This window comes from Convolutriloba macropyga, chromosome 10 (assembly GCF_964194025.1).
Source record: "Convolutriloba macropyga chromosome 10, txConMacr16.3, whole genome shotgun sequence".
NCBI lineage: Eukaryota > Metazoa > Xenacoelomorpha > Acoela > Convolutidae > Convolutriloba > Convolutriloba macropyga.
This window is the reverse complement of record NC_134477.1, coordinates 24653614-24941971: the sequence shown is the minus strand read 5'-3', so window position 1 is coordinate 24941971 and position 288358 is coordinate 24653614. Positions and strand designations below refer to the sequence as shown.

General features: G+C 34.7%; 4 protein-coding genes across 8 annotated transcripts in view; 2 read left to right on the top strand and 2 right to left on the bottom strand.

Moving 5' to 3' along the window:
* LOC142348380 (uncharacterized) overlaps nucleotides 1–40028 on the bottom strand; it is a 123822-nt gene extending 83794 nt beyond the window's left edge. The window contains exons 1-2 of one of the 4 annotated variants that reach the window (XM_075399706.1): nucleotides 39492–40028; nucleotides 4376–5138 (exon numbers count right to left, since the gene is read on the bottom strand). In XM_075399706.1, the coding sequence (XP_075255821.1) occupies nucleotides 4376–4698 (323 nt within the window). In that variant the 5' untranslated portion in view covers nucleotides 4699–5138; nucleotides 39492–40028. Of the gene's footprint in view, nucleotides 1–4375; nucleotides 5139–5732; nucleotides 5785–8384; nucleotides 8527–15833; nucleotides 15917–39491 lie in introns of those variants that run through there. The other 3 variants (XM_075399708.1, XM_075399707.1, XM_075399705.1) reach the window with 3 other exon arrangements.
* A 41352-nt stretch (nucleotides 40029–81380) lies between these two features.
* On the top strand, nucleotides 81381–89041 carry LOC142348379 (uncharacterized). The gene is made up of 3 exons (XM_075399704.1): nucleotides 81381–81649; nucleotides 81897–82045; nucleotides 88624–89041. Exons 1-3 carry the CDS (start codon nucleotides 81397–81399, stop codon nucleotides 88954–88956), a joined length of 735 nt encoding a protein of 244 aa, XP_075255819.1. The 5' UTR covers nucleotides 81381–81396; the 3' UTR covers nucleotides 88957–89041.
* A 2626-nt stretch (nucleotides 89042–91667) lies between these two features.
* On the top strand, nucleotides 91668–103526 carry LOC142348378 (exonuclease 3'-5' domain-containing protein 2-like). Its single transcript, XM_075399702.1, has 5 exons — nucleotides 91668–91946; nucleotides 92437–92592; nucleotides 94062–94281; nucleotides 94648–94793; nucleotides 103110–103526. The coding sequence occupies exons 1-5, from the start codon at nucleotides 91702–91704 to the stop codon at nucleotides 103201–103203; spliced, it is 861 nt and encodes a 286-aa protein (XP_075255817.1). The 5' UTR covers nucleotides 91668–91701; the 3' UTR covers nucleotides 103204–103526.
* A 27253-nt stretch (nucleotides 103527–130779) lies between these two features.
* LOC142348834 (uncharacterized) lies at nucleotides 130780–245296 on the bottom strand. 2 transcript variants are annotated; one of them, XM_075400367.1, is made up of 11 exons: nucleotides 243846–245296; nucleotides 204385–204529; nucleotides 156100–156261; nucleotides 151086–151241; nucleotides 150105–150244; nucleotides 147738–148802; nucleotides 145381–145564; nucleotides 144706–144822; nucleotides 137790–138048; nucleotides 131861–132005; nucleotides 130780–131526 (listed from the first exon to the last, which is right to left on the bottom strand). In XM_075400367.1, exons 1-11 carry the CDS (start codon nucleotides 244383–244385, stop codon nucleotides 131335–131337), a joined length of 3105 nt encoding a protein of 1034 aa, XP_075256482.1. In that variant the 5' UTR covers nucleotides 244386–245296; the 3' UTR covers nucleotides 130780–131334. The 2 variants fall into 2 exon arrangements, with proteins under 2 accessions (XP_075256482.1, XP_075256480.1); XM_075400365.1 differs by lacking the exon at nucleotides 243846–245296 and adding an exon at nucleotides 208507–210202.
* Nucleotides 245297–288358: the final 43062 nt, after the last annotated feature.

Sequence of the window (288358 nt, the reverse complement as noted above, 5' to 3'; positions counted from 1 at the left end):
AATTAAGCCATTACTTATTGAAAAGTCAATTATTTTTAAAAAAAGAAACGACCATAAACTTTCAATTAAAAAACTAAATGCATTAGCTTGGAGGTTCTTAGCAAGCGAATTGGTTGGACCTATCACTCCTGAGCTTTGATTTGATATGTTCTGTTCTTTATTATTAAAAAAAAGTCTTTTTTTAAAAAAAAGACCAACTGATTACAACCCGATTTCTTTTGGATTGTAACAGTCCAAGAATGACCCAAAACTCGCCCTGCTAATATTTATTGTCCGTTAGGAACAATTGATTTTTCGAATTTTGTAGATATAGATAATTTGTTAGTTGAAAACTCAAAATAAATTCTGCATTATTGATAATCAGCGAGTAAAGTTAGCAAAAAACGGCAAAGTTTTAACTTTAGTGCACTCTCAGCGGACTCTGAAGTAGAAATAGACCCCCTCTGAGTCTAAAAAGATTGTATGAGTGTTGTTTGGGGGTGTACTTTCGGCAAATTTAATCAAAGTGGACTAAAGTAGCTTATTTCGTGCTGTTTTTGATGAAAAAGGCTAAATTTTGAAATGTTTATCCAGATTTTTTGACCAAAAAAATTAAATCAAAACAATCAACAATGCTTGTTCGTCTTCAAGAATGAAGTCAACGACACTATTCTTAAAAATTATAACAAATTTTACCAAAATTGACGAAAATTTAGGCAAAAATTCCGGAAAATGTGAATAAAAACAACGTGAATTCACTCTTCTTTTCTCAGAAGTTTAAACCTCGATAACTCCCTGTAGAAAACGAAAATTAAAAAAATCTTTTTAATTCCATATTCTACGCTGGACGAGCTTTCTAATGATACCAGTCTCAACTCTCTACGATGAATATATCGAGCGGCGAAAATTCACGGAACAAAAAAAAACCCAGTTGAGTATATAGTTCCTCCCCCCTCAAGAGGGTCGGAACAATTATCTAGAATATTGTTCTGCATACGTTATACGGGGTGACTAAAATACAGGAAGGCAGCAGAGAGCAATAGTCTCCACTGAAGAAATGCAGTTTAATCCAATTAACATTTTCAGGCAACAATGTTCTATTTTTCTGTTTTCATTTTCTGTTTATAAAAGTGACTTTCCCAAATTACAGTAACTGAATGTTTTCTTTACATTGACGACAAAAAAATTTTAGGGACCTCTATGTAACAGCGAACAATTGCAACAAGACATTGAAAACGCAATTCAACGGATGAGTGAAAACAAGATGAACTACAACTACGATAAATTCCAGATTTTAGTTTTTCTCGAAAAAAGCAGCGAAGTTTAATGCAAGCTGTTTTTTCAAGGACAAAACGTTATAAATCAGGAGAAAACTGTGAAAGATGTTGGAGTTTTGTTCTCGGATAGTCTATCATGGGACTTAAACCTTGACGCAGTAACAGAAAAAAGGAAATCATAAATTATCCCATCTACCAAGGTCGATAATAAGTAGAACAAAAAGGACAGTTATAGCCAACATAATTGAAAATTACATTTTATCAAATGGTTTCTACGGGTCAAATATGTGGCTTCCCGGGAAAATTCTTTTAAGCAAAACGGAATATATACAGCGCATGTGACCTAAATGGTTAGTTATGTTCAAAAATATATTTCACCGGTCAAGAGTACACTGATTGTATACGGACTTTGAATATTCTGGTATGTGATGATCTTGTATTATTGACGAAAGTTCAGACTGTTTGAATTCCCGTTTAAGGTACCGATTTCTCGGAAATTACAGAAAGAGATCCAGGAACCAGATTTTCTGACCAATTGCTTCTTGAGAAAATGTTTAGACAAACGAGTTCTCAATGCAACCTCTTCAACCATGTTGAAAAGTATAATTATTCACTCTCTAAGAGGCAAGACTTCTTCGATAACAGAACCGAATTCAATAGTCAGCTGCAAAAATTTTTGAAGAAAAACCACAAGTCAAATTCAGATACATTTTATGCCCCTCTGGAAGGATATTGTTTGAGAACTGAAAAATACTAAAACAAAAGCTAACCCACCCCAAATTGGAGTATACCAGGTTGGGCAAACAGCCTGGTTAAACTCATTAACATAGTTATTTTTTAGCTTTTTGCGGCCGATACAATAACGGTATTCATATCTTACTTAAATGAAATAGATATAACATAATTTTTTAAAAGACGTAGTATGGGCTGCATTATGGCGATCTTTTTTTAAAAAAATCAAACAACAGGTAAAAATAACCGTATTTATTTAAGGTAAACATTTTGCAGCCATGTCTTTAACAGGACCTCTGGGCAATACAATCATCAGAAAACTTAGTATACGAAAGGTGTGATTTTTTGTTGGTATCATTGCAGAAGCAGTCCATTTGCATTTAACATCTCTATAAAAATCATTAGAGATAAAAAGTCCATTGAGATTTTTTAAAAAAATACAGACAAGTAATATCGATTGAAGCAGATGATCATTTGTCTCCCAATTAGTGAGGGCTGTTTGATTGACTGAATCTAAAAACGACTCGACAATAAGTAATCACATTAGTAACCATTTTCAGATACAAAAATCTATTTGATGGCAGAATTATCAGGAGTTCTGGATATTTGTCTCACAAAAAGAGTTCATCAGAAAAACAGTTGTTCATCAGCAAAGTGTTAACTACTCACCAATCTGATAGGTGTTGAATTGTTAAAAACTCACCCAATGTGAGTGATAAATGAAGAAAATAAGGTCGTGGAACTAGCAATGAACACTTGAACAAGTTAACTGGGAATTACGTTAAAATCAATGACCAAATAATGGACTTAAATCAAACCACGATTAACCACATTATTTAACCACATGAATTGAACATTTTCATTTTTCATCTCTTCAACTCGTCAATATTCATTACTCTATAAGAAAAATAGCTGTCAGCATGATTTAGCTCCAGTACAATATTTGAGTAGGTTTGGAACTGCAATTAATGTAAAATTAGCAAAAATTAACTTGCGTGTTAGTGGATGATGTAGCTATCCAGTTGATGATGGCAATTATATTAACATTACGCAAAGATTTACCCCAACATTTCCGCCTTAGTAAAAATCGCTCCAAAAGTAGATGAAAAAAATGAGCAAAATTAGAAGACACGCTTAGCAGCTATTTTTCGCAAAAGTGGTTCCACCGGTTTTGCAAAATTTCCGGATACTTTCAAGTTGTAAATTAGCTGACAAGTCAGTAGTACAATTTTGCTCAGTTTCGGTATCGATTTCCCGCATTAAACAAAACTGTAATCCGCATTGGTGTCTAATTTAATGCGCGCTTTTGAGCATGCAAAGTAACTTCAAGCTTTATTAATTGAGCATAAAAAAGTTAATAATAATATAGCATACAGGGCTTAGATAAATTTACCCACCTGTTCAACAATGCGTAGAAATTAATAAAACAATTTTTTTTGTTTCAATCATTGTTAACAAACCTGGTCCAATATTTTATTCTGCTTGTTTCCATTATAAAAATTTTGTTTCCTTTTTGTGTATCATACTTTTAGACTTTAATTTGTCGATCTCTCTGAGTTTTTTTATTATTTCTGCAAGCGAACAGAGCAAATCACGTCATTTCAAAACAACATTATTCATTTTATCGTATCAAATTTTAAGTTTTATCTAGTAAAATAAACTTTTTCTGAAATATCCCTAAGGTGACTCCCTACCTACTATTCAAAACAAATAAAAACGTTGTAGTAGATTTCACCCTTTTAACTTTTGTCGTATAAAAATCGTATCAAATCTCAGCCAATATAAATGACCTTTTTCTGAAAATTCCCTCAGAACAAAAAAAGTTTCGGGAATGCGTGGTAATGTCAATGCATTTTACGAAATACAATTCAAAACAAATAACAAATTTATGGTAGATTTGAGCACTATATGGGACTTTAATAACCTTCTTCGTATCAAAATAATATGAAATTTTAGTCGATGAATTCATTTCTCTCTGAAAAATTTCTCAGACCTAAAAAAAAGCTTTTTTGGGTGCATGGTGATACCAATTCCCTTGCCCGACCTACCATTCAAATCAATTACAAACATTTGGCAAGTTGTTGCCCTATGTGGTATGTTATTAACCTTTAACCCACTTTTAACAACTTCATTAGTACCTTTCGTTAGGCACAATTGCGGATTATAGATACGTTCTGTCTGGAATAAAGATACCTAAATCGAGCAGAATTGTTATACTTAGCGCGCAACGAATAGGGTACGCATCCTGTATCTCAATTCCGCGGTTAAAATTTGAACACTTTTGCGAATTTCCCTCCAATTTCGGCCAATTTTGCTAAAGATAGGGCAGATTTGCCCGTGAGGATTTGGGTATTATTATACGAGGCCAGTAAGAAAAGTGAAGTTACCTGAGAGAAGCCAATATCTGCAGCTCATACAAACGATCAACGCAGCCTCTGCAAAACAAAGGCGCCTCCTGCCGTTTCTTGCTCTCCAATTTCAATTTTGATCCAATACTGGGTAATAACTGAGCAACTATGACAGTAAATTGGTCGTAACCAAACTGATCATAACTTAAACCACTTTGTTCATAACCAGCGGGTAATACTTTCAAGCAAAAACTGCAGGTAGCAATTCCATCTGAGTTTGATAACCTTTTATTTGATTTCATAATTTTATCGGAATTGGTAGATTTTTTAGAATTGCAGGCATTTTTGTGGATTTTTTCCATTATTTCTTCAAAGATAGGAATGTAATCGGAGTGATTTTAGTAATCTAACAGTGTTTTGATGTAAATCAGTGCGGCATAACACTTAAGTCAATGAAATTGTGATAAAATAAGAGATCAAAACGACAATTTAGGCCATTCATCTCACCATTTTAGATCATAAATTTGGCACATTTCGTCAAAAATTTGCATAAATTGATGCAGAATGTAACACGACAAAGGTTTATATAGTAAGCACCAGTTTATAACTGGGCTATAAATCAAAATAACTGGTAACCCAAAATAGGGATTACCTAAAAACGGGACAAAAATGATACCAGATGGTGGTAATGTGATACAGGGCTGTTTTATGGGTAAAATTCCTTATTATCAAAGATGGTACAGAAAATGTAAACTGATTCTGTGTTTGTACAAATAACTACTCCCTGTTCTAGTGCGGTAACCTGAAATGAATTAACTCAGGTTCGGTTACGGGGTTAACCAATCAATATTATTACGTAATAGAGCATATAACCACACCTTTATTTTAATATCCTTTTAACATGCCTGGAGTATTATACGTTTTAGGAGCATGTGAACAAATTTGGTGAAAAGTAATCTACTAAATTGATGTTGCAGAGTTAAACAAAAAGTGGAATTAGAAAGGCTAAAAGATTGAAAGAATTGCTAAGTGGTATGAAAGTGAGTATTTTAACCTAACATGTGTTAAAATTCAAACCTTCATTAAAAAAATCGCTGTAAAGCTTACTTTTTCCATGTTTGAATGGTATCCCATGTAAAAAATGATTTTAACAATAAAATTTTAGCCGGACAGTTCAACAAAGCCCGATCAGTTCCCTTAGGAGTTTATCGGTAATGATCGCAAATTTATCGGAAAAAAATGCCAGAAATATTGCTGAATTATTGAATTATTAATTTATTTAAAATGATCGGGGGGGGGGGGGGGGGGGTGAAGGCGGACCAACAGTAAACTTTTTCTAGATTTTGCTCCAAAAAAGTTTAGTGCCTCGACATAATAACAAACCACAACACTATACTTGAATTTGAGGAATTTTATCGCTCTGGAGTGTTAGCTCTCAAATCTGGGAGCAATTTAGTGCTTTTAATTTCGCCCTTGAATGATTAAGTCTGAGATAAAACAGCATTTACAATGATTACACAATAAAACGTTGCCTCAATTGATAAAGTGCCTCAAAGAACAATGTCCGATTCAATTAGTGGCAATGAAAAGCCATAATTCACAGCCCAAAGGAACCATTCACGACCCAACTATGCTATCGATCTATGCCTTCGTCTTATCAGAATTGCCCTTCAGCCTACTTAAAAGCATTTTTCATTAGGCTTGTCTGGGTTTAATGGGTCCATGCGAATAACGTGACAAATTTAATCCATTTTGAGGAACAGTCTTAAAAAGAAGGGCGCGACGAATCGAAGGGTGGTAGATTTTTTATTGAACAAGTATTGTTCCAGGCTCTACTTTGCCCAGCTAGAGTTCCGGGTGATATTTGTTAGCGTTAACTACATTAGTGCGAGGAAGATCCTAATACTATTAGCTCATTGATTAGATTTAAGGATTGCTATTGGCCTATCAGATGAGAGATAAATCAGCATTACATGCAACACCTGGGATATAAAATGTATCCAAGCTAATTTAATTTATTATTTCTTACAAATCATATGTATTTTTAATTTTTAATTCCTGAAACGTTGCACATAGTGTCCCGCTTTTCACCCCTATTTCTTTCACCCCTTATCATTTCGTTTAACCCCCCACAAGAATGCTCGGACAACTTGCAGTCGCATTCTACAACAAAAATTTTCCAAATTTTAGTTTTAAAGCCAACTCAACTTCCCATTCAAAGCCAACACACAATATCACTGATAGAACCAATTTATTTTTTAAAAATTTGAAAAGAAAGATGGAATCTCACCTCGATTTTAGTAGGTGCATAGTATTACGTGCCATATCTTATTAATGTGCCATGTAAATGCCAAGTGATGTGTGTCCTTGGGGAGAGGGGGGGGGGTATCGATGTAGCAGTGCCTTATAGTCACAGCTACAATCGCGAAAATAAAATCTTTCTTATAAATCTGCAATCTGACTCAATAGTTTTAATATTGATGTCAGGTAAGACATTAGAAACATCTCATATGAGGATGAATAACAACTGTAATAGTTTTTCAAACTCGTTCATCAAAAAGTTGTTTGCAGAATTTTTTCGCGAAAATACCTGACATTATAAAATAGCGCAAAGTTGACTCTTACAACTAAAACAATACTACATTTCAAAGCAAAATATCTGCACACTTGATAGTTTTATTTAAAAAATTGACCACACGTGTTGGCGCAGGTTTTTCTCACACCCGAGGTGCGCAATTAGAGCCAACTCTGCACAGATTAATCTGAGTTGCGCATGCGGGAGTACCAGACAATCCAGAACAAAATTGGCCTGGATCAAACCAACTTTAGCTGCGCACTGATGTTTACATGAACTTGGGTTGGACACTGGACCCACCAGTCATATATTGTTTACGCACTGGAATTCCCAAAACGTATTGTTTCGCCCCCCAGTTACAGATTCTATTGGGTTGCGCAGAGAGGGTACCCTGACCAAAAAACACGACATTGAAAATGCCGTGACAATTATTATGTTTTTTTCAGAAAAATTGGGCTTTTTGTTTTGATTTGTCCTTCGAGTTCATCAGCAAAACTACTGTTTCGTAAAAAAAAAAACAATTGGTTCAACTCAACCGCACGAATCAGTTTAGCCTTTAGCGTGGTCTGTGTGCCTAATCGGCTATCTGTTCTGTTTGATTGTTCAGCGTTGTTGGGCTGTTTTCTCATGGTTGATTTTTTCTGCAAAATATAAGCCAGGAGAGTTTTGTACGAAAATTGATGTCGTTTTGAATACACTTTAACTTGAGTTTAAATTTGATTTAAGTACTAATATCAAGGTGCAGCAAACTAGTCTCATTTGTTGCGTTGCCTCAAGCCTAATATTAAATAGCTACTCTTAAGTGTAATAGACACTGTTTTTCATTGCTTGAGATGTCCAGCCAAAAGTCGAGATGTCATTTGTCTGCATGAAAAACTACTCTCACAGCAAACAAAAAGTTTATCACTTCTCGGCCAGTCAAAATTTGTCTTTATTAATCTTTTTGATGAAGAACAATTTTGCTCTGTCCGTTTAAAAATTGTCCAATAATCATCAAACTTAATAGCTGAATCAGAGTTATACATTTGTTTTATGACAAGCATGTCGTTTAGGATAAGTAGAAAACTGATTGACAGCAAATTGTGGCCATTGAGTGTAGTCATGATGTGACCGCTAAACGACTTCTTGTAGAACGCCCACTTCAACGAACGTATTTAATTCTTTTCTATGAACTATCTCATTCGATTCGATCCAAAATCTGCAAAAAACGTTCTGACCGAACAACCTTATATTGTCTATATTGTGGTGAAGAACATAATTGAAGTACATTTTAATTATATCGTTGGTAGGTTTATTGATCATTTCTGTGACTTAGGTTTGGACAACACTTAAACCAAGTTCAATTGGACCAAATTCAATGGTTGAATTTATTTAAGAAATTAAATTTAGTGGTTTTGTTTTATGTTCCCACATTTCCTAATCTCAGTTCTTTTTTTTTACAATTAATTAAAAGAACAATTAACAAAAACTTACCTGGCAGACAACTTTTTTGCTGTATTTGAGGGCACAAAATCTTGTTTTTTTTTTCTGTTGGAGCTAACAATAAATTTCATCTGTTCTGTTGCATGGAGAGTTGCAAAATAAATTACGTACAGCAACAAATTAGAGCCCTCCTTTAGTACCAGTGTTTAGAAATTTCATAATTTTTATGTATATTGTTCTTGTCATGGATTACTAGCGACTACTTTGAAAGTTTTGAAATAATTTCCATACACGGTTACCAACTATTAGGCTAAACGAAATAGATTAATGTATTATAGGTTAGAGTAAATGATAGCGTGATGTATGTATTGAGAGGCTGAATAATTAAGTAAAAGGTTGCAACGTAGATGTAAATAGGGGGACGTAACTCGAGAAGTTGAACAATTCATTAATTGTAGCGCGTAAATTATATAGCAAAATTGTTTGTCAGAGAAATTTTACAAACAATATTCTAGCGGCAATGAAAAGTTTTTTGGAGTTCTATAGGGATCTATTAATAGTTGAGCCAACATTTCCATGCTATAAGATTTCAGAACAAATTGAAAATGAATAAACTAATTTGAGAAACTTATAAAAACTAAAAGGCTGAAATCAATAACTATTACAAATAAATTGAAGTCAGTTGTTGCAATCACATTTTTGCTCATGATTGATTTTTCTTCAGAAATCATGCAAGAATGATGGCGTTCATGATGCATGTCGTCTCCAATTCAACTCAATTTATTACTCCTAATATTTTCTCATCAAGCTCTCACATATTTGAGAAAGCTTACGTTGCTCAAGATCTCAATGATGAAATAAGTTAGGAAATCTATACCAGGGTTAGGCCAACTAATGTCTTTTTTGGAGAGAAGAGATTAAAAAAATGGGGCAAAGGGTTACCTTTGAAACACTGTTGGGGAGGTTCATCCTGCGTTGCAGTTTGTATTTCATTTTTGTATTTACTCAAGGTTAAAATCAGGCTTAGAGTTTTTTTGTTTTCTTTGCTTTTTGACGCGCTCAATCGTTTGACATTGTTCAAGTTTTAAATAGTTTTTAGGCCAATTTTTGGGTTCAGTATCTAGATTTTTTTTTGGGATATTTTAGATTCACTGGGCTTTGAAGGAACTAAAAAAGAATACCAACAGCGATATCTTATCAAAAGTGGAGAAAAATTCTTCCCAAAGAAAAATTTTAATGAAACAAAAATATTTTTTTCAAATTTTTTACTATTATTTTTGTGCCCTATGGTTTGTGCCTTTTGGAACTGATTTTGCAAATGATCAAACGGTGAAAAACCCGCAAAAATATCGAAAAAATACCAACTATTAGGTTAAATGAAATAGATTAATGTATTATAGGTTACTGTAAACGATAGCGTGATGTATGTATTGAGAAGCTGAATAATTAAGTAAAAGGTTGCAACGTAGATGTAAATAGGGGGGACGTACTTCGAGAAGTTGAACAATTAATTAATTGCAGAACAATTCATTAATTCAGTAATTCAAAAATTTTAATGAAACAAAAATATATTTTTTTCAACTTTTTTACTATTATTTTTGTGCCCTATGGTTTGTGCCTTTTGGAACTGATTTTGCAAATGATCAAACGGTGAAAAACCCGCAAAAATATCGAAAAAATATATGGCATCGTATTTAGCCCTCTCTCTAATATTGAAATCATTGCTCCATTACTCTTTCGTTTAACAGTAGACAGTTTTTTGGCTTGGTACGAAATAATTTTGCGGCATAACTGATTGACGCTGTTCTCCTCCAAAAAATGCAAATCAACCGATAATATGAAATGAAAGGTGTGGGAATTTATAAATTTTGTTAACAATAGTGCTCTTAGTTTCGCCTAAAGACTCAAAAGAGAATTGCCGACTTTTTTGATCCGACTATTTTAGCTTAAAACATGATGTTTTTTCTAAAACTTGGCCCTTTTTCATCAAAAAAGGCACCAAATATTTTTTGGCCCAATTTTTTTGATATTGCCGGAGCTACAGAACTCAAACGTTTAACCAAATCAAAAGAAGGTTTGTTCTACTTCCGTTTCCTTTAAGACTATTCTGGATTAAACATTTTGTCGGTTTTTGCCAACTTGAAACAATCATTATACAAAAAGAACCATTCAATTTTTATATTTTGTAATTTTGTAACCAAAGCATCTATTTTGGTTACAAAAAAAATAATTAGATGTTATTATTTAACGCTTGACATTTTCAAGGCTAATTTGGTCTCTTCGTGGTTTTTAACTAAGTTAAATGCAGTTCCATCGAGACAATGTCTTTTTCAAAACCAATTTAGCAATTTTTTTTCTATGTTTATAATAGACCACAAAAATGTCCTGTCAAAATTAAACTCTTACCCACTCACGTTATTTTGTTAAAATGAGGCCCCATGATCACACATCATGTTTTCAGATAGCATTTCATGGTTTTATTGACTTCAACATAATGTTTACTTGGATTCAATTTGATTTGCTGTGTATTGTCCGCATTTCCTGTCCTTTTTGCGGTCTCGTGACTTGCCTAAATGGCATATTTGAACCTATTTAATGCATTCAGTTCACACGTAATGGTTCTTGTGTATTTGAATACATTTCTTTTAGGAAAATCTGTCCTTACCTTTGAGTTGTGCCACTTATTTGTAATTCTGTTAACATTTTGGTTAATCGCAGTAAACTTAAATTTTCATTTCTTTTAGTGATTGAACGTCAAACCTTTCTAGAGGTTTTTTAAACTATTGGCTCCATTGGTTCGATACCACGAGTTCTAATTAATCTTTTTCACTTGTGGACATTTGCCTATTTTGGAAGTCCTTTTGTTGCCTTGTCCGATTATCACTGTAATAACAGGTCGAAAATCTTTTGAGAAAATTCTTTGAGTGAATATAGAAAACTGTCAGTGAATAGCGATAACTTTAACGGCTTCGAAACCCTCTTCTTTCAAAATAAACTTGAGTTTTTAGTTTAGCCTTTGTTTGTCTTTCCTCTTAGCAGTGCTATTCACTTTTTCTTGATTATGGTATCACTGGCTCCAGGAGACAAAAAAAATTGTATTTCAGGTTCTCAGTGGATTGATAATGGTAATGATGACTTTGAAATTGTTGTTTTGAAAAATTTAAGCCTTTTTTGAACACTGCCCTTTTTTGTTTTTCAATGTGACAACTTGTATCTTAGTCTTATCGATGAGTTCTTCGGTCCACTTTTGGTAGAGCACACAAAATTTTATGTAGCTTTTATGTTGCAGCTGATAGTTTTATGGCTAGGACGCTAAATGGTATCAGGAAATTAAAAAAAAGTTACTTGTCCTTGATTGCGGTCATTTCTTGTTGTCTTTTCCAACAGGTCCCTTTAAACTAAAACTCATTGATATTCAAAAATTTCTCAATCAAATCGTTACAACCAGATCAATTGATAGTTTATTGTTTTAAAGACTTCAAAAATGTGTTTTTGTAGCATTATTCGTGAAACTTTGATTTCAGTCTGTACTTGTTGTTAATTCATTGTCTCAAGACATAGTCCCCGTTAAATTCAAGTACAACTGGCCGACCATGAAGCTGAAAGATTTTCTGATTCACTAAAGTAAAAAAATTTAGGCCTTTGAACTTTTTGATTAAAATTGGTTACAGAAAAATTAAAATTTTTGAAATTCAACTATTTTTTAGATCTGGTTTCCGATACTTCGCTACATTATCTCTGATGTAAACAGAGCGAACTGGTATTCAGAAACTAATTGTGGTTTGTTTCATTGGTAAAGATTTTATTTCACCATTTTTGTGTCTGGTTATTCTTTTCGTATCATACTAAAAGTTTAATGACGATTCGCATTAGTTTCTTTAAGCTAAATATTGAGAGATGTAGATCATATAGCTTGGTTTTAAGGAATAGCTCGTGTTTTTCATAAATTTGACGCCGTTTTCTCATAAAGAATAAATGAATTCCTGATTTTCACCTTTTACTGTAGTCTATGACAAACTCTGAACAAGATGAGATCTTAATGGATTCCTGTTTATACTTACAAAATGCATAAGCCAGTTTTTTCCATTGAGAGCTAATGGTTTTTCTACCTTTATTTTTTTTTCAAAAAGATGCACCAATTTTCATGTTTTGCCATTTTGTTCTTTTACAAACCTGCTTCTTGGCAAATCTCAGTAACGATCGGTCCCACATTATTTCAGGGGACAATTAAGTTTGTTTGTTGATGCCAATTGAATGTTGATTAATGCTTTAATTGATACTATTTAGAGTTTTGAATGGCGTTATCTGTTGAAACTTCTTTTTTTTAATAAGCGTTTGTAAAAAACTGATATTATATTTTGTCCGCCATTTACCACAATGTCTCTTAAAAATTTTTGTTGTTTTAAATCAATTGCTCGCTAACGGATGCTCCCAACAGCTCCGATTGTGTTACATGAGTTTCTATCTACTGTTTGTAGTTGACAGCTGATGATTGACTTCGCCTCGTTATATTTTTGTGTTTTTTGACAAAGTCTTTCTACGGAAAAGTCACATCTGATTTGATTGAAGTACATTTTAACTTTTTGGTTTAGGCTTTAACTGATGTATTTCGACTTTGAAAGTGATTTAAAAAAGCGATAATTTTTGTGTTAGATGAGGAATGATTTATTGTTCTTTTTCTTGTTTGTCGTATCTCTTAATTTTGTTATTAGCAGGATACATCCGCTTTCTAATGCGGCAGTAACTGGTTCATTCATTGGTTTGCACTTAAGACACTTTACTCATTAATCAATTATTTTCAAAGACTATATGAATTTTTCGAAACTTTTCTTTCTTTTTTTTTCATTTGGTAGACAATTAAATCAAAAATAATAGCGGGGTCGGAGCATTATGAGCAAACACACATTGCCCAGCCTTCTTGTTGAGATCTAAGTTTATAACTATACCAATGGCAAACATTAGTTGTGATAAAATTGTTAATTGAAGAAAAATTTTTCCATATATAAATATATATATATATATATATATATATATCTTTATATATATATGCATATTATATATATATATACATATATATATATATATATATATATATATATATATATATATTTACGTATATCTTTATATATATATATATATAAATATATTTATATATATATATATATATATATATATATATATATATATATATACGTAGTTTTTAAGGTAAATTACTGACAAGGTTTTCAGATCAAGGCTTAATTATTGGCAGATAATATTTATAAAAATGAGGGCCATCTTTTTATGGTTTCAGAGCTAAGATTATTATGGCTTTGACCAAGTTTTTTCAAAAAATTTTCATGAGTTCCCAAGTTTTCGTTTCAATTGTTATAGCTTTTGAGCCCGATGATTAATATCATCCATCAAAGATATGCTTGGCTTCTCTATGAGGTAGAACCGAACCTAGACAATGCCATCAGTTGATGCCTAATGTCTCCTACGCCTTTAAAATTATTTATTGTAAGAAAGTGTTGGTGGACTTTCAAAATTGGCTACTATTTTATCCTATTTTTTTAACCTCAAGTGCAGCCTCAGTAAAGAAAAGCTGAATACTCATTGATTTGATTTATCAATTAATAACTGTAACGTTTTTTATTTAACTAAAGGTTTCTTGGTTTCGATCCTACAATATTTCACATTTTTTTTATGTTTAAGCGTAATGGCATATTTTATAAGCTATTTTTGTTTTCTTGTCGAATTATCACATTATTGACAGGTCAAATTGAAAGAATACATAGTTAAAAAAATGCACAGCGTTAGAAAAAAGCGCAACTGAACTTATTTTTTTGTTGCATAGAGTAATCCTTTTTGCAATATAACTACTAATGATAGATTTCAATTGCTTCCCGTACACGTATAAATGAACCCCTTAAAAGATTTCGAAATATAATTGATGAAGATAGATCTCAGTTGCTTCCTGTACACATATAAATGAACCTCATAAAAGACTTAAGTTTATAGCTGTTTATAACTGTTTTAATGACTTTCAATTGAACTTTCAATAAAGATTTTTTCAGCTGTCTCCTTTGCTCACATTTTTTTACTCAACCTCAACAATAAGAATTTAAAATATTTTTATTAATTCGAATGTTAATCCATCTTTTTTGTTGATACTTTATGTCTTTTATTAAATTTGAAAATATTTGTTTGAAAAATTCATAAAAACGTTTGGAGTTTTAAGCTTTGCCATATTTTTAAATCAATTTTCGGTCGATTTAAAGCTGAGTCTCAGTACCAGAAGGTCAGAACCCATTTCCAGTGAGCAGCTGTAATCTATCTTTCATGGCCGATTTACTTTCAACAATTTGTCTCTAGGTAATGATGTTACGAATTTTCCTAATTTGTTTCTGACTCTTATATGTTTGTAGAGTTTTTAGAATTTCTGGTTCCTTTTTAATTTATAGCAATAATGGTAAAACTCATTGGCTTCGAAGGAAAGCGCAATTGAATCTTATTTAGATTTTAATGTGAAACTTATGATTTTAACGGCTTCACGGCCATTTTCGCGCAAGTTCGAATTGAATATTTTTGTTTTTGCTGGTATTTGTTCTTCGTTTTGTTGTCGTATGACGTACACTGGATAATAAAGGTCTCAATTGCTTCCTATGATGATTTAAATGAACATTTTAGTGAAATAAATTCATAACTAGTAATTTTAATTACTTTGAAACTAATTGTTTTGAAAAATAGATGGTTTTTTGCTCTTCTTTGCTCTTTTTTGCTCGTTTTTTGTCGAACTGTTACATAGTCGCATTGAGGACAGATCCCATATATTTTCTGATGAAGTATAGCTTAATATGTATTGTATATGTTTTATTTGATGCGAGTTTGATTTCAATAATCATATTTTTTTTAAATATAGACATCGAGTTTTGGTCGTAATTATTGTTTGTTATTTGATTTTTATGATAGTCTTTTCTAGCATTCCTATTAACAACAAGTTCCATTGGCCCTCTAACATGGCATTATTTTATTCCATTAGTCGTTTGTTGAACGATATGTATGTTTTGAACGTTTTCTATCTCTTCATCATTTGGTAGCCAATTAAGTCAAGAATGTGGATGAGCGGGGTCGTAACATTATATGCGAACGTAAATCACCAAGCCTCCTTGTGATCTGTTTTCAGCAGGAACTTTTTGAAAAAAAATTGGAGGCAATGCTCAACTGAAAATTTGAATTATTTTTACAGTCCGCGTTTACATAACTGTTGTTGCAAAGCCTTCGAAACTTGAGAGCCTCAAAAAAAGCGTAACTACTATCCTATTAATATTAATGCCCGGCTGCTTGAGGTTTTTACAATGCAAAGTTTTTAAATTGTTTTCAATTTATGATAAAAGTTATAGCGAACAATTGAGAAAGCGAAAAATTATTGGTTATTTTCATTTTAAAGGGTACAAATTAGGCAAAAACGAGGGCAAAGAAAGCAAATGGGCATATGGGACTGCGACGCCACCTGCTTACCTGTGGAGTCGGAACAAAAGATTCTTTGCAAATCTTCCTGCTTGATTTGAAAGAACAGCAAATACGATCGAATGCTGAAACTGATCAGAAGAATTCCGAAAAGATATCATTTCACTGTCACAATTTCGAGACCATGATCAAGAATTAACAAAACCAATGAAAACTTCCACTTTTATTGATATTAAATCTCAATTTTTCCCAAAAGGGCAAAATTGTTTTTTCTAATGAATTTAAAGTGCTTTTTATCTCATACCAGTATGAAGTACGCTTCATCTCAAACCTCTGAAGTTTAAAAAACGCCCATAATTTAGCTTTCAATAAAGGGAAAAATTGGATTAGAATTTGGGCAAGATCAAACTATTTATCTACAAAGCAAAGTAATTTCATAAGCACTGCCTACAAGTAAACAAACTAGGCAAAAATTGTAATTAATATGCAACTCGGTTCTTTGGTATGATAATTTGCTCAAACAGAATCAAATATTCAAAGTTTTTTTTGTGAAATTTTATGGAATAAATTGGTGCTATACTTCAATCGAAATCAGTTTTCCAATCTGGAATTATAACAGACAGTTTATAATATTTATTATAATAAATCTGGCTGATGCTTCAAGCAGTAATGACAGTCAATATGAGAAAAAGTGGTAAATTTTATATCGCCCGTCATAACAAGCGCAAAAAATAAGGGAAATTGTTTTGATTTGAATCCCAAAGCGACAGGAGTAAAAGGAAAAGGTGGTAAGGAATATTTCATTAAGTTCTCCATTATTTTTCCAGAACAGCGAGCCTTTTCTCTCTCTCTCTCTCTCTCTCTCTCTTTCTCTGCTTACTGTTCAGTTGTGTATCTCAGTGGCTACTGTGTCTTTATTTTGACATTTATTTGAGATTTCAAGGTCCCCCTCATTTCCAGTTGGACCTTACCCTTGTTTCCTAATGAGCAGTCAACGAATTCACCCCCGCCCCATTAGACGCAAAAGTCATGTTAGCTCCCTTTTAGCAGAAAAACTCACATAACCGATGTAAGTGGAGAGTTCTTAATTGGTTTCGAACTTCCTCAAATAATATTTTTACCTTCTGGTTTTGAGCTTTGGTGATTTTATGGAAATGTTTGTAGATGCTTGATGAAAGTCTTCAGGTCACTATGATATAGGAGCTCTGATTGCTTTATGCAAATTTCTCTAAATACCCCAGTAAACCCAAATTTTGTACACCTTGATAAGAAACACACTAACATGGTAATTATTGACAATGTCAACAAACAAAATAGATCTAACATTCTACTCACCCCATTTCGGAAGAATAACCCAAGTACCTAAAAAAAGCAAGGCTTTCAGATTTTTGCTCAGGCTTTATCGCCTCACTGTTTCAAATATTGTTAGATACTCGGTTCTACTTGTCATCCGTATTTTCCATCTTTTGTCTGGGTATAGGAAAAAGAGTGACTTGTTCTACCCAAAGAGTTTGCACCCAGGAGACTCTGTCTAATGTAAGTTACTATAAAGTAATAAGGAACCAGACATACCAATAACCATAAGACCATAAAAATATAACATCGTTTATTAAGTTCACCGAGTTTCATCATAATAAAAATCGGCACACATGACAGTCGATTCTTCCATATTTATAGTCAAGTTAGGACAAAATTTAAAGACAGTTTCATAGTAGTGAAATTTATAAAATGCTACGATAGCCCTTGTCGTAATGAATGCCAGACTAATATACTGAAGTGTAGTGGCAGGTGTCTTGAATTAAACTTCAATATTTGTTTTCTTTTCTAACCAGAAAGAGTTACACCTAAAGAGACTTTCCTTAATGGTACCACACATGTTGTAGATATCCTACCACGCTTAGAACTGGAAATACAATTAGAACGACAAATTGATTCGAGGGGGAGTTGAGACGTTGATACATTTTCACAATCTCACATGATTGTTAAGCATAATTCTAATTTTAACAAGATCAAACTGCCAAAAAAAAACACTGAGTTCCGAGCTTGAATAATATTTAAAAATATGGATCACAACTCGGCAGTGTAAATTTGACATATCAAGGAAAATTAGTTTTTTATAACTTAATTATAAACCCGGGTTGACCCATTGACCCATCTTAAATACCATACTTGACATCATTTACGGTTCCATCTACGGAGGGCAAATTTTCCTGTAGAATCTTATCATGGTATCCAAGATACCATAAATAGTAGGGTATATGATATCTAAGAAGGCCATTAATGGTACGTTTATGGTTTTTAAGAAAACCATTATAATTGGTCGGTATCCCGCGTTGAGAATTTCGTCGGAATCAAACATAAGAAATCGTCGGTTTTCGTCGGTTTTACTTCGACAAAACGGATCAAAGCCCTTACGTTATTTTCGTCGTTTTGATCGGTTTTAAACGTAAGAAGCGTCGGTTTCAAAACTTAAGAAGCGTCGGTTTTCGTCGGTTTCAAAACGTCAGAAGCGTCGGTTTTCGTCGGTTTTAAAACGTAAGATGCGTCGGTTTTCGTCGGTTTTAAAAGTAAGAAACGTCGGTTTTCGTCGGCTCTAAACGTAAGAAGCGTCGGTTTTTGTCGGTTTTAAATGTTCCACGAGCCACCTTCAGCCCCACAGACGAGCTAGAAACTTTATCATAGGCGAGCTAAGGTCTGCACCATACACTTTTTAAACATCTTTTTATAGAAGTACTGTCGGAAAATTATCTCAAGTTGATTGAAAAAACCAACTTTTGAGATTTTGCAGTATGTTCTGGGTGTGTTTCCCTCCTCCTTTCTCATCCGGTTAGGGACAGGCTACGGCGGAGTTACAAACAAACAACTATAGGAGAATTGAGCAGAGCACTAGAAAAAAACTAGGCTCGAAAAGCTCTCTCCAAAACAGACAACTTTATAAAATGACAACTATAAACGACAGTTTATATCATAAAACGAATAATATTTTATAACTAATAAAATTAAACTAATATTAAACTAATATTAAAAAAGACATGACTGTAAAAAAAACGACGTTATAAAAAAAGTTTTCAAATAAGCGATTAGGAACAACTAAGTGACCAATTTTTTTTCTAGTAGAGTTATACCAACAATTCTTTTTGTTTTACACCTTACTTACATTGGTGATAGTCCATGCCGAGTTTGGATTGATTTGAACAACTCCTTGACGCGGTGAAAAAGACCTATTTTTAAAATTCGCAAAAATTCGCGATTCACGAAATTCGCAAAATTCCGTATGAAAACCCAACTTTTTAGCTAGGCAATCTATACCAAAAATTCTTTTTGTTTTACACTCTAATTACAGTGGTGATACTTCATACCAAGTTTGGTTTGATTTGAACAACTCCTTGACCCGATGAAAAAGACCTATTTTCAAAATTTGCTAATCGCGGGTGTAGGGTATTCAAAAAACCCGAAATTGGCAAAAAATTTGTATCAAAACAGGATAATGCTAAAAATAGAAAAAGAGCTTCTTGATAAACATTAGGTCAATGGTAATTAGGATCAGTAAAATGTAAGCTCGGTGCACGGTTTATGATATCACGTAACAAAATATTTATAGGTAAATTTTATTTAAACTACAATTAAGTCATTTTTTATTTTAATAATTTTTTTTCAAGTAATTTTGAATATACTGAATGACTACTGGAAACAATTTGTTATTATTATTTGATGCCTGAGCTTAGGAATGCGTCTCTGTTATGTTCTTGCCCAGTTATGTTCGTTGTGCTTGTAATGTTCCGACCCTCCCTCATCATCGTCATAATTTTGCTCAAAGAACTAACGAGGTAACCTGACGACTAAAAACAAACACATCGCTTATAGTGTATAAACGGTTCGGGTCATTGTAATAATTATTCAATTTTTTTTACATCGCAATGAGCCAATAAATCAGAATTTATTCAAGTAATTTTGCGCAAAATATAGATCAGTTTACAACGAAAACCTCACAATGTCATCAAGTCCCTATGAAGCAGAATAGAAAAATTGCTATGACTTCTAAGATGACTTTTCCAACGATTTTATAGCGAAGATCACAATCTAAACTGTTTCCTAATTTCGCGAAAAAAATAACACAATCGACAACATTACACTGCTCAGAAGAATGAGTCAAAATTTGCAAACAGTTGAGTGGTTTTCTATGGAACACAGACAATGTGTACACCGGCTCACTGTTTTGCATTCTAAGGCTTCTTAGACAACAATTCCTATCAGAATATGTTCCTCTATTATTACCTAAAAAGTCAACCTTCACATCCATTTTTTTGATCACTTGCTCTTTCCAAAGCAAAAAGATTTTTAAAAAAGTTGTGGCTCGAACTAGGCAATTCTTAAGAGGAAAATGTCTCATTAACATCTCCTATTGTCCACATCAAAGCCTGGGTGACTTCTTTTAAACGAATTAAGTGCCGAGGTTTCTAATGCGTTCTCAAGCACAGATAAATTTCTCTTATTTGGTGATTATAAAATTGGCATGTTGAGCATAAATGGGCAAAAAAGCCTCCAAAATTTTGCGGCGGGACTAGGACTACAGTTATTCAACTTTGATATTCCTACACGCATAAGCAACAATAAAAGAAGCTTGATATATCACTGTTTTTCTACAAATGAGCAAATCACTAGTTGGAAAAACTGCTGATTTCCTTTCGATATTGATCAGATATAAAATTTTCAGAGCAAACTTTTTGTTAGAAGAAAAACAATACCATTTTATTAGACGAGATATAAAAAATTTTGCCGACGAAAACTTTAATAGAGATCTGGCACTTTCAGATTGGAGAACGGTTTATCAACAAAGAAATTGCAATGAAATGTTTGCAGATTTTAAAAGAATATTTTCGATAACACTCGATAAAAACGCACCAACAGAGAAGAAATTAATTTCCAATATAAAAAAGAATACTTCAGACAAACCATGAGTGACAAAAGAAATAGAACAGTTAGTTGCTGAGAAACTTCGTTACTTCAAGGACTACAAATTGACAAAAAGTGTTGGATCTTTTGTGCCATTTAATAAGTATCGCAACCTTTTCAGTCGAAAGTTAAAAAAAGCTTAAAATCAATATTCAGAGTATTATTTTTAAAAAAATTTAAACCTCAAAAGAGCAAAGAAAATTCATTAAAAAACTGGAAAGAAAATTAACACTCCTAACATTACTGAAATTGATAGAAAATGGTCAAAAACGAAAGACAAAAAGTCGATCGGTAACGCTTTTAGCTGAGTTTTCAGCGAAATGGGCATCTACAGAGGGCATATTGTTCAACTGAACGTCGAAAAATAAAGCCGAAATATCAAGAATTTAAGTTTAGAACTTTTACTATGAAGAACATCTATAAAGTTATTGACAATCTAAACAACAACAAAGCACCAGAACCGGGATACATCAATGCTTATGCTTCGGCATTGAAATCCGGAAAATATGCTATTGCAACACATCTGAAGATTTCATTGAACGATTGTACTCAAGCGAATTTTTTTTCCAACAATTCTTAAGAATGCACACATCACACCAATTTTCAAAAAAGATATTTCTGTTTTAACTACTTATCGTCCAATTTCTGAAACACCAACTTTTGCGAAAGTTTTTGAAAAACTTTTACTCAATCAATTAGTAAAACATCTTGACAAAATTGCTCTTTTGAACAAAAACAATTCAATTTTTAATCTAAAGAGTCGTCTACTGATGTTGGGCTTTACTTTATTGAAAAAATAATGGGAAATATGGAAGGTAACAACCACACAGATGCTCTGTTCTTATATCTTGCTAAAATTTTCCAATCACTTTCTCATGAGATCTTTCGTAAAAACCTGAAAAATTCAACCTCTCTCAACCATCAATTTTACTTTCCAATGTTTTTTTTCTCAAATCGAACACAATGCGTAAAATTGGTTATTGAATTATCATATAAAATTACTATTAATCAAGGTGTTCCACAAGGAACTGTGTTAGGATTTCTTATTTTTCTGCTATATGATGTCAACAAGTTCTCTTAAAAACTGACAGGTGAAATTGGTGTTCTTCAGTTTGCTGATGACACTAGTAATATATGCGAGTTTGAAAGTGATGAAATTATTCCACAAAAAATTTAAAAAATATTAGAAGACACAGACAAATACCTGACAGCGAATCAACTCATTTTAATTTCCGATAAAACAGGTGTTATTCTTTACAAATTACACTTTATGGATCCCCAGTTTACTTTTAAAAGTGAACATAAAAAACCAGCTCAGGCTTGTCGTTATCTGGGAGTACAAAATCATTCAAACCTAACTTTCGGAAATCATCTTAACTCTGTTTTAAGCAAAATGGCTAAGGCAATTCGTTCACTGTATCTTGTAGGAAAACAATTTCCTTTGAAAGTGATAGTTGATGATATCAAGTCAGTTTTACACTCTCATCTTTCTTTATGTGGAGAATACCTTCAAATTCCTATAGCAAGAATCATAAACCGCATAAACAGGCAAGTTAACTGCGGAATAAAAGTTTGCTAATTTCAACAAAAATTTGACAACTCGACTGATTTTCTAATTAAAGATCGTATACTGTCAGCCAAATTGTTTATCTCAAGAGTTAGCCTAATGAAGCTACAAACAGATATAAGACACTGGGAAGCATTGAAAAATTTTAAAATAGTGGACGCCATAGCGCGAGACAGAACAAGAGGACGGATCAAATTATTGTAAAAAAGAGAACAAAATCGAAGTGCAGTAACAAATATTTGATCTTGAAAATTGTTTTAAAATGGAACTAATAGTAAAGCTTGCTTTAAAAATGTTTTATCCGTGTTTTTGCTCAATCAGCATAAGAAAGTACCCGTTAATAGACAAATAGAAGCCTTCAAACCCTATATTTACCTATGAAAAGTAACCCGATTTTGAGATTGTTTTAGAAATAACAACAATGATTCATACGTATAACATCCCAAAGCACCTAGATAGCTAACCTTAGGTTTATGTTCTGAGTAATTTACCTGTTTCAACAAAAAAAGAGAAAAAAGAACCGTTTTCGTTCCTTAGGGAAATATTACAATATAGCCAGTTTTAGTGAAAATGGAATTTGCTAAGCGTCCAGATGTCTGACAGATCAAAAACTAAAGAAATTGTCTGAAAGCATTTTTGATCCAATTTGTGCTCTCGTGTATGAAAAAATGTCTATTCTGTGAAGGAATCAAACTGTAATTGATTATTTTTTTGAGCAAGAGAAACTTTGGGTTCTACTTCTCAGTAAGCCAAATTTAATTACAGAAACTTGAGGTAAATATTCCGTACGAGAAAACATCGTGAAAGAAGAATTCTTTTTCAGACGAAACGAATTCAGTTAATATATAGCTTGGAAAGATAGTAGTCGCCAACTTTATCAACTCATTGACATGTCATTAGTTATTAGTTTAAATCCAAAATTGGAATCACAGCGACTCTCGGATTAAGGATCCCTCGTCATTCTGATGATGATTTTTTATGTGAATCAAAACCCACATAATCGGGTCACGAACTAGATTAGCAGAACCCGAACAATCGGGTTTCAGTTGGAATAATAAAACCCACAGAACCAGTTTTCCAATTGGGATAATGGAACCTCACAATCTGATTTTCACTTGGGATACTCTTAACTGGTGGGATATGGATTCAAAATTTTGTTCGCGTTTCATATATGTCTAAATTCTCGCATTCCTTGCAATGAGGATGATTACGGACCACCGAATTGTTGTAACAGAGACTGATTGAGATAACCTACTGAAAGCTAACGACAACTCCGCTGGCTGCAAATTTCTGGTATGAGCCAGAGTAATTATTCGTTTCAGGGTCTTCGAAATGTCTCTGAAATTCCCCCAGAAGACTGGAAGGCCAGAGAATGAATTGAAATAACTTCACTACATTTCTGGGCGTACTGTTCGCGATTCCTGTACGCCTCAGCTGACAGGGCGAAACCATTCTTTTCCGACGCATTTATAGTGAAGCTTGACCGCAAGGGAGAAGTGACGGTAACGTCTAAAACTGCTGGTTAACCGGCATTGCATACAGGTTAGAAAATGTCAACAAATCTGGAGATATTGCCGGGTAAAATGATTTCTGTTCACAGATGGGAGACAAAAGATTTCACGAGAAAACTGATGTAATTTATATTTTCTTATACGATCATGGCGAGAGATCATATCACCACGACCACGGCATTACACAGCATGGTGGCGCATTGCATCTAAAATCTCAGATTTACAGAAAAGACATCTTCTCTCGTTCTCGTTCAATTTGACATCCATCGGCGATCGGCGTTTAAGAGAAACACGGAACTGATTGGGAGATAGTTGTAGTCCTAGAGCTGGAAAGGGGGCTTCGCAAAACCAGGCACTAGACTGTGGTAGAGAAAGAGGTTGCGAACAAACTTTTTCTCTAATAGAATTGTTTTCCTATCAAGCTGTCGTAGGCTGAGTTATCAAGTTCTTCCTGAATTTTTCTTTGAGAAATGTTATGTTGTCGCAATTTCACCCAAATCCCCAATTGCCTTAACAAATAAGATGTCTTTAGTTGGGTTATGGCTTGTTAGTTTTTCTACAAGAGCAAAGGATTGAGAAACGGAGACAACGTATGCAACCTGAACTTGATATGCTGATCGTCTTATTCCCACTGCTTTTTATTGGGAGGCATGCTTGGTCCCAAAAGGTATGTGACATCAAAACTTCCAAAATACCTTGAAAGGTTGCAGGCTGACGCGAATAAATTTTTCGCATTGTTTTTTCTATTCGTTCGAAAGAGAATTGCATTCCAAAGATCAGATCTTTATGGGGACACCAACGCAAAAACGCAAAGCATCTAGGGCACATTGTGAATTGTCCACATATGCTAAATTATCCAGAAGTTCCTATATTTGTTGAACATGTTTACGTAAACACAAGGAAACAAAAGCGTCAGATCCTATTGCAGCTCCTAATATTTAAATTCCATCGACACAGTTCCTCTTGATCAAACTGTCAATTTTCGTCATGTTTTCGATTGACCGTAGCCCGCACTTATCCTTCTTGGGTTCTAAACCGAATCCTTTGCCAGATTCTGTGAGAATTTTTGTCCAAATTCGTCAATAATACGCCAGACGGCCAAGGAAATCAAAAGTGGACCCAGTGCATCTCCTTGTTGCACTCTTGACTGGCTGTCAACAGCTCAGCTATTGACGAACAAATCACTATGATTCGATTAACCAAAAGTTACAAAAAACATCTTGATATGCATTAAAATTTTTGTTGAGCCGAGGAAATGACCGCGGTACAACGATTTAAATGCGTTTCTGAAATCAATTAGAGAAAGCCCCAACTTTTTGTTCTCCTCATTTTTTCAAAGGTTATTTCCGTGGCATGCACTGTGCTCTCGGCAGCTCCCCTGACAGCAACTCCCAATTGTTTTTCTCGAAAAAAATCAACCACCGCAAACGCTGCTTCGTTTGAATAGAATAGAATAGAATAGTTAAATCAACAATGCATTTCGCAACAAAGCGCCGAATGATTTCACCCACAGCAATAAATCTAATGCCAGTTTTCTTTTCTTCAATGCTGTTAATGTAGCACTAAAAAACTGGAGCCACCAAGCTTGGGAGCTGGCCTTTGCTAGCCAAGTTCACTCATTTGGTTAGGGAATTCGTTGCTCGTTCGAGTGGCTCGGAAATTGAACAAATGATTGCGTGGAGAAAATGCTCTGGGTACATTTTGGACGGCCCAGCTGACATGAAATTGGAAAAAGACTAAAGCTGTAAGGGTCTTTGCTTCATGGAGTTGACATGTTTAGCAGCTGTAAATTTCCATCGGTTTTTCTACAAAAAATCCATCCGTCAATAAAATTATTGCCGCTCGACTGAACTGTCCTTTCAGACAATGTGTTTTCGCTCGGGAGGCAAGCGCCTCCATTGTGCTGTTGATTTTATTTTTTGCTTGCTTCATTGAAGCCGCTTCGTACCAAAGGGCAGCATACTCACCCGATCTCAGTTGCTCAAATCTATTCATCATTGAATTTTCTGCTTATGTTTTTAAACCTTCTGTTGGAAGCACGCAAAAGAGAGTTGATAACTGAGAAAAACTTCTTTATGCTAACAGCACAATCTGGATTTTTGATGCAGTTCTCTATGATTGACGCTATAATCCCGAACTTCACGGGGATACAGCAAATCGTTGGAATATGTTTACTGTAAATAAGTTTCAAATCTGGTAACTGACTAGAATTGTCACTGGGTCCTGGTGAATGAGTTTCAAATAATGCAGATTTAACTAACTCGTCTACGCGGGCAGTTAGGTCTTTCAGCACTGGTGACAAAAAAAGACTGAATTGTGACCAAATTGATTTGGAGCCCGCTCATTCATTATAGGTCAAGCCCCACTGCAATTAACTCACCTTGGACCTGACCAAGTCGTGCTCTTAGATGGCGACTTAATATAGATTAAGTTTTCTGTTGGCATGGAAAAGGATAGTTCCAACTGGAATCAGGAAACGAGATATGTCATCGTTAATTGTCAGTGAACTTATCTGCTGGGTTAAACCAGTTGAGGAGGCTGACAAAGCGTTCTTTCCTGAACTGCTAGTGGTTTGTTCCGGTGAGTTACTTTTGACGGGAGATATAGACACTAGCATTTTTCACTGTTATTCAGAGAATATGTGGTAGGGGGGATGATTCATCGATTACATCGTGGTTTTTGTCAGATTGATTTAGACAAACCGAAAGTTTTTTTTAGCTCTTAGGCTGTATTTCATGATCAAATTGTGATAACAATTCCTCAGGCAAACCGCTCTATGAATTGTATTTTTCTGAAAAGCAAAAGAGAGGAGGAAGTGGGCTGAGGTTGGGGTGCGAAGTTTGGATCCAACTGGTTTCGATTAGCTTCCACGGCTTCAACTCGATAATCTGGATAATCTGCTTTCACACATCCATCCCAGAAAATAATTCCGCAAAAAAGGAAGGGGTTTGAGAATGGCTCCTGGAAATTTAGAATGTAGTTTACAACATTTTTTTTAAAGATGGTCTATTCACAAAGTTGCCAATACATGCGGAGCACGTGTAAAATTTGTTTCAGAAAAGCTTTTTAGCGTAACAAATTGTCATTCACCCAGTAGATCTTTTGCATGTATTGCAGCAAATTTTGCTAACAAGCAACATTTTTTGGATTAGTTTTCATTTGATAATTTGCGTACCAAAAGCAGACCATCTCTTTTGAGAACATAGTATTCTAATCACTCCGTCAAATTTCTGAAGCTGTCAATTTTGGACTTCTTCCATAATCCGATGGCTCATTCCTATGTGTTTCTCTTGGTTTCTCAATTCTCTGTCGCTGTCTGTTTTAAACATTCAGAAGTTTTTCTCAAACTTTGCCCATACAATATTCACTATTTAAAAATGGTTGTTTTTCCTCACTTTTTAATTAAAAAAATATAACGAAATTTTATTTAACGGTTAACGACCAAAAAAGTATGCATACTCAGCGTCCATATGGAGTGGTCAATTCATAGGCTGTTATGCCAAACAACAATTTCGCAGTTTCGGAAAAAATTGAAGGGACAATATGGTTTTGTGAAAATTGCGAGCAAAAAGCTAAACTTCTAGTAGCAAAAACCTATATGGATTCTTTGTTGGTTAATATTCACACATTAATTACTTAATGCACCCAGTCCAAAAGAGATGTCTGAAATCGGAAACGATTTTAATCAATTGAAACAAAGCTCTTGCTAAGCCTAAATTGAGCAGCTTCAAAATGAAATCAAAGATTTAAAGCGCAGTGTGGGTACTTTGAAGCAAAATAGCCAAACAGGACCTCAAAATAATCAAAAATCGGAAACTCACCTGAGCGACAAAGTATTAATTTTTGGAGTACACGAGAATCCGTGCCAACTTTCGAGAATTGAAGCAAACAATGCAGACAAAAAACAATTGTATATATTTTCGAGCAAATATTGGGGCTGAAAATGTTGTAATTAATGACTATTTCAGATGAGGGAAACTAGTAAACGAGAAGAACAGATCAATTTTAGTGATATTTGATAAAACTTTGACTTTCAGAACGATCTTTATATCTGTTATAAAATTGAAAAATTCTGGAGTTGCCGTAAAAAATTTTTCTGTCTGTTGAAGACTAATGTAAAGAAAAAAACACTATATCAGCGGAAGGCAAATCTGATAAACAGTTTTGGTTAAAAAAACACAGTTTCTCCGTTAAAAGTCAGGTTTTTTTAAGGGAAAATTAATCGGTATAAACTTTAACCCTAATAAAGTGCAACTAATGGAAACTGATGAAAACGCCTATACCTAATGACTACCAGTCCTCAAAATCTCGTCCTGAAACTGTAGGTCTTTGTTGAAAATTAATCGAAGATTTAGTCTCGATATTTATCTAAAAAATTCATAAAACCAATATTATCTGTCTGAGCAAAACGTTGTTTGATTCGAGAGATGATCACACCTGTGTCTTTATTTCACATTGCTATAGCGTAGTAAGTAGAATTGATTGATGTCATGGTAGCCAAAGATGAAATATAATTGGCTTGAAAACAGAAATTAAGGTTCACAGTGAAACGATTCAAGCTAAATTGTTTTTGACTTTGCAATTTCGGTTCTCTTCTGCGTTTTAAAGCAGGCAATAATTGTTATAAGGGTTTACAATCCACCTCATAATTCGCCTTATCGCTCAGAAGTAGAATTGTTCGATGCTTTTTCGCAAGATATTACTAGTTCGGCTCATGAAAAAGTTTTTAAAAACAATTTTGATTTTATCAATGTGCTCATAGTAGATGATGAAAACCTTCCTGAAAATGAATCGAGTGTTCTGAGCAGTAAATTGGCCTATGAAAAATTTTCTTGCCAGGTTTTTCGAACATACGGATTTTGTTCTCTCATAGAAGACAAAAACATTATAAATGATTGCTCTGTTGCAATTTTTCTTGACTTTTATTCTTTTGCTTAGATCAAGTCGACATTTTGCGATCACCCAATGATTAGCGCTGAAGTGAACTTTTTGAGCAGCCAAGTCGAGCATTCAAAATCAATTTATTCTTTCGGAAACGAAGATCTTCCAAAATTGCCGAAAGAACCAGTTACTTTGATGCCTCAGGTGGAGATATAAACCACCAACATCAAAATTGTTATGATGAAATCAACTTCTGCTGTACGACCCTCATTCATCGGAAAACTAGAAGGCAAAAGGAAACTCCTTGTTACTTTTCGTCTCATTCAATTCACGCAGAGAAGATTTTTAGTACAGCCAACCAACTTCAAAAAAAAACCACAATTGAAAACCTTGAAACCAATTTAGCTGACTCACTTAAACTACATAAGACAGTATATCTGAATTCCTTTGCAGGTTTAATTCGAAGATAGGTTTTTCAAAGTTTTAAGTGCTTTCATCGTATTGCTGACCTGCCCAATATTATGAACTTTACTGAAAACAGTATTTCTGAATCGTTCGAAATTGCTAATGCTTTCAATCACCATTTCAAATCTGTTTTCAAAGATAACAAGAGCCCTCATTCAGTGCCACCTGCTTCAGCAGACCCCCCAATTTTTCCAGAAAATAAGTATTCACTAAAAGCGAAGTTAAATCAATGATCCTAAATTGTCCTTCGGAATCTGCGTCATACAATATATGCAGCCAATTTTCTGCTATACGATGTCAACAAGTACTCTTAAAAGCTGGAAGGTGAAAATGATGTTGTTCAGTTTGCGGATGATACTAGTATTATATGCAAAACTAAAGGTGATGAAAATATTCCAAAAAAAGTAAAAAAAAATAATAGAAGAAACAGACAAATACCTGACAGCGAATCCACTAACTTTAATTTCCGATAAAACAGAGGTGTTGTTCTTTACAAATCAACAGTTTGCTTTTAAATGTAAACTTAACAAACCAGCTCATGCTTGTCGTTATCTGGGTGTACAAATTCATTCAAAATTATTTTTTGGAAAGCAACTGAACTCAGTTTTAAGCAAAATGGCTAATGTAATTCGTTCACTGTATCTTGTAAGACAATAATTTTCTTTGAAAGTGAGAATTGATGTTATCAAGTCAGTTTTACACTCTCATCTTTCTTTATGTGGAGTATATGTTCAAACTCTTATAGCAAGAATCATTAACCGCGTAAACAGTCAAGTTAACTGCGGAATAAAAGTTTGATATTTTCAACAAAAATTTGACCACGCGATTCATCTTCTCATTAAAGATCGTATCCTGTCAGCCAAAATGTTTATCTCAAGAGTTAGCCTAAGGAAGCTACAAACAGTTATAAGACACTGGGAAACATCGAAAAATTTTAAAATACGGGTTGCCATAGCGCGAAGTGCAGTAACAAATCTTTGATCTTGAAAATCGTTTTAAAACGGAACTGATAGCCCTCTTCAATAAGAGTTTTCAGCAGTAAAACTTGCTTTAAAAATCTTTTAACTGAGTTTTTTTGCACGACAAGCACAAGAAAGTACCCGTTAATAGACAAATAGGAGCCTTCAAACCCTATTTTTACCTACAATAACGAACCCGATTTTGAAATTGTTATAGAAATAACAATACTGATTCATATGTATAACACCTCAAAGCACGTAGATATCTAACCTTAGCTTTATATTCTGAGTAATTTACCTGTTTCAACAAAAAAGAACTGTTTTCGTTTCTTAGGGAAAAATTACAAATTAGCCAGTTAAATGGGATCTGTCAAGCGTCCTAAAGCTTTCACAGATCAACAAAACGAAATTGTCTGAAAACAATTTTGATCCAAATTTTGTTTTCGTATATGTCTGTTCTATGAAGGATTCAAACTGTAATCGATATTTTTTTGGAGCAAGAAAAACTTTGGGTTCTACTTCTCAGTAAGACAAATTTAATTACAAAGATCTTGGAGTAAATATTCCGTACGAGAAAACATAGTGAAAGAAAAATTCTTTTTCAGACGAAAAGAACTCAGTTAATATATGGCTTGGAAAGATAGTCGTCACCAACTTTATCAACTCATTGACATGTCAATAGTTATTAGTTTAAATCCAAAATTGGAATCACAGCAACTCTTGGATTAATGATCCCTCGTCATTCTGATGATGATCTTTTATGTGAATCAAAACCCACATAATCGGGTCATGAACTAGATTAGCAGAACCCAAACAATCGGGTTTCAGTTGGAATAATAAAACCCACAGAATCAGTTTTCCAATTGGGATAATGGAACCTCACAATCTGATTTTCAATTGGGATACTCTTAACTGGTGGGATATGGATTCAAAATTTTGCTCGCGTTTCATATATGTCTATAATCCCGCATTGCTTGCAATGAGCATGATTACGGACCACGTAATTGTAACAGAGACTGATTGAGATAACCTACGGAAAACTAACGACAACTCCGCTGGCTGCAAATTTCTGATATCAGCCAGTGTAATTATTCATTTCAGGGTCTTCGAAATGTTTCTAAAATTCCCCCAGAAGACTGGAAATCCAGAGAATGAATTGAACTCCGAATTCACTACATTTCTGGGCGTACTGTTCGTAATTTATGTCCGCATCAGCTGACAGGGCGACACCACTCTTCTCCGACGCACTTATAGTGAGGCTTGACTGCAAGGGAAAAGTGACGGTAACGTCTAATGCTGCTGGTTAACGGGCATTGCATACAGGTTAGAAAATGTCAACCCATCTGGAGATATTGCAGGGTAGAAAACTTTTCTGTTCACATATGGGAGACAAATGAGCTCCCGAGAAAACTGATGAAATTTATACTTTCTCATACGATCAAGGCAAGAGATCATATCACCATGACCAAGGCGTTACACAGCATGGTCGCGCATTGCATCTAAAGTCTCAGATGTATAGAAAAGACATCTTCTCTTGTTCTTGTTCAATTTGACACCCTTCGGCATTTAAGAGAAACACGTAACCCATTGGGAGATAAGTGTATTCCGAGAGCTGGAAAGGGGGCTGCGCGATACCAGGCACTAGACTGTTGTAAAGAAAGAGGTTGCAAACAAACTTTTTCACTAATAGAATTGTTTTCCTATCAAGCTGTCGTAGGCTGAGTTATCAAGTTCTTCCTGAATTTTTCTTTGAGAAATGTTATGTTGTCGCAATTTCATCCAAATCCCCAATTGCCTTAACAAATGAGATGTCTTTAGTTGGATTATGGCTTGTTAGTTTCTCTACAAGAGCAAAGGATTGAGAAACGGAGACAACGCATGCAACATGAACTTGATCTGCTGATCGTCTTATTCCCACTGCTTTTTATTGGGAGGCATGTTTTGTCCCAAAAGGTATCTGTCATCAAAACTCCAAGAATACTTTCAAAGATTGCACGCTGACGCGAATCAAGTTTTCGCATGGTTTTTCTTATTCGTTCGAAGGAGAACTGCATGTCAAAGACCAGATCTTTATGGTGGCACCAACGCAAAAACACAAAGCATCAAGGTTACTTTGTGGATCGTCCACATATGCTAAATGATACAGACGTTCCCATAAATGTTTAACACGTATAAGTAAACAAAAGCAACCAAAAGCGTCAGACACTATAGCTACTCCTAATATTTCAATTCCATCAACACAGTTCCTCTTGATCAAACTGTCAATTTTCGTCATGCTTTCGATTGACCATAGCCCGCACTTATCCTTCCTGGGTTCTAAACCGAACTTTTTGCCTGATTCTGCTAGAATTTCCAAAGCATTACAAAGTTTGCTCTCTGTACCTGCAATAATTCTGTCATCGATATACTGGTGGTGTCGCGAGAGGTTTGGCAATTTTCTTCCAATTTCATAAATAGGAGGCCAGATGGCAAAGGAAAACAAAAGTGGACCCAGTGGATCTTGCTGCACTCTTGACTGACTGTCAACAGCTCAGCTATTGACGAAAAAATCACTATGAGTCGATTAACCAAAAGGTACAAAAAACATCTCGATATGCATTAAAGTTTTTGTTGAGCCGAGGAAATGACTGCGGTACAACGAATTAAATGCGTTTCTGAAATCAATTAGAGTAAGCCCCAACTTTTTGTTCTCCTCATTTTTTCGAAGGTTATTTCCGTGGCATGCACTATGCTCTCGGCACCTCCCCTGACAACAGCGCCCAACTGCTTTTCTCGAAAAAACTCAACCGCCTCGAAGGCTGCTTCTTTTGCAATGCCTTTCGGACAAAAGCGCCGAATGATTTCACCCACATCAATAAATCGTATGCCAGTTTTCTTTTCTTTCAATGCTGTTAATGTAGCACTAAAAAAACTGGAGCCACCAAGCTTGGGAGCTGGCCTTTGCTGGCCAAGTTCACTCATTTGGTTAGAGAATTCAATGCTCGTTTGGGTTGCTCGGAAATTGAATAATTGGTTGCGTGAAGAAAATGCTCTGGGTACATTTTGGACGGCCCAGCTGAAATGAAATTGGAAAAAGACTGAAGCTGTAAAAGGCCTTTGATTCATGGTATTGAAAAGTTTCGCAGCTGTTTCCGTCGGTTCGAGAATTTTGTTTTCCCTATGATGCAGTTTTTCTACAAAAAATCAATCCGACGATAAAATTTTTGCCGCACGACCGAATTGTCCTTTCAGACAAAGTGTTTTCATTCGGGAGTCAAGCGCTTCCATTGTGCTGGTGATTTTATTTTTTGCTTACTTCATTGAAGCCGCTTCAGACCAAAGGGCAGCATACTCACCTGATCTCAGTCGCTCAAATCTATTCATCATTGAATTTTCCTGCAGCTGCTAATGTTTTTAAACCCTCTGTTTAAACCCGACTGTATTTCATGATCAAATCGATTCCGCAGGCAAAACGCTCCATGAATTGTGTTCTTCTGAAAAGCGAAAGAGAGGAGGAAGGGGGCTGAGGTTGGGCTGTAAAGTTCGTATCCAACCGGTTTCGATTAGCTTCCACGGCTTCAACTCGATAATCTGGATAATCTGCTTTCACACATCCATCCCAGAAAGTAATTCCGCAAAAAAGGAAGGGAATTATTTTTTCACAAAGATGGTCTATTCACAAAGTTGCATACATATTTTTATATATATATATATATATATATATATTCTTATACATATAAGTCTATATATATATATATATATATATATATATATATATATGTATATATATATATATATATATATATATATATATATATATATATATATACATATATACATACGTATATTTATATATACATATATTTATACATATATGTATTTATATATATATATATATATATATATATATATATATTTATATATATATATATATGTGTACATAAATTTATAAATTTTTTATATATATATATATATATATATATATATATGTATTAAATTTTATAAGCAAGCAAAAAAGAGTAAAAATAAATTTTTTGCTTTAGCTGAATTTTTATCTACAGTTTTGGTCAAAAACAATACAATTTCCTTTCTAAAGACTTTTTACTGTTTTCGAAACTTTCTCTAGTATTAAAGTCCTGCAAAGCATCAACCAAAGTTGAATCGAATAATTAGAAGAATTTGTGACATTGATCAAAGGTGAGCTACGTCTCACGACAAAACAATCATAGGGAGAGTCGATTAAACACTTCTTTGGGAAATTGAAGGAACTCTCAGAGAATTGTGACCTGGGTAGTGATGAGGACACAATAATTAGGGATTTGTTCATAGCTAATATGCAGGACACAGAGATTCAAAACTGTTGACACTGGTCAAGCTCTGAGATTAACTGTTAACATGGAGCTCAGGACTCGAAATCATCTACAAATTACTCAAAGTCAATCTGGGCAATGGTCTGACCGATGGTCTGGACAACAATCTGGCCGATGGTCTGGACTATGGTCTGGCCTAGAGTATGTTCGGTCTGGCCAATGGTCTGGACAATGATCTGGCCGATGGTCTGGACAATGGTCTGGCCTAGAGTCTGTTCGGTCTGGCCCATGGTCTGGACAATGATCTGGCCGTCTGGACAAAGTCTGTTCAGTCTGGCCAATGGTGGTCAAAGTCTGTTTTGGTCTGGCCAAAGGTGGCCAAAGTCTGTCTGACCAATACCTATCTTTGGGTATGGTCGGTCAGGCTAATTCCTGTTTTGGGTCGCGGACTTCATCCTGGCTAGTATTATTATTTGATTGAACATTGATATAATTTTTCTACCAAGGCACGTAATATAAAATCAAAAAAATGTTTCCTTATGTGGCAGTGTTTTAATGTCTTTTGGTATATGAACTTTTGCATGCGGAATAAAAGTGTTGAAATGGAGATCTAGTGACCTTGGTCGCACAAACTTATGTGAGTTTGCCCCCGTCTGATTGAAGTTTTGCATAATTTACAAATCATTTGGGCAATTCGCGTCTAAATTTCTGTGCGTGACAAGCAAGTTTAAGAAAAAAACATCGAAGAAATGTCAGTGGAGCCCGTCGACCACAATGTCTAATTTTGCTCGACTCACTTCAATTCTACCTAACACGTTGCTTGACTGACTTTCTTGCACGCTTTGTAGATACTCTTGCAAAACTATGCATTGTCTTGCATGATTATGCCCTAGATTCCTGCAGGATCTTGGAAACTCTTTCTTTGCAATTTTTATTATTAAAAATTCAGTCTACATTTCACGAGGACATCTTATGAACTGTTCGTCAGCAAATACTGTTTGAGGCATTTTACAATTATTTCCATAATCTCTGAACTTTTTATAGCTGAAACTTTATTGCAAAATCTTGGTTGAACCATCAAAAATCGTAGAATGGTAGTCATCACTATTTTATGACAATAATGAACATTCCGAGTTTAACTCAATGCTTTAAATGATTTACCAACTCATCATGAAATGATTAACAAAATCACAACTGAGTTTAAATGAAATATATTTCGGCTTAGCTGACAATCTGCTCAATGGTCCGTGTTCAGTGATCCAATCATACAGGGGCTGACAACATTCAGGGTCAAATTAAAAGGGCAAAATCTATTGACAAATTGTGTGAAAAAATTCATCAGGCGTGGAAAATAGTAGTCTTGATTTTGTAATCTAATTAGAAAATGTCCGAAATGTCGTGCTGCGAACGTGAACAAGTCAAATTACAGCTTAGGTGGAAAAAAGGGAAAAAGTTTATATTATATTAGCATAATTCAGAATAGCGTACGTCAATTCATCAGCTATGAAAAAACCGTTGACAAAATCTAACGATAACCTGGCGTAAATATGGAAAGTTCCGGAAGTATTGCTCCTTCAATTTTTTCCACGTGCCTAACTAGTTATAATTGTCAACGGTTAGTGGAATTATCAAATAGTGCGGTTAAAATTGGGCCATTTTTGCGATACCCATTTTGCCCGTGTATTTCAATTATCGAAATGTGGACTTCACTTGCAAAATTTTGTAATGAGAATCAAAAGAGTATCAAAAGCATGCAAAGACGAAGTTACAAAAGACATCTCGATATGCATTAAAGTTTTTGTTGAGCCGAGGAAATGACTGCGGTACAACGAATTAAATGCGTTTCTGAAATCAATTAGAGTAAGCCCCAACTTTTTGTTCTCCTCATTTTTTCGAAGGTTATTTCCGTGGCATGCACTATGCTCTCGGCACCTCCCCTGACAACAGCGCCCAACTGCTTTTCTCGAAAAAACTCAACCGCCTCGAAGGCTGCTTCTTTTGCAATGCCTTTCGGACAAAAGCGCCGAATGATTTCACCCACATCAATAAATCGTATGCCAGTTTTCTTTTCTTTCAATGCTGTTAATGTAGCACTAAAAAAACTGGAGCCACCAAGCTTGGGAGCTGGCCTTTGCTGGCCAAGTTCACTCATTTGGTTAGAGAATTCAATGCTCGTTTGGGTTGCTCGGAAATTGAATAATTGGTTGCGTGAAGAAAATGCTCTGGGTACATTTTGGACGGCCCAGCTGAAATGAAATTGGAAAAAGACTGAAGCTGTAAAAGGCCTTTGATTCATGGTATTGAAAAATTTCGCAGCTGTTTCCGTCGGTTCGAGAATTTTGTTTTCCCCATGATGCAGTTTTTCTACAAAAAATCAATCCGACGATAAAATTTTTGCCGCACGACCGAATTGTCCTTTCAGACAAAGTGTTTTCATTCGGGAGGCAAGCGCTTCCATTGTGCTGGTGATTTTATTTTTTGCTTACTTCATTGAAGCCGCTTCAGACCAAAGGGCAGCATACTCACCTGATCTCAGTCGCTCAAATCTATTCATCATTGAATTTTCCTGCAGCTGCTAATGTTTTTAAACCCTCTGTTTAAACCCGACTGTATTTCATGATCAAATCGATTCCGCAGGCAAAACGCTCCATGAATTGTGTTCTTCTGAAAAGCGAAAGAGAGGAGGAAGGGGGCTGAGGTTGGGCTGTAAAGTTCGTATCCAACCGGTTTCGATTAGCTTCCACGGCTTCAACTCGATAATCTGGATAATCTGCTTTCACACATCCATCCCAGAAAATAATTCCGCGAAAAAGGAAGGGAATTATTTTTTCACAAAGATGGTCTATTCACAAAGTTGCATACATATTTTTATATATATATATATATATATATATATATATATATATATATGTGTACATAAATTTATAAATTTTATATATATATATATATATATATATATATGTATTAAATTTTATAAGCAAGCAAAAAAGAGTAAAAATAAATTTTTTGCTTTAGCTGAATTTTTATCTACAGTTTTGGTCAAAAACAATACAATTTCCTTTCTAAAGACTTTTTACTGTTTTCGAAACTTTCTCTAGTATTAAAGTCCTGCAAAGCATCAACCAAAGTTGAATCGAATAATTAGAAGAATTTGTGACATTGATCAAAGGTGAGCTACGTCTCACGACAAAACAATCAAAGGGAGAGTCGATTAAACACTTCTTTGGGAAATTGAAGGAACTCTCAGAGAATTGTGACCTGGGTAGTGATGAGGACACAATAATTAGGGATTTGTTCATAGCTAATATGCAGGACACAGAGATTCAAAACTGTTGACACTGGTCAAGCTCTGAGATTAACTGTTAACATGGAGCTCAGGACTCGAAATCATCTACAAATTACTCAAAGTCAATCTGGGCAATGGTCTGACCGATGGTCTGGACAACAATCTGGCCGATGGTCTGGACTATGGTCTGGCCTAGAGTATGTTCGGTCTGGCCAATGGTCTGGACAATGATCTGGCCGATGGTCTGGACAATGGTCTGGCCTAGAGTCTGTTCGGTCTGGCCCATGGTCTGGACAATGATCTGGCCGTCTGGACAAAGTCTGTTCAGTCTGGCCAATGGTGGTCAAAGTCTGTTTTGGTCTGGCCAAAGGTGGCCAAAGTCTGTCTGACCAATACCTATCTTTGGGTATGGTCGGTCAGGCTAATTCCTGTTTTGGGTCGCGGACTTCATCCTGGGTAGTATTATTATTTGATTGAACATTGATATAATTTTTCTACCAAGGCACGTAATATAAAATCAAAAAAATGTTTCCTTATGTGGCAGTGTTTTAATGTCTTTTGGTATATGAACTTTTGCATGCGGAATAAAAGTGTTGAAATGGAGATCTAGTGACCTTGGTCGCACAAACTTATGTGAGTTTGCCCCCGTCTGATTGAAGTTTTGCATAATTTACAAATCATTTGGGCAATTCGCGTCTAAATTTCTCTGCGTGACAAGCAAGTTTAAGAAAAAAACATCGAAGAAATGTCAGTGGAGCCCGTCGACCACAATGTCTAATTTTGCTCGACTCACTTCAATTCTACCTAACACGTTGTTTCACTGACTTTCTTGCACGCTTTGTAGATACTCTTGCAAAACTATGCATTGTCTTGCATGATTATGCCCTAGATTCCTGCAGGATCTTGGAAACTCTTTCCTTGCAATTTTTATTATTAAAACTGTTCGTCATGAACTGTTCGTCAGCAAATACTGTTTGAGGCATTTTACAATTATTTCCAATCTCTGAACTTTTTATAGCTGAAACTTTATTGCAAAATCTTGGTTGAACCATCAGAAATCGTAGAATGGTAGTCATCACTATATTATGACATTAATGAACATTCCGAGTTTAACTCAATGCTTTAAACGATTTACCAACTCATATCATGAAATGATTAACAAAATCACAACTGAGTTTAAATGAAATATATTTCGGCTTAGCTGACAATCTGCTCAATGGTCCGTGTTCAGTGATCCAATCATACAGGGGCTGACAATATTCAGGGACAAATTAAAAGGGCAAAATCTATTGACAAATTGTGTGAAAAAATTCATCAGGCGTGGAAAATAGTAGTCTTGAATTTGTAATCTAATTAGAAAATGTCCGAAATGTCGTGCTGCGAACGTGAACAAGTCAAATTACAGCTTAGGTGGAAAAAAGGGAAAAAGTTTATATTATATTAGCATAATTCAGAATAGCGTACGTCAATTCATCAGCTATGAAAAAACCGTTGACAAAATCTAACGATAACCTGGCGTAAATATGGAAAGTTCCGGAAGTATTGCTCCTTCAATTTTTTCCACGTGCCTAACTAGTTATAATTGTCAACGGTTAGTGGAATTATCAAATAGTGCGGTTAAAATTGGGCCATTTTTGCGATACTCATTTTGCCCGTGTATTTCAATTATCGAAATGTGGACTTTACTTGCAACATTTTGTAATGAGAATCAAAAGAGTATCAAACGCATGTAAAGAATTATGATCGCATTTAATAAAAATTAAATTAGACCTAAGCAAAGAATGTGGATTTTGCTTACATAGTAATGGGTATGGCATTAAAAAAAAACTCAAATAACCCATTAACCCAAATATCTGCTACCAACGGATGCAATAATCACCAATCAGAAAAAATATTCCAAATTAGCAAACCTAGAGAGCCGTTTAGAATAAATATTAAATAAAATCTATTAAAATGGAATCTCCAAGTAGTTAGCTAAAACTCTGAATGTCGGCGTTTTTTAATTTCCAACTGTATAAAATGTCAAAGTAGGCAACAAATTTAAGTCATCCAAAACCAAACAAGAAAATTGGATGTTAAAATAGCAGAATTGAAGTACGGAAAGCAAATACGATTATTTTAGGCGGGAAGCGGTAACCAATTTTGGGAGGTTGCATCAAGTTACAATGTTTGCTTTGTCAATGTCAAAAAGAGAATTTAATAAAAGAAAATAATGAAACAGGATATATTACAATTAGTAAGTTAATTTACACGTTTCCGCACGATCAGTTATAAAATTGACAACATGCCAAACGCAGTAACAATAAATCAAAGTTAGAAGGAGATTAATTTCTTCAAAACGATCGATTGGTTCTTAAATTGTCAATCATTAAATTTCTTCTTTATTCCAACACAAATATCAACCTCGGACTTTTTTCGCATTCATTAGCTATCATTTTGCTCGCGTATTGCCTTAAGTTGACGTCGAGACAAATTTGTCATATTGTATAGATCTCATAGAAAATAGTTTTAACGAGGATTTGCTGTCAAAATAAACCCAAGATTAAAAAACCTATCGAAATTTGTGATTAGGGATGCTGCTTCTATACCAAAAAATTCTATTGAAAAAGAAAAATTAAAGACTGCAATGATGCGTGAGCTATCAAATGTCACAAAGCTTTATAATGTTGCAAAGTTTACACGCAGCAAAAATGGGAGCAAAATTGTTAAAAATCAACAAAACCAAAGGAAATTCCTGACTAGACAATTATGTCAACAAAACCATACCTCATTTTTCACTGTGGTTCAGTTGTACAGAAAAAAAATCACCTGGCCTGAAAACGTATAGATACAATTTTATGAATTGTAAAACTTTACGTATTTTCCATTTGTTTCACGTCAATTTTAGGAAAAATTTACCCAATCGTTCGAATTATTAATTACATCAAAACACAAGCCTTTTTATGGAAAGCTCTCTTTTAATCAAATGAGGCCAAACATCAAATGAGGCCAAACGTTAGTTATAGACACCATTTAAAGATAAACCTAAACAAAGAGGCTCGGTAATCAGGATTCGCATATAATGTTCCGACCCCGCTCATCCACGTTTTTACTTAATTGTCTACCAAATGCGGAAGAGGTAGAAAACATTCAAAAATTCACATATCGATCAACAAAAAACTAAGTGAAAGCAATAATGCTGGATTAGAGGGTCAAGAAAACTAGCCATTAGTAAGAGTACTAGACAAGACAAACAAAAAATGAAACAATAGCAAAGATTAATTACAACTAAAACTCGATGTCTATAATTAAAAAAAACACTTAATAACAAAATCAATATGGAATCAGATAAAGCCTGAATTTTGAAAAACCAACTTCAAATTGATTTAAACCAATACTTATAAACGGAATTTGTTGAGAAATTTGTTTTATACATCATATGAAGCAATAAAGACCTGCTATTACCCATAATAAGTCGAAAACTAAAACAAAGAGCAGCAAATACAAGAAAATATTCAAACAAAATAAAATGGCGTTGTCGCAACCGCGAAAACCATCGCCCACTCATGAAGAACAGTAAACATATTCTATTGCGCATTTTTTCAACGCCAATTGGGCCACTACACTAGTTTATAACTCGACAAGGAAAAAAACACAGAAATTGACAAATACCCGAAAATACTTTTCTTGTCAAAATGCGTAAAACTTAATTCAAGAAACCCTAAGTTGAAAAAAATCGGTTTGAAAAGTTGCATAAAGAGAAAAAGGAGTAGACCTTGATTCAATAGAAGAAGATGATATCTGTCAAAACACAGACCAAACTAGAGAAAAGACAGGAATAAGATAAAAGTGACAAATCTGTAAAATTTGCTGATTTTTTTAAAGTAAATGCTTTCGAAATTTCAAGCCTAAAGCAAAAAACAAAAAACTTTCAGCAACTCAGGAAGGCAGTGGTCATCGTTATTAATAAGACTGAATCAAAAGACGTCAAGAAAAAACACAATGATTAAGTACAGGACTCAAAATTGATCAAAACCACAGTGTTGAAGCCACTAAAACTATAAATAACAAAAAACCACTAAATATTCTAAATTATCAAAAAAAGTCTCAACTTTCGGCTTTGGTCTCTTTTAACTTGAAATGGGTCTTCTTTTTAAGGTGTCTTTTGGAAGAAGACAACAGAAAGAACCACAATTGTTGAGAAGTATCTAAAACTCACATTATTCTTTGCAAAACAAATTGTAGATGTGAAGATATCAGCCAAAAAAGGAAATCAACGCCATGGATATGGTCGGAGCAACATTATATTGAAGAGTCCTGTCTATAATGAGACTAAGTCAGATGCTGACACAATGAGAACAAATCATAGGATGTTGAAAAACGTTTTTGTAAAGAAATGAAAGAAATTCATTAAAACCGTTAGTTATAGACTTCAATCAAAAAATAGATATATTTAAATATTCTTAGAAGCAACTAAGTCTCTTGATTTCCAAGAATATGCCGTATGACAACAAAAAGAACATTAATTGGTTGTAAAAAAGTCCAATAAATTTTGCGAACAAAATGTTTTACGGCCGTTAAAAAAAACCACTCAATGAAAACTCTAGAGAAATTCCTCTCATTTCAAGTCCAATTGAAGTTGTCTGTAGCGGCTGCTCTCCCACAATTGACAGGGAAAGCTTTACGCCGCCCAGTTCGTTTTAGCGGTTCAAAATCTGTCCGGATATTTTGTTTTTGCAGTTCGCTTTATTAACTGTATATCCGCAATGTTCTTACCGTTGCATTACAAATTCAGTTCGTAACTATTGGCTAATCTTATTTTTTCAACTATCAATTTGAACTGGATTGCAACAGATCACACAATACGGGATCTCTTTATGTATACCAGTTCAATCCGATAGAGAAAACAAATCGAAGACAAAGATATATGTCTAAGACCTGTTTGTGCAAAAATATTTAAATTTAAACTTAAGTTGGCTTTTGCTGTTTGTACTCACAAGTTGAGAATGCCAGAAGTTGGGGTTGTAACAGTTGAATTTCAGCTCCAATATTTCGTTTATACCAGACACAGTAACAGAAGTTCCTGCTCAAGAATAATATTTTGAGTACAAGACACAGTAACAATTTACTGCTCAGGAATATTTCTAGTTCAAGACACAGTAGCACGTTATTTACTGCTCAAGACAATTTGTTTTGCAATATGTTGCTGAGTTATACTTTCGGCCGTTTTCTGCGGCTGCTACGTTGAGTTCTATGCGCTGCTTTTTGTTATTTCCCCCTTTTTCTCTTTTATCACGTGACAAACTGTAACTAGAACTAGAACTATAATTATAACTATTAAATGACTAGGACAACAGAAAGTGTTTTGTTTCTTTTTTCCCGCCTACAAAAGCTTAACGAGCTCAGCTCCAACATCATATTTAATGTGATTATTTGAAAAGGCAACAAATAACAACTTAAAATATTGGTAAATGTGAAGAGAGTGTTCTTCACTTAACTTCCAATAAGTTTCAATTTTTATGAATTGAGATTGAGCTACATATGAACAAAACAAGATAAAAATGGTCAGCATTCAAATCATAACTTAGATTTTTAAAAAAAATTATTGAAAGTCATAGGGGTCACTAGATACCAATGGAAGAAATTTTAAAATTCACTTATATGTCTGAAAATCCAATTGGATCTTTGATTTATAACACAGAGTCATGAGGCAGCAACAGAATAACAAATAAAGACAAAACAAAAAAATAAAAGTTTTCAAAAACAAATAGTCAGAGCCAAAAACTACGAGCTTTTCTCCGAAAACATAATGTTTGTGTTTTGGTCTCATTTTGTTGTAAATAGGCTCTGTCAATAGTTGGTCTTGATTTGAAATCTTTCAAGTAAGTAATGAATATAATAGAAAAAAATCAAAAAGCGCAATTATTTTGAAAATTCGAATAATTATTGGTTGTAGGAATCCAAGATGATAGCCCTGATTTGCTGTGATTCCAACAAAAAAAAACAAAATACAATTCTATATTTTTGCGAAGAAGATCAAATAGCAAAGGAAAATTTCAATCAAATAGTAGATGTATTTTGAATAATTATTAAGTAATTTTTCTAAAAACATGGAAAGTTTTAATTCCAGAGCACTCCTATACGAAGTGAAAGTAGAACTAGTTTTCTTTTAGTGGTGAGCTTCCGATGAAAGACTCTGACAGTTGAAGTTTGGAAAGAGGGGAAAAAGCTTATTTGGTGACATTTTTGATTAAAAAAAGACTGAAATTCGAAAAAAAATTGCCAACTTTTTTTTCGAAAAGAATATGATGAAACCAATCTGGAAGATCCTCTATCTATAAGGGTTAAATAAATAATGTTATTACAATTTTAACAAATATTAGCAAATTTGACGAAAATTTGGCCAAGAATTACCGAAAATGTGAATAAAAGCAACGGAAGTACATCTATTATTCACCAAAAAGTTAAACCTCGATACCTACCTGTAAAAAGCGGAAACCAATTTTCAAAAATCTTTTTAACCTCGTATTTTACGCTTGACGGCTTTCTAATGATAGCAGTCTTACTTCTCTACGACGAATATATCGATCGGCCAAAATTGACTGAACAAAAACAACCATTTCAGTATATAGGTCCTCCCTCCACAAATAGGTTCGAACAACAAGGAGGCCCACTAAAGTGCAAAAAGGCGGCTCGGTAATGTGCGATCGCACTTAAAGTTCCGACCCTGCTGATGCACAATTTTGGCATAATTGTCTACCAAATGAGGAACAGATAGAAAAACACAAAAAAATCATGTATTTTTCAAAAAAAAAACTGGTGTATGAACTGAAAGATAGCCTCCAAAGCCAAAAAATCAGTGGAAAAAAATGATGCATTAGATTGATGAGATATGCCGATATTAAGAGAGCGAGCGAAGACGAATGGCAAAATCAAACAACAACAACAAACATTAATTACATTAAAAAAATTTATGTCCGTTTTAAAAAACAAAACTTAATAACAAAGCCAAAATAGCTTAAGATAAAACTGAATATAAACAAAATAATGGGTAATTCACCAGAAAAATGATTATTCACCAGTTCATAATAAAGCATGGTAACAATTAGACAAAAAAGAACAGAAACTTAAAAGTTAGAAAAGTCGCTGAATTTTAAAAAAAACAAATGATTTCAATGTAGTGAAAACCATTAGGAATCGACTAAAATATCCTATAGGTTTACAATTACCATTGCTTCTATAAAAAGGAATTAAAAACTCTTGGTATTAAATTTTTTATGCAGTTACAAAAAGAACAACAAATAGACAACAAACTAAAAAATCAATTAAAACTTGCCAGAAAATGCTTTGGAAGCCGTAAAGCCCTACTTTGGCCCCCAAAATATGTTTGATTGCACCTCCGTCAAACACCGATAATGTATTATGTGGCCGCTCTTTAATGAAAATAAGCAACAATTACACAAAAAAGAAAAAAATGCAAAATTATCTAATACTTGTTTTTTTTTCGAAATTCGAAAAAAATTTATTTCGAAAGACATGAAAGCCATTAATTACAAAATGAAAATTTTGATTAGGTTCGTCCATTCTTCCAAAGTAAGCCCTTTAGACCTGCAATTATCCAGAATATGTCTTACGTCTACAAAGAAAGTCAAATGTGACAAAAATCAAAAATTCATTTACTTTTTTTTGTGAAAAACACGTGTGGAAGCCAGAAAAATCATAACGATTTCTCTTAAATCATTAGATTTTGTTACACCAATCCCATTTGACACGTTCCCTTGAAATATATTATGTGGCCTCTCTTTAATGAAATTGGGTAACAATTAGACCGAAAAGAAAAAAAAAGCAAGATTATGTAAAACTTGTTTCTATCGAAAAAAATTTATTTCCAAAGACATGAAAGCCATTAATTACAAAAAGAAAATTTTGATTAGGTTCGTCCATTCTTCCAAATTAAGCTCTTTAGACCTGCAATTATCCAGAATATGTCTTACGTCTACAAAGAGAGTCAAATATGACAAAAATCAAAAATTCATTTACTTTTTTTTGTGAAAAACACGTGTGGAAGCCAGAAAAGTCATAACGATTTCTCTTAAAACATTATATTTTGTGACACCAATCCCATTTGACACGTTCCCTCGAAATATATTATGTGGCCTCTCTTTAATGAAACTAGGTAACAATAAGACCAAAAAGAAAAAAAGCAAGATTATGCAAAACTTGTTTCTATCGAAATAAATTTATTTCCAAAGACATGAAAGCCATTAATTACAAAATGAAAAAATTGAATAGGTTCCTACAATCTTCCAGAGGAAGGCCTGGAGACCTGCAATTAAGCAGAAAATGTCTTACGTCTACAAAAAGAACGTCAATTATGACAAATTCAAAAATTAATTTACTTTTTTTGTGAAAAACCAGTGTCGAAGCCAGTAAATTCATAACGAATTCTATAAAAACATTAGATTATGTGACACCAATCCCTTTTGACACCTTCCCTTGACACAAAATGTCATCTTAAACCTTTAATTAACGAGACCAGGTACCAAATAATTAATAAAAGGAACAAAATTGCGAAGTTGAAATGTTTTTTTTTTTAATTTTGGAAAACAATTGTTTTCAAAGTCATGAAAGCCATTATCTATCTTCTAATATCAGAACGTCGTCTCTTCTACTCTTCCAGGAAAAAGAAATCAAACCGGGTCATTGTACCGGAAATCAAATGCGACTAAAAAGGAAAAAGAAGTGTTTGTTAAAAAATATTTTGTTTGTTAAAAAATCAAATACCTAAAAATTAAAAAAGTTTTTGAAATCTAGTAGTATCATAGCCAGAACATCATAACTTAAGGCGTAAAACCGCAAAAAGACTAAATTTGAATCCAGCAGAAACAAGGAGCACTCTTTGATTGCTGACACTAAGCCACAAGTTGGCCAAAATAAGAGAAAATTGGAGGCAAAGTTCAATAAGCCATTTTTTACTTAAATATCAAATACTTTAAAAGTCAAAACGACCATAAGCTTGCAAGCACTCAACTAGATAAATGAATTTCAAGCTAATTAGAAAGCCAATAGGACCTATCACTAGTGAGCTTTGATTTGAAATGTTCTGTTATTTAATTAATATAAAAATTACAAATCGAATTTTTTTTATAAATACCGACTGATGAAAATCCGAATTATTTTTGGATTGTAACGGTCCAAGATTGATACAGAACTAGTCCTGCTAGTGTTGATTGTCCATTAGAATATTTAATATTTGGAATGTCATTGATATAGATATTTTGTTTGTTAAGAAATCAAAAGTAAATGCTGCGTTTTTGATAATCAACGAATAAAGTTAGCAAAAAACGTCAAATTTTTATTTACAGAGCTTTCTCAACTGAAGTTGAAGTGGAATTAGCCCCCTTTTCAGTCTAGAAAGATTGTGTTAGTGATGTTTGGGTGTGCACTTCCTGCTAATTTAATCAGAGTGAACTAAAGAAACTTATTTCGTGCTGTTTTTGATGAAAAACTACAAAAAAAGCTATATTGAAAACTCAAATTTTACTAAGATATTGCTCAGATTTTACTAAAACAAGTAGTTTCAAAGTAATCAATGCCATGAACTAAAAATGGGAACTCTTATTAGGCTAAATCAGAACTCAGTAGGAAGTAAGAGTAGACCTGTAAGTATTGGCACTAAAAATAAAAAAAAATAAAAGGTACAAAAATTGAAAGAAAACTTATAGTTTCAAAGTCAACAAAACATTTAATTGCCCATCGACCAATTCAGACAGCATCATTTATTCACCATAATCACAAACGAATGGAAAAAGTCGTATTTCGCCCGAATATCAAGAGGAGAAAAACGGCAGTCAATTGTTCGCAAAAAAATAACAAAACCTAATCTCAAAAAAAATCAAGGTTCGAATCCAAATCTGTTTTTTTTTCTAAAAAGCCACGATGAGATGAAAAATGGCCTTGATTTCACTTCAGGTTTGCATACTTAAAGATAGGTTTGAACATCTTTCTATGTAATTGAAAACCAGATTCAGTGGATTATTGGGGCAACATAGCGGAGCGTTGTTGGGGATCCGCGGAAAATTGAGACCACTCTTTAGTTTGACTGTCACAAAACAACAAATTGACCCTGGCCCCACATCGGAATGAGCTCCGGGCTATAAACAGGCCACAAGTCGAAGAAGGATATGCGCTCTTAGAAAATTTTTAGCTACTCAAACGGTTTTGGCGTTATCTAGTTAGAGTACCCAGTTATGACATGAAGTTTTCAGTAAAGCAACACTGGGTAAAATAAAATTTCGCAATGTAGAAATCAATTTTGGTCGCAAATCAAAATTTCCAGGCAGTAGCATCCAAAAAATTGAAAGAACCCCTTATGTCATTATTTCCAGCTTGTAAAATATGCGTATTGATAGCTAAGTTAGGACAGAACTGCTGACAGTGCTGACGCCAACATCCTTTTCACAATTTTTTCGTCTTTTTTAGCTGAAGTACAATTTTGTCTGAAAACAAAACTCAGCTCGAGTCAAAATTGCTAACGCTACAGCAAACTGGACTGGAACGTCCTTATCTGAATGGCAATTATTAAATTTTGCAGTGCATGTCGTTATGAGAGGCGAGCCTTCTGAATGCATCTGCGTTGCGATGAATTTAATATCTCTAAAAAATTGCAACCGAAATTGAATTGCTTTTTTTTCCGATGATTCAGGACATCACTACAGATATCCCTGTTTTGCTCCTATTTAGTCCCCGTTAGGTAGGGAATTGAAAATTAAACTTACGCCGGTGCCAGACAAAAGTTCCGGTTAATGAGCTTCTTTCTTATCGTTCTGTCTGCGCCATACGGGTCTAGGAAATCTGGCCCCCGCGGGAAAAAAACCTAATTTTAAGTAGGAAAAATGTCAAGCAATAAAAAACCACGGAAATAAACTCAATTTGAATATAAACTTTGGTGGTGCTAATCTGTTGTTAGTAATAGTTTCATATCAATTCCCATGGGCCACAAAGGCATGGACAAACGCACAAAAAGCGCAGCTCTTCAGTATCCAGGGAAGGTTTTTTCCGTTGGAGGTTTATTTCCGTGCGGGCTGTTGGTGCTGAGCTTAAGGAAAAACAAAATGCGTAGGATGAAAACTATTACTGTGTTCTATTTTTATCCGGATTATCCATCCCCCTAGCGTGAAAACTGTGTATAATAAATCAGAAACAGCCGCGTATGCCACGTCAGCAGAAAAATTGTTAACAAACTGAACAAAAATAAGAACTCACAATCCCAATTGTCTTGTCAGCCTAGCAACTCGAGCTAACACTTAAACTCAGCAATAAAATTGTTGAAAAAATATAGTCTTAAGCAGTATATTTGTTACTGCGTCTTGCCAAAAACCAAACAATTGAGCAGTATAATTGTTAAATTGTTACTGTCTTGATACCAAAATTTGTCTTGAGCAATATTCTATCAAATATTGTGTCTTGTATCGAAAAACGTCTCGAGCAGTGAATTCAATATTCTGTGTCCTGATTTCCAGTCTTCAACTTGTGAGTACTCTGCGAAATTCGCAAAACACACACACACACACCCAGAGTTAAATTAGAAACCAATTTTTTTATAACACTTCTCAGGCATATAATTTTACTTTTGATTTGTTTCATCAAAACGGTTGAACTGGTAAACACATAGAGATCCCGTTTTGTGTGATCTGTGGACCAGTTCAATTGAGAAAAAATCCAAAACTAAGTTAGTTAAATTAGTTAATGCAACTGTAAGTACAGCAGAGCGGATATACAATTAGAAAAGCAAACTGCGTAAACGAAGTATCCGGACAGATTTTGTGACCACTCAGAACGAACTGGGCGGTGTCAAACTTTCTTTGTGAAACACAAGGAGAGCAGCCGTTACACGGGCTAATTTCCGATTTAAGTTTCAGTGAGTTTTTTTCGTGTTTTCTTTTCATTTCCCTCCTTACTTTCGCAGAAAAAAGATACTTTGAGCGGGAAATAAAATTCAGTAAAAATGTAGCCGAATTGGCTTCAATTTCGGATAACAGAAATTGATAATCCACGATTCATCAGCCATAATATCAAGACATTAACCTTCAGGACCATTTGTGTCTTATCAACATTATGTCTGTATTAGCAACAAGAAATCTTAGACGACACGGCTTTTTGATTTTCGTTGAACAGTTTTTGTCACATACCAGGGACGTCAAAAGCGGTTCGTATTTGGTCAACATAAACTTTACATGTCATGATTATTTTTGTTCAAATTCGTATTAGACGTACATTTCTGAACTTTCTGTGTTTATTAGAACGTAAAATCCGCATTTGAAACGATTTGTCGATTAGTTTTAAAGAGAAAAAGCGCTCAAAATGATCAATTTCTAACATCTTCAGGTCTCAAAAGGGATATTAGGAAAAACGGTACAAGTTTTACAGGTGACGAGAGTCAAAAGAGCAGATCGTAGAACAGTATCTGAGCCCTAATGGTCTTAGATTTTCGATTCAGTGTTCGAAATTATTCTTTACTCCAAAGGAACAAAACAGAATTGCCATAAAACAGCACACGAGCGTAACGTTTACGATGGCCAATATTATTGCTAACCACAAGAGTCGGACAATTGGTAAACTTTTCTCCCAATGCGAAGTGGTTAGAACTCATATCAGAATATCACACAAAGAATCAGCGCTCAGTGTAGTTAGCGGACGCGAAACATGAGCATGCTGCATGAGACGATTTTTCAGAGTGCAACACCCATCGGCTAGCGAATACTAACCTCTTCCAGATACCACCATGCTGCGATGCGCTGGGAAGGTTGAACCTCCACTTTAAGCCTCTGACGGATCAAGAACAGAAGCGATGTTGGCAATGGTCCTCTTTTCAAAACCTTCGACTGTTTTTCTCCTCTCTAGCAAAAGCTAGTTCCATCGTTCAACCGAATAACGACATGCGTATCTATATGAGACACAAGACACTCGACTGCCATCAGATCAGAACAGGTTTCCTTGGAGGTAACTGTCTCAACATGGACAGCGGGAGTAAAAAGGCAGATGAAGAGAAATCCCCACCTCTTTTCGCTAGTACAGAAGGCGGCAGTTAAATGACACGGCCCGAAATAGTCAGTTCGGGTGTTGATGATGAGAGGAGACTGGTAAGCAAAAATCTTCTCTGGCGAGTCATACATTATTGGTTGCACAATTCGTGGGACCTAAGGAAGTGTGATTTGATAGAACTCAGAGACGGTCTTGAATTAAATACTGCGTAGTGTTCCTGCACAATTGATTTCATATAGTACATGCCCTAATGGTAATGATGGAGAAGCGTACGTTGAAGGAAAAAATCGACAGACTGGTGACCGGCCTCAAAATGAGTGGTTACTTTACATCCAACTGGCTTCGATTAATCAATTGATGCGGTCCAATCAAGGACGAATCTTTTTGAACCAATTAAGGGAAAAAATCGAGAAACTCGCCTACTCCATTCAGAAAGCTTATTAACAGAAGACTCTCCAAGAACCAAGTGACAGAGGTTCTTGATTGAAGCTTAACCTCGTCAAAAACCGTAGGGTCGGTAATGCTATAACCAAGAAAACGGTAGTTGGCATGTTGCGGTGAAGGTAAGAAAGCACAAGCACAAGCTGCAATACGCAAGTATTATTGTTAAAAATCAGCTTATGAAAAAGGGTTCACGCTGGAACTGGAGGGCTTTAGTTTTTAGCAGACGAAGGAAATGATGTCTCTATCTGTGTCCCAAAGGTTGGTGCCAGGCTCTATTGTTTGAACATAGATCTCTTGTTGGGGTGCATTCATATGGCGCTCAAAAAAGGGAGTCAAAATGTCACAGCTTTTATAAAACCTCAATAGAGAACAATTCTTTTGTGACTAGTGTGATTATTTCTTTTGTTATTAGTGTGATAATTCCTTTGTGATAATAGAGAAAACACATCAGAGGGCTTGTGAAAAGTGTTATTGGCCAGGCTGAAAGGGACTTAAGTGATTGGGTAGGCAGATATGACTTGTGTCTGAACAAGAAAAGCACTACATAGATATCGAAATTCATTCACAGGTAAGAAATCTAATCATCAATAATGGCAAAAGTCTATCGATAGCTCGATCCACTATCTAATTTTAAGGGGAACAGGTTCATATCACTTTCCGGAGATCAATTAGGCAAATGGTAGGAAACCATCAAAGATTTGCTCAATGCGGCGGCAAAAAAACGTGGCAGAGGTGTTTGTTTGTTTGTCCAGTCATGTTACAAAAAATACAAATGCTTTTTTCCTACCTAATTTTTTTCAAATCTTTACAGTCAACTGGGACTACAGAGAACATCCACAACAGCGTACCATCTACAGCACCAGAAAAGAGTTCAATGATTAAACAAACAAATCGACAAATAGAAGAATGCAAATACAAAGGCCCATATCAATTTGAGTGGACACAATTTCTTTTTTTGAAGATGATGGCCTACCGCTCATCAATTCAAAATGCGAAAAAAAATCAAGCAAATACACATGTCATTATTATACGCTACAAACTGGAAAAGTTATGCAACACCAAGCGCCCTACTCTAGAACGATAGAAGAACTAAAACAAAAGAAGAAGATGCAATCTGAGCTACCAAAACAGGGAAAAAATGTAAGTTTTAAATCCGAGTTAAAAAAGAGAGACACGAGAGTTTATTTCTTTTTATAGGTGTCTAAAGGCATTTGTTGAAATCAGAAACAATATTAAACTCAAAGTAGTGGATGAAATGAGGACGATGGTCATTAGATTTTGTTTTGACTTAATGAGATGAAAGACAAGGAAAATTGCGAGAGAAGCAAGAAACCCCTAAAGCGCAAGGTAACGCCCGAAAGGTTTGAGGAAAGAAGTGAATCTGTTTCGAGGCCTCAGGAATTTAATGAGAAGAGAGCAACAATTCCAAAACAAGAAGAAAATTCGCAAGGCGAATAGTAGGAAAGCAAAAATTATTAACAAGAACGACAAAAATGAGTCCAGAGTACCAAAACAGCTACCAGGTTGAGAGCCAAAAAAACAGAATCTGAGAAGCTAAATTTTTTACTTAGCATTGCAAAAACTCTTTTAAGTAGCAAGGACTCTATTGATGTTTTCTTTCAGGAAAATTTGTAACGAAATACTGGACACTAAAAATAGGTTTGTCCGAAGAATCGTGCGATGGAGTTTTTTTATGCTTATGTCTGGCAACTGTAGTTATTTTTGTCTCGCCCTCATTTTGCATAAATTTTTAGAGATAAATCTTTGACAATATTGTTTCAGCAAACATCATCTGTTCATAGAATTGCAGTACAAATTGTGATAACAGAATTCGAGTATTAAAAGCAAGATAAAAAAGGTCGCCTGATCGATTCTGAGGTTCAGCCAAAAGCAAAAAGTAAAAATTTTTGTGAAAACTTGCTAAAAAACTATACCTTTTCTGCACTTACGTAGAACAACAAAAATAAATATGCATTTTCAACAGGGGAGTTTTTAGAAACGTTCTTTTTACAAAATACAAAAACGTTTCCTTTTAAGTATTCGGAATCAAAAAATTTGAAGTCAACAGGTTTAGTTCCAAAAATATTTCAAAGCAGGAGCAATTCAAAACAATTTCTGGAAAAAAGACAACGATTGTTAGCGGAATAATATGGCACAAAGACAAATAGGAAAGTTTCACATGTAAAACCCTAGAGGAAAGTGTAGGCAATATTTGCATAGCAAGCAAACACAGCCGGAATACCTGATAACTTTGTTCGGAAAACAGGTTGAATCTTGATAATAGTAATTGTAAAATTACTAGAGAAATGCTTTCCTCAAGCGTTATTGAAAACTATTATTGGAAGTACTCCAAGGGCCTTCCAGGATTTGTTTCATGACTCTTTGAACAATATAATGTTTGGATTCACTGACTAAAACTTCAAACAAGTCATAAATGTGCCTTGATTAAAGCAACTGTTACTAAGCTTCCCTTTCGCACAGAAGTTGAAATTGCTGTGATTGTATTTTTTTCGATCAGCTATTTTGACCCTGTTAAAAATATTCATATTAAATTTACACAATTGCTGCATGTAAAGCATTGCACCCAAAAAATGTTAAAGTAGAAGCAGGCAGTTTTCTTCAAAATGGAGTAATAACGATGAAATTCAATCATAAATTACAACAACGGTCGGATAAAACAAAAATTTGTTCTCCAACTCTCTCTCTCTCTCTCTCTCTCTCTCTCTCTCTCTGTTGCTGTTATAAAAGCACCTTTATACGCTGTTTCCTATTTTCAATAAAACTAAATTTGATTTCAGACAAAAAATTTCATCAGTATTTGAGATACACAACTTTGACTTACATCTACAAAATACAATGACACATTCGAGATTTTTTGAAAACAGTTTTTCTTTATTTTGTTGTATTTTCCTTGGTCAAATCTATGGTGATGGAAGGAAATTCAATTAAAGTGCACCAAAAAAGAGCTAAGAAAGTGGAGTCCGAATTTTATGCCAAGGATTGAATTTGTACATTTATATTGGACGTCAGTTTAAGATATGAATAAATGTCGCCATCTAATTGCATGGTTTTAGCCTTATAGAATGATCTAATATGACGTTTCTTTCTAAATAAGAAAATGACGATATTTCAAGATAAAGAAGTGATGAGTCATTTTCAAGCTAATCGAAATAACACAATTGCCTAATATATTATCCTTTCTGTTTTTTTTTCAGATTCAGTTGATTCACTCTTTAAATGAAAGTTACTTAAATAATCTTGGACTAAACGAAACAATGTCTTCTCTTGATAAAACTATCCCAGTCAAATGCATAGAGTGCGACTAAATAAATTTGACGAGCAGTCTTGCGACAATGGGACTGTCTCTTGTCCCAAATGTCCCAATTTGTATACAAAGAAGAGAGAAGACTTGAATTTTCATCTCGCAAGCATCATGCCCCGAAAGATGTTAAACTTACTACTATGTGTACTGTGTGCTTGGAAGAATTCCTGGGCATTACTTCCATTAACAGCACAAGAGGAAAAAGCTTGTATATCCAAAAAAATTGGAACAAAATCAAGTGAAACTCGAAGGTATCTTAGAAACGGAGGAGCTGGACAAAAAATTGAAAAAATACAGCAGGAACTTAATGCTTGCCAGCTTTTTTTGACAAACCGGAAATAGAGAATGGAATACATCGAGTGTTCAATTTTACGTTGTTCATGCTTGAATAAAATGAGATAAATGAGAAACTGAATGAACTATTTGAATAATTCAAATGCGCGGTAAAAGTGAATTTGGCTCTTCAATTCATCTTCGAAATGAGGACACGGACGAGTTGCGATAAGTTTTTGGGAACAACACGTTCTGTGAAAAATCTCATTTGCTCTGCTCAAATGGGGAGTTTAACTCTTCAAGACAGAGTCAACAAGATTGGTCTAGTGGAGAAGTGTGTACAAGAGAATGATAAAACAAATTGGTGATTTGCACTAACCACAAACGTAACACTTTTTTGAGGTCCTCTCAACAATTTTGCAATGGGATGTATTGATGCTATTTTTTCGTTGAAAAATAAAAATTTGAAATTTCTTGTATCAAATAGGCAAGAGGAAACAATCAAAGATTATATTTACCTGTTCAGAGAAGTTGCTGTTCACTTGTTTGGTTCCGATGAGTTGAAGACAAATACAGCAACGTTGTTCAGTGACTAGTCTCACGACTCTTTATATAACACAATCAACTTTAGAGGTGTAGCAGTCGATCCTCTCGTATTTGTAGAAAATGCGATAAAAAACGTTTGTATGTAAGATAGTGGCATTGAAAACGGAGTTTTTGATGCTGAACTTGCAAAAGAAGTGTTGTAATGTTAAAAAAGAGCATTAATTCACTTCGTTTCAACAGCCACATTAGCTATGAGGACAATATTACCACGTTCTTCAAAAGCCTCTGCTGTCCAAGCTTCTGATATTTCATTAGGCCTCATGTCATTTCAACCGGCATATTAAAGTTTGCAACGATGGAATACATTATTTTTACTCAAAGGTTTTGTATGCCCTATGAGAGACAATGTTTGACAATCTCGACAGATTTGGATTTTCCTACAAAGATGAGCAAAAACTGTTCAAGAACATGGCTCTATTTGAATTTGAATCCATCTGCGTTCCCAGTGAAGAGCTAAAAGATACAAACACAACTACTTGGTCTGGCAAACGTGAACTAATATATGTTTCCATTTCCTACTGTTTGAATTTCCTGAAGAGTAACCTAGCAGCGTCAACTCGAAATTCAAACTAGGTTTGGATCAATTCGGGACACAATTAGTAGTCGGATTAAAACTATCCTTGAAAATTCAAATTAGTAGAGAAGTCAGACAAGTAGGAAACGGATACAGATTCTGTGTACATAGCGCTAGCGCACGAGAACTTGTACGGCTGCTTTTAACCGGCTAATATGGAAGAATGGGAAGCTCTGCAAGAGAAGGGTTGGAATATTTCTTTAAGCGCAGGTGCATCAAAAATATCGTTCCTAGAAAACGCTGCTCTAAGCGTAAGTGGCACGATAGACGCGAGCCGGAACTCTTTGATAACGAAATCAGATGTATCGAAATGATTTGCCTCCATATCAAAACTTATTGTTGCTGCGACGCCAAGTCTGACAAACACAAGTTTACTAGTAACGAACTGAACAAAAAAACCCTCGAGGAGAATAGAATTATCAGTGTTACTTCAACAAACAGAGAATTTTTAACAATAAACGATTGTGTTGCTAAGTATGAGAAGACTGCGAGGGGGTGGTCATATTTCTACCCCAAATGCATTGTCCAGGTCAACGGTTTTTAATATATGTTTCCATTTCCTCTAATTTGGGAGAAAAATTTCTGTTTTTGCGCAACAAGGATCCCAAGACACTGATTGCATCTTTTGTTGAAGCTGTTGAAACGTAACTTCGCAAGAGTTAACCCGAATAGCAAATAATGTTCACATCAATTTGAGATAATGTTGACAATCGATTTAGTCCTATCCTTTACAAATTAGGTGAGCAGAGCTGTCAGACAATTCGAAAATGGACACGGGTTCTCTGCTTATAGCGCTAGCGGACGACAGCTTGTACCTTTGCTTTAGACCCGCTAGAAAGGAAGAATGGGAAGCTTTGCGAGAGAAGGGTTATGATTATTTTTTCAGAGCAGAGGCATCAAATATATTCTGGCCTAAAAATGCTACTCAAAGCAAAATAAACACAATAGTTGGGGGCCGGAACTCAATAAAGAAAAAATAATGTGCAACAAGATGATTTGTTGCTGTAGCAAAACTTATTGTTGCTACAATTACAATTCTAACAAGTGCAAGTTCACAAGTAATGATATGAACAAAAGAAACTTGGAGGAGAATAGAGATAGTTCAATTGATAAATATTGATGTGCAGTGGATGAAATTATTAACCTTACTTCAATAAACAGAATTTTTTAAACAATAGAGCATCCGGTTGCTATTTACGAACATACTACGAAGGTGCTGTCATATTTCAATACCCTGAACTCAAGTTTTAACTTGTTTTTTTTTAAAAAAAAAATTTATGTTTTTTATAAGTGTGGGCATAGACTAAATAGCACATAAGTTTTACTTGATGTAGCCAATGAACACACGGGAAACCATTTCTTATCTTATTAGAGAGGTAAGACTTTGAAAATTGGAAAAATATAGCCTATATCGAATCTTAATACATAGCTATAGCTATCATAATACGTGGGAATTATATCCGATGTTAATAAATGACCGTGTCTATACCCTATCTTAAAACTTGTAATAGGCCCCAAATACAAGTATTATAATTGGGGCCTATTACAGATTCTGTGTACTTAGCGCTAGCGCACGAGAACTTGTACGGCTGCTTTTAACCGGCTAAAAAGGAGGAATGGGAAGCTCTGCGAGAGAAGGGTTGGAATAATTGTTTAAGCGCAGGTGCATCAGAAATATCGTTCCTAGAAAACGCTGCTCAAAACGTAAGTGGCACGATAAAGGCGAGCCGGAACTCTTTGATAACAAAATCAGATGTATCGAAATGATTTGCCTCCATATCAAAACTTATTGTTGCTGCGACGCCAAGTCTGACAAACACAAGTTTACTAGTAACGAACTGAACAAACAAACCCTCGAGGAGAATAGAACTATCAATGTTACTTCAACAAACAGAGTTTATAACAATAAACAATTGTGTTGCTAAGTATGAGAAGACTACGAGGGGGTGGTCATATTTCTACCCCAAATGTATTGTCCAGTTCAGCGGTTTTTCCATTATCGGCGATTCTAATATATGTTTCCATTTCCTCTAATTTGGGAGAAAAATTCTTCTCTTTGCGCAACAAGGATCCCAGGACACTGATTGCATCTTTTGTTGAAGCTGTTGAAACGTAACTTCGCAAGAGTTAACCCGAATAGCAAATAAAGTTCACATCAATTTGAGATAAAGTTGACAATCGATTTAGTCCTATCCTTGACAAATTAGGCGAGCAGAGCAGTCAGACAATTCGAAAATGGACACGGGTTCTCTGTATATAGCGCTAGCGCACGACAACTTGTACCTTTGCTTTAGACCCGCTAGAAAGGGAGAATGGGAATCTTTGCGAGAGAAGGGTTATGATTATTTTTTCAGAGCAGATGCATCAAATATATTCTGGCCTGAAAAATGCTACTCAAGGCAAAATAAACACAATAGTTGAGGACCGGAACTCAATAAAGAAAAAATAATGTGCATCGAGATGATTTGTTTCTGTAGCAAAACTTATTGTTGCTACAATTACAATTCTAACAAGTGCAAGTTCGCAATTAATGATATGAACAAAAGAAACTTGGAGGAGAATAGAGATAGATCAATTGATAAATATTGATGAGTAGTGGATAAAATTATTAACCTTACTTCAACAAACAGAATTTTTAAAACAATAGAGCATCCTGTTGCTATTTAAAAACATACTACGAAGGTGTTGTCATATTTCAATACCCTGAACTCAAGTTTTAACTTGTTTTTTTTAAAAAAAAAATTTGTTTTTTATATGTGTGGGCATAGACTAAATAGCACATAAGTGTTACTTGATGTAGCCAATGAACACACGTGAAACCATTTCTTATCTTATTCGACAGGTAAGACTTTAAAAATTGGAAAAATATAGCCTATATCGAATCTTAATAAATAGCTATAGCTATCATAATACGTGGGAATTATATCCGATGTTAATAAATGACGGTGTCTACACCCTATCTTAATACTTGTAATAGGCCCCAATTTTTGTACACTACCTTATTTCATGTAGGTGGTCCCAAATCTTAAAAAATACGCTATAACTTATATGAATACATGGGCGATCTCTTTTCTCCCTCCCCCGGTGCTGGTTGTCAATTTGCAGGTTTGTCAAGATTGTTGCTTTTACAACTACAAGGTGTTTTTTGTTCTAACGTTCAAATACGTACAATGGAAAATTAACGAAGTTTTAATTGATAACAGTTGTAGTGCATCTCTCATCAGTTTACAAAAGCTAAGAGAATTGGGAGACGCAAAAAAACGTTCCATATAACAACAGAGCTCTAGCTACTAATAATATATCAGCTAAAATTCTCGTCATATTATATTTTTTGTTCTAATGAAAGCTAAGCAGCCAAAAATTCTCAACAAGTGATGATTCCGCTGACCACTTAACAAACAGAAAGCTTCATTTCATATGATGATTTGATTAGGATATTTAACATACCGTCAAAGCAAAAAGCATGGATTTGAGTCATCGTGAAAAATGAAAACCCTGAAGCAAGAACAATTTCTTTAATCAATTTAAGGAGCAAAATTGGGGTTGTTAACCCTCCTTTAACGACATCAAAGTGATCAGGAATACTGAAATAGGAAATCTTCACCAGGGACAACGAGGTGCAGGTAAATGGTTTGTTCACAAGTGAAAACAAACAAAAACATGCGTGAGCATTCCATATGGGGACTCAAGCAAATTTAGAGGGCACAGACCTACAAAGAAGTCAATCAGCTCAAGTGACCGCTATGTTCACGAGGCACAAAAACTACTTTCCAGTAGATCGGATGATATCGAATTATGCGTAAATGACAATAGAAATGATTACAAAAGCATAAAGGACAATAGAAAATGATGCGAAGCCCTTCTAACGGGTATATGCTAGGCTGAGTTTTTAACACCGGAAACCACTAAAAAGAATCTGGATGAACTTGAAGAAGCTGACTTGGCCGGACTGTAAATTATAGTAAAAAAGAAAGATGAATTATTTCACCTGTCACTAGACAATAGGAATCTCTCTAAACAATAAAAAGAGCTGTTCGCTGCCACAAATCGATGACGTTATAGTCTCTCTGGGAGAGTATATATATATATATATATATATATATATATATATATATATATATATATATATATTTCATCTATCGATTCACTAACAATGTGCATTCAGAGAATCATTAAGAAGGAGGCATAAAACTTGACCGTTTTCCTCACTCCTTTGAGTTTGTATAATTAGAAGAGTTTATCTGTGAGTTTAATCTCACCGCCAGGAGCCTTCGAAAACTTCAATGGAACAAATCCTGGCGGCACTTTCGTTTGGGGTAGCATTGATACTCCTTGATGCCTTTTTGGAAGCGCTTTCGAAGAACATTGGTTATAACTTGAGCTTGAGTTTTGTCGTGAAAAGAATTTGAAACAAAATCAAAGGCCCCAATAGCCTATTTTCAGGATTGGACACATTTTCTAGACCAAATCATATCAAGAATTGGGGCAGAGGTTGATCCCTAAAAAGTAACCGCTGTTGTCAACATGAAATTCACTCTAATTTGAAAGAACTTCGTGCAATTCGTTGAATATTTGGGTTGTATCGCCGATTCATGTCCATTTTTGGTAAATCCTACAGTATCTGAAAAATTTGTTTAATATCAAGAATTAGGCAAAATAATAGCATTTTTAGTTGTTCAGGTTTTAAATTAACCTGATTGGGGTCTTAGGTCCGTCACTTCAGATCTAAGTTGACTTTCTGTACTGGTTTGCAATGTCCGCCATTGCACACGGAATCCACGAACATGAATTTACATCCGAGAAACTCTTGATAAATTAATTCCAGTAGATCTTTGTTATTTGAGATTCGTTGAGTTCAATAATTTTGCTGAATTAGTTGTGAAAAAGTGTTGATCATCAGCGTAGCTGAATGGTTTACACTGTTCTTTTTACTGCGGCAGACGAATAATATAGATAAAAAGATGAAGGTCCAAACCACTGTGACGTCTGTTGAACAAATTCGTAGAAGCTTTTTTGAAGCAAGTAAGGTGACCAGAATTCCGAATAATGGTTAACGAAACTATTCCGGAACAAAGATCCTTGCGAATTTCCTGAACTTTGGAATTCCCAAAAAAAATAATTTTTAGAAAAACTGGTGCACAGTTTTCACCTTGGGCTCTTGAGGAAAGAAATAAAATTTGACGAACAAGTTTGTCGATTGTTCCAGAAAAAGGTTGAGGAGGATATACGCACTTTCTAGAAACATGTGAAAAAAGAATTATTAACATCAACTTTGCACAAAAGTAGAAAAAGTTGAGTTGTAAACCACAACTGATTGCTAAAAAAATAGTTGGTGAGCTGTCTGGGATACCGGAGAGACCTTTACGGAATGGATATCACAATAATGTTGTTACATTCGACGGTATTGAACTGCCGAAGTTTGTCCCTGATGTCTTATCATTAAGTCCAAAGCATCAAATCAGAACGAAATTTATTGAAGTGCACCTAATTGCGAACGTAGGCAGATTAAGGGAGAACAACACCGACGTTGAAAGATTATGTGAGAAGAGTTATAATGTTAGAATTATCAATGTTACTTCAACAAACAGAGTTTATAACAATAAACGATTGTGTTGCTAAGTATGAGAAGACTACGAGGGGGTGGTCATATTTCTACCCCAAATGTATTGTCCAGTTCAGCGGTTTTTCCATTGTCGGCGATTCTAATATATGTTTCCATTTCCTCTAATTAGGGAGAAAAATTTTTCTCTTTGCGCAACAAGGATCCCAAGACACTGATTGCATCTTTTGTTGAAGCTGTTGAAACGTAACTTCGCAAGAGTTAACCCGAATAGCAAATAAAGTTCACATCAATTTGAGATAAAGTTGACAATCGATTTAGTCCTATCCTTGACAAATTAGGCGAGCAGAGCAGTCAGACAATTCGAAAATGGACACGGGTTCTCTGTATATAGCGCTAGCGCACGACAACTTGTACCTTTGCTTTAGACCCGCTAGAAAGGGAGAATGGGAATCTTTGCGAGAGAAGGGTTATGATTATTTTTTCAGAGCAGATGCATCAAATATATTCTGGCCTGAAAAATGCTACTCAAGGCAAAATAAACACAATAGTTGGGGACCGGAACTCAATAAAGAAAAAATAATGTGCATCGAGATGATTTGTTTCTGTAGCAAAACTTATTGTTGCTACAATTACAATTCTAACAAGTGCAAGTTCACAAATAATGATATGAACAAAAGAACAAAAGAAACTTGGAGGAGAATAGAGATAGATCAATTGATAAATATTGATGAGTAGTGGATAAAATTATTAACCTTACTTCAACAAACAGAATTTTTAAAACAATAGAGCATCCTGTTGCTATTTACAAACATACTACGAAGGTGTTGTCATATTTCAATACCCTGAACTCAAGTTTTAACTTGTTTTTTTTTTAAAAAAAAAAATTTTGTTTTTTATATGTGTGGGCATAAATGTGTGGGCATAAATGGACTAAATAGCACATAAGTGTTACTTGATGTAGCCAATGAACACATGTGAAACCACTTCTTATCTTATTCGAGAGGTAAGACTTTAAAAATTGGAAAAATATAGCCTATATCGAATCTTAATAAATAGCTATAGCTATCATAATACGTGGGAATTATATGCGATGTTAATAAATGACGGTGTCTACACCCTATCTTAATACTTGTAATAGGCCCCAATTTTTGTACACTACCTTATTTCATGTAGGTGGTCCCAAATCTTAAAAAATACGCTATAACTTATATGAATACATGGGCGATCTCTTTTCTCCCTCCCCCGGTGCTGGTTGTCAATTTGCAGGTTTGTCAAGATTGTTGCTTTTACAACTACAAGGTGTTTTTTGTTCTAACGTTCAAATACGTACAATGGAAAATTAACGAAGTTTTAATAGATAACAGTTGTAGTGTATCTCTCATCAGTTTACAAAAGCTAAGAGAATTGGGAGACGCAAAAAAACGTTCCATATAACAACAGAGCTCTAGCTGCTAAAAATATATCAGCCAAAATTCTCGTCATGTTATATTTTTTGTTCCAATGAAAGCTAAAAATTCCAATGAAAGCAGCCAAAAATTCTCCACAAGCTCTTATTAACTCAAAAAATTATTTCACAAGTGCTGGGCATAGATATCTTTATGGAACATTAGTTCATACTTAATTTATTCTAAAACGTTCCGTCTTGCGGTAGAGATAAGTGATGATTCCGCTGACCACTTAACAAACAGAAAGCTTCATTTCATATGATGATTTGATTAGGATATTTAACATACCGTCAAAGCAAAAAGCATGGATTTGAGTCATCGTGAAAAATGAAAACCCTGAAGCAAGAACAATTTCTTTAATCAATTTAAGGAGCAAAATTGGGGTTGTTAACCCTCCTTTAACGACATCAAAGTGATCAGGAATACTGAAATAGGAAATCTTCACCAGGGACAACGAGGTGCAGGTAAATGGTTTGTTCACAAGTGAAAACAAACAAAAACATGCGTGAGCATTCCATATGGGGACTCAAGCAAATTTAGAGGGCACAGACCTACAAAGAAGTCAATCAGCTCAAGTGACCGCTATGTTCACGAGGCACAAAAACTACTTTCCAGTAGATCGGATGATATCGAATTATGCGTAAATGACAATAGAAATGATTACAAAAGCATAAAGGACAATAGAAAATGATGCGAAGCCCTTCTAACGGGCCTATGCTAGGCTGAGTTTTTAACACCGGAAACCACTAAAAAGAATCTGGATGAACTTGAAGAAGCTGACTTGGCCGGACTGTAAATTATAGTAAAAAAGAAACATGAATTATTTCACCTGTCACTAGACGATAGGAATCTCTCTAAACAATAAAAAGAGCTGTTCGTTGCCAAAAATCGATGACGTTATAGTCTCTCTGGGAGAATATATATATATATATTTTTCATCTATCGATTCACTAACAATGTGCATTCAGAGAATCATTAAGAAGGAGGCACAAAACTTGACCGTTTTCCTCACTCCTTTGAGTTTTTATAATTAGAAGAGTTTATCTGTTCTAACGTTCAAAAACATACAATGAAAAATTAAAGAAGTTTTAATAGATAACATTCTTAGTGTATCTCTCATCAGTTTACAAAAGCTAAGAGAATTGGGAGACGCAAAAAAAAGTTCCATATAACAACAGAGCTCTAGCTGCTAAAAATATATCAGCTAAAATTCTCGTCATATTATATTTTTTGTTCTAATGAAAGCTAAGCAGCCAAAAATTCTCAACAAGCTCCTTTTAACTCAAAAAATTAGTTCACAAGTTCTGGGCATAGATATCTTCATGGAACATATGTTCATACTTAATTTATTATAAAACGTTCCGTCTTGCGGTAGAGATAAGTGATTATTCCAAAGACCACTTAACAAAGAGAAAGCTTCAATTCATATGATGATTTTATTAGGATAGTTAACATACCGTCAAACCACAAAGCATGGATTTGAGTCATCGTGAAAAACGAAAACCCTGAAGCAGGAACAATTTCTTTAATCAATTTAAGGAGCAAAATTGGGGTTGTTAACCTCTCCTTTAACGACATCAAAGTGATCAGGAATACTGAAATAGGAAATCTTCACCAGGGACAACGAGGTGCAGGTAAATGGTTTGTTCACAAGTGAAAACAAACAAAAACATGCGTGAGCATTCCATATGGGGACTCAAGCAAATTTAGAGGGCACAGACCTACAAAGAAGTCAATCAGATCAAGTGACCGCTATGTTCACGAGGGACAAAAACTACTTTCCAGTAGATCGGATGATATCGAATTATTCGTAAATGACAATAGAAATGATTACAAAAGCATAAAAGACAATAGAAAATGATGCGAAGCCCTTCTAACGGGCATATGCTAGGCTGAGTTTTTAACACCGGAAACCACTAAAAAGAATCTGGATGAACTTGAAGAAGCTGACTTGGCCGGACTGTAAATTATAGTAAAAAAGAAAGATGAATTATTTCACCTGTCACTAGACGATAGGAATCTCTCTAAACAATAAAAAGAGCTGTTCGTTGCCACAAATCGATGACGTTATAGTCTCTCTGGGAGAATATATATATATATATATATATATATATTTTTCATCTATCGATTCACTAACAATGTGCATTCAGAGAATCATTAAGAAGGAGGCATAAAACTTGACCGTTTTCCCCACTCCTTTGAGTTTGTATAATTAGAAGAGTTTATCTGTGAGTTTAATCTCACCGCCAGGAGCCTTCGAAAACTTCAATGGAACAAATCCTGGCGGCACTTTCATTTGGGGTAGCATTGATACATCTTGATGCCTTTTTGGAAGCGCTTTCGAAGAATATTGGTTATAACCTGAGCTGGCGTTTTGTCGTGAAAAGAATTTGAAACAAAATCAAAGGCCCCAATAGCCTATTTTCAGGATTGGACACATTTTCTAGACCAAATCATATCAAGAATTGGTGCAGAGGTTGATCCCTAAAAAGTAACCGCTGTTGTCAACATGAAATTCACTCTAATTTGAAAGAACTTCATGCAATTCGTTGAATATTTGTGTTGTATCGCCGATTCATGTCCATTTTTGGTAAATCCTACAGTATCTGAAAAATTTGTTTAATATCAAGAATTAGGCGAAATAATAGCATTTTTAGTTGTTCAGGTTTTAAATTAATCTGATTGGGGTCTTAGGTCCGTCACTTCAGATCTAAGTTGACTTTCTGTACTGGTTTGCAATGTCCGCCATTGCACACGGAATCCACGAACATGAATTTACATCCGAGAAACTCTTGATAAATTAATTCCAGTAGATCTTTGTTATTTGAGATTCGTTGAGTTCAATAATTTTGCTGGATTAGTTGTGAAAAAGTGTTGATCATCAGCGTAGCTGAATGGTTTACACTGTTCTTTTTACTGCGGCAGACGAATAATATAGATAAAAAGATGAAGGTCCAAACCACTGTGACGTCTGTTGAACAAATTTGTAGAAGCTTTTTTGAAGCAAGTAAGGTGACCAGAATTCCGAATAATGGTTAACGAAACTATTCCGGAACAAAGATCATTGCGAATTTCCTGAACTTTGGAATTCCCAAAAAAAATAATTTTTAGAAAAACTGGTGCACAGTTTTCACCTTGGGCTCTTGAGGAAAGAAATAAAATTTGCGGAACAAGTTTGTCGATTGTTCCAGAAAAAGGTTGAGGAGGATATAGACACTTTCTAGAAACATGTGAAAAAAGAATTATTAACATCAACTTTGCACAAAAGTAGAAAAAGGTGAGTTGGAAACTACAACTGATTGCTAAAAAAATAGTTGGTGAGCTGTCTGGGATACCGGAGAGACCTTTACGGATTGGATATCACAATAATGTTGTTACATTCGACGGTATTGAACTGCCGAAGTTTGTCCCTGATGTCTTATCATTAAGTCCAAAGCATCAAATCAGAACGAAATTTATTGAAGTGCACCTAATTGCGAAGGTAGGCAGATTACGGGAGAACAACACCGACGTTGAAAGATTATGTGAGAAGAATTATCGGCAAAATAGTGCTGCAAAAATATACGTGAGATATCAACGGTTAGTGGGGTTGGAACAATTCATAATTTTTTGAAATGTTCAAAACTACCAGCTGTAACATTTGATACAATGTGTGGTTTTTTGGTGTCATGAAAAAGACAACATACTGGGTTTTACAAAATTTTTTGTGCCAGTCAGTTTGAGTCTCATAGTAGAAAAACCGACGGTTTAATCATGCAAACTACGAAACAGATAAAAAGCAGTGTGAACCAACTAATAAAACAGGCAAAGGTAAAAAGAAAAATTTATCACATGCTCAAGACAACTAGATCGCAACCTCTCAGGCTTTATGAGTTTGCTAAAGTAGATATAAACGGTACTCCGCTTCAGCTTGTTCTGTAAATACCCGGTAATAGTTGCGAGGACCGCAATAAGTTTCCGTTTTTGAGAGATTATCAGTTGCAACTGCTGAGACTAACTCATAAGCTGCCAGAGCTGCTTTAGAGGCTAGGAATTTTAAGATATACGAGCTAAGATTACTTCGCGATGCTAAAAGCTTGTACACCAATGCACTGGTTGAGGAGGCAATTGAAATTGCGCTTAAAAAATGGCACTTCGGTTGCAACGTTTTCGAGATTCCGAGGTCAACTTTGAAGAACTTTTTGAGAATAGCCACCACGAGTGTTCACCATAAGTGTAATAAAATGTGGTTCACTCAGTCGGACAGTTTAGCAGTGGGGCTTAGCTGTTGGTAATTGTGGCAAAATTGTGGATAAAATTTTTTTGAAAAGTTCTTGCAGAAACAGAATGAGGTACCATTGAGGACTCAAAAGAAATTAAATTGTTCAAGAGTATGTGAATGGCAAACTGGGCACTGTTAAGAATTATCGTTTAGAGTACCTTGAGTATGCGAATTTTCTTCACAAAAATTAAGATTTTTCTTGAGATTCCCAACGATAATGGAAACCTGGCGCTCCTAGATCTAACATTAGTTGTCATTGATATGAAAAATATATTGATACAAACGTAATCTCAAATATCCCTATTTATGCACCGTTACAACAAAACAAAAAAGTGTTTCAAGGGATATTACATAGAACTTTTAATAGAATCAATGATTTGCAATCCTTTGATATAGTTCATTTAGAAAAAGTAGGTATCCTGAACTGGAATCAGTATCCAACGGAGTGTTTCTCCTGTATGGTTAAAACGACGTCAGACAAAAAAAAGAATACGGCAAAAACCTCAGAAAGGATTCACATCTCAAAATGTTTAAAAGTCTCAACGAAAATGATCGTAAACCGATGTTTTTTGGTTCAATACAAAGGAATCATCACTCCAGTTTTTCTCGAATCACTCGAACAGACTGAACAAATTAATTGATATTCAAGTCATCTTTTCAACGAGAAAATTAAGAACATGCTTGCTCACCCTAAAATCATCTTTTGATTCAAAAAATCTAAGATCGCATGTGGTATATAAAGTTATATGTAATGAATCCAACTGCATCTATGTTGGTTAAATCAGCCAACACTTACCACTAGACTTTTCGAACATCAAAGAAAAGGTTTCAAGAGATATTACATAGAATTTTTAACAGAATCAATGATTTGCAATCTTTTGATATAGTTCATAAAAAAAATCAGGTGTTCTGAACTGGAAATCAGTATCCAACTGAGTGTTCCTTCTGTATGATTAAAAGGACGTCAGACAAAATAGTAATGAAAAAGGTTACAGCAGAACCCCCAAGAAAGGATCCACATCTCAAAATGTTTAAAAATCTCAACGAAAATGCTCTTAAACCGGTGATTTTTGGTTCAGTACAAAGGAATCATCACTCCAATTGTTCTCGAATCACTCGAACAGACTGAACAAATTAGTTGATATTCAGGTCATCTTCGCAACGAGAAAATTAGGAACTTGCTTGCTCACCCTAAAAACATCTTTTGATAAAAAAAATCTCAGATCGCATGTGGTATATAAAGTTATATGTAATGAATCCAACTGCATCAATGCTGGTTAAATCAGCCAACATGTTACCACTAGATTTTTGGAACAAAACAAAAAAGAGTTTCAAGAGATATTACATAGAATTTGTGTTTCAATCTTTTGATATATAAAGTCATAAAAAGTTCATAAAAAAATCAGGTACTCTGAACTTCAACACTTCGTTGAATGTTGTGCTACAGCAAAAAATAGTGAATGGGACATTCTTGATTCAAGTTGCGGGGTTGAACAATTCATAACAATATTAGAAGCAATTAAAAATTAAACCGCATTTAAAAACCTGCCATGGTAATGTGGCATAAATTGGCAATGAATTCCTAGTTCAAATGCAAATTTTTGATTTTTCAAAATAAAATTTATTCTGGTACATGATAATTTGAAATTTTGTCTACTCCAAAAGAAAAAATATAACAACGGATAGGAAGGAAAGTAAAAACGTATTTTCAGGAACTGGAAAAAAATACCCTGGAACTTCAAAGACCCCGCAAGAAAGATCGTAAATTGTTTAGTGTGTTAAGTTGAACGAAAATGTAATTGTGATTTTAACTGTAATTGATTTCAAAAATATGGTATTACTTTAACTCATTTCATAGCGTTTAATAAAAGAGTCGATAAAATGTTCAATTACTTTATAGATAATATAAACAAAACCAAAAAGATTTTTATATATATATATATATAAATATATATAATATATATATATATATATATATATATATATATATATATACATATATATACATAAATATATATATATATATATATATATATATATATATGTGTGTGTGTGTGTTTGTATATATATATATATATATATAATATATTATATATATATATATATATATATATATATATATATATATGTAGATATACTACCAGCTGTAACATTTGATGCAATGTGTGGTTTTTTGTGTCATGAAAAAGACAACATACTTGGTTTTACAAAATCTTTTGTGCCAGTCAGTTTGAGTCTCGTAGTAGAGAAACCGACGGTTTAATCATGCAAACTACGAAACAGATAAATAGCAGTGTGAACCAATTAATAAAACAGGCAAAGGTAAAAAGAAAAATTTATCACATGCTCAAGACAACTAGATCGCAACAGCTCAGGCTTTATGAGTTTGCTAAAGTAGATATAAACGGTAATCCGCTTCAGCTTGTTCTGTAAAAACCATGTAATAGTTGCGAGGACCCCAATAAGTTTCCGTTTTTGAGAGATTATCAGTTGCAACTGCTGAGACTAACTCATGAGCTGCCACAGCTGCTTTAGAGGCTAGGAATTTTAAGATATATGAGCTAAGATTACTTCTCGATGCTAAAAGCTTGTACACCAATGCACTGGTTGAGGAGGCAATTGAAATTGCTCTTAAAGAACGGTACTTCGGTTGCAACGTTCTTGAGATTCCGAGGTCAACTTTGGAAAACTTTTTGAAAATAGCCGCCACGAGTGTTCACCATAAGAGTAATAAAATGTGGTTCACTCAGTCGGACAGTTTAGCCGTGGGGCTTAGCTGTTGGTAATTGTGGCAAAATTGTGGATAAAATTTTTTTGAAAAGTTCTTGCAGAAACGGAATGAGGAAAACAAGAACAAAACTTCTTACATAAACGGAATTGCCTTGACTCTAACTGACGCATTATTTTTCGAGGTAAAGGAGTTGATTGCGAATCATGTAAAAGTTGGTTTCACGCAAAATGCCAAAGTATTACTGACACGGAGTACAAAAATGTGCAAGAAGTTGTATGGACACCTGTTCCTTTTGAACAGAAAAAGGTACCATTGAGGACTCAAAAGAAACTAAATTGTTCAAAAGGTATGTGAATGGCAAACTGGGCACTGTTAAGAATTATCGTTTAGAGTACCTTGAGTATGCGAATTTTCTTCACAAAAATTAAGATTCTTTCTTGAGATTCCCAACGTTAATGGAAACCTGGCGTTCCTAGATCTAACATTAGTTGTCATTGATATGAAAAATATATTGATACAAACGTAATCTCAAATATCCCTAGCTATGCACCGTTACAACAAAACAAAAAAGTGTTTCAAGGGATATTACATAGAACTTTTAATAGAATCAATGATTTGCAATCCTTTGATATAGTTCATTAAAAAAATCAGGTATCCTGAACTGGAATCAGTATCCAACCAAGTGTTTCTCTTGTATGGTTAAAAGGACGTCAGACAAAAAAAAGAATTCAGCAAAAACCTCAGAAAGGATTCACATCTCAAAATGTTTAAAAGTCTCAACGAAAATGATCTTAAACCGATGTTTTTTGGTTCAATACAAAGGAATCATCACTCCAGTTTTTCTCGAATCACTCGAACAGACTGAACAAATTAGTTGATATTCAGGTCATCTTTTCAACGAGAAAATTAAGAACATGCTTGCTCACCCTAAAATCATCTTTTGATTCAAAAAATCTAAGATCGCATGTGGTATATAAAGTTATATGTAATGAATCCAACTGCATCAATGCTGGTTAAATCAGCCAACATGTTACCACTAGATTTTTGGAACAAAACAAAAAAGTGTTTCAAGAGATATTACATAGAATTGGTGTTTCAATCCTTTGATATAAAAAATCATAAAAAGTTCATAAAAAATCAGGTACTCTCAACTTCAACACTTCTTCAACACTTCGTTGAATGTTGTGCTACAGCAAAAAATAGTGAATGGGAAATTCTTGATTCAAGTTGCGGGGTTGAACAATTAATAACAATAGAACAAGCATTTAAAAATTAAACCGCATTTAAAAACCTGCCATGGTAATGTGGCATAAATTGGCAATGAATACCTAGTTCAAATGCAAAATTTTGATTTTTCAAAATAAAAATTATTCTGGTACATGATAAGTTGAAATTTTGTCTACTCCAAAAGGTAAAATATAACAACGGATAGGAAGGAAAGTAAAAACGTATTTTCAGGAACTGGAAAAAAATACCCTAGAACTTCAAAGACCCCGCAAGAAAGATCGTAAATTGTTTAGTGTGTTAAGTTGAACGAAAATGTAATTGTGATTTTAACTGTAATTGATTTCAAAAATATGGTATTACTTTAACTCATTTCATAGAGTTTAATAATACAGTCGATAAAATGTTCAATTACTTTATAGATAATATAACCAAAACCAAAAAGATTTATATATATATATACATAAATATATATATATATATATATATATATATATATATATATATGTATATATAATTATATATAATATATTTTTATATATATATTGATATATATATATATATATATATAAGAATATAAATATAAATCCATATATATATATTTTTATATATATATATATATATAAGAATATAAATATAAATCCATATATATATATATTTTTTATATATATATATATATATATATATATATATATATATTTATATATATATATATATATATGTATATATAAGAATATAAATATAAATCCATATAAATATATATATATATATATATATAATATATATATATATATATATATATATATATACATATATATATATATATATATATATATATATAAATCGCTCGAAATTTGGCTTACCACTGCAATACTAATACTGCTCTATTTTTTCCGTCTCACTCAAGACACACAAATGATAGAAAAACTGAACATTTCAAAACAAACATGGGGGCTTATTTGTTGCAATTAGAGATCATATAAAGAACAAAGAAATTATCTTGCCTCAAAGTGAAAGGGACATCGTTAAATTCAAAACTAACACAAAAACAAAATGAGCTTTTTTATGCAATATCTATAGTCCAATTCGCAACGGTCTATATAAATGGGATATTGAAGGTATCAAACTGCTCATTCATGATTTATGTAAAATTTCCCAAAACAAAAACCAATATTGTTAAATCATAATTGCAAGCGATATTAACTTTTCAAAAGCACAATGGAGTCCAGTGATCTCTACATAGGAGTATGAAAATCAAGTAATTTTGTTGATACAAACTTCTCAAATGTCCCAACTCACAACTGATGTTGTCCTAACAAATGAGCCAAAACCAATAATTGATTGCAACTTTGATCTTGATTTTTTCTCAAAATATAGTAACAGGCTCTGATCATGAATCAATTAGAATCATTGTAAAAGCAACTAGAACAAATGAAATTTCTGAAAGAAGCTCTCATGAAAACAGATTCGGAAGCTTTAAATAACGCAATAGATGAAACATCTTTTGGCTCATATTGCTATAAAAAAGATAATCAAATTGTTAGGCAATTGTTCGATGGGTGAACTTGATCATAGAAAATTACGTCCCAATAGCCACTAAACATCGCTGTTTCCTACCTCCTTGGATATCTAAATCTACATCTTTCCTCATAAAAAATTAACTGCCCAAAAACGCAATTGGAAGAATCGAAACCTAGATCGAAGACTGAAAATCAAGCGTTTAGGAAAAGAGCTAAATAAAGAACTCGATGCAGACCTAGGTGAGTTTGAAGCCAATGTTAAAAATCAGAGGTTCAGTAGCATCAAAAAATACCTGAAATTAGTTCGCAAAAGGCTAGCATTTTCACAATCTGTAAATTATCAAGATCAGTCCACAGAATTAGACAGGGAAAAGACCAAATTCTTCAACAGTTTTTTTTAATCAAGAGTTTTATCACAGTATTTTCAATCGTAAAATTGCCGAGCAGATTGTTTTCGAAAAAATAAAACACAGCAAAATTACCATCACGAAGACGAAAAGCATAATCAAACTTGAAAAATTTAAGTCTACCGGATCTGATAATTTTCGAAATATCAGTCTAAAAAAATGCAAAAAGCAATGTCAAAATCAAAACGGCTTCTTTTTCAGTAAATCGTTAACAAATTAATTATCCTGAAGTATAAAAAGTTAGTTAACTCTCACCAATTTTCAAAAAAGGAAACAGAGCAGCCGGTGAATTCTAACGGCCAATTAGTTTACTAGGCTGCATCTAGAGAGTTCTAGAGAAAATAACATTTGACGAAGTCTACGAATTCCGCAAAACAAAATTTCAGAAAAACCAAATTGGTTTCCGAAATAATGACAGTTTTATCTCAACTTTTGTTTTCTTTGATTCACTCTTCTTACAGAACGATGATAAACAAGTTCTTGACATATCTGATCTCTATCTGGATTTCGCGAAAGCTTACGATAAAGTAAATAATGACTTGCTACTTCACAATATGATAAAAGTCGAAGTCGGTGTAAAATTTTTACACATACTAAAAATGTACCTGGAAAAACAGTTTAACAAAATAAACAACAAAAAACAGACCAAGTAGAAGTTACCAGCGGGCACCACAAGGATCAATTTTTCGGCCGCTACTCTTCCTAATTTTTATAGATGACCTACCAGACACAAATCCCAAATTTGAGAGCTATGGTTTGGCCGACAACTTCAGGTTAATAGCCATGACAAATCAAAATCCGAACGCATGCGCAGAGCAACTCGATATTTGGTGTTATGGTATGGAAATGGCTTGGAAACAGACACAAGCAAACATAAACTTCTAAACATAAAGGGAAAAATAAGCACATTTTTAAAAAACAGAAAACCCGAAGCCACGCATGTGCAAAAATAATTAGGTCTAATGGCGACACCTAGTCGGACCTGAAGTGAAAATTGTGGCAGGAGTGTACAAAAGGCTACCAGAGCATTCTCTCATCTCGAATTTAACGTGTCGACCATCTGTTCACGGACAAAAAAACTGCATTTATATAGTCTGTCCTATTAATTTGCAACGCTATCAAACGTTGGAAAGATCAAAGTTCAATCTTAAAAAATCCAGATATCTAACAAATCAGATATTCAAAGATGCTCTAGTTTACCTTATTTTGAACTTTTTTCCTTTAAAGGTCAGTAGACTAAATACCGGAAGCTCCGTCCAATGGGGAGGTGCACCAGAACATTCCTTCATCACAAACGTAACGTGTCGACCATCTGTTCATGGACAAATAAACTGCATTTATGTAGTCAATCGCATATAGTCAGACTTGGTTGCACGATGCTACGAAGTACGAAGACAGCGGGACCCTGTGAAAAAAAGTTCTCGACTTTTGTTGCAAATGTCTCCATCGAGCGTAAGATGGTCAAAGATAACAAATTCGAAAGTCAACAAAGTAACGAAAATGAAATCGAGACTAGTAGATGAAGTTCTGATCATTTAGTATGGATTTGGCTAGACTCCAATTAAAGTCCCTTTTGGACTCTAATCAGCCTGAAACCCTTGTTAGTAGGCAACAAACGCAAGGCTAGTAAGGTTGAGATGTGAGTGAGCTTAAGACGAATGCTACACTGTATTCACTGAACGCAGATAAGTAGTGGCAGAAACAACTGTGTAGTCCCTGCGCACAACTAGTATCTGGAATGAAAGTCTTTTAGTAAAAAATACTGTGTAGGGTCCCGACAAGACAGATGTAGTGTTAGGTAGAGAAACAACATCACAGTGTTGGAGCTGTGATTGCAGAGCTCAAAAGATAAAGAGTGACTACACTACATGTTTGGTCTGGACAACACTTGCTCTGCTTGTCCCCAAAGATGGGTGAGATACAGAGAGACGTGAGGCTCTAGGAAACAACACCTCAAAGGGCTGGAAACCAGATGCTCTAGCTTACTCTGGCTTAGAATTCATTCATGTAAAGTTCAGTAGACTAAATATCCGAGGCTCCGGCCAACAGGGAGGTGCACCAGAGCATTCTTTCATCTCAAACGTAACGTGTCGACCATCTGTTCTCGGAAAAATAAACTGCATTTATATATTCTGTCCCCTAAATTTGCAATGCTATTGAACGTTTGAAAGATCAAAGTTGAAATTTTGAACAAGCAGATATTATTATTATTTTTATTATTATTATTATTATTATTATTATTATTATTTTTATTATTATTTCTACTATTATTATTATTATTATTATTATTATTATTATTATTATTATTATTATTATTATTATTATTATTATTATTATTATTATTATTATTATTATTTTTGTTATTATTATTATTATTGTTATTATTATTACTATTATTATTATTATTATTATTATTATTATCATTATTATTATTATTATTATTATTATTATTATTATTATTATTATTATTATTATTATTATTATTATTATTATTATTATTATTATTATTATAATTATTATTATTGCTATTATTATTTTATTATTATTATTATTATTATTATTATTATTATTATTATTATTATTATTGTTATTATTACTATTATTATTATTATTATTATTATTATTATTATTATTATTATTATTATTGTTATTATTATTATTATTATTATTATTATTATTATTATTATTATTATTATTATTATTATTATTATTAATATTATTATTATTACTATTATTATTATGTGAAGTAAAGTGTTTGAATATGCCAACTGACGTAATATCTGTGGGTTTAATATCTGTGTAATCGGATTGGTCCAAACCAGTTGGTTGGATGAATCTGTATTACTTGAACTAGTGTATGACTGATTCTGTGAATCTGGGTCTTGTATGTTATTACTAAGCAGAATTTGAGTATCAAAACTAGTTTGCGCAAGAATGTTTATTGAGCCACGAGGCGACTGTATCAAGTCTATGTAAACTCTCGACAACGCTTCTCCAAGGTGATTCGCTCCAGTTGGTAACAATATGTACAAAGACAATAGATAGATAACATACAGAAATAAGTGTTTATAAATAGATATAATAGTTCTTGATTAAAGATGCAAAGTTCTGTTATCTCCTGTATCACACTAGCCCCACTGTATGAAACTCCTTTCTAAAGTGTTTCATGGAGTTCCTTTAGGTTCTCCGAGTTTAAGTCTGAGATATCATCTGGGTCCGGGGATACCGGTGAGGTTCGGTATTCTTGGGACGTCGTGCTGCTCTTGACTGAATTAATAACTGCAGTTTTGTACGTTGGTGAATCACTTTGTTGATGCGTTGGTCAGATTGGGCTGTGTTCCTGTTGGTTTTTTGAGTTTTTTTGACTGCAGGGATGATGGAGGTTAAATTGGCTTGTTCGCGCTGTATTCTTTCTCGTTCGATTTCAATCGCTTTAAGTTCTTCATTCTTGTCCTTGGTGGTTGTATCTAGTATTGCTGTTTCGTTATCGAGAAATACTACTTTGGGGTTGTCTCATTTTTGTGGAGTCCGTGTTTGCTTCTTTAATCTTTCTCACTTCTTTGTCGATTTTGGGTGTCGATTTACGTGAAATGAAGTTTTGTTGGTTGGCTGTGTGTTCATTACCAATTGTTGGGCTATCAGGGATTCTGATAATGAATAGCGTAGCATCATTTGCTGCCACTATGTTTTGAGTTGTGTTTGATTCCGAGTCGATTTCGAAATGTTTTGTATTGTCTGATTCTGGGATTGTTGACGTATCGATTTTTGGAAATGATCGATTAATGTCGAACTTACTGCTGCTTTGGAGTGCTGCTAGCTCGGCTCCTTGTTCAAAGAATTCACCCGGGTTTTCTTTGGCGTTCTTGTTCCCTTTCGGGATGTCTCGTCTTTAAATCAGTTGGTTTCTTTTTTGGGGGTAAATGCTGCTTTTCTTGTTGGTTGTTGTCTCCTCTGGTTCCTTGTGGCCATTTTTCTGACCTTACCGGTACCAATTGGTTTTCTTTTTGACTGTTGTGGGGTTATTCTCCGCGGCCTTCTTTTGCTTGGTTTCTTGTGTTGGCGTGGTGTCCTTTTGCGTTTTGGAGAAGGGTAGGTTTTCAGAGTTATCGCTGTCTGACTCTCTGCTTTTGGGTGTTGTACCCGTTGGCTGTTGTGAGCTTTGCGGTGATGTTTGTATTTCTTGAACCTCTGGGATCTCCGCTTGGTCTTTGTTGTCTCTGTAGTGGATGTCCAGTTCGTTTTCCGAGTTTCCGTCTCTTCTCCAAATCTCTTCCATCGTAAGAGTGTTTTGCGACAGTATTTTCTTGTCAGTTGGTTTTGATGCTGTAAGGTGAATTCCAAATTTGTTTAGGATTTCTCTGCCCATGACATTTTGAGGAAGGTTGTTCACTAGTAGGATTTTGCAGTTGCTCGCTGACCACGATCCTATTTGAGATTTACGTTAAGCACTCCTTTTATTTGAATATCCTGGTTGTTGAAGCATTTGTATTTCGTTATTTTCTGTGAAATTCGTAATGCTTGTTTTCTGGTATTTGGCTGTGATTTTTTTCGCGGTATATTCTTGCATAAACAATCTAGGTGATCCTGTATCGGCTAACCAGTCGATTTCCAAGTTGTACTTTGTTTTAACCAAAATTCTTCACTTGTGTCCTTGTTTAGGGATACATTGTTTACTTCTTTGAATGGAGTTGTTCGTACGATGTTTATTGATGACCAATCCTCCATTATTTCTTTTTAGGGCTGCCTCTGCGTTTACTGTTTCTTCTTCTTGGTCTTCTTCTTCTTCTTCTTCTTGTTCTTGTATGTGACGAAATCTTCGTGTTTTTTGTATTTGTTGTTGTGGTATGTTTGTCATTTCTTGTCTGGGTACAAATGTTTTCTTCCGTTCAGGCATTGGTGCTTTGCATAGTGATGTGTAATGTCCGATTTTCTTACTAATTTGGCATGCGAAAATTTGAGCTTTACACAGGTTTATATGATTTTTAATGAATGGTTGACCACTTTTGTAATATGGTTCAAGTTTTCCAGATGTTGATATTGGTAGTAAGGGTCATTTAAATGCTCATTGTGGGGTTGGAGGACGTGGGTTGTTCCTGACGGAAAATAACTGTGTCCAGTTGGTGTTACATTCGTGAGCTTTTAATATTTGCTGTTGGTTGGCTTGGCCTCTTTCTCTGTTTATGGCGAAATTGAGACTTGTTGTGGTGTCCCAACCTCTGATAGTACATCCATCTGAATAGATGTGTTGGTCATGTTCCAGATCTTTTAACTTGCAGATTGCCCCTGCTTCGCGGATTCTGCTGAGGAATGTTTCTAGTGACTTGTGTAGCTGTTGCATTGATTTGAAGAATTTGAGTCTGCCAAATATGGTGTTTCGTGGGATTGTGAATGTGATATTTATTTCGTGTATAAGTTTGTGCGTGGTGCATTTCCTTTAGTTGTGTGTGTGGGTTTTTCTGGTGGTAGGTTCTTCTTGCTTCTGCTCCGAGTGATAAATATATGAGGCTCAATGTTTTTGTGTTGGCCTGGTCCCATTGTATTCTGTCTATACGTGCTCCTCTACTTTCTATCGCTTTGCACTCATTCTCGAAATCCACTCTCCGTCTTTCATTTCATTGTTCTCTGTTTCTAGCTTCATTGTCTGTTTCGCCTTCGAAATCTTCTTCGTATGTGGGGAGTGTTGGGTAAAATAGATCTGTTGGTCCTGGTTTAAGTTTGAGAAGTTTATTTACTTCAATGTTGTCGCGTGCCATTGTTGCCATTTTAACGGGGAAAACCATTGTTTTCATTCTATGGGAGGTGTTGCGCCTGACTCGCAGAACAAGTTCACTCCTAATGAAATTTTTGCTGACTGCACCATGTGAAGTAAGGTGTTTGAAAATGGCAACTGGCGTAATATCTCTGGGTTTAATGTCTGTGTAATTGGATTGGTCCAAACCAGTTGGTTGGATGAGTCTGTATTATTTGAACTAGTGTATGACTGATTCTGTGCTGATTCTGTATGACTGATTCTCTGCATGTTTTTATTAAGCAGAATGTGAGTATCAAAACTAGTTTGCGCAAGAGTTTTTATTGAGCCACGAGGCGACTGTATCATGTCTAGGTAAACTCTCGACTGCGCTTCTCTAAGGTGTTATCAACACTTTAACAATAGAACTGACAGGTCGCATGAAGTGAGCAGTTTGCTCCAGTTGGAAACAATATGTACAAAGACAATAGATAGATAACATACAGAAATAAGTGTCTATAAATATATATGATAGTTCTTGGTTACAGATGCAGAGTTCTGTTAACTCCTGTATCACAATTATTATTATTTTTATTAAGGTTATTCTTATTACTATAAATTTTATTATTATTTTTCTTATTATTATTATTATTATTATTATTATTATTATTATTATTATTATTATTATTATTATTATTATTATTATTATTATTATTATTATTATTTCTATTATCATTATTTTTATGGTTTCCATAAATGTGAGGGACTGCTCCCGCAAAATTTCTATATATTTATAAAGATGAATTGAAATTAATTAAGTTTGTTAAGTTTATTTCATGTGAGGACAAGCAGAGACAGATAAAGTTTATGGAACACGAATTTTCGATGCTGAAATATATCTTGAAGTACTTCCACATCAGGTTTAAGATTCTAAAGTTGAGATAAATTGGTTGAAAGAATTTAAGATTTGAATCAATTATATTTGCTCTATAGGTGGTTCGATAGAAAAACTTTGACCGCTGAAATTCTTTTTTGGTTTAACACAAATCGAAAACAATACCATCTTTGCATAATATTATTATGCTCACTGATGTTGAACTCATAATAATTGTTCAACAATTTCGAAAGCAAGAGAAGATCAGTTAGCACAATGTAATTGTTGTGAGGTAATAAATTCAGGGATCTCAGTCGTTCGCAATAGTTAAGGTTCGGTAGGATCCATTTTTGAAAACTTTTTATTGAGATTTTTCTAAGAGTAGCATGCCAGATTATGAAGTAATATAACAGTTAGTTCAAAAGAATAAGATTGGAATAAGTGTACTGTTATAAATATTTAATTGTGCGGTAACCGTCAGGAGATATGATGTGTTTCTTTAAATTTGGTTGAAGAACTTATTGGCTTTACGAGCCCGCAATTTTACGTGCTCCATTCAAGCGAAGCTGTCGTGCATAGTGATTCCAAGGTCCTCCGCAGTTCTCGATTGTTCAATCCGGAAATTAATCTCGACTTGATTTTGAAATTTATGTACTGATATTTTGATAAATTGAAGCTGATGTTATTTGCGTTACTCCATCGCAAAGTTGAATCTAGATCTTTTCTGGATTCGTGTGCGTTTCCAATATTTATATTATTTAATAGTTTCAGTTCGACTTTGGAGTTGAAAACAGTTCCAGGTAAGTCATTAATGAAATTAAGAAAAATTAGGGCCCAAATATTGAGCCCTGAGGTACGCCCGATGTGTCCGGTGAATTCTTCGATTTTTGACTTCCAATTTTCACGTATTGAAGTCTGTCGCTTAGATAAGTCTTTCAAATCTTGAAAAGCTTGCCACCTATTCCAATGCAATTGATCTTACTTAAGAGTAATCCATGATCAATTCGTTCGAAAGCTTTGGTAAAGTCAAAGAGAAATGAGCTACTTTCTCGATTGTTCTCAGAACTGAATTTGTACATTTTGTCTAAGTATGTAATCATTTGAAGAATAACTGATATTCTTTCACGAAAACCGCACTGTGAATTAGTTATGAATCCTTTGAAAAAATTGACAATTGAGCCATACAAAAATGTTTCTAGAACTTTCGAGACAATGCCTAATAGTGTCAGGATGATAATTTACGACATCTGCTTTTCGTCCTTTCTTAAAAATTTAGCTAACTGCTCCTATTTTCCATGCACTAGGATAGGTTCCGAGGCGCCTAAAGTTTCTTAATAACTCAGTGACGGATTTCGTAAGTTCTTTTGCGCAGTTCCTGAGGACAACTGCAGGCAAGTTATCAGGGCCACATGACTTTGATACGTCTAATGACCCAAGAATTTCAACTACTTTATCTAGCAAATCACTGCCCATTTTTATCCCACGAGCTTTTCGATCGTCCGCTTGCGTTGCAACTTTATGGGACTTACTATACACTGGACACTATGTGCCTATCATTACGTATTGCTCGCAGGCATGGCTGCCCAGCAAAACTAACCTTATGAAATTTGAAAAGAGTTTCAAGCTTTTTGGTTTTCGGTACCCGGAACATTAGAAACTCTGGAATAGGATTAGTTTCAATTTACTTTTCAGTATCAATGTATTCGTGATGAATTGGATTCGCTCCGATAAGAAACCAAATTCTGACACCGATGAAGACGCATATCAGCAAACAAAAACCACCCTGAGTTCTATGGAACGGAATTTAAGCAAATTGAATGAAAGTTTGAAAAAGTATTCCAAACAAGTTCAAGCGGTAACCAACAATGAGCTACAAATTTTTACTGAATTGTCGTCGAATGCAGAAAATGACACCGAGCTTCGCTTTTCCAGCATGACAGCATATTCAGAATTGAGTTCAGGTTCGAAATCGGATCTTTTCCGTTTGTGCCCCACCCCCCAGCTTAGTGGGCGCATATTATTTGCACCCCCCCAGACACACGTGCAATATTTTTACATAATGATTTACTAATGGCACGTGCTCTGTAACTGGGGGGGCAGAACTTACGGGGGGGGGGGGGTTGCACAAATGGAAAAGATCCTCGAAATCTTTAAGAGGTCTCTTTGAAAGGTTTTTTTACTTGTCGTTAATTCTTCGTGTGATTTTAGAAATGAGCTCTCAGGCTACTCAACACATTGAAATTGTGAACGATTGCATGGTGGCTCCCCTGAAGAAGTTCTCAAAACTTCTCCCGAACGAAGCCAAAGATGCAATGAAAGTCAGGGAAAATTTTGCTGGCAAATATGGCTCAAGCAAGGTGAATTAAATAATCAAAATAATGCTGTTCTCTAAAGAACATATCTATCTATCTGTATCTTCTATCTATCTATCTATAAATTAATTCAACGTCGACAGAGATCCACTGAACACCATGTTGAAGCGCCTATCTTAACATTTTTTAACGACCCTTAAACGTGGTTTTCTGAGAAAACGACAGACAACAGTCGGGTTTGAACCTAGGTCTAGGGGTTAAGGAGCGGAAGCACAATGAGTTGAGCTAAGGAGCAGGTGAGGCGCATAGTTTATTGGGATTTTTTTTCGATTGACGGCGCACCCGTTTCCGATTCACTCCCTTTTCAGACTTTTTCGTGCTCCATGTCTTTCCTGTCACTATCTGTCTATTAAGCGTGTATTCAAATGCCTATGACACCATGTTTAGGCTCCTAATCTTCACATGTTCAAAGGCCTCTTAAACATGCAGCATAGCGTTTTGCATTCATTTTAGAAAAGGTCCATAACTGAAAACTTGCCATTTCCAAAATAGCCACTGACCGAAAAGCTGCCATTGCCAAAGAGTCAGTGACCGAAAAGCTACATATGCCATAAAATCCAATGACTAAATAGTCGCGGATGCGAAGATAGGTCATTGACCGAACGGCTGACAATGACGAAAAGCTGCCTGTGCCAAAAGGGTCAACGACCGAAAAACGTCGAATGCTTTTTTTTCTTTCTCTTTTCTGTCTTTCGTTTCTGTTTTTCTATTCTTTATTTTCTGTTATTTATTTTCTGTCCACGGAACACCATGTTTAAGCGCCTATATTAGCATGTTTTAACGACCCTTAAGCGTGGTTTTCTGAGAAAACGACAGACAACAGTCGGGTTTGAACCTGGTCTAGGGGTTGAGGAGCGGAAGCGCAATGAGTTGAGCTAAGGAGCAGGTGAGGCGCGTAGTTTATTGGCAGCGGACAAATGGCGAACAAATGGAATGGTACAAATTGCGAATAAATGGCAGCCATGGCCCATCTGGTCTTGATGCCGACGACAGTGTCCAAACTTGCAATCAGAATTGCCAACAAAGAACTAAATTTCTTGCGTTCTTATAACGATTGTCGTCTGATTGCACTAGATAAATGCCCTGGGTTCGACCAATTGGCGTTGGCGAGGTCTGAAGACCAATCGTGGGTAGGAGTATATTGAAGTGCGTTAAACGAGATCTCCAATTACTTGGGTGAAACGTATAGGTGCGCCTTGGACAAACGAGTGGCATCGAACTTGCTATCTATGCACTCCGGCGGCGCTTTCTTGAAGATCGTGCTGAACGGACCCTACTGATTGATGCCAGGAACGCGTTTAATAGCTTGAATGGAGATATGGCTCTAAAAAACATCAGAAAGCTTTGTCCCTCAATTTATACAGCAATCAGAAACTCGTATAAGACCCCATCAGACTTTTTCCTTGATAAAAGAGTAATCAAGTCTGAAGAAGGAACAACACAACGTGATCCAATAGCCATGGCAATGTACGGAGCTGCTACACTTCCTCTCATCGACATGCTCGAAGATCAAAATTTGACTTATAGATGGTACGCAGATGACGGTAATGTGGCCGGTAGCCTTGAATCACTGCGAGTCGTTCTAGATATGCTCTATGAGCATGGTGGTGCAATCGGTTATAATGTGATCAAATGTCATCTCATTACAAAACCTGAGTTTTTTCAAAAGACGAACAAAGTTTTTTTTGGGATTATATGTTAATGTTATCGAAGTTCATCGAGTTCTGGGTTCAGTTATTGATTCTGATGAAAGATGTAACGATTTTCTGAAAGAAAGTTCAGTGAACTGCTCTAACATGCTTGAGAAGCTCGCCAAACATAATAAGGTGTCCCCTCAGAATGTGTACAAATCATTTACTAACGGATTGAAACACAAATTGACTTTTATTGCTAGGACTACTCAAAAGGCGGACAGTCTGCTCAGGGAAGCTGCAAAAATAATTGATAAAAATCCTATACATTCAATGTTGAATCATCCCTCATACAATGACAGACACCGGAAGGTTTTCTCTCTTCCTCTTAAAGAGGGTGGCATACGCATTCTTCTTCCTGAAGACAGGGCAAACGAATATGAAAGATCTTTTCGGATTTGTGATCCGTTACAGAATCATAACGCTATAGATGCAGAGTTTCATCAGGAAAAAATCCTGCAGAAATTGATAAAAAATCCTATGCATTCAATGTTGAATCATCCCTCTAACAATGACAGACACCGGAAGGTTTTCTCTCTTCCTCTTAAAAAGGGTGGCCTACAGAAAATTGATAAAAATCCTATACATTCAATGTTGAATCATCCCTCTTACAATGACAGACACCGGAAGGTTTTCTCTCTTCCTCGTAAAGAGGGTGGCCTACGCATTCTTCTTCCTGAAGACAGGGCAAACCAATATGAAAGATCTTTTCGGATTTGTGATCCGTTACAGAATCATAACGCTATAGATGCAGAGTTTCATCAGGAAAAAATACTGCAGAAAATTAGAGAAGAAAAACAGGAACAAGCTTGAGCGAAAAAGTTGGCAATCAAAAATCTCATCAATGATAAAGTGGCATATTCTCTAGATTTGGCTATGGAAAAAGCATCATGCTGGCTGAACACACTTCCATTGAAAAGATATCATTTTGATTTAACCAATGGAGAGTTTAGAGATGGAATTGCTTTAGATATGGATGGGATCCCGTAAAATTGCCTTCAAGATGCACATGTTGAGAAAACTTTAATGTAGCGCATGCTCTTCATTGTCCAAAAGGTGGCTATACGCACATAAGACTCAATGACATCTGTGACTCTTTTGCCAACCTGCTCAATGAGGTCTGCGATGATTTCGAAGTAGAGCCCTGTCTTGAGTCTTGGCAAGGGGAAACCTTCGCAAATAGAACTGCCACTATTGATGACGACGCTCGACTAGATAATGGTTTCTTCGATTCACGTTTCAGCGGAACATTTTTGATGTGAAAGTGTTTAATCCGTATAAAAAGATTTGGCCAAGAAGCATACCGGATTCCTACAAATATCACGAGTCCATCAAGAAGCTGAAATACGAACAAAGGATAATCGAAGTCGAGAAAGCCACTGTCTGTCCGTTAATCTTCTCGTGTTCAGGAGGAGCCGGTCCGTCAGCATTGAATGCCAGACAGAGATTGGCTTCCAGGATCAGCGATAAGAAAGAAGATTCATATTCGGACGCCATTACGTACATGAGGACAAAATTAAGTTTCGCTCTTTTGCGTAGCTCCATACTCTGCCTCCGTGGCGTGCTCTCGATGCGCCGGCGCCCTGCAGTAGAAGCGTCAATGGGAACCATTGTAGAGGAAGGGAGGCTGTTGTGCTAAATGCTTTATATTTTTTCTAATCTTCATTCAAAATCACTACACATACTTTAATTGCTATTTACCTTATCTATTATGTTTATAATTCTGATGCTTTATTTTCTTTATCTTTTTGCATCTGATGCTTCAATTTTTGACTACTGTAAGAATTTATAAATACACATAGAGTTGACCTGCTACGCCCGATTTGACCGACTACCCTTTTAGGGAAGGGACTTTCTCTTAATTGACCTTCTGTTTTCTTCCTTTTCTCGCTTTCTTTTCTGTTCTTCTTTCTTCTCTGTTCTTTATTTTCTCTCTTTCTCCCTCTCGTTCTTGCTTTGCTCTCTCTTTTGTGTCTTGTCTTTTTTCGTTTCTCAGTTTGTTTTTTCTTTCATTGGTCTTTTTTGTCTGTTTTCTCTTTCGTTTCTCTGTTCTTTCGTTTTCTTTCTTTTTCTTTTCTGTCTCCCTTTTCTGTCTTTTTTAATGTCCACACAGCGATAGCTGGAGCTTTCATTGGCCGTCTCTTGGTTTTTTATTTTGTCAAGATTTTTGTTGCGACCATATGACGTCACAATCTGCCTCATTACTATCTAGCTAATTTAAATTTGGATTTCATTTCGGTAATTGCTCTTTCCTCGGAGAATCTTTATTCTGTCAATATCTGTAATGCAAAAGCACATGTTATTCAAGAATTATTTTTGCGTAATACGTTTTTCGGTGATCGACTCATTTTCATTCATTGACCTATTTTTGCATCCACAGTATTTCGGTCGTCAATCCATTTGGCACAGGCAGATTTTCGGTCAATGACAGTAGGAAAGACTTGGAGCACGAAATGTGAAAACGGGAGGTAATTGGAGCAGAGAAACGGATGGAACGTTAATGGGCAAAAACCCGATATACTACGCGCCTCACCTACTCCTTAGCTCAACTCATTGCATTTTCGCTCCTCAACCCCCAGACCTCGCTGCAAATCCGACTGTTGTCAGTCGCTTTAACCGGACAGCATGTTTAAGGGCCGTTGAAAGATGTTACGTCACTACGTCTGCCAAGCTGTAACAAAGTGGACCAAAAGTTATATTTTGTGCTATTTTTTGTGAAAACAAATCGAATTTTGAAAATTTTATCAATTGAATTTTATCGACAAAAAACTTCAATCAAACAATTCAGCAACGCTCTTCGATCGCTAAGGTTAACAACAACACTCTCGTTAAAGTTTTTATTTTATTTAAGATTATATTAACGAAATTGTGCGAAATTTTAGAAAAAAAATTACGGAAATTGTGAATAAAAAACTGTCGAATGTTCACAAAATTTTAAACCTCGATAACTCCCTGTAAAGAACAAAATTCGAAATTTTTTTCTCTTATTATGTGTTCTAGGAAGTAAGAGGTTTATAATGATACCACTCACAACTCTGTACGATGAATATATTTGTCTGAGGCCAAAATTGTCTGAGCAAAAAAATCCCAGTTCAGTATATAGTTCCTCCCTCCCCACTAAAGTGGGGGTCGGAACAATAATCTCATTAATCGCTTTGACAGACTGCTTCTCAGTGGTATTCAACGACAGCAATATTTCAACTCTTATGCAATGTCATTGGTTTTCCCGCAATAACAATGTGAGATCTATTTATTTATGCAAGTGACTGATAAAATCTGACTGAAAAAATTGAAAGGAAAGACATATGCCTAAGACCAGTTTTTTTGCTATTTAGTTGTCGTCTTTATGCTGTGTACTCACAGTCGAAACCTGAAGAAAAAGTCAGTAAATCAAGTCTGAAGTCACGAGAAAAAGTAGGCTTAATAATAGATTTTATTTCATCTTTTCCGTTCCACGCAGCTCAGCTACAAAAAAAGCTGGATTATATGCTTAAAAAACAAATATCAAAAATTACCGACGAGCCTCCCTCCCTCTCTTTTTGTTTGAAAATGTTTTGTTGTTTCTTTTGATTCATCTCTCGCCTCAATGAAAAAAATGTGACAATGCTCTACTCGGACTCATGAATACCCCTGAAAATTTTTTTCCTAATTGTTTTCTTACGTCTTTCGAGTTGCAATAGTCGAAATATGGTGAATCGGAGTCTCAAATATCTGAGATTTTTAATATCAAGATTTGGTATTCGCATAGGTCCCTGGTCTTACAATAAAGGTTATCCAACTAAAAGTTTTCATCTTCAAGGAATTTTTGCAATCATTTAATTCTAATTTTTGAAAAAATTTTTTGGCTTTATAGAAATGCATTTTTTGAAAGCTGCGGAGAACTTCTCTCTGTTTTCTGAATTTTCAAAGGGCCAGTAGCTCCTCTTTTTAATTGCTCTCAAAAGAAGTTTGTAGCAATTATATTAGTCGGTTTTTTGATGCGATTTTTCGCTTGTCCAATTTTTCGTCTGACCCATTTGACTTTTCGTCCTCAAGAACGGGATAAACTGTTAGCGCCCAGCGGGCATTAAGACCCTTTTAGAGCCTTTCAGCTCACTAGTCTCCAAGTATGCGATTCGCGGAAACTATTTTGGATACTTATATTTTTGTGTGAAGGGCGGTTCTTAGAGTTTGACCCCCTTCCACACACACACCCTCCACTTCAGCCCTCTCCCACTTCATCCACCTCCCCTCACTCCCCCCCCCCAATCCTCACCCCTGCAGATTGTTCAGGCTGTAAGGATGTGACCCCGTGTAGGGAACGAGGCAAATTATGTCAGAAAAATGAACTTTTATATCTAAATATTGTAGTGTTAGAAAAAGAAACAATTAGTTTGAATTAGGATGGTCAGCCGTTTCATTACGCGGGTGCATAAGTATGTACAATGCATATGTGAGGGTGCGCTTCATTTCCAAGTTTTTTCATTTGACTGTTTTGAACATTGTGCGATCGCGCTTTGTCGATCTCCCTTGTTTCAGCTTATTAGTGCAATTGAGTTAAGAATTTGTTGCGTGCAGTTTGACTACTCTGAGTTGGTTTCTTTGCTGAATATCATTTTTTTGCTGCAGAAAATGCTCCAAGAGTCACAGAAAAACGCTACAATTTTCCGGTAATTTAACTTGCATCGGTTGATGAATTTATGTAATTCATATATCTAATACTGTTTGGGATAATCGAATGTTGGTTCATTCTGGCGTTTCCAGTTGTTCAGTTAAATTGATGACTTTATGAACCTGTCACTGTGGGCAAATATCGCGGACAGTAGGGGTCAAGTGGAATAATATTTTAGATATGCATAATTTAGATCTCTTATAATTTCTTCTGTGTTTTAGAAAACTTTGGAGGATATGCAAAGGAATCGTGAGCGTGTGATGCAATACAAAATTGATAAGGCAGAAAAAGATGTCCAATTCCACAAAACAGAGTTTGAAAAATGCAATGAAACGACTGTTCAGGAACTCGCCGCCTTAGCAGATAGTTGCGAACCCTATGTTGGAGTGTCTTTTGCAGCCTTTGCTAAGTCGAGTGAGGCCTATTTTGATGCAAATAGGAAATGCTGTGATAAAATTTTGGAGCAGGTGGATAATTCAACCTCAGAAAACGCACTTGTGAACAGAATAGATGCGACATTTAATGAATTGTCGGGTCTGTCTATTGTTGCCTAGACTATATTAATTTTCACTTTCTGATTGTTAAATATACATATCATAGTTTTGCATAGCTCAGGAAATTGAAGTTCTTTATACATTTTTCGTACTGATCAGCATGTCTTTGGAGAATACATGGTTTGTTAGCAAGGAAAACCAAACTTTTTTTATACGACTATCATTGGGCTCCTATTTTCTATAACAATCCGAAGAATTTGAATTGTATTGCGGCGCTGGCTTTTGTGACTCAAAGAGGCGTCATTTTCGCAATGTGCCGGTTGTGTAATAATGTTTTCTAATCTATTACGTTCCTACGGTGTTCGAAGGCAAGATTTGGATTGAGAAATATATGACTGAAAAACCGCTCGTGTGCCTTTATGGTTGCTCTTTTGATAGTTATTGGCTCAAACTTTATATGCTGTTTCGCTGAACGCTTTTTCCAATTAGCCGCAATTTTTTAGCATCTAAAATTTAATCAACTGTTTTTTGCAGTCGAACGTTAAAATTATAGTTTGTGATTAGTAGTCGGCATTCCAAATTCCGGAATAATTGTTCTTCCTTTGTTGAAAAGATTTGAGGTTAATGAACATATTTTTTACTTGAAAGAAAAACAATTTTGTCTGTTTGTTTTGTTTTGAAATCTGATTTGCCGTAGTGGAATGTGTAAACTGATCTCATTGAGGCGTGTTCCTTCTTTTTTATCGGGCAAGTGTTCTGTTTGAGATTGATTTTCACAAGCTTAAAGCAATTTTTCTCATTCCTCTTGGTTGAGTGTTTTATCTCATGACCGATGTTCACGAGGATGATCACTGTGTTGGAGCTTGCTTCACGCTTATAATTGCACGAGTCTTGTTCGGTATATTGGAGAATTTACAAATTGGACATGAGCCAGTTTGGATACTTATTGATAGATTGCTTCAACGTTTAAATTGTTCAAGACTAATCTGCAAAAGAGGATCTATGTTTTTGTTGGCCATATCATGGAGGCAGCCAGGCGTTATTTTTCGTTATTTTGTAGTGATGCGCAAGTGGTGTCCATCAATATAAACATTTATTCATATTTGATTTTAAAAAAATGGTGGGAATACTGAAACAGTTTTGCCTGAAAACGACGGCTCAAAGCTGTGATAGTTACAACCAGCTTCTTAGTCCCAAGATTAGGGGAAAAATCAAGGTTCAATAATAAATATTTCTCAAACTTTTGTACTTGAATCGTTTGCTTGCTAACCCTTCCGAAAATTTTTCACTTCTTTGTAACTGACATGGAATTTTGTATGATGAATAGTTGGGAAGATTGGAAGGTTCAATAATAAATGTTTCTCAAAAACTTTCCATCCTTAATGATAACTTTTGTACTTGAATCGTTTTCTTGCTAGCCCTTCTAAAAAATTTTCACTTCTTTGTAACTGACATGGAATTTTGTATGATGAATAGTTGGGAAGATTGGAAGGTTCAATAATAAATGTTTCTCAAAAACTTTCCATCCTTAATGATAACTTTTGTACTTGAATCGTTTTCTTGCTAGCCCTTCCAAAATTTTTCACTTCTTTGTAACTGACATGGAATTTTGTATGATGAATAGTTGGGAAGATTGGAAGGTTCAATAATAAATGTTTCTCAAAAACTTTCCATCCTTAATGATAACTTTTGTACTTGAATCGTTTTCTTGCTAGCCCTTCCAAAATTTTTCACTTCTTTGTAACTGACATGGAGTTTTGTATGATGAATAGTTGGGAAGATTGGAAGGTTCAATAATAAATGTTTCTCAAATCTTTCCATCCTTAATGATAAATTTTGTACTTGAATCGTTTTCTTGGTACCCCTTCCAAAAATTCTTAACTTCTCTTTGAAACTGACATGGAATTTTGTATGATGAATAGTTAGGAAGATCGTTTAACTGAAACAAAAAATATTGAATCGGGCTACTCTGTTAAATCAATTATCTTAGAACGCTTCTGGAAAGTTTGTCTGGCTTAATAAATATTTTCTACTTGATCTTTTCTTTGCACGTCCAGAAATTGTTGACCTGTGGTCTGAAGTCAGATGGATTCTGACGTTTGAAGCATAAATGACGGCAGAGAAGATTTACGTTTCCACCAATGTGCATTTGACAATTTTTTTGTAGTGCGGGTTATTTCTCTTCGTAAATGGCTCACTTTCTGAAATCCTTTTTATGGACATATCGAGGTGACAATTCCAAGTCAGGGGGACGTAAAAATTCATCAGAGATCTTTGTTATTCGTTTTTTACTTCGACGTGCTTAGAGGTATTTTGGAAGTATCGGGACTGCTGACAAACTCGCACGAGATACCTCTGTTTAAGGTAATTGAATTAAAAAGGCGTACAAAATTATGTAGATGGGTAATATGTTCAAAGTTTGTCAATGGTAAATATGCGGTTCTGGAGTACAACTAGCCGTTGGGATGCGCTTGTAGGATGCGGCTTTCTTCGCTTCAGAAAATCTTTTACAAAACGCATTGGTCACTTCTGCTGAGGATTTTCTGCAAATTTGTTTGAAATCTGACAAAAATTGTTACGTGACAAATATATTTGAGACACTGTTACAAAAGCTTAAAATTTAAGCTCATCAAGCAAGTTTTTTTTGCTATTTTAGCTTATTGAGCTCGCATTTCTCTGCAACCTGCCGTTGGTACAGCTGCTGCATATGTGCGTTTTGCACGTGGTCAATTAGTTTGCATAGTTAGGAATGTGTGGATCTTTTCAGGTCTGTTTGTGTGTCTGTCTGTCTGTTCGGTAGTAAAAATGGGTGACGGTGATCTGAAGACATCAGAAGTGGATTTGGTGAATGAAAAAATAGAGGAAAACGGACTGGCTAAAAGCCCTCAGCCTTCCGCGTCCCCTCCACCAGCTACAGTAATGGCGCCATCATCAGGTGTGCGGGCACCGAGGGGCGGGGGAGGTGAGAGAAAACAACTTGCGCAGCATGCAGTCTTCCTACCTGACCACTTCAAGACATTCGTTGTTGACTCGACCAAAGCATTTGACAGGCACAACTGTTTCTTAATAAAAGCTCAATTCAATTTTAATGATTGCGAAAACATCAAATTAATGGAATATCTTTATGTACCACTAGTTTTCAGGCTGCAATTTAATGCAGGGGTATTTTTCAATTGAATGCAGTATTATGGTACTTCATGCTGAAGAAATTGAACTGATGTAAGGAAATATTTTCCCTATTGATATCGTTAACGTAACATTGACATGTCATGCTTTTTTGTTGCTCAGAACTTTCATGGGATTTGCGTTACAAGTCTTCTGCTGTCGCGAAAAAATTGAATAATTTTGAACATTTATAATACAAAAAAATCAACTTCTTGTATATTTCGTTTTTTCACAGTTGTCAAGTTTTATTGGACTGAGTGGAGAATAAGATAAGTTCAAAGTTCTAATCAGTTAGTCCTGAAGCGTAGTTTTAGTTACTACTTTTTTAAAAGATCAGTAAACAGTTGTGGCCACATTGTATTGTGTATATAATAGTATTGTAAAGACCTTCCGGAGAGACATCCAGGACTTCAGGATGATCTCTGTGGACAGTGAGACTACTCTCAATTCGCTAGCAGCTGGCACAAATGCCAATGGCTGTATCGATCTACTCCAGATTGGCACATTCAATGGACGAGCATTCTTGTTCAGGTATGTGAAAAGAAAACAGGTTACAAGAGTTAAGTGACTCTGCTTGAAGTCACTGAGAACTTCTGGCGTTTATCGGGAACCGCGAAGCTATTCGAGATATTAAGTCATAATTTCGAAGTGACTTCTGCAGAGTCACTTAACCATGGTTAAAACACGAAACGCACACGTTTTAAAATGACGGAAGTCAACTACTGGCTAAGTAGCAACTTCTGACATTTTAACTTCTGGCACTGCAGACTTTCGGCATTTTAAAATGTACACGTGATTGTTTTTAATAGCCGCACAGCGATAGCTGGGGCTATTCTTGGCCTTCTCTTGGTTTTTTTACAATTCAAAGAATTTGAATTGTATTGGGGCGCTCTCTTTTTTTAAAGATTTGTTCACACATTTTCATGATTTTTGAAGTCAAATTGGAGTGGTGATTTTGGTCACGCCGAAACAGGAAGTGGAGCGAAAAAGCGAGTGGTTTTGCGGCGTGAATTTTTTTCGCTCTAATTTTAAAGTAGAGTGAGAAAACGTTGTTTGAACAAAAATTCGGTTTCTCGGTAGCGGTTTTTTGTTCACATGCGGCAATTTCACTTTGATTTTTACTGTTTAAATTTTTTGGATAGGATTTTTTTCTAAATGGTTTTCCCAATCCTTTCATTGTCCGTTCTAGGTCTAGTTGTCTGTTTAGTCAATGAAAATTTTTTGAATTGTACGTCAGGACTTGTCCTGCTATGTTTTTTTATTTCGTCATGATTTTTGTTACGACCATATGACGTCACAGCCACTTTTTGTTCATTCGTTCATGCAATTTCAACTGAATTGCATGTGTGACGTCATTTTTCGCTCTTAGTGGAGCGAGTTAATTGTTCATGCGCGTGATTAAATTTTTGGTCACACTTGACTTACCTCACTCTCAAAAATGACTTCCTCAATTTGAAATTGACTTTTATTTACTTTAATTGAAAGAGATAAGGTCAAATGGCTGTGTGTCACTCTAAATGAAGGTTATTTGAGATCAGCTAATAGAGGCAGCAATAACATATATAGATTTTTAATCAAAATATAACAGATCAGCCTTCAATGAAAAGACGAAATTTTTTTGGTCTGTCTTTTTTACTGTTTTTTTAGACTGTCGATCTACGAATCTATTGCGGCTATTTTCTGGCAATCTGCCAGCTATGTTAAATCAAATTGTGCTCCTGCAATATAGTTTTTGAGGATCCGGTTGCGTCGGTTAGAAATTGATCGCCCCAAATCCCAAATGGGGATTCTCATCAAGAAGAAGAAGAAGAACACAGACACAGCATCTGCAGATATGACAATAAAACAGATTTACTGTTTACAAATTTTGTGAATTGCTGCTGATCAAATAGCAGAAATAATTAATGCAAGCATGGTTTATTTTTTCATCCTAATTTTAAAATAAACCGAGTTCTAATTGGAGATTTTATCATTTGCGTGTCAAATGAACGTGTTTCTAGGCTTTCGATGATGAAATCCTCGGAGACGAACTACCTGCGCAACATCCTGGCAGATCCCAGCATAGTCAAGATGGGATCTCTGTTCCAGAGTGACGCCAGAAGACTTATCACAGACTGGGGCATTTACGTGCATAACTGGATCGACATACAGAATGTGGCACTGAACTGTTTGGATAGAAGAGTTGTGGGTAAAAGCCAGGGACTCAAAAACATGACCAAGGTATGATAGTTGATGTTTATACTGTATAAATTAATAGCGTTTGAACCAAACTGCTTTGTTTGTTTAAAAGCAAACAGATTGAGATAGTGACATTGAGTCGAGAAAGAGTGTTACATTTCAGTGCATCTGGTAAATCATATGTTGCAAAAGTTGGACTTAGATTGTTTTGCTCGGATCAACTTTTGAGCCACGGGAGATGGAATTTGGTGTTATTCAGCTAATAATGGCCCATGCTTATGACTGTACCAGTCTCAGTGTCGAGAAACTGAAAGAACCTTTTCTCGCAAATATCTAATCATCTCGAATAGTAACATTTGTTGATGTGGTCTTCTTTTGAATATAAATAGTTGTCGCTAATTGTTTTAGTCATTCGTGGGAGTTGAGTTGGACTTATTCGAGCCTCAATCTATGGGCAATTGGAGCACAGGAGAGCTGAGTGATGCTCAGGTGAACTACGCTGCCCAGAATGTCATGGCAGTTATTGACATATTCTGCTGCATTTACGCGAACAGGTACAATTTGGTAGAAAAGTAGAGATACAAAATGTTTTTTTTTGCCAGTTGAAAGCATTTTGTAAATTGAATCAAACCTCTCATAAAACCCCAAATGAATCCGGTCTGTGAATTGAAAATGTCTATTATTTCGCTGCTACAACAGTATCAGTAACCCAATCCTTCAGTACGGAGTTTTAGTTTACACCATGTAGTTTTCCATCGCTCCAAATTTATTTCATAGGATAGGAACGTTATGCGACCCCGGTCCGCGCTGTTTTTTTGTCCACGCTGATTTTGGCTGATCGATGTTTCTGAGGAGAGATACGAAAAGAGTATCAGCGAAAAGGTCTTGAAAACTGAATCAATTCTGAATTGATTCTGAATGTTTTGTTAATTGTTCTCAAACGAAGGTTTTTGGCAATTATGTCAGTCGTGCTGGTCAATTTTTCGTACTACCAACTTTTCGTCTGATCGTTTTTTCGTCTGACCCTTTTAACTTTTTATCCTCAAAAACAGGATAAACAGGTAAAGCCCGGAGGTCATTAGGTTGCTGAGCAGTTCATTAAGTCACTAAGTATGCGTTCATTGAAACTGTTGAGGAAACATAAAGTCATGGTGTGAAGAGTTTGACCCCCCCCCCCTCCACTCCCTCTCACCCACCCCACCTCAACGCAAACAATTAGACCCTCGTACACCCTCCTCGACCTCAGTTCACGCGGAGGCTCGCAGGCTCGACAATACCCCCCCCCCCCCCACCCTCACTCCACCCCTTAACACTTTTACACCCCTTAATTGCCTTAATTGAGCTTAACGTAGCCTTGCTAAGCCGCAGCTGCCTACTGACAAAGCCAACCACTTGACAGTCGTTTGAAAGAAATTTCCGCGAAGTTAGTTGGGCTATGCTTTCAGTTTCAATGGAGGGAGTATTTTCCCATTTAGCTGCTTTTTATTCCTCGAGAAGTGTAATGGCGATTCACTTTTTTCTTTACAAAATTGGCGTCTCTTCTCACTGTGTAATTTCAAATGCTGCTTGCAATTTTTTTCTTTGTTAAAGGAGAGAAAAGATGTGTTTTTGCTCATACCGGTTTTAGATGATAGCGAAAATGTTTCTCATGCGGTCTTATCTGATTTTCAGTTTTAACACTTATCTGCTACAGCCACACTTATTAGCTGCAAAAAAGTTTTTTCGATTTAAATTATTTGTTATTAATGCATTTCTCAGTCCGCGAGGAATTTTGCTTTGCTTTTTTTTGCTATTCTTAAATGTTTGTATTGATTGCCATTATACCTTGAGGTTGTTCCAGAATTTTAATTAAATTACGTTAAGTGTTGGCATCTTTTGTCTATATTGTTTAATTTTTCAGCGTACGTCTGTTAATGTGCTTGGGTTTTTCAGAAGAAGCTTTTTCGTTGATTGTTTAAAAATTGAATGTGATTTTGTTGCTAGAAGAGGCATTTGAAAGTTTTGTACCTTATTTCTGTAATAAGTGAATTGGAGCCATTAGCCTCCACGTTTTATACAAAATTTTGCTTGAACGTTTTTGAATATTCCTGGCTTTCAGGTGAGTTTTTCCCGATTGACTTCTCATTTTTGCGTTACCTAAATTGCTCTTATTCGGAAAATAAACGACGGTAAGACATAACCGATTGTAATGTAAGGAGTTAGAAGACCCTGATAGCCGAGTAGCATTTGTTGGACTCTTATCAAGCCCGAGGTCGGGATTTGGAGCCCCTCCTTGATTGGATTTTTTAATACCCAGAAAACATTATCTAGGCCGCAGCCTCCTCCGAATGAAATTGTGCCGCCTGTCGTCCGTGAGCAATTTTTCCGAGTCGGTTGGTTTACGGTTTTTTGTGAGTGTATGCCTTTTTACCTCTTCTCGGTTTGTTTTAGTGTTTTATCAATCATTTGGCTTGCCACTGATCTCAATGAATTGCTACCGCAAAATTTGCGTCATAGCAATTGTTTTGGTGGTGCAACTTGACAAAACATAATAGTTTGTTTTTATTCGGTTTATTTTCCTCTCTGGCTTTTCCAAAAAGTTAGCTGTTTGAAATCAATTTTGTTAAATGAGTAGAGGTTCTGGTAGAAGCCGTCTTTTTCTTGACTAGTGGCTATGTTCGTACTTTGTTCATCAAAATTTTGTTTCTTATTCTCACAGATTAGTAAAGGAAGCAAAAGCACGAGCACGTTTAATTTTTTCAGCTCCTTTAATTTATAATGCAGAGAGCGGACAGAATTTCCGCACAGAACTAGTTTTTTGTTCACGTGCGACATTTTCACTTCTGTTTTCATTTTTAAAACCTAAATCGTTTTGATTTTTAAAGTCCTAAATTGTTTTGATGGCGTTTGATTTTCAAAGTCCATTTTCTAGACAATTCGAGATTTTTTGTCATTTTATTAATTATGTTTGTCTTTGATCTTTCAGCTCATATTTTGCTTTGCTTTTTGATGTCTCTGATCTCTCAGCTCATATCTTGCTTTGCTTTTTGTTTTTTTTGGATTCTCCAGTGTTTTATTGATTGCCATTATACCTTGAGGTTGTTCCAGAATTTTAATAAAATTACGTTAAGTTCTTGTCTATCTTGCTTAATTTTTCAGCGTACGTCTGTTAATGTGCTCGTGTTTTTCAGAAGAAGCTTTTTTGTTGACTGTTTAAAAATTGAATGTGATTTTGTTGCCTAGGAGAAGCATTTGAAATGTACCTTATTTCTGTAATAAGTGCATTGTTTGCTTTTAAATGTTCTGGAAGAATGTTTGGAGCCATTAGCCTCCACGTCTTATAGAAAATTTTGCTTGACCGTTTTTGTGCTTTTTTTCTCGAATACTCCTGACTTCCAAGCGAAGTTTTCCCGATTGAGTTCATTTTTGCGTTACCTAAATTGCTCTTATTCCGAAAATAAACGATGGTAAGACAAGACCGATTGTAGGATAAGGAGTTAGAAGACCCTGATAGCCGAGTAGCATTTGGCAGAGTCTAATCAAGCCTGATGTCGGGATTTGGAACCCCTCCTTGATCGGATTTTTTAATACCCAGAAAACATTATCTAGGCTGCAGCCTCCTCCGAATGAAATTGTGCCGCCTGTCGTCCGTGAGCAATTTGTCCGAGTCGGTTGGTTTACGGTTTTTTGTGAGTGTATGCCTTTTTAACTCTTCTCGGTTTGTTTTAGTGTTTTATCAATCATTTGGCTTGCCACTGATCTCAATGAATTGCTACCGCAAAATTTGCGTCATAGCAATTGTTTTGGTGGTGCAACTTGACAAAACATAATATTTTGTTTTTATTCGGTTTATTTTCCTCTCTGGCTTTTCCAAAAAGTAAGCTGTTTGAAATCAATTTTGTTAAATGAGTAGAGGTTCTAGTAGAAGCCGTCTTTTTTTGACTAGTGGCTATGTTCGTACTTTGTTCATCAAAATTTTGTTTCTTATTCTCACAGATTAGTAAAGGAAGCAAAAGCACGAGCACATTTAATTTTTTCAACTCCTTTAATTTATAATGCAGAGAGTGGACAGAATTTCCGCACAGAAGTGAGTTTTTTGTTCACGTGCGACATTTTCACTTCTGTTTTCATTTTTAAAACCTAAATCGTTTTGATTTTTAAAGTCCTAAATTGTTTTGATGGCGTTTGATTTTCAAAGTCCATTTTCTAGACAATTCGAGATTTTTTGTCATTTTATTAATTATGTTTGTCTTTGATCTTTCAGCTCATATTTTGCTTTGCTTTTTGATGTCTCTGATCTCTCAGCTCATATCTTGCTTTGCTTTTTGTTTTTTTTGGGATTCTCCAATGTTTTATTGATTGCTATTATACCTTGAGGTTGTTCCAGAATTTTAATAAAATTACGTTAAGTTCTTGTCTATCTTGCTTAATTTTTCATCGTACGTCTGTTAATGTGCTCGTGTTTTTCAGAAGAAGCTTTTTTGTTGATTGTTTAAAAATTGAATGTGATTTTGTTGCCTAGGAGAAGCATTTGAAATGTACCTTATTTCTGTAATAAGTGCATTGTTTGCTTTTAAATGTTCTGGAAGAATGTTTGGAGCCATTAGCCTCCACGTCTTATAGAAAATTTTGCTTGACCGTTTTTGTGCTTTTTTTTCTCGAATACTCCTGACTTCCAAGCGAAGTTTTCCCGATTGAGTTCATTTTTGCGTTACCTAAATTGCTCTTATTCCGAAAATAAACGATGGTAAGACAAGACCGATTGTAGGATAAGGAGTTAGAAGACCCTGATAGCCGAGTAGCATTTGGCAGAGTCTAATCAAGCCTGATGTCGGGATTTGGAACCCCTCCTTGATCGGATTTTTTAATACCCAGAAAACATTATCTAGGCTGCAGCCTCCTCCGAATGAAATTGTGCCGCCTGTCGTCCGTGAGCAATTTGTCCGAGTCGGTTGGTTTACGGTTTTTTGTGAGTGTATGCCTTTTTAACTCTTCTCGGTTTGTTTTAGTGTTTTATCAATCATTTGGCTTGCCACTGATCTCAATGAATTGCTACCGCAAAATTTGCGTCATAGCAATTGTTTTGGTGGTGCAACTTGACAAAACATAATATTTTGTTTTTATTCGGTTTATTTTCCTCTCTGGCTTTTCCAAAAAGTAAGCTGTTTGAAATCAATTTTGTTAAATGAGTAGAGGTTCTAGTAGAAGCCGTCTTTTTTTGACTAGTGGCTATGTTCGTACTTTGTTCATCAAAATTTTTTTTCTTATTCTCACAGATTAGTGAAGAAAGCAAAAGTACGAGCACATTTAATTTTTTCTGCTCCTTCAATTTATAATGCAGAGAGTGGACAGAATTTCCGCACAGAAGTGAGTTTTTTGTTCACGTGCGACATTTTCACTTCTGTTTTCATTTTTAAAACCTAAATCGTTTTGATTTTTAAAGTCCTAAATTGTTTTGATGGCGTTTGATTTTCAAAGTCCATTTTCTAGACAATTCGAGATTTTTTGTCATTTTATTAATTATGTTTGTCTTTGATCTTTCAGCTCATATTTTGCTTTGCTTTTTGATGTCTCTGATCTCTCAGCTCATATCTTGCTTTGCTTTTTGTTTTTTTTGGGATTCTCCAATGTTTTATTGATTGCTATTATACCTTGAGGTTGTTCCAGAATTTTAATAAAATTACGTTAAGTTCTTGTCTATCTTGCTTAATTTTTCATCGTACGTCTGTTAATGTGCTCGTGTTTTTCAGAAGAAGCTTTTTTGTTGATTGTTTAAAAATTGAATGTGATTTTGTTGCCTAGGAGAAGCATTTGAAATGTACCTTATTTCTGTAATAAGTGCATTGTTTGCTTTTAAATGTTCTGGAAGAATGTTTGGAGCCATTAGCCTCCACGTCTTATAGAAAATTTTGCTTGACCGTTTTTGTGCTTTTTTTTCTCGAATACTCCTGACTTCCAAGCGAAGTTTTCCCGATTGAGTTCATTTTTGCGTTACCTAAATTGCTCTTATTCGGAAATTAAACGATGGTAAGACAAGACCGATTGTAGGATAAGGAGTTAGAAGACCCTGATAGCCGAGTAGCATTTGGCAGAGTCTAATCAAGCCTGATGTCGGGATTTGGAACCCCTCCTTGATCGGATTTTTTAATACCCAGAAAACATTATCTAGGCCGCAGCCTCCTCCGAATGAAATTGTGCCGCCTGTCGTCCGTGAGCAATTTGTCCGAGTCGGTTGGTTTACGGTTTTTTGTGAGTGTATGCCTTTTTAACTCTTCTCGGTTTGTTTTAGTGTTTTATCAATCATTTGGCTTGCCACTGATCTCAATGAATTGCTACCGCAAAATTTGCGTCATAGCAATTGTTTTGGTGGTGCAACTTGACAAAACATAATAGTTTGTTTTTATTCGGTTTATTTTCCTCTCTGGCTTTTCCAAAAAGTTAGCTGTTTGAAATCAATTTTGTTAAATGAGTAGAGGTTCTGGTAGAAGCCGTCTTTTTCTTGACTAGTGGCTATGTTCGTACTTTGTTCATCAAAATTTTGTTTCTTATTCTCACAGATTAGTAAAGGAAGTAAAAGCACGAGCACATTTAATTTTTTCTGCTCCTTCAATTTATAATGCAGAGAGTGGACAGAGTTTCCGCACAGAAGTTAGTTTTTTGTTCACGTGCGACATTTTCACTTCTGTTTCCATTTTTTTAAAAACCTAAATCGTTCTGATTTTTAAAGTCCTAAATTGTTTTGATGGCGTTTGATTTTCAAAGTCCATTTTCTGGACAATTCGAGATTTTTGGTCATTTTATTAATTATTTTTGTCTTTGATCTTTCAGCTCATATTTTGCTTTGCTTTTTGATGTCTCTGATCTCTCAGCTCATATCTTGCTTTGCTTTTTGTTTTTTTTGGGATTCTCCAATGTTTTTATTGATTGCCATTATACCTTGAGGTTGTTCCAGAATTTTAATAAAATTACGTTAAGTTCTTGTCTATCTTGCTTAATTTTTCAGCGTACGTCTGTTAATGTGCTCGTGTTTTTCAGAAGAAGCTTTTTTGTTGATTGTTTTAAAATTGAATGTGATTTTGCTGCCTAGGAGAAGCATTTGAAATGTACCTTATTTCTGTAATAAGTGCATTGTTTGCTTTTAAATGTTCTGGAAGATTGTTTGGAGCCATTAGCCTCCACGTCTTATAGAAAATTTTGCTTGACCGTTTTTGCGCTTTTTTTCTCGAATACTCCTGACTTTCAAGCGAAGTTTTCCCGATTGACTTCATTTTTACGTTACCTAAATTGCTCTTATTCGGAAAATAAACGATGGTAAGACAAGACCGATTGTAGGATAAGGAGTTAGAAGACCCTGATAGCCGAGTGGCATTTGGCAGAGTCTAATCAAGCCTGATGTCGGGATTTGGAACCCCTCCTTGATCGGATTTTTTAATACCCAGAAAACATTATCTAGGCCGCAGCCTCCTCCGAATGAAATTGTGCCGCCTGTCGTCCGTGAGCAATTTGTCCGAGTCGGTTGGTTTACGGTTTTTTGTGATTGTATTCCTTTTTACCTCTTCTCGGTTTGTTTTAGTGTTCTATCAAATTCTACCACAAGATTTGCGTCTTAGCAATTGTTTTGGTGGTGCAACTTGACAAAACATAATAGTTTGTTTTTATTCGGTTTATTTTCCTCTCTGGCTTTTCCAAAAAGTTAGCTGTTTGAAATCAATTTTGTTAAATGAGTAGAGGTTCTGGTAGAAGCCGTCTTTTTCTTGACTAGTGGCTATGTTCGTACTTTGTTCATCAAAATTTTATTTCTTATTCTCACAGATTAGTGAAGAAAGCAAAAGTACGAGCACATTTAATTTTCTCAGCTCCTTTAAATTATAATGCAGAGAGTGGACAGGATTTCCGCACAGCAATTAGTTTTTTGTTCACGTGCGACATTTTTACTTCTGTTTTCATTTTTTCTAAACCTAAATCGTTTTGATGGTGTGTGATTTTCAAAGTCCGTTGTCTAGACAATTCGAGGAGATTTTTTATTACTTTATTAAATATTTCTGTCTCTGATCTCTCAGCTCATATTTTGTTATGCAATAGTTGATTGTACTGACGTGAAAAAGTTGTAATTTAAATTATTACTCCCTTTGAGTTTAGTGTATCCTTCCTGTTCATTGATTTCATCAATTGATTTCTGGTTTTCCGTCAACTCCGAAGCATTTGATTTTTTCAGCTCCCCTCATCGGATGAGTCAAGAAGAATCAATAAATAAATGAAGTCCCCTCTCCTTGGGTGAATTATTATTTCAGCTCCAATAGTTAAGGGATCATTCTGCTTGTTCGACTCGCATAGATCTCCACACTTTTTGGGCGAGTTATTATGAATGTTGGGCGGAATCCCCCTCGTTGGGTCCCAACTGATCAAGGTAGCTTGTTGTGAATTTAGCAGTCATTGTTCAAGAAATAAAGGTGCCATCTTCGAATTGAAAAAAATCGCCATTTGCATCATGTGCCTCTTATACAAAGATTTCCTGCTCTCAGGATTTCAAAAGGAAGATATTTTGTCTTCTCATATTCGCTGGAAACTTGGGTGCGACGTATAAATCCGGTTTGGTTGTCTGAAGCGAGTATTAAAGGCAGTAAACATTTTAGCCAATTGCTCTTACAGAGACCACGTAGGTGATTGAAAGTATTCCTAGACAAAAAATGATTTATGTACTCAATAATTAGATTTTATTTCAACCTAACTGAAGGTCTACCGAGTGCCTCTGGATTAGCATGGCTCTTGTTTTGATTTTTTGGTCCGGTAAACATCACAGAATTACAGGAACGTTGTGTAGTCCTTTTTCGGTGCTTGTTTCAATCCAAGTGGAGTAAGGTTCAGCAGTTCTTTAGCGTGATTTATTTCAGAATGCGACTTTCCAGCATCACAACTGAGGACATTAAACAACACATTGCTTGGACCAGGTTCTACGCCAACGCATTCTACTCAGCCTACAGTTAGCCTAGCTACTCAAAAAGCAAAGAAGACACTGGGTCTCACTGGTCCAATGACAACGACACTCTCCTTAAGCAAAGGCCATCATTAATGTGTCACATTTACCGAGTGAAGTTTATAGCGTCTTTCGAGAAGGCTTCTTTTGTTTCGCTATATCCTCTAATGCTTTATTTCAAAACTCTTTGTTAAAGAGCCCGACGCCTCAAATTGTCATCATGAATTAGTTCATACCTGGAAAACTTTCTCGTTGCTTGTTTCCAAAAAAATAGATGCCATGAAGTTGCGATGATTTGTCCAATTGAATAAATAATTTATGTTTGCCTATTTTGTGCAGTCTTATTTGCAGTGCCGGGAAATTCATATGGATGTCGTTTTGTGTATGGCAGGCCAGTCTATTTAGTTTTGAGGTGTTCATTCAGGAATGCTGCAGTTTAATGAATGTCGACAGTTTAAAGAAATTGAATTGTATTGGAACTGTATTTTTAAAACTACGATTTTTTATGGAAATGGTTTTTTTAAATCAATGCAGCGAACATTGAACCAAATTTCATGGCGGAAAAATTGTTTTGATGAGTAAATTTAAGGAGCGGAGTGGAAAGTAAGGAGAGTGACTATTTTGTTCACAATTTTTCTGAAAGAGGGAGAACAATAGGAAAAAATCTTGCACAAATGAGAGAATTTTTGCTCTCCCACGGCTTTTTAAAAGCTTGTTTTAATTTTGAACTTGTATCGTCTCATGGCTTGCGCTGTTGATGTTAAGGAAGATCTATAGCAGTTTAATGCTTTGAAGCATTTTTTCGGTCTCTAGAGACATTTCGGAGCCTTCTCCGTGAATTTGTGTTTAAGAGGATTTCGAGTTGCATTGCTATACTAACAAGAAACGAATCTTTGTTACATTTATCTTTATCGTGGGTTTATAAGCGCTTGGTGTGAGTTATTTTCTATAAAGTTATTTTAACAAGAAGTTTTCGCTTACTCAATCAAATTTCGGCCTAACATACACTTCCACACGGTCAAACATACACTTTGTTTCCACACGATAAAAAATGGGACAACCTTATGCCAGCCCTACTTTTTTTTGTTCCAATAAATTTTTACTTTTTTTGAGCGCATCGCAGTCTGGCTTATATGGAATCATTTTAAAGCTCCTGCCCTCTAGAATTTCCTTTCAAAGAGATTTTTCAAGAAATCTTTTGGACAAAGTGAGACATAGAAATTCGCCAATTTTTTAACCAATTTTTGGCCATTTTCACCTTACTTTCGACCATGTTCGCCACATTTACGCTTTTTTAGACATAGTGCCCAATTTCCATTAGAATTTGCTTTTTGCTGTTTATCTGAGCTCAAAATGTAACATTTTGACATCCCAAAAAGACTCAGCTATATCTTATTTTTCATAGCCGCCGTCAGCCTCTCAACGGCTATTATTTAGGCGCTCTCCTTTTTAATAGCCGCCCTCATCTTCTCAGCCGGCTATTATAGCGCTCCTATGTTTTTTACAATTCAGAGAATTTGAATTGTATTGGGGCGCTGTCTTTTTTTTTAAGATCTGTTCACACATTTTCATGATTTTTGAAGTCAAATTGGAGTAGTGATTTTGGTCACGCCGAAACTGGAAATGGAGCGAAAAAGCGAGTGGTTTTGCGGCGTGAATTTTTTTCGCTCTAATTTTAAAGTAGAGTGAGAAAACGGTGTTTGAACAAAAATTCGATTTCTCGGTAGTGGTTTTTTGTTCACATGCGGCAATTTCACTCTGATTTTTACTATTTTTTCAATTTTTTGGATCGGATTTTTTTCTAAATGGTTTTCCCAATCCATTCACAGCTCATTCTAGGCCTAGTTTTTTGTTTGAATTAATTTTTTATTTCTCGCTAGTGGTTTTTTTGTTCACATGCGGAATTTTGACATTGATTTTCTGTTTTTTCTTTTTTTATCTGATTTTTTTAAAAATGGTTTTCTCAATTCACTCATAGTCCATTCTAGGTCTAGTTTTTCTGTTTAGTCAATGAAAATTCTTTGAATTGTACGTCAGGACTTGTCCTGCTATGTTTTTTTACTTCGTCGAATAAAAAAAATGTTTCGCTTTACCTCATTTTGCCGCTTTTTCAACATTTTGCGTGATATCTTTTTGACTTCTCTAGGCTAGTTTCTCTCTTCTCTCATTCTGCTAAAAGTGATTTTGAACATCAGTTGCTCAGCAAAGCAATTCAAAATGAACAGAGTCAGTATAAAAAATTGAATTCAGAAGTAGAAACGGGATAAACCCATAAAGCCCAATTTTAGATGCCCGCTATTTGAACGTCGTTCCTATAAGTCTTAGTTACCATCTCTAATGCTTATTGGTATTGATAGTAGCCCCTGTAGCCTCTCTCTAAGAAACAGAAGTATGTTGTGGTCAACTACGAAATGCCATCAAAATAAATCGGAATTAAAAAATGTTTTTGTACAAAAATCTTTTTTTTTTCAATATCTTTTATTCTTTCAGTCCCAATCATGCTTATTGGAATCAACGGCGGCTATTTTCCGGCAATCTACCGGGTATGTTTTAATATTCGCTCTACCTTTTGCTCACATTTTTCGTTTTATCTAAGTCAAAATTTTCACGTTTGACTTCAGACTTACTTCACTCACCGTTTCAACTGAATGGAATTTAAATTCTTTCACGCATTCAATTACGCAATGTGGTGAATACGGTCATAGTCAAAAGATGAAAATCAAAAGAGACGAGATAAACCGATAAAGCCCGGTCATTAATTAACTCTTTGAGAATTAGGTTAAGTTCATTAGAGTGTTTGCTAGCTGACATTGGTATTAAGCTCATTAGTTTAGAAGCTGAATTAGGCATAGTTTAGAAACCAACTGAAACTGAACGCCAAGCAGGTCCGAAAAACATCAGAGTTGGTCGAGATCAGGTCATTATTAGTTGAAAAAACGTCAAAAATAAGGTTGGAACAACGTCAAAATGAGGTCAGAGAAACGTCAGTTTTGGTTGGAAAAAGGTCAAGAAATAAGTCCGAAAAACGTCAAAAACTGGTCCAAAAAACGTCAAATTTGGTCAAATAAACGTCAAAATACAGGCATTCTCCTTTTTCTTTGATTTTCCAGTATCTTTTTCTGCAGTATGTCTGACTTTAGCTTTTCTGATGTAGTAACTGAGTTCGTCCAATAGTTTTACCCTCAGCGACGCTGAAGTGGAAACCAAAAACCATTGAATTTTTGTATGTTCATTATTTTCTGCCCCAATATCCGCAATTAACACACGAACTTTGTGAGAGATCGTCATATCAACGTTAAAGGAATCAACGGCGACTGAAATTTCAAACTGTATAGGTGGCTCGAACTGATTGCAATGAAGATTCCCAGATCCTGAGAACAATCCAGCAAAAACTGATTAATTTAGTGGCATCCTTAAGTCTGTTCCATTATATTGTTCTCGATACAGAGCATAGTCAAGGATCTGTTTCATATTGCTTTCAATACGCTGCCGCGTTTCGAAAAATTTTAAATAACAGAAACTTCCCTTATTGTCTGAGTGAAAAAGCCTCTGATTTGAAAGAAGATTTCTTTCATCTCACTAACCATGGAATACCCAGATGGAAGCAAGTTGTAAACTCAGTTTAATGAGTGAATAGAGCTATCAAGATGCTAAGTCTGTTATATTGAATCTTGAACAAATGAATTCAGTTGAGGTTACTGCATCGTGCAGTTGTCAAGTGGTTAGTGAACAATTGTCTGGAGGGAACAATTGTTTTAGCATCTGATAAGGGCAGAAGTTCATTCGTATGAACAGAGGAAAATGAAAAATGAAGGAGGCTGACAAAAGTTATTGTATTTGAAAGGAATGGGCGATAAAATTTTGGATTAGCTTAGGGATTTCAACACAGTCGCAACCTGTTTCACTGTCTTTGGAACAGCTGGAGCTTGCCCGCATTGGATGCAAATTTTGTTGCGGATAGTTTAATTATTTAATTTGCTTTTAATTAATTTTCTTTTGCATTTGCTCAGAAGTAATTTGTGTCAAATAGTTTTTGTTGAGAACGATTTGATATTTGAATGCGTTTTCGCTTGTTTGCTTTGTTTCTACTCTCTTCAAATTTTTGAAATTTATCTCGTAATTAACTCATCAACATAACAAGCAGAAAAACTCTAAATCTGTTTCTGTTGCATACAACTCCTGCATTTGCGTTGATATCAGGCAAACAAAATCACCGTACCTGAAAAATATCTCATCTCCATTTATTACTCTTTCCTCGGACGGAGATTTGAACTACCAATGTCAATTGAAAAATTGTATTCACAATTCGGCTCGCAATCAGAATGAACAGGGCGAACTCAACCTAAGAGAACAACGTATTAATCGGAAAGTTCTGATCTCATGATTGACAAAACTGATACACCATCTGGAATTGGGTTCTTCAAACCTATGGGATTGGACTTCGGCGGAAACGGTAGCAGATAATACATCTTCAGTTCCTGTGTACTTCAGCCGATAACTTCCAAAATTTTTCGTGAACTAAAGCAAAAAAAACATTTGCAAATTCTGATAGCTTTTGGAGAGGCTCATGCGTTTTTCGCCATGCCTTGTGCTTTGTTTGGTCAAACAATCGTTTTAATATATATGCAGCAGCTCGGCGTTAGAGAGCTGCTGCGCATAAATTAGAACGGTTGTTGACCAAAAAAAAATAAGCACCATGAGGCATGGCGAAAAACGCATGCGCCGCTGTCCTGAAGATATCAGAATTTGCAGAATGTTTTCTCCACAGTTCACAATAACTTTGGTAATTATCGGCTGAAGTACACAGGAACTGAAAATTTAATGTTCGATACCGTTTTCCGGCGAAGTGCAATCCAATAGGCGGCTCAATTAAATGCAGAAATGGCCATTAACTAGATAAATTTTTGTCCGTCTTAAAATGCCAGACAACAGAGTAATTCAAAACCGTGTCCTCCTGCGTTCAGAAAGTATAACAAACTACTCTTGTTGCTAAGATTTGGTTTCCAAATAGAAGCCATTTTAATCACCCAAAAATCAATAAGTCAAACACAAAGTCACCCGAACTGAAAACAACAACTACTACAACACGATCACAAACCTTAAATGGCTTTAGTTCTTCAAGTGCAAATACCAAAAACACAAGCAGACTCTTTAAATAAATGAAACAAAAATTTCTGAAACAAAAGTGAGTAGAGGATCGTAAATATTTTATTCAAAGAAAACCAAGCTGATGGAAAACTCTGTTTAATAGATACTTGAACGTAAAAATTGAATGTAGCAAATTTTCTTTTTCAATGAGGCAAGGCACTCGATCAAAAGCACGGCTGAAGTAGTCACAAACTGATTTTTGTTAATTTCTTGTGTATTGTCGTATAAAGGTGCACTGCACTTTGTCTTCAGCGAGCGGACAACTCGTTACCTCGGTTGTTCATATTGATCTTACCTTACGTATCTTACATACCGCTCTTTCATATGGACCCAATGATAACCGTATTTGATTTGAAACCACTAAAATTTTAAACCAAGCGAATTTTAAATTGATCCTTTCAAAAAATATTCCCAAAGTTTTAATTTTCGAAACGGCTAGATACGAAACGGCTATGAGCTTGGAATTTTTAGTTGTCGGGTAACAGCCAATTAGAGTCAAAATTTAATAGAAAACTGTCATAATAGGCCTTATGAGCATGCAATTCAATTTTTGAGAAGATTCTTTATCAAAATTACTTTTGTAACAATTTTTTTTCTTGGAAAAAATCAATCCGGTCTAATTTAGCACGTTCTGGAGACAGCATTTGCTGCTTTAGTTCTTCTCTATACCACAGCCGCTTGCTAGCATTGTGTGCCAGAGACTCCTGTGTTTTCCCGTTAGTAGTAACTAGATCTTTACCGCAACTGTGACAATTCTGTATTTTAATCAGAGGATTCGAGCTTTCTTGTTGCATAGATTCAGGAAGAACCCAAAGTTTGGCAACTTCATTGGTCTAAACGAAGAACTTCTAACAAAAATAGATGAAAATTCTTTTATTACTCACAATACCCTTAATACTTAAGCGCAAGAATTTCAAGAAAACAATCAATTTTTTCATGCAGTTGCTGAAATGCTGAACTTCATGAACCAATATCTGTTAACTTTTATGATGTAGTAACTGAAAGCTCAAAATTTTAGTGGAATTTCCAGTTTCACCATTTCAAATTGATTCAAAAATTTTAGTTTTTATTGCTTTTTTGCTTATTGAGAGACCCGACGCTTCGAATCGCTTCTGGAATTCTTCCTGCCTATTTTTTCTTTCATCGTCAAGATTTTTGTTACGACCATGTGACGTCACGCTCACTTCAAATCTGCTTGTCATGCATTCATGCAATCTCGACTGAGTTGCGTGACATAGGTCGTTTTCATCTTCTTTGAGTGAGTGTTTATGTTGTTGTTGTTTGGAGATCGGCTTACAATGATGCCGAGGGCGCAAGGTGCCCAGTGAGCTCCAGAAACACCAGTACTTTGTCGGGATTGTCGTTGAGGCAGTCCAGAGGAGGGTTTTCCCCAGGGTCTGCTTGCGTTGGTCGTTCCAGTACTGACATTCCATTATGTAATGTGCTGCATCCTCAGGTCTGGCGTTGCAAAGTTTGCAAGTGGGGTTGGATTCTTTCCCGAACTTCGCTAAGGTGGCCGTTAACTGAGGCAGTCGGTTGATTCAAAAGGCACTCGGTTGATTTCAAATTGATTCAAAAATGCTAGATTTTATTGCTTTTTTGCTTATTAAGAGACCCAACGCTTCGAATGTTCGCTCGCGTGATTTAATTTGTGGTCGCTTTCTAATTGATCATTATATGAGGGCGTGCAGCTAATAAAAAGAACATAATTTTTCATTACTTTTCCGTCTCTCTCTCTCTCTCTCTCTCTCTCTCTCTCTCTCTCTCTCTCTCTCTCTCTCTCTCTCTCTCTCTCTCTCTCTCTCTCTCTCTCTCTCTCTCTCTATGTGTGTGTGTGTGTGTGTGTGTCCAAAAGCTATTAAAAAACTGAAATTTTGTTTATTAATAGCTGCCCTCATCTTCTCAGCCGGCTATTATTGCGCTCGTATTTTTTTTTTTACTTCGTCAAACTTTTTTTCGCTTTACCATTTTGCCGCTTTTTCGACATTTTGCGTGAAATCTTTTTGACTTCTCTAGGCTAGTTTCTCTCTTCTCTCATTCTCCTAAAAGTGAATTTGAACATCAGTTTCTAAGCAAAGCAATTCAAAATGAACAGAGTATGTATAAAAAAATTGAAGTCAGAAATAGAAACGGGATAAACCCATAAAGCCCAATTTTAGATGCCCGCTATTTGAACGTCTTTCCTATAAGTCTTAGTTACCACCTCTAATGCTTATTGGTGTTGATAATAGCCCCTGTAGCCTCTCTCTAAGAAACAGAAGTATGTTCAACTACGAAATGCCATCAAAATAAATCGGACTAAAAAAATATTTTTGTACAAAAATTTTTTTTTTTCAATATATTCTATTCGTTCAATCCCAGTCATGCTTATTGGAATCAACGGCGGCTATTTTCCGGCAATCTGCCGGGTATGTTTTTTAATAGCCGCCCTCATCTTCTCAGCCGGCTATTATAGCGCTCCTATTTTTACAATTCAAAGAATTTGAATTGTATTGGGGCGCTGTCTTTTTTTTCACACATTTTCATGATTTTTGAAGTCAAATTGGAGTAGTGATTTTGGTCACGCCGAAACAGGAAGTGGAGCGAAAAAGCGAGTGGTTTTGCGGCGTGAAATTTTTTCGATCTAAATTTAAAGTAGAGTGAGAAAACGGTGTTTGAACTAAAATTCGTGGTTTTTTGTTCACATGCGGCAATTTCACTTTGATTTATACAGTTTTTTCGATTTTTTTGGATCGGATTTTTTTCTAAATGGTTTTTCCAATCCATTTATAGTCCGTTCTTGGTCTAGTTTTCTGTTTAGTCAATGAAAATTCTTTGAATTGTAAGTCAGGACTTGTCCTGCTATGTTTTTTTACTTCGTCGAATAAAAAAATGTTTCGCTTTACCTCATTTTGCCGCTTTTTCAACATTTTGCGTGATATCTTTTTGACTTCTCTAGGCTAGTTTCTCTCTTCTCTCATTCTGCTAAAAGTGATTTTGAACATCAGTTGCTCAGCAAAGCAATTCAAAATGAACAGAGTCAGTATAAAAAATTGAAGTCAGAAGTAGAAACGGGATAAAACCATAAAGCCCAATTTTAGATGCCCGCTATTTGGAGGTCGTTCCTATAAGTCTTAGTTACCATCTCTAATGGTTATTGGTATTGATAGTAGCCCCTGTGGCCTCTCTCTAAGAAACAGAAGTACGTTATGTTCAACTACGAAATGCCATCAAAATAAATCGGACTTAAAAAATGTTTTTGTACAAAAATCTTTTTTTTTCAATATCTTCTATTCTTTTTAATAGCCGCCCTCATCTTCTCAGCCGGCTATTATAGCGCTCCTATTTTTTTTTTTTACTTCGTCGAATAAAAAAATTTTTCGCTTTACCTCATTTTGCCGCTTTTTCAACATTTTGCGTGATATCTCTTTGACTTCTCTAGACTAGTTTCTCCCTTCTCTCATTCTGCAAAAAGTGATTTTGAACATCAGTTGCTCAGCAAAGCAATTCAAAATGAACAGAGTCAGTATAAAAAATTGAAGTCAGAAATAGAAACGGGATAAACCCATAAAGCCCAATTTTAGATGCCCGCTATTTGGAGGTCGTTCCTATAAGTCTTAGTTACCATCTCTAATGGTTATTGGTATTGATAGTAGCCCCTGTGGCCTCTCTCTAAGAAACAGAAGTACGTTATGTTCAACTACGAAATGCCATCAAAATAAATCGGACTTAAAAAATGTTTTTGTACAAAAATCTTTTTTTTTCAATATCTTCTATTCTTTCAATCCCAATCATGCTTATTGGAATCAACGGCGGCTATTTTCCGGCAATCTGCCGGGTATGTTATTATATTTTAAGAATATCGCATTTATTTACTGGCAATCTGCCAGCTTTGTTTTTTTTGCCTTTCATGGGCATTTTTGCTTAATTTCTTTTTTGTTGCTGGGGTCTCTATAGCTGGCTATCGATGTCTTTACATCGTTGCATCTCATTGTAAGCTTCGTCGCACTTTTCTAATAAGTCGATTTTGTCCTGAAAGTAAAGCATAATCCTGTACCATGCAACAATACACTGTTAGGGGATACACATCAGAATATTTTTCCATTCCGTTTCAACGCCAGAATGTAAATGTACCATGCTGACCTGCCTTTAAGATGACCTCTGCTTGTCAGATGAAGTAAGCGAAAGGATGTTTAACATAAAATTAATGGTTCTTGATGATGGTATGTTTATGTAGACGCATTAAAAGATAATTGAAACTGCAGTACTGATTACAATATATGCCAAATACCCCAGTGACTATGTTGCTACTTAACTCTGTAACCAAACGTCAGCCTTGACATTTAAAGTAGGATACTAAACTTCAACATCCTAATTGATATATGGATAACAGAAAGATAAACGCTGCACAAATTGATTATTATTTTCGTGTTTTTAAAGCCACATTTTTGCAAACAGAAATATTAATTTATTTTCTTAAACTTTGCGAATATGGGTGCAATTAATAGTTCAATATGGGGAATATATATGTGAGTTTACGTACTCAACTTGGGTAAAAATTCTGGAGGTTAGCAATTAGTGTCCGACGACTTCAAAATTGTAGATGTCAAGTGTTATCTCATTAAGTGAACCAAAAGCAATTGTTAGTTGAAGCAGTATTCGGATCTTTTCATCAAGTGCCTCCCCTTCAATTACTAGTACATGATTACCTCCCTTTCTAAACTATACTCTACATGATAGTGAAGATTGGCGTATAAGCCTACTGTTCATATAATCTCTGAACGGTCAATAACTTGCTCGCGTAAATTCTATTCAAGAATTGCGTCCCCTATTGCAAAGGTGAGGCGACTATTGAAAAGATCCCATTATTCACCTCCTCTTCCTTGCTAATCTAATCGATTAACCTCTTATCAATGATAATGATGCTACCTTTTTGTTTGTTCAAATCATCAGGTCTCTCGCTACGAAGGAACTGTCAAGAAAAGTAGATTTAATGCATCAGAAAACAAAACTCTCGGACAAACTGTCATTGTTCAACCGATGAAGTACAAAGAACCCTTGCAATCTTATAGTCATCTCGTTTTGCCACAAGGAAAGCAGTATTAACCAAGTCACCCGATGCCCTATCAGTCATTATTGCAACTTTTTGAGCCCTCGTAACAGTTTAAAGTTGTGGTTTTTGTTGATTTATTAATGAGCTACACAATTTATCACAGCAGAAATGCCTTAGTTTTTACTACCAGCAGGCTACTGGAAGCTTTTCTCCCTGCAAGGAGCGTGGAACCTACGGTTCGGCCAGTCCAATTGAACTTGATTGACTTTGCTAATTTGATGCTCTTGGTAGTAAATAGTAAAAGAGGTTGGGTTTTGATCGGTAGGGCAAAAAATACTATATCTAATACCTCGTTGGTTGAACAACTGCCTGATGAAATGTAGTGCATATTTTACTTACATACATGTGCATTGATTGATATTGTTCATGTTAAATTTCACTACAGATCTCTTTGACTGCGATTTAGTCTCTGCATTCGTTGTGAATTCGTTTATTTTAAAAATAGGATTTGCCGAATGTCTAAAATAGATTTGCCCTTGCAATCTTTTTAAATGAGGTCGCATATCAGAGCGGAACGGCAGACGGTACTTAAACGGTGCTAAATGCTCCTGGCGGTTAGGCGAAGCGATCCTTAAGGGGAACTGTTTCCGCAACGCAGTTAGGTTATAAATATCTTTTAATACTTGGAACAAGGTAAATAACAACAAAATCTTAATTCAAAATCAACTGACAATTAACTTGGTTAATATGATATTCTCATCAACACAACAGATTGGCAGTTCATTTAATCAAATATCAGCAGTCCGTTTCTTTTCTTCACAACAAGAAATAGGCCTCTTGCAATATGCTTTTGTTCTCCCCACTTAGATCAGGTAAGAACAAAAACTTGTGATCTTAGGCATTAACTTAGCTAGAGGTCTTTCTTCTGGATACATAATGTAGTTTTTCGGGTTGATGACATTTTCAAATTGAGCCCATTTGAAGTTGATCGCACCATATTCAATTTGATTTTAGTTTGATGCCCCCACTCATTGGGTGACAAAAACATCAGAGCGCTAATAATTGGCGTTAAAATTTGTTGCCCTTGCTGATTGGGCGACTTATAAAAAAGATTTTTGAATACATGCCAGCAGACATTTATTCAACAAGTACGCTGTCCTCTCAAGTATCGTGATAAATATTTGATAACTTTTATCCGATTACAACTGGAACGTCAACATATTTCTTTAAGGAATAAAAGCTCCATCTTCATAGCGAAACGATCTCCATTTAGATCTAGTTCCTCTTATGCACAGATTTGAAGCCCTTAAGATTGCAAAATCCAATCTCAGTTTGACCCAGTTCATGACAATGCTGTAGGGTTTGTCCCACTTAGAAGCGAGTCTGTCCGCCAGTCTTCTGAGAAAAATTTTGCTCTCTGGCCATCATGCCGTCAACACTGAAAATTAACGGAGTAAAAGCGATATGTTTTTCATGGCAAGCCTCGGTGTATTTTCTCCTCTTTTCGTCAGCGCAGCTTTCCAACACATCCTCTGGATTTCTGTTGCTGTAAGATTTAGCCTCAGTGTCTGTGACACGAATATCAAACGAGGCAGTTTCTTGCGGGCTCCAGACACCTCTTGTGAGAAGATCGGCTCTTAAAGCTTTCTGATTCTGTGAATGTTCACGAATTACTGGTTCTTTTTGAGTGTAAGTCCATGCAAGGCAGGATAAGTCTCCCAATAAATCTCACAATTTCATTATGCCTTTGTGTAATCAGGCCTCCTTTTTTGCAGATTAGGGCATGCTGAACATGGAAATCTTCACCACAACCGTCACATTTCACAGGGAGGTTTGTTAGGGGTAAACCGTATCTTAGCGCCATAGAATCCTGGAATTCGTTCTTCGACAAAACAAAATTGTCTCTCTCTGATACTTTTGCGGTTAACCAACAAGTTTCCAGTTTTGAAATTCCGCTCCATACTTTTTCTCTCCGATGAGCATGCTTGTTCTAACAAAGCCTTATATGTATTACTCTGCTGTGACTCATTTTCCAGCTGAAAAGATTGTTTGCCGCTGCGAACGTAAGTTTTGTGTGCGTCGACGTCCAATACCGTTCCATTCACAATAGAATCCGAAATCAGTGAAGATGATTTCTTGGACATTTCAAACTGTCACTCGCTTTTTTCACTGGGTCAGAAATACCTAATCCTCCATTCTTAGCAGACAAACTGAACAGGCTACGTTGGGGATTACTCACATTATAAATGTTAGTTACGGTTGATATGAACTGGTTTTTTTTTGAATCTTCTAGTGGTTTCAAAACTTCATCACAACCTGGGACAACTCTCATGAGAAAATTCCATTCGGCCTGGACTGATTTAGTGAACACCGAGAAACTCTCATGAGGGCAGAAATTGGCTGCAGCGCTCAAAAGTTGAATCTTAGCCTGCCAATTTTTGATTTTTTCATGAACAAATTCTTTCATGGTAGTTTTATTGCCAATGAAGCCTCCAAGATAACGTTTTCCAGTAACAATTTTCAAACCGGTTTGCTCAAAGCAACTCTTGGCTTCATCAACATGGTCTGGATGAACAATAAGGAAGCTTTTTTTGGCTCAGGGTAGTATCCGTACTTTGGCCCTCATCAACTACTTGTTGCAGCCACTGTTTTAAGTCATCGAACTTTGCGCAAGCCGCGGCATCATCTGCATAAAAACTTTGTTTATGTTTCGTCGGGTTGTGCAATTTTTATATTAAAGGCAATAGAGCAACACCATAAAACAGCATTGAAAGAGGATCGCCTTGAGTTGTCCCTTCTTCGCTGCGGATAAAAACGTCAGTATTGCTCAGCACAAGTTTAGAGCTTTCCTGGTAACTATTGTACAGAAAAGTGGAAGCTCTGGACCAAAGAGTTCTAGCGTTTAGAAGTGCGGAACTTCTGTTTATAGAATTGAATGCATTTTTTGCATCAAGCAGCAACAGACCAAAACCATTGGAGGACTTTTTCTCAAACAACTTTCGAAGTCCATGAATCGATCCCTCAATTTCACATGACACTCCACCCGCAAGTTCTTCTGATCCAAACGCATACGCTAAGTCATCATTAGTTAAGTCAGCTACTGCTTTACCGAGTAATCTTCGCAAAGTTTCACCAATGCCGATTGGTCTGACTCCTGGCTGTTTATCTAATGCAATAAGTCGACATGAGAACAAGGCTTTGATTTTACGCCACGAAATGATTTCGTATGCGATCAAATTACCTAGCTGAGAAACTAAGTCTCTCAGTCTGGAGCTTTCGAGGCCAAACCTAATTAACGCATCAAACCAGTGGTTGGCGTCTGATCCAGAGGGTCCTGAACTACCGAAAAGTTTCCGGGCTTGTTTTTCAACGGTACTACTTGTTATATTCAGTTTTTCCAGAAGAGGAAGTTCTGATATGTTGAATGTCCCCTCAAATAATGGTGAGGTTTTCGAGTGCTTTTCTTGCAGAATTTCGGTTACAGTTCTTCCTTCTATTAAATCAGAAGGCTTAAGAACACTCGTTCCGTTTTCGTCGGCAAGGAACCTAGTTGCATTTTTGATGTTCCCTTCTTGAACCATTTTCGCAAACGCTCGTAGTTTCTCCTCGGGGTCGCTCTTTTGAATTCTCACAGCTTTGCTCGAGAATTGAGTACATCTCTTAAAAGATTGAACAAGAGGTTGAAATTTTTCCACCGACCACTCCTTCATCCTATTTTCAATTGTTATTTTTACATCTTTGGAGTGTTTCACTTTGTTGTCTCTGTGGAGTATGAGAGCCGAAAAAACCAGAAGTCGCTTTGATGGAATATTTGATTTCAAGAACAATTCGAGTTCGCAATTTAGCATCTGGACATACTGTTTACCAATTTTTCCCGTCGGCAATCTGTAAAATTTGCATCTGCGTGTGCAAACAGTATTCCATATATCTTCCCAAAGCACTTCGTTCTCATGAGGCACGCTGTAATTTGTGTTTTTGAGTGGAAAAATTTCTTTCATCAAAGATTCTTTCTCTGCATTTGATAAAATTTTATCTGCACGATTATTGTCCCCTAGATAAAGCCTCGCTAAATCTTGTGTTAAACCACTAGATGAAGACTCAAAACTAAATTGCGCTGGGTTTTCAAACGCGTTTTGTATCAAGTCGTTTACCTTATCGGTCATAACTGTATGCTGCTTGAGTTTTTCTACCAATTGCAGATAAATCCAAACTGAATAGGAGTCAAAAGTGGTGTCATACTTTATTCCAGTTCACATAATGCACTCTTGGTCTGATGTTTTCGTGGCCAATAACTTTTGCTTTGTATGTTTTTAGCGTGACCAGGAATCCAGATTTCAGTGTTCTTATGGACGAAATACTCGTCGTGGATTTCTTGGTTTTCGCTATCACTGAACTCGGCGGATTCAAAAACTGTCTGGATCTTTTCTGTTGTATCAAGCTGATTAGCTTGCTCAGAACTAAGTGTGTTGTGCATGGTAAACAATAATTGGACGCAAAAACAGTGAATAAATAAGCGGTTTCCGGTTTCAATCAAATTTAACGGGGTGTTTGTTAATTTATCTCGATTCGTGTCTATCGTGAAACTATAATCTCTGCAATTTAAATTGCAAGAACCGCAAGCAAAACTCACTTTTTTGGTAGCTTTTTGTTTTCCCTTTTCCGACTTGTGAATGAAGAACGCGAATTGGGGAATAATTTGAGACAATTGTTTTCACAGGCAAACCGCCCCAGAAAACTTGGGGGGATAGCCACCACAGGAAGCTTACTTGGGGGGTGGGGGTGGGACAAATGTCGTGACTCCTGACGAATGAAGCCTATGGCAACCGCGGCAGCAAATACGTAAAAAGTATTAGAAAAGGAACGATCTCACCGGAGAACTGATATAAAGATCTTCGTCTGGCCCCAATAATTGATTTGTTTCTCCTGTATACAAGTGTATAAAAAATGTGGTCGACCTCTTGCTAGGCGTCCTTCAAACCATCAGTTACTATAAAAACTTAGCAAAAGATAATATGAAAACTTTGAAAAAGATTATACAAACACTTAAAAGATTAAAAAAACAAAACTAAAGATAATAAAAAACTCAAAATATATTATAAAAAGATTAACAAAAGATATATAAAAAATTTAACAAAAGATTCATAGAAAAACAACAAAAGATATAGGAATAGATTGAGTTTATGGTATTTCTGGAACACGGTTAATCTGCACCGATAAAAGAGCTTATCAACCGAAGCAAATCGCACTTTCTATTATTTCGGAAAGATATAATTATATCACCGGTTGGTGTTTTGCTGGTAGTTCCACGAGTTCTTATTTCTAAAATACGCCCTGGCCTTTCTTTTTGTAATATATTTGACACCCTTTGGGGTAGAAGTGATCTGCCAAAAAAACTTACATGATCAACATCTATTATCCCAACAAAATGGTTTATGAGAAATTTCTAGATGAAATAGCTCACTCTATTGACAAAGCGGTAACTGAGAACAAATAAATTTTAATAGGTGGCTACAACATCAACTTTTTGAATCACAGAGAAAAACTAAACTTGGAAACAGTTATCTGTCCTTATTATCTGAAGGTGACAACAAGCTGGCAACCTGGTACCAACAACAGGAACTGATGAAAATGCTTCCATTATAGATTGTCATCGTTGAAAAGAATGAAAACATCATATATAGCGGAGTATTTGAACCACCTTCACAATCAAATCTTTTTGCTGGAATTTTAATTCTGGCGACAAAGATCAATTCAAAAAATGGGATTGAGGAAAACCTTTACCTTAAACAGACTTATAGCCCAACTGAATTTAGGAGATCAGTCAAAGAGATGTGGCGTTGATTAAACATGTGCAACACTCCTGATCAAATGTTAAAGAATCTGAACATCAACTTGAAAAACGTCTGAAAATAGTGTTCATAAGGAAGAACAAGTCCTTCCTTCTTTAGCTGAAAAGTTTGTTTCAAGAAATAAACGCAATAACAACTTTAAATTTTCTCCGTGCAAAGTCATCTGAAAAAGTCTTTGAACTAAAACCGAGGTAACTCAGTGATAACAAAGGGATTTCAAAAAATTCTACACCCAACTTACTGAAATAATGGATTACTATAGAAAAAATAAAACGGTTCATTCTTTGAAGAACCGTTTTAATGATATTATCACAGATAATGTAAAAAAATCAAATCTCAACTACAAGTGATTAGGCGATTTTTAGGAGATCTTGGTTGCATGTTAAACTTGCCTGAAGCAAGCGCTACGTGAATGTTTTCATTCAGGTTTGTGAATAAAAGTAGTGTCCTAAGTTGCTTCTTGCTCTTGGGAGAATTAAACCTCTGGGTCCTTCTAAAATAATCTCATGGTCTCTATACGACGCAGTTATTGAAATAGCCGGGCATGTTTGTTTTTGAGTGAGATAACACAAGAGAGCTAACGTTACCCCACTTTTCAAGAAAGGAGATTTTGACAATCCACTGAACTAGCGTTCAATTTCTCTAACACCAGCTCTTTTAAAGGTTTTTAAATCTTTAATCAAACAACAATTTGAACAGGTTAACAAACGTAAGTTGCTCTCAAAAAAACAGTCCGCTTTGCGGAAAGTTTTCTACAACAGATGCTCTCGTTTATTTGAAAGAAAAAGTAATACACAATATGATCAACAAAAAACAACCGCCGCCGTTTTTCGTACATATCCAAAGCTTTCGACTTCATCAACAGCGATATATAGATTCAAAAGCTATCTCTTCTTGAAATTTCTTTTTAGCTCATAACTCACTATATCACTGGCAGAATACAAAAAGTGGCTGTTAACAATGTTGTGTCTGAATGGATTGATATAGTGCAAGGACTTCCTTATTCAACTTGTACAGCAAAGATTACGTTATTTTTGTGCTCGGGAAACCAATCAGTATGTCGATGACACAATTTTACTATATTCCAAGACGTAAATTTCCAAATGCAAGGTAAAACTTGAGAAGATCATTGACAGAAGCCTCAAGTATTTCAACTCATTTTATCTAAAGTTTAGTTCGACAAAACTGAATTCATTGTCCTCGGTAATTTGAAAATTCCATATGAAATAGTGGGAAAATAGTAAAATTTTGGCACAGAACAAGTAGAAGTAGTCAAATATTGATACAGAACTGAAGTTTCAAAAGCAATTCAAAAAAATTCTGATAAAAACGACACAGGGCAATAAATGCATATATTCTCTTCGAAATATTGTACCTAAGGTTTTTCAGATTGTTTTAAATGCTCTGGATCTACGGCATGTGCAATATTCTTTGGTACTCTTACCTTCTGTTGATCACAACCTCTTACTAACTCTAGAAAAACAATTAAATTGGGCTATCAAAGCCTATTTAAACCGAGGAAAAATAAAATCTCCTTCAGATCTAAAAATAAAAAATGGCATTCTTGCTTTTTCTAAGCTTTTCGAATACAGGACGGAAAAAAAAACAGTAGACGTGCCTTTTAAGATGATGCACTGTCTTTACCAAGGTCTAATTTTTATCTAAAAGAGAGAACAAAATTTGCATTTAGTATGATCCCAAGGTGCAAAATGCATGAAAAAAGTCAGAAAATAGTGTTCTATTACACATTTCTATTTCCACGCAGTTTTTTTGTTCAATTCATGAAACAAGCTACACTAACTTTTTCCTAGTTAAATACAAGAAGGACCCAGAGAACATTCTGCGTGGTACACTGACTTGGAAATCCTTCAGGTACAGTTAATAGTGCATTCATACTTAAACTTAGTGTTCTTCGCAACTTCTCAATAATGTTTGCTCAATTAATTTTGTTGTAGGATATACACTGACTTTCTCTGTAAACATTTAAATCTTATATTCACAGATCTAAGGTATAATACAGTGTTTTTTGAACGAAGCAGTCCCATCATTCAGTCTAGTGGAAAAAATTTATCAAGTGGGAGTAGTAGTAAAAAGTTTTGCTCACAAGAAATGAACAGAAATAAACACTTGGAGCCTGAAATGCCAGGCAATTGTGAGAAAGTTCTTGTTTAATTTGCTACAGTTATTTGAAAAATTATCTTTTTCAGTTCTCTCAGCGTTGAATGTGCTTCATGCGCTTTATAGATTTTGGGATGAAGTTATCGTTTAATTTTAGGGTTTCAGGGGTGCTTTTATTGAAAATTGATGTCAAAGCTTGAATAATTATTTTGACGAGCGATTAATTGTTGAGCCTGAGGGCATTAAGAGTGCAGTTCTTTGGGAGCTATTAGTGTGGCATGCATGATTTTGCTAGTCTTTGATACATGAAATACTTGACTTCGAAACGCTCAATTTACTTAGCTCGCGTTTTCTGCAGTGTTTCACGAGTTCCGACTGATTACGGTTTACCATTTTTTGAAACAATTGAGCAGTACTTAGCGACCATCTATGTTCGAGATAGAGTTGAAGGAAAGAGATTAAATCAGGAGTGTACAAAACACTGGTTAATATAAATGAGCAGAGTGTTTCTTTTTTTAAAAAAAAATGAAAATGCGTCGTTTACTATTGATACAATATGCACGGTAATTTATTAGGCAGCAAATCATAGTCCTTCATTTCGCTCACGGTCTCCTTTTCGCTCAGGTTATCAAACAAGGAGGATCGGTTATATGCGTCTGCAACTTAAGTTCCAACCCATTTTATTTTATATTTTATAACCAAACCTAGAAGCTCAAAGCCTATATCCACATACGGATAATAACTGTCTTCAATTCATTTTCGCCTATTATAATTGCTGCTTAAAAATGAATAGAATAATCTATAACAGGTATAGATTAATATAGAATATGAATCCATATAGAATAATCAATACTCTATATCTGAAACAAAATATGGGTAGTTAATTTTGCAACAACTGAAGATCTACTTTAAACAAATCTGCACGTAAACTGATTATCTACCATAATTTTATTTGAATCTGTCTAATTTGTACGTTAAAAGGGGTTTAATGGAGCAAAAACTTGAATCAAATCGAAACAAAAAAAAAACCTCGTACAGTATTTTTAAGTGAAATATAATTAACAGGTTACAGGATAATGTTTTATGCAGCCGAGCAATCAATTCCTGTTTTCATAGGGATTTTAATTTCCATAAAGAAATATAAGTATTTGTAGTTTTGAAAACAAACAAATAAGCATCCATCCTTTTCTATTTTGTTATGGTTATTGTTTTTTTTAATTGATTCAAGTTTTCTCTCTAAGCTGCGAACTAGAGATTTTCGTTAAAGGTCCTGTCGGTTCTAAAAAGAACAGCGTTAACCAACTGTGAACAGAAAATCGGAAGAAAACCTTCAAAGCAGTCTATTTGACCCGAAAAAATGAGAAGTATCCTTTTTAGCAGTTGGATTTGACGACTTCAAAGCTGAGATGATGACTAAAGAAAGAAAGAATTTATTTCTGTGATCAAGTACCAAATAAGTAACAAGTACAAAAAATAAACGTAAATATTGACTGGTACAAACGTGATCAAAGCGGACAGACAACGGGGCACTTAAACCCACACACCCTGCCCCTAAAGACTCTGTAAACTAGGCAGTAGGATTATTTTAAAGAAGTTCCTATGATAACACAAACATAGAAAAATGAAGAAATGGACTTAAAAAAAACGAAAAACGAAAAAATATCTTTGCTACAGTCGTGAAAATTTAACAGCAGCCTAATTAAACCTAGTTAAACATACTGGAGGCATAAAATAGGCCTCTAAAGTTTTTTCAGAAGCAATTTTAGTGGGAAGAATTACGATAACTCGGAAACTAGAAGGAATTGAGAGCTCATATTTCTTCACGAAAATCCCATTCCCAAAATAGATGTCTGATAGCATTTATCCAAGAGGTCGTTTTTTTAGGATTTCTTAGAAAAATGATTCAAAAACGTATTTCACTATATCATCCATCGTTATTAACCAAAAGTGTATCCTTAAATTTATAATAAAAACTTTTTATAAATTTTTCATTTGATCCAATAATACTGTAGGGAAGAACATCGGCTTTTCTGAATGCATTAAAGAGCTTCGAGGCTCTAGATTTAACTGATCGTTTTTCAATCATTCGCTTACAAGATGGTTCCATTAGCAATGTTTTTTATGCACTTCGCGTAGGTCTTGATGCCGAAGAAGAGAACATAGAATTAAGGTAACTTTCACGATGTAATCCACTCAATGACTTCAAAACTAGCTTCAATAACTCGTATATATGAAGCTGGTAGATGCTAAGTATAATTTTTTTAACAAAGATGTCATTAGCACCGTCGGACTTTTTTCTGGAATAAATGAGTTTAAGTATTTTTCGTAAATTTTAAATGAGCAACAGGTTGCTATAGCTGCCGCACCCATAGACTAGTATGTATGCCATATTGGATAATAGAACTTACGTTGGTTTTATAATAATCAATAAGCTTGTTAGGTGGGGCATAATGCCTAAGTTTTGAAATAATACAACATTGTTTAGAGTCTCGATTTCAGCACCGATAAACGAGACATAAAAGAAAATTTGAAGTCAATTAAAATGCCAATATAATTACATACGGGCTCAATGGAAATGCACTTGTTATCGTTATCAAACCTATTTTCGCTTAACTTCAAATTCATTTGAATGGTCTTTTTATTATTCAAACAAAGTTTATTAGCATCTAACCAGTGTTTAATAGCAATTTCTCTTTGCACTTCCTCACAGGACCTATTAAGAAACTTAAGATTTGTATCATCTGCAAAAAGGAGGACTTGAGCATGTTTACAATCGAGAATCTTGTGGTTTTCCATGTTGTACTTTTAACCATTGCGAGGAAATTCAATTGACTTCAACTCGTTGCATTCGGCTCCCGAGATAAGATTTCAACCAACACAAATTATTACCTCTTATTCCGTAGCTTTCTAATCTATAAAGTAAAATTGTGTGGTCAAACGCTTTCCATAGATCCAAAAAGAAGCAGTTTATGTTCTTAACATTCCAGTTTTCCCTGTTTTTATTATTTTTTCCGTTAACTCAACTAAAGCATCAATGGTACTATGCTTGTTTCGGAAGCTGAATTGACAAGGTGAGAGGAGCCCCAATGGCTCAAAAAAGTTTGTATAACCTTGTATACATAGCACGTTCAAAAGTTTTACCCCATACATTGAGAAGTGAAATTGGACGGTAGTTATTTTCTTCTAACTTACTGCCTTCGTTGTGCAGAGGAAGTACCTTTGCATTCTTGAGCGATTCGGGGAAGAAGCCATGAGTAAAGGAACAATTAATAATGTGCGTCATGAACCGAATCGTAACAGGGGCTAATAATTTAATTATTATATTACTTAAGCCATCATCACCAGATGATGTTTTGTGAGCTGAGCTATCAATGAGCTCTTCAACTTCAAACTCTGAGACCGGGTTTAAATATAAACACGTGTCATTTTCTGGTGTAGGAATAGGAGGCACGTCATTGATCGACTGACGAATATTATTATTATTAGGTGCATTGAAAAAAAATTGATTGAACTTTTCTGCCACGTCACCGAGAGAGGGTGAATGGTTCGCTTCATAACAAGAGGATGGAATAGGAATCTTTTTTGAGTGCGAAATTCTTCCACTGATTTCATTAAGTAAATGATAAGCTTGCCTTGAATCACCAATGCAAGACTTAAACTTATCTGCATAGTAAGATTTTTTGTTTTTTTTGTATGTGTTTCACGCTTAATTTTTACGCTGACTTTTGAAATTCGCCAGATAATCTGGATTATTGGGGTTACTTTTCCATTTTTATGACCTTTGTTACGCTTGGTTTTAAGATTTTTCAAGGAATTCGTCAACCATTTATAATTGTTATTTGATTTGATTTCCTTTTCATTTTGCATTGAGGCAAACTGATCAAAGACCTTAATAAAACTCTAGTTAAATATTTCAAAAGCAATGCTTGGATCTCTACTACTTAATTTTCCAACTTCCCTGAGACTCAGGCGTTCTTGGAGTTCATGCAGGAAGAGCTGTCTCCGAGATACATCATAAATTGTATTTCGAAATTTACACTAAGCGTCAGTCTGATCGAGGTCGTTGACCGACCAACTAGCTAGTATAGGATAATGGTCTGCGATGTTTTGGTGCAACAGGATATTTGATGTAAATGACGGAATATTTTGGTAGATGAAATGATCTAAGCAGGTTGATGAATGATCAGTCTCTCTAGTTGGACGATCCGAACTATCGAACGGACTGAAGCCGTTTGCATTTATATATCGACGTAGTCACTGCTAATCAAATTTTAAGGTTCGGTATCGATGTTAAAATCCCCGCATTATTTAAAAGGCATTGTGGCAGAAGTATTACCTTGCAGTTATTCATCAAGTAACTCAATGAACTGGTTTTTGTTAGTTCTAGGTTTATTGTAAATCACCAAGGTTATAAATGTGTATGATTGGCTGTTAATTTCAACACATATTGCCTCCTCGAATGGAGTTTGCAAGGTTTTATTTATAGTCGCACTCTCATGAACTTGAATCATCACCCTTCCGCCATACTTGCTACGATTTTTCACCTCAATGTTGGAGTATCCAGGCAAAAGAAAATTAGAAGTATCGTCATTATCGGCATCATCTAAGTGTGTCTCCGTAGGGCATATGACGTTGGGAAGTGATTCAAGTTCATATATAAAAGATTTCAATTCCAGCAGTTTGTTCCTGATTGAGCGGATGTTTGAGTACAAAACAGATATTAACTGGGAGGGTTGAGATGTAGAGCGTTGATCACGGGACGGTAGGGTTTTGTGGAGGGGTTCAAGATACTTGTAAGTTATTGTTTGGGAGAAAAACACTATTAAAACAGGCAAGAAAGTCAGAGAGGGGGTAGTTAAGCACAGCCACCTTCATACAATCCGAAAATTGGTGAACTCTACTGTCGTTGTTCCACATGTAGTGCAGTACGTCTTCACACACTCAGGCACTTTTGATGCGGTTGTCGGTTTTCACATTGTTCATGGAGTTCAATCTGGTTCTAGTGATGTCCTCGACCACACTTATGTACTTCATGTCATCCACCTCTGCCAGCTTCTTTTTCTTAAGAAGTTCCAGTTTTGCCACCCTTCTATTGAATTTGACATTGATAGGATTGTTTTTTTTTTCAGGCAGGCGCTGAGCAATTGAAATGTCCGAGGCCTCAACAACTGCGTCGACTTGATCAATGACTTCCAGTACTTTGTCAATAGTCTCCTTGTACTCGTCGCGTGTTTTACCCTCGTCCATTTTGAGATTGAAAATTTTGACATTATCTTGCCTGTTGTACGACTCCTTCAAATCACTTTCCGACGGGGTTCTCAGGCAGCATCTATTTTACAGTTCGACCATTTCTGTTTTGACTTGTTGTTCAAAAGTCGGCAGGGAGTCTTGGACAGCACGTGCAATTGATGCTTCAAGTTGTTGTTGCATTTGGGCCATGATGTCGGGAATGGCATTTCGAATGATAGCTTCTAGGTTGGTTGGCATCGGGGGTTTTCGGCTACAGGACTCAATTCCGTACAGCCTCGCTTGGGCTCTTTTGCAAACGGAGTTCTTCTCAGATAACTCAAAAGAGCTCATTTTTTCATTAATTGAATGGAATTTTTAAAATTTTTGTAAATAAAATGTGCAGGTTTTTAATTCAAATTAGAAATGTTCGACTCTTCTCATGGCCAAGTTTGCTAATTGTTCTTACGAAAAAATACTTGTAACACTTTCTGTATAACTTTTTTAGCTGAATGAAAAGAGAAATTGACCAACCGATCGTTCACTTCTAAATTTTCTTTGAAAATTTTCCTGTCAAGCCCTGTTTTCAGCACATATGCTTCATAACCACTTCATTTTCTGCTATGCTGCCAGAAGCACAAAATTTTGAAGCTCTACCAATCTACATCATCCAAGTGACCCTATTGTTTCGCTGAGTTGATTTTGGCTGGAGTAGCCCAAAGTCAGACAGTGAACATTAATTTGAATTTTGTGAGTTTTAAAACTAGTGCAACAAATTTTGTTCTTTTTCCAGTAGAAATCTCGAACGAATGCTTTTCAAATTCTTCGAATAATTTTGAAAGCTCTTTACTTTTAATTCAAATTCCTATGAACCGCCGAAACGTGGGTCACAAAAATTATAAAAATTAATCAAATGTTCCCGAAAAATATTTGGTTTTATTGTCATTGAAATTTTCACTTAGGTCTCTCAGAGCCTTGTGAAATATTTTAACGCATGTGTATAAACAATATACCAAATGTTAGCTCTCTATATTATTTGAAATCTGAATATTTATAAGCGCTATAGCGGCATAATAAGGCAACGAACGCGAAAGTTTTCGAGAATTTCTAGCCACATGTAGCCCTCCACTAAACAAAATAATTTTCAAGGATCGAGCAACGTTTACTACGAGCGTTTTATTGGTATGTCTGCAACCCTTTTTGTCTGTCCGGAAAAGATATCGAATCGATCGGCCAAAATTGCTTTACCAAAAATTACTTTGTGGCCGAAAAACCCTGGACCATAAATACTTCTAGTCTTTGCGACAATAAAAGTTCTTTATGTGTTTCGGAATCCTTCGTTGTCTGTGTTTTGTTTTTTTTTATTTTTCTAGTCAGATTCATGGCAGTTGACACTTCAGTATTTTCAGATGTGATATGACTAGTGTAACCATAGATTCATTTTTCTCTTCAGCTGTGAAAGGAAAGCTGACACTGCTGTTGTACGATTTGAAAATTCCTCCCAAAGTTCTATTTCTTTCATTGATCCAATCACTGTCTGAATCTAGCTCTATCTCGTTCTGCGCTTTGCATGATTTGAATATTGATGAACATTGTTTTCACAGAAAAAGTTACCCACGTGAAAGTATAAAGCAAGTTAGTCAATTGACTCCAAAGGATTTAGAGACTTTCGTTTCTGATTCGAATGCGAACTTGTTGATTTTATGTGACCCTCTGACCATTTTACCTGATGATGATTTCAATTCCATAATGGAAATTTTCGACAATTCGAACAGTAATTCACTTGTTCTTGTTAATAAAGACACGTTACCTAGAAGGTCCTTGGATAGTTTAGAATATCATGCTAATCAATTTATTGATCTGAAGTGTCCCAGCTTCGGAAACTGGCAAGATATTGAAATGCGGGTGACAAAAGTTAATAAAACAGGCGCGGAGTTTTTCAAAGTCGTCATTGAACAGAGAAGTTTGGTAATGAATATTCGAAAAGTTTCGAACGAAGATAGTCTCAATGCGAACACTGATGAAAAAGGTTCTGAGAACTCTATGGATAAGTTGACAACGTTTAATCTGAAGTTGACTGAAAACGAAGAGAATTTGAGAGCTGCCAATGTGAAATTACCCTATGTTAAAATTCATCAAAAAGTTACATCAAATGATAATGGTTCCGGCGATAATACAATCAGTAGAAAAGGTGCGACAATATTTTATGAACCAGACAAAGAGGATGATTTTGACTATGAAGATCCCGACGACGACCTTGACATTTGACTTGTGTGACATGACTTTTGATTGCGATGTTTTTGGGCAAAGAGGCAGTAAAGTCCAAGTTTGAGCCCGAGCAGTAATTAGAGAAATGAAGTCAAGTTGGTGTTCTCCTGGTGATCTAAATGAAATCTCTGATTTAAGAAACAAAGAAGGTTAAAGAATTCTTTCCATGCACGTTTTTTTGTCAGATCAATCTAAAATTCATTGTCGAGGCTAATGTCAATAATGTTTCGGCGAAAATTTAATTGATTGTTTTATGCAGTACTTATTGGAAATTAAGTGTCTTTTACGGTCGTCATCTTCAGCTCTAATGCAGTTTTTTCTCATGGAGAATCTAAATTACTTGGTTAATCACTATCAACGTCAATCACTATCAAAAATCTGCAGTATCTTTGTTGTTGCTGTTGTTGATTTTTTGAGCATCGCTTGCATTGAGTGATGATTAATTATCACAGAGATATTCAAATTGTTGTTATTCGAAGATACAATAAATTGAGAAATTACTTTTTGAATCCAACAATTTTAATACTATATCTGTATCGCTAACTTGGATATCCTGTTGCTGTGTAATGTTTCATTGTAGTTGGCCTCTTTTTTAAACAAGTAAATTAAAAATATAACCCAGGGGTTAAATATTCCAAGTTTAAAATGTTCTATTCAAATTTAGTACAATGTTAAAAATCAAAATTAGTGGTTATTTTTTCAGAGAAATGGATAAAACCAAATCAAAGCAAGAAGTGAAGCAGTGTTTGAAGTGTCTTTGTAATCTTCTGAATGCGCTGTTTAACTTTAAAGTCACGCCTGAGTTGCTCCGAAAGGGGAAGTTTGATGACTTATCCGAGACTGAATTCAATGAAATGCGTAACTTATTGTCCACTGTTATGGGCGCAATGCATTTGAGTTCAGAGCAATTTGAGCATTTGTTTCGGCAAAAAAACAGTCAAAAGTTAAACACTGGTCGTAAGCTACTGATTGTTTTTGGATACTTTATTGGTGCGCGGAATTGTCTGAAGCAAATAGTAACTGAGCGTATAAAAAGTTTGTCCCTAATTTCAAATTGTGAATTGTTACTTTCCGAAATATCGAAACAAATAGCCAATAGCTCCAAAAACGGTTCAACAAGTGATGTTAGCGGCGATTCTCTCAACTTTTACTGGGCAGTGAAAAGTCAGCTTCGATTGGTTAATAATGACTTGCAGTGCTTTATGACGAAATGTGTAGATACTGAACAACCGCAAAATGAAGTTCCTGTTAGTTTATTATTGAATCACTTCCAGAATTTTAAACAGGCTGTAAATATTAGTGGAAATCCAACTGAAATAGTCAAATTAGTCGAATATTTTGTGACCTGGCAAAATCAACTACCGTGCTTCAATATGTGGATTCGTTCCGTGATTGAAATAGAAAAATCCTCAAATGAGGTGATGGCTACTAATTTGTTCACAATTGTTCAACCGAAGACAATGCTTCGAAATTATTTACAATATTTGATCAAAAGGATCGAAGAGTTGCAAAACTTGTTAGCAGATCCTCAGGTTTCTTTTGCGGTTCCAGGCTCCTGTAGTTTATTGCATGACTCGTCATCAGATGGTGGTGAATGTCGTGACAGATTTGTGGGTGAGAGTATTAAATATTATGAAAGACAGAATAGACGTAAGATGCAGAAATTGCTGTCAAGATTAGATCGCAAAATAATTTTGGTAGATGACCAGCGAAAATAATCAGTTGCAAAACTCAGGTCGTGTACGCGTTTCGCAATCAAAAATTAAGCGGATTCGAATGGGTTCAATCCAGGAACGGAAAAGTGTTGACGTTGATTGGACTACGCTAGAGCCTGTGATACAGAAAAACTTTGTTAAACTGAATGAATAGTTATATTTTCCTCCTTTATTTCCGTGAATTATTTGAATTCTTAAACCTCCAATTTTTCACCACGAGAAAGACAGTAGTTTCAAGTATGTTTCAATTTTAAAAACATCGAAACAAGTAGAGTATTTACGGTTTAAAACTAATTTTAAATCTATAGAACAAAAGGACTAAATTGGAAGCCGTATAGGATAGAGCATTTTGCTAATAAACAAATGGCAATTGAGACTATTTTAAATGCACCTTAGTTTGTGAAAGAGCAAGCTGTGAGCAACTGTATTTTGTGGGTTCTTCAATTTCTTCCGGCTATCGAACTGTTTCGGTAGCATGACAAAATACCTAATGCCGTTATACCTAATTTATTCCCTTTGGTAGTGTCATTGAGTATATTTTGGGTATTTTGTCACATTGCGTATTTTGTCCTGACACCAACTGTTTCCTTAAAGAATTGAATGTGAACTGAGTTAATAAGACTTCAAGTCTTCTGATTAAACTTGAGCAATTGGAAACAGTTCCTGGTGGCTAGCTTGTAATTAACCAAGTCATAAATTTGTAAGAAACTGTTTTGTAATGTTTTCACAAGCTCTTAAGTAACTTCGATGTAAGTATGAGATGTTTTAGCAATTGGCTGAGTTAATTTAGAACTCTGCCACCATGTTGTGGCTGTCTCCGTGTATCTCTAAAAATGCTTCTTCAGAGACTGCCAATCTACCTCCTCCGCCTCCTCCACTGTTGATCACAATCTCTGTTGTGTTCCCTCTGTGTCTTCTGCTCATCTCCTTTTCATCAAATATTCCTGACCCAATCTTTGATATGTAGTGTAGCAGAACCTCAAATTAAATTACAGCACATTTTGATTCTGTCCCAAAATATGAAGCAATTATAAAACAGGTTGAAAACGAACTGGCAATCGTGGACAAATAACCATATCATGGAGATCTATTACAATTCGCCGAAATATGAAATCAGAAAGTAATTTCATTTCCGCTCCTGAATTTTATTTTATGACAAATTTGTTAAGTCAGCTTTATACCAAGAGCTCCGAGAATTATATTTTTTCAGCTTATCATACTATAGAGCAAGTTAGCATCTATGACTTTGTTTTAGTTATGATTATTTTGATGTTTAATAAAATGCGAAAAAGTCTTAATGGAATCTACTAACAGGTAGGACATAGCACCCGTTCACGTAGCTGTGTAGAAATATTGCTATAACAGAGTAGCCAATGTCTCGGAAGGTAAGACTCTCTGCAAACACCAGCAGGGATATGCCCAGAATTGTGGTGAAAGCTGAGTTGGTTAAAGGCACACTGAAAATAAAAACTGTTTAACACGAAATCAGCTGGACTGAAAAGGTACCAGCTTCACTCTGTAGCTTCGATAGAATCGATTGAATGTAGTGTTTAGAAAAAATGTCATCGCGCAGCATGCCAAGTATGTTCCTTTGAAATGTATCAGCACTCTTTTTAGTCTGGATATTTTTTTAAAAATTGGCTAATAGCTCGGTTTGTTTATAGCTGCGAAGCTGTCAGCTGAGCGTAGCTATACATTGTGTTTCTTTTGGTTTTTACGACTGGAAGAGGAGTATTGGCAAAGTGTCTTTTAACGACTCGAAGAGGATTATTGGAAACGGGTGAAATGAGGAAAGCAGGAAATGAAACGCGTGAAAAATTTTGGAGTAGATTGGCGCTGAACAAAATTAAAGTTGAGCGAAAAGAGTGTTGTTTTCTGTTTAAATTGCTGTTTTCGAGAGAGCACGAAATTGAGGTCTGAAAAAAATTTCTATGTGCTAGCGAAGTTTGTTCACGCGCGGCTTTTAGGGTTGTTTTGATTTTGATAAAAAATAAAGGGGGTTCGCTCCTAAGCCGCGTAGGACAAACCAATGGATACCCCACTATGAGACATTACTGCATCGTACATAATTTTAAATACAAGGCACTATTGCTCTTTTAGAGCTGCGTCATGAGAAATATAAACATAAACATCACTGCATCGTATATAATTTTAAAGAGAAGGCACTAAAACTCTTTTAGAGCTGCGTCAAAAAATTTTTAGGGTTGTGTTGATAGTGATTAAAAGGATTCTGGTAATTAATATGAATTTCATGCCAATTTGCGGGTTTTAGATACGAAGTGAGTACAGTTTTCTCGTTCTTAATATTGCCGTTTAAGACACGCTTTTAGCCTATTATGACTCCTCTTTTGTTTTGCAAGCATTTTAATACTCTTTAATACCTAAATAATTCTTTGTGCCCGTGTAATATAAAACAAAATAGCTACTTTTCTAGTTTTTTCATCGTGATTAGTTCTCATGAGTAGTTTAGGCAAGTTCTGAATGTTTTTTTTTCTTCCAGCTGTTTTTAATAAAAATTTTATTGAAGTGAATTTTGAAGAAGGAAATGAAACACGTGAAATTTGGAGTGGTTTGAGTGAAATTGGAGAGTGGAGCAAAAATAGTGGTTTTTTGTTCATACCGCTCTTTACGAGGGAGCGAGAAATTGCTGTAAAAATTTTCGATAAGCGAGCAATATTTTTTGTTCAGGAGTGGATTTTTCAACCGTTATTTTGTTTTAAATTGGGTCTTTTCCTTAAACAGTTTTAATGCGCTATGATTATAGCATTCAGAATGTGTGAAAATCGTATAAAAGTGATTTGTTAATTGTAAGTATCACGTGTTGTTGTGTTAATTGTAATTATCACGTGTTGTGTTAATTGTAAATATTTTCTGTTTTTGACAATGTTCGAGCAATTTTGGCGAAGTATTTTTTTAAATTTTGTTGACAAGTAAACAGACGCCTACTATTGGCCATTGGAATTTTAAGTTACCAAATAATTGCTATTTTACAGGTATAAAGTAGTTTGTTAAGAAATTGTTTGCAAAAATTGAGAAATTGAAAATTTTCAGATATAGAGAAGAGAGTTAGAACTTAACAGGGATTCCTCGGTACAGTGGGCTCATTTTATATTTTCATTCCCAGGAGAGAAAGCTTGTCGTTGTTATATGCACTTGGATTATATAGAAAATGATTAGCTTTTTAAATTTATTAAATCTAGTTTTTAGCTATTTTTTATTGTTATATGACCTAATTTTGCTTTTTGTGACATTCTTAAGTTCTGTGTTGATCTAGTGGATTTGGTTACCTTTCGATTTGATTGAATTTAATATTGAGGTTGAGCTTTGACCAATTTTACTGTTTTTAACTTTGTCTATATCTTCTAATTTTAAGCTCAGGGTTATACAGTGAGTTTTTCACTCAAATAAAATATTCGCATCAGTAGTTTTGTTTTTTTTCTGGTTTACTTTTTTGGGTGCGTCATTGATCGAGCAGAATAACTGATTTCTCTTTCGCGGTTTTTTCCTTGTTCCGTTACTGTTGTTTTTCTGTCTATCAGATGATAGTCGATTATTGAATGGAAACTATTTCTATTGCACATTCTTTTTTCAGTTGTAACCACTAATTTTCAAATAATTTACCTCGTGTTAACTTAACTCTATTTTTTTTAATTGTTAGTGTAATAAAGTAGGTTAAATTTGTTTAAGATAAGTTGTCTTGGGCCCTAGTAAATATCTACTTCGTGTCTGTACAAGAGTTTTCCGGCTGTTTTTTTTACCGGAAGTCGGGTGTTCAGACGTCGTTTTGACTTTAAAGTGAAAGTGAGAAAAAAGGCCGTGTGAACTCCAAATCTTTGTGGTTTGGTTTGCTGTAGACATAGGTTTTCTTCGACGCAATATATAATCCGCTGTAATTGATGTTACGGTGTTCTTGAGAGCTTAAAAAGCGTTAGTGCAAAATCGGCGCGTTTTCCTCAAGTTTCAGATATTTTTTGCCTTTTTCTAAAAATAATTTAGTTTTGATCCTTGAGCAGACTTTTTGAAAAAGACTAGCCCGGTTATTTCGGTTTTGAAAAGACTAGCCCGGTTTTTTCGTTCAATCATTCAGTTTTTTTTCTCGTATATTGTTTTTTTTGCACCATCAAGGATTTTAATTTCGGTAATTCATTCTTTTGCATTAAGTATTTGCAATTCAATTAAAATTTGATTCCTTATTTTGAAGTTTTTGGCTAAAATTTTTTTTTACCTAATCCAATCTTTTTAGCGCTGTTTCTTTTTAACAGGATGATGTCTTTGCGATTTTAATGATCCTCCAGTGCTTTCTAATGGAATTTAGTTCTTTTGACTAAGTTTTTTAATTGCTTTCAAAATTGTTACGATTTTATTACAAATATCCTTAACACCCACATTAGCATTAAGCACGTGTTGGTTTCTCACAAAAGTCTATGTTGAGTTTTTGCGGAAACATGGAATTACAGCTGTCTTTGAGTTGTTGATTTTGAATTTTTTCTCATTATAATGCAGCTCTGAATTTGTTGGAATTAATAAATGGAGACAAGTAGAGGGCGGTTCTTATTCTTACGAGTTTGACGGTATGCTGACACTATTCAAAAATACTTATTAATGGCCGCGAAATGATAGCGGCTATTATTGGGGTCATCGTGGTTTTTTTTAATTTGTCTTACAATGATTCTTACGACCTACCTTCTTGGAATTGACTTTTTCAATGACTTCAGTGACTTCTACTGCTTTTGTGTGCGTGACGTCATTTCTGCTTTTAGGTCAATTGCGTGACTTAAATCACTCAAACAAAACGACTTCTGAACTCACTTATGTAACTTAAATTTTTTGAACATTTACTAGTTAAAAGTCAATAGTGCGCATCTAAGTAGTGCCAAACTTATATGCCCTAATTCTCGAGTATAAGTCTTGCGTTTTTGGTTTCGAATATCAATTTTCAAAATGCTCCTTTAGGGCTTTTTCCTTATAGAGCGTATGTGTCATAAAATTGACAGTCCGAATCTAACCCAAAAAGTCTAGTTTTCTGTTAATCTCATTTCTTTAGTTGTTGCAATTCATGGAAGGCCACAAGTGTCTATCGCGGCTATTTTCCGGCAATCTGCCGGCTGTGTTTTACATCTTTGTTTCTTAAAATAACCGATTTGAGGGCAATTAATCAGTGCGTATTCAATTATGTTAACAAAGTAACAAACCTGTATTGGATGCTTATCGTTCGCTCTGAATTGGATGCTGAAGTGTGAGATCAGAAATAATTTTTTGGAGATGTAAAGCAAAATAACATCAGTCACAAAGATAAGCCAACGATAAGCTTCCAAAATGGGTTTGTTACCTTGTTAACTTATTTGAATATGTATTGCTCTCAAACCACAATTGTAGCCATTATATTAGTCCTGCTGGTTTTTTTTTAAAAAAAATTGTACTACCATCCTTTTGCCTGATCGTTTTTTCAAACAAGTAAAGCCTGGAATGCAAGAAGTTCTCTTAGAGCCTTACGACTTACTAGTCTCGTAAAGACTGTACTCGCAAATACCTACAATTATCTTAACTTACAGCTCAAATTGTTTTTGTGGGGGACTCTCTTGAAAGACGTCTGTTATGTGCAATTTTGTGAAACAAAGATTTAAATAAGCGTTTTTTAATAGTGTGAGCGATCGGGAAATTCGTAATATTAAGAACTGCTTTTCAAATATCTCGTCAAAACCGTACTCAAGAGACAAGGCATGTGAAGGGCAGTTCTTGATCTTAGATTATGCTTGCACGCTCAAACTATACAAAAACATTTATTCATATCTGTTTCTAAAAATAACACGTCTAAGCCTCCACAAAAACATGTGAGTTAAGAGAAGTGTAGTTGACTGAACAGATAATCGTAAGTTCCTCTTCAGCAGTTAACAATTTGGTGCTCGCGTGTTTTATTATAATCTGAGCTGTAAGCTGTGCGTTGCTGTGATGCCGTTATCTTGATTAATTGCTGTCAAACCGTTTGTTTCTCTTCACTCTTTTGCTTTTTTACCCATGCGACCTATTTCATGATTGCATTTTCCGTGATTTAGACTGGTATCACAGCTTCAAACAGCTGAACCTAATCGGCGGGTACCAAATTGGTGGTACCAAACATAAACCGACTAACGTCGGATGAATTGCTCTCGAACGACAGACGGGGGTAATTTGATTAAGAGGGGGCATAGCTTAGAAATGTTTTACGGGTGCAAAAAAATCTTCCCACCGCGCTTCGCACCAGGACCTCCAGGTTTGTAGCCTGACATCATAACCACTCAGCTACAAAGGTTTTGATTTCCTATCGATTACCCTATTTCAAAACGAGAGCAACTTGGATCACTCAAATGGATCACTCAAAAATGAACTAAAGTGTGAAAAACTCAAGAAGTCAAAGAATTTCTAGAACAAAAGCGTCAAGCAAAATTTTTGCCTAAAAAAGACACACGTTTAAGTTAATTGCTGCGTTCGAGAGAGCTGAAATTAGTTTCAGTTCTTGCATGTAAATAATTGAGTTTAGTGAGATAGCTATCTCTACTTTGGAAGAGGCCCAGGCCAAGAGAAATTTATGTCATAACTAATTTTGATGCGAAGTTCTCTCTGCCGGGTAAAATAAACCTGGTCTCCGCAGTGATAGTCTGGGATACTCATCTCATTAACAAACTTTTAAGATGCAAGATTCCTGCTTTTCGCAAAAATGTGGGATTTTTGGTTTGTTGTTCCGAATTCCAGCTTTCAAGGTTTTTAAATAGAAACAATCTTTTGACAGACGAATTGTTCATTATCTACAGAATTCGCGGATCAAGAGATCAATGAGAAATTAATCCAAGTTAGGTTTTTATTAAAAGTTCAACAGATAATTTTTTAATCCTGTGTTCTGTAGCTATTTCATTTCGCCCCAATAGGAAAGTTGTATCTTGCAACAAAAACTTTTGAAGACAGCTAAGTTGCAACAACGCAAAAAGTATGAAAAATAAAATAGGCATTTCGCTCCATATGTTTGCTCCACAGATCTACCACAAAGCTTCTATTATTACTGTTGTCCACTGAGGTCTGAGAAATACTATTGTCAGGAATTACGTTATCTCTCCTTCCCAAACGGATTAAACCAACGATGCTGCAAAATAGCGGCATCTTTATTCTGACTCCGCCACTTACAATTTCTAAAATTTGTTGCATTGATTATTTTGAGCTCTGTTTTGGTGTTACGATCACAGTGAGTTAATTTATCAAATTTAAGTAACCTAATTTCGGCCATAGTCTGCTTCAACACTTCTAAGCCATCATCATTCTCATGTCCCTTGCCATCTTTCCTCTTCTGGCGATAAGTGGTGATGTTGGCGTCATTTGAACCAACTCTGGCTCCATTCGAAGCCCTTGTGTGATGAGTGTGGTGGTGTCTGTGTGTAGTGAAGAAGCACCTGGCACTATGTGCTATGTAATCTATGCTCATGCCCATTGCAATCAAAGACACCACATATGTCTGAGGACAGTACGTCATTCCTGTAATGGGATATAATAGATAAACAAGACCTGAATGAATATTACCACACGGTTGTTATCGCCACCGAGAAGTTATCAAACTCCGTGGCGAAGCCGAGGTGTTATGATAACTTCGAGGGCGATAACAACCGTGTGGTTAATCTTTTTAATCAACACCTGTTGCGATCATTTCAAAATCAAACACATTCTTATTGGTTTTTCATTTTTATTTTTTGTGGACAATTACATTTTCAAAGGTAACGGATATTTGTTCGGATCTGTTCTTCGTTTTGTCCTCATGCCCCCTCCCCCCCCCCCACACACACACACACACACACACACACACGCACACACACACACACACACACGCGCGTACACACACGCACACACACACACGCACAAACACGCGCACACACACGCACACACACACGCACGCACACACACGCACACACACACACACACACACACGCGAACCCAAGCACACACACACACACACACGAACCCAAGCACACACACACACACACACAACGCACGCACACACACACACACACGAACCCAAGCACACACACACAAACAGACACACACACAACGCACGCACACACACACACACGCACGCGCGCACACACACACACACACACACGAACCCAAGCACACACACACACACGAACCCAAGCACACACGCACACACAAACGCACACACACACGAACCCAAGCACACACACAAACAGACACACACACAACGCACGCACACACACACACACACACACACACACACACACGAACCCAAGCACACACACACACACACACACGAATCCAAGCACACACACACACACAAACAGACACACACACACACACAACGCACGCACACACACACGCACACACACACGAAACAAAGCACACACACACACACACGAACCCAAGCACACACACACACACAAACAGACACACACACAACGCACGCACACACGCGCGCACACACACACACACAAACAGACACACACACACAAAGAGACACACACACAACGCACGCACACACACACACGAACCCAAGCACACACACACACACACACACGAACCCAAGCACACACCTACACACAAACAGACACACACACAACGCACGCACACACACACACGAACCCAAGCACACACACACACACACAAACAGACACACACACAACGCACGCACACACACACACACGAACCCAAGCACACACACACACACAAACCCAAGCACACACACACACAAACAGACACACACACAACGCACGCACACACACACACATACACACACGAACCCAAGCACACACACACACACACACGAACCCAAGCACACACACACGCACAAACAGACACACACACAACGCACGCACACACACACACACACGAACCTAAGCGCGCACACACACACACACACACAAACAGACACACACAACGCACGCACACACACACACGAACCCAAGCACACACACACACACACGAACCCAAGCACACACCCACACACAAACAGACACACACACAACGCACGCATACGCACACACACGAACCCAAGCACACACACACACACAAACAGACACACACACAACGCACACACACACACACACACGAACCCAAGCACACACACACACACAAACCCAAGCACACACACACAAACAGACACACACACAACGCACGCACACACACACACACACACACGAACCCAAGCACACACACACACACGAACCCAAGCACACACACACGCACAAACAGACACACACACAACGCACAAACACACGCGAACCCAAGCACACACACGAACCCAAGCACACACACACACAAACACACACGCACAACGCACGCACACACACACACTAACCCAAGCACACACACACACAAACAGACACACACACAACGCACACGCACGCACACACACTCACACATAGTTACACACTTACAAACACACCCACACACACGTGCACATGCACGCACACACACACACTCACACATACTTACACAATTACAAACACACACACTTACGCACACACACACGCAAAACACACACACTCGCTCACAAACAGACACATACCACACTCAACACAAACTACACACACGCAACACACACAAACGCACACACACAAACAAACACAAACAGACACTCACGCACAGACGTACACAGGCACCCACGCACGCACACAAACACACACGCACGCACACACACTTACAAACACACACACATAACCTAAAACACACACGCACACACACACACGCACGTACACACGCAGCCACGCACACTTACAAACACATACAACCACAAATACACACGCGCGCACACTCACACACACACATACACAAACTTACACACACACACCCACACGCAAGGACACAACACAGACACCACGCACAAGTTTTTTTTAGACTACAAGATTATCAAACTGTTTCCATCATAAGACTATAAGAGTTTATCACCACTCTTTACTTAGTAACAGTGGCGATAAAAGAGTGTAATAAACTTGTAGTCTAGTGCTGAAGTGTTTTTGCAGTGTCGAGCAGGCATTAAAATTTATTACACTGGCAGTTTATTTAGCTTTTATTATCGGAACAGGTGTTGATTAATGAATATTACCACACGGTTGTTATCGCCACCGAGAAGTTATGATAACTTCGAGGGCGATAACAACCGTGTGGTAATTTTTTTAATCAACACCTGTTGCGATCATTTCAAAATCATACACATTCTTATTGGTTTTTCATTTTTATTTTTTTGTGGACAATTACACTTTCAAAGGTAAGTGAGATTCCTTCGGATCTGTTCTTCGTTATGTCCTCATGCGCCCCCCCCCCTCCCACACACAAACAGACACACACACAACGCACACACACACACACACACACGAACCCAAGCACACACACACACAAACAGACACACACACAACGCACACACACACACACACACGAACCCAAGCACACACACACACGAACCCAGGCACACACACACACAAACAGACACACACACAACGCACGCACACGCACACACACACACACACACGAACCCAAGCACACATACACACACGAACCCAAGCACACACACACAAACAGACACACACACAACGCACGCACACACACACACGAACCCAAGCACACACACACAAACAAATAGACACACACACAACGCACACGCACGCACACACACACACTCACACATAGTTACACACTTACAAACACACACACATAAACACACCCACACACACACACACACGCGCACATGCACGCACACACACACACTCACACATACTTACACACTTACAAACACACACATAAACAGACACACGCACACGCACGCACACACACACTCACACGTAGTTACACACTTACAAACACACACATAAACACACCCACACACACGCACGCACACACACGCAAAACACACACTCGCTCACAAACACACACACACACACACACACATACCACACTCAACACAAACCACACACACACACAACACACACAAACGCACACACACAAACAAACACAAAGAGACACTCACGCACAGACGTACACAGGCACCCACGCACGCACACAAACACACACGCACGCACACACACTTACAAACACACATACACAACCTAAAACACACGCACGTACACACGCAGCCACGCACACTTACAAACACATACAACCACAAATACACACGCGCGCACACTCACACACACACATACACAAACTTACACACACACACCCACACGCAAGGACACAACACAGACACCACGCGCAAGTTTTTTTTAGACTACAAGATTATCAAACTGTTTCCATCATAAGACTATAAGAGTTTATCACCACTCTTTACTTAGTAACAGTGGCGTTAAAAGAGTGTGATAAACTTGTAGTCTAGTGCTGAAGTGTTTTTCCAGTGTCGAGCAGGCATTAAAATTTATTACACTGGCAGTTTATTTAACTGTTATTATCGCAACAGGTGTTGATTAATGAATATTACCACACGGTTGTTATCGCCACCGAGAAGTTATGATAAGTTCTTATAGGTTTTTCATTTTTATTTTTTGTGGACAATTACACTTTCAAAGATAAGTGAGATTCCTTCGGATCTGTTCTTCGTTTTGTCCTCATGCGCCCCCCCTCCCACACACACATACACACACACACTTACACACAGAGAGACATGCACACACACACACAGAGACACACATACACACACACAACACACACGCAAATGGACGCACACACGTACACACGCACCCACGTGCACACACACACGCTCACAAGCAAACACACACACGCATGCACACACACACAAAAAAACAACCACACACGCACGCACGTGCACACACACACGCACACAAACACACATACACACACACAAAAACACACATACATACACACACGTACACACAAATTTACACACACACACACACTTGCACACACACACACACACACACAAACATAGAACACACACAGGCACGTACACACACACCCACACACACGCTCACACACAAACACGCACACACACACACATACGCGTGCACACACACAAACACACCACACACACCGCACACACACAACACACACGCCACACAAGTTTTTTTAGTCACAAGTTTATCAAAGCACACACGTACACACGCACACACATACGCTCACACACAAACACACGCACACACACACATACGCACACACACACAAGCACACAACCAGACACACGCACGCACACGCACACACACACACGCAAACACACACATACCACGCACAACACACACACACGGCACAAAAACATCACACAAACCACACACACACACAAGTTTTTTTTAGACTAGAGTACGAGTTTATCACCACTCTTTTATCGCCATTGTTTATTTAGTAACAGTGGCGATAACAGAGTGTGATAAACTCGTAGTCTACTGCTGAGGTGTTTTTCCAGTGTCGATCGGGCACTAAATTTTATTACACTGGCAGTTTATTTAACTGCTATTATCCCAACAGGTGTTGATTAAAATCTGTTGCCAAATCTTTTGAAGACTGACTTCTATACAAGTTGGTTCTAAAATTGCTAAAAATAGAAAGCTAGTTTGGAAAAACTAGCTTTCAGTGTACAATGAATAAAACCCTGCATACAATTCTCTTTTCATGACAGCAAATTCTCGTATTGTTTTTCAGAAAACGCTCATTATTTGTAATTTTGCAATCTGGAAACTTGGAACTCATTATCGGTTTTGGGGTTTTATTGACCAAAAATGAGTCACAAAATTTGCCGATCGCAAAATGACAAAACAAAGCTGGTAAATTGCCAGAAAATACTCGCAATAGTTTCGTAGATCTGCAGTCTCAAAGCACTCATTGCTTCTATTATAAGCTCTAAAATAAACTTCAATTAGTCTAAAATAAACTTCAATTTAATTAATATACACTCACCTGACCTCATCTCTTTAAAGTAAAGAAAAGCCAATTTCAGATTGAGGAAGTCATTTTTGAGTGCGGCAAATCACCCGAACAAAAACTGAACAAAAAACTCGCTCCGCTAAGTGTGAAATGAAAAATGACATCGCGAAATGAAAAAAAAACATAGCCGGAAGAATTCGTGAAACGACTCGAAGAGCGGGCTCTGCCAAAAAAACACTAACCCGTCAAATAATTCGTAAATACTAAAACCACTCATGAGAATTAATATTTTTGAAGTCGGTTGATGGAAAAAGCTCTTAAAAACAAATTTAATTAAAAATCTAGAAAAAATTGACATATTTTTTTTAGTATTACAATAGTACACAAAGCCAAGGATGAGTTCCTTCAAGCAAATAAGAGTATAAAAAGCTCGCAAACTATTCGGAGGGTCATAATAGGCTAAGAAATTTGTCTAAGATTGTAGGAAAAACGAAGAACTCCTAAAATTAAGAATAGTTTCATATTTCTCTACGTAAAAGGTTTTCTTCCAACGAAACTGCAGTCACTTGGCATCTACATTACTATGAAAAGGCATGGCTAAACTCAAGCAAGGGCAAATCTGCCCTCGGTGTAAGTGGTTTCCTATGACAATCTTAAAACATGCAAAAATACCGATTCCTACGTCATGGGTTTTCCTGAAACTGAAGTAATAGGCTTCTTTTCAAATCCCACTCAAAAGCAGTAAAACTAAACAAAAGATGAAAAATGGCTGGAATTCGCCTTATAATCAGCGAAATAGCTGAAAAACTCCAAATTAGCATAAAACACATTAACTACCCAAAACTTTCAAACCTCTATCAAAAGAAATAAAAAATTAATAAAATATCATAACCAAACCTGTTAACGAAAAAAAAAATTAAAAAACACACTGTTTTAAAAGCCGTATGTGATCTAAAAAACGCTCGCTAAATTTTTCACCTCAATTTCTTGCTCTCTCCAAAACAGTGGTATGAACAAAAAACCAATCTCTTTTCGCTTCTATTCAATTTTGTTCAGCAAACAAACCACTCATTTTTTACGCGTTTCATTTCTGCTTCAAAATTCACTCCAATAAAATTTATTTAAAAAAGGAGTTCTCCAATGCTCCTTTTGGAGTCGTTACAATTCAAATTTCTGAATTTTAAAAAAAAACCAAGAGAAGGCCAATAATAGCCCCAGCTATCGCTTTGCGGCTATTAAGAATTAGCGTTTTCTGATAAACAATTTTATGTTCAAGAGTTTGCTGTGAGTAAAAGAGGATTTGACGGGAGATTGACTTACCCATGAGAGACATGGTGCCTGTGATGTTGATAAATGTTACAGCTGTCATGAGAAGTGTAGTCACAATCAGCAGCAGGTGAGGAATGAACAGGGTCACCATCACCAGACAACAACCACCTTTATAAAAATCAATCCGCTTAAAGAAATACAAAAAATTGCATCGAAATTTAAACATAAACCGACTAATGTCGGAACAATTGCTCTCGAACGACAGGCGAGGTAATTTAATCTAGGGGCTGTAGCCTTAATAAATTCTTCTGTATGGGTACAAAAACAGTTCAACACGCCAGGAATCGAACCTTGGACCTCCTGATCACTCACCATACGCACTACCCACTCGGCTATCAGGCCCTTCCTTTTGCTATGCTGCAATCGATTTTATATTAGCAACAAGCGTTACTTCAGAGTGAAAGCGATAGAGATCACTCAAAAATGAAGAACGAAAATGTGAAAAAGTCACTTGAGAAGTCAAAGAACGTTCTAGAAGAAAAGCGCAAAATGGTCAAGCGAAAAACTTGCATGAAAATATCAACATGTTTACAATAATTGCTACCAACTTCGTTCGAGAGCAATTAATATAAAAGTAATGAAACATAAAATTGTGCTCGGGTCCAATCAGCCATTTTTGAATTTTTTCCATTTTTGCGTTTTTTCTACAGACTTGTCTGGACCGACCTGCCATGGCAACAGACTTCCACAGACTGCTCTCCATCATCCAGTCCCTCCACATCAACACCATCTCCCAGTCATACAACTCCAGTCCCAAGTCTTCACTGAATTCATTCTCCAGTGACGTCATCTGCCTCATGAGCTCATTGCGCTTCTTAGTCTCAAACATCTGTGCCCGCACTCTCAACACCTGAACAATAGTTGTGTTTTCTGTTTCTCTAAAGACACAATATTTCACCTTAAGGAAGGAAAAATTTTATTTCGCTATTTCTTTAACAAGCACATATTATTGTACACGAAATAAGCTCGGACAGATAACGAGACCAATCAAGTTTACTTTACAAACTGCCCTACTAATAGCATGTAATAGAATCAAGTAATAATAATCAATCAAACGATTATAATAAAAAGTCTTCTATGTGAAATATCATTTAATATAACCTCCATTTTCGCAATTTCGTCGAATGTTTCGCAAAAAGCCGATCCTATTCAAAAAAGTTGTAACGCAATGGTAGTTTCCTATCCACAAGAAATATTAAACTTATCCGGCAGGTTGCCGGAAAATATCCGCCGTTGACGCGCTTGATGCACATCGGGATTGAAACAGAAAAAAGAAAAAAAGACGAAGAGATAAATTCACCAAACTTTTTTCTATTTTTTTAGTGTCAAAAAGTGTTCTAATTCGGCGTGCAGTTTCAATCGGATTCTAAAATTATACTTAATTCAGCTTCTAAACTGAAAGGTGATAATCTTAATACCAATGTCAGCTGGCAAACACTCTAATGAACTTTGATAACCTAATTCTTAATGACCGGGCTTTATAGGTTTATCCCGTCTCTTTTTATTTTGCTCTTTTGACCTTGACTGTGTTCACTATCTTGCGTAATTCATTGAGTCAATGGATTTCAAAACCATTCAGTGGAAACAGTGAATGAGGCAAGTCAGAAGTACCTACTAAAACCACTTATGAGAATCTTTTAAAAAAATATTTGAAGCCAAATCATGAAAAAATATGCTCCTACAAACGACTTGGACTAAAAAACTGGAAAAAGTTAATAAATTTTTTAATATTGCAAAAGCTCATAAATCCAAAGAGAAATTTCTTTCAGCCAATAGGGTATCTAGATGCTCGCAAAACAATAAGCAAGTCATAATAGGCTAAGAAACTTGTCTAAAAACAGAAAAAAAGGAAAAAACTGCAAAAAAATAAGAAAAATAGTTTCAATTTCCGCCATTTTTCAAATCCGCAAAACTGTAACCACTAGTAATCTAAAAATTGCTCAAGTAATATGGGATTTTTCAATACCCATTTGAGGCAGTAAAACAAAACAATCGTCAAAAAATCGCAAAAATTATCTCATATACCAGCAAAATACATAAAAAACTTCCGAATTAGGCTAAAATTCATATGAATTTCCAGAAACCTTCAAACCACTACAAAAAAACCAGCCTAAAATTAAAACAAAATCATAAACAAACTTCTGAGCCAAAAAAATGAAAACTGCTTTAAAATGCCGCACGTGAACAAAAAATTTCGCTCGCTTACAGAATTTTTTTCACACCTCAATTTCTCGCTCTCTAGAAAATAGCGACAGGAACAAAAAACACTCTCTTTTCGCTGCACTCGTCATTTTGTTTAGCAACAAAATCACTCCGAATTTTTTCACGTGTTTCATTTCCTGCTTCAAAATTCACTCCAATAAAATTGATTTTAAAAAAGGACTTCTCCAATACTCCTCTTCGAGTCGTAAAAAGGATAGCGCCTAAATAATAGCCGTTTGAGAGACTGACGGCGGCTATTAAAAAACTTTTCAGATACGAACTTTTTAAGGGACGCAAGAAAGGTTTGTACATGAAAAAAGACTAGCTGGGAAACGCAAAAAGTCAGATTCGTTTGCTTCCCTTCTGTTTCCTTTGATTTCCTCCTTTCTCTGCTTGCTTATGCTCCTTATGGGGAATATCTCTCCCCTCTCTCTCTCTCTCTCTCTCTCTCTCTCTCTCTCTCTCTCTCTCGCTCGCTCGCTCTTCAGTGGTGTATCGTTATTTGTGGTTTCGGTCTTGTGTTATATTTTTGAAAGGCGCTATTCGAGCGCGAATCCGGTAAAAACATTCTGTTTTGCGCATGAAGATTTTCATACAAGTTTATTGAATCTACTGAACTGCAGCGAGCAGGGATAAAATAGTGAATATCTTTCTTATATCAGAGACATGCTATCAATAGTTTTACATAACATTTTTCAACCAATCAAATGTTTGCATTGTCATAGAAAGCAAAAATTGTCAAACGAATTTGCCTCAAAATGATTATTGTCAGCTAAAAATCGTGGAAGGTCACATTTTACTGAAAGGCGACACAAACTTACTTTTATTTTGACATAGTGAAGTTGAAGCACGTTAACACTGGTTCTATCGGAACCTCCTCCCACTTCTTTTTCCATGGCTTTATTATCTTCGGAACTGCGAGGCCCTGTTTTGTCTTCCTGTACGAGATTCTTCCCTTCAGATGACTTCTCGAAATTCTTGGAACCATTATGTACCGATGAACTGTTCTGGCTTTCATTACCAATAGATGACATGTTGTCTTGTACATCTTCAGTTGTTTTAGATCTATCACTGAGACTCACAGAGTTTAATTGGTGATTAACTGAAACTTGATCCGTTTTAACCGAGTATTCAACGCCTTCTCGGCATTTGTCGACTAATTCTTCAATATCAGCCGAATACATTTTGGCCAGATGCAATTCGTCCAAGTTTTCATCAACAGCTTTTGTGATGTCGTTTTTCTCAGAAATTTGCAAAATACAGTCAATCCAAACTGGGTTTCTGTAAATTCCAGTTTTGTTCATCTCTTTTTGTAAATTTTTCAAACTCGATAAGAAGGCATCATTTGCGGTCAGATTTTGCCATTTATCGTTTTCGGAATTTTCCGGGATCTTTATTATTACGTCATTTATAATTTGCTGAGTGGTGGCGTACTTTTGCAGTGTTACGTAATACTCACGCACGATCGACGAATCCTGGTAATATTTCACGTTGTTCTCGTAAGATTTCATGATACTCATGTAGTAAGTAGCTGCGCAAGTGATACATATGAACGAAAAAATCCATACAATCCTGAATAATTCTTTAGAAGTCACGAAAATGGCCAATTTCATTAGCATTTTTTCGTACCAATTAAAGACTTCGTAGCCTTGACAAATTTCACTGTCTTCGCTCGCGATTGAGTCGTCAAGATCAGCTCGTATGGGTAAAACATCTTCGGGTATTAATAATTGATTGCATAAACTTCTTGATCTGATTGCGAGGCACGGTAGGAAGAATAGAAGTTCTGTGACCCAAAGAGATAGCACACATAAGGCTAAGTATACACAGCATATTTTAACAGCTGGGAAAGCGGTTGAACAACCAACAACGAATGCGGTGATTGCTGTGAATGGTCCAAGCTGTTTCCTTTCTCAGTTCATACAAAAGATAACCAAAGGGAAATAACCAAAAACTAACTTCAGGCTGCAAGAGCACATTATACTTCTAGAAATTAAAAAGGAGTATCAAACCTTAAAATATCAAAATTCTCAAGCATTTAAAATTTTAAAAAGTAAAAATAAACATTCATTTTCCTTGAATACTTAATTTTCGGACTCTCTCTGTGTCAGCGGTATGACTAAGGTCAGACAAATCGGTCTCAACAGGCGGGGCAATCTCATTGTGAGGCGGTGTAGCCTAGACATGAAGATCCTTCAACTAAGGGGTTCGAACTGCGACCTCGGGGATGCCAAGCAGACACCCTAACCACTATGCTACTCCTGCTTGTTATTTCTCGAGTTTACTATCGACAGCAGAGTTGGGAGGGATGGGCGAGGGTGGCTGCAAATCTCCAGGGAGTAAAGAGTTCGGGGTGTGTTAGGGGGTGGTTATAGGGGTTTCAAATTTTTAGATTAAGGATCACCCTTCGCACCATGAAATTGTCTCCTCAAAACAGTTTTGGTGAATCGCATACTTAGAGATAAGTAAAACGTAAGTCCCTAAGAGAGCTGGTCGGTCACTTGATGCCCTCCGAGCGCCCCCAGTTCAAAAACGCGATAAAGTGATCAGACGTAAAACTGCTTTCACGTGCGTCAATAAATTTTCATTTCGAAAAAATTGCTTTTCCTCGAATCCTTAAAAAGACACTCGTCTCAACTATTTAAAAAAAGGCATCGGAAACGTCTTTTCGAATCATAATGATAGGAGTGGAAAAATAGCTCGGTGGAATAGTGGAAGCGGCTATTTGAAAAACATCTGCGTTCGAGATATATTCCAGAATCTGTCGAAAAACAATGAAATCCTGAGTTTTCCTCTTTCGTTTTAAAATCAAGTTTCTCCAGAGAGCGAAATTTTTAATGCGATATATCTATTCAGTTTGTGCTATATAGCACTAAAACTCGTTTCAAATTTAACTTTGCAGAGTTTAGAATTGTCATAATAGTAACGCTAGGTAGACTGTAGAAATACAGATAGCGAAAACCAGCACTCGTGGTTCACTAGAAGATCGCGAGACTGCTTTTGAAAACAACTTCATATGTGTTAATATTGAAATACCTTCTCCATTAAGATTTACGTCTGGTCTTAAAAATAACTTTATTTTTGAAGGATAGTTTTTTTATCAGCTGCCTAAACAAAGTTATGGTGCGATGCGGAGATTTTGAAATTTGGTTGGAATTATTAATGGAGAGAAAGGAAAAAGCCGTTCCAGTGAAGTCAGATAGTGTGACACTGAGGAAGCAGCCCTGGACAGTGGCCACCATCAGTTGTGTATGCGAAAGACACTTGTTAGACTGCAGGTTTATCAGCCACTGGTGCATAAGTAGAAACGCTGAGTCTATCCCAATACCTGTAAACAATTCAGCAATTTTTATTACTACAAAAAAAAATATCTTAGGCCCTGTTCAACAGCCTGGTGTCATTTACACTAAATCAAGTTCAGATTTATAAACGTAAACAGTAATCGCATACCCAGTGTTTTTTATGCCCGCAATTAAAATTTATGTGTTGTTATTTAGCAGTTTTACTATGTAAAAAATAGCATGTGCACCTGGGAGAAGTAAAAGTTATATGCCCACTAAGCTGGGGTGGGGGTGGGGGTCAGAATAGACCTGTTTGTCTTTATTTGTGAAGAACTTTTTGGAAGGGGAGGCATTGAAAAGATTCAAATATAAAAGTTACCCTTCAGGATGGAAAGTTTTCGAGAAAATTTAATTATTGAAACTTGATTTCTCCCCTAATCTGGGGGCTACCAAGCTGGTTGTAACCATGTTTGGTTGAATTCAATATTATTATTATTATTATTATTATTATTATTCATCTCTTTACGCCCTTTCAAAGTATCATCTTTCAAAGTATTGTATTTCAACGTTTGAGCAATCGTTACGACTCTCTTGATCCCAGAGTCTTCATGAATTTGATCTCCCAGCTCACTGAGAGAGTTAATAAAAGATTTCTAGCTTATTGCCCCCTCTCACTGCGAGTCAAAGTTTTTTAATTTGCTCTAATTCTCTAAAGCTGCTCAAGTTTATTTTGAAATTTTTCGGAGAACTCCTCCTGCACTTGGACCTGGCTCTTATCTAATAGTTTTGACCAGCTCAAAAAAGCAACTTGTATAACAACGTTTCATCGTGAAAAGCACGTGGACAAAATGACCGTGTGAACAAGCAAAATGGTATCTAATAACTAACCAATTATTAGGAATGGAACGAATGCGAGGAGAGATATGAAACTGTATCGAAGGATGTTGCCAATGGCCAGTCCCAACACCACAGCCAGGATAGACATGAACACCGCTGCACATGCCAACAGACCACGTGAATAAGTCCACACTCTCATGTTGATACCTGCAACACAAATAACAGTTTCATATTTAACTATTTATAGGATTTGGCGAAAAACAGTTTCTCAATTGAGTAAATCGCTGAAATTATATTAAAAACCCCAAAACTATGTTCTTTTCATTCAATTCAAACGATGTAATTCACGATTATAACCGAAAAGTTAGACACGTAAATACCAATTGATAGGTATAAATCATTGGAAAATTTGAATTGTAATGATAATCCATGTTTGGTTGATTGTTCGTTTACGTAAAGTAGGTCCCAACTCTGTTCAACGTAATAATCGCATGCTGATTTTACAGATTCTGAGCAACTAAGTTTAAAACCTAAGTTTATCTGTTGAACTTATACGACCCCACAAATTGTTCAATTAGTGGATGCTTTTTAACAAAAGCGATCTCTTGCAAAGTTTTGCTTGTTTTTCCAGCATTTTTTGAAGTTAGAATAAATGTACTTAAGAGCTGCAGCTTTGAAAGTAAGAATTCCGAATAATAATTTGGAGTTTTCGGCATGTCATTAGTTCTAACAGTGTTTATGTTGACGCAATTTGATAAAATTGGCCCACAAAGAACAAAACGGTGCTCTTGAAGCGTTCTCAAAAAACGCCTTCAAATTATGAAAAGACAAATTTCGTGATTTTTTCTATCGAAATGCATGTGACTCCGCTGCGCACGAAAAATTCTCGTATCGATATTGAAAATTATCGACCTATTTCTATTCTCCCTCGCTCGTCTTTTTCAACAGAAAAAAGTTAACTACGTCTTCATAAAGTAAACAATAAATTGAGTTCAAATCAACATCGATGTAGAAAATGCTGCTATAAAATTACCCAGTTTTTATTATTTTTCCATGAAGTTAACTCAAATTTTAACGATAACGTCCAACATCTTGTGTTATATTTTAAATTCAGTAAGGCGTTCAATACTGTTTGCCATAGAATTCTGACCAAAAAGATTTGATACTCCTTTCATACTTCTGATGAATTCTTACTTACGTTGCAGAACTCAAAAACTTAAAATTGAAGGTATTTTTTATCAAATTATCTAGAGGTTAACAGGAGTACCTCAAGGAAGTGTATTGTGACCTCTTCTGTTTCGTTTCTTCTCTCTATTGACATGCTTAGGTTTTTCGAGCGTCTTTTGCCTCGCTAAAATGCCAAGAAGACATCGATTTGCTTTACACATGGTCTCAAGAAAATCGTTGGAAATTCATTAAATCGAAATGTCATTTTTGCATGTGAGTCAACAGACAAGAGGCAGATCTGAGCCTCTATGGTATTAAACTAAGTTGCACTAATGCTACTTTCTATTTGGGCATTGTTGCCGATAATGTGGAATGGGAATGTCAACTCAGAGGTAAATTTGCGAAAGCTAGCAGGTCATTCAATTTCCTACACCACAGCGTTCCATTTAATTCTTCCAACTTTGTTAAGTTTCATGTATTCAGCGCTTGTGTTTCATCAATTTTACTTAATATGATTTGTGCAATAATTGCTCTTGGCTCATCAGGTGCCATTGTGGCTTTTGGAGAAGCTAATTTCATTTTTTTGTTTAATTACTTTTCTTTAATTGTTTTAAGTTTTATTGTACCGTATGTTGATGGATCCCGTAATTTTTAATCGATACATCTAAAACCATTTAAAAACATCTAAAAGACATCTAAAACCATTTTTCGATAAATTAAAATTCACGCTTTTGTTTTTTAGCAATTGATGATAGTTGATGATGCGAACATTCTTCCAAGTAGTTACAACTGCATGCCGGGTCTTAAAAGTGGGAAAAACAATAGCTTGTCGAAAAGCGGAAACGGTTCGACATTTAGACCTGAAAAAGAATATGAGAATATGTAGTGAAAACAGAATTGGAACAAGAACACATTTTTTGTGATTTTACATGTTTTTCAATGTTTGTGTTTTCTGTATCCAATCCAAACTGTGTACCGTTCAAAATTCTTTCTTTTTGTATATATTCGTTAACCTGATTGAGAAGAATACGCTCAAAGAGTTTTGCAAACATTGGAGTAATTGAGATAGGCCTATAGTTCTCACAAATTTTTACGTCCCCTTTTCTGTAGACCGGACTAAAGAAAGCAAGTTTTAAATTTTCCGGGAAAATATTTTGACAAATGCATGTGTTAAAAACAAACTGCAAATGGGTTCCGAATGGAAACTTTGCTGCCTTGATTGCCCAAGCATTACATTAAAAACGCCTGGACCCGGAGACTTATTGTTGTCGAGTGAATCAATGGTATCCTAGAGTTCCTTTAGTGTGACTGTTCTGAAGCAAAACTTTTCCCAAACTTCTATGCGAGAAATATTTGGAGCGCTCACATATGGTCCATTGTATAAGCCTAATTTTTGAAAACTTCTTTTGAGACAATTTGCAATATCAAGTTCATTTTCTACTTCTCTTTCACCATCGACTAGTTTGTCTATAACGAGACACTCCCTTTCTTTGCCAATTCTTTTTTGATGAAACTCCATTGTTCTTTACTTGTTGGTAGTTCATTGAAAAATTGTTTGCAAAACTCGTTTTGGGCTGTTTTTAAACGCTTATTAACCAAAATTCTCTGATATTTGAAAATGTTATGCGCTTGCTCCGATGGGTTCTTTTTCCAGATATTAAAAAGTCTGTTTTTCGTGATTTCTTCTCTCAGTTCTTTTGTTATCCAAAATTTTTCAGCTGTTTTTTTTCTGTTTATGAAAGCTTTTTATAAGTGGGGCGTGAAACTCTAGAGTAGTACTAAAAACGTTTATGAAAACATTGACATGCTATTTCCATCTTCACATAGATATAAGTTACTCCAGTCCTGCTTTGAAAGATTACATTTTTTCGCATCGAACTTTCTTTTGTTTCTACTGATAACCCTTTTCTTCCTGTGTTTAGGTTCAACAAGAAAATTGGTGGAGTGGTAGTGTAAAAAACAATTAAGCGATCCATTTCTAGTGATTGGGAAAAAATCTGAACCTCTTGAATTTGGTTTTTGCTGGAAAACCCATGATCAATTAGTGTTACGCCTTGGCTGGTGGCTCGTGTTGGTTTTTCTGTGTTTGATAAAGTAAGTCTAGAATTACTCGCAAATTCATCCAATAAAATGTTTTCTCTTTTGTTGAAATAATTGAGATTATAATCGCCAAAAAGCAAAACTTCGTCATTGATTGAGTACGCCGAGGAAGTTTCTGAAGTTAATTCGTCGATGAAATAGTTTCCCAAGTTTTTATTTGGACAATACGAAGCATTAATTAGGATTTTGCTAACCGATAGCCCAGATATTTCTACCCAAAAGGACTCAAAAAAGATTTCATTGAGTACATTTAGATCATTTCGCGCTGTTTTGAAGATATATCCCTAGGAACCCAGATGGCAACACCCCCACCCTTATTTACTCCTGTCTTGGATTACCTTGATTTTAAATAAAATTTGTGTTTCAGACTCAAAATCTTCTCTGGATAAATATCTGCTTCATTCAACCAAGTTTCAGTTAGGATCACTATTGTGTTTTGAGTTAAATTTGTAAAAAAAAATTCAGTGAAAACTTTCATATTTGTTTTTTAAACTGCGTGCATTGAAGAGGCAAATGTTTAGATTTTTGCAATTCTTTGTAACTATGTCTATCAGCATGTCCCATTCCCGATGTGAATAAGGAGGCCCGGATTTAGATGAATATCGCCACTTAGGAGCAAGCGCATGAAGTTTAAAAAAATATTTTGCAAATATTTAAAAAATGGAAAACGAATACAGCGGAACCTAATTTTCACATTAAAATAATCATGATTTTGGTTGTGTGACATAACCGAATATATAAACTTTTCATTTGAAGTGCTAAGTATGAACGCAAAAACTATTAGTTTGGAAATGCTCATTTTTTGCTGACAAAAAACATTAAGTCACACAACCAAATGATTGATTAAAAACGCTGAATTTGGCGCAGTGCAATGTTGTTTTGTGACACAGTAATATAATGCTGTTGATAATAGTTCCAAATACTATCGACAATTTTTTGTACTCCAGCCAAATTTAAGTGAACACCATCATTAGATATTTCCCATGTTGTAATGTTGCATTTCAAAACCTCTACTTTAGTCCAATTAAATGTTCCATTTAGCTCCAAAGCAATATTTCCCAGTTGCTTATTGCACTCCTCAATTTCAATATTATTCGATTCACGCCCATAATGGCTAATTTTAACTTGTGGAATTTCAGAAAGTAGAACTCGGTGAGGTTTCAACTTGTAAATTTCTTTTGTAACAGTTTCACATAATTGAGATGCTGCGGCCACCCCCGAAACACCCTTATCAATACTATTATGACCCGCAGGAAAAATGAGTGATTGGCATTTTGCTCCTGACGAATACTGTTCGACTGTTTGTCCCAAATCAATAATTGTGGCAGAGGGATAAGAATGAATCCCAGTATAAACTTAATTTAAACTTCGACTCAAGCGAAGTGATCTGTCTTCTCATCTCCTTATAACACGATCATAGGGTATCTGAAGTTGCAGTCACCATTTTTGTGACAAGACTACTTTTTGTGCTAACTTTTTTTACTAACTATACAGTGATCATTTTTGTGCTAACTAAGATAACTACAATTGACTATTGTTTTGGAAATAGCACTGCAATTCAGACCTGCAAACGAACGACAAATCTCGAACACCTTGCCCCGGAAGTCTTTGGAGACACGCTAGTATTCTCATTCTAGCACATTTTATTTCTGGTCCTGACGGGATGGTCATCATATAAGATCTCACAGGTTTCTTACAAAGGATGGTTGGCTTTTAAGAACTTACAGGGAGTTGAAATTTTAAGAACGTTTAAGTAGAATGGTTAACTTATAACTTTCTGCCGAAACACACGACTTACAGACTATGATGGTGCTTGCGATTAATAGCCCGATGCTGAGGACCAATTTGGGCATTTCGGCCTTGATCACTCTGGTTTCCTCTCCTCTGTTGTAGGCAGAATCAGTGTACACAAACTTAACATCGTAAGTGCTCTCCACTATCTCACGTTGCCTCACAAGGGCTGAAATGGAAAGAATAAAGCTGCGTCATCCACACGTTTCGAATTTCTCCATAGTTTTTTTTCTATATGGCTTGTTTGTAAAATCAAAAATAAACCACGCGTCTGGGCATCATAAAACCCCAGGTAGATAGCCATTTTTAAAAAAATATTGTAATTTTATAAACGAATCAAAACGAAAAGTCTAGAATATTTCAATGAATTAGGCGAAAACCTAATGCATAAACTAGTGGTGCCACTGGCCGGGATTTATGTTCAGGCTAATTGAAAGGGATCAGTTTCTCTGGTTGAGGTGTGGCTATATATCAAAACGTTGAATTTCAATTTATCGACTGCTTCTTGATTTGTTTCCACACAAGAAAATTATTTTTGGATTTATTTGTTTTCTTGATCAGTCTCAACAGTTCATACTGATTTCTAATCCACTTTTAATCTACGGTTAAAACCCACGAGTGGAGTTGACCTTTTGCAGTACAACCTCTCAACTAATCAATCTCTTGAAGAATTTTTTTTTGGTCATCATGCAATCGACGGTGAATATTAGATGAGTAAGGGTATTGTTAGTAGTAAGAAATGTATACACCTGAGATCACTTTTTGGCTCTTTTTACCCAAACGTGTTCGATCATGCGCGCGGATGAAAATTTCTTGGCAATTACTCTCTGTATGTTAGGATTGTTGCCTGAATATGTAATAGACGTACCTCAACTTCATTTTGAAATAGAGAGATACCTTTTTTATGGTTTAATTAATCAAATTCCGCGGTTATCTTGTCTCTTGATAGTTAATTATTGACTCAGAGGAAACAAAAAACAAAATAACCATACTTTTAACAGACAGCTCGGAACTAATTTTTTGCTTAAGTTGTAAAAATGAAACAAACTAAAAAAGTTAAATTAATAAAGCAAGGTTAAGAACCAACAATAAACTTATAACAAACATCTAATAACAATTTAAGACACAGCATTCTGTTTTAAGTCAATGTTTTAAGTTTTATAAATGTACCCGTTTAAAACTGCTTCTCCGTCAGTATCTTCTTCAACATCTATTTGTGTTGTCTGGACATCTGGATATTAAAATAGAAATGCACGATTAGAAAAAGAAGTCATTGTAATCCCCCTTGAGAGCTGTTATTGTCACAAGAAGCTCCTGCGCGGAGCAGTCGCAGATTTTTGTACCATGTCGTCAAAGACTCCCAACCGGGGTGGAGTTGGGCAGCTATCCCCTATAAAAACTGATATTGTCACAAGAAGCTCCTGCGCGGAGCAATCGCAGGTTGTTGTATCTCCTCGTCAATACTTCTTGAGACTCCCAACCGGGGTGGAGTTGGGCAGCAATCCCCTATAAAAGCTGTTATTGTCACAAGAATCTCCTGCGCGGAGCAGTCGCAGGTTTTTGTATCTACTCGTCAAAACTTCTTGAGACTCCCAACCGGGTTGGAGTTGGGCAGCTATCCCCTATAAAAGCTGTTATTGTCACAAGAAGCTCCTGCGCGGAGCAGTCGCAGGTTGTTGTATCTCCTCGTCAATACTTCTTGAGACTCCCAACCCGGGTGGAGTTGGGCAGCTATCCCCTATAAAAGCTGTTATTGTCACAAGAAGCTCCTGCGTGGAGCAGTCGCAGGTTGTTGTATCTCCTCGTCAAAACTTCTTGAGACTCCCAACCGGGGTGGAGTTGGGCAGCTATCCCCTATAAAAGCTGTTATTGTCACAAGAAGCTCCTGCGCGGAGCAGTCGCAGGTTGTTGTATCTCCTCGTCAATACTTCTTGAGACTCCCAACCGGGCTGGAGTTGGGCAGCTATCCCCTATAAAAGCTGTTATTGTCACAAGAAGCTCCTGCGCGGAGCAGTCGCAGGTTGTTGTATCTCCTCGTCAATACTTCTTGAGACTCCCAACCGGGGTGGTGTTGGGCAGCATCATCAATAATTAACGCTTGCTGGACAAGCGTTGCTTCTTTGCAAGCGGCTCTTCCTCTGCTTCGAAATCGATATATGGACATCTTGAGAACGGCTTTTCTTTTGGAGTTGCATCAAAATCAATTAATTCTTCCTCGTCGGACTCAATTTGAGAAGTTTTCCAGTACCCAGGATCAGGTGGTGAAAAGGTTTCTTCAATCTCAGTATCAAGTTGTTCAGTTAAATCTGTGGGTGTTTCACATTCACTGATCGCAATATAGGACTTGAGGTTTTTCCAAAGGCTGTTTCCGCTTGTAACCAATTTTGTAGTGTCCATACGCGTATGAGCTTATACCGTTACTCAGATAATAACGTTTATCGTCAAATGCACTCAAAGCAATTTTATTAGACTCTGTTATGTTGAGTGTGTGTTTGTCACTAGTTATAGATGTTACTAGTTTTCTCAGTGGTGATTTTGATTTGAGCACATCTTTGAACTTATCATGATGAAGTGTCTTTTTCACATGTTTGCTCACACTCTTGGCACTTTGTTTGACTTTCTGCAAAGTTTTTACAGAGTAAGCTTTTGGTTTCAGAAAAACTGCCTCCATCACAATGTCACCATTCAGCTCATCTGATAATTTAAGTGGCATTTTTTTGTTCAATTCACCATGTAAGTGATGATCCTTGGGGTAATCACTCAAATCAAGTACGTGTTTCAGCTGTACAAGATCTTCGTATATGTCATCCATCTCAATTTCATAAATGAGAGAATCAGTGTCACGATACATCACTCGAGCTTTTTTGTCAAACAAAGGCCCCATTTCTTCATAATGAAACCTGTACAAGTGTAGTTTTGACAGATCCAAAATAGCAGCACCCAGATAAGTTGGTTTATTCCACCTGATCTCTTTCTGGCTAAGAGTTATCCCAACAAGGTTCTCCCGAAATATGGTGAACTTCTCAAAATTGTACTTGTTACAATAAAATTTTGCTTTCTCCTCATTTTCAACAAATACCATCTTGTAACGACATCTCAAATTTTTCATCGTCTTTCCGAAGCATGAATTGTTCAACAATTTGAAAAAGTTTTTTTCGAAAGTGGTAATACCGGGTTGCTGTCGCAACTTTGTATTCTGCTCAATATACCACTTCATGAAGTCACTCTGGTTGAACTTCAGAGACCTATGTAGTCTGGTTACTTGGAGCCCCTGTTGACAATAAAACTTAAGAACTAAATAATGACATAATTCTGCTTTGATTGAAGCGTTTCAAGAAGCTTTGGTATATGACTGGTCTTGTTTCCCAATTTTAATTGATACTGAGAAAGCATCTCAGCTTCAACTTTTAACTTCTCAGCAGCCAAAGGAAAATCATTGTGACAGTCATGTAAGTTGTTAGGATAACTCAAATCAACCATAACAAAGTACCCAACATCACTTTCGTCAGATGTTTGCATGATCTTTTCCAAACTGATGTCTGACCATTCAAATCCTCCGGTTGGCAGTTTTTTCATCATTGTTCCACCGTATAAGTTAACGACATCCAGAAAAAGTCCATACGTACTCGGTTTTCCAATATCAAAGTCATCCAAATATTTGTTGTTAGCTTTCATATACCGTTTCTCACCAATTCCATTCAATCCTCCAATGATGGCTCTCTCACAAAACAACAGGATCTCTATATCAGAGAGCAAGTCCAGTTTAACTTTAGTTGTTTTCAGCATTGCATCCCATGAAATATTAGGTGCACTATAGTAATGACAGGGGTCTAATCTATATACCTGATCAAAGAGTCTCCGGCATCAGTTTTGAGATACAACATGAGATAGTCACCAAAGGTTCTGCAGCCAAACATATTCCAAACTTTGTTAGCATGCTGAACATCCTCCTCAGAAACATCAACTTGACCAGACAATGAATTTATCCACTGATCACCATATTGAGGTAACGATTTTTCAGAGAATTTCTCAAAGCTATCGAGAAACGAATATGGAAAAACTCCTTTCTTTTGCAAAATCTCGACATGTTTTGGGAAATGTTTAGATAATTGAATGTAGTCCTTTGATTCGAGTGTTGCAGCCAGAGTTTCAAGACTCCCCGATAAAAAACGATAGCTGTCAAGGAAACGAAATTCTTCATATAGTAGCTTGTCATCTTTGCTTTTACCAACAGGAACAAAGAACGAGAATGAAATATACGTCTCACTGTTGCAAGGAATTACTGTCAATTTTTCCTCCGATTGGATTTCTATGTATTTCAATAGATGATGTGCGTCGTATTCGCTTAGGTTGTGGAAGAAAATAGGCGTAAAAGTCTGCGTACGAAGCTTCAGATTGCAGCTGTTGTGCGCAACTCCGTAGATTTCACCAGTAAAGTGATCATGATGGATTACTTTTTCGTCGTTCAATTTTTTCTGACAAATAACGCATCTCGTGCTCTGATCAATTATTTGCTTGCGCTCTTCATCAGTTATTATGAGACGCCTATGCTTCTGTTTTCTCTCAGAAATAGATTTGGCGTTCTCTCTGAGCCACCGAAAAAACTCTTGGATGCATGTCTCACCTTCAAAGCTATAATAATCACTTCCGTCATCTTTATCCACAGCACAAAAACCTATTGCGCAGGGATTCTGAGTTTCTTTGTTCAAGGTGTAGCTATTCTCAGGATTCTGGCGGCAGGTGTCATGCTTAAGGCTGACAGCCTCTGTGCCGGCATAAATCACTATGGGAACTGAAAACGTTTTATGCCAGTTTGTAAATTCAATTGTTGAGTCTTCCGTTGGCATAGTAATATGAACAGCTTTATGCTCACCACATAAATCCAAATGTTTTTCCAGTGATATGTTGTCTCGGAATCCGTGAAGGCAACGTTCGCAGTACTTATACCGGTTATGATTCCTATTTCCAAACTGCCGAGCCATGAAAGCATGAAAATTCGTTATCAAGCAGTAATGACTAGTAAATTCATCAGTCAGCAGCAACAAAGGAATAATTTTCTCCGTTTTTATTTTGGTTAAGTAAAGCGGCAAAATTTTGTTTTTCTCGAAACCAAAAACATTAATTCCAATATTGTTTTGCTTTTCAAACTTTGGAACATCCGTTAAGGACATCGGGAACTCGATATTATCAAAATTAAGTTTGTGCAAACTTGGCTTGTATTTGTTTAGCCGATTTTTGTTCTCCTTCTGTGGAAACAGTGCTGCAAAGACTGAATATGCAAAACATTTGTTATCATTGTTTCGTATATTTAGGAGAAAATGTTTTCCAACTAAAGCGGATGGTGTAGCAATGTAACTGCTTCCTCTGATAGGTTTGAATTTGTTAATGTTGATGTCCAAGTGATCAATTTTCTGAACGACAAATCCACTTCCACCGGTTGAAAAAATTTGGATTGAATTGTTCATTTGATCAACCATTTCAAAAATTTCATCATCTGATAGTTCTGTTGTTAGAACTTTCGACTTTGTGTTTGCATGACAGCCGACTTTGGTATCATCCGTTGGTTTCAACATCTGTACAAAAACAGAGAGCTGAATTTTCAAAGGTCCATGCTCTGCTATTTTGTTTCTCACGAACAATTTAAGCTCTTCGAGATGCTCCGTAACAAAATTAAAGACATCAATTTGGTTGTCCGCTTGTATCCTGAACGACTGGAAGAATTTTTCGATCGCATGTTTAGCCTGTTGTTGCTCAATCTTGCTTTTAACTTTCTCTGGAGCCTCTGTGTGAGTATCATGAGCATCATTCTCATGTCTAGCACATGATGAAGTGTCGCCATAAATTTGTGTACAATGCTTGCACTCTGTGTTTGTCTGACATCCATGAACTGTTTTCAAATGACGGATTACATTTCTGCTCGCTGTGAATTTGTTGCTACAAATTCCACATTCATAGTTTGCTGTTTTTTCATATTTTGTGTTGTGCTCCTTCCATATGCTGTAATAGCTTCTGCTTCTTGTTGTACTTCTTCGCGCACTCGTCACAGTTGAAGGTCTTCATCTAAAACAGAAAAAGGTATATTAATATTTTGATTACTGATTAACACTTTGAAAAAACCTTCTAAAAAGACTCATCCACGGATCATATATTGTATTTTAAACCATACAAGGAATTTAATCACTTAACCTATTCACTTAAATTTCCTAAGAAATGCTATCTATGAAATCATTGATTTTGACCTTGTATAAAATTTTTTGTGGTTTTTAAATTTTGTGAGCTCACAAGGAATGACCTGATTGAAATTCACTCTAACACAATTAATCATGGAAACAATGCGTGTACACTTGATTTAAAAATTCCGAAAAAATAGCCAGTTTTTTCAGAGAAGAATCACTAATTTAAGGAAAAGCGAATATATTTAGACGTTTTGCTTTGTTTTTTTTAAACTGCTGTTAAAAAATTTAATGAGAAAACTAGAAACTTACACTTCCAATTTGTTTGAAATATTGTGCCTGCAAAAAAAATTAGTTTGGAACACAATTTGCTTGACTCCAATCCAAGCGAATGGTTTGCAGTTGTTGAATGCTTTAATATGATCTATCTAACTAAATAACTTGCTTTTACAGTTTTCGTTTGTTTTCGAGTTTGTCCTTCAAACATTTACATGTATCAATTTTTTTTGTTACGCGTAAACCTCTTCAATGAAGTGGAAACTTTACCGTTTGAAAACTTTTTTATTATAGTTTTTTTGCAGGTGTTCCCAAATTCTGGAAAATATTGGATAGAAATGCTGTTTTATAAGGCAAAAAAATTATTTTCAAAATACTTGGCTTAAATTGATGAGATAATCGGAGATTAAACCACAACAACATGGTAGTCCTCCGTTTTGTTTTCCGAGGTGGTTTGTTTTAGTTTAGGATTAAAAAAGTTGGAAACTCACTATATTGCAACAACTAGATTCAAGTATTTAAGATTAAACTTACTTCCATAAGATTTTTGTTGTTAAGTTGTTACAAATCAATACTAATTCATTGAGAAAGAAAAAGAACGACTGATCTGTAGTTGTTAAAAGCTTCAAAATGAATATTTCTACAGCAAGGATTGTTTTTATAGTACTCTTGTCTCTATAAAATCTGTTTTAATTCTTGTGTGTTGAACTGATTTTTCTTTCTGTGTGGACCCAGTGGACCTGGGCTAAAATCAAGATATGGAACTAATGTTTTTTATGGCAATTTTGGCGATTTGTTTTAACAAACTTAAATTTTATATTTGAATAGAAACTCGCTGTATAGTTGCTTAAAGTTTCCAACTGAATTTTTCTCCTTGATATTTTTTGGGTTGCTTTAAAAACTGTCAGACAAATATTTTACTTACAGACAAATATGTTATCGATAAGGTGTGGCAGAATCAAATCGTTGGTAATTTGGGTTGCTTTTCAATGCTTTTGAAGTTCAATAAAAAATTTGATAAAAGCAATTTCTAGATGCAATATGACAAAAAGTTAAATGAATTTTTAAAATTGATGATTGTGACATAGGCGTTCAAAAAAATGGATTTCATTTGAAAAACAACTTTCCTATTAGTCAACTGAGAACATTTTTGTGGTTGACGAACGCAATTAATTCAACAGTCAACCAAAAGTTGACACTGAAGAGCAAATCAAGTTTTACATTGTCTCACAAGACACTAATTTATTATCGTACTTTGCAGGATCACGAATTTTTGCTAAAGTTGACAAAAACCAAAAACTTTAAAAAATGTCGAAATCCATATAGTTGTCTTAATTTAATTTCCAAGAAAACAAATGTTTTTCAGTTTTGCTTCATCTGGTAAGTTTATCATAATCTTCGAGTAAATTATAAAAGAGCTGTATAGTTTCCTGAAGGAGAAAGGGTTTCTGGATTGTAGTTTTGTGATTTTTAATCACCGCTTTTTATAGCATGAGAAAAAACTGTCTTTTTGTAACGCATAGCATATTTTACCATGCTGATCTTTGTCATACCAATCAACATTCTGTTTCTGTTCAGATTATTTTGTCAGTTTAACAAAAATTTGACCTTGCAGATCCCCGCACTCAGAATGATATATTGTAAAACAGATGCTGAAATTTTCCGTTGATTACGAAATATGCAACTATTATCTATCTAAATTTCTTTCGGTTCTATAAATTGGTTGAAATTTAATGTTACTACAGATAGATATGTAGTACATAACGTTCCTAGTTCATACTGTAATTTTGACAAAATTCTTGTTGTTGAATTTCATTTTCGGTGCTGCCAAACGAATCAGCAAAATAAATGCTCCTTCAACAAAATGGTCTGAACGTTTTTAATTTAGTTTTTATTCAAAAACAAAGTTAGAGAAACTATGTCTTAGTTTATGACATCTAATAAGAACTAGTTTGCTTCTACGGACTGCTGCAAACGTTTATTAACTGTTTGAGGATGGTTTTAAAAAAACAACATCAACAAAAAATCATGAGTAGTTATTTATTGATAAGAAACTTTTGCTAATATTCAGAAATTTTTATCTCAAATTTTCTTTGATTTTACGTTTTTAAATAGATGAACTCTTTGGTATGTTTTTGTTCTCATATAAATTTCACAAATGTACAGCCTCTAGGGAGAAATTTAATTTTGTTAAAATATAAGTGAAAGTCTCTGGAGAAGCGCATAGCGGTTTTACTGAACTTTGAAAACTTTCTGTTAAAAACTTTATAAAAAATTTTACCTACAAGAAATGTTTTTTGGGCTTAAAGTCTCTGATGACTCATTGACACGTTTTGAAATATTTTTGGACAATTTTAGTTATGTTTTAGAGTACAAACGGAATTTAGTTGGAAATTTTGGTTGCAATTAATGTTTGTAAGCGGCCAACGATAAAGTAATAAGTCTATTAAGGAATTTTTTGTGCTTTTTGGGACCGTTATTTTAATCAAGTAGACTGACATTTAGCCTGCAAAATAAGTTTAAGCGAGAAATCTTTGCTATGGTTGAGGAATTTTGATTTAATGACAGGTTTATTTCGATATTTGCTTCATAAATCTCAAGTAAGAAAGTTTTGGTGTCAATCCATTTTTTTTCACAGATGTGAAGTGAGAGAAAATCCAGGCTCTGCTATTTTGTTTCTCACGAACAATTTAAGCTCTTCGAGATGCTCCGTAACAAAATTAAAGACATCAATTTGGTTGTCCGCTTGTATCCTGAACGACTGGAAGAATTTTTCGATCGCATGTTTAGCCTGTTGTTGCTCAATCTTGCTTTTAACTTTCTCTGGAGCCTCTGTGTGAGTATCATGAGCATCATTCTCATGTCTAGCACATGATGAAGTGTCGCCATAAATTTGTGTACAATGCTTGCACTCTGTGTTTGTCTGACATCCATGAACTGTTTTCAAATGACGGATTACATTTCTGCTCGCTGTGAATTTGTTGCTACAAATTCCACATTCATAGCTTGCTGTTTTTTCATATTTTGTGTTGTGCTCCTTCTCCATATGCTGTAATAGCTTCTGCTTCTTGTTGTACTTCTTCGCGCACTCGTCACAGTTGAAGGTCTTCATCTAAAACAAAAAGGTATATTAATATTTTGATTACTGATTAACACTTTGAAAAAACCTTCTAAAAAGACTCATCCACGGATCATATATTGTATTTTAAACCATACAAGGAATTTAATCACTTAACCTATTCACTTAAATTTCCTAAGAAATGCTATCTATGAAATCATTGATTTTGACCTTGTATAAAATTTTTTGTGGTTTTTAAATTTTGTGAGCTCACAAGGAATGACCTGATTGAAATTCACTCTAACACAATTAATCATGGAAACAATGCGTGTACACTTGATTTAAAAATTCCGAAAAAAATAGCCAGTTTTTTCAGAGAAGAATCACTAATTTAAGGAAAAGCGAATATATTTAGACGTTTTGCTTTGTTTTTTTTTAAACTGCTGTTAAAAAATTTAATGAGAAAACTAGAAACTTACACTTCCAATTTGTTTGAAATATTGTGCCTGCAAAAAAAATTAGTTTGGAACACAATTTGCTTGACTCCAATCCAAGCGAATGGTTTGCAGTTGTTGAATGCTTTAATATGATCTATCTAACTAAATAACTTGCTTTTACAGTTTTCGTTTGTTTTCGAGTTTGTCCTTCAAACATTTACATGTATCAATTTTTTTTGTTACGCGTAAACCTCTTCAATGAAGTGGAAACTTTACCGTTTGAAAACTTTTTTATTATAGTTTTTTTGCAGGTGTTCCCAAATTCTGGAAAATATTGGATAGAAATGCTGTTTTATAAGGCAAAAAAATTATTTTCAAAATACTTGGCTTAAATTGATGAGATAATCGGAGATTAAACCACAACAACATGGTAGTCCTCCGTTTTGTTTTCCGAGGTGGTTTGTTTTAGTTTAGGATTAAAAAAGTTGGAAACTCACTATATTGCAACAACTAGATTCAAGTATTTAAGATTAAACTTACTTCCATAAGATTTTTGTTGTTAAGTTGTTACAAATCAATACTAATTCATTGAGAAAGAAAAAGAACGACTGATCTGTAGTTGTTAAAAGCTTCAAAATGAATATTTCTACAGCAAGGATTGTTTTTATAGTACTCTTGTCTCTATAAAATCTGTTTTAATTCTTGTGTGTTGAACTGATTTTTCTTTCTGTGTGGACCCAGTGGACCTGGGCTAAAATCAAGATATGGAACTAATGTTTTTTTATGGCAATTTTGGCGATTTGTTTTAACAAACTTAAATTTTATATTTGAATAGAAACTCGCTGTATAGTTGCTTAAAGTTTCCAACTGAATTTTTCTCCTTGATATTTTTTGGGTTGCTTTAAAAACTGTCAGACAAATATTTTACTTACAGACAAATATGTTATCGATAAGGTGTGGCAGAATCAAATCGTTGGTAATTTGGGTTGCTTTTCAATGCTTTTGAAGTTCAATAAAAAATTTGATAAAAGCAATTTCTAGATGCAATATGACAAAAAGTTAAATGAATTTTTAAAATTGATGATTGTGACATAGGCGTTCAAAAAAACGGATTTCATTTGAAAAACAACTTTCCTATTAGTCAACTGAGAACATTTTTGTGGTTGACGAACGCAATTAATTCAACAGTCAACCAAAGTTGACACTGAAGAGCAAATCAAGTTTTACATTGTCTCACAAGACACTAATTTATTATCGTACTTTGCAGGATCACGAATTTTTGCTAAAGTTGACAAAAACCAAAAACTTTAAAAAATGTCGAAATCCATATAGTTGTCTTAATTTAATTTCCAAGAAAACAAATGTTTTTCAGTTTTGCTTCATCTGGTAAGTTTATCATAATCTTCGAGTAAATTATAAAAGAGCTGTATAGTTTCCTGAAGGAGAAAGGGTTTCTGGATTGTAGTTTTGTGATTTTTAATCACCGCTTTTTATAGCATGGGAAAAAACTGTCTTTTTGTAACGCATAGCATATTTTACCATGCTGATCTTTGTCATACCAATCAACATTCTGTTTCTGTTCAGATTATTTTGTCAGTTTAACAAAAATTTGACCTTGCAGATCCCCGCACTCAGAATGATATATTGTAAAACAGATGCTGAAATTTTCCGTTGATTACGAAATATGCAACTATTATCTATCTAAATTTCTTTCGGTTCTATAAATTGGTTGAAATTTAATGTTACTACAGATAGATATGTAGTACATAACGTTCCTAGTTCATACTGTAATTTTGAGAAAATTCTTGTTGTTGAATTTCATTTTCGGTGCTGCCAAACGAATCAGCAAAATAAATGCTCCTTCAACAAAATGGTCTGAACGTTTTTAATTTAGTTTTTATTCAAAAACAAAGTTAGAGAAACTATGTCTTAGTTTATGACATCTAATAAGAACTAGTTTGCTTCTACGGACTGCTGCAAACGTTTATTAACTGTTTGAGGATGGTTTTAAAAAAACAACATCAACAAAAAATCATGAGTAGTTATTTATTGATAAGAAACTTTTGCTAATATTCAGAAATTTTTATCTCAAATTTTCTTTGATTTTACGTTTTTAAATAGATGAACTCTTTGGTATGTTTTTGTTCTCATATAAATTTCACAAATGTACAGCCTCTAGGGAGAAATTTAATTTTGTTAAAATATAAGTGAAAGTCTCTAGAGAAGCGCATAGCGGTTTTACTGAACTTTGAAAACTTTCTGATAAAAACTTTATAAAAAATTTTACCTACAAGAAATGTTTTTTGGGCTTAAAGTCTCTGATGACTCATTGACACGTTTTGAAATATTTTTGGACAATTTTAGTTATGTTTTAGAGTACAAACGGAATTTAGTTGGAAATTTTGGTTGCAATTAATGTTTTTAAGCGGCCAACGATAAAGTAATAAGTCTATTAAGGAATTTTTTGTGCTTTTTGGGACCGTTATTTTAATCAAGTAGACTGACATTTAGCCTGCAAAATAAGTTTAAGCGAGAAATCTTTGCTACGGTTGAGGAATTTTGATTTAATGACAGGTTTATTTCGATATTTGCTTCATAAATCTCAAGTAAGAAAGTTTTGGTGTCAATCCATTTTTTTTCACAGATGTGAAGTGAGAGAAAATTGAACAAAGGAGCTTTTGGAGATTTTTTTGGCGACTTATTTTTTAAACCTAATTTTCATAACAGCATAATTTTTTACCTAAGGAAAATTACAAAAAATAAACTGTTTTGTATTTCTCGTACACGCAATAAAAAAGTTCAGTTGACTTTTGATTTGTCATATACATTTTTAAAGACAACATATCTTTTAAAGTAATTTTGCTTCCCTATTGTGATTATTTTTAATTTAGAAATTTTTCTCTAGGACTTGTACATTAAGAGGAAAAATATGATGTACAATTGACCTTTGATGACTCATACATATGTTATGTGAGCAAAAATGATGTTTTTTAAAGTATATTTGTGTTAGTTTTTACTAATGGAACAACTTTTACTTAAGAAACTTTTCTCTAGAACTTGTACACGAAGAGGAAAAAAATGATGTACAAATGACCTTTGATGACTCATATATATGTTATGTGAGCAAAAATGATGTTTTTTAAAGTAGTTTTGTGTTAGTTTTCACTAATGGAACAACTTTTCCTTAAGAATTTTTCCTCTAGAAATTGTACATTAAGAAGGAAAAAAGGATGTACAATTGACCTTTGATGACTCATACATATGTTATGTGAGCAAAATTGATGTTTTTTAAAGTATATTTGTGTTAGTTTTCACTAATGGAACAACTTTTCCTTTAGAAACTTTTCTCTAGAACTTGTACACGAAGAGGAAAAAAATGATGTACAAATGACCTTTGATGACTCATATATATGTTATGTGAGCAAAAATGATGTTTTTTAAAGTAGTTTTGTGTTAGTTTTCACTAATGGAACAACTTTTCCTTAAGAATTTTTCCTCTAGAAATTGTACATTAAGAGGGAAAAAAGGATGTACAATTGACCTTTGATGACTCATACATATGTTATGTGAGCAAAATTGATGTTTTTTAAAGTATATTTGTGTTAGTTTTCACTAATGGAACAACTTTTCCTTTAGAAATTTTTCTCTAGGACTTGTACATTAAGAGGAAAAAAATGATGTACAATTGACCTTTGATGACTCATACATATGTTATGTGAGCAAAATAGATTTTTTTTAAAGTATATTTGTGTTAGTTTTTACTAATGGAACAACTTTTACTTAAGAAACTTTTCTCTAGGACTTGTACACGAAGAGGAAAAAAATGATGTACAAATGACCTTTGATGACTCATATATATGTTATGTGAGCAAAAATGATGTTTTTTAAAGTAGTTTTGTGTTAGTTTTCACTAATGGAACAACTTTTCCTTAAGAGTTTTTCCTCTAGGACTTGTACATTAAGTCTATTAAGGAATTTTTTGTGCTTTTTGGGACCGTTATTTTAATCAAGTAGACTGACATTTAGCCTGCAAAATAAGTTTAAGCGAGAAATCTTTGCTATGGTTGAGGAATTTTGATTTAATGACAGGTTTATTTCGATATTTGCTTCATAAATCTCAAGTAAGAAAGTTTTGGTGTCAATCCATTTTTTTTCACAGATGTGAAGTGAGAGAAAATTGAACAAAGGAGCTTTTGGAGATTTTTTTGGCGACTTATTTTTTAAACCTAATTTTCAAAACTGCATAATTTTTTACCTAAGGAAAATTACAAAAAATAAACTGTTTTGTATTTCTCGTACACGCAATAAAAAAGTTCAGTTGACTTTTGATTTGTCATATACATTTTTAAAGACAACATATCTTTTAAAGTAATTTTGCTTCCCTATTGTGATTATTTTTAATTTAGAAATTTTTCTCTAGGACTTGTACATTAAGAGGAAAAATATGATGTACAATTGACCTTTGATGACTCATACATATGTTATGTGAGCAAAAATGATGTTTTTTAAAGTATATTTGTGTTAGTTTTTACTAATGGAACAACTTTTACTTAAGAAACTTTTCTCTAGAACTTGTACACGAAGAGGAAAAAAATGATGTACAAATGACCATTGATGACTCATATATATGTTATGTGAGCAAAAATGATGTTTTTTAAAGTAGTTTTGTGTTAGTTTTCACTAATGGAACAACTTTTCCTTAAGAATTTTTCCTCTAGAAATTGTACATTAAGAGGGAAAAAAGGATGTACAATTGACCTTTGATGACTCGTACATATGTTATGTGAGCAAAATTGATGTTTTTTAAAGTATATTTGTGTTAGTTTTCACTAATGGAACAACTTTTCCTTTAGAAATTTTTCTCTAGGACTTGTACATTAAGAGGAAAAAAATGATGTACAATTGACCTTTGATGACTCATACATATGTTATGTGAGCAAAATAGATTTTTTTTAAAGTATATTTGTGTTAGTTTTTACTAATGGAACAACTTTTACTTAAGAAACTTTTCTCTAGGACTTGTACACGAAGAGGAAAAAAATGATGTACAAATGACCTTTGATGACTCATATATATGTTATGTGAGCAAAAATGATGTTTTTTAAAGTAGTTTTGTGTTAGTTTTCACTAATGGAACAACTTTTCCTTAAGAGTTTTTCCTCTAGGACTTGTACATTAAGAGGAAAAAAGGATGTACAATTGACCTTTGATGACTCATACATATGTTATGTGAGCAAAATTGATGTTTTTTAAAGTATATTTGTGTTAGTTTTTACTAATGGAACAACTTTTACTTAAGAAACTTTTATCTAGGACTTGTACATTAAGAGGAAAAAGATGATGTACAATTGATCTTTGATGACTCATACATATGTTATGTGAGCAAAATTGATGTTTTTTAAAGTATTTTTGTGTTGATTTTTTACTAATGGAACAACTTTTACTTTAGAAACTTTTCTCTAGGACTTGTACATTAAGAGGAAAAAATGATGTACAAATGACCTTTGATGACTCATATATATGTTATGTGAGCAAAAATGATGTTTTTTAAAGTAGTTTTGTGTTAGTTTTCACTAATGGAACAACTTTTCCTTAAGAATTTTTCCTCTAGGAATTGTACATTAAGAGGAAAAAAAGGATGTACAATTGACCTTTGATGACTCATACATATGTTATGTGAGCAAAATTGATGTTTTTTAAAGTATATTTGTGTTAGTTTTCACTAATGGAACAACTTTTCCTTTAGAAATTTTTCTCTAGGACTTGTACATTAAGAGGAAAAGATGACGTACAATTGACCTTTGATGACTCATACATATGTTATGTGAGCAAAATAGATGTTTTTTAAAGTATATTTGTGTTAGTTTTTACTAATGGAACAACTTTTACTTAAGAAACTTTTCTCTAGGACTTGTACACGAAGAGGAAAAAAATGATGTACAAATGACCTTTGATGACTCATATATATGTTATGTGAGCAAAAATGATGTTTTTTAAAGTAGTTTTGTGTTAGTTTTCACTAATGGAACAACCTTTCCTTAAGAGTTTTTCCTCTAGGACTTGTACATTAAGAGGAAAAAAGGATGTACAATTGACCTTTGATGACTCATACATATGTTATGTGAGCAAAATTGATGTTTTTTAAAGTATATTTGTGTTAGTTTTTACTAATGGAACAACTTTTACTTTAGAAACTTTTCTCTAGGACTTGTACATTAAGAGGAAAAAAATGATGTACAAATGACCTTTGATGACTCATATATATGTTATGTGAGCAAAAATGATGTTTTTTAAAGTATATTTGTGTTAGTTTTCACTAATGGAACAACTTTTCCTGTAGAAATTTTTCTCTAGGACTTGTACATTAAGAGGATAAAAATGATGTACAATTGACCTTTGATGACTCATACATATGTTATGTGAGCAAAATTGATGTTTTTTAAAGTATATTTGTGTTAGTTTTTACTAATGGAACAACTTTTAATTAAGAAACTTTTCTCTAGGAATTGTACACGAAGAGAAAAAAAATGATGTACAAATGACCTTTGATGACTCATATATATGTTATGTGAGCAAAAATGATGTTTTTTAAAGTATATTTGTGTTAGTTTTCACTAATGGAACAACTTTTCCTGTAGAAATTTTTCTCTAGGACTTGTACATTAAGAGGGAAAAAATGATGTACAATTGACCTTTGATGACTCATACATATGTTATGTGAGCAAAATTGATGTTTTTTAAAGTATTTTTGTGTTGATTTTTTACTAATGGAACAACTTTTACTTTAGAAACTTTTCTCTAGGACTTGTACATTAAGAGGAAAAAAATGATGTACAAATGACCTTTGATGACTCATATATATGTTATGTGAGCAAAAATGATGTTTTTTAAAGTAGTTTTGTGTTAGTTTTCACTAATGGAACAACTTTTCCTTAAGAATTTTTCCTCTAGGAATTGTACATTAAGAGGAAAAAAATGATGTACAAATGACCTTTGATGACTCATATATATGTTATGTGAGCAAAAATGATGTTTTTTAAAGTATATTTGTGTTAGTTTTTACTAATGGAACAACTTTTAATTAAGAAACTTTTCTCTAAGACTTGTACATTAAAAGGAAAAAAAATGGTGTACAAATGACCTTTGATGACTCATATATATGTTATGTGAGCAAAAATGATGTTATTTAAAGTAGTTTTGTGTTAGTTTTCACTAATGGAACAACTTTTCCTTAAGAACTTTTCCTCTAGGAATTGTACATTAAGAGGAAAAAAATTATGTACAATTGACCTTTGATGACTCATACATATGTTATGTGATTAAAATTGATGTTTTTTAAAGTTGTTTTGTGTTAGTTTTCACTAATGGAACAACTTTTCCTTAAGAATTTTTCCTCTAGGACTTGTACATTAAGAGGAAAAAAAGTATGTACAATTGACCTTTGATGACTCATACATATGTTATGTGAGCAAAATTGATGTTTTTTAAAGTATATTTGTGTTAGTTTTCACTAATGGAACAACTTTTCCTTTAGAAATTTTTCTCTAGGACTTGTACATTAAGAGGAAAAAAATTATGTACAATTGACCTTTGATGACTCATACATTTGTTATGTGAGCAAAATTGATGTTTTTAAAGTATATTTGTGTTAGTTTTTACTAATGGAACAACTTTTACTTAAGAAACTTTTCTCTAGGACTTGTACCTTAAGAGAAAAAAATTATGTACAGTTGACCTTCGATTACTCATACATATGTTATGTGAGCAAAATTGATGTTTTTTAAAGTAGTTTTGTCTTAGTTTTCACTAATGGAACAACTTTTCCTTAAGATATTTTTCTCTAGGACTTGTACATTAAGAGGGAAAAAAATGATGTACAATTGACCTTTGATGACTCATACATATGTTATATAAGCAAAATTGATGTTTTTTAAAGTAAATTTGTGTTAGTTTTCACTAATGGAACAACTTTTCCTTAAGAAATTTTTCTCTAGGACTTGTACATTAAGAGGAAAAAGATGATGTACAATTGACCTTTGATGACTCATACATATGTTATGTGAGCAAAATTGGTGTTTTTTAAAGTATTTTTGTGTTAGTTTTTACTAATGGAGCAATTTTTACTTAAGAAACTTTTCTCTAGGACTTGTACACGAAGAGGAAAAAAATGATGTACAAATGACCTTTGATGACTCATATATATGTTATATGAGCAAAAATGATGTTTTTTAAAGTATATTTGTGTTAGTTTTCACTAATGGAACAACTTTTCCCTTAGAAATTTTTCTCTAGGACTTGTACATTAAGAGGAAAAAAATGATGTACAATTGACCTTTGATGACTCATACATATGTTATGTGAGCAAAATTGATGTTTTTTAAAGTATATTTGTGTTAGTTTTTACTAATGGAACAACTTTTCCTTAAGAATTTTTCCTCTAGGACTTGTACATTAAGAGGAAAAAATGATGTACAATTGACCTTTGATGACTCATATATATGTTATGTGAGAAAAAATGATGTTTTTTAAAGCAGTTTTGTGTTAGTTTTCACTAATGGAACAACTTTTCCTTAAGAATTTTTTCTCTAGGACTTGTACATTAAGAGGAAAAAAATGATGTACAATTGACTCTTGATGACTCATACATATGTTATATGAGCAAAATTGATGTTTTTTAAAGTATATTTGTGTTAGTTTTCACTAATGGAACAACTTTTCCTTAAGAATTTTTCCTCTAGGACTTGTACATTAAAAGGAAAAAAAGGATGTACAATTGACCTTTGATGACTCATACATATGTTATGTGAGCAAAATTGATGTTTTTTAAAGTATATTTGTGTTAGTTTTCACTAATGGAACAACTTTTCCTCTAGAAACTTTTCTCTAGGACTTGTACATTAAGAGGAAAAAAATAATGTACAATTGACCTTTGATGACTCATACATATGTTATGTGAGCAAAATTGATGTTTTTTAAAGTATATTTGTGTTAGTTTTTACTAATGGAACAACTTTTCCTGTAGAAATTTTTCTCTAGGACTTGTACATTAAGAGGAAAAAAATGATGTACAATTGACCTTTGATGACTCATACATATGTTATGTGAGCAAAATTGATGTTTTTTAAAGTATATTTGTGTTAGTTTTTACTAATGGAACAACTTTTAATTAAGAAACTTTTCTCTAGGAATTGTACACGAAGAGGAAAAAAATGATGTACAAATGACCTTTGATGACTCATATATATGTTATGTGAGCAAAAATGATGTTTTTTAAAGTATATTTGTGTTAGTTTTCACTAATGGAACAATTTTTCCTGTAGAAATTTTTCTCTAGGACTTGTACATTAAGAGGAAAAAAATGATGTACAATTGACCTTTGATGACTCATACATATGTTATGTGAGCAAAATTGATGTTTTTTAAAGTATATTTGTGTTAGTTTTTACTAATGGAACAACTTTTCCTTAAGAAATTTTTCTCTAGGACTTGTACATTAAGAGGAAAAAAATGATGTACAATTGACCTTTGATGACTCATACATATGTTATGTGAGCAAAATTGATGTTTTTTAAAGTATATTTGTGTTAGTTTTTACTAATGGGACAACTTTTAATTAAGAAACTTTTCTCTAGGACTTGTACATTAAGAGGAAAAAAATGGTGTACAAATGACCTTTGATGACTCATATATATGTTATGTGAGCAAAAATGATGTTTTTTAAAGTAGTTTTGTGTTAGTTTTCACTAATGGAACAACTTTTCCTTAAGAATTTTTCCTCCAGGAATTGTACATTAAGAGGAAAAAAATTATGTACAATTGACCTTTGATGACTCATACATATGTTATGTGATTAAAATTGATGTTTTTTAAAGTTGTTTTGTGTTAGTTTTCACTAATGGAACAACTTTTCCTTAAGAATTTTTCCTCCAGGACTTGTACATTAAGAGGAAAAAAGTATGTACAATTGACCTTTGATGACTCATACATATGTTATGTGAGCAAAATTGATGTTTTTTAAAGTATATTTGTGTTAGTTTTCACTAATGGAACAACTTTTCCTTTAGAAATTTTTCTCTAGGAAGTTGTACATTAAGAGGAAAAAAATTATGTACAATTGACCTTTGATGACTCAAACATTTGTTATGTGAGCAAAATTGATGTTTTTAAAGTATATTTGTGTTAGTTTTTACTAATGGAACAACTTTTACTTAAGAAATTTTTCTCTAGGACTTGTACCTTAAGAGAAAAAAAATTATGTACAATTGACCTTTGATGACTCATACATATGTTATGTGAGCAAAATTGATGTTTTTTAAAGTAGTTTTGTGTTAGTTTTCACTAATGGAACAACTTTTCCTTAAGATATTTTTCTCTAGGACTTGTACATTAAGAGGGAAAAAAATGATGTACAATTGACCTTTGATGACTCATACATATGTTATATAAGCAAAATTGATGTTTTTTAAAGTAAATTTGTGTTAGTTTTCACTAATGGAACAACTTTTCCTTAAGAAATTTTTCTCTAGGACTTGTACATTAAGAGGAAAAAAATGGTGTACAAATGACCTTTGATGACTCATATATATGTTATGTGAGCAAAAATGATGTTTTTTAAAGTAGTTTTGTGTTAGTTTTCACTAATGGAACAACTTTTCCTTAAGAATTTTTCCTCCAGGAATTGTACATTAAGAGGAAAAAAATTATGTACAATTGACCTTTGATGACTCATACATATGTTATGTGATTAAAATTGATGTTTTTTAAAGTTGTTTTGTGTTAGTTTTCACTAATGGAACAACTTTTCCTTAAGAATTTTTCCTCCAGGACTTGTACATTAAGAGGAAAAAAGTATGTACAATTGACCTTTGATGACTCATACATATGTTATGTGAGCAAAATTGATGTTTTTTAAAGTATATTTGTGTTAGTTTTCACTAATGGAACAACTTTTCCTTTAGAAATTTTTCTCTAGGAAGTTGTACATTAAGAGGAAAAAAATTATGTACAATTGACCTTTGATGACTCAAACATTTGTTATGTGAGCAAAATTGATGTTTTTAAAGTATATTTGTGTTAGTTTTTACTAATGGAACAACTTTTACTTAAGAAATTTTTCTCTAGGACTTGTACCTTAAGAGAAAAAAAATTATGTACAATTGACCTTTGATGACTCATACATATGTTATGTGAGCAAAATTGATGTTTTTTAAAGTAGTTTTGTGTTAGTTTTCACTAATGGAACAACTTTTCCTTAAGATATTTTTCTCTAGGACTTGTACATTAAGAGGGAAAAAAATGATGTACAATTGACCTTTGATGACTCATACATATGTTATATAAGCAAAATTGATGTTTTTTAAAGTAAATTTGTGTTAGTTTTCACTAATGGAACAACTTTTCCTTAAGAAATTTTTCTCTAGGACTTGTACATTAAGAGGAAAAAGATGATGTACAATTGACCTTTGATGACTCAAACATATGTTATGTGAGCAAAATTGGTGTTTTTTAAAGTATTTTTGTGTTAGTTTTTACAAATGGAGCAATTTTTACTTAAGAAACTTTTCTCTAGGACTTGTACACGAAGAGGAAAAAAATGATGTACAAATGACCTTTGATGACTCATATATATGTTATGTGAGCAAAAATGATGTTTTTTAAAGTATATTTGTGTTAGTTTTCACTAATGGAACAACTTTTCCCTTAGAAATTTTTCTCTAGGACTTGTACATTAAGAGGAAAAAAATGATGTACAATTGACCTTTGATGACTCATACATATGTTATGTGAGCAAAATTGATGTTTTTTAAAGTATATTTGTGTTAGTTTTTACTAATGAAACAACTTTTACTTAAGAAACTTTTCTCTAGGACTTGTAAATTAAGAGGAAAAAAATGATGTACAAATGACCTTTGATGACTCATATATATGTTATGTGAGAAAAAATGATGTTTTTTAAAGCAGTTTTGTGTTAGTTTTCACTAATGTAACAACTTTTCCTTAAGAAATTTTTCTCTAGGACTTGTACATTAAGAGGAAAAGAATGATGTAAAATTGACTCTTGATGACTCATACATATGTTATATGAGCAAAATTGATGCTTTTTTAAGTATATTTGTGTTAGTTTTCACTAATGGAACAACTTTTCCTTAAGAATTTTTCCTCTAGGACTTGTACATTAAGAGGAAAAAAAGATGTACAATTGACCTTTGATGACTCATACATATGTTATGTAAGCAAAATTAATGTTTTTTAAAGTATAATTGTGTTAGTTTTCACTAATGGAACAACTTTTCCTCTAGAAATTTTTCTCTAGGACTTGTACATTAAGAGGAAAAAAATAATGTACAATTGACCTTTGATGACTCATACATATGTTATGTGAGCAAAATTGATGTTTTGAAGTATATTTGTGTTAGTTTTTACTAATGGAACAACTTTTACTTAAGAAACTTTTCTCTAGGACTTGTACATTAAGAGGAAAAAAATGATGTACAATTGACCTTTGATGACTCATACATATGTTATGTGAGCAAAATTGATGTTTTTTAAAGTATATTTGTGTTAGTTTTTACTAATGAAACAACTTTTACTTAAGAAACTTTTCTCTAGGACTTGTACATTAAGAGGAAAAAAATGATGTACAAATGACCTTTGATGACTCTTATATATGTTATGTGAGAAAAAATGATGTTTTTTAAAGCAGTTTTGTGTTAGTTTTCACTAATGGAACAACTTTTCCTTAAGAAATTTTTCTCTAGGACTTGTACATTAAGAGGGAAAAAATGATGTACAATTGACTCTTGATGACTCATACATATGTTATATGAGCAAAATTGATGTTTTTTAAAGTATATTTGTGTTAGTTTTCACTAATGGAACAACTTTTCCTTAAGAATTTTTCCTCTAGGACATGTACATTAAGAGGAAAAAAAGGATGTACAATTGACCTTTGATGACTCATACATATGTTATGTGAGCAAAATTGATGTTTTTTAAAGTATATTTGTGTTAGTTTTCACTAATGGAACAACTTTTCCTTTAGAAATTTTTCTCTAGGACTTGTACATTAAGAGGAAAAAAATGATGTACAATTGACCTTTGATGACTCATACATATGTTATGTGAGCAAAATTGATGTTTTGAAGTATATTTGTGTTAGTTTTTACTAATGGAACAACTTTTCCTTAAGAATTTTTCCTCTAGGACTTGTACATTAAGAGGAAAAAATGATGCACAATTGACCTCTGATGACTCATACATATGTTATGTGAGCAAAATTGATGTTTTTAAAGTAGTTTTGTGTTAGTTTTCACTAATGGAAAAACTTTTCCTTAAGAATTGTTCCCCTAGGACTTGTACATTAAGAGGAAAAAAAGGATGTACAATTGACCTTTGATGACTCATACATATGTTATGTGAGCAAAATTGATGTTGTTTAAAGTATATTTGTGTTAGTTTTCACTAATGGAACAACTTTTCCGTAAGATATTTTTCTCTAGGACTTGTACATTAGGAGGAAAAAAATGATGTACAACTGACCTTTGATGACTCATACATATGTTATGTGACCAAAATTGATGTTTTTTAAAGTAGTTTTGTGTTAGTTTTCACTAATGGAACAACTTTTCCTTAAGATAATTTTCTCTAGGACTTGTACATTAAGAGGGGAAAAAATGATGTACAATTGACCTTTGATGACTCATACATATGTTATGTGAGCAAAATTGATGTTTTTTAAAGTATATTTGTGTTAGTTTTCACTGATGGAACAACTTTTCCTTTAGAAATTTTTCTCTAGGACTTGTACATTAAGAGGAAAAAAATGATGTACAATTGACCTTTGATGACTCATACATATGTTATGTGAGCAAAATTGATGTTTTGAAGTATATTTGTGTTAGTTTTTACTAATGGAACAACTTTTACTTAAGAAACTTTTCTCTAGGACTTGTACATTAAGAGGAAAAAAATTATGTACAATTGACCTTTGATGACTCATACATATGTTATGTGAGCAAAATTGATGTTTTTCAAAGTAGTTTTGAGTTAGTTTTCACTAATGGAACAACTTTTCCTTAAGAATTTTTCCTCTAGGACTTGTACATTAAGAGGAAAAAAATGATGTACAATTGACCTTTGATGACTCATACATATGTTATGTGATTAAAATTGATGTTTTTTAAAGTTGTTTTGTGTTAGTTTTCACTAATGGAACAACTTTTCCTTAAGAATTTTTCCTCTAGGACTTGTACATTAAGAGGAGAAAAATGATGTACAATTGACCTTTGATGACTCATACAAATGTTATGTGAGCAAAATTGATGTTTTGAAGTATTTTTGTGTTAGTTTTTACTAATGGAACAACTTTTACTTAAGAAACTTTTCTCTAGGACTTGTACATTAAGAGGAAAAAAATTATGTACAATTGACCTTTGATGACTCATACATATGTTATGTGAGCAAAATTGATGTTTTTCAAAGTAGTTTTGTGTTAGTTTTCACTAATGGAACAACTTTTCCTTAAGAATTTTTCCTCTAGGACTTGTACATTAAGAGGAAAAAAATGATGTACAATTGACCTTTGATGACTCATACATATGTTATGTGAGCAAAATTGATGTTTTTAAAGTAGTTTTGTGTTAGTTTTCACTAATGGAAAAACTTTTCCTTAAGAATTTTTCCTCTAGGACTTGTACATTAAGAGGAAAAAAAGGATGTACAATTGACCTTTGATGACTCATACATATGTTATGTGAGCAAAATTGATGTTTTTTAAAGTATATTTGTGTTAGTTTTCACTAATGGAACAACTTTTCCTTAAGATATTTTTCTCTAGGACTTGTACATTAGGAGGAAAAAAATGATGTACAATTGACCTTTGATGACTCATACATATGTTATGTGAGCAAAATTGATGTTTTTTAACGTAGTTTTGTGTAAGTTTTCGCTAATGGAACAACTTTTCCTTAAGAATTTTTCCTCTAGGACTTGTACATTAAGAGGAAAAAAGGATGTACAATTGACCTTTGATGACTCATACATATGTTATGTGAGCAAGATTGATGTTTTCCGACTACCTTGTTTTGATCCGTGGATGAGTTATAATGGTTGAAATGATGGAGGAGCTACATGAAGACGAAAGAAGTTTTTTAACTTACTTTGCACAGGTTTTCTGTTTTGAACCACTCCTCTTGCTTAGGGTTTCTTGATGCGCTCTGATGATAGACAAACAAAATGCTGTTCCTCTGGTTTCCAGATGTTCTTTTTTGCTTCCTTATGCCAATTTGTTTTTGAAGCGCTCGGAGTTCAAACAAGGTTTTTTCCGTCTTTTGTGTCTTTTTATTCTCGGCAACTAAGGTGACAAGATGTTGTTACACCCAAATGTTCTTCTTGACTCACTCGTTTTTCTGATAGATCCTTCAAAACTTAAAACAAGATAGATGTTTCTATACTTTTCGGATTCCTCAAGGACTTAACTCTTAGTATAACTTTAAACGATGATTTCTTTTCAAATGATGAATTAACCTGATTTAAATTGTAGGAGGTTAGTCTCAACTTGTGTTCTTTCTAATCGAAGATTGTCTCCCCTGTCAATTGGTCTTTGCAGGACAAAACAACAGTTGATGAGGTCAAAGTTTCAGTAAATTATTATCTTTCAGAATGCTTGTTTTGTTCCTTTTTTATATAAATTCTATTGAAGAATCAATTACTTCCTTTTATCGTGTTCGAACTTGTTGTTTTCGGATACGAATTTCGTCAAAATGTAATTTGTCTGAATCATATGACTTGTTGTGTAATAAATGAAAGGGAAGTGTATTAACAGTCTGAGCCAGACGAGTTCGAGTTTGAGTTTGTGTTCTAAAAATAGCCCTTTGGTAATATTTTCGTCAGAAAGTAAAACGCTTCCTAGCCAGACGTTTCACATGTAGTTGAAAAACAAAATTTTCAACGTTAGACTGCATACGCAATACCGATACATAGATTATTCACATTAGACACCCAGATTTCTGCTACTGCGTAAAAGTGTTCACTGGATTCATAGCACTCAGACATTTGTATACAAACAATATTCTTCACAGGGTTTAAATATCCCTTATAAACTTATAAACCTGTGTGCTTCAAAGTTGCGTAAGCCTGCCTTCGCAATACCAATATATAGTTTATTCACATTAGAAGCCCAGTTCCTGCGCAAAAGTGTTCATGACAAATATAGACTGGATTTATAGCCCTTAGGCATTTGCCGGGTACACAGACAGTATTCTCCACAGTGTGTTAATATTACTTATTAAAGAGGCAAGCAAACATGTCCTGTTCAAAAAGGTAAGTCTATTACAAATTCAGGCAACAATCCTAACATACAGGGAATAATTGCCAAGAACTTTTCATCCGCGCGCATGATCGAACACGTTTGGGTAAAAAGAGCCAAAAAGTGATCTCAGGTGTATACATTTCTTACTACTATTGTTTTTCTTGGAAGTCTTCATAGGAGTTTCTCTTTATATCATCGGTTATCTCGCACTAAAACTTTGTTACAGTGACACAAATATCGAACGCAGCAGTTTCTTGATGAATTCTGACTCCTCGAAGTAGTTCGGCTCTAAAGGCTGGTTTATCATTTGAAAATTTTCGAGTAACAATTAACTTTTGAGTGTAAACCCAGCTAGGTTGTTAACAGGCTCCTTTTGGGTGTAAAGCAAAGCCAGTCTCGCTCAGCCTCCTGTCAAGTTGTGATACCGTTATCCTTTGACAGTTATTTGGAGCCCGATTGTCGACTTACTTATGCGATATGTATTCGCGCAGCGAATCCACAGTAAAAATGGAAGTTTAGTTATCGGCGGTATTTTTAATAGAATTTGCTGCGCAATAACACTATTTCTACCTGTGGCACTGTAATCGCTATGCGTTTGCGATCCTAAGCGGAAGTTTTGCTTAGAAAGAGACTAGAATGAGACAAGTGAATTTGTAATGAATTTACCTATAAGGTCATACGATAGCCTGACTTGGCAGTCTATGTGGCTAAATCCTGTGGTCACTCATTATTTTACCTCGGTCTGGGGCAGTCATTCATTCTTAACTTTGTTTTAGTATTATTGGTAATCTGTTTATCAAAAAACAAAATTAGTAAGCATAGCTGGCAGATTGCCAGAAAATAGCCGCAATAGCTTTGTAGATCTGCAGTCTCAAAAAATACAATAAAAAATGACAGACCAAAAAAGTCTTTTCAGTGAAGGCTTAGATGTTATATTTTGATTAGGAATCTGTATAAGTTATTGCTGCCTCTAGTAGCTGCTCTCAAATAACCTTCATTTAGAGTGACACACATTCAATTGACCTTATCTCTTTGACTTAAATTAAATTAAAGTCAATTTCAAAGTGAGGAAGTGATTTTTGAGAGTTAGGTAAGTCACGTGTGATCAAAAAATTTTTTCACGCGAATGAACAAAAAACTCGCTCCAATAAAAGTGAAAAATGACGTAACGCACGCACTTCAAATGAAATTGCATGAACAAATGAACAAAAGCAGATTTGAAGTGGTTGTGACGTCATATGGTTGTAACAAAAATCTTGACGGCGAAATAAAAAACATAGCAGGACAAGTCCTGACGTACAATTCAAAGAATTTTCATTGACTAAACAGAAAACTAGACCTAGAACGGACAATGAATGGATTGGAAAAACCATTTAGAAAAAATCCAATCCAAAAAATCGAAAAAACAGTAAAAATCAAAGTGAAATTGCCGCATGTGAACAAAAAACCATTAGCGAGAAAGCGAATTTTTGTTCAAACACCGTTTTCTTACTCTACTTTAAAATTAGAGCGAAAAAATTTCGCGCCGCAAAGCCACTCGCTTTTTCGCTCCACTTCACGTTTCGGCGTGACCAAAATCACTACTCCAAATTGACTTCAAAAATCATGAAAATGTGTGAACAGGTCACAAAAAAAAGACAGCGCCCCAATACAATTCAAATTCTTTAAATTGTAAAAAAAGACAGCGCCCCAATACAATTCAAATTCTTTGAATTGTAAAAAAAAACAACAGAATGCCAATAATAGCACCAGCTTTCGCTGTGCGGCTATTATTGAAAGATTTTTTATAGACGGAGGTAAACTATTATCTGAAAACAGGATTTAATAGATGGGTTAAAAGTCAGGGATCGTATCAGCCCACCAGTGAATTCAGTACCAATCCGAATTGTGTACTCAATATCCTCCACGTCGAAATAGGTAGACAACTTCAGTTAAAGAAAAAATAAACATTTAGATTATCATGGAATAGCAACTGAAATACTCGAATAGAATTGCTTGATGCCATAGTGTTATGATTGAACAGAAAGGAATAAAATACTAAGAGCGACAGTTCTACGATCGAACATAAAGGAGCGAAATTAAGTTATTGAAGTTTTCTTAAAAGAGCAATTGAACCTCAACTTTTAAAACATCGCAAATGTCAATTTAAAGAAAATCAATTTCAACGAAGAGTAGTTTTTCAAATTTAAGGTTTTCGAGTTCTCAAGTTTAGGCTTCAATCGATATTTAATTCAATCCAATATTTAATTCAATCCTTTATTTACAAAGCAAACAGCTATCGCAAACGTACATTATTCTGGTCCGCCGACAAAATGAGCCAAGCAGCGTCTACAGAGACAAGTTCCAGAAGGAGGCGTGCCAATTCACGACAGCTCAACAAGATCTTTGATGAATGGGATAGACTTAGCCAGCCATTTAACGAAGACGAGCTCAGATATGCCCTCTCCGAAGCTACTGAATGCTTCAAAATTCAACAGCAACTAGACGAATCCTATTTGGAAACATCAGGATGGTCAGTACGATACAGAATTCGATCTGGTTCAAGACAAGCACAGAGTAGTCCGCAAGAAGCTATTTTAAATGGGAAAAGCCATAGAAAAATTTGAGCTGGAAAAAGCGGCCGAAAACGTGACTACGAATACCTCTTTCGGAGATGCAACACAGCACCAGCCGCATGTTGCAAAGCTACCGCAGACACAGCCACGCAAATTGGACAGCAGATTTACTGACTGGATAGCCTTTATCGATCAATTCGATACAGCCGTGCATCTCAACACGATATTGTCTAACAGCCAGCGACTTGTCTATCTAAATAATTGCTTATCAGGTCACCCTGAGAAACTAATAAAAGCCTATCATGAACTGACAGCAACTACGAGACTGCAAGAAATTTACTCGAGCAGCGATACAAAAACGATCGCACAATTCTACGCACATTGCAAGCTAGGGCTGTTGATTTCAAGCCTGTGAAAGGAGAAAGCAAGTAGCAACTCCGTCGGCTACACAGTACTTTCAATGAAGTAACTCAGTCGATTCACTCACTTGGCCGACAAGTTGATAACGACATGTGGCACTATCTTCTTTTCACAAAATTGGATGTCGACTCTCAGAAAGCACGGGAACACAGAAATGAAGGCACTTAATGTCTTAAATTTGACGAATTGATGACCTTTATTGACAACAGAGTGAGATCGATGGAAATTCCCCCTAAACGATCCAATTCTCCCCAAACAACTGCACATCAGTGGCCGGGATGAGCGATCGAAGCACGGCTTGAAACATCCGTGTGTCGTGACTCAATGCAATGCTATGCTCCGTGGGCTTGCTCAAAATTAAGGACCTTTCAGCGTAAGATAAGCAGTCTGCTATAGCCGCCAGTAATTCCTGTTACAACTGCTTGAGATTCAATCATGAAAGTGACCAATGTCACAATCTAGATACAAAACATGTCAGGGTAAGCATCATACATTTTTACATGAGGCTTTCATTGCTACACCAGGCACACATGCTTGTAATTTGACTCCAAAATCTTCCCTAATGACTATCTTACCAACTGCTCGTGTTCAAGTAATTGGTAGGAACAAACAAATACACAATCTAAGAGCATCGTTAGATACAGGAGCCTATATCAATGCAGCTACAGCGAAAGCCTGCAAGACACTGGGATTAGAACCAAAACCTTCCAGTGAAAGAATCGTAGGGGTCAATCAGAAAGACTCAATGCCGGTTGACGGTTCTCTCAAACTTGAAATTATTCCCAAATCAGGGGAAAATAGTACTCTCAACTGCGTAGTGCTCCAAATCAGCCCCTTTCAGAGACTGACTACGCAGACGTGGTCAATTACAATTTGGCTGATGATCAATTTTGGCAACCAGGTGAAATAGACATACTACTTGGTATATCTGCATACACACAGATAAAAAAAAGGACGAATACTGAAACAAGGTTCCTTATGCCTAACAGAAACTACGCTAGGCTGGACAGTTTCAAGATTAGCTAACCTAGAATCAGCAGATAAACCTAATGTAAAGCCGAATGCAATATGTCTCCTTGACAACGAAATCAAGTCCTTTGCCAAATTTTGGGAAATCGAAGATGTACCAGCACTTCTTCCAGCCATGTTCACTCCCAAGGAATTGGCTTGCATTCATCACTATGACACGACAACAACATATGTCCAAAATGGAAGGCCTCACGTTTGACTACCAATTGACCAACACGAAGCCAATTTTGATCCAGACAGTCAGGAATGGTTGCCCGATATTGGAGAATCATCTCGAAAAGCCCTCAGACAACTTTTGGGTAATAAAAACAAGCCTCCACGAAACGCAGATGCCCAAACTCAATACGCAGAATTCTTTCAGGAGATGATTGAGACAGGACATTTAGAACCAGTGCCTGAAAGCTACCATAATTCGCCACCCGAGAAACACTTTGTAATGCCACATCACGCAGTATGGAAACCAAGCTCTACGACTACAAAATGCAGAGGGGTTTTCAACGCATCAGCAAAAACAACGAACGGAAGAAGTCTCAACGAATGCCTCCGAGTTGGTCCAAAACAACAGCCCGCTCTTTTTGAGATACTGATTCAGTTTCGTCTCAATCGCATTGCATTATCAGGTGATATCACAAAAATGTACCGTCAAATCGAACTAAACGAAAAGGATCGTAATTTTCAACAGATGTTTTGGCGAAGTAGTCAAAAGCAACCAATAAAGAAGTACCGTATGACACGAGTCATATACGGCGTTTCTTCTACTTCATACCACGCCATCAGGGCGCTAAGTGATACAGCAAAAGATGCTCCATCAATTCATTGCAAAAATTCACTACTCAAATCATTTTATGTTGATGACCTTCTTGGTGGCGTTGACACACCAGAGCAAGTCATTGGCCTGCTTAGAGACATTACAACTACTCTAGAACTCATTGGGATGTCTATTCGCAAGTGGGCAAGCAACTCACATGAGGTTATGGAAGCCATTTCCCCGGAACTACAAGAAAACAATGATCTTTTCATCGGAGAACATGACCACACCATCAAAGCCCTCGGTCTCAACTGGCGGCCCAAAACAGACAATTTCTACTTCAATAGACCCCAAAGTCAGTGCAGCGTCGTTACACACGAAGAAACAGTTATTGAGTGTCCATCAGTCGAACTTGACGAGTTTCAAAAATCGGATTTTCCACAATTAGTGGTCAAACTTGACTGTAAAAAACTGAAGAAAATCATTTCAACGGACTCCGACGCTTCTAACCATGCGACTCCGAATGTTTGCCCGATTAACTCAATGCAATTTTTAACAGGGTTTAATCAAGAAAAACATCAAAAATCCCTCAAAAAGGCGAAAACGGTCAAAACTGATGTCGACAAAAATCTGCAAAAAACGCCCATTGGCGACATCCGAGATGTTGTCCCAGACACTGATAGCTGCCCGAAGTCATCCGAGCTTTCAGAACCTGAAAATAACTATTCAAACACAGAGAACCCAAAATCCGAAAAACAAAAATAAGTGGTCACGTTTGAGGACAAAATTAACGAAAAATGAAAAATTTGGTAGCGAAAAACAATACCATTCGAGAACTGAACCATGCCCGATACTTTTCGATCAAAGAGATTCCAGGTATAACGAACGTATGTTCGACAAAAGAACGCCAAAGCCACAGCCGAACCCAAAAACTGGTTGAAATAAAGAAGCTAAAAAATCAACTTTTACTTAATCTAACAAAAACATGTTGATAGATTCGGTTAACAGCAACTTGCCCCATCCTGAAAACATACATATAACAATCAGAAGAGCAATATCTAGCAATATGGGTAAAATATTTGACCCTATCGGTCTCCTAACACCAGTAACGCTTCAATGCAAAATTCTTTTACAAATGACTTGGGAACATGAAATTGGATGGGATGATGATGTTTGGGCAACCCTAACTGACCAATTTAAAGCTTGGATGATCGCATTACATCATCTATCTGAGCTACTTATACCACGCTTTGTGGCCAACTTCGCTATTGAAAAAAAAACTTCACTTATTTTGCGACGCTTCTGAGAAAGCGTACGGAGCTGCTATATATGCCCGATCACTGGGAGCATCTCCGACCAAGTCTACCCTGCTATGTTCCAAGTCCAGATTGGTGCCCAGAAAAACACTTAGCATACCGAGACTTGAACTGTGCTCAATGGTTCTTGGAGCGCAGATGATACCAACAGTTAGACAACTGTAAACCAGAATGCATTTACAACTGAAATATATGCATGGAGCGATTAGACAATTGCCTTAGCTTGGAGTATTTCTACCCTTAGTAGATTTTCAACATTCATTGCTAACCGTGTGTCCAAAGTCAAACAAATAATTCCACCAGAAAAATGGAAATAGGTGCCAACAGAAGAAAATCCAGCCGATCATACTACCCGCCCAGTGCCAGCAAAACAGCTTTCATCCCTTAAAACGTGGTGGGAAGGCCCGCAATGGCTGCTCTCTAATGGAAACCTGACTATCCCAAAACAAGCAGAAGTTCGTCAGTCAACAGAAGTAAAGAAGGAACTAGTGCGGAGCCAAATATTAACACTAGATTCGGGCACAATTCCCAAACCTCTGGGGGAGGAAAACGACCCGCTCAATGATCAAAACACTGAGCAGTCGAATCACCAAATCGACCAATTATTCCCTATTGAACGTTACGGAAGTCTCGACAAAGCAATAAGAGCAGCAAAGCAAGTTCTAAAGTTTGCTTACATTTTGCTTAAAAAGCCAATCGAGAGAAAAGAATTCAAGCGACAAGCATTAAATATGCTTGTTAGAGATGTGCAGCAGCGAAACTAAATTGATGAAATAGACAAATTTCAGAAGAGCCAAAGCAAAAGCCGAAAATCGAAAATCCTTCAACTTTATCCCTTCATAGATGAGGAAAGAGTTTTAAAGGTTGGTGGACGCCAAAGCCACAGCCGAACCCAAAAACTGGTTGAAATAAAGCAGCTAAAAATCAACTTTTACTTAATCTAACAAAAACATGTTGATAGATTCAGTTAACAACAACTTGCCCCATCCTGAAAACATACATATAACAACCAGAAGAGCAATATCTAGCAATATGGGTAAAATATTTGACCCTATCGGTCTCCTAACACCAGTAACGCTTCAATGCAAAATTCTTTTACAAATGACTTGGGAACATGAAATTGGATGGGATGATGCTGTTGGGGCAACCCGAACTGATCAATTAAAAGCTTGGATGATCGGATTACATCATCTATCTGAGCTACTTATACAACGCTTTGTGGCCAACTTCGCTATTGAAAAAAAATCCAACTTCACTTATTTTGCGACGCTTCTGAAAAAACGTACGGCGCTGCTATATATGCCCGATCACTGGGAGCATCTGAGACCAAGTCTACCTTGCTATGTTCCAAGTCCAGATTGACGCCCAGAAAAACACTTAGCATACCACCGAGACTTGAACTGTGCTCAATGGTTCTTGGAGCGCAGATGATACAAACAGTTCAGACAACTGTAAACCAGAATGCATTTACAACTGAAATATATGCATGGAGCGATTAGACAATTGCCTTAGCTTGGAGTATTTCTACCCCTAGTAGATTCTCAACATTCATAGCTAACCGTGGATGCTTGTTAGAGATGTGCAGCAGCGAAACTATATTGATGAAATAGACAAATTTCAGAAAAGCCAAAGCAAAAGCCGAAAATCGCGAATCCTTCAACTTTATCCCTTCATAGATGAGGAAAGAGTTTTAAAAGTTGGTGAACGTCTAGTAGCAGCCGATTGCTTGAATGAATCTGCCTAACAAAAATCATCTTTCGAGGTTAATTGTACTTGACAGTCATCAGCGAGTGTTACATTCAGGCGTAAACGCAACAGTTGTTCATACACGTCAGAAGTTCTGGATAATTCGAGTGAAGACGCTGACAAGGTCTATAGTTGGAAACTGCATCACATGTTTTCGGTTTAATGGCCGTAACCTTTCTCAACTCTTAAGCGACCTACCACAAGAACGAGTCAACCCTGATCCACCATTCAGTAACGTGGGCATAGACTTCGCCGGTCCAATGCCTTACAGATGTGACAGGACTGAAGCCAAATGTTATTTGGTAGTCTTCGTATGCTTCGTTGCAAAAGCCATTCATTTGGATGTCACTAAAGCATTGGATACACAGGAATTCATGAAAGCTATCAGACGGTTCTTTTCGCGACGAGGATGCCCAGCTCACATATTTTCGGACAATGGTACAAACTTTATAGGGTCATTGAATGACCTCATAAAACAAAAGGATACCGAACGAGAAATACGGAAAGTATATACAATGCTATGCCAAGTCGAAGCTGTACTTAACTCGAGACCGCTCACAGTTGACTCAGATGATGCAAAAGACAGTCATCCCTTAAACCCTGCTATGCTATTAACCAGCTTTCATAATCATCAATTGCCTTTGGTTGTTTCCCCAATCCCGAAAACAAAAGATGAGGAAGATGCAAAAAAGCGCTTTCAATACTTGCAGAAACTCATAGCAGAATTTTGAAAGAAATGTCAAACTGAATATTTATCCCAGCTGCAGACCAGATCAAAGAACATGGTCGAAAAGCAGAACCTGACAAAAGGAGATTTAGTGTACATCACAGATGACAACAGTCCTCCCTTATCATGGCCTCTGGGAATTGTGCATGAATTATGTACAGGAAATGACAATTTGGTCAGAGTAGCGAAAATAAAAGCAGGAAATGGCAAATTCTCAAACAGACCCGAAGTAAAAATCAGAAAGATACCAATCAACACAAGCTAACCTCAATCCAGAAGCTCTGGAAAATGGTCCTGCAGAAAGGAGCCAACTCGATCCCGCCTGCCGTCTTTCCCACGAGCACACTTTCCGTACCTGTGTACCCGGAAACGAGAAGCCTTGACTACTGGCAGTTGGATTCTCACAAGCCGCACTTCGCAGGGACTAAACTTGGTCCAAATATTTTCTTGTAATATAAGGTTGAATAGCGGTTGATGCTATCAAAAACTGACATATGATCTGAAGTAATTTTTTATTTATATATTTTTGATGCCATACAGCAACGGGGGCGGCAATGTATAAACATATAAATTACTCAACGCATGTAATGACTTTTGATGCTACTCTCTAAGGCTGATTTTTGTTCAGTTGTGTAAACACACGCACAATTTCCCGCTTAAAATTCACTCGCTTTGTTTAGCCACTAATTCCTCTGGATTCACAAGCCATTCAATTCAATATTTAATTCAATCCTTTATTTACATAGTAAACAGCTATCGCAAACGTACAAAAACTAAGTCAAAATTTCACAAACTCAAGTCCACATTTCACAAATTAAACTCTAACGCATAAGAGAGGACTGATAGCACCAACAAACTTCCACAAAAATGTTAATTCTGAACTAACAATTTAAAGAGACACATTATTAAATTAAACAGCTCATCAAAAAACTCCCTAATAGTTAGTTCCAACTCAAAAACCGAATTAAGGCCAATCATAAAAATGGAAATCACATGCCTAATATTGAAACGTAATTGATCAATTAAGTTTCAATATTAGGCATGTGATTTCCATTTTCATGATTGGCCTTAATTCGGTTTTTGAGTCTAGGGCAATTTCATCTGATTTGTCAGGCTAAAGGGAACTAACTATTAGGGAGAAAAAAGTTTTTTGGATGAGCTGCTTAATTTAACAATGTATCTCTTTAAATTGTTAGTTCAGAATTAACGTTTCCGTGGAAGTTTGTTGGTGCTATCAGTCCTCTCTTATGCGTGAGAGTATAATTTTTGAGAAATGTGGACTTGAGTTTGTGAATTTTTGACTTTGTTATTGTTCCTTAATTAATTGATATTATTGATGAAGAGTTGGTTGTTGGACTGGTAGGCCAAATCTTTTCGAAACGATTACGGCCTATCAATGATCTGGAGCTACTTAAAACTTGACGCTTTTCAATCATTGTCTTCAATTGTTGTGTTGATTGATCCAACTACATTTATGAATTCACGTAGAAATAATTTTAAATCTTTTTAACTATCTTCCATTTTCCACTCAGCAACTTCATTAGCAATTAGATCAGCCAAAATCTTGTTTATGAGGTTATGAGCACTGCCCGAATCCATAATTGCGTTTCATTCAACATTGGTAATGAGAATGAGTAACTTCAGGTCTATATGAACTTTGAAGAGTCTGTGGCATTTTTGCTGACGTTGTTTACTCTCTTTCAAATTTTTTCCTATTTTTGATTTTTGCCACACTATAACTGTAAGAGTTGTTATTGCACCAGTTATTGCATTGTTTGCCTTGAGCCGGGCAAGAGATGCGTTGGTTGGGTGCCCAATTGGATCCATAAGTTGGATATTTTGTCGGTTTTTAAGTAACCATCGTTGAATTTTCTTGAGAATATTGTGGATTCACGTTACGATTCCGTTTAATATTTTGCACAGATGCGTGTGGACTGCTTGAGTTGTATGAAATTTCAATTGATGTACTCTTAATGCAAATTTGGTTATTAACGCCCATCTCAGCTATGATTGTCATTGTTAGGGCTCCTTTGGTGTTTTTGTTTCTTTGAGAACTTCCCTCTGTATCTCCCCATCTAGCAAATTTTTTTCAAATCATTACTCCTTCGAGTACAATTAAGAGACACTTCTCTGAGGGTCCATTGAACTTTTCTACGGGATTGCGATTCATTTATTTACAGGATAGATAAAATCATTCATGGACAACAGAGTGTGGCAGTTTTCGAATCAAATTTTCCGGGATTGGTCTCCACGGAGGATGACAACTGCCTCGATGTTCTGATACTTGTTGAGCCATGCGTTTTTGAGTTGTTCATTTTGGAATGTTCGATCACGGTCATATTGAGTTCTACTGTTCTCAACTTCTGTCTCATGTACTGATTCCAGTGTATCGGTTGATATTCCTTCTTGTGCGATTATGGTTAATTTGAGTTGTGTTCTCCAACGTTCACATCGAAGCGCTGGTTCAATTGTGGGCTTCCCAAATTGTTTTAATGCCCTAGAGTGATCGTTCTGAGTCTTTGGTTGCTGACCGCAACATTTGATACCGCCATCCTTGGAGATAGGCATTTGGAGTCCGATTGTATAAATAGTGATGCGATATGGCTTCGCTCATCAAATCCACGATAATATTGAAGTTTAGTTAACGGCTGTATTTTTTATTGGATTCGCTCCACTTTTCATTTGTATTTATATGACTGACACTAGCGATCCGTTTGTCTTTTCCAATTAGAAGTTTCGCTTAGAAAGAGACTACAATGAGACAACTCAATTGGGAGATTCGTATACTCAAATTATGTATAATACTAAGTTATGAATAAATGATTTCATAGACAGAGGCAAAATAATAATAATAATAATAATAATAATAATAATAATAATAATAATAATAATAATAATAATAATAATAATAAAAATAATAATAATAATAATAATGAATGAATTTCACTAAACTTGGTTTTGCCAAGCTTAGTAAGTCCCTAATCGGGCTTGAATTTGATTTCCCTCAAACACTGTCTATCCATATGGGTATGATTTGTAATTAAAATTCTTCTTAACTAAATCAAATAGATATTCGTTGACTTCTCTTTTGAATTTGGGAGGACTTGAATATGGGTTATAGTCGGGAAAATCGCGCGCCAGTGACATCGAATTGTTGAAGTTTGTAACTCGGTAGAAAAAGGTAGAAAAAATTAGATCGGCAACGCTGGCGATTACATTCGTTTGAGTATAAAAATATTTTCTCGTTTGATCGTGTTTTCGGATGTCCATTCCTTATTTGCCAAAATTGCTCTGCCTCAAGTGGAAGTTTTCTGGTCAAAATTCTGTTTAAAACTACGAGATCCAAAAAGACAAATTGATATGTGATCGGAAGTAAATTTACTGATCGAAGACAATCATTATATTCTTTATCAGTAAAATGACTGTTTGATTTTATCCAGTTTAAAATTTTTCTCTGAAGCCTTTCCATTTGCCTGACGATAGTTTTACTGGCATACCAAACATTTGATCCATAAAACAAGATCGATATTATGTAAGTTTTGACTAGGTTGCATTTGACTGACAATTTTGTTTCACTTGGAATTTTTCTCTTTAGATAAGCAAGCTTCTGATTTGCTTTTTGTAGAACAAAACTTAAGTGATGATCCCATGATAAATTTTCCGAAAAATATACGCCCAAGTCTTTGAAGTGTGTTTCCTGTGAGATGGCTCAATTGCTGGGAAGACGCAAAATTAGCTTGTTTTGATTTTTACGTAATGAAAATTGCACGTTTTTAAACTTATCCAAATTGAAATTTAACCGATTCTCCTTGCTCCAAACAATAGCATTTTCAATATCTTTTTCCAGCTGTATTCTATTGTCTACAGTGCTGACGATTTTTGTGTCATCCGCGTATAAATAGCACTCATTGACAATTATTTCGGGCAGGTCATTTATATAAACGGAAAAAAGAAACACTGTAAAAATTGACCCTTGAGGCCCACCACTGGTGATTGGTCGAAAGTCCGATTTTCCGCAAGATATTACAACTCTCTGCTGTCGATCAGTTAAATATTACGCGAAAAACCTCAAGAAAGCACTGTCAAATCCCATTCGACATAATTTTAAAAGAATGATATTGTAATTGATGGTATCTAAGGCCTTTGAAATGTCTAGATACACTATCATTGGCATTTTGTTTGCTTCAAGTAACTCATACAACCTATTGCAGTAGAGAAGTAATTGAGCGATGGTTGAATGATTTTTTCTAAAACCATGTTGCTCTACGCAAAGCTTTTGTTGCAGAAAGATCGAAAACTGTTTATACACCATACGCTCAAATAGCAGTGACAAGGAGCAAAGCATGGCAATCGGTCGGTAGTTCCTGATATCTAATTTGCTACCGCTTTTGAAATGGGGTCGTACATGCACTTTTTTCCACAAACCGGGAAACTCACATTTGCTAACACAGCAACTGAAGATAAACAAAAGTTGATTCGAAATGTACGGTAAAGCAAACTTCAAAAACTTAGGGCTGATTCCATCAAAAGAGTTAGCCCCACTACGTATGTATTTGATTTCCTCACTCAGAGCCGCTTTGCTAAACTGAATGTCATCAAGAAATATTTCTGGACTCTGATTAAATGGAATAACAACTTCAGAATTGTCTTGAACAAAAACAGAAGAAAAATAATTGTTAAAACATTCTGCAATGCTCTTGTACACAAAAACTTCTTTTTCTATGTACACCATTTTCTCAGGCAGAGCTGGCTGTTTTGTTATTTGTCTCATTAATTTATATGCATCGTTCGTTGACCAGACTTTGCTTTTTTCAACGAAATGTTTCTTGTCATTATTTAGAGAAATGGATAACCCTTCTCTAAGTCGTGAAATTTTCTCTGCGCTTTGTGTATTTTTCAAAGCTGTTTTGAGTTTATTTTCTGAATGGATACTGTTAGAGGACATGTAAAAAGGCGCATTGGTTCTTCTAGAGGTTTTGAGTGGAATTGCAATGGAAGACGCTAGTTCTCATTTATGGTAAAACGAGTCGACAATATTATCAATTGAGTCAAAAGAAGACATTGGAAAATTAAAATTGATTGTAAATTCGTCCCAATTAGCTTTGCCAATATTTAAACGTTTCATTTTAGGCAAGGCTTCTTGCTCAGCATATTCAGTCGAAATTTCAGCTAACAAATACTTGTGATCTGAGAACGACTTCTCCTCTAATATTTCGCTACATAAGTTAATATTGTTACTAAGAAAAATATCCAGCGAGCTTGCATGGGATTGCAGTGATGACATATTTAATTTTTTGAATTCGTTCAAAACTACTTCTTCGTGAACAATTACTACTTAAAGTAAGTAACAGCCAATCTGTGTGAGTGAAGTTAATGTCACCATTCAAAAAGAAAGTAAAGGATTCAATGGATCTCTGATATTCTTGGACATCTCTGACAATCTCCTGAATGGTTTTGCAGAAAAAATCTGCACTGAGTCTATATTTGCTGTCAGCTGGGGGATTATAAATGTTGATAATAACGATTGTAACCTCCTTTAAGAAGTATAAGCAACAACAAATGAAATCTGAATTTGTTCGCAAAACCTCCATTTCGCATGATAATGTGTTTCGGTGTGCTATTAGGACACCCCCATGCGGTCCAAGTTTTCTATCTGATCGCGACTGGATTGAATAAGATTGACTAATTAGGTTTTCTTGGTTTCCAATAATTGGGTTTAACCAGGTTTCTGTGAGGCAAACAATATCGGGATTAATAGTTTTCGGAAGGATATCCAACATCACTTGTCTATCCATACTTAATAGTGAACAACATTTCAATGATAGTTCACGCAAAATTTTACTTGATTGCAGTCAACTGAATTCAGGAGAGTTCGTTAGTAGGCAACTATTTTCTTCTATAGATAAGTTAGTATCAATCATTTTGTTCCTGAAAAACAGCCTAGCTGATCTAATTTTAATGTCTGAACGGTTGATATTCAAGGTTTGAGCAAGTAAAAACCGATACTCTAGAGCTTGTTTTTCTTTTTCCCACTCATTTTTCGATAAACTGTTTGATAAAAATATTGTCGGCCTTCAATTTTGCATTTGACATCATCATGATTCTGCAATTCCAAGTATTTGAGAGCTTCACCACCAGCGGTGGCGGACGAGTTTGGGTTGAGTTAAATTTACCCAGACGAAAAATGTCTTCGATATTTAATGTCTGGATTCCAATTTTTCGAGCAAGTTCGTCAACTGATTTTTCGTCATGACTGATTCTGTCCAATACGGTTATCATTGTATCGCTCGTTTTCTCTGGTACTCCAAAAACTATGATTTTGTTTTCTCGCTCTGATTCACTAGTTAGATCAGCATTCGCTCTCAAGTTCTCAGTTAACTTTTGAGGTTCATTCTCGTATCGTGAATTTTTGGGAGGACTTGAATATGGGTTATAGTCGGGAAAATCGCGCGCCAGTGACATCGAATTGTTGAAGTTTGTAACTCGGTAGAAAAAGGTAGAAAAAATTAGATCGGCAACGCTGGCGATTACATTCGTTTGAGTATAAAAATATTTTCTCGTTTGATCGTGTTTTGGGATGTCCATTCCTTATTTGCCAAAATTGCTCTGCCTCAAGTGGAAGTTTTCTGGTCAAAATTCTGTTTAAAACTACGAGATCCAAAAAGACAAATTGATATGTGATCGGAAGTAAATTTACTGATCGAAGACAATCATTATATTCTTTATCAGTAAAATGACTGTTTGATTGTATCCATTTTAAAATTTTTCTCTGAAGCCTTTCCATTTGCCTGACGATAGTTTTACTGGCATACCAAACATTTGATCCATAAAACAAGATCGATATTATGTAAGTTTTGACTAGGTTGCATTTGACTGACAATTTTGTTTCACTTGGAATTGTTCTCTTTAGATAAGCAAGCTTCTGATTTGCTTTTTGTAGAATAAAACTTAAGTGATGATCCCATGATAAATTTTCCGAAAAATATACGCCCAAGTCTGGGAAGACGCAAAATTTGCTTGTTTTGATTTTTACGTAATGAAAATTGCACGTTTTTAAACTTATCGAAATTGAAATTTAACCGATTCTCCTTGCTCCAAACAATAGCATTTTCAATATCTTCTTCCAGCTGTATTCTATTGTCTACAGTGCTGACGATTTTTGTGTCATCCGCGTATAAATAGCACTCATTGACAATTATTTCGGGCAGGTCATTTATCTAAACGGAAAAAAGAAACACTGTAAAAATTGACCCTTGAGGCCCACCGCTGGTGATTGGTCGAGCACTGTCAAATCCCATTCGACATAATTTTAAAAGAATGATATTATAATTGATGGTATCAAAGGCCTTTGAAATGTCTAGATACACTATCATTGGCATTTTGTTTGCTTCAAGTAACTCATACAACCTATTGCAGTAGAGAAGTAATTGAGCGATGGTTGAATGATTTTTTCTAAAACCATGTTGCTCTACGCAAAGCTTTTGTTGCAGAAAGACCGAAAACTGTTTATACAGCATACGCTCAAATAGCAGTGACAAGGAGCAAAGCATGGCAATCGGTCGGTAGTTCCTGATATCTAATTTGCTACCGCTTTTGAAATGGGGTCGTACATGCACTTTTTTCCACAAACCGGGAAACTCACATTTGATAACACAGCAACTGAAGATAAACAAAAGTTGATTCGGAATGTACGGTAAAGCAGACTTCAAAAACTTAGGGCTGATTCCATCAAAAGAGTTAGCCCCACTACGTATGTATTTGATTTCCTCACTCAGAGCCGCTTTGCTAAACTGAATGTCATCAAGAAATATTTCTGGACTCTGATTAAATGGAATAACAACTTCAGAATTGTCTTGAACAAAAACAGAAGAAAAATAATTGTTAAAACATTTTGCAATGCTCTTGTACACAAAAACTTCTTTTTCCATGTACACCATTTTCTCAGGTAGAGCTGGCTGTTTTGTTATTTGTCTCATTAATTTATATGCATCGTTCGTTGACCAGACTTTGCTTTTTTCAACGAAATGTTTCTTGTCATTATTTAGAGAAATGGATAACCCTTCTCTAAGTCGTGAAATTTTCTCTGCGCTTTGTGTATTTTTCAAAGCTGTTTTGAGTTTATTTTCTGAATGGATACTGTTAGAGGACATGTAAAAAGGCGCATTGGTTCTTCTAGAGGTTTTGAGTGGAATTGCAATGGAAGACGCTAGTTCTCATTTATGGTAAAACGAGTCGACAATATTATCAATTGAGTCAAAAGAAGACATTGGAAAATTAAAATTGATTGTAAATTCGTCCCAATTAGCTTTGCCAATATTTAAACGTTTCATTTTAGGCAAGGCTTCTTGCTCAGCATATTCAGTCGAAATTTCAGCTAACAAATACTTGTGATCTGAGAACGACTTCTCCTCTAATATTTCGCTACATAAGTTAATATTGTTACTAAGAAAAATATCCAGCGAGCTTGAAAAACAGCCTAGCTGATCTAATTTTAATGTCTGAACGGTTGATATTCAAGGTTTGAGCAAGTAAAAACCGATACTCTAGAGCTTGTTTTTCTTTTTCCCACTCATTTTTCGATAAACTGTTTGATAAAAATATTGTCGGCCTTCAATTTTGCATTTGACATCATCATGATTCTGCAATTCCAAGTATTTGAGAGCTTCACCACCAGCGGTGGCGGACGAGTTTGGGTTGAGTTAAATTTACCCAGACGAAAAATGTCTTCGATATTTAATGTCTGGATTCCAATTTTTCGAGCAAGTTCGTCAACTGATTTTTCGTCATGACTGATTCTGTCCAATACGGTTATCATTGTATCGCTCGTTTTCTCTGGTACTCCAAAAACTATGATTTTGTTTTCTCGCTCTGATTCACTAGTTAGATCAGCATTCGCTCTCAAGTTCTCAGTTAACTTTTGAGGTTCATTCTCGTATCGTGAATTTTTGGGAGGACTTGAATATGGGTTATAGTCGGGAAAATCGCGCGCCAGTGACATCGAATTGTTGAAGTTTGTAACTCGGTAGAAAAAGGTAGAAAAAATTAGATCGGCAACGCTGGCGATTACATTCGTTTGAGTATAAAAATATTTTCTCGTTTGATCGTGTTTTGGGATGTCCATTCCTTATTTGCCAAAATTGCTCTGCCTCAAGTGGAAGTTTTCTGGTCAAAATTCTGTTTAAAACTACGAGATCCAAAAAGACAAATTGATATGTGATCGGAAGTAAATTTACTGATCGAAGACAATCATTATATTCTTTATCAGTAAAATGACTGTTTGATTGTATCCATTTTAAAATTTTTCTCTGAAGCCTTTCCATTTGCCTGACGATAGTTTTACTGGCATACCAAACATTTGATCCATAAAACAAGATCGATATTATGTAAGTTTTGACTAGGTTGCATTTGACTGACAATTTTGTTTCACTTGGAATTGTTCTCTTTAGATAAGCAAGCTTCTGATTTGCTTTTTGTAGAATAAAACTTAAGTGATGATCCCATGATAAATTTTCCGAAAAATATACGCCCAAGTCTGGGAAGACGCAAAATTTGCTTGTTTTGATTTTTACGTAATGAAAATTGCACGTTTTTAAACTTATCGAAATTGAAATTTAACCGATTCTCCTTGCTCCAAACAATAGCATTTTCAATATCTTTTTCCAGCTGTATTCTATTGTCTACAGTGCTGACGATTTTTGTGTCATCCGCGTATAAATAGCACTCATTGACAATTATTTCGGGCAGGTCATTTATCTAAACGGAAAAAAGAAACACTGTAAAAATTGACCCTTGAGGCCCACCGCTGGTGATTGGTCGAGCACTGTCAAATCCCATTCGACATAATTTTAAAAGAATGATATTATAATTGATGGTATCAAAGGCCTTTGAAATGTCTAGATACACTATCATTGGCATTTTGTTTGCTTCAAGTAACTCATACAACCTATTGCAGTAGAGAAGTAATTGAGCGATGGTTGAATGATTTTTTCTAAAACCATGTTGCTCTACGCAAAGCTTTTGTTGCAGAAAGACCGAAAACTGTTTATACAGCATACGCTCAAATAGCAGTGACAAGGAGCAAAGCATGGCAATCGGTCGGTAGTTCCTGATATCTAATTTGCTACCGCTTTTGAAATGGGGTCGTACATGCACTTTTTTCCACAAACCGGGAAACTCACATTTGCTAACACAGCAACTGAAGATAAACAAAAGTTGATTCGAAATGTACGGTAAAGCAAACTTCAAAAACTTAGGGCTGATTCCATCAAAAGAGTTAGCCCCACTACGTATGTATTTGATTTCCTCACTCAGAGCCGCTTTGCTAAACTGAATGTCATCAAGAAATATTTCTGGACTCTGATTAAATGGAATAACAACTTCAGAATTGTCTTGAACAAAAACAGAAGAAAAATAATTGTTGAAACATTCTGCAATGCTCTTGTACACAAAAACTTCTTTTTCCATGTACACCATTTTCTCAGGCAGAGCTGGCTGTTTTGTTATTTGTCTCATTAATTTATATGCATCGTTCGTTGACCAGACTTTGCTTTTTTCAACGAAATGTTTCTTGTCATTATTTAGAGAAATGGATAACCCTTCTCTAAGTCGTGAAATTTTCTCTGCGCTTTGTGTATTTTTCAAAGCTGTTTTGAGTTTATTTTCTGAATGGATACTGTTAGAGGACATGTAAAAAGGCGCATTGGTTCTTCTAGAGGTTTTGAGTGGAATTGCAATGGAAGACGCTAGTTCTCATTTATGGTAAAACGAGTCGACAATATTATCAATTGAGTCAAAAGAAGACATTGGAAAATTAAAATTGATTGTAAATTCGTCCCAATTAGCTTTGCCAATATTTAAACGTTTCATTTTAGGCAAGGCTTCTTGCTCAGCATATTCAGTCGAAATTTCAGCTAACAAATACTTGTGATCTGAGAACGACTTCTCCTCTAATATTTCGCTACATAAGTTAATATTGTTACTAAGAAAAATATCCAGCGAGCTTGCATGGGATTGCAGTGATGACATATTTAATTTTTTGAATTCGTTCAAAACTACTTCTTCGTGAACAATTACTACTTAAAGTAAGTAACAGCCAATCTGTGTGAGTGAAGTTAATGTCACCATTCAAAAAGAAAGTAAAGGATTCAATGGATCTCTGATATTCTTGGACATCTCTGACAATCTCCTGAATGGTTTTGCAGAAAAAATCTGCACTGAGTCTATATTTGCTGTCAGCTGGGGGATTATAAATGTTGATAATAACGATTGTAACCTCCTTTAAGAAGTATAAGCAACAACAAATGAAATCTGAATTTGTTCGCAAAACCTCCATTTTGCATGATAATGTGTTTCGGTGTGCTATTAGGACACCCCCATGCGGTCCAAGTTTTCTATCTGATCGCGACTGGATTGAATAAGATTGACTAATTAGGTTTTCTTGGTTTCCAATAATTGGGTTTAACCAGGTTTCTGTGAGGCAAACAATATCGGGATTAATAGTTTTCGGAAGGATATCCAACATCACTTGTCTATCCATACTTAATAGTGAACAACATTTCAATGATAGTTCACGCAAAATTTTACTTGATTGTAGTCAACTGAATTCAGGAGAGTTCGTTAGTAGGCAACTATTTTCTTCTATAGATAAGTTAGTATCAATCATTTTGTTCCTGAAAAACAGCCTAGCTGATCTAATTTTAATGTCTGAACTGTTGATATTCAAGGTTTGAGCAAGTATTAACCGATACTCTAGAGCTTGTTTTTCTTTTTCCCACTCATTTTTCGATAAACTGTTTGATAAAAATATTGTCGGCCTTCAATTTTGCATTTGACATCATCATGATTCTGCAATTCCAAGTATTTGAGAGCTTCACCACCAGCGGTCGCGGACGAGTTTGGGTTGAGTTAAATTTACCCAGACGAAAAATGTCTTCGATATTTAATGTCTGGATTCCAATTTTTCGAGCAAGTTCGTCAACTGATTTTTTGTCATGACTGATTCTGTCCAATATGGTTATCATTGTATCGCTCGTTTTCTCTGGTACTCCGAAAACTATGATTTTGTTTTCTCGCTCTGATTGACTAGTTAGATCAGCATTCGCTCTCAAGTTCTCAGTTAACTTTTGAGGTTCATTCTCGTATCGTGAATTTTTAAGCGTCAATTTAATTTGTTCTATGTTGTTAAGCATTTCAGTTTTAAATTCAGTAATCTCTTTTTGCAAGTCGTCTCTTATTCCAGCAACGCTCTGTTGAAAATTATTTTGCAAATTTTCTATTTCGTTGTTTTGGTGACCTATGACGTTTGCTCTACAGGCTACGCAGGCCCAAAAAGCACCATTTATCTTGTCCAATGCCACAAAGTTCTCATGCGACAAATCTGTACATGCAACGTGAAACTATGAATTGCATTTAAAGCAGTTAATGCATTAATTTTTGCAATTTAATTTGCAGGAGCCGCAAGGAAAATTTTCAGAGGCGTTGTTATTTGTTTTCAAACCGCCCCAGAAAACTTGGGGGGGGGGAGATTGAACTTTCACAGTTAGACCACCCTGGAAAATTGAACAAAGAATAGGTACTATCTCACCGGAGAACTGATATTGAGCTTTTCGGCTAGCCCCCGTAGACCCAATTAAATAAACTGCACTCCACTTGCACTCGACAAAAAACAGATTGTAGCAAAGGTGTGTAAGTTTTTTAATAAGAATTTTCAGTTTTCAAGTTCAAGATTCCATCAACTCAGCAACTCAATCATAAGCACGTAATAATTTAGTAAAAAGTCTTCATTGTGTACCACACAAGTCTCTGAAATCGTTATGTCCCTATGGCACCTTCCTTCTGACAAGTCAGAGCAATGTATACCTGGTATACCTGATCCTCCACTCTTCACAGACGTAAACTGAATAAGGTACGCTCTTGATTGTTCTCAATATCGACCTTCGTGATAGTTGGAAATTTTCTTATAGTAATTAGACGCCAATAAGCTCGTGGCGTATAAAAAGATATAGAGCTGAACCTTTAAGATATGAAATTTAAAACTTGATTTAAGAATTGTAATTTTTAATTTGAGTTTAAAATAAAATTTTAATAAGTTACGGTGGCCTGCAGCACGGAACAGACATAAGCAGAACTAAAGATTGGCTTTCTTGGAAAACTGCCTGAAAATTGAAGGAGATCAATTAATTGTGTTTATAACGTACCACTTAACACAACACAACTTTTTACTGGCCAAACGTACCACAGAAACGATTCGAATATTCTATCAATCCGTTTTGGATTTATGCAAAAGTGGTTTTAAGTCTTGATTAAACAAGTTCTCCCAAGTTTAGGACGCGACTTGGGGAAATTCGATTGGCGAAGACCTTTATTGACTAAAATTACACAGTCGAGCTTAGCTTCCTCCTTAGAGAGGGGAAAAGTCTTTTGACAGGCATTTTGAGTCGAGCATGGCCTTTTCATGGGTCAAGAAATAGCATTTCAGTCAAACAGCTATTTGACTGACCTTTGAATAGTGATATCTGCCACTGAGCTGAAATGTCGTTTCTCATGACTGTGAATGTGATTGGGAGGAGAGGAAAGTAGTTGTCTTTGATCTCCATCCCAGTTCTGTCTTTCACCTCCTGGGCCAACATTGGCACCATGTATTCCTGCAACAAATAAACAAACCAACATAGACAATTCAGTTTTACGTCCAACTTTACAACACAAAGAAAGAAGAAACTTTCAGTTACTCCCCACAGCCCTCCCGGCTTCGTGCGGGTATGTTAGTTCCAGCCCTTCAAAAGATCGAAGTTTTAACTATGGTATTATATATGTATGCGGATAATTTACAACTGGGCGAGACTTAATGGAGGGCAAGGATCCGCATCAGAAAGCTGTGTTAAAAAAGCAATCAATTGTAACAAACCCAATAAACCAAAACTTCATGCACCTTAAGATATTTAATATCATGACACTCTTGTTCAAGCTTGAACATCTTCTCACGCCACAATTTGCTGATAAATTTTGATAAGATCTAATGAAGCTAAACAGACAAATAAGAAAAACCAAGACAAAGCACAGCAAAACATCCAGTACAGACATTTTGTATTTTATAGGTACGAGTTTGGCCTCGTTCTCATAACAACCTTGTCTCAGCACAGTGACAATGCCTGATTTTAAAAATCAAATGCACCTTAAAATTGCTAGGTAAAAGTTCTTCAAATAAGGCTGCCCTACTGCAAAGGCGTTCGATACAATAAATCACAATGCAATTTTGTTGAAGCTTATGCATTTTGGATTTGATCACCAATTTCTTAAGTTTTTTGCAGACTATTTAATCAAACAGACCGCAGTGCGTATATGTTAAAAATGAGTATTCGTCAGAGTTAACTGTTACGGGTGGTGGTCCACAGGGTTCAGTGTTTGTGGTTTATATGTTCGCTGTGTACATTAACGACCTTTCATCTCTAATAGAGAACAGCACATATCTTTTTGCTGATGGCACAAAAATTATTGGAAGTTTATTTTAAATGAATTTATTTTCGCTACAAAATGATGTAAACAAAACTATCAAATGCTTGAAAGAAAACAGCTTGGAATTCAACATAGCAAAATTTGAAGCTATTTGTTTTTGATGTGAAAAAGTTAGATCAGTGTAGTGTCCAGTTGTATGCAGATGATACGGAAATTACACGCAAATCGTCGGTGAATGATGTTGGTATAATTATTTTTAATAAGTTGAAATGGGACTGTCATATCAATCTGCGGCTATGGAAGGCACAACAAAAGCTTTTCTTCTTGAAGAAAAACGTTCACTTTTACAAGAGTAAAAGTAAGTTTATACAAAAGTTACATTTTATCAATTCTCCTTCACGCGTCAAATGTATGGCTCTCGAGTTGGCCTAATTGCAGAAAACTATAAAAGATGCAAAGAAGAGTGCGCAAGTGGGCTTTGAATAAGAAACTTTTTACCGATAATGAGTACAATCATAGCCTCATTTACCACAATTTTTCAATCAGTTTTCTTTTGGTTCGAAATGATTTTCTTATGCTGAGAAAAATTTACAAATGTCATACTGCCCTCAAGTCTGATGATTATTGGATAGTTTTCAAGGGGCCACGCAGTAACAGTTTTGGAGCAAAACAATATTTGAGGACAAATTTTAATTGGACGAAATCAGTCAAATTGAAAGAATATTTTGTTTTGAGAGTTGTGAAATATATAAATGTTCTCACCCAGCGAAATGACATCTCAACTTTTGACTGGACATGTCCAACATTGTTATTTGGGAAACAGCTGAACTCTCTTCGAAATTTACCAAGTCAATTTAATAATAATAATAATAATAATACTATTCATTTGAAGACATTTTGAAAATTTAATGAAAAATCGAGGAAAAGTTTGTCATAATGACCAGTTATGAGAAGCTGTTTATTCGTTTCTCAAACAGAAAGATGTTACTGTCAATCAATTGATGAATATGACCTGAATATTAGCTGCTATTTTGAAGGTTTAACTTTTTCTAAATTTAAATTCTTACCGCAAAACCAATAAAACAGCCATACAACCAAAAAAACTGCAACTTTGTGTCACTATAGAGTAAACTGTTCATTAAACCGTTGAAAACACAATATGAAACTCCTCGGAACTATCTCATTACATAGAAGAAAATTTGGGTTGAAGAAACATTCGAAGTTAATCCATTTTGGGGGGGGGGGAAGAAACAACAAAAACATTTAGGAGGTTCCAAGCTGTTATGAGCTTTCATCGTGAGAAAAATGAGAAATTGATTAAATAATGGAAAACGTATGGTTTTTTAAGTTCGATGGGCCGCGATTGTTAAGTTTTCTGTTTTTCTGCTGAATCTAAACATATCGAATCAGAAACAAATTTTGCAGAGGAAACCTGAAAATTAACTACAGATTAATTTTCAGGAAGAAAGAAGCTATTGGAAGAAAAGAAGCTATTGTTCTAGAGAACATGGTTCCAGACTGAGCTACGGTGCTCTATTATGTGCGAAAAGTGCTGAAGGTAATGAAAGAATTGCAGAAGAATTATGAAAAGCTCTGCCGGGCGATAAAAAAGATTTTTTTCTGTGGATAAATTTTACGCAGTTATCTGCTTAATGTGTAATGACAAGATCTCAATTTATGTAAAAAATGCATTACAATTCATCACATTAGGAGAAGATTATGTAAAAACTTTTCACTAAATGTTTTTTCAGCTTCCTTCTATCATAATTTTGAAAGATTAAGCGGCCAGGTTGTTATCAACTAAAACACATTTTCAGTTTTTAGGAAAAGTCGTCCTCTGAGGAAAATTATTTGTTCCAAGATAAAGTTCTTTCAACTTTAAATTTCAATAATTTTAAATTTATCCATTGACTTTAAATTATCTTAACTTTAAGTTCCTTTTTGGCCTTCCGCTTTCCAGTCTTATATCCAAAATATACAGAAAATCTGCTGTTTTCACGTTTTAGGGATCTTTTTGACAAATCTTCTCACGCCGATCTTTTCGACGCGCGTTAATCGCACTCATTAACCCTCCAGTTGCAAATTCAATTCGATTTTTTTCCAATTTGACTTAGATTACACTTGCAACTTGATTCCGAAGTCAAAAGCAACTTTTCAAAAAATTTCGAGCAAAAATTTCGAATTCCAAATAGTTTTGTAGTATGCCACGATTTTGAGGTCAACTTTTAACCACTTTCACGGGGTGCTTTGGAAACACCCCAAAGCCATTTATCAACTAGCACCTCTTGGGGTCAGAATAGGCTATATTAATGGGTTTTCAGCCACTTTCATCAGTTCATAAAGGAACATTTGCCGAATCTTTTGTGCCCCCAGTGATCAGTGGCCATTGATCATACTTAGTGGTACAGCAGTTACCTAGCTTTGATGGTTATTCAAAACACAGTATATAGGCCCAAATTGGACCGTTTTCAGGTGTTTCCGAGCCGTTTCTCAGCAGTTTTAAGCTGGTTTTTGGCTTATTTTGTGAAGTTTTCTGGGCTGTTTTTGACGTGTTTTTCGGCTATTTTTTCAACGGTTTTTGGCTTAATTTGAAGTTCTTTGCGGCTTTTTTTGCGCTTTTGCTGGCTTTTTTGACGTTTTTTGGTTTCTTTGACTTTCTTCAGCTAATTTTGACGTTCTTCTGGCTATTTTTGACGTTTTTTAGACTTGCCACTCTTGGCCCAGACTTCTAGACTTGCAAGTCTTGGCCAAGACTTGCATTTAGGTTGAGAAGTGTAAAAAGTGACATTATCATAGCTCTGATACAGTACTTGCAATTAGACGCGCACAGTACTGATATTGACTTGGCTTTCAATCCGGGTCACCAGTATGTGCGTACATGGACAGTTATTAGTCGTCTCTGATTGTTTTATAAATCGCTAGCTGGAATTCTATTCAAGAATAGCCCCCTTTTACAAAAATTGGGAGCAATTGTTGAAAACAACCCGTTATAAAATGCAACTGAAGTCTCCAGTTCAATTCTTGGCAAAAAATGGGGATCCCGATGGCCGAAAGTTGCTTCCAATTAATTTTTGGTTGCTAAATAGGCGCTCTAAAAACGTTCTTTTGCTTATTAACCTAAACGAAAAAAAAGAACTAGACTCGAATTGAAAGAGAAAAAGGTTCATACCAAAGCAATTTCCTGAGTTGCAAGATCAGAGGCCATGAATTGTTGAGCCAAGTCACATGCTTCCGGAATTTCTTCTCCGCCTAACTCTTCAGGAATTATGTATTTCACAGACTCATAAGTTATAAACCCATTGCTCTTATAACCAGACATGTTATAATTCATAATATATGAACAAATTTCATCTATTGCATAGATTAAATGCCACTTATCTTCCACGTCTGTTAAATTCAAATCGTATAAAAGTAACCTTATTTTATCGTACCGGAGAACAATAGAATCGTTTTTGTATTCTGCCCAATTTTTGGATATTGCATCATCTAATTCCAAGTACTTTACATACTTTTTAGGTCTGTACAAATGATTAAGATTGGCGTAATCAATTTCATAAAAGTAAAAACTGACAAATATAGTAGCAAATGCTAAAATTAAAAACGAAGTCAGAAAAATTACGGGAAATTTAGCTATTATGATAGCTATTTTCGTAAAAGTTGCGCTTAAAAATCTTTCAGGCGTCTTCAAAGCTGTACGAAGATAAGTAAGTTTGGCCAAATTCATTTTGATCAAAATTAATTTTCGAATTTCGGCGGTTTGCGTGTTAGTAGTTAAATGCTTACGGAATTTATAATGTAGAATACCATAACCGATATTGAGTTAAATAAAGTTTCATGAATAAGTTCAAACATGTAGATCAAAACCGCTGTTACAAAAGCAATGAAGTTGACTCAAATTCTACAAGAGTGGTTATAAGCTTTGAAGGACTCTGACACGTGTAATATCAAAATCCCTCAAACTAATATGAAGTGGACTAGGGAAGCAAATTAACGGAGAAAATGCAAAATAAATACGCTATAAAATCACATTTGTTGCCTTTAAAATACTCTTGAGGAAAATTTACTGTTTGTATTCAAAAACTGACGTGATATATTCATGGATAAGCGTTATTTTCTGCAAAATTCTATCCGGTCGATCAACTTTGAGTAGAAAACAAAAGATTTAATGCTCCATATTTGACCGTAATATAACTGAAAGTGTAATTTTTCCCCACCAAAAGCTGTAGTTATAAATAATGCATGTGGGACAATTTGGCCGCTGAATAGGACATATTTGAACGTGGCTTGAAGTGACAAGGTATTGTAATGTAAAATGAACTGAAAAATATTTTGCCGGCCGGAAAGATTATGGATTTATAGTAGCATAGCAAGGCAAAAATGAAGCAAAACTGAAAAAGAAAGCAAACAAATATTTTTCAGGTATTTGGCTTCTGTTTTTTCTTTTTGGCCGACAAATCTAGGCGTATAATTTAAATAAACACAAGTTCACTTTTTACGTAATGGAAAGAGAATATACTTTTCAGAAGTGAATTAAGCTGACTTAGAGCAAATCCGAATTAAATCTAAACGCGGTGAAAAATCGAACAATTTTGTGAGCAAAATTGTGAATGATAATGAAGTGAACCGTGTTTTAAATCAGCAAAGAAAGCTCTCTAGTTTAGTATAAGTATTTGAAGACGAAGTTTGGTATTAAGCTAATGTGTTTTCTATGTTGAGCTTTTCCGGTCGTTGACTTTACAATTTGCAGAGCTGTTCGAATTGTGATAGCACTTAATTAAAACAAACTTGTGTTTAAGCACGTTTTTAACGCTAAGATAACAACGATAACAAACACAATAAAACAAGCAGCACAAATTTGTTCAGTTAACAATTTTAACAAAGGTTGAACAATTTTGTAGCGTTAATTAATTATGTACCAATTATTTTTTTTAATCAAATTATCAAGGATATGAGATGTCTGTTCAACAATATTCCTCCCCCATGTAACAAATATGTATGGCCTCATTTTAGCGATCTTTTACAGTGTAATTTGATAAGTGATATTTTAAAGGAGATTATCCATTAACTCAGTTTCCAACATACAAATTTGGGATAGATGGATGAAATGATGCTATTGTTTTTTTTTGGGTGCTCATCGCACAAAACTGCTTGAGCCAAATTTGTGGTATACCTTTATATTCAATTTGCAGTTTACGGGAACGCGTTCAAAATAGTGACCCCGTTACACGTGAGGTGTATGGTATTGCATTAAAAGCGACTCAAAACACTGTTAAAACCCAGCAGTCCATTTAGGTATGAACTGGAATAAAAGGTCCATTGTTCTCAATTGTTCTGAACTCCACTGGATGTCAAGATAATTGACAAACTCCAATCGAGCTCACTCAATTCTGTCAAACTCTACTAACAATCAGTGGAAAAGTGCAGCAGACTTATTCTCATTTCAGTACTGTTGAGAAATAAAAATTACAATAAGTAATGTGCGGGCAGGGCGGGCACCCTGTACCGACTTTATTCCAGCTCTTAAGCGGATTTTAGGTCAACTTATATTTTTTTAAAGTGACACAATTTGAAAACGGTCATCGGCCGAATCATTTTTTTTCCACGGTGATACAATTTACATAATGGGGTGTGGACAAAACAAGGTCACTCGTTTCAGTCTGGGTAAAACAGAAAGAAATGCTACAACATACCTATGAATTTCTTCAACAAAAGAACGGGTTGAAGCAACTCTTTTTGAAGAACTAGAAAAAAATGAAGCCAGCGAAATTTAAACACACTGCAGGACAAGTCCTGATTTACAATCCAAAGAACTGAATGAACTAGTGACCTAAACATCAACGTTTTTCCAGCAACATCAAATTTTGTTGGTCCACAAAGCAAATGATTAAATGTGCAGAAGTATACAAAAAAAATCTGAAAAAAACTTTTAAAATGCTTATTGTTCCAAAAATTAGTATCGCAAAAAAACATCAACATTAACAATACTTGATATAACTATTGACACTACGCGTCTTGCAATGCGTACATCATATAAGACCTGTTTGAGACTAGGCAAAAAAATCTACAACAAAAGCAACAAAAACCGGCAGTACTCAAGAAAACCACTGGTTGAAAATCAACCGACTAAGTAGATTTATTTATGATTCACTAGCAGCCAATGAGACGTTTTATTAGTGTACTTGATTGATAAGACAAGCAAATGTAAAACAAAGACAGACAAAAATCAAGCGTTTGCTCGGAAAACATTTAGTGTCAGACTTCTAAAGCCAACATCTAAGAACTTGAACCATTACTTAGCTTCATTTGTGCCCATTCGCAATCGACAACACCTGCCCGTAATAACGTTAAGTGATATGAGAACAAAATGAACAAGGCTTATAAGGAAAATTAAAAAAAAAACTAAATATTATTTTTTTTAAAACAATAAATATTCTGTGTCAGTGACGAGACTGAAAGATAAGACAGTAGACTTAAATTAAGGACAAACATTAAAAGACTCATTTAAGTTTCAAGACAAAATTAGATTCAAGTCAACAAACAAAATTTGCGAAAGACTCAAGCGTTAACGGAAGTAGTGGATAAAACAAGGAAATCAACCACCAGCAAAATTTGGCCTGTTCTAACGCTAATCGCGTATGTCGAGTAGGGCCAAATTTTACTACTTGTTGATTTCCTTGTTTTATCCACTACTATACATTCTCTCTATAATCACTTCTTTTATATTTTAAATCTATCATTTCTTGTCTCACTTGGTGCAAACCACTAGTGTCGAGTTAAGCTGGTAATTAATCGTTATCAGACGGATAGTTTGGGTTCTATCAGTAAAACTGCTTCACAGATCCCTACAGTGAGACTGTATATGGGACACACTTTGATGGGTATACAGTCAAAAAACACTGAGATCGGTATAAACACAGTGATTAGTGTTTTTCGGTATAACTAATCAGTGAATTTGTAAAACAACCCCGTTGAACTGCTTCGCAGATGAGATCGTGTAACAAGCACATAAAACCAAACTTGCAAAAATTGATGAAGCCACTTCGTGGATAACTTGAACAAAAAGAGCACAGTCAAAAACACTGAGATCGGTGGAAACACAGTGATTAGTGTTATTCAGTGTAACTTGAATAAAAAACCAGCTTATTATTTATTCTAAATCTGCTATTAATTAAGAAAAAAAGGTCTAAATCTAAAATATCAATAAAACCCAAAAACTACATGGCAAAAAAATTAAAAGAAAATGAATTAGCTTCTTGAATATTATACTTATAAACATGCTCCCTGAATTGATTTCTAGTATGACCATATCTATATCTATGAAGATAAATACATAGTCTACATTTCCTATTTCTAATTCTATATAATGATATATTCTTATAAACATTACACAAACTACATACTAGATATTGATCAGGATCGGAATAACGATATCCCAAATGTTCTATATAATCTTTCACTTTAACCATATTTTACATACATAACAAGAATATTCTAATTCTTTACAATTATTACAACATTCTTTCCAAGGTTTATTTATACATTTATTGCATTTCATTTTCATTTTTCGAAAAATTCTTTTTTGATTATTTCCCTAAACAAATACATCACGTCTCAATCAACTAATACTAGTGTCATAAACCTCTGCGATATCTGTAATCTATCCTTTGAATCAAAGAAGGGTTTATACAGGCATCAATCATACGATCTCAAACATAAGGAACTATTGGAGAAAATGTTTCAGTCTGAAGAAGAAGAAATTTTGGAGAGGGTGTATAACTCGGATGAAGATGATTATGTTTAAAAACCTAAGGTTGACACTAAGGATATTATTAGAACTAAACCTAAAGGGGTACCCCAACGTGAGAACAATATCTACTCTAAAATTAGGTACGAATGTAAAGAATGTCATAAAGAATTTAGGAATAAAATAGCTCTAACTACTCACTCATATAGTCATAATCGTAAGTATCTAGAAAACACAGAAGACTTCGATATAAACTCCAGTCAGAACATGAGAGAGTTTTATATTACAGAGAAAGTGGGAATTACATTGAAGATATAGATGAAACAACTAATTACTATTTAGAAGAAATTAAAAACTGTTACCAGTTCAGAAAAATTAAGAGTTTTAAATATAAGATCACAGCCGAGTGTGAGTATAAAAAGAGAACCAAAGAAGAAGTTACAACTACTAAAATATTTTTCAATACTGACTATATTATAAATAACGCAATATATGAAAACGGAGGCGCAAGTATTGGCTAGATAATGAAAAGGAAATATATAAAGGTTATGGTTATGATTTCGAGTTTCTTGGAATAAGAAGTTTTTAGTTAAACATTGAACAAACTAAAACATCTATTGGTACCCATATAGATTTACCAGCTGATCTCAAAATATCTAAATCGATATTAAATATACGAAATTATAAATACAACTGCTTGCAACTAACTATCACCGCATGGTAACATCCAGTCATAGGTAATGCAACTCGAGAAAGTAAATAATTAGATTAAAAAAAAATGAACCAAGACAACAACATGAAGACGACTTTGGCTATATATTAAGAATACAGAAATTATATAATTTTAATATTTGTTTATACACACCCTGTGGTAATGGCAAAGTAGAATTACTTAAACAGGTGGATGATTTCAATGAAGATAGAAAAGATGTAAGAATACTAGTTTAGAGTAATGGTCAAATCTAACACTGTGCCCTAATAAAAAAATAGAAACCCTGTTAGTTTGCCCAAATAAAAATAACATTAAATATTATTATTGCGATAGGTGTAACTATTGGTTTAACTCACAAATTAAATATGATTAACACGAATGCAACAATTCATTCCAACCAGAGATTGTTTGTCCTAAGAAAAACATATTATTTTTATAAATGAACACGAACGTCAGAATATAAAAAATATTATAACCGCCGATATAGATTGTTGCATTGTTGAAGTCGCAACTAATGACTGTAAATATGTTATAGCTGAATATATTCCAAAAGCTGTGGGTTACACCTGGCAAGGTAACTTCAAGCACTACTTCGGTCTAGGCTTCATCAAAAGATTCGCTAGAGATCTATTAGAAATAGAACCTGAGAATAACTTCAAGCGCAACAAACAAACAATATTCAATGAAGAAGATAAATTATATCAAGAAACTAATAACACTTGTCATATCTGCAGTAAAACATGTATTAATAAAGTAAGAGATCATTGTCATGAAACTGATAAATATAGAGGGCCAGCATGTAGAATATGTAATCTGAGGTACAAACAACAAAACTTCATTCCTGTAATATTCCATAATGGCTCTGGCTATTACTTCAACCTACTATACAGTGAATTCTTCAAACAGAATAATGATAAAAGAAAAGTAGATAGCATATCACTAGCTGCTGGTAAGTCTAAGATGTTTAGCATTGGTTGTCTTAAATTCTTAGATAGTTATAACTTCTTAGCTATGCTCTAGATCAAATGGCGAAGATATACGGATGTAAAACTAAAACATTATATCCATATGAATACTTTGGTTGGGACTCATATGACAGCGAAGCTGCCAGCGGTAGCAAAGCTACCTATGATGAATTTACAGGAAATCTAAAAATAGAAGACTTCAAATCCTCTCTCTCGGATAAATTAACAACACAAGAAGAAGTAGATAGCCTTTATAATGAAAACAACCATAAAACCGGTAGAGATCTAACTATAGAGTATTTACAGAACGATATCGGCATATTAGACTATTGCTTGAATGAATATGTTAAATTAAGCATGAAAGAATTCAAGCTCAATCCACTACATTACGTTAGTCTACCAGGCAATAGTTTTGATTGTTGGTTAATGTCAAGCAGTGTTACATTAGATACACAAATTTAGATAAACAAATGTTAGATGATTTTGTTGAAGCAAAGAAAGGAGGCATATGCGGTATAATGGGAGATAGGATAGTCAACAATCGGGGAACCCGCTTCGCGGAATGTGAAACAGGGATGAAGTCCCATAACAGAAATATCTGGTACATTGATGTAAACAACCTATACGGCTATGCAATGATGCAAAAGATACCTTATAAGGACTTCCAGTTAACTACTTTTACTACTCTTGATACTATATTAAAGACTCCAGTTGATAGTGATCATGGTTACTATATAGTTTGTGATATTGATTATACTAATGAATGTAAAGAGAGAACAGAACAGTTAGCACTAATGCATAATAAGAGAAAGATAAATGATAATGAATTGGGGTACCGAGAAAGAGATGGAGGCAAGGCAAGATCACAAAAAATAATTTTAGATCAAAACAACAAAACAGAATAGATGGTTCATTATATGATGTTAAAAATCTGTGTTAAGATGGGAGTAAAAGTAACAAAAATATATATAGTAATTAAACTTAAACAAGATTATATATGTTCAGATTATGTACAAAACAATACAAAAAAAAGAACAACAGCTAAAACTGAAGCAGAGAAGGATGTAAGGAAATTATTGAATAACTTCCTATATGGAAAAATGTGCATGAATCCTCTACACTTCTTTCAAAGCAAGTTCTTGCATGATAAAGAAAAGATAATGAAAAGTGTAAGTAAACCAAAATTTAAGAATATAACTAGATATAGAGATTATAGCCAAAAAGAATATATAAAAAAATGGAAAAAAAATAACTCACCTGTATATGTAGGAGTAACAATACTCGAACTTAGCAAATTACATATGTTTGATGTATTCTATAATATTCTACAACAATCCCTCAAAGATCTAACACTTCACTATATGGATACGGAGAGTTTTGTATTTAGTTATAGTGAAGGTAAAGTTATTGATGAGCATATGGACTTAAGTAATCTAGACATACCTATAAAAACTAATAATAAAGTCCCCGTCAAGTTTATGCACGAGCTGGGGAGTAGGATTATTGATGAATTTATAGCATTGTCCCCCAAAACATATTGCTCCAAAAATTATCCTAAAAACACTAAAGAAAATGGAATAAAGAAGCATAATAAAGCTAGGCACATAGATTATTATGATGCGTTAATGAATAATACACAGAGAACAGTGGATAAAAGCAGAATACAAAAAGTGCGGGATAGCATGACAACAACAAAAACAAGTAAGATTAGTTTAAATATATTTGATTATAAAAGGTTTTATGTAAACAATTTAAAAATTTATCCACATGATAAGAACTATATTCATTTAAAAGGAATTTGTTGAGCAGTATCCAAGAAAAGACTTCATCTGTGGCAAGCCAAGCGGCTTCACCGATTAAGAAACTATATAAGGATAAGGATAAGGATAAGGATAAGGATAAGGATAAGGATAGGAATGTGGATAAACTGATCTGCGAACAGACTTCGTCTGTGGCAAGCCAAGCAGTTTCCATGGTTAGTGATATTAAAGAACTAACTATAGATAGCAATAGAAAATTAATAGAAGCAGCTAATATATTATATAATGAGTTATTATAATTAGTTAATTTAATTATAATTATAGATCTATTTCATACTTAGTATAATACTTTTATATAAAAAATGACTAAGCTAGATGAACTTATAGAATTAAACTATCTAGAAAAACAAAACAGAAAGAATAGATTAGAAGATAAATTAAAACAACAAGAATATTATGGTGAAATAGTCGAGTTATTTGATCCTTTAACTAAAACTTTAAATGCGAACAGTGAACTCAATAGATTGGCAAAATTAAGAGTTATATAAACAAACTAAGATGATCCAGCAAGCTGGCCACCAATTTAATGAAGCTTTAATGAAGTCCAATGGCAAAGCTGTAGAGGAAGCTCGAGATAAACCAGGACTTTTAGTAGATAAAGACACAGCTCAAATTATTAATTTAATGTCAGTTCAATCTAACCCTCAATTAAAGTTAAAGTTCGTAAATTTAGATATCGCTGAATTTGAAATGAATGGTGTTAAACTAATTTGTCAAGAAAATCATTTCTGGTTAAGGATAATATATATGAATTTTCAGATGTGTTTAGAAACTTTCTTACTAACCCAAATATAAAACATGGTGAAATCGGGGGAAATGAAAACAAAATTAAATGGTTTTTATTTGATATTGGATATGATTTAGTAAAAGGGGATAAGAAAAGCGCTAGATATAGAACAATAAATCGTATAATGGGGGTAAAAGATGATGTATTTGGCAGGGGTTTAAATAGCAACCCTAACCCAAATAATTTGGTAGAAAGTATAGAATTATTAATACTAGAAACAAAAGCTGGTCATGATGGATTATATGATGAAATGCTAGATATATCTAAGCAACTATTATCTATGAATATTATTAATCAAGAGCAACTAGATAATTTTGTTTTTAACTATGGTAAATAAGTAATGATGGAAAAACAACAACAATTATTAGCTACAGAAGTATTCAGTCCTCATATAACAAAGTTTAGAAGACAAAGAATAATACCATTATACAAAGATGAAACATGGTCAGCTGATTTAATTGATAAGTCATCTCTAAGTCAATACAATAATAATTATAAGTTTATGTTAACAGTTATAGATATATTCACAAAATATGCTTGGGCTATTCCATTAAAGAATAAATCTGGATTATCTATAACTAATGTTTTTAAAATAGTATTAGGTGAACATCCACAAGGTGGCTCTGAACCTAGAAAACCAGAAAAAATATGGGTAGATAGAGGTAGTGAGTTTTACTATAAAACACTTAAATCTTTAATTAAAGAATATGAAACAAAACTATTTTCTACTTATAGTGATTTAAAGGCTGTGTTTATAGAGAGATTTAATAGAACATTATTACAAATAATTAATAAACCAATGTTCATCAATGGTGATGGTAATTGATTAAATATATTAAATGATGCAGTCATAACATATAACAATAGCATTCATTCAACAATTAATATGACACCAATTGATGCTTCTAATAATCCTGATACAGTTAGATACTATATCAGTGAAACTGCTTCGCAGATTAAATCTATCAAAGCAACACCCAAAATTAAAGTTGGTGATTATGTTAGAAATGCAGATAAACATAATATCTTCTCTAAAGGTACACTTCAATTAGAGAATTGTGTAAAATTAATGAAGTTCTAAAAACACAACCACCAACATATAAAATAGAAGATATTAATGGAGAGATAAAAGAAGGTAAATAGTATGAAACAGGAACTGTTAAAATCCGAGTTTGACTTTGAATCTAATAATAAAGTTTTAGAATCCTTAAATATATTTCTTAATATAAATAATGACAAGAAATAGATTTAACCAAGCGAAACATCATATGGTGAATGGAAACAACTTAACACTAAGTCAGGCTCGTGGGTTATTCTTAGAAGATAAAGATAATATTGACCTGAAGGATACCTATAAAATTACAAATGTTCATCCTCCGATAGATGAAAAAGATGTTGTTAATAAAGAGTATTGTGACAATAACTTATTAATCTCTTCTAATAAAAAAGACATTTTAAGTAGAAACATTACTGAGCTAAGAAAAGGTGAATTTGATAAAGTCACAAACAAAACATTACAACTAAATGAAACACAAGTTAATGATGAACTAAATAATGAGTTTATTGAATCAGCAAATGAAGTCACAAATACTGTTATGTTTTGTAATAAAGTTGCTGCTGATACTATCTCTAAACATAATCAATTAAAACTAGAGATTGATGATAATAAGTTTAATCAAAATATCACTAACATACAACTAGATGAAATGTTTACTACTGAGCTAAAAGAATTTAAAGAAGTTAATAAAAAGACTAATTCTTTTATAAATGAAGCCGTTTTAAAGAATAAAAAGAGAATAGTACAATATATAATTGCTATACTTTTACAAAGTACGTTAGTTGATAACAGAGAACAAGAAAGTCTAGAGAAGCATTATGGTTTTAACCAAGAAGATATAACAAAAGAAATAGAAAGAATTACTATTAAAATAAACTATTACTATTTAAAATAAACGAAACTATGACTAACCGAACAGCTCCTAGTGAGAGATTACTTTACCCAGTTTTGTCAGCAGTATCAGAAAGACTGATAAATGAAAAGATTCAAGCCAATAATAAAATTAACAACAATATTAACATTATAAAAGATATTAGAATTTATTATGAAACTGAAACTAATAACTATAATAAGAAGTTAAGTAGATATAAAAATTACATTAACGTAGCTGAGATAACAGAAATAGTATTATCATCAATAGCAACAACGGCAACAACAACATCAGTTGCATTAACAGGTATAGGATTACCTTATTCTATACCAACAGCTTTTGCTACAGCAACTGTTTGTGGTTCATTATCAAAAACAATTAATACTAAAATGAGAAATAAAATTATAAAGTGTTCACAAATGTAAATTTTAAATAAACAGTTTAGCGACAACTTTAATAAACTATATACTAAATCAATGAATGATAATGAAATAGATAACAACGAGTATAATGAATTAGTTAAGGTGTATGAGGATTATAAGAAGAACAAGGAAAACAAGCTGAGTGTTTTTTTAAACTAAAGTTGTTAGTGTTTAGTTAAGTATTAAGTATTTAGTAAAATAATATTAGTATTAATATTTACCATTAGATATATATATATATATATATATATATATAAATATATATATATATGTATATATATATATATATATATATATATATATATATATATATAAAAATGAATATACCAATAATCATAAATTTAATCATGACTATAATCAAATAATTATCTTTTCTTTGTCCCTAAGTATACACCTCTTCCTTTTTGTACTACCTTTATACCTTCACCAGTAGTTGCAAATTTAATTAAATCAGGCGTGGCTGATAAAGCAGCTCTAGGGTTTCTACTTGCAGCTGCACTTCTTATTTTACTTGCTATTTCTAATGCTCTTACTGGATTATTAGCAACTTTCTTTCCAAAGTTAACCGTATTTCTACCAACACTTTTAAAGAAATCTTTCAATCCCTCTGCTTCTATTGATGCATCAGATACTGTCACTGATTTAATCCTTCCATATTTAGTGCAGGATCTTCTTAACATTTTAGTACCATTTGAAGTAATAGGTCCACTTATATTATTAGTACCACTATAATGTCTGCCACCAACACAATATGAATTAGTTTTGAACTTATTTAAAAAATAATGGAAGTTAAAAAGTATTATCATTTTGTTGTTATTAAGCCTAAGCCTAAGCCTAGGGTTAATCCTAAAGCCAAACCCAAACCCCAAACTGAACTTGAAGCTAGATGCTTATCTCTAGATAATAAAAAGAAATTAGATATTATTTATGCTAAGGGTTTTGTTAAGACTAGTAGGAAATAGTTTGATTATCATTGATTTAGTCATTGTTTAGTCATTGGTTAAGTCAATAAATATATCCTTTATTATAACTATGACTTAATTATAACTAAGACTTTTTCTATGATATAATATAAACCATCTTATTACCATCACTATTAACACTAATAACTTTTCTAGTTAATACTAATGCATGACATATAACATCTGCAACTGCAGCACTAAACTTAAAAATAAGTTGTATTGGCTGTGGACCTATATGATCACTTTGATTTCTAGTATCAAATACATATATTCTATAACTGCTTTTGAATGTTCTACGATTTGTATACGGTTTTATAATATGTGGTAGCCCATTATAATCTTTATTAATGCTAAAAATCTCTTTAAAAGCCTCATTATAATTATTAGCACCATAATTTATATTCAATCTATCCTCAGGATGAAACTCGCTACCAATCTTACAATAACATTCAGTAACATTCATTATTTGAAATGTACTTGCATCATGAGTTTGCTCATTAACATTATTTTTTTCAAAAGCAATCATTATATATTGTGGTCTTTCCATTACATTTTCCATACCTAGATCAAACAAGAAGTTGGTAGCATTGGGTACATTCTTATAAAATGTCTTTCTTTCATAATAACTAAAGTCTACATTATTCTTTTTACTTAAACCCTTCTGCACAATAATTCTATTGTCATTACTACGATCAATACTGGGCACACACCATGATATATCTTTATTTTCTATATTAGCATCATTAGCAACTGCACCAGGATTAGCATTAATTCTATACAGAGCCTTATCATTATTAATTCTTTTTAATATTAGTTTAAATCCTAAACCATATATAATCTTTTTTAAATCATTTACAAAACCAAATAGATCTCTCATCTTAATCATCATATACATATGACTTTTTTCTGCAGCAATATGGCCACCTTTGAGTTAACTGTTCCTATTATCTATATGTCGAAAAAAAACCACTCTCATATTCATCATCACTACTAGTTAATAATTTATACATCAATAGATTAGGATGACAATGATCTATATATTCAATATTCCTACCACCACTAGTTTCAAGCTTAGTTGAACTAAAGAATGCCATCATACCATAATTAACTAATCTGATATTAGCATCATTAGAAAATACACCACCAGTATCATCTGATACAACAAACTCTATCTCTAGATATGAATCAGGTAAATTTAAATGATTCTCTTCCCTATTGAGTATGATATTAATATTAGTATTGATTGTATTCATTGTTGCCAGATTATTCGGTTTATATTTTATAATCCTATTTTTATGTATACCATTATTATAACCATAAGTTGTATCCAAATTAATCTTCGTTTTTAAAAGATAAAAATTTAACTTTTAATTGTAACTAAGACTATAAATATGACTATAACCATAAATATAATCCAAAAATGACAGACAATTTAATCTTATATGAACTAAAAAAGATAACTGAAAAATTAACTAAAACTAAAGAAGAGCATACACTTAACTTTAGAATGGTAAAATTAACAGAAAGGTTTAACTTTAGTGAACTTATACTTAATACAACAAAATTAGGTTTAACTAGATTATCAGTTTATAACTCGGTGTTTAATGTAAATGGGAATAATAATAATAATAGATTTATGTTCAATTCTTTAGATCGACAAATTTTCTCTGATACAAAAGTATATATTATAACATCCGTTGCATATGAATTATCTGAAATAGCAGAAATAATAAAAGAGGAAACTGAAGGTAATGTTATAATAGAAGTAGATAAAAATACAATGAAATGTAAAATGGAAATAAAACAAGGAGTACTTAGCTTTGATGTAGAAAACTCAATAGGATTATTACTTGGATTTAGGAAAGTATTATATAGAGCAGGTAAATATACATCTCATCAAATTGTTGATATTATGGGTTTTAATACAATTACTATTCATTGTAATATTATACCTGGAGCTAAAGATAATGGTAAGGATACAGATATATAATATACATTTAATCTAATTGAACCACCAGTAAAATAATATTTAGTATTAAATGTGATGAATGTAAAAATAAGTCCTGGGATCAGAGTTGTATTTGGTTTCAGGGCAAACCATATCATTGTTTTGTATGTAATAGAGTTATAATATATAGAGATAAACATAATCATTTACTAGAACATTTTAATAATCCCGATCAATATCTAACATGTAGAAAGTGTAAAGTGTATAAACATATCTCCCAATTTAGATTTAAACAATTCTATTGTAGGTTATGTACATATCTCCATAAATATACAATAGAAAGATTTATTAAACATGTTGAATCCCTTACACCATATTCACAGATTAGTAAAATTATAAATTATAATTAAACATAAATAAATAATTATAATTAAATATCTACAATACTCTCTGATCCCAATTAATTCTTAGTTTACCATTCATATTTTTATTTTTAGTTATATCAATGACAATGTAATTATAAGGCTCTTTCCATACCTTATTACATATATTAGCAAAATCAGTATAACTAAGTTCAATATTATTAAAGAAATCTTGATATATCGATGCTAGGACTTTACATCTCGGTTCAATTAAAATAAATAGATTACAGTTCTCTCTAACACTCTGCCTGTCCAGAGAGAAAAGGTTTTGATTAAGATATATCATATTGCAATTATTATGTCTACCTCTACAAAAGTATTCATTAATAACTGGTTCTTTGGCTCTAACATCATCGATGATCATTGGTTTCTTTAAGTCTTTGAGTAGTGTATCAGGAGAGGCTAAATCTTTTATATCTTTAATAAATTCTATAATTGCTTTATTATTTATTCTTTCTAATCCATTGTATTGATCATCAGTAGGTCCAATGATGTATAAATTATCAAAATATATACTAGCTAGAATTAGTTTTTTTTATAAGAATGTCTTACCACACTCACTAGGACCAGATATTATATATCAAAAGTTATCTGGGAATTCAGCTTTAGTAATTATATCATCATCATTTCGCCATGATTGTAGATCATCATTTGTATTAACAGAGATATTGTTAATAAGACATTTTTTGTTGCTAGGTTTACCCCTTTGATGTTTTTCACCATATAGATATATAAAATTATCACTATCATTTTCATTATCATTATCATTATCATTATCATTATCATTATCATTATCATTATCATCATCATCATCATTATCATTATCATTATCATTATCATTATCACTATCATTATCATTATCATTATCATTATCATTATCATTATCATTATCATTATCATTGTCATTATCATTATCATTATCATTATCATTATCATTATCATTATCATTATCATTATCATTATCATTATCAATATCATTATCACTATCATTATCATTATCATTATCATTATCATTATCATTATCATTATCATTGTCATTATCATTATCATTATCATTATCATTATCATTATCATTATCATTATCATTATCATTATCATTATCATTACCATTATCATTATCATTATCATTATCTTCATCATTATCATTATCATTATCATTATCATTATCATTATCATTATCATTATGAATATCATTATTAGCAAAGCTACTTCGTAGATCATTGTGATACTGGAGTTTACAGTATCTAGAAACTTTGTAACCAAGTACTAAACTATCTACCTATAAACACTCTATGCATATGTCATTTGATTACTGTCTTTGTAAAAATATACCAATTGGTGTTAGTTGCTCTTTTGCAGCAACCTGTTTCGTTAAACATAGAAATGTGTTAATCACACTTTAAGAAAGTGCAGACGATAAACAATAGCGACAGAAAAGAGTCGCATCGTGGCCAATTGAGTATTACTGCACTATAGTGTTTTATTCCTATAAGAATAGATTATTCCTATGAGTCAAGAACTAGATAGATCATCCACATCTTCATCTTTACATAACACAACATTAATAGATAACCAACTGGTTTGGTCGAACCCAGTTAGGACTACATTAAACCCACAGATCACTAGACAACTCGCATTCTCAAACATCCTTCTTGACATGGCGCAGTCAGCCAAAACTCCATTAGGAGTAAACCCATTCTGGGAATCCGGCGCAACACCACCAATAGAATGGAGACAATGGTTCCCAACACTAAAAATGGCGATAATGGCACGCGACAGTATTGAAGTAGATAAGTTACTCAAATTGAAACCACAACCCACAGACTTATTCTACCCTACACTACCAACATACGAAGAAGAATTTGAAGGAGAGACAGAAGACGAGGCAAGAAATAGAGAACAGAGGAACGAAAGAAGGAGAGTTGATTTTGAAAATGAATGCAAGATAATAGAGCGAAAAGGAGCAATGGTCGACAGAATACCGTGGGATGAAGCAGACACGAAAGTAAAAAGCCTGATATACCTATCACTTGGAGCGGAAGCAAGAAGAACATACCATCAGAAAAATCCACACACAAATAGAAAAATGCACCACAAATGAACTCGCACATGAAATCAACATCACATTCACTATCCCACGAAACACCACATTTGACAGATTTAAATTCTTCAAATCCATGCAACAATCACACGAATCACTCGAGACATTTTACAGCAGAATAAGGGAAGGAGGAGCACTATGCAAATTCAAAGACTTAGAGGAAGATTTGGTAAAGGACCTTTTCATTTCAAACATGACCAACACATCAATCCAAATGGATTTGTTATCAGAATTAAGAACACCACAACAAGTACTCAACTTTGCAATCAACAGAGAAAGAGGCCAGGCAAACCAGCAGGAAATTTTGAGAGCACACTCCAGCAGCACCAACTGGTCACAAGTATCTTACATCAGAAATAAACCAAGAACACCTTTCACTCAACGCCCACCACAACAACCAATATTACCAACTCCAACAACTGGTAAAATAGAACCCTGCTACAAATGTGGGCACCCATTTATAAAAAATCACTTAAACATGTCCAAAGCCAAAATTTCACTTGCAAAATTTGCAAAAAGATCGGTCACTTTACATCAATGTGCAAAGCCCCAATGCCAGAACGAAGAAACACAACGTTCAGACAGGACTTCAGGAAAAACACACAACAACAACAAACAACACCACAAACGAGAAGAGTGAGACATGTGAAAGAACAGGACCTTTGCGAGGAGGAACAAGAAGCAGAAGAAGAAACTGTCGATCCAGAAGCCGCTTTATACATAAAGAACTAATAGAAGACTGGTCGTCAGTCAATACAATAAGATCTGTGGAAGTAAAGAAAATAAACACCATATCAGTTAACAAAACAACTGGAGGTGAATGTTGGGTCAAAACAAACGGAAAAAACACGGAAGTGGATTGGCTAGCAGACACAGGTTCACCTCGCTCATTTTTAGAATACACAAAAGCAAAAGAAATCACAAAACGAAACAAAGAAAGCAAAATAACAATGTTCGACGAGAAATCAAGATACAAATGTTTCAACAATCAGGATATAAAGATCTTAGGAGTGTTGCACATCACATTTAAATCGGGGGCATGGACAGCAAAAAACTGTAGAATACTCTTGGTCAAATATCTACCACAACCAGTTATGGGGAGAGATATTCTACAACAACTGGGAATAGTCCTCACAGCTACAAAACCAACCGGTAAGATAATCAACTTAGTATCAGACACATCGACAGAACAAAACATAATAAAATGGATATTCAAAAAGTACCCTCATCTATGCACAAGACTAGGACGTTCGAAAAACCATGTGGCAAAATCAACATTCAAAGAAACTTTCACACCAACACAACACAAAGGTAGAAGAGTCCCACTACACTTATTAGAAAGGGTAGAACAAGAACTAGAAAAACTAATCGAAGATAAACAAATCATGAGATTGGAAAAGTGTTCAGATGAATACTTCATAAGCCCCGTAGTAATTACTGTTAAAAAGGACAAAAGCGTTAAATTTGCACTCGACTCTAAGGAATTAGACGACGCAATACACAAAAACAAAGATTAAATTCCAAGCATCGACCATTTAATTGACGCAGTTGCAAACTACATATCCGAACGGAGCACAGAACAAGGAACATTTTACTTCTCGAAAATAGATTTGAAATACGCCTACAGCCAAATACCATTAGATCCACAACTACAAAAACATTGCAATTTCAATATATTAGGAGGAAAATTAACAGGCACATACAGATTCTTAAATGGATTTTATGGACTAACAGATATGCCAGCAACATTCCAAAAAACCATTGACGTAACACTTAGAAATTGTCATAACAAATTCGCTTTCCTAGATGACATATTAGTAATAACAAAAGGAAAATTGGCAGATCATGAAAAAGAACTTGACAAAATATTACACCTATTGGATAAGGAAAACCTAGCAATAAAATTACAAAAATGTGAATTTGCACAGAAACAAATAATTTGGCTAGGCTATGAAATAACACCAACTGGTATAACGCCTACAAAAAAGAAGTGCGAATCAATCAATCAACTGGAAACACCCAAAACATTAAAACAACTTAGATCATTTATGGGATGCATACATCACCTAATAAAATTCACACCAAGACTAGCCGAATTATCTAAACCATTAAGACCACTTTTATCAAAAAACAATACAAAAGCACAAAACAAACTAGACTGGAAAGATGAACACACAGAAGCATTCGAAAACATCAAAAAACAAATAATAAACATTACAGAAAATAAACACTTTGACATAACTAAAGACACAAGAATAAAAAGCGACGCAAGCAAAAAAGGCTTAGGCGCATGCCTGGAACTAAAACACGGTCAAATATGGAAACCAGTTGCTTACGCCAGTAGGTTCCTGAACAGATTAGAAGAAAGATACAGCACAAATGAACTCGAACTGTTAGCCATAGTTTGGGCATTAGAGCATTTCAAATATTACCTATATGGCAATAAATTAATTCTCCAAACGGATCACCAAGCATTACTTTCAGCACTTAAAAATAATCGAGGAAACAGAACATACCAAAGCAGATTATCAAGATGGGTAGATAGACTACTCCCGTTTAATTTTACAATAGAACATATACCGGGGAAAAACATGGGTTTCGCGGATTATTTAAGTAGAAATCGATCAGGCGCACCATCGTCAACTAACGAGGACGACGAAAAGTTTGTAATAAACCTAATAGAGGAAATGAAGCACGCAATTTTAAAACAAAGCATAAATTCATTTGGTTCAAATAAACCAACTAGTAATTCAAACCAATCAGAGAGCTTAACTCAAAATGAACAAAATGACGTCAAGCATGCTAAAGAAAACACACACAAAAGAAAACGCTTTTTGCCATAGTAAATCTAAAAGTAAGTCGCTTCTTTCTCACTCTCTGTTAACAAGAATCAAACCAAAATTAATCGCAATTACAACCCGCGCTTGTCCAAAATTAAACACATTTGAAATTCCAATAAACAAACGATTCCGTGGCCCAAACAAAAATAAAACTCCAATGGAGATCCAAGTCCCAAACAAAAATGTGCGCGACAAAAGCACACAAACTGATATCGAATCCAATAAAGGCAAAGGCCTATCCTCCCTTATTCCTGATAAACACGAAGAACTATTTAAAGCCATAGACGACACACCAACACCCGATTACAGATTTAATCTTATGAAAGTCTTTAACGAGGAATTCATAGCAGAAAATTCGAAAAAGGACCTAGGCCCCATTATCGACCTCGTAGAAAAACAAGATTGGCTCTCACTGAAGAAAACAAATCCCATATTTTACAAAATTCACCGCGACCTTTCAGTTACACCATCGAGTTGTCTTTTATATGACAACCGCCTAGTTATCCCAGCTAAATTAAGACCGATGGTTCTTCAAACAGTTCACAGCAAACACCCAGGTCAAGCGGGCATGTTGGCCCTCGCGAAATTAATATGGTATCCACACATTCATAGTGAGATCGTCGCACAGGCCAAGAGCTGCAAACATTGCATCGAAAAAGGTAAAAATTTAAAACCAATAATTGCAAGAACCAATTTAGGCTCACTACCAACACTAGTAGAACCCAACGAAGAAATACAAATGGACTTTGCAGGTCCAATCCCATTTAAGAATAACACACAAAATAACTATATCTTAGTAACAGTAGATAGACTATCGAGATACCCACATGCAGAAATATTCAACAACTGTGACACAAACACAGCCATAGAATATCTCGAAAGCTACTGTAAAGTACACGGAACTCCACGCTCAATTAGATGTGACCAAGCACAAGCATTTAAAGCAAAAGAATTTGACATATTTTGCAAAAATAAAAACATAAAACTAATACTAGCACCAGCTGGTGATCATAGAGGTACAGGTATGGTAGAAAGACTAATCCAAACAATAAAAGAAGATTAGCGGTACTAGATATAGACCCAAACTGGTCTAACACAACACTAACCAACAGGCTAGCGAACATCATAGAAAACATCAGATTAATACCCAACACTACAACAAAATTATCACCTTTTGAAGCACACTTCGGAAGAAAACCAAACACTGAAATATCGAACATCACAACAAAAGCATCACACAAAAACCTCTCATACAAAAATCTAACAAACTACAGTTTAGACAAGAAAGTGCTCAAGCAGAATGCCCTCACGATGGAGGAGATCTGGAGACGAGATGGTGAATCGGAACAAGAACTCGACATCAGATACCGAAGTGACAATGATAACGAAGACACTCAACCGTCGACACCTACAAATCTAACACCAATTGGCAGTCACCAACCAGTAGAAGTAACTTCAAAGGACGACTCAGAAAATGTACCGCTAGCCACAACTTCCAGAACAACAAAGTCCCCACGTAAGATATATCCATCTGAAATTCACTTCACGATAGGTGATAAAACTACAAAATACATAAAAACACGAAAGAACGTCGCACGAAAATCACTCACAAAAAACCAAAAGAACCTCGAAATACACTTGCACCACAATGGAACATAATACAAGACGGCACCATCACTAATTACTCACCACACACAATAACCATAGACAAACCACTTAGAAAAAACACAGTAATAAGAAAAATCAACTTGCTATAGTAAACGAACAAAAACCTATCACAGAAACAATAGAGGAACAACAAAAACCAAGACTAATACACATGGTAGCATGTAAAACAGTTGGTGAATATAAAAGAAACCAAGAAAAAATTAAGAAGTTTTGTTTAGAAGAAGCAAAGCAACGGAAGGTAACAAAGACGACTCCACCAACTGGCGGACACAAAATTCAACAAACGATCCCCAGGGACACACGTCAAAGAGCACAGCCAACCAACTGGAGCCCAGCTAAAGTTCGATAAGTAGCAAGCCAAAATCAGCGTAAACAACAACAAAAGACTAAAAGCCCGACAATAACCAAGAAACAGAATCGGACAAAACAGAGCGATTCCAAAAAACGACCGCGTACTCCAAAAGCCAATCCAGGAGAGACATTCAAGCAACGTTCGAAAATGATGGCATTACAAAGCACACAAGAACACGAACAAAACAGATCATTCATACAAGTAGACACGAATGCACTACAACAATCACCAAGCACAGTTACTTACCAATTCGTAGAAAACGAATCACCCCAAACTATATTCGCATCAAGCGACCCGAAAGACTTTATGATCACATCACCGGACAGCCCACCAGTACAATTCGATAGAAACAATGCTAAAAATGAAGTAACCAACAACCACGACTTTAAATCAACTAAATCAACTCCAAAAATCGATAAAACAGTTGAAAAAATACAAAGACTAAATGACAACACAGCAAAATTCAACAACCCACAAGTCATATTTCTAGACGCAGAGAACAAAGCCCAAGAACAACACGAAATTGCAACCATCGTACAAAAAGAACAAGTTAGATTAGAAAGAGAGCAAGCGAACATCATCTCAATACTTCCTGCACCACAAGAATCAGTCAACACAGAGGCACTCAACAAGGACACGAGGAAAGAATTTCCACTACCAACTGGTGAGGAAGTACAACCCGGAAACAATAACAACAACACAGACCAATTGGTAACAGAAAAGAACAATAAGACAAAAGATATAAGCCCGGAAGAACAACCAATAGAAAGAACCGAGCCCACATCACAAAAGTCGTTCAATAGTAGCACGACATCACAGCAATACTGTACACCTCCACTATCCCCAACAAGCAAAATATCCGACATAAACTCAGCTGACATAGAGGCACTGAATGAAACATTGTGAAACACTGTTTGATTCCAGAGAAGGGGAAGTGTGATACTGGAGCTTACAGTATCTAGAAACTTTGTAACCAAGTACTAAACTATCTACCTATAAACACTCTATGCATATGTTATTTGATTACTGTCTTTGTAAATATATATCAATTGGTGTTAGTTGCTCTTTTGCAGCAACCTGTTTCGTTAAACATAGAAATGTGTTAATCACACATTAAGAAAGTGCAGACGATAAACTATAGCGACAGAAAACAGTCGCATCGTGGCCAATTGAGTATTACTGCACTATAGTGTTTTATTCCTATAAGAATAGATTATTCCTATGAGTCAAGAACTAGATAGATCATCCACATCTTCATCTTAACATAACACATCAGAAATAGATAACCAACTGGTTTGGTCGAACCCAGTTAGGACTACATTAAACCCACAGATCACTAGACAACTCGCATTCTCAAACATCCTTCTTGACAAATCTTATTTTTATGTATACCATTATTATAACCATAAGTTGTATCCCAATTAAACTCCGTTTTTAAAAGATAAAAATTTAACTTTTAATTATAACTAAGACTATAATTATGACTATAACCATAAATATAATCCAAAAATGACAGACAATTTAATCTTATATGAACTAAAAAAGATAACTAAAAAATTAACTAAAACTAAAGAAGAGCATACACTTAACTTTAGAATGGTAAAATCAACAGAAAGGTTTAACTTTAGTGAACTTATTCTTAATACAACAAAATTAGGTTTAACTAGATTATCAGTTTATAACTCGGTGTTTAATGTAAACGGGAATAATAATAATAGATTTATGTTCAATTCTTCAGATCGACAAATTTTATCTGATACAAAAGTATATATTATAACATCCGTTGCATATGAATTATCTGAAATAGCAGAAATAATAAAAGAAGAGACTGGAGGTAATATTATAATAGAAGTAGATAAAAATACAATGAAATGTAAAATGGAAATAAAACAAGGAGTACTTAGCTTTGATGTAGAAAACTCAATAGGATCATTACTAGGATTTAGGAAAATATTATATAGAGCAAGTAAATATACATCTCATAAAATTGTTGATATTATGGGTTTTAATACAATTAATATTCATTGTAATATTATACCTGGAGCTAAATATAATGGTAAGGATACAGATATATAATATACATTTAATCTAATTGAACAACCAGTAAAATAATATTTAGTATTAAATGTGATGAATGTAAAAATAAGTCCTGGGATCAGAGTTGTATTTGGTTTCAGGGCAAACCATATCATTGTTTTGTATGTAATAGAGTTATAACATATAGAGATAAACATAATCATTTACTAGAGCATTTTAATAATCCCGATCAATATCTAACATATAGAAAGTGTAAAGTGTAAAAACATATCTCCCAGTTTAGATTTAAACAATTCTATTGTAGGTTATGTACATATCTCCATAAATACACTATAGAAAAATTTATTAAACATGTTGAATCCCTTACACCATATTCACAGATTAGTAAAGTTATAAATTATAATTAAACATAAATAAATAATTAAATTTAAATAAATGTATAATTATAAACATAACTATACCATATTCACAGATTAGTATAGTTATAAATTATAATTAAACATAAATAAATAATTATAATTAAAAAATGTATAATTATAAACATAACTATACCATATTCACAGATTAGTATAGTTATGAATTATAATTAAACATAAATAAATAATTATAATTAAATATCTACAATACTCTCTGATCCCAATTAATTCTTAGTTTACGATTCATATTTTATTTTTAGTTATATCAATGACAATGTAATTATAAGGCTCTTTCCATACCTTATTACATATATTAGCAAAATCAGTATAACTAAGTTCAATATTATTAAAGAAATCTTGATATATCGATGCTAGGACTTTACATCTCGGTTCAATTAAAATAAATAGATTACAGTTCTCTCTAACACTCTGCCTGTCCAGAGAGAACAGGTTTTGATTAAGATATATCATATTGCAATTATTATGTCTACCTCTACAAAAGTATTCATTAATAACTGGTTCTTTGGCTCTAACATCATCGAATATCATTGGTTTCTTTAAGTCTTTGAGTAGTGTATCAGGAGAGGCTAAATCTTTTATATCTTTAATAAATTCTGTAATTGCTTTATTATTTATTCTTTCTAATCCATTGTATTGATCACCAGTAGGTCCAGTGATGTATAAATTATCAAAATATATACTAGCTAGAATTAGTATTTTTATAAGAATGCCTTACCACACTCACTAGGACCAGATATTATATATCTAAAGTTATCTGGGAATTCAGCTTTAGTAATTATATCATCATCATTTAGCCATGATTGTAGATCATCATTTGTATTAACAGAGATATTGTTAATAAGACATTTTTTGTTGCTAGGTTTACCCCTTTGATGTTTTTCACCATATAGATATATAAAATTATCACTATCATTTTCATTATCATTATCATTATCATTATCATTATCATTATCATCATCATTATCATTATCATTATCATTATCATTATCATTATCATTATCATTACCATTATCATTATCATTATCTTTATCATTATCATTATCATTATCATTATCATTATCATTATCATTGTCATTATGATTATCATTAGTAGCAAAGCTACTTCGTAGATCATTATCATTATCTTTATCATTAACATTGTCTTTATCATTAACATTATCATTAAAATTATCATTATATACTGAGCACGTTCCCTGATTAGCAAAGCTACTTCGTAGATCATTATCATTATCATTAACATTATCATTATCATTAACATTATCTTTATCGTTAACATTGTCATTATCATTAACATCTGCGAAGCGGGTTGGGGTACCAAGGAATTCGTCCCTTCACTGATTAACATTACAACCTAAACAAAAACACTCATTATATATTTCTGGATTTTTAAATTAACTAGAATATTTATAGCACTTTTAATTCTAAATCCTCTATCAACAAGATAGATCATGTATAAACAATAAGGCCCACAATAAGATCCATCAGATTGTTGTATTCTTTCACTAGAGCCTAGATCAACATATTCTTCTAGGAATAATGGTGGGGTTTCTACACCAAAACTATCAAAGTAATAAAGAGGACCACCTTCTCTTCTTATAACTAAAACCCAATGTGTACCTTCAGTTGGATGTAAATTTACAATAATGCTGGAGTTAGGTTCACTTGTGTTATCTGGAGTTGGATCTCTCATTACTATTTCAATTGGTGTTAGACTTATATCTTTACCTATATCCTTTATTCTGATATCGCTCATAGCACTATTATTAATATTAAATTGATTATTGAATTCCTCAAAAGTTAGGATAAGCATTTTTATATCATAAATTTAATAAGTCTAAGTCTAATTTAAATCAAGTCTATATTTTATATAAAAAATGGAGACGGGTAGTGTAGTTTTTATTTTATTTTTAATAATTATAATTTGTTTTATAATATATGATTCAATACCGAGTAAATATACAAAACTAGAAGATTTGGTGGATTTATGAATAGGAGTCTAGTTAGATTCGAATATGAAAAGTCACTATTACATACTATTGTTTATAGTGGAACTGGTACAGGGAAAACATATTTTATTAGACAATACTTAAAATTATACTCAGTCCAAAACCAAGACCAAAACCAAAACCGGGAGTAAAACCAAAACCAAGACCAAAACCAAGACCATGCTAAAAATATAGTTAGAGTGTGTAAAGAGGACAGAGACTGGATAGATCCTGAGTCTAATAAGTTTTATACTGGGTTTAATAAATGTGATATAAATATGATCACAAAAAATAAAATGCATAAATTTCAAAATTGTGCAATAGTACTTGATGATATGGGTGATAGGTTAAATAAGGATATAGCTTATTATTTTTCTGAAGGTAGACATTATAATATTCAAATAGTTGTAATGTGTCATAAACCAGCTCAAATATTTAATACAGCAAGAATGAGTTGTGATACTATTTATTTAACAACTTATAATGGACCTGATCTATTTAAAAACTTTAATGAGATATATAAATGTAAACATAACTTTAGTAAAATAATTAGTGATTTAAATAGTAACCATTATAATCGTACATATGGAATGTCAGATAAAGTTCGTTATGGTATAGTTAAATATAATAAGAAGGAAAATACTTTTATTATTATTAATAGTAATAGAACAATGATATATGATTCAAGAGTTGGTTTCCTTGATTTGAAAGCTCTTAGTTTAAAAGATGAATTAAACAGAGAAGATATAAATAAACTTGTAGCATATATGAAACTACTCATGATCAATGCAACAGATAGAAATGCCATTAATCATGATAATTATCAGTTTTATTTTAATAAACTTCTTACTTTAAATAGTATTAAAATTCAGAATCATGTTTTAGCAAAAGAGATGGTTAAAGCAAAAGGTTTAAAACAATTATCAAATAATAGTGGAATTATAGGTTGGGGTTTAGTTTTAACTAAATATCTTTATTCTGATTCAATAATAAAAACTGTTGGAGCCGTGGCATTGAGTGCAAGCAATATGTTGACTAGAGCAAACACTTTGGTTAAAGCTGGATGTGGAGAATATCTGCCAAACAGGTTCCCTTTTACACAAAGTTATTATACTGATACACAAAGTAGCTTTGCTAATACACAAAGTGATTATACTGATAGTGAAACATGGTCAAAGTCCTATCAAAAAATAGTTTAGTTAATGAGGCACGTAAACTTATTACAACCTTAGAAAAACTACAAGAAGAAAATATAAATGAAGAGATGGGAATTTTGAATAGAAAGAGAGGAAAGTTTTTAATGAGACTATATGGAAATAATGAAGAAATTAGAGAAGAGATTATAAAATTTGTTAGGGATAAAAAAGAATTAGACCCTGAATTGATTTTAGATAAGAGATGTAAAACTAATACACTCAATACGTTAGGAAATAAATATTTAGGAGAGTGTATCACATCTAAAGAAAATACTAAAGATTTAATTGAAATCATGGCTAAATATCATCAGAAAAAAGATTAGGTAAATATTATAGTTTACCCTATTATAAATGCTTTTAAAATGTTTAGAGTGTAACTATAAATATGGAAACATTGCTCGTTTAAAATATCTTTATGAATCATGTCATAACGATAAAACCGATAAATGTATGTGTGGTAATAAAATACTAAGTAGTATTTGTGCTAATAATTTTTCTCCATGGGATTGTTCTTTAAAAAATGAATCTGGTTCTAGTTCTAGTTCTAGCTCTAGCTCTAGATCTAGTTCTGGTTCTGGTTCTAGTTCTATCTATGACTAACTCTAACTCAGACCCTCACCCCAACCCTAACCTTAATCCTAACCTTAACCCTAACCCTAACCCTAACCTTAATCTTAGCCCAGAAGTCTTAATTAGAAGTTGTAATAAATGTAATTATATAAAACCACTAACTGATTTTGATGAGAGTAAGTATACATGTAGAAGTTGTACTTCAGCTTAAGTTAATTGTCCATATCGTACTTCTGTTGTGAGATTTGATGGGATACGGGCTCATGTAAAGAAACAACATCCAGATGTAGATATACCTAAGGGATTTAGTAGAAATTTGAGTGAGAAAACAATTAATCCTAGTTGGCAAAGCAAGACTGTAAGTCCTTTAGTTATTAGCCAAACTGAGGAAATTTGTTCGTGTAAAAATTATAATTCTGGATCATTTCTTATTAATAATGGGTTAAATATAGAAAAAGTAAAAAAATATATAAATTTATTGAAGAGTAGAGATAATTTGAAATAAAAGTATAAAATAAAAAAATATCAAAAAAAGAGGGAATCACTCTTTAAGAGCGAAAAAGAGCGATCTTTCTACTGGGGGATCACCCCGAATAAGAGTGAATCGCTCTTAAAGAGTGAAATGTAATTTTTGCTTTTTTTGATTTTTTGTTTTATTTTTTTATTTTAATTGATTTTTGATCGAATTTAAAGCTAATATATAGTAGTGGATAAAACAAGGAAATCAACAAGTAGTAAAATTTGGCCCTATTCGACATGCGCGATTAGCGTTTGGAGAACGGGCCAAATTTTGCTAGTGGTTGATTTCCTTGTTTCATCCACTACTAACGGACTAAAGGTGTAACAATTTAATAGAACTCAGAAAAGGGAACGCTGAAAAACGGAGTCCGATTGCAGCAGATAAAAAGCTTTTCATAAGCCAAAAGTTTGTTCGAACAAAACTGCCAACATACGATTCAAATCGATTCGTTTACATTATTCCAGTGCGAGTAAAATTGGCACTCTAATTTGATTTCTCTATTCAGAATATCTACTCATAATTGGTCTGATTTTGAAACAACAATGTAAAAATAACATGAGAAAAAACCAGGTCTATTGAATAATGATCACAATTTGATATAACATCGCCACAAGTTGCAACCCCAACACAATTCGTCCAAAGAAACTACTATTAAACGGTTCTGATTCAGTAAATGACTACCAATTAAAAAAAGCTATAAAACGTTACATACGGTGGAAAGTGAGGTATGAAAACGAAACTTTTTAAATTTCCCTATAAAATGCTAAGGGCTGCTTCCCAACAATTAATCTGTGACAACAATTCAAATTTTTTCTGCTCGGTCAATGACCCACCCAACGCCTGTCAGAGACATCCGAACCAACAATTAAAAAATGCAAACAACAAAAAAATCCTCTCTTAGTAAACAAGAAGTGTCACCTCTTTGTAACAATACCTAATAAAAACCTCATAAATAATTACTGAACCATAAAACTATTGTAAAAAGCTAAGAAGCAATAAATAGGCAAAAATATCAAAAAACAAGAACGTAAAAGGGAAATTGATTCCATTCTCTTAAAAAACTCTGTAGTGCAAATGTTTATCAATCAGATCAACGGATCACCAATTACACAAAGACAACTAATGGGAACCAAAAAAGCCTTGAATAAAAGTAGCACAAGTTGCAGAGAAAGGCAACCCGATATAAGAATTTTATCAACCAGTAACTATACCTCCTGAGGAACCTTTTGTCTGCTTTCACAAAAACAACGAAGGAACAGGTAACAACAGTAGCTAAAAATGCAGGCAATGACAAAAATTTTTCCAAAAGTGTTGTGAAAGAATGATGTCTCGGCAAGAAAATTAGTAAGCTTCTAACTGGAAATAATCAACAAAATCAAAATTTTTTCAGTAAGATAATTTTTTTCTCAGACAAAAAAGGAAGATTTTTTCTAAGGATTTTAGAAAAAAATCACCTGCTTTAAAAACCATTATTTTCAAAGTCGGTAAAACCGTTAGACATAAAATGAAACCTTGAAACAGATGCAAATTGGTCTGAAACAATCACCACATAGGACTAAAACATCCAAAATGACTATTAAACTAGAAATAGCCAAAAATCACTCAATTTTCAAAATAAATCAAGCCAATTTCATTTAAAAAAGTCGACAAAATCAATGAAATTGTCAGCAAATTATTCAATAAAAAATTAAAACATTTATCATCTAGCCAATGATTTCTGTCATTGCTTTGATAATGCGACCAAACAAGAAGAACAAGAATTGATCCAAACGATCCAAAAAATCAGTTTCGATTCTGAAAAAAGGATGTTCAATTTGATACCTTTTTTTCTAAATTAGTAATTACAAATATGCCTCATTAGACACACAATGAGATTTGTCATTAATGGGACTAGGTGACATTACGACAAAAAAACTGCAAAACCTGCACAGTTTAAAAATTTACGATTTTTAATTTTTAAAAAATGGTAATAACGAATGTAATCAAAGTCGCTGAATTCTTTAGTTTCTTTCACGTCAAATACTTAGCTCAAACGCTTTTCAGCAGACAGCGAATGGGACCCTTGGTTGATATTTATGAGACTACGTGATACAACCGCAGAAAATCCAATAAAAACCGGGCAAAATACAAAGCCCAGTTTTTTCTACGAAAAAAATGAAAAAAATTCCATGAAAAAAAGTTTTAGTGGTTTAAGCAATTGAAAGCATTCAATAATAGAACACATTTATATCATTTAAATGCATTCGATGAGAAAATCATGAGAAAAAGAATAAACAAACACACATACACTCCCGAAGCATGTTAATCATTATCGGAAAAATATTTATTGGTAGTATAAAAACGCTATCTGCGTTTTGCATCATTAAATCTGAGATTTAATGAATTTTCATTCTTTTATTTTGTGGTTGATTCTTAATGCATAAAAAAAACAAAAGAAACTCAACATAAAAAACATGAACAACCATTGCGCTTTAACGAAAAAGACTCAGTGGTAGCAGATACCGCGATACTGTTTTATGAAGAAAAAATTGTTTATGATTTTTTATTCAAGACGGCTCTCTTTCTATCTCTCTTCAAACAGCGGTTTTTTTGTGTTTTACAAATTTCTTAGAGGCAACAGACGCAAAATCTCTGTGGGCTGTCATAATATTAATAAAAGCGCTCAGTAAACTGACTGTTCTATTTACACCAGGAAGACAACGCAAACTAGTATCACAGAAATTTAGCTAAAAATGATGCTTTTTTTCTTTGAAGTCAATTCCAGCACTTCGACTATCTCCTCAGAAAACCTAGTTTTCAAATCCGAATACTTGATTTTATTTTTGAGCCATTCTAACACGAAATGAAAAAGATAGCAAATTTGATAAAAAACAACTATTTAATTGGCTCTTTTTGCTTTACTATTTTCAATAGAAAATGGGGAGGAATTTTTCACAAAATTGATCAGTCCTAACTCAAAGGGCATACCCCTAAACTCAACAAAACCTTTCGGATGCTATTTACACAACTAATAAAACCAGCTTCTCAAATCCATCCCTGAGGCATAAATCAACCGAGTTAGATATCAGTCTACTTTCAAACCAAACAAAGAAAAGATCGTGGTAGCATTCTAGAGAAAATTTATCAAAGTTTTTTCAAGTACATATTTTTTCATTAACTACGAGTCCCAAGAAATTGTTCTTAAGAATTATATTTTGTCATTTTGATCTTTTCTTATTGTTCAAGTAATTATAAAAAAGAAACACTAAATTTATTGACCAGTAAATTTCATTGTAATCTATAAGGACAGTAAATACTATATCTTGTATACAGATTTTCATTTTGGCCTCGCTTATTTTTTGTGATAATTTGAGAGCCGCATAAAACGCTGAAACAGTGGTTTGGGTTTTAAAAAAGGTTGCGAGTATTTTTAATTTGTGTAAAACAATACAGTTGACATCAGAGAAGATGCAAAATTAAAAAGTGAGGAGACATCAAGAGGGAGGGAGAGAGGGAGGGAGGGAGGGAGGGAGGGAGGGTGTGAGGGAGGGAGGGAGGGAGGGAAGGTGTGAGGGAGGAAGGGAGGGAGCAGATTAAAAGAGGTATACGATTAAAGCACTTCAACTCTAAAATTTCGCTTCGAAAAAAACGCAACATTTTTGCATATTTAAAAAAGTTCTTGGCAGAAGTTTTGATAAATTTGGGTTAGTCAAGCCTTAATTTCGTTATAAAGTCTGTTTTATTTTTTTCACTCAATTGAAAAACCAGCTTTTCTGTCGAGAATATCTAAAGAAACATTAATGTTAAATTTATGACACCGTCGCTGGCTAGAAATAAAATACAATAATCCAGGTGCGTTTTTAAGAAACAAATTTAGACAAATTCTATTTTCTGGCTCATTAAAAGACATTTGATTCATTTTTCGTCTGGAGTTTGCAAAACTTTTAAGAACACGAGGAGAAACCTCCAACATAAAAAAAACGCACGAATAGTTGAAGAAAGTCACGAAAAAAAGAATATATCTGATATCGAAATTTGAGAAACCACGAGAATCCTTGTTGAGGACCACGAGAACCACAAAAACGTCATAAAAACTGCTTATTTTTTAAAAAAATTCATTAAGCCAAATTAAACTACCGTGAACTATTTTATACTGTTTAGTTGTTGCTACATGTGCCGTTATTAATTTTATATAACGCCTGTACATTGCCTCTTTACCATTTGCGTTTTTTCGGATGTGTATTAGACGAAATTAACAATGTTTTTTTTTCAACCAATGCCTCGAAATCATTTTCACTTTTGGCCAGTACTTGCATGTATGTAAACAATATAGAACTGCAGTTTCTTTTTCAAACTTTTTGGGTTTTCTAAGAAAATCAAAGCAAAAAAATTTGTAACAAAATTTTCTCGACTTGAAAAAATTGTTTGTCAAAAGGATTTAAAATTAAATTGCAAAATAAGTTAAAGATTTTTGGCCGGAATTATTTAGTCCGTGTGTACATAAAAAGTTAAAGTTTGATCAGTTGCCCAACATGTTCTATTCTACGTTAGATCGCCGCTCCAGAACCGTAACACAAGACAATTTCTACAATTTAAACTCAGAGTTTGTTTTATTAATTTGGGCCCAATTGCTATACTGATAATCAAAAACTCCTTTTAAGTTTTTCCAATTTAAACAAGTACTCAGAAGACTATTTTTTCAACTCTATTTATTCAGTGTCTTGAAATATGGAGCTATGGTTGTTTTGCAAAGAAAATTTTTCCACCATTCTGCGCAAGACTTTGTACTGCTACATGCTAGTTTCTTTAACCCTTTTTTCCCTAATTTCACTTCTTTATTACATTAAAACAGGCATTGCGATGCAAACAAATGACCAAAAAGGGAGCGACCGTTCCGCATTATTAACATATAAAATAAAGGGTTGATTTTACAAATATTTGCAAACAGGTCTGAAAACTTTTGCCTTACTACACACGTCGTTTACAAAGTGTATTGTAAACTTTTTTCTATTGAATTAAGTAATCTCCGTGAAATGGTTAGGCAAATGACCCACATTGCTAAATTAAACAGAGCTCCACCAGAACGAACTCAGTCGATCGTTTGCAGTTTTTTTGCAAAACAATATTCTTTTGTAAAATCTTGAAAATTTGTTTTTGAGAAGAGATAATTTGCAAAATTTTACAATTTAAGCTTCATCGAGCAAAAATAGCAAATCTTTGCAAATTTATCATTAGATTTAAACTAGGGCCATTAGTATTTTTTGCCTCAAAATAATACGAAAGCACATGATGTGAAAGCACATGATGTGGACAAGATGTGAAATCAACTTTTACAAAAACAACAGCAAAATTTATAATAATAATAATATTTATCAAGGAAATCAAAATCAGTCTTCAGCACAATTAAGACGTCAAAAAATCACTACATGCAATTTTCATGGTTAGTCAGGGTACCGCAGCAACGAGTAAAATTCCTGATGGCAAAAACAAATGCAATTTTATGGAAATAGAACCCCAATCAAAAAATATCTGCCGCTAAAAGTATTATTGTCAATAAAGCGCAGCGATATTATCGATACTAATCAAGTTAAGTGATAGTTAAAAGAAGTATATTGTTAACCAAAACACGTCTTGATTTTTTTGGTGCTCCTGTCGCGGACCATAATTTGTTCCGCGATCGCAATCGGAGGAGCACCGGACCTGGAAGTTGATCTTAGGAATGGAGTTTCAATCTATTCAATGAGTAATAATTTGTACTGTGGGACAGTACTCCGAAATTATTTTTCAGTTTAATTAAATTTTGCTAACCATTTTTTTGCCAAATTTGTTTCTTGCTCAATCAAAGAATAAACCACAAACAAATTTATGAGAAGTTAATCTACTTAGGGGGATATCATCGAGCCCATCATTTTACAAATCATATAAAAATGATGTTACTTAAGCGTCCTCTTTTCTAGATCCCTCACTGTTCACGAATTTTGATTATTTTAAAGTTCGATTACAAGTCAAATTTGTAGCTTCCGTTTGGTAACGGTGGAGCAGCACATGTATTAAAAAAATTTTTGGTAAAAGTGGAGGTGTTATGACGTCCAGTCAAACTGTGGAAGACACAGAAAATACAGCTTTAAATGAGAACCTTTCATTAAATGAGTTATTTTCACTGTTTTCGTTTTGTTTGGCTGCTGCTGGTTCTCTACGAAACAGTCCTTTCCTCAAAAAACGAAAACAATCAATGATTTGCTTGTTCAAAAACAATTCCCGGGTGCTTTTTGTCTGTTGTTGAACAGTCAAAATATTGTCAGATATCACGTGCAATTTTTGGCATATACCTGTTGCTTCAACTGTACAACTAACGAAAAAATGTATAGCAGTTTTCTCTTAAACTCAGATTTCTTGTCATGTTTTCACTTTGCGCTAAACTGGATAATTATTGTTGTTTTTCTTTTAGCTGATATTTTCCCCAGCTCTTTTATTTGTTCTTTTGTTATTTGATTAAGGAAACGATAACAGAGTTCAATATTTTCTGCAGATGACACCAATTAAAAAAAAACTAAAGGGGAATTTTCAAATCGGATCATATCAAATCAAAGTTAAGCGACTAGTCAGGTAACCTGAAGTTTAGCTAGAATAGTTTGATCTTATCAGGTTGCAGTCAATAATGTATGAAGATTAGCCTGTGGAGTAAAATTTGTGTTCAATTAGAGAACCTTTCCCCGAAAAAAAACAGATCTCATTGTTCTAGTAATCAACAATCTACACTATTCTGAAGTTCTCCTCAACGGAATTCTTTCTCTTTCTGTAGACAATATATGACCACTCGTCAGATCTAAAGGCATATCATTTTTCCAATCACACTCTTTCTAGACAACAATTAACGGTATCATGGAATTTGTTGAGTAATAAGCTGCCAGCACAGAGACAACGGCTCTCACACTTCTACAGGTGAATGAGAGGAATTTCAATAAAATGAAGTCCGCGAGGACACTTTGACCTGAGGTTCTTCAGATTTTCTCTTGTCAAAAATAAGATTAACCTTTCTCGGAGAAGAAAAAGATTGGCTGCTGTGAAGAATAGTTTAGGCTAAGGAAATCTAATGTTGTATTAATCTCTTACCATGACTGTTTGTTCCTCAACTGTATCGAGTAGTGGCAATATTTCTTTGGCTGCTTCGCATGTAGATTCGTCATAAACATCAGAGCCATCATCAGTCAAGTTGCGATATTTTATATCACGATTTAGGGGTAGAACAAAAAGTGAATAATTGGAAATGAACCCACAAACATCATAAACCGCATGGATTAAGTTCACTTTTTCATTGTCGCTATTCAAATAAGTGTCGTAGAAAAATATCTGTATTGTGTCGGATTTCTTATACCCTGTCGAGTTGTTTTTGTAAATAGACCATTCATTCGAAATCTGCCCTGATAACTTCTTAATCTTTTGAAACTGCTCAGGTTGATAACAAGTGTAAGTGTCTGCCCAGATAATATCAAATTTCAAAAACGAGAAAAATATTAATGCGAAAGACAAACTTAAATTTAAACTTAAGGCCGTCAATGGAAAACGGGATATTACAACAGCTATTTGGGTAAACAAAAATCGGAGAAATTTTTCGGGAGCTTTGAAAGCCCGATTAAACCAATCAAACCTCATAATGAGATTTCTCGGAAAAAAAGAATCTATCGAAGAGTGGATGTTCAATGATCAATTTTGGACAATGTTTTGCTTTAGATTTTTGGCTCCACAAAACTCTTTGACTAAACGTTACTTGTACTTTAAATCTAATTTTCACATTAGATCAGAAATAGTCCAGGAGGTAAAATTTGTACACGCAAGGATAGTAATATACAACGTTGCATGCTATCAATTGTATTACCAGAAAGGTTGAGTGATTTTGATTGTTGAACAAGAAACATCCTTGTGAACAATAACTGAGTAGGAAAACAAGTAAACAAGCGTTTCCATGAAAATGAAACAATACTTTCACTTACCGATGCAATGGTAAATAATGATAATATTAATTATACTCAGATATTTTTCGTAAATTTCAAGCATTTTCGGTAAAGTCGTGTTTTTTGGCATTGAAAGATCAAAAAAGTGAGACAGTTGCTTTTAAACTTATTTACTTGATGCTTGTATATTTGCAAATTCATTACAAAAATTTAACTTACGACGTCTGCGCAAACATGTAAAATAAATGAAAAACAACTTGAAACTAAAAACAACCAAATACTGTAAACCACCATTAGAACACAATAAATATATCAAGTTACAGCAAAAAATAATCCAAGTAAAGACGGTTTTCAATAATAATGCTACAAACGGTTTTTGAAAATCGATACAAACACACCAACAACACAATTATGCTTTGCAACACTTAGCTGGTGGTTTTAAGAAATCAACGCACGAGGGAATAAAATATATACGCGCTTGTGCTATAATTTTTAAGCACGTATTCGTTCTAAGTGTCACGAATAAATTATCCCACGTTCAGCTGTGGTTTCGTATACCGATTTTTTTGTTTTTCTATTTCTTATTCTCAATGTTCAGTTTCCGCGCTCTTCAAAGCAACGTCAAACGCTTTCGATTTTATGGAGGGTGGAAAATGCGGCACCTCGTCGCAGTAATCGATGCTTGCGAATTTTTCTACGCATTTTGTTCAGTCGTTGCTCATTTTGAGGCACTAATTTTAAGCACTAAAAATTCGTCGTCTATATCTGAAATTCAACAAATTTTGCATCGAGAATCAATAAAGTTCACAGGAGAAAGCAAATTATTACATTGCTTTGTTTTTCCAAAAACATGGTTGAAACGTTTTTCTATCTTTTATTGCTCCAACACTTTTAAAGAAACGCGCGAACTTTAGGCTGGCCTCAGACAGTTTTCGACTTTTTGTTCAGACAATTTTTGACTTTTTTTGAGAGGGAACCAGAACAATTTAAGGGGTATGATTTTCAAGCTATATGAGCCAGAATTCAACTATAAATTCTTTTTTATAGAAATCGAGTTCTGCAACAAATATGCTACATTTTTGTGACTAAAATTATGAAGACAAATTTCACCATTTTAACTTAACCTCGGCCAATTTATATCCACTTTGAACAATTTTTGTCCACCTTTTTTCTAAGCCAAGAGTTCAACCTAAAAAACATTGTTGTTCCTGAAAATTGATTAACACAAACCAAAAACTTCCTCCCATTTTGTGAAAAGTTTATTTGAACTACTGTTCATTTTGCACTCCTCTGATTAAATATTGCTCTTCAAAATTACTGTCCTAATTGTCACTTGAAAGTCAACGCCGATTTGAATGAGCTCTGTCTATTGCTGGTGTGTTTTTTTGGTCGGAAATTGTCGAAAGAAGGAAAAACTCTGACAACACCTCAGTTTAAACTTGAAAATCAACGGAATATATTCTTTTTGAATGTGATAATCAGACAAACTTTTGTTCCAACAAAATTTTCAGAAATTTTTAGAAATTTTCAAAGAAATTTTCAGAAAATTGAGTTTGGAAACGGATCCCAACTGATCCATGAAAAAGTTTCCTGGGAGACTTACAATTATGTGATTTCATAAGGTTCAACATTTTCTTGTCTCAAAGTTTAGGTGAGAACATTCATTTCAGAGCTGCGTTCAACCAATTTTCTGCTAAAAAGTGCTCATTAAATCAATTTTTTGCGCAAAAGCAGATTAGGCATTATCAGCGAAACCTATTTTGAACATAGATTCTTCAGTTTCCTTATTGGATCAGTTCCTGGCAAATAAGAATCGGCTATTGTATTTCTTTTGATTTTTTCATCAATTTTTCCCTTGGTACTTAGCATCTAGTTGGTAGTTGGTCCGACCCCCACATTAGTGGGGAGGGAGGAACTATATACTCAAATGGGTTTTTTTTTGTTCAGACAATTTTGGCCGATCGATACAATCATCGTAGAGAGTTGTGATTAGACTCATAAGAAAGCCGGTCCAGCGTAGAATATAGAATTAAAAAGATTCTTTCATTTTTCGTTTTTTATAGGGAGTAATGGAGGTTTAAACTTTTGTGAATAATTGCTGTTTTTATTCACATTTTCAGTATTTTTGACCAAATTTTCGTCAATTTTTCGTTAAAAAATGTTGAAATTATTAACTGTACTGTTATTTATTTCATCTCTAAAGATAAAAGAGGGTCGCTGAGTTGTTCGATCCTGGTTTTTTGGCTAGAATTTAAGCTAAATTTTTCGTTAAAATGGAACCACATTTGCTTTTTTAGCCCACTTGCTTTAGTTCGCCGGAAGTAGACACTTTAAAACTGCGGTTCAATTCTTCTCATGCTGAGAAAAGAGCTAGTTGTAATCCTGCTGGCTTTAAGAATCTTTTGGATTATAACTTTGCAAGTTTTTTGCCAATTTAAACTCGATAATTACAAAAAAACTTTTTTTTGACAAACTTTGGTTTGAAAACTGATCTATTTCGCTATCATTTGAACAATTCATTGTTTTTTTTAGATGCGCAGCAAAATCTGGGATGATCTTGATCTTACCGTGGATCCGAACAAATAAAAAATTTTTAGATTTAATGGCGCGCGACCTTTTTTTCAAAAGATTTCCGCTATGTAAATGATTTTTATGTAAATTACTGACAAGAATCTCAAACCAGTCTTCATTTAAGGACAGATACTATTTAAAAAAATGTCCAACGAAATTATGATATGGTTTCAGAGTTAAGCTCGTGGTTTTTGTGGCTTTGAATAATTGTTTTTGTAAAAATTTTTTAGACTTCATGAGTTTTGCTTTCATTTGTTATATTTTTTGTAGCCCATAGACTTAGTGTCTTCAATCAAAGATACAGTTAGCTTTAAGAAACTATAGATGAACATGCTCATTTCTTTCAGTTGTTATATAATGGCTGTAATGACTTGGAAAATATTTGTTTTAAAAAATATCGGTGAATTTTTGAAGTTTGCCACTATTTCATCTTATTTCTCTCGGGCGCAGCCTCAGTAAAAACAGGCAGAGACAAATTTCATTTGAGTATTGAAATATAGTTGGAAACGATCTTTAATTCAACTAATGTTTTCCTTGTTTTGATACTACGCGTTTTCAAATACTTTTTTTCATTTTCATTTTTGAGCATAATTGCATTTTTTATGATTCCATTTTTTTCCTAATCGAAATATCACATTATTGGCAAATCTAAATAAAGGAATGCATAGTGGGAAAATTGAACAGCGTTGGAAAAATGCGCATCTGTTTTTGTTAACTGTTTTTGTTGAATTGTTTATGCTTTTTGGGCTGAGACCAAGTTATCACGAAAAAATTTGTGAATTTTTCGTTGTTTTTTTTCTATTTTTATCCTTCTTTTTGTTGTTGTCCGCCATATAACTGATAACAATTGGTTTCAGATGCTTCCCATGAACGTATAACTCCGCCTAGATAAAAATTTCAGTTTATAGCTGTTTGTTTTAATGAATTTCAAATTAAATTTAAAAAAAAGCAGACTTTTTTCAGTTTTCTTTTTTTGTTTTCAGTTTGGTCAACATGTAACTCAATCTCACTCATTGGAAGTCTCATTCATTTTTGATTACTTGACTATTTTTATCGCGCTGTGTTATGCATTGTGACTGATTGCTTCAACCATTTATTTTCAAAAAAAACTTTCGAGATTTCTAAACTGTTCATTTTTCGGTTTTCTTTTTCTTGTCGTGTCTGCGTGGTCCTTTTATAGGCAAGACTCGTCGATGTTACGATTTTGAAAAAACTAACATTTACAGTTTTTGCAGTTAACATCTCTTAAGTATAGTGCCTTGCATAGTGTGATATTGTAGAATCGTTTGAAGTTTTGGCTTCTTTTTGTGTTTGTTATTTATTTGTTATTTTGTGAGGTCGTGACGTGGTCTCATTACTAACAGGCCCAATTGACTTCCTGATGTTTTGAAACTTAATCCATTGTTTTTTCTTGAAATCATAATTCTGTTGTGACTTTCGGAAAAAAATTGTTTCCAAAACATATTTGGGTTTTTGAGCCTTGCCATTTTTTAATAGTTTTTTTGGTCAAATTATAGCTCAGTCTCTGTAAACACAGGCCACAACCCGTTGCAATGAGCTATAAATTAACCTTTTTTAAAATCGATTTTGGCTTCAAACTTTTGTTTCTCGGCTCTGTTACTACTTTTACTACGAGACTTCATAAAATGTTTGAGATTTTTTATATTTTTGAACCTTTTAGAGGATTTTTGTTTTCTTTTCGGTTTATAACAATAATTGTAAGTCCCACTAGTTTTAAAATTTTGCGCAATTGAAGATTGGATTATGGCATGTCTCAATTGCTTCCTATGGAGAAGTAAAGGAAAATTTCAGTGATTTCAGGTGATATCTAATGATATTAATAACTAAGAAGTTCATTGTTTTCAAAAATAAACGTATTTGTTTAACTTTGCACCTCTTTGCTATTTTTTCAATTTTTGTCGACCTGTTAACCAGTCGCATTGAGAGCTGGTCTCAAATTATTTCTATTGAAGTATAGGTTAAACAGTTTTGTTTTGGTTTTATCTGATGCGAGTTCGATTTTGTTATGATTTTTTTTATTGTAGACATCGAGTTGTGGCCGTAAATAATGTTTTTTGATTTTTTATGGTCTTTTTTGTAGTTCTATTATCAAAAAATTTTCATCGGCCCTCTAGCGTGGCATTTTTTGTATTCCATTGGTTGTTTAATAAACGATATGTATGTTTGTGATCTCTTCATCATTTGGTAGCCAATTAAGCTAAAAATGTGGATGAGCGGGGTCGAAACATTATGTGGGTACGCACATTACAAAGCCTCCTTGTTTCAATTTAAAAAAGGCTTGTACAACGTCAATAAATTGAGGAGAATTTCAGTTTGTAATTTGTAATAATTGATTTATTCTAATAATTTACAGGCAGCACTTTCGATTTACAATATTTTCAAGTAGATTTGGCGTAAGGTTAAAAAGGAATTGCAAAATTTTGTTTTGCTTTTCAAATTACGTCAATATGTAAAAATGAAAACTTGAATGAAAAAGTATCTTGACCTAAAAACTCCCTGTTTACGTAGGAGATGATTGTAAACTCCCATTTGGATACTTCTGATGACATCAAACTACTTCATGTTTGGAATAATGTAAGCAAACCGAGTTTTTTTCATTACAAAATACATTAATTACATTGTCAAAAATTTTAAAATCCCGGGTCGAGGTTTGGTCCAAAAATAATGTAAGATTAGCGGTGATTAGCGGTGAAAAAACTTTTTTCACCGCAAAGCGCCCGCATATTTTAGCGTTCAATGCGTTCATAGCGGTGAATTTTTGTAATTTTTTGAAGCTAAAAAGAGACGACAGACAAATTTTCGTCTTGAGGTGCTGGAAGTAAAAATTTGTTTTTCATACTCCCTATACTCTGATTGTGGATTTAGTTGGATCACAATTCTTTGACCCGATTAGAAAACGCTGCTGTTGAAATTTTGTGTTTGTTCTTTCTCCAACAAAAAACATATAAGTGTTTAGAGAAGCTGGACCAAATTGTTCAGGTGTTTCATACTCTAAATATATAGGGGATAATAAACAATGATAAGAATTTTCACACTAAACCTCAAAAAGGACGACGAGTACTCATTAACTTACAAGACAGAGTCAACACTGCAATTCAAGGTTTAGCTATAGCAGGATACATAGATTGAGACCAATATTTTATAATACTTCTAAGTTAAAAAGTACGAAATTAATCATCCTCAGATATGGCTAAAATTAAAACATCTTTGTTTAATATGTTTCTCTTTTATCCGTAAGCTGATTGCCTATCCATTAGGTGGTCCTCTATGAACAGCGTGTTCGACATAACTTATAGTATTATATCTTTTTCAATATTACGAGGTTGCTGATCATTCAGCACTACTCTTGCATGTTTTTAATACAACTTTTCCAATGACGAAAATTTGTAAGATTAGAGGTAAATTTTGCGGTAAATTTTTGGAAAAATTGCAATTTTTAGCGGTGAAAAATTTTTTTTCACCGCATTGAGCGCAAATCTTACACTTTTTCCTCAAATTCACCGCAAATCTTACATCTTTTAGCGATTTTTAGCGGTGACACCTCAACCCGGGATGCGTTTTCTAACCTGATTTGTTTTTTTCAATGTGTGAGTTTGAATTCTTGCAATCTGCGTGGTCTCCATTATCAATTGATCTTGGTTTATATTGATCTAAAATTTAGATTTTTGCTGATTATTTCTTATTGCCAATCTTAATGTTTTCTCTGATCTCTGTTGTTTCTTCCTGTCTCCCTCAGCCTATTAACTCTCGTTTTAGGTTTCCTCCCGTTAATGAACTGGGCTCAAGAACCCTACTGTGGGATCACATTGCTTACAAAAAGACTCCCCTCTCATTTGGTGAGTACAATAAAATTTTGGGCTTGTTTCTAATTCATCAAGAGATTGATTCAGCTCAACACAGGCGTCTAGGAAAAGTTATCTTCAAATTGCGTCCCACACAACCAGGTCAGTGATTATAGTAAATTCTGGTACAGGGCAAACAGCTGGTAAGCCATAAATTGTGTTCAAGATGTCCGATTTTTGTATACTGTTGTCAGTTGAAATAGTTCACGATGGTTTGCTTCGCCAAAATTATCAAATATTCTAATGAATTTTTCCCATAAAACAATTTGATTCAAAAAGAATTGAACAATTTTCTTCAAAAAAATTTATAAACATCACTTTGGCGGTTAATTCGACAAATAATTGCTTTGACTACAAAACAAGAAATGATTGACACAGACCGAACAGGTTTTGCTGTTATTGAGATCCTTGCTACATGTTGAGCATTTTTTAAAATCAAGTTTAGTCCGATGCCCATATAGCTTTAAGGCGAAAAGCGCAAATATGTTACTCGATCTAGGTTTTTCCTTCCAGCTTTTGATGATTTATTTTTTAACATTCTTTTCTACCTCTCAACAAAAGTCATAACTTACAAAATTGAGTTCTTATTTTTGAATTTATCTCAGAGAAAAAATTGCGTGTTGTGACGACTGCACTTTACTAAAACCAAATTAACTCATGTCCACATTAATTGGAGAAGTTAATATAGCATGACAAGCAAATTTAATTGCTACAGTCTATCGATTGCGAATTGATTTGTTCACTGTTGTTAACCTTTGTATTTGGTAGCTATTATTAGCACGCGATCAACATAAATCAAGTGAAACTGAAAACCAAATTCGAATTACCTCAATATCAGCAAGGCAGTAATACGAGCTCTAAACTACTTGGAAAAACTGCATCAAATTCTTTACGATAGCTTTGCGCATCGAGCTTTTATTGATACAGATAGTTCATCAGAACCTCTCATTGGTTAAACTTAAGACTCGTAAAATCAACGAATCACTATTGCGAATTTTAAGTTACCTAGAGAAATTGCGGCAGATTTTTTACGATTGGTTTGCGAATCACTTAGTTGTTGACACAGAATAATTAGCAAAACTTCTATGTGGTTAACAAAAGTCCGTCACTTGATGTTACGCTGCAAACGTGACGTTATGGAAAATTGTTCATTTTCTTGAAGAATTACCAAACTTCGTAATAACCCTTTAATTTTGTCAAAACTGACATACAGTACGTAGTGAAGCACAATAACTATAATGATAAGTAAATTGTCATTGTGCTCTGTTCCTGTAGATCATCTCAATGATTGCACAGTTTAACTAACTTTGACGTGCTAAAAAGGAATTTCGATATTCTCATTATTTTTTCTGAGAACCAAGTTTCTAAGTAACGGAACTTTTTTCAAATCAAAAAATCAGTTTTTCTCATGGGCTTTAATGAAGCCTAGCATTGTTTTGAAATTAGTGGTTATCGAAGGCAATTGAGAATCAAAAAAAAATTTATTAGATTGAATCAGTCAGTTTTGTAGTATCTGCGTTGCCTTCAAGGCGCCCACTTAACGCAGAAGATTGCTAGCAACATGCAATTTGATTGATGGTTTTGTGAAGTCATCCTTAACATTTTTTAGGTGTCTCAATTTCCGAAATTCGTTCTGAAAGTTGAGTTACGAACAAAAACTCGAGTGTTTTAATTCAATTTTGTATTCTGAATTATACAAGATTGTTAATTAGCCGAGCTGAACGACTAGTTACTGAGACTAATTGGGTATCGACTAATGCAACGGTAGTCTGCAGTTTAGCGGATAATACAGTTCACAAAAGTTAACTGCGAAAAACGTAATTTTCCGTGAAATTTGAAATTGCTGAAACTAACTAGGCGATGCAAAGTATTTCTTGTCTTTCACAGGAGAACACCCGTTAAATTTAGTCCACCAAACCGGACAGTGGAAACCAAACCACTATCCAATTTACCTAAGCAAATTCCAATTAGCAAATCAAGCTGCCGCCTCAATTGCAAAACAAATTGACTCGATTGCGGAGTCACATCACCGCGGAAGAACCTATCACGGACTGTTACGAGCAACTACACTTGAGATAGCTACGAAATTATAAAGAATAAAGACTGACAAACGAACTCAAAACACTTTATCACCATATACTTGTGATCATAAGATCGATAACTGCATAGAACAACTCGTTGACAAACGAGTCGACATTTTTCACAATTTTACTTGTATTTTGCCTCTATACAAACCAGAAAAAAAGATTCCTCACCAGAATAAATACAAGTTGGTTAAAATACATTAGTGGACCAACTAATATGCCACATCAAATGAAGTTTCCATACAAACAAAGCAGACCCAACCGCATATGTATCTTAGCTTCCAGAATAAAACTCTTCTCTTTCCACGTTAAACTGAAACAAAAGTCAAAACAACGAGTCGAAACCCTCATTAAGCAAGAAAACTGAAAAACGGGGAAACTTGACGCATTTGATAAAAAAAATCTCAAACAAGCTGCGATTGAAGAAAATAGAGTTTGAAATGAACAAGAAAGAGCCTTAGACGGAGATGCAAACTCCGGCAAGCAGATTGAGGTAATGAGGTAAAGCGCTCAAAACAGATAATGATGGCTCTGTTCCTAGTAAACAGTGCAGATTCTTTGTCAACTGGAAGGGCGCAAGAAGCAAAAAGGTGTTGTCTTGACAGGAACGAGCATAAAAGCCTGATAATGTGCATGTCTTTACCGATCCTAGAAGTGAGTCTGAAAAGGTATACAAGAGGGTCACGTTTGTAAGTTAGTGGCTGCACAAATCAAGATCACCAAGAAGACAATGAACAGTTTTACCTCCGATCAAAACAGACCCTGAAGCAGCAGTGAACTGCCCAAAAAAGCTATGTCCTTTCATCGGAAACAATCTCGAATCGGGAAAAAATCGATATCAGCTATATCAAGAATGCTGTGTTCTTGAGCATTCTATGCGCAAGCTAGGCCACTGTTGGAGCGCAAATTTGCCAGTTCCCATCAGAATGTTGTTGCTCAAATAAAAACACCTCGTAAACGATGGCCGGTAGGAAATGACAATTCTGAAGTTCAAAATTGTTTTGAAAAGCGATGAACAATTTCGTGAATGTATTGCAGCAAGATAAAAATGAGGGTGAATTGCCATCAAGTGCAACTGTTTTCTTTTGCGACAGAAACGCTGCTTCTAATCTTGAAAGAGAAATGTTGCTTGTATCTAGATGACAGCTAGGAAACAAGACCTGATCAGACACTCTTAGCGATGGCAGGCAGAAATGGCGTTCGTGCATGAAACGTTTTTAGCTCTAAGGGAAGAGTGGAAAGAAGAAAGCGGGACTAGCGCAAATTGAGACAAACTGCTATTGAAGATATAGAGTTTCAGTGTGAGTTCAAGTGTGTTAATCAAGAATATGAGTTTGAATGATTGGTACGCAGCAGTAAGGAAACATTTCCTATGTTACGGTTGTCTGGGCAACGAACACGCTATAAAAGACGGTAAAATCAATGTGTTCAGAATAAATGGCCAATGGATGTTCCAGGAAGCGCAAATGAAAGCTACAATTGATGAAAGCAAAGATGTTTTTCATTGTGAACGGCTCAGTATCCTCAACAAGCTAGTGATTACAGTGGCATGTGTACATCGGATATAGATCAAACATAAACCAGCAACAATTGTAGTCAGGGTTGAAGAAAGAGAAAAAGCAGAGCATTCATAATTAAATTACTAAAGCGAAAAGACCAGTTTGCCAGAGAGATAAAATCGCTATTCCTAATTGTAACAAAATTTATCTGTTCTTACCTTTCATGGACCTATTCGCAACGAAGGCAGAATAGGCGAAAACATATTGAACTCTAACGCAAAGCTTCTAATACTAATTTTCCTACATTGGAAACTTCTGCAGTTGAAATTTTCTGGCTAAAAGAGCAAAAGAACGATCATGAAAAAATCACTGAATATGTAAGAGGGCATTCAACCAGTCAACTTAAGCACAGCAACAATCAATTAGAGTCACGAAGTTACTGGCATTCTTCAGATAGTTTCTGTCTCAATACAGAGTGGTCGCAACTGGTTGACCACATACGCTTTCTTCGATAGTAGATCCAAAATTTGTTTCATCAACCAAATTGTGAAAAAAAGCTGCGAACTCAAGGCACCGATGTGTCGGTCAACGTAACTGAAAATTATGGAACAAATTATCTGAAGAAAAAAATGTTCCTTTCAAAAAAAGGGATCACATTTAAAGGTGCGTTAAATAGAGGCGTCAACATACCCGACGTCAATATCATTGGGAATTATAAACTGCGATCACAATAGGCCAAAGCAAAGCTTCAATCACTTGAGTGTTCTACCAAACAAAAGCTTCAATTAGATGGAAGTTGACATCTTCCTCAGATAAGATGTTAGCCAGCTAAAATGTGCATTAACCACAAGATAGCAACGCGAAGTGAGACTTTCGCCGTTCAAAGAGAGCCAGCATGGGTATTCAATAGATCCATGACGGGTAAAAGAGGACACAATTTTTTGTCAGTCTCCATACCGAAGACATGAAGGTTGCTGAGACTATCACAACCTGGTGGGACTTGAAAACCTAAGCTTGCAAATTCAGCGTCGTCAGTCAGTCAAAAAAAGCACTGTACGCACAAAAAATGCTGGAGTGTACGATGAAGAAGAGCATACGGGCGACCGGTACAAAGGGCGAATGCTTTAGAGCCAAACATACCAAATGATTTCATCTTGGCCTTGGGTCAGCTTTACTCTTGCGAACTTGGATTCCAACGAAAGCCGAACCTGAAGAATGCGTACCAACAATCGATAGATACAGAAGTGAAAAAAATTTTCGAAAAGATAATGAAAGAATCCGAATAAAAATACACCTTTGGAAATTAATTGTATTTCGCACACCATCTATTGCTAAACTCAAACAAGCTTGGAAAATTATGACGTGTATGCCTTGCCGCGTAAAAAAAGAAGTATGCCTATTCAACAAATCAGAAATATATTCAGACTCTGCGAAGTACCATTACCCCTGACAGCTAATATTGTATCAAAATTAGTACATATGCACGTACCCAAAGAGGATAGGAGTTTCTTGAGATCTCTATGGCGTCCATGAACTAACGAACGTGATCAAATTTACGACTATCAGCGTCATGCATTCGGAGCTAAGAGTTCTTCCCCGACATGTTTAAGCTATGCACACACACAAACACAACTCCCATCGGGAACAACAAGAGTTTGGGCCCCATCAAGTAGCTGAGATATTGGATTCTACTAGTGCTTCACTTTGGAAAGAAGTGAGTGGTATCAACAAGTCAGAGGACACTAGCGCCAGAGCAATCATAATCGAAGATCTCAAGAGAATTGAGTGGCTCAATGAGCCGACCTGGTTGAAGCAAGCACGAACTGAATCGTCAGAATATTTGAACCTAGTCTTTGCCTCAGATGAAGAAAATTCACCCTTATCAGGCTCGACATTGCAAGTTCTTGCCCTAATTCCCGCACTGGAATTGTTTGTGCACATTTGTTATGACTTCTGTGTTGCTAACTTATTATAAATCTCATTCTCTTAGTTTTGCACCTCGAGTACAGTTGCTCCATTAACTTATTTCTCGTCAGTCGTATTTACTATCTGAAATAGACAAGTGTCAGATAAGCGATTTACCAAGTAAACCCAAATACAAAACTGTGTTAAGTGCACTCGCCGCACAAGAACAGAAATTCTAATAGTGATTCGCATTGCAAAATCAAGTACACAATATTGATTGAGTACAACATGGCGCAGCCATCAACGCAAAAGCGAACTCCACTTGGCATCGAACCAAGTTGGAAAACCTAAAGCAGACCCTCCGTTGAAGTGGGAAAAATGGCAGATGCAGGCGAAACTGCCTCTTCGTGCGAAGGAGAATATTGCATTGGATATTTTGCTCAAACCAAAGCCCGAGAACGTTCAATTTCCTTTACAACCGATCTACCAGAGTACAATAACAGGTTATTCATCCCCATCACAACAAGAACGGTCAGCTAGAAATGCACAACTGAAAAAGAACTGGGAGAATCGATGTCAAAAGCAGATGGCGATAGGAATCATGTGTGGCGATAAACCATGAACACAAGCGGACCGCAAGACAGTATCTATGCTATATCCCATCATATGTAGCAGAAACCCGCATCTCAAGATGGACATATTGACAACTGTGGAACTTTGGCAAATCATGGAATCTACGTTCATTCGTCAGCGAAACATTACCTTTGATAGGTACATGCCCCTTACTGCCAGGCAGACAAAAGGGGAATCTATTGAACATTTCTTTGGCAAATTAAAGAAATTGTCCGAGAATTGAGATCTTGGAAATCAAAAAGATACTCTGATCAGAGATCTATTAATTGCCAATAAGAAAGATCTAAAACTTCAACGAGAATTACTTAGAGAAACTCTCGAACCACCACAAGCTCTATGCTTGGCCATAAATATGGAACTTGGACAACAGAATCAGTAACTGATTTCGAACACACAACCCGCATAGCATGTGAATGCAATAACTCCATAACGGTCCTTTCGCCAATCAAATCAACGACACAATTTTTCAGCCTCTATCCGACAGACGAATCAACTATGCCATAATTGTGGCCTCACTTGGTCACCAAATCACAGGGACAAATGTATTGCGAAAGGCAAGACGTGCAATAATTGTGGTTTAAGGAATCACTTTTCACGTGTATGTTTTAAACCGAAGTCTTCATCCACTAAACCAACTCGTCCCAATGTTAACTCAATTTAGGAAAATACAACTGAACAGTCTGTCAATGCAATCCAAAACGACAATTAAAACCCTCAATGTGGATCCAACTATGATAGTTCGGATGATAACATGGTAGCTAGCATTGCCAGTACCACAGTGCAAATCGAACCCAAAAAAACCATCTTACAGAGCGGAAATACTAAGGCAGGACTTTTCGTTGACTCCTGGGGTGTGGGTAGCATTTTGAATGAATCACTCGCTACTGAAGTAATCAACAATTCTACACTTGCACGATGGCTATTAGCAGCACCTGCGCAAGAACTCAAGATCTTTGCTAACGAACCAATACCCGTCATTTGGAATGATGCAAGCGCCGATAGAAAGTAATGGTTGGTGGATCGAAGACGCATAATTTGTGGTCGCTAGAGACGGTTTGAATCACTAATCGGCAGAGACTTATTTGAAGTTCTTGGATTTTCAATCAATCAAACTGTTTGTTCGGATAAAAGTGGTATGGTCAACACTATCACACCTCAATGCCAATTCAAAACACGCATAGCAAATCAATTTCCTCAACTTATTTCACGCTTTGTCAGATCAAAAGTTCACATTGTTAAACCTAAATTTCAAAAAATTTTCAGCCTGAACATCAAAAAGGCAGAAGAGTACCCAATAAAATACAAGAACAAGTTAATAGTGAAATTGAAAAACTTCTTGAAGAAGAACACATAGAAAAATTTAACAATTGTTCCGATCAATATTTCATTTCTCCAATCGTCATTACAGTTAAAAGAGATCAAACAAAAAAATTAGCTCTATACTCTAAAATTCTTAATAAAGCCATGCATAAAAACAAGTATCAAATGCCGAATATTGAAACACTGATAGATTCCATATCACAAATAATAACTGATTACAAAACTGAACCAGCTGATAAATTTTTTTCTCGACAATAGATCTTAAGTATGCGTATAGTGAACTGAATCTCCTTCATGACACAGCCAAACATTGCAACTTCAATATTGTGAGCGGTGATATGGCAGGCACATATCGAATTAAAACTGGTTTTTATGGACTTACAGACATGCCTGCCAAGTTTCAGAAGGCGATGCATTATAAATTAATCGGTCTTAAAAAAACATTTTGTTTTCTTGACGATATTCTTATTGTAAAAATAGGTTCAGAAGAAGATCACTTTCAACTTGTAATAGATTGCCTTAAAAAATTAGATGCAGATAACCTTCGAACAAATCTTCACAAATGTCACTTTGCGAAACAAGAAGTTTCATGGTTGGGCTGTAATATTACTAAATCAGGAACATCACCTCTGGAATCTAAAACTTCTGCAATAATTTCATTGCAACCACCTATACACTTAAAAAAACGATCTTCTCTTGGTTCGGTTCACTCTATTGGTAAATTTATTCCCAATCTAGCACAACTTTGCTATCATCTAAGACCCCTTCTTCGTAAATCTACAAAATACATCTGGATCGACAATCACACCATACATTTTGATGCTATAAAAACACGAATTGCGAATCAAACAGAAAACACTCATTATAACCCGCAACTGGAAACGAGTATAAAAAATGATGCTTCTTGCTCCGGCCTGGGAGCAGCATTCGAACAATTGACAGTTAATGGATGGAAGCCGATGTAATTTGCATCTAGATTTTTAAATAGTAATGAAGAACGCTACCGCATCAATGAACTTGAACTCCTTGGAGTGGTCTGGTCCATAGAATATTTTAAAAATTATCTTTTTGGCAAAGAATTTTCTATCATAACTGATCATAGAGCCCTTCTTTCAATTTTAAAAGAACATGGATCCAATAAATCATATAACAGTAGTCAATCACGATGGGTTGATTGGCTTTTACCCTACCAATTTAAAACAGAACATTTGCCAGACGCAAAGATTGGACTTGTTTGTTATATATCCCGAAACCCTTATCAACCAGCAAAAAGTATTTCTAATTATGGTGAAGAAAATTTAGTTGCAACATTATCCCGTATACAAACTGATGCAAAATTACTTCAACAAAAAAAAACATATTTCGGCTGTTTAACTTAGAAAATTTTACCTAGATAATAAATCTGACATACAAACATCTAGCACTCAACATACTGACCAAGTATTAAATATAAATTCTGTTAAACCTAAGTTGATAACAAAAGACATTATATCACTCCTTCCGCAAAGTCTTTGTGTCAGATTTACCCATAAAATGTAATCATAGTTTTATTAGTGATCACGCAATGCGCCTACGCTTAACTCAAAATAATTCAACATTCACCAAGCAAAATCCTAATCAAAATTTTATTCACGTTAGTTGTACAAAATTTGATAGCAAACCCACATCACGAGTACATTTAACTCAAAGTCAATTAAAACCTGCTCAGCAATTTAATATTTTCAAATCAAATACTCCGAACCATCATATTTCTGATTGTGATTTCGATCCGCTGGTACGCTTTACTCATAATAAATTAACACTCGCCGGGCATAATCTCCTCTTATTCAACCAGTCATATATTCCGCATAACTCAAACGACTTATTTGCAACTCACACTATTAAACACATCAAATTAAACCTCAACTCGCATCGCACAGTACAATTACTATAAATACTCCGCTACAAATTGAGCCTCAAATATATTTGAGACGCAATATACCTGAAAGGCGTCACTCGCTTACCAAAACTAGCATCAATTCAATGAAATAGGCCACTTTAACTTCTCAATCACAAATGAGCCCCAGATTGCTTCCTTAATTAGCACTCAAAAGTCACATACCATAAATATTTCACGTGCTCAATTGACAATTAACAGAAAGTCGCTTTTTTCCCAAACTCACTCTGAAATTCAGCTGTCTTCTCACCCAATTATTTTAATTGAAAATTCATCAAATTAATCAAAAATGAGCCAACAAGTGTCCGCAATGAAAGGCAAATCAACCTCTACTCGTTCTACCCGAACTTCGCCTCGCATTTCCTTCACGGATAATGCAACTGGAAACTCGCCTCGCCAAACACCCTCTCATTCAAATATCAGCACCCCACTCACTGATAGCCCTCGAGTCCTCTCCTTTGACAAGGTGATTGGGAATATATTCAACAAAAGCCTAATCGCCTCCCTAACGAGCAAAGATGCACTGCTCAAAGAATTCATGGACTGCATCATCCGCTCTGACGAGGAACGTTTGAAAGAATTAAACCCCTACTTCCATAGCTACTGGCGGGAATTACATGTAAGCGGTGGTTGCGTTTGCATGGACGAGAAAGTGGCCATCCTAAATGCCTTAAAGGGAGCGCTCATCGAGGACCTCCATGCCAGTCACCCGGGTAGCTGGGGGATGGTATTTATGGCCCAGCATTGTTGGTGGCCATACATGAATAGAGACCTTTTGGTCCGAGCAATAGAGTGCAAACCTTGCATTGCAATCGGTAAAAATTTAAAATCTGTAATTCCGGCAAAGCTATTTAGAGTACATTAACCATGTATAGTCCCGAACCAAGAGATAGAAATAGATTTGACAGGACCTATTAATAACAAAAAAGATCATGAAATTTACAATTCAACATGTATTGATAGATTTTCCAAATAACCCTCTGCTGACAATTTTGATAACGCAAATGCTTCTAATGTAATTAAATTTTTGGATAACTACATACACATTCACGGAGTTCCTCGTTCATTACGGATAGATCAAGCTCGTTGACTTATAGGAAATCAAGTAAAAAATTTCTGCATTAAAAACAACATCAATCTAATCTCAACTCCAGCGAACGATCACCGAGCTATAGGTTTAGTAGAACGAATAAATAGTACAATTAAACAGCGCCTTGCATGCATGAAAGAAGCGAATAAAAAATTAAATTCGTTCACTATTAGAGCAGCATTAAAATCAATACTCTACCAGCTCCGCATATGTGAACATAAAACTACTAGGATTTCGACTTTCGAATCACACTTTGGGCGACAACACAATACTCCACATAGCAATATTAGTACTAAACCCCATTATTCTGATTTAAGTTATGAGAAAATTTTAAATCATTAATTAGACGAAGAGACGGTCACTCCCAATGAATTGCTACCAGAAGATCATTAGGGCCATTAAGGTAATGACGAAGAAGTTGAGAAGAACATGTGTACGGCCACTAAGGAAGTCTTCTCTCGCGAACGGCTTGCGGGTGACAATGAATTCCGTTTCTTACGCTGGATGAAAGCTCACTGACTTATAACCCTCAAGGAGCATTCAGTACATTTGAGTTTTGCCCGCAAGAAGCAACCGAATAGACGATCAAAAAAAAACCTTGACGGGCAATTTGAAGTGTTAGCCTCTGGTTCACTTGTGAAAAGGACTGATCAGTTTACGTCAGTGATTCGCGAACCCGGGAAGCTGGAAGTCACTGTCAGAAACAACGACATTGCCACATTTGCCACCCATGATGAACGGAAGACCAACTAAAGAGAGTACATTAACCGTAGAGGACCCAGAGTATATGAAAAATCAACGGAGGCCAAAATTCTGAGTCACCCAAAAGAATACACACGAATTCAGAAGGGCGATCGTAAGATGAAACACCGCAAACGTGATACGGCAAGCGGTGTCTCATCTAACAGATCCAATATTGTTTGCGCGTTGCGAGTAAGGATGCCGAAAGTGCTACCCAATCTCGTACCGCCAGAGTCCACATCACAACCAGAGACGAATTCCGGCCAAAAAATCCTAGCCTCTGAGGTAATTATTGCGCCTCCACCAACAAATCAGCGACCAGAATAAAAATTACCTTCTACCTCGGCACCAGCAGAAGCCTTGCACCAAGTCCTCCTACGTTCAAATAAAAGGACACGAACAAGCCCGAAATACTATGGATATGAAAAAGACCATTCATCTGGTGAATCGACAAATTCGTGCCCACCAAACTTCATACAGCCTCGCAGCAAACATCGTGCAGGTTACGTCGAATCCGTGCAGCTTTTGGTGATCCAAACAATTGTAGATACTGTGGCTCAAGTAGAGCCAATTCCAAATAAATTTCCCGCGCCAGTCATAGGCAAAGTTTCTCCAACTGAACCTCGCATTTGCCCAGCAAATCAGAGTCCACCAGAGGAGTTCATAATTGACGAAGAGGACAAGCAGACTTAAATTTTCCATACAGAATTATTAATGACCAGCTATGATGAACAGTAAATATATAGTTGATAACTATTTAACCGGTGAAAAAGTATTAGTATTTGAACAATATTGTTATTAAAAATTTCATTTTATGCAAATTTAATTTTCACTAAAAAGGGAGAACTGTTGTCCATAGTCATTTTATTTGGTGCAGTAAATTATTATACGATGTACTTATTTAACTTTGTACCTAATCTTGAAGGACGTATTCCAAAGTAATCTTAAGTTCACTGTCTACCACCTTTTATTTCACATATTATGTCGCCCTAATTCCCGCACTTGGAATTGTTTGTGCACATTCGTTGTGACTTCTGTGTTACTATCTTATTATAAATCTCATTCACTTAGTGTTGCACCTGGAGTACAGTTACTCAATTTAACTGATTTCTTGTCAGTCGTATTTACTATCTGAGTAAAATAGACAAGTATCAGATAAGCCATTTGCCTAGTAATGACAAATACAAAACTGTGTTAAGTGCACTCGCCGCACAAGTACACTCAACAGAAATTTCAACAGTGATTCGCATTGCAAAATCAAGTACACAATATTGATTGTGTACGACAAAGACATTGAAGTTTAAACAAACGATGCAACAAACGACACTTCGCGATGAATTTAATAAGAAGCTGCGACTTGGAAGAGTTAACTCAGATAAAACATTTTTTTCTTGATTGTAACTATTAAAACTGTCCGGTGCAGCAGATCAACTTTGTCGTAAATGATCAACCTATCACCACTACTATGCAATTCAAATACTTTTGAAGTTGAGGAGACGTCGAAATTTTTTCGGAGTCAAACGGGAATCTGAGTGTCATTCAAAATTAGTACTGAATCATAGTACTCTCATTATAATTTTTGCAATGCGCACCTTTTGCAATGCGAGTTCTTGCCATGGCATCTATTAGACATTTCGTGGTTTAAAGCAGAGTAAATTTCTGGGAATCGGCTGAACATCATGAACCTTCAGAAACTGTATTTGCTATGATCATAATGCATTTTTAGTCTGTTTCTGCATTGAACAGCCTGAAAAATCACTATCAACCTTTTTTTGCAAAAAGTAGATGAAATATTTTAAAAATATATTAATAGTAATCAAAAAAGTGTTTCAACGTATGTTTATACAAAATAATCTGTTTTTCTGAAGCATTTTGAAAGTAGTTGAAGGGCCATGTCTTTCCATGTTTGCCACTTGAGTTCAGTGTCAGTGAGAAATTTGCCACCAAATCCTGTTCCAATTCATATACATATATAAATATATACAAATATTTTTATACACACACATGTATATATATATATAATATATATATATATATATATAAACATACGAAAATTCATACATACAAAGGTGCATCCATGTAAAAAGACATACACCTATTTAAATTTTACATACATAAATAAATACTAGCCAGAATTTAGTGAGGCTAGCTTTAGTTTAAATGAAGGGGCGTGTGGTTAGCGCAGCGGGTGGTGGGTGAACCGAAGAACATTTTCGGAGAAAACAAGAAAAATGACAACATTCCGTCACATTTCACTATACGTAATTGTAGTACACGATGAAAAATTGATACCTCAACGGCCGACAAGAGGCAAAGAAAAAAAAATTTGTCAATTGAGCATCTAGTTCTTGAAAATACCAATACTCCTATGCGAGTCCTAAAAACGCAGACACCCGAAAAAAGATCAATAATAGTCCCAGCCAACGCTGCTGAGCTTCGATTGGAATATATATATATATATATATATATATATATATATGTATATATATAAAATATATATATATATATATATATATATATATATTTATATATATATATATATATATATATATATATATATACATTTGTAAATATATACATATATATATATATATATATATATATTTATATATTTTATATATATATATATATATATTACTATATATATCTATTTGTATATATATATATATATATATATATTTATATAGGTATATATATATATATATATATATATATATATATATATATATTAATAATATATATATTTATATATATATATATATATATTTATGTTTATATATTTATTTATATATAAAAGGGCGGGAGGAAAAAAAAGAAGAATACTCGATTTGTGTTTCAAATCTGAAACAATTTTTTTTATTTATTTTGAATTTTGCGTGTTTAGTCTCGATGCCATTTATTCCTTAAGGAGACTAAAAACTCACATACAGAATAAGATATGAAAATTGTTCCAGATTTGAAACACAATTTGAGTAGATTTTTTTTAATTCTCCGCTCTTTTTTAAGAATAGTTTTTCACTTCGTTTGAAATCTTATTTTGTTTGTCATTTTGGACACCTAAGTTTTGACTTCACGCTTCTCCACATTTAGAGAACTATAAGTTTGATAGTTGATATTATCAAAGATGTTGTTAATTTGGTCAATTTTTTGAAAGCGGTTTTCATAATTTACAAAAAAAACCTCTGAATTCAACTTCTCATAAAACGTTAAGTTAGCCATTTTTCGATGTTTAACAATTTTGTAGGCACCATTTTTTATTGCAAAATTGGTTATCGTATCCTCATATTAATTTGTCACCTTGAGTTTTTCATTGGATGTAGACTCACTGTATGCGGTATGCATGAATAGCACAGTCAACTTTTTCTTGATGTTTGCTGGAATTTTACGGACTCTATTCCATCCTTGAGATAAGTTTTGCAACATTATCTTGGATAAATTTTTCTGTTTCTACCCTGTATTTTTTCAAATGAATTTAAGCGTTTAATTGGTTATTGCCAATTTACATAGGGTTTTATAGAGTTTTCCGTCAAGCATTTTGTTCGTTTTAGCGTACTTTTAACAATAGATTATAGAATTGTTCACACAGGTACTGATTGGTTCAAACGGTCGCGAAAGATAATTTTTGACATCTCAATTTTGGGACATTTTGTTTTTTGTATGATTTTAGAGGCGTATCCTTAAATCTGTAATGTCTAATTATGAGAGCCATATTTAGTGTACATTATTTCATTATTCTCTCAAAATGCCTCATAGAACTATTATTTCTTCGTACTCGAGTGTGTAATGTTTATTTAATGTGCAACCAATTTGTTTACTGAAACGATTCAAGTAGTTTGAGAAATCACAAATGATGATGAAACTTCCTTTTAGTCATGGTCAGTTGGTCTAGTGATTGGCTTAATGGAAACTGAAATTTTTCGCATTGTGATCGACATTTGTTTGAGTTGAAACTTACTACTGAACTTTATATTGTAATAATGCTTCAGTTCGGATTAACGTTATAGTTTAGGTACATTTTCCTGAAAGGTTGCCTCTAGTTAAATTCCTCACGTATAGGGAATTATTAATTTTATACCATTTGTTTATTTGTGTAATATATCAATTTGAAAAGTGGAAACGTCGTGCAGGTGACGTCGAATCCGTGCAACCTTCGGTGATCCAAACAATTGTAGATACTTTGGCTCAAGTAGAGCCAATTCCAAATAAATTTCCCTCGCCAGTCATAGGTGAAGTTTCTCCAACTGAACCTCGCATTCGCCCAGCAAATCAGAGTCCACCAGAGGAATTCATAATTGACGAAGAGGACATGCAGACTTAAACTTTCCATAGAGTATTATTTATGACTAGCTATGATAAACAGTGAATATATTGTTGATAAATATTTAACCGGTGAAAAAGTATATAAACAATATTGTTATTAAAATTTTCACGTTATGCAAGTTTAATTTTCACTAAAGGGGGAAAATTTTGTACATAATCAATTTACTTGGTGCAATAAAATTATTATACGATGTACTTATTTAACGTTGTACCTAATCTTGAAGGACGTATTCCAAAGTCATTTTAAGTTCACTGTCTACCATCTTTCATTTCACATATTATGTCTGTTGCCCTAATTCCTGCACTGGAATTGTTTGTGCACATTCGTTATTACTTTGGTGTTGCTAACTTATAAATTTCATTCTCTTAATTTTGCACCTCGAGTACAGTTGCTCAATTTAACTTATTTCTCGTCAGTTGTATTTACTATCTGAGTAAAAATAGACAAGTGTCAGATAAGCTTTTTACCAAGTAAATCCAAGTACAAAACTGTGTTAAGTGCACTCGCCGCACAAGTACACTCAGCAGAAATTTAAATTGTGATTCGCATTGCAAAAATCAAGTACATAATATTGATTTTGTACGACAAAGACATTGAAGTTCAAACAAACGATGCAACAAACGACACTTCGCGATGACTTTAATTAGAAGCTTCACTTCGGAAGAGCAAACTCAGATAAAATTTTCTTTGAAAAACTTTTTTCAAATCGTTGGAATTTTGCTTGAGAATGTAGGCAAAACAATACTATGCAGCAGGAAACTGTACAATAGTAGACCAAAACAGTCATTTTTCTCTTGATTGTGGATACTGTGGCTCAAGTAGAGTCAATTCCAAATACATTTCCCTCGCCAGTCATAGGCAAAGTTTCTCCAACTGAACCTCGCATTTGCCCAGCAAATCAGAGTCCACCAGAGGAGTTCATAATTGACGAAGAGGACAAGCAGACTTAAATTTTCCATACAGAATTATTAATGACCAGCTATGATGAACAGTAAATATATAGTTGATAACTATTTAACCGGTGAAAAAGTATTAGTATTTGAACAATATTGTTATTAAAAATTTCATTTTATGCAAATTTAATTTTCACTAAAAAGGGAGAACTGTTGTCCATAGTCATTTTATTTGGTGCAGTAAATTATTATACGATGTACTTATTTAACTTTGTACCTAATCTTGAAGGACGTATTCCAAAGTAATCTTAAGTTCACTGTCTACCACCTTTTATTTCACATATTATGTCGCCCTAATTCCCGCACTTGGAATTGTTTGTGCACATTCGTTGTGACTTCTGTGTTACTAATCTTATTATAAATCTCATTCACTTAGTGTTGCACCTGGAGTACAGTTACTCAATTTAACTGATTTCTTGTCAGTCGTATTTACTATCTGAGTAAAATAGACAAGTATCAGATAAGCCATTTGCCTAGTAATGACAAATACAAAACTGTGTTAAGTGCACTCGCCGCACAAGTACACTCAACAGAAATTTCAACAGTGATTCGCATTGCAAAATCAAGTACACAATATTGATTGTGTACGACAAAGACATTGAAGTTTAAACAAACGATGCAACAAACGACACTTCGCGATGAATTTAATAAGAAGCTGCGACTTGGAAGAGTTAACTCAGATAAAACATTTTTTTCTTGATTGTAACTATTAAAACTGTCCGGTGCAGCAGATCAACTTTGTCGTAAATGATCAACTTATCACCACTACTATGCAATTCAAATACTTTTGAAGTTGAGGAGACGTCGAAATTTTTTCGGAGTCAAACGGGATCTGAGTGTCATTCAAAATTAGTACTGAATCATAGTACTCTCATTATAATTTTTGCAATGCGCACCTTTTGCAATGCGAGTTCTTGTCATGGCACCTATTAGACATTTCGTGGTAAAAAATCAGAGTAAATTTCTGGGAATCTGCTGAACATCATGAACCTCAGAAACTATTTGCTATGATCATAATGCATTTTTAGTCTGTTTCTGCATTGAACAGCCTGAAAAATCACTATCAACCTTTTTTTGCAAAAAGTCGATGAAATATTTCAAAAATATATTAATCGTCATATAGTTAATCAAAAAAGTGTTTCAACGTATGTTTATACAAAATAATCTGTTTTTCTGAAGCATTTTGAAAGTAGTTGAAGAGCCATGTCTTTCCATGTTTGCCACTTGAGTTCAGGATCAGTGAGAAATTTGCCAACAAATATTGATTCAGCCAGCTGTGTGCCAATCGTATTCCTCGTTCATATATTTTTGGATCTTTGCCATTTGAGTTTCGGACCAGTAAGAAATAGCCGACGAATATTGATCCAGCCAGCTGTGAGCCAAATGTATTTCTCGCTCGTACTTCATGCGTAATTCTGTGCACCCATGATCAACTAAAGAGAACACGCTTTAGTTAGAACATGTACAAGTCGGACTGCATAGGCTGAAAAACTTGGGCAGTCGTCTCTACAATGGCAATCAACATCTGCGTGATCCGTCGGTCATCCATATGATGCAAACAAACAACAAACAAAGCACTGAAAACAGAATCGAAGGTGCAACTAGAAATTGACTCAATATCAGCATTAACAAATAGATGACATTAACAAATAGCTTGAAAAAATTTTATAATTACACTTTGCTTAAGGAGCATAAAAATAATTCCAAGTGCACTCAATTAACTTAGAAAAATTAAATTGGAAAATTTTATCGCCCTCCCCCGTAAAAAAATTAGCCGGCAAACGTCAGAAAAGTCCTTCAAACGTTAAAAATAGCAGTGAAAACGCCAGCTAAAACGCCCTCTTGGTCAACACTGCGGCCATCTATATACATATAAACATATAAGCACATATACACATATACATATATAAATATATACAAATATTTTTATATATATATATACACACAACACACACACACACACACACACACACACACACACACACACACATATATATATATATATATATATATATATATATATATATATATATACAAAACATGCATACTTTTATACATACAAAAGTGCATCCATGTAAAAAATACATATACGTACATAAATTTTTACATACATACATAAATAAATACTAGCCAGAATTTAGTGAGGCTAGCTTTAGTTTAAATGAAGGGGCGTGTGGTTAGCGCAGCGGGTGGTGGGTGAACCGAAGAACAATTTCGGAGAAAACAAGAAAAGTGACAACATTCCGTCACATTTTCACTATACGTAATTGTTGTACACGATGAAAAATTGATACCTCAACGGCCGACAAGAGGCAAAGAAAAAAAAATTTGTCAATTGAGCATCTAGTTCTTGAAAATACCAATACTCCTATGCGAGTCCTAAAAACGCGGACACCCAAAAAAGATCAATAATAGCCCCAGCCAGCGCTGCTGAGCTGCTATTGGATATATATATATATATATATATATATATGTATATATGTATAAAAGGGCGGAAGGAATAAAAGAAGTATACTCAATTTGTGTTTAAAATCTGGAACAATTTTTTATATTTTATTTTGAATTTGCGTGTTTAGTCTCGATACCATTTATTCCTTAAGGAGACTAAAAACTCACATACAGAATAAGATATGAAAATTGTTCCAGATTTGAAACACAATTTGAGCATATTTCTTTTAATTCTTCGCTCTTTTTCAAGAATAGTTTTCACTTCGTTTGAAATCTTATCTTGTTTGTCAGCTTGGACACCTAAGTTTTGACTTCACGTTTCTCAACAATTAGAGAACTATAAATTTGATAGTTGATATTATCAAAGATGTTGTTAATTTGGTTAATTTTTTGAAAGCGGTTTTCATAATTTACAAACTCAACTTCTCTTAAAACGTTAAGTCAGCCATTTTTCGATGTTTAACGTTTTTGCAGGCACCGTTTTTTATTGCAAAATTGGTTGCAAAAATTGCAAAATTGTTTGAGTATCAAACAGAAATGACTTACTTACTAACTGAACTATATATTGTAATAATGCTTGAGTTTGCTACCTTGAGTTAGTTTGCTACCTCATATTAGTTTGCTACCTTGAGTTTTTCATTGGATGTAGACTCACTGTATGCGGTATGCATGAATAGCACAGTCAACATTTTCTTGATGTTTGCAGGAATTTTACGGACTCTATTCCATCCTTGAGGTAAGTTTTGCAACATTACCTTGGATAAATTTTTCTATTTCTACCTGTATTTTTTCAAATGAATTTAAGCGTATAATTGATTATTGCCAATTTACCGAGGGTTTTATACAGTTTTCCGTCAAGCATTTTGTTTGTTTTAGCGTACTGTTAACAATAGATTATAGAATTGTTCACACAGGTACTGATTGGTTCAAACGGTCTCGAAAGATAATTTTTGACATCTTGTTTTAGAACATATTATTTTTTTGTTTGTTAGAGGCGTATCCTTAAATCTATAATGTCTAATTATGAGAGCCATATTTGATGTACATTATTTCATTATTCTCTCGAAATGCCTCATAGAACTATAATTTCTTCGTACTCGAGTGTGCAATGTTTATTTAATGTGCAACCAATTTGTTTATTGAAGCGGTTCAAGTAGTTTGAGAATCACAAATGATGATGAAACTGCCTTTTAGTCATGGTCAGTTGGTCTAGTGATTGGCTTAATGGAAACTGAATTTGTTCACATTGTGATCGACATTTGTTTGAGTATCAAACAGAAATGACTTACTTACTAACTGAACTATATATTGTAATAATGCTTGAGTTCGGAATAACGTTATAGTTTAAGTACTATTTCCTGAAAAATTGCCTCTAGTTAAATACCTCATGTATAGGGAATAACTAATTTTATACCGTTTGTTTATTTGTGTATTATATCAATTTAAAAATTGGAAATACAACTGTAACAAAAAAAATGTGCACGCAATATATTGTCGTTTTCAGCTATACCGGATACATACATGTATAGCACATACATGCACGCATATATGCATGTATAATGGAAAGCCTTTAAAAATTTATCTGTTTCATTTTCGTGTTGGTACATCTAGCGTTTGAAAAGATACAGAAAATAAGCTTTATTTTATATTTTCAGTACGCGTCTTATTTGTCCAATCACTTTGCATACCAATCGTGATAGAATAGCCGAGGAGTAATTATTAATAATTCAAGCTGTGTATGACCTACTTTATATGCATTTACTTTATATTGAGCTGAAGAAATAAGACTTTTAACTTCAAAACCAGAACTAAACTACTATACCATAATACCAAACCTCCCTACTATAGAACGAAGCACGCGGCACGTACAATTTCAAACGTAAGTTGTCCCAATGTTTTTCATTGCTCACAATTCAAACAACATGTAATCGGTCTGAAAGTATTCGAAATAACTTCAATAGAACTTTAAACTTTTGTGTGCCCAGACAATCTGTTGATTGCGCTTTTCCTCAATCCCCACAAAACTGCAAAAATTTTTGAGTCTTTCTGAATCCTTTTTGAGTCTTTTTGGGTCGTTTTTGAGTCTTTTTGGTTATTTTTTGGGTCTTCCTAGAGTGTTTGGTCAAGTTTCTTAAACTATTTTACATATTTACTTAAGTTTGTTAGCTGGCAATTGGTTAGTCAGGGTTTACGTTAAAAATGATATGACCAATTTTATTGGTTGGAGGCCCCAGTCGATTTCGAATGGTTATCTTGCAAGATTCTGGCAGATTCTGCCAGAATCTTGCAAGATTATGCATAATCTTGCAAGATTTCTGCCAGAATCTTGCAAGATAACCATTCATTCTGCCAGAAACTTGCAAGATAACCATTTTTCTGCCAGAATCTTGCAAGATAACCATTTTTCTGCCAGAATCTTGCAAGATAGCAATTTTTCTGCCAGAATCTTACAAGATAATCATTTCTCTGTCAGAATCCTCTAATATATCCACTTTTTTGCACAAGATCCTACAAGATGAATTGACTAATGCGAGTAATTCTGACAGCAAGAGATTTGCTCGAAAGCTCTTCTAAAGTCTTTCGAAGCTCAAAAAAAGGCAAGCAATGAATAATCACATTTTTTGGGCATTGGCAAGAAAATTTAAGCGCAAGGAGCTGAATTAAATGAAAGGAAGCTGTTTAAGATGTAAAGAACAATATCACATGATTTTTTCATAAAAAAGGTGATCTAGACGTGTAGTTTTGTATATCTTGATAAAGTTGAAAAACAATCAGTTTTTAATTGTAATTTATTTTGTGTTAGCAGTTCTCAAAAGGCAGATTTTAATTTGTTTTCTTCAGATAATTCATATTTCCAGATTCAAAATCTATTTAAATTAAATATTTTCGGGCTACCCTCATACACGTAAAATACACTTTCTGAGCCTCACTTTTTGTCGCCTTATATCAAATATTGAACCACAATTGCCCCAGTTAATTTTTTAGCGGATGTTGCGGATGTGACACCGTAAGACGGAATTATGGCTGGACAAAAGTTTCAACAGTTATCAAAACTTTCAGATCTTTTTCGTTTGTGCCCCCCCCCCCCCCCGCTTACTGTTAGAATTTTATTTGCACCCCCAGATGCACGTGCCATATCTTTACTTACTGATTTACTTACTATTTAATAGTACGCGCATTAGTGGTCAAAACAGAGCCCTTAACTTAGTTCATATTCTGCCCTTATTTTAGACCAATGGGTTTCAAGTAGTAATAGGGTGAGCAAGGCTCCCGGGGGGGGGGGGGGTGTAGACCCCATGTATTAAGATAGGGTATAGGAGTTATTTTTGAGAGAGGGTCTACACTAATGTATTAAGATAGGGTATAGGCGACGTACATGTATTAAGATAGGTTATAGCGGCGCCACGTATTAAGATTAGTTATAGTGGCCGCCACGTATTAAGATTAGTTATAGCGGCCGCCACGTATTAAGATTAGGAATATCCTCCGCAATGTATTAAGATTGGGGATAAATCTAGGGGTGTTCCAGGGGGTGAGTAGTAAGGCAGGAGCAGACCAGGGTGATTTTCCGGAGCCACTTGTCACGCGTACGTACAGGCGGTGAATTATACATGCAGCGCGCAGGGGAATTGTACAGTCAGCGCGTACGTACAGGCGGGGAATCTACAGGCAGCGCGCATTAACGGATAATTTCCCTCGCAGTAAATTTCAACATTTTTTGGTTTAACCACAGCAATGTATTAAGATTAGGTATAGCCGCCGCAATGTATTAAGATTAGGTATAGCCGCCGCAATGTATTAAGATTAGGTATAGCCGCCGCAATGTATTAAGATTAGGTATAGCCGCCGCAATGTATTAAGATTAGGTATAGCCGCCGCAATGTATTAAGATTAGGTATAGCCGCCGCAATGTATTAAGATTAGTTATAGCCGACCCCAAATAGCAAGATGGCGCAGCGGAAGCGTGCTGGGCTCATAACCCAGAGGTCGGTAGATCGAAACTACTTCTTGCTGATCTGGCTTTGTCACAGTACTAGTGGTCTTTTACGCGCTCATAACATGAAAAAATGTTAAATGAAAGAAAAAAAATTGAATTAAAAAGTACAAAATAACAGACACAGTACAAATTAAGCACATGCAAATACAAAATTAATCAAACGTTTACATGATGATAGTACAAAAGAAAAAAGTTTTAAAGTACATTTAGCCGAGTAGTTAATTAAGTCGACAACAAAAATTTGAGTAACTTACGAAGAATTAAGGAATTTAGAAAAAAATTACTGTCGACTTTATTACACTTCAACTTATTTTACATTAAATTTATCTAATTCACATATAATTACTTATAAAGTTTAAAACATGAACATCATGAACATTGTTCAGTTTTGTTTGAAAAAATTTAAATAGTTGAAATGCTGCAAATATTGTGTAAAATCCACACAAATTATCCGTTTTCTGAACTGGCTGTTGTATCATTTTCTGATACTTTTTATTCAAAAATTTGTATTTTGTGATTGGACGAGCCAAATAATCAGCACAGTAATAAGTTCGATTGAGTCGAGCAATCATTATCCAATGCTCTCCAGCTTCACTGCTCGGAGAAGTGTTGATGATAGCAAAGCTGAATGTGGGTAGTCTTGGAACACAATCTGCTGGAAACGATCCAATAAAGCGGTATTTGAGTTCTGGGATTGGTTCAATAATCTGACTCAGGGAAGTGTTATCCATGACAAACAAATTTTCTCTGCTTTATTTCGCAAGTACCATTAACACACGGATTTTTAACTGTACAGTCAAGCTGAAAAGACTCATTCTCTTCAAAAAAGCAACAATCATTGGACTTTTTACCTTGCTCTAATAAAACTTTGCTTGTCTTTTTAATTTTGTCAACAGAATTGTTATGGGAGTTGGGGAAGAATAAAATAATTATAAAAAAAGTACCAGAAAAATTAGGAGAGGAACGTAAACAAAAAAGTTTGAATTAGTTCGCGCCCAGTTAACGTCCATTTTAAGAAAATATTTGGTGAAGAGAATGGCAACTGGCTGACGATAATATATAACCCACAAATATTCCAATGCAAAAAGCAATGATGTAGAACCCATAAAAAACTGAAAAAATATGAAAAAATTTTCGTTAACGCAAAAATCTTCAGACATTTTTAGCAACCGTTCCGAACTGATCAATTTTAACAGTGGACATCCTTTCTCCTAGAACAATTAATTCTGTCACGCTTCTTAGCGGGCGATCGAAAAAGATTTCTAATCGGATACTTTCACCGCTGAGCTCAGGATAATGAATATTTTCTCCAGCATCTTGAAGTGAAGTGAGATCAAATACAAGTACGTAATGGTTCTGATATAGATTATTTGGTAACGCGGGAAATTCTTCGTTAAAATTCATTGCTTTCATTGTTGTTACATATGCCCTACAGTCATTGCTTGTATCAACTGATACTATAGCTCTACCTCCTCGAACAATTCTTAGTTCCCGTAAACCAAATTTCTGATAATGTAAAGGATTTTCTTGAAAATGTCCTGTGAATGCTGAATTTGTGGTCATCGCAATAGCTATTCTTCTGATTGGAGCATTGTTAAAAACATTTTCCTGAATAAACTGGTTCTGTCCTGAAGGAATAATAAATGTGCGTGCAATTGTTTCCATAAAATTGTAACAAGCAGGTTGATGAGTTAATTGATATTTGATAGTCTGGTGATACACTTCGTTAACAACAACACGTCTTGTAAACAGGGAACAGTCAAGAACTTTAAGGGAGACGTGAGGATTGTAGGAGATCATAAAAAAATTGGGTCTTGCACGAATCAATTTCAGTTTAACTTTTGTAGTTGGTAGCAGTAACTTTTCACATTGGAACAAATCAATTGCTAATTTACCGTAATAAGTAGTTCCATTTTTTCAGCAAAAGTTCTTCCTCTCGATCTATAAAAGGGCTTTTCTCAAAATCGCTGGGTTCTTTTTCAAATTCATATCAATGACAAGCCAAAATACCTTCATTATTTCTTGTGGAAGCGTTAAATTCATTGGAAATTAAAGCTTTGTGTCCATAGAGACCATTTGAGTTGTAAACCTGTTGATTGTTCAGATACACCTTACAGTTGGAGAAGAGCGAGTGCAATAAATTGTTGACGTGAGTTAGATAATGTATATCATCATCTGTGTATATCATCATCTTCCCTTTTGTAAACCAACTTTGATTTGAAGGTGAATATCTCTCATATCAAGATATATGCTTCTATCTGTTTCAAACTCGAACTCAATGCTGCTTTCATCCAATGAAGTACTGGGATAAACTTGTTGAACGTGAGAAGATTCAACTGGTTCCAAAACAGGAATTTCGTCAAAAATCTCAAAGCAAGAGTTCGTAAAGTGACCATAACGAAAGTTGCTATCGTTTGTTGGACTAGGGGTCATTTTAGCTCAAAAAAAATATCTCTTCTAGTACGACGACGTCGACTGGTTTTTGGGGGAATTCTTCGAATAATGCGACGTTTCCTAACTTTTCCACCACCTAGCTGTTTACGTAATGTTTTCTTTCCAGCATCTGCAGTCACAGATTTGAATTTTTTCTTTCCAGTTAGAACATTTCCAATTTCTGGTGCAGCTATATCAAGCAAATTAGCATCAACTCTTTTTGCTGCTGGGACAACATATCTCCTCAAGAATGGAATAGCTGTCCTCCCAATTGTTTGTGCTAATGCTCCGAATCCTCTTCCCCTCTGTCTTGAATAACCACGAAAATACGGTAAATCACTATCAGCAACCATTTTCTACAACTTTAAATCTAAAAATGATTGTCAGAAGTTTTTCTAAACATTATTACCGCTCTTGTTACACCAACAGAGCTGAAAGGAACTTTTTCACCATAAGAGTCCCGGAGCTCGAGTTTTATGCTGTGGAATGAGTTTTTAGAATTTTTTTAAATTGTAAGTTTGGAAAATTTTGATAATTCATGTATTGTCCCGTTGAGATGATATCTCCATTCTTAACTTTTGATATAAACGGAATGCATCGTAAAAGAGCAGCTTTTGTATCACCCACAATATTGTATTCAACAGTATCACTATATATCATTAAGGTGTGTATTCGTACAATGTTATAAGGGAACTTGGGAAAATGTGGACCAGCACCACTCATGAAAACACCCATACCATAAACAGCTTCTTCGCATCCAAAGACATGGCAAAGATCGGCACTAAAAATGACAAGTAAAGAGTTCTGATTCGGAAGACTCAAAGATATTCGCTGAGTAATTTTGTTAACGTGTAACTTGATTGGTGTTTTTTCATATGTTTCACGTTCCTGAATTTTTTTGTCCATTTCATTGACAATATCAGAGATCGAAGGGTATAGACCTGGATCAAGTGTGTAATAATCCGATGGTTTTTTATCTGACGTTGCTCCATCTAGATAGAAGAATTTACCCTCTGTTATGTTTTGATACAAGGAAGGATACGACAGTTCTGTTATCGCTACCTCCCATTCTCCATCAAGATTAATTTGTTCAGGTAGAAAATTCGTGAAAGAACTTAGTGTATTGTTTGGGTAACAATCAAACGACGCATTGGAAACCAACTCAACAGTGAAAGAACTCATCTTTAAATGATACACTTTGAAAGCTCTTGTTCATAAAATTTACCTAGAATTTCATCACTTTGTTCTCCACAAAGTTTATAGGTTGGTGGTTTAAAAGTAGCAACTTTAACAATTTTGAATATTTCATTTGTGAACTGAGATTTATAACCTTTTCTGAATGGAATATTTTTTTTTGATATACGAACATTTTCACCCGCTTTAAAACGTGGTCGATTATATTGGTTAATTGGGTTTCTGTAAAAAATTGACAAAAAGTTTTTGTTTGTTACAATTTTTGGAGCTTTACCTGTTGAGCGATTAACTCTTGTGTTCATAATTTTGAGAAAGGAATCCATTTTTCTCATGTATTTGTCACCATTTTCTTCCATATAGCGATAAATAATGTTTTTCAGCGATTTTATAGCTCGTTCTGCTACAGCAGCTTTTGTTTCACTTCTAGTAGAGTAAATTTTGATTTTCTTCTCCGTACAAAATTTTCGAAACTCGCCGCTAAACTCTGTTCCCTGATCAACCCATACTTTCGCTGGCATACTTTTTTTACGCAACATTTTTTTGAAAGCTGCAATTGCATCGGTAGAGTACTTTGACTTCATTGGTTGCACACGAACAAAGCGAGAAAAGACGTCAACACATACTAATAAATACTTCACTCCTTTATTGTTATCCGATAATTTATCCATAAAAGCTAGATCGAGACACCAGATCTCATTGATTCGCTTAGCAAATGCTGGTAATCTTTTGAAATGTCGTGTTGAATGACGATACTTTGTGTAGGAATCTTTACTGTGTAGAACGTAGGCAACTTTCTTTTTGGATAACTCACTTGCCTTTTGTAGATTTTTAATTGATCCATATGCGGCTTTTCCATCCCTATACAGACTTTGTAGCTTGGCTTTTTCAGATTTTGAAAGGAATCCAGCTCCCTCTGTCTTTGCTTTTGGCACCTTTGTTTATTACTTTTTGCGGATTTATTCCGGTAGCATCAAGTATTGTGTAATATATGTCGGGAAAATCAACGTTTTTTCTTTTTAATGCAAAAATAAAATCTGCGAAAGCTACTTCTGTATCTCTTCCATCTAATAAAATTGTCTCGTTGAGAGATAGCTTGACTCGCGGTGAATTCAAAATTTGATCTACAAGTGATTCGTTCTTTAAAGATCTGGTTTTGTTGCTGATTTCCTTGTAATTAGGGTTCAAATGTGTTGGGACAGAAACTGGTTTCTGCTCAAAAGTGTCCAACTATTTAACTTCTAGTTTGAATTTTTGTTCGTAAAGGTGTTGAGGAATCAAAACAAACTGTTCCATTTCAAGACAATTGATTAATGATAGATGGTGTCAAAATTGATATGAGCTCTATTCCTTTTCGTGAACTTAAAATTGCTCTTCTTTTATATATTCCAGTTCTTTTTAGCACGAGTTGATGAATTTCGTCTCTGTACTTTAATACGGCTTGTTTTTGTATTTCCTGTAGTTGTCCCCCGAGAAGGTTTACTATGCATTCGTTTAGAAACAGAACGAAATCTTTTGGACAATTTCTTAGGAACGTTTTCTTGAAGTTCTGGGAATACGTTGGAACGTTATCAGCGTAGAGAGATGTTGTGTGTTCATCGTTCAAAAAAGTAATTTCTTGTTTCGTTTTAGGGAAAAAAAAGAGTGGGAATGGAACCACTGTTTGTGCAAAATCTAAGAGAGTCGACTGTTTTCGGAGTCAGATCAATGAGTAGGTGACCATACGGGATTGAAGTAGCTTTTGTATACCAATCTTTTAATTGTGATCTTAACCCGAGCGGTTGACTAAGAGTGTTAATCTGGAGAACATCTCTAGGAGACTTGAATAAAACTATATGAGTATTTTGTAACTCAATATCTCTTCCCAACCTACTCTGATGAAAAAGATTATGCTTTATATATATTGTACTAAGTCCCTTGTGTCTTCCAGCTGTCGCAATTTTGACAAATTCTTTCGAGCTTGAGATTTCCTCACAAGAATCATCAAAAATCAGCAAATACTTTGTTCTATTATTGGGTAGAATCTGAATGAACTCAAAGTCAACTCCTTGAATAAAATGAATGTTCTTAATGTTTTTGGACATTAGACCGTAAAGTGATTGATAATGTTGATAAAAATAGTAAATTTTATCAAAATCGGCTTGAAAAGTTCCAATAATTAGCCAATCATGGATAAGATGAGATTTTCCAGACCCGCTTGGTCCCACCAATGATATAAAAATGCGTTCCTTAGTAGAAATTATTTTGTTCATAGTTTAGGAGAAGGTAAAATATAACCGACTGTACTAGATAAGATAGCAATCCAAACTGTTGTCTCTTCACAAGTTTTGGCAAGAGTTATTCTTACTATACAGCACGCTAATATTAACAAAATAACAAAAAATTGGGACGAAAAAACCACCAGAGATCTATTACAAGTCTGTTCAAAACATTTCCACGATTGTCGTTCCTGGTTATTATCGTCAAAGACAAAATTAACTAAATTTAAACCGTTATCTGTATGCTCGGTCATTTATACCTTATTTTTAAGGGAAAATCAATTTTTTGAACTGGGAATGCAACTTCTCTCTGATTTCAAAAGTAGTAAAATACAAATAATGAATTACAAAACGATCACAATTACAAATAGAAATTACAAATAGAAAATACATATTTTATACGTTATCAAAGAAATCCAGAGTCCAAGTTCCGTAAGCATAAGCTTTCTTGTCTGCACAGTGAAATGTCTTTTTGTGTCGATACGGATAATTGCTACAATCCCAGTCAGTATCCGAGTTATTGCGAAGTTTGGAAACTTTTGGACAACCAAGATCATCTAGATTCTCCACATTTTTACACAAGTAATTTGAGAGAAGATTACACTTCTCTAACCCTTTTGCAAAGTATTCTGTTGTAGGTGAACAATGTTGGTGAATGATTGATGACAACTCAGTGTATTCCAGTTTTCCATTGTTCCAATTAATCCCATGTAAATTTTTAGTGTTCCACTTTGCTTGAAAAGTAGGTTTAGAGTCTTTGGGTGGGAGGAAACTGTATCCCAATACAATTCCATCCTTGAAAACACCCAACTCCTTGACAATTTTCCCTTCCAAGCACTCAATATCAAACACAACGCGAGACATTCTTTTTTCTAGGTTGAATTATTAGAAAAATGATTAGCAGTCTAGCATTTTGAAAATTTGAGGATGATAAATTTTAATAAAGACACAAAAGATTAACCCAGTTAAATGTCCCAAGAAACATGAGCTTGGAAAATTTGGTAACATGTAACAGTATCCTGGACCTTTGTTTGTAGTTGCTTTAACCGCTCCAGCAGAATCGTGTAGTATAGCATGTAATCGAAAAACTTTCAATCTAGCAAAGAAGAAGTCTAAAAAGGAATTTCCTTAACCAATAAGTCCTCCATGAAGAAATTTTTGGTTAATTTCCTCCAAATTTATAATCTCATCCCAAATTTTACAGGCCGCTAAAAAACAGTTTTTGCGTTTTTCATTTTCGGGGAACATTGAAAGGATGCTTCCGTAACAATTGAATACGTTGACAAGAATGACAATATCCATCAACTTTGCGTTCCTTCATCCATGTCAATGCAAATTTTTTAAAATTTTTCAATATAAGATAAAAGTGTAGGGAGATGCTCTAGTAAGTTCTCGTACTCTTCTTTTTTCAATTCAATATTTGTCAGAAGACTCCACTGATGTCCGTTCCAATGATGTTGTGAAATGGTAACTTGTTGTCTATCTGAACAATATATAAGACTTGTTTTGCGTAATCCGTTGTGAATAACACACTTAAATTCTGAAATTTGGGACTCTATGTCCAAATTTTCTAATTTGGGAAAATTTCGAGCTTCAAGAACAGTATAGGAATATCTTTTAAGTTCGTAAGGAAGTCTAACGTGAAAAACCTTTGACTTATCTCTGAGACTCAAAAAAATGTTTTTTGAGCAACCAATATCCCAACTCATTCTCAGATCAAAGATTTTTAAAATGAAAAATTTATTGTAGAGAAGACAAAGACATAATACAAAAATCACACAAAAATTATTATTGAAATGTACATTGTTCAATGTTAGAAAAGTCATTCAAATTTTGAATCAGTTCCCTGAACTCGTCCAAAGTGTAATTGACATAAGTCACCTGCTTGAACTCATTGTTTTCTTTGCGACAAAAGAGCCGAATCTGCACATAAATGGAGGCTGGATTCTCCTGAACGTATTGAATGAAAGTCACATATATTCGTCGATTTCGTCCTATGCTGACCTTTCTGACTTTGTGACATCGTTGCAGCACATCCTCCATACATGGGTTCTTATCAAATTGAGTCGGGTGCTCACTCAGTTCCAATTCCCCATTCAGGATATTGTTCTTGAGGAAACAGAATTTCTTGAATTCGTAATCTCCAATTCGAAGTTGTTGGTACTTTTCAAATGTTGCAGAACTATCTTTTTTGAAGACTTGGAAAGTTGATTCGGAATAATTTTGTCCGTTTTTAAAAATCTGGGACACAGTATATCTCCCAAATCTTTTTGGGTTAGAACCAAAGTCTATATAAAATGGAACCGAATCAGTTCCAGTTTTAGGTTGAGAATCGGTAAACATAGACGGAGCACTCGAGTAAAACGGAGAGACTTTAGAGAGAGACTTTTTATCAACTTAATGTGACAGAGGAATTAATTGAATGATTTGACTTGTAATTTTACTTCCTCTATTGTTTGCGATCACCTTTATTTGGTAATGATGTCATTATCCTTCTTTCATTTCCAAATATGGAAAATTCAATTGCGTCATTTTGCAAAAATTCCTTATAAGGAAACTTAGTCAGAACTTTTAAGTTGAGCAAACATTTGAACTAGAGCAGCATATTTATCTTGATGTTTAGCACGTCTGTGTTGCATTAGCGAGTAATAGTGTTTGAAATATTTAGAACAAGTAAAACAACGGATTTTTCTGAGTTGCTGTCTCTTGAACTGCGTCATTTTTCAAATGAAATTTTTGCTGCGTTTGAACTGAATTGCGTTATTTCTTTATACGGTAGTTTAAAAAAATCACTCCAAAATCACTTTGGTTACAGAATGGCAGCAGTTATGTGTCAAGTTTTACCTGACTTTTATAAAAAATTTTGTGAGAAAGCCTTGTTCATTTGCGTATCAGTTAAGGATTATAAACCTTACTTGCTTACTAATGAAAACTCTGTTGCGTCTCACAATTACACTTTTTGTCCTCTGAAAAATTGTTCTTATCACATAATTCTCATTTCATCTTCCATTAATGAATTACTCCAAAAATTGGATGATTTATCTTTTCAATATCAGACAGTGGACTGCTTATACACCTTATATAAACATCAGTTTTTGGTCACACAAAGGAAGAAGCAGGACTTGTTTTCACCCAATTGAAGAGAACGGTACAACATAATTCGGAAAACAAATTTGTTGAAAAACTACCCAGCGTGTCTACGAAGAGATTGAGTAGAAAAAAGTTCAAGAGACATCTACTGAGAGCTGAGCAAAGAAATGCAAGCACACAAACATTGAGATCATCCTTCTTCGTCTGAATTCAGTCACTTAAGAACTCAAAGTATGAGAGTGAATTAATAAAAAATGTTGATTTTTTACTAGATGGTCATGGAATAATTGATAACCCCATGTTGTACTTTGCAGTTAGAAAGTAATAAAGTGTTTGTACTAAAATGTTTTATTATTGGTGTATATTCTAAAAGTCGAAATTTGAAGTCGATTTGTTTTTTAAATGTCGAATTTTCAAACAACATTTTTTGTTAAAAGTCAAAAATAGAACCTCAGATTTTTCGTTAAAAAATAAAAATGTTACCAAACTGTGCGTGCAAAATGTGCAATTTTTTTCTCATTTTTTTTAGTTTTACGGTATGATTTTAAACAAAAACATAAATTTTAATCATTTTTAAAATGATAAGTTTTGAATCTGTTATTGCAGCTTAAAAATCGGATTTGTAACAGTAATTTTTTCTTAAAAATCGAATTTTGTCTCGACATTTTTTGTTAATTATCGAAAATAAATTCGACAATTTTGTTAAATATCAAAATTAAATTCGGCATTTTTCTTAATTGTCGAAAAACAAATTTTCAATAATAACCAAGTATCTAAATTATCAACTAACCTTTCGTGTTAATCTTTTATTCTGGAAAACTTCTAGAAAAAAGTAGTTAAAAAATCATAAAATTGAAAATGTAAATTCAATACGAAACACCCAAAAGGTATTCAGAAACTTTATTATTTTTACGAACAAATACAAAATAGTTTACAAAATTGAACATGGAAATCATTCAAAAAGAGTTTCAATAACATATTCTGGTAAGTTCTGAATTTCATTACCGAAAACTCTTTGTCGCTCAATTCTACCAGGTAGTTGAGTTGGTTGAACAGTGACTGGGTTATTAGGTACATCACTCAAAAAGATAGGGTTGTGAGTTGTTCCTTACTCAATTGAAGGGGTTGTCATCGAGGGCATAGTTGACATGTCAGTAGATCCATGGTACTGCGCTGGATCAAAGTTTTCCAGATCGTTAAATGACGTGGTGGTACTAGTATCGATACTCAACTCGCTATGTTCTCTACTATGAGCTCTTGAAGCTATTTGGAGAAGATTATTTTCCACCTGCGGGCCTGATACCTCACCTACATCCGATGTAGTGAACCAACTGTTTGGAATTTGCCCTTCCTCCCAAGGAAATGTGTACTGAAAATTTCCAGCTACGTAGTTGGCAGGAAAATCAGATCCATTAACGTGAGGATAGTGGTGTCCACTGACAACAGCAACTTCGTGTCCCATCGCGTGAGTTCCGAGCTGATTTTCTGTGATTGGGACCTGTCCCTGATGATATGTATCAAACTGTTGTCGCTGGTGCTCAATAATGTGCCACACAGTAATGGGTAAAGTGATCAGAGACTCATACAGTCCGTTTTATAAATCTCGAACTCCTATCCGAGCAATATCCTCGGTAAAAGAAAATGAGTACAGAAGGTTATTATTTTGAACGGTGAACTCCATTTTGGAATAAATGATAGAAGAGGTTTCTGTTAGAAAGTGATGAGAATGGATAAAAATATTCTTGTTGAGAATGTGACAAAAGCAATCAGTGGAGAGAAAGTTATAAAGCAGCAAATTTCCTTTTTAGGAAGGGAACAGGATATATCAATTAGACTTAAACAAAAGTTAGAACTAAAGTAAGTATTTTTTAACAAGAAGAAAAAGAATGTTGGAGCTCGATAGCAGGATAAAATGTTGAGGAGTAGTTAATATAATGTGAGAAAGTAGTGATGATGCTTTCAGAGAAGTTGGATCAAATGATAATGTCAAAATCAACAACCTCTATATATAGTGTGCTCTGTCCAATCAGACAACAGTAACCAAAGATGGAAGATTTTATGAGAAAAAGTGACGTTTTGCTTGAAATTTCTGGACGAACTGAAATTCAAATCCAAATTTGGGTAAAATTTTCCAACAAGGTAGGAAGTGAAGGATACATACCGGTTTCCGACTATGCTTTTACCTAAAATGGACTATTTTAGTTGAAATGAAGTGACATAGTTTACAAAAAAGTCAAGCTTTGGTAAATTTTTTCCAATTCGTCAAATTTCAGATCAATCTCGGAAAATGTTCCATTTTGGAATCAATTTTCTGTATATATGCGTTAGGTAAACGAATTCCGAACCTAATCAGTACTCCCACTGCATTGTAGTCATTGTAATAATGGAAGTACAAAGCACTCTGTAGTGAAGAAGTTATTGTTATTGTTTCTGGGAGAGGAACAAAGTTTGTTTGTGAAATATTTCTGTACTGTTCCAATATATCGGGGACGGAGTTCAAAATGAACAACAATTCGTATTTGCTTACATGCAATTCTGAGGATAAATCGAAAGACTGTTTTGCAATAAACTCCTCATATTCAAATTTTTTAATAGAGAACGTTGCATACTCAAGTCCTTTACTAAATCGGATTATTCTGTTGGATTTTGTGAAAATGTCCAAAAAATTGTAAAAAAAGTATGAATCTATATCAATTTCGTCAGTTTTGTATGAATCAGGTATACCTTTTTCTCTCTTGTAAATCTTCTCCAATATTTATAAGTGGTTTTTGATCAACATGTTTCACAAATGAGTAAAATTTCACGTATTAATCTATTAAAATAAAAAACGTTAAAAGAGAGAATGAGATAAGCAAAACGATATCATTAACTTTTACAACAAGTTTCCTAATACTAAAATTTGATTGGTTTGTAGTTTGTAATATAATCACGTTAACGTCAATTGTATATAAGTTATCTTCAATGAAGTAGGAGTTTTCTTCTCTAATGTTTTAATATTATTGTAAAAACACATTTAGTGTTTTATCGATGAAATTACAAAATTAGTTTGTTTACAATAATATTTGTATTCTCTAAGTGAGCAACCATCTGACAGATAGATTTTGTTAAGAAAACTGTTTTTGGGATGAATAGTATTGTTTTGTAAAAAAAAAAGTAACACAAATCAGCAATATGACAAATAAATATAACTTAAGATTTCCGATTTTCCTCCAAGGAATAAGGTTACACGTTTTGGATGTTTTCTGGATTTAAATACAATGTAGAATGTAACATTGTGACCGCTTCGTAGGAAGTTCTTGAACTTTCGTATTGCGTAATGTTACTAAAAATAGAAATTACGTCATTTCCCTATATGGAAATAATTTGTCATAAAAGTTATTCTAAATAAAAAATCAAAAATTGTATTCATTCTCACTTTGTTATCAGATACAGTTGCTCGGAAATTTACTTAAAATTTATTCAATTTATTTTGGATCACAACAATACAATGCCTTCTCTTGATAGAAATCTACTTGTCAAATGCGCAAAGTGCGAGAAAATGGTTGTCAAGCAGCAAATGGCTCGACACAAAAAATCGTGTGATATTGGGACTATAAAATGTCCCAAGTGTCCACATTTCTACACAAAGAGGAAAGAGGACTTGAACTACCACCTTGCTAAGCATCACGCTCCTCAAGAAAAGAAGCTTAGTACAGTGTGTACTATATGCTTGGAGGAATTTCCAAGTTTTTATTTTATTCAACAACATAAGAGACGGAAACACGGAACATCGACCAAAGTTGGAACCAAATCCAGCGAAAGCTTGAAAGAAGTACTAGAATCGGAAGAATTGGATAGGAACAACGAACAGTTACAGCAGGAACTTAGTGCCTGTCAACACTTCTTTGACAATACTGAGATGGAGAATGGGAGACATAGAGTATTCAATTTTAAATGGTCGAGACTTGATCCCAGCGAAATTAATGAAAAACTGAAGGAAGTGTTTGAAAAACTTAACTGTGCTGCAAAAATAAATTTATCCCTGGGATTTATTTTACGAAATGTTGACACAGACGAATACCGATACTTTTATGCTCATGAGAACAACACCTTCTTTGAGAAGTCTCATTTACTGTGTTCTAAGGGAGACTTAGTCTCACTTCAGGATAGAGTAGAGAAATTGGATTTGATTGAGACTTGTACTCAAAAAAGGGCAAACACAAAATGGCGGTATGCACTAACTACGAATGTAACAGTTTTCTGTGCTCTTCTCAACAGTATCCCAATGGGATGTTTAGATGCTGTTATACCTGAACAGTTGTTGAGGAGAAGCGATGTAAATTGTCTTGTTACGAATGGATACGGAGAAACCTACAAGGACTACTTTTGCTTGTTTAGAGCTGTGGCTGTTCACTTGTATGGATCAGCTGAGCTGGAAACAAATGCAGCTAAATTGTTCAGTGACTTTCTCCACGAGTCTGGTCATAACGCAATTAAATTTAGAGGAGTGTCAATGGATCACCTTGTGTTTGTTGAAATGGCTATAAAACACAACATTTTCATTTATGACATTGACATTGAGGACGGGGATTTTGTAGGTGAACTTGCCAGAAGAAGTATTGAGAACAACATTAATCTACTGCGCTACAACAACCAAATTTGCTATGTTGATGATATCAACACGTTCTTCAAACGATTTCGCTGTCCTAATTGTGATACCTTTATTAAGCGTGCTGGTAATTTCCACCGTCACGTGAAATCTTGTAAAGATAGGATACAGCACATTTATCCGAAGAGTGTTTACACTTTGAGAGAAACTTTGTTCGATAAACTTGACGGTTTTGGAATTGGATATGAGGAAGAACAAAAACTATTCAAAAACTTGGCTGTATTTGACTTCGAATCAATCTGCGTTCCATCTAATGAACTAAAAGATACCAACACAACTACTTGGATAGGAAAACATGAACCAATATCTGTGTCATTTTCCTCTAATTTATTGCAAGAACCTATTGTCTTTTGCAACAAAGACCCCAAGACACTGATCGTATCTTTTGTTGAAGCATTAGAAGAGCTAGCTAGCAGAAGTAAAGCAGAAATGGTGCAAAAATTTTCCTCAATTGAAAATGCAATTAAAAACAGAGTAAGTTCTATTTTCGAGAAGCTAAACGGAAGGAAAGATGAGAGTACTCCAATGTTTGAATTTCAATATATCGAAGAAGAAGAAATTGATATGTCGACTCAATTCCTCCAAATTCAGAAAAATCAACTTCTCGAACTACAACAACATTTTGAACGTTATGTCAGCATTTTACCTGTATTTGAATTCAACAGCGGGAAATATGATCTGAATCTTATCAAG

Bases quoted from the DNA above. Each gene is read 5' to 3' on its own strand.
- LOC142348379 (XM_075399704.1), top strand. From the start codon at position 81,397: ATGAATTGGATTCGCTCCGATAAGAAACCAAATTCTGACACCGATGAA. The intron at 81,650-81,896 runs GTTCGAAATCGG...GTGTGATTTTAG, and splicing joins ATATTCAGAATTGAGTTCAG to AAATGAGCTCTCAGGCTACT. The intron at 82,046-88,623 runs GTGAATTAAATA...TCTGTGTTTTAG, and splicing joins GCAAATATGGCTCAAGCAAG to AAAACTTTGGAGGATATGCA.
- LOC142348834 (XM_075400365.1), bottom strand. From the start codon at position 209,061: ATGAATTTGGCCAAACTTACTTATCTTCGTACAGCTTTGAAGACGCCT. The intron at 150,245-151,085 runs GTTAGTTATTAG...AATTGTTTACAG, and splicing joins CGTTCCATTCCTAATAATTG to GTATTGGGATAGACTCAGCG. The intron at 145,565-147,737 runs GTAAGTTTGTGT...ACTATTGTTCAG, and splicing joins TTCACTATGTCAAAATAAAA to GTGTTGAGAGTGCGGGCACA.
- LOC142348378 (XM_075399702.1), top strand. From the start codon at position 91,702: ATGGGTGACGGTGATCTGAAGACATCAGAAGTGGATTTGGTGAATGAA. The intron at 92,593-94,061 runs GTATGTGAAAAG...ACGTGTTTCTAG, and splicing joins GGACGAGCATTCTTGTTCAG to GCTTTCGATGATGAAATCCT. The intron at 94,282-94,647 runs GTATGATAGTTG...TAATTGTTTTAG, and splicing joins GACTCAAAAACATGACCAAG to TCATTCGTGGGAGTTGAGTT.